Source organism: Callorhinchus milii, unplaced genomic scaffold, assembly GCF_018977255.1.
Source record: "Callorhinchus milii isolate IMCB2004 unplaced genomic scaffold, IMCB_Cmil_1.0 Scaffold10, whole genome shotgun sequence".
Lineage (NCBI taxonomy): Eukaryota > Metazoa > Chordata > Chondrichthyes > Chimaeriformes > Callorhinchidae > Callorhinchus > Callorhinchus milii.
The window spans coordinates 5,416,051-5,689,637 of NW_024704751.1; the positions used below are offsets into that span (position 1 = coordinate 5,416,051).

General features: G+C 43.6%; 6 protein-coding genes across 13 annotated transcripts in view; 3 read left to right on the plus strand and 3 right to left on the minus strand.

The window, feature by feature from the left end:
• Positions 1-42,826, plus strand: part of ankrd13b (ankyrin repeat domain 13B) — a 73,507-nt gene extending 30,681 nt beyond the window's left edge. Inside the window, exons 2-16 of the mRNA XM_007900766.2 lie at positions 18,410-18,545; positions 24,187-24,311; positions 24,969-25,014; positions 26,872-27,015; positions 30,336-30,525; positions 30,984-31,050; positions 31,290-31,371; positions 32,854-32,918; positions 33,291-33,421; positions 33,699-33,856; positions 34,604-34,756; positions 35,295-35,455; positions 36,144-36,220; positions 41,868-42,064; positions 42,728-42,826. Of these exons, the coding sequence (XP_007898957.1) occupies positions 18,410-18,545; positions 24,187-24,311; positions 24,969-25,014; positions 26,872-27,015; positions 30,336-30,525; positions 30,984-31,050; positions 31,290-31,371; positions 32,854-32,918; positions 33,291-33,421; positions 33,699-33,856; positions 34,604-34,756; positions 35,295-35,455; positions 36,144-36,220; positions 41,868-42,063 (1,731 nt within the window). The 3' untranslated portion in view covers position 42,064; positions 42,728-42,826. The remainder of the gene's footprint in view (positions 1-18,409; positions 18,546-24,186; positions 24,312-24,968; positions 25,015-26,871; positions 27,016-30,335; positions 30,526-30,983; positions 31,051-31,289; positions 31,372-32,853; positions 32,919-33,290; positions 33,422-33,698; positions 33,857-34,603; positions 34,757-35,294; positions 35,456-36,143; positions 36,221-41,867; positions 42,065-42,727) is intronic.
• A 16,129-nt stretch (positions 42,827-58,955) lies between these two features.
• Positions 58,956-111,207, minus strand: LOC103183340 (coronin-6). Of its 5 annotated transcripts, none has more exons than XM_007900768.2 (12): positions 111,190-111,207; positions 91,717-91,916; positions 77,192-77,314; positions 68,137-68,266; positions 66,954-67,135; positions 65,017-65,136; positions 63,828-63,947; positions 62,046-62,150; positions 61,428-61,573; positions 61,076-61,133; positions 60,306-60,536; positions 58,956-59,279 (listed from the first exon to the last, which is right to left on the minus strand). In XM_007900768.2, exons 2-12 carry the CDS (start codon positions 91,912-91,914, stop codon positions 59,157-59,159), a joined length of 1,536 nt encoding a protein of 511 aa, XP_007898959.1. In that variant the 5' UTR covers positions 91,915-91,916; positions 111,190-111,207; the 3' UTR covers positions 58,956-59,156. The 5 variants fall into 5 exon arrangements, with proteins under 5 accessions (XP_007898959.1, XP_007898958.1, XP_007898961.1 ...); XM_007900767.2 differs by lacking the exon at positions 111,190-111,207 and adding an exon at positions 108,056-108,298; XM_007900770.2 differs by lacking the exons at positions 65,017-65,136; positions 111,190-111,207 and adding an exon at positions 108,056-108,298.
• Positions 111,208-115,646: 4,439 nt separating this feature from the next.
• ssh2a (slingshot protein phosphatase 2a) lies at positions 115,647-182,692 on the minus strand. 3 transcript variants are annotated; one of them, XM_042338466.1, is made up of 15 exons: positions 182,615-182,692; positions 166,599-166,642; positions 147,541-147,644; positions 145,637-145,701; positions 138,822-138,943; positions 135,596-135,664; positions 134,189-134,254; positions 133,697-133,891; positions 131,444-131,537; positions 131,057-131,185; positions 129,512-129,558; positions 126,690-126,836; positions 124,863-125,063; positions 122,228-123,077; positions 115,647-121,452 (listed from the first exon to the last, which is right to left on the minus strand). In XM_042338466.1, the coding sequence occupies exons 1-15, from the start codon at positions 182,675-182,677 to the stop codon at positions 119,323-119,325; spliced, it is 4,326 nt and encodes a 1,441-aa protein (XP_042194400.1). In that variant the 5' UTR covers positions 182,678-182,692; the 3' UTR covers positions 115,647-119,322. The 3 variants fall into 3 exon arrangements, with proteins under 3 accessions (XP_042194400.1, XP_007898963.2, XP_007898965.2); XM_007900772.2 differs by lacking the exons at positions 166,599-166,642; positions 182,615-182,692 and adding an exon at positions 157,525-157,652; XM_007900774.2 differs by lacking the exons at positions 166,599-166,642; positions 182,615-182,692 and adding an exon at positions 147,760-147,797.
• Positions 182,693-189,073: 6,381 nt separating this feature from the next.
• Positions 189,074-217,176, plus strand: LOC103183369 (EF-hand calcium-binding domain-containing protein 5-like). The gene is made up of 21 exons (XM_042338560.1): positions 189,074-189,260; positions 191,017-191,135; positions 192,128-192,284; positions 192,913-193,084; positions 194,368-194,441; positions 200,839-200,994; positions 202,855-202,954; positions 203,761-204,078; positions 204,646-204,711; positions 205,128-205,193; positions 205,424-205,638; positions 207,454-207,610; positions 210,919-211,205; positions 211,744-211,916; positions 212,216-212,438; positions 213,101-213,253; positions 213,649-213,749; positions 214,573-214,826; positions 215,316-215,719; positions 216,205-216,301; positions 216,975-217,176. The coding sequence occupies exons 1-21, from the start codon at positions 189,105-189,107 to the stop codon at positions 217,139-217,141; spliced, it is 3,615 nt and encodes a 1,204-aa protein (XP_042194494.1). The 5' UTR covers positions 189,074-189,104; the 3' UTR covers positions 217,142-217,176.
• Positions 217,177-225,238: 8,062 nt separating this feature from the next.
• Positions 225,239-241,180, plus strand: nsrp1 (nuclear speckle splicing regulatory protein 1). Its single transcript, XM_007900780.2, has 7 exons — positions 225,239-225,293; positions 229,942-230,026; positions 233,935-233,991; positions 235,011-235,139; positions 235,661-235,868; positions 237,628-237,739; positions 239,401-241,180. The coding sequence occupies exons 1-7, from the start codon at positions 225,274-225,276 to the stop codon at positions 240,524-240,526; spliced, it is 1,737 nt and encodes a 578-aa protein (XP_007898971.1). The 5' UTR covers positions 225,239-225,273; the 3' UTR covers positions 240,527-241,180.
• Positions 241,181-242,457: 1,277 nt separating this feature from the next.
• Positions 242,458-264,846, minus strand: LOC103183344 (sodium-dependent serotonin transporter). 2 transcript variants are annotated; one of them, XM_007900781.2, is made up of 14 exons: positions 264,755-264,845; positions 262,551-263,095; positions 259,270-259,404; positions 257,714-257,933; positions 256,080-256,218; positions 254,196-254,330; positions 251,576-251,679; positions 250,718-250,845; positions 249,805-249,917; positions 249,302-249,433; positions 248,569-248,668; positions 247,089-247,189; positions 244,939-245,106; positions 242,458-243,954 (listed from the first exon to the last, which is right to left on the minus strand). In XM_007900781.2, the coding sequence occupies exons 2-14, from the start codon at positions 262,963-262,965 to the stop codon at positions 243,859-243,861; spliced, it is 1,986 nt and encodes a 661-aa protein (XP_007898972.1). In that variant the 5' UTR covers positions 262,966-263,095; positions 264,755-264,845; the 3' UTR covers positions 242,458-243,858. The 2 variants fall into 2 exon arrangements, with proteins under 2 accessions (XP_007898972.1, XP_042194404.1); XM_042338470.1 differs by lacking the exons at positions 242,458-243,954; positions 244,939-245,106; positions 247,089-247,189; positions 248,569-248,668 and adding an exon at positions 248,675-248,771 and having other exon boundaries at positions 264,755-264,846.
• Positions 264,847-273,587: the final 8,741 nt, after the last annotated feature.

Sequence of the window (273,587 nt, forward strand, 5' to 3'; positions counted from 1 at the left end):
ATTTTTGGGGTCAGCCGGGTATCTTGACACTCAACGACGACGACAACTTGCATTTATATAGCCCTTCATATAGTCCCGGAGCGCTTAAAACTCATGAACATCTAGCACCGTGTTTGAGAGTCTCCAAACCCAAACTACTGAGAGTTTCACATCAATATAGTCTCTGTTTGTCTGGTAAGGAGTGCACACTCGCTCTCTGGAGGGACACACTTACTTGCTCACCTAACCCCAGTGAGTCGAAGTGAGGGTTGGAAAGAGCCAAGGCTTGGAGACCCACTGAAGTGGTTCAAAAAAACTAACCAGCTTAAACCGTGCTGTTTGCCCAATGAGGGAATTGGAAATACAAGTTGACTTGCGCACACAAAGCCATGCATGTTTATACCAGTTGAACATTTAATCTGAAGAGCCTGATTGGCAATCAAAGTAACTGCTGAATTGGCTAAAGGCTTGTTGCCAGGCACGTATGAAGTTGGGTCATCGATCTTGTTGACTGGAGTTTACATTGTTTCCTCAATGGATCCGTGGAACAAACTCAGTCTTATTGCAATTTGCTTCCTGAGCACTGCAGATGGCGATTCTGTATTAATGCTAGCTTTAGTAATTACATGCCAGAAACTCTCTGGAAAGTCATAGTCATTTCACTTCAAGTGCCTCGCGTTGGGTGTCACACATCATTTAAGATAGAAAAGCATTGGAAAGGCTTTGGTAATTGCCACCTGATACCATATGCTTCTTTCTCAGTCTATTAAACCTGCTTTTTTTTTGTTGCACCATTACTTGTTTATTGTTCAGTCAGTATTAATTCACCTGGTGACAAACACAGGGGTTTTCAGATATATTTTCATTCCCAAACTATCAACAGGAAATACATGATTATTTCATGTACTGTACGATCCTTAAATTTTATACAATGCCTATAACGTCGCAAAGCCCTTTACAGGGAATAATTGTCAAGCGTCGTCACTGTACATGCGTAAGCCAACCCAGCAGCATGTTCCACAACCAACCATGAAATGAATGACCAATTTATCTGGAACCCTGTTGGCCAGAATTTCCTCCCTTTCCTCTCGTGGGATCTTAAACATCTACCTACACTGTCAAACAAATCTCAGTTTAACATCTCATCCTGTGGATAGCAACTCTGACAAGGCAGCTCACCCCCCAACTGTGGAGTCCTGTAGCTCAGTGGTTAGAGCGCCCGCCTTGCAAGCGAGACACCTGGGTTCAATTCCAGGCAGAGGGCGAAACCTTGGACGAGTTTCCTTACTCCACACGCATGATGATAATCCCTCCAAAACAATAATAAATTGTTCATTTTCAATCCACGACTGTTTGTGGGGACGCTGCTGTGCGCAATTGGCTGCCACGTTTCGCCCACAAATATACCGTCAATTCACTTTACAGTCTATTCTGTGAAGTGCTTTGAGACGTCGAGAAGACGTAAAAAGCGCTATATCAAATGCAAGGATTATTATTATTATTATTATTAACTCCCAGCACTGGATCAGAGCAACAGCCTAGACTGTGAGCTCAAAGTCCTGATGTGAGGCTTGAACTCACAATCTTCTGACCCACCAAAGGCCAGAGTGCTTTGTTGGCAAAGCTTGTTCTCCTACATTAATCATGTTTTGATTGAATTAGAACAATGAATCTCTGTAGTTTGGTGTGTGGAAAGGGCATGCTTGTGGCTGTAAACCTATTTGACTTGGGTGTTCCCACCCTGTTCCATGAAAGACTGCTAGCCCCATTTCAGTACTGAATTGTAATTATGTTCTTCTGTAAATTGACGTATATATTTGGCAGTTAGCAATCCCAACACATTCTCTGATGTTCTGTGAAGTGCTTTAAGACGTCGAGAAGATGTGAAAAGCTCTACATCAAATGCAAGGATTATTATTATTGTATCTTACAACAACAACTTGCATTTATACAGCGCCTCTTGAAGCGCTTAAAAGGTCCTTGGTCCATTGCCCAAGCTTTAACTAGCTAAAGAGAGCGCTGACTGGCAAGCTTCCCACTGCTTGCTCAGCTAGGACCACCCTACCCTTTAGGACTTTGGCTTGCGGGTTAACAGAAGCTGAGTGGGAGGATTCCCTGTTACCAGTGACCGGTCGGCCCTTCCGGGTCCTGCCGATGAGACAGGCTGGGCTGTGCCGTCATCAGCAGTGAGTGCCCTGGAAAACTGCGGACCCGCCTGGCCCAGGAACCAGACCAGCGAGACAGACAGCTACTCTTGATTGCGACACTCCATTGTTCACGATCAGGGAAGCCGGGAAATGATTGGCGTTTTGACAGGTCGGGTCAAACACAGAAAGCTACCTGAGAATTAAACCCTGACGAGCTGTAAATTAACTCCTGTCAGAATAAAAAAAGAGAGCCTGGAATAAACATCTGGCTGAAACCGGGAATAGAAGGTTACATGAATAAGCACGGAGAGAGATAATCATAACCTCTGGGGAACGCAGTGCTTCCTGCACTGCTGTGACCAAGTAGAATGTCATCAAGAGAGAGCAACCAGGCCGAACAAAGGAGATGAGGATGGATAGATATTCTGCAGCTTTGCTAGATTTCCTTTGAGGTCAGCGAGAAAGTATGAAGATTTTTTTTTTTTTTCCGTCCCAGGAGATCAAATAGAGTCCAACCATCAGGCAGTTTGCAATTGGCCTTGGATGAGATGGAATGCATTAATGGGATGAATCGAGCTTTCGTGATCCACGCTGTCCTGTTCTTTTCTACCTTGACCTTCCTCCTTTCGCTCCAGCGTCAGTGCACTGAACCTGTCTTCTGTTTTATTGAAGGTTTAACCATTCTATCCCCTCCTCTCTACCCTACGCTGCAGCGATGGGGAGCTTCATTGCTGGGAGGTGCCTATCGTCTTGCGCGTGAGAAGTCAAACCAAAGAGCTTTTTTTCCGAAGAGGTGGACATTAAAGATCCACTCTTCGGAAAGCAAAGTGTCCTGGCGAACAGTCCGCCGGATAAATTGATCAATGAGACGTCTCGAAGACACGATTATTATAATAATAGACAGTACATTGTTACTGCAGATGCTGTTGCGTTTGCCTGTAAATAACAATAATAATAATAATTCTTGCATTTGATATGGCGCCTTATCACGTCTTCAAGACGTCTCAAATAACAACAAACTTACATTTATACGGTTGTGTCAGGAGGACGTCCTGAAGGGCTGGAATAAAGTCACGGCACTTGACCACAATAACCCACAAAGCATTTTGAGTCGTGTTGATAATAATAATACAACAATAATAATCCTTGCATTTGATATAACGCTTTCATGTCTTCTTATAATATTATACTGATGATGATATAAGGTGCTTTAGTTTAGTAAGGTACATTCTGTTTAGTTTATTGCACCTGAGTCTATTAAAGTGCCTTGGCTCTCCGATTCTTCCTTCCTATTGTTTTTTTCTTTCCTCCTCTTCTTTCCACGCTCGCTCACTCACTCACTCGCTCGCTCACTCGCTCACTCTCAGTCTGCCTGCTGCTCTAACTCTAAGCCTTGATCCTCAGCCATTAATTCCTCCTCCCAGTGCTGCTTGCTGATTCATACCCCCCCCCACCCCTTCCTCCCCATCCCATTCTCTATCTTCCTTTATCTCTTCGGCGTGTCTGACAGCTGAGGTTTATGTCAAAGATCTAATCCTTCGAAGGGACCTGCACAGTTGCTTTGCCCACAAGTGAACAACATTTATATGCAAAACACTTTCCCGCTGCGCTATTCTCCAAAGGAAACGCTTTGAGTACACTACAATCCTAATGACATATCCGGCGTCCTTAGGAGGGAGCCTGGGGCCAGCTGAACCTGTGGTGGGAGCTATATAAAGGCTAATGCATTTTGATACATATCAGACTATCTTTTACTTGTATTTATCTCTGTTTACCTAGCAGTAAGTAAGAACCCGGGTGTTAGTCGATTGGCGGATCGCTTTTCCGGAGGTAATAATTCCTTGAAAAAAATAATAAAAATAAAAGCAATAAATTGTAATATATAATAATATAATCCTTGCATTTGATATAGCACTTTTCATGTCTTCTCGGCGTCTCAAAGCGCTTCACAGAATAAACTGTAAAATGAATTGACGGTATATTTGTGGGCGAAACGCGGCAGCCGATTGCGCACAGCAGCGTCCCTCAAACAGTCGTGGATTGAAAATTACCAATTTATTATTTTTTTTGGAGGGTTTATTATCAGGCTTGTGGAGTAAGGAAACTTGGCCAAGGTTTGCCTATGGAACTGTGCTCCATTAGAAGGAGGAAGGACTCATCCACAGATCAGGAAGGAAGAGATTTGGTGGAGAAAATTGCTGAGATTTTTTTTAGACATATCGCCCTCTGTTCTTTGCACCGCCTTTCGGAGGCATGTGTTCCAAGTTCACACCTTCGTTGCAGATTTCTGGTGTCAAATCCACTCGCCCTCCCCGTCAATCGGAAAACAAGGAAGGGAATCTGACACCGCTCGTCTTTCACAAGACGTGGAATGGCGTGTCTCTAACCATGCTCCACTTGGAACCCTGTTCGGGGTTGAGGTCAGCAAGGAGGGGAGATTGAGACAGTGAAAGGTCACTGTCCGATCGATTAGTAAATCTCCGTGTGTGATATTATCAATTACCATATCAACCAAAAATTCTGTCAAAAGCAATCAATAATTATCGCTCACCAGGGAAGCAGGGGAATGGGGTGGGGGGGGGGGGGGGGGGTGGGTGGGGCAGGGGTTGTATAAAAAGAGTAGGTTAACCCTAAGTCCAAAGGAAACTATTGATTAATTTTGACTCCATCTTGTGGTTGACCAAATAATTACCACGGGTGACAACACAATAGCTTCTGTCGCAATCTCGCACCCCCCACCCCCCACCACCCAACCCTATCCCAACCCGTAATGCTACTACAAATTGGATCGGTCAACAACAAAGCATCGAGCTCAGGTTTGTGCATCGGTGCAAATCATTTTAATGGGAGGGTAGTGGGTTGCATTTTCCTTTAAAAGAGGCCCAGATTACTAACTGGATCACCTCCATGCTGGAAGAATGAAGTCCTCTCACAGGACCATTTTTTTTAGAGGGTTTTCGCTTCATTCAGCAGTTAACGTGTAACTTCATTAATATTTTATTTCTAATGCGAATTCTAGAATTCGCTTTAAACTATAAATAGCAAAGTTCTACTCAGATCCTCTGTTTTCACCACCATAACATGAGGTGGGATATAGATCTGGGTTAGTTTGGCAAAGGCTATATCATCCATCCCAGAGCCCTGCGGTCCGAAACAATGACAGGAAGAAGTTGAAGAAAGTTATTTTGTCTATTCTCCAGGTTTTACAGGCCTGTCATTTGGCCAGAAATCAAACGCTGTTTAAAACGCTGGATGTAGCTCAGCTGTGATGTGAAAGAAAAAACGGGGAGGTAAAGAGGATGCAACGGCTCTGTTTACAGTGCGGACAGGAGCCTTGTGGCAAAAGTTACCCTCATTAGATTAAAGGAACAACACAACACAGAGGAATAGCGCTTGTTTTGGAATAGCGCTATCCGAAATAGAGCTTATTTTCAACTGTATCAAGGCAGCAGAATAAAGAGAGTCCACATTCGTTTAAAGAGGGTTCCCATCGCCTTTCTCCCCTCCTTCTGGAAGGGCAGGCGTTCTGAAAGGATGAGATCAGATGGGTCAAAGGACGTTCTTCATCCAAACCAATCTTGTGATTCTTTAAAACTCTGAAAAAGACCCTTTGGCCCATTCGATTCCATATTTCCATTCCATTCCCGATCGGTATTCTACTTAGCCCATTACGCTAAGTCAGGTTTAACGTGGCGTTCAAACCCTCCCTCCATCTTACACTTTCTCTTGCATAAATATCGCAACGATGTGAATAATGCAGTCTCATTATTCTTTGCTAATTAAATTCCTGCTGCACTTTAAGTACCTGAATCACCGTGTGATTTTTGCAGAATAGCTGTTTGATTACTGAATAGAACTCCACTGATTTAAAGGGGCTGTATCTGTAATTGAGGCGAGTGGAAGGGATTCGGACTGAAACCCTCCAGTTGGCTGTGAAGCCTTACAACTGATGGGGGAAACAGTGAGAGCCTCCAGCTTATAACTTATGGAGTCCTGTAGTTTATTGGTTAGAGCACTCGCCTCGCAAGTAAGAGGAACTTGGTTCCATTCCAGAGCGGGGTGAAACCTTAGGCAAGTTTCCAAACTCCACGTGACTCCGTTTACCTAGCAGTAAGTAGGAACCCGGTTGTTAGTCGATTGGTAGATCGCTTTCCGGGAGTAATAATCCCTTTAAAAAAATTAATAAAAAAACTACTTTGGGCACTCAATCCATGACTGTTTTTGGGACACTGCTGTGCCCAATTGGCAGCTGCTTTTCACCCACAAAATAGAGCTAATCTCGGGGCGTGGGAAAAGGAGAAAAGAAGGCAAGTGGTGTGTATGGGTGGGGGGGGGGGGAGACAGGAGACCGCTATGAGAATCTCCATCTAAACACCTCATTAGTAAAGCTCACCGACGGATTGTTCTCGATGCTTTGTTGGCAGCATTGCTCTCCAGGGACTAAACATGTATGTGACACAAAGCAGCTGCTCATCAATGACCCATTATTCTGGTTCCATCTTTGTAACGAAAGCCTCTGGGAGACAGGACTGCACCAATTTGATCATGACCTCCAGGGCAGCCTGTCCTGTCCTGTCCTTCCAGTGTTCAGTGGCACTGCTCGTTCCTGTTAATGATCTTTTTTTTTGCATTGGAGAAGGCACAACGATTTAATACTGATTTAATACGCGTGCATCCTGAATTCCACCTAGTCTTAGCCCTTGCCAGACTGCCTTTGTCTTAGAGTTTATCATTGTTTATCAGAATTGTTCAAAATTCTCTAATTTAGTCTTAACAATAATAATAATTCTTGATTTGATACAGAACCTTATCAAGCCGTTGAAACGTCTCAAAGGGCTTCACGGAATATGTTGTAGAGTGGATTGACTGCGCATTTTGTGGGCGAAACACGGCAGCCAATTGCGCACAGCGGCGTTGCACAAATCTGAATTTGAGATTTTTTTTCCCCCCCACCCTGCAGTTCTTGAAAAGAAACCGGTTTCCAAATCTGGCCTGAATGGAAGAATATTTCCCCAATTCCGATCTTACAAACAAAGGCTAGGTGCAATTTAGGAAGCTATGGTTGAAACAAAAAAATCAATGTATTCAAGAGGCAATATGACGCAAACATGAGGGAAGAGGGAATAGAGGGGCATAAGTGATGGGAATAGGACGGGTGGATTATAAAAACTGCCACGGGCTAATAACAATAATAATAATAATCCTTGAATTTGGTATATCTCCTTATCACGCCGTTGAGACTTCTCAAAGAGTTTCACAGAATATATTGTAAAGTGGAGTGACCATGTGTATTTTGTGGGCGAAACGCGGCAGCCAATTGCGCACAGCAGTGTCCCACAAACTCTAACTTGTGTTACTCAATCACATGCTCTGGATCTTTTGTTACCTGAGATTTGGGGTCATGGCTAAGAATGAACCAGAAAACGCTAGTTCAGCACATTAGATGGGCTCACACTCCCCTCCTTTCCTCTTCTCTCCTCTCCTCTCCCCTCTCCTCTCCTCTCCCCTCTCCTCTCCTCTCCTCTCCTCTCCTCTCCTTGGTTTGAGCTGTTCTATCTCACGCAAAAGACAGAAGCGTCTAAACAAGGCACAGTTTGATTATAGAATGGTGCCGAAATTATTCTTTTATTTCAAAAAGAGCAGAAACAGTTGACAGGTCAGTGTAACAGAACTTCAAACATACTGATAGGAAGTGAAATATAAATACGGTCGGCTGTTTATAGTCAGAGCTGACTGCAAACCTTGTACACTGGCCAACTTTTGTTCCAAACTCATTGTTCTGCGTTCTGTGGAGAGTCAGGCAGGAAACATCTAATGTGAAGTTATAATAATAGTAGTCCTTGTGTTTCAGAAAGCCTGTGCAAGACACAGTCACTACACTTGATAGTAAATCCCGTGAAGCACTTTGAGACGTCTTCCTGACGTGAAAGGCGCTGCACGGTTTATTATTGTTGCTCATAGCGCCTTGTTTCCGTCAATACATCTCAAAGCGCTTCACAGAGTTTATTGTGAAGTGTAGTGACTGTGTCGTTGAAGGCGAACACTTTATACTTCAGCAGGGAAGGAAATGTTGAGAGACTTCCACGTGAGAAAACTCCCTATGTCGGGAATACAATGCCCTTTCTCACCCCTTGCCATAAAGCATTAAGTGCAGGGTATCACTCTGAGTAACTCTGTATAAATTTCTACCTGTTCAGGGATCGACAGAGTGGTCTTTAACGAAGGAATCTCAGTCGGCTGAAAGGACGTTTTGTACATTTCGCCCGCAAAATATACGGTCAATTCACTTTACAGGATAATCTGTGAAGTGCTTTGAGACATCTCGAAGACATGATAAGGCGCCATATCAAGTGCAAGGATTATTATTACTATTATTATTGATGCTACCTCTGTGTTGTGCTATTCACAGCTCGTTAATCTCCTAATCAAAGGTACAGTTTAATATGAGTGAACTTCATCTGAGGTGAAGTTATCAGCAGCATCTGTAGAATTCTTTGCAAAGGATCCTTGGGGGCAACTTCAAAGTTCTTTTGTATGAACTTGTACAAGTCTTGATACTTTGCCAGCTAATGACTTGGGACTAAAGCTCCTAGGAAGAATAAAGGACGCAGTGGGACCTTCATTCGCTCAAGCCAGGCAGAGATCAAGTAGCATTTACAATCTCTAATGACAATGTTGTCTTTGTATGTCAGTCTGATTGAGCTCTGAGTCAGAAGGTTGTGAGTTCAAGCCCCGTGTCGGGACTTTGAACTCACAGCTCAGGCTGACACTCCAATGCAGTGCTGGGGGGAGTGCTGCATTGATGGGGGTGCTCTCCTTGGGATGAGACATTAAACTGAGGTCCCACCTGTGCCTGTTCAGGTGGACATTAAACATCCCGCTGCATTCTATTCAAAAAGAGAAGGGAGTTTCTCTCTCTCAGGGTGTCCTGGTCACCCAGATAGAATTGGTCACTCATGGCTGTTTGTGGGACATTGCTGTGCGCAAATTGGTTGCCACGTTCATCCACAACAACAACAGCAACTTGCATTTATATAGCGCCCTTCACGCAGGGTAGGTCCTGGAGCGCTTCAAAATGCACAGTCACTACACTTTACAGTATATCCTGTAAAGTGCTTTGAGAAGACATTCCTTCATGAAAGGCCAGGATTCAAATAGAAGGATTATCATTATTACTATTATTATTACTGCTTTAAAACAGAGCTTGCTTTGTGTGACATTGATTGACATGTGCAAAGGTCCTGCATACAGTAGCAGGAGGCACCACCCATAGTGCTGAACTACAGCCACTGACTACGAGGGTTACAGTACTGGATGGTATATTATCGAAGTAGACAGAGAATATAATGTGTTTACTGGAGTAATTACAAAGCCCTAATCTCATTGTGGATTTCAGACATGATTATAACCTTGCTTTACAACCCCATGAAACCTGAAATGAGATTCCAATTTTGCTGCAATGCACTGAATATTTTTCTCTACCAGTTTTCTCCACATTTCACCCTTCCCTTCCCTTCTGTGTGCAAATTGGCCGCAAAATTCACCTTCAAAATACCAAGTCACTACACTTGGCAGTAAATCTCATGAAGCGCTTTGAGACGTCTCCCTGATGTATAAATATAAATTGTATTGTACTGTAATGCAAACGGCCGTTTGCAATGTTATCCTAAGTGATCAAGCAATCCTTGAATTGCTCTCATTTACTGCGAAGCAATAATTTATCCATATAGCCAGGAATATTGTGCCCACAATTCCGCCTAGTCTCTGCTCTGAAAGACCAATTTTGCGTTAAGGTTTCAGGTCAGGCAGAAAATGGCGTAAAATTCTGAAACTCAGCCCACGTTCAGAGCTCCGAGACGCTATCCCGGGTGAAGGGTGAAATATAAACAGGTTGGGTGTCAAAGCGCTTTGCGGTGATTGCTGCTAAGTGCGGTGAACTGTGTATTTCTGAGGCAAATGCAACAGCCAATTTGTGCAAAGCACAACATGTCAGAGGGTGAATGACCCATTTTATCAGACTAGAGTATTGGCCAGGACACAAGGAGAAAATCCCTTGTCTTTTCAAACAGTGGTTCTTTAACATCCACCTGGACAGCCAGGTGGGACCTTGGTTTAACATCTCACCTAATGGACGGCAATTCTGGTTATACAGTGCCCCACTGGGATGAACGGACAATTAATCTGTATTTTGGTGAGTTGGGATAAGGAAGAAATGTTGCCCAGGATCTTGGGATACCTCCTCTGCTCCCTGAACCTGGAATCATCCAGGCGGAAAACACACACACACACACCAGAAAGAGGAAATTCTGCGCTGGTGTAATTCCAGAGAAGATGTCTTATCCTGCACCTGGATTGAAGCCAGAACCAAGTCACACTGCTAAAGAGGTTTAATTTATGGCTGAAATGACGAGCCACTTAATGCATATTAATGAAAAAGCTTCATGCAGTGGTTAGAGTCTTGACTAGGAGCTGGCGTGGGCCTGAACAACTCTTACTCAGAGCAAAACAGAGTGTCGACACAAGTGAAGTATTGGATCAAATTAATCACTCATAACGGTATATATTCAGTAGGTAAACAGTTATGATGGAACATAAAGAATGTTCTTTTCCCCGGGTCCATTGTTTCTTAAATTGTAAAATCTTTATCGGGCTATTTTCACAAGGTCGCAAGCGAGTTTCAGATAAAGAAGGCTGTTTCACCTCATCCTTCCAGAATATACCCAGCCTATTGCCGTCCCATTAAGCATTAAGCCCCACATATCAGGGACAGTCTAGGCTGACACCCCACTAGTGTTGGGGGAGTGCGACATTGACAGTGGTGCCATACTTCAGATGAGGCATTAAATCGAGGTCTGTCCGCCTGTTCAGGTGGACGGTAAAAGATCCCATGGCCACTATTTAATGGGAAAGGAGTTTCTCATAGTATTCTAGCCAACAATCCCCTAGAAAAAATTGGTCATGGCTGTTTGCGGGGACACTATTGTGTGCAAATTGGCTGCTGCGTTCGTCCACAAAATACACAGTCGCTACATTACATTATACAGAAATTTCCAAAAAGCGCCTTGAGACTGTATCCGCACTATATTAATGAAAAGGGCTGTTATTATATTTTATTAGTCGTATTATTATCCCGATAGGCATTAAATCCACAAGGGCAAGCGGATTTCAGTGCGTTGAGACATCCTCCTGACCTGAAAGGCGCTACACAAATGTCATTTTTGTTGTTGTTATTGGGTATTGTTCATAATGTAACAGAAATACCAGTACATTAGCGAGTATGAAAGGGAATATTATTTTTTTAGTTATGATCAGAAGTCATATGTTGCAGCATGTGATTTTTCAGTCCAGGAAAAAAAGGGTTGACTTTGTATGTTCTGTTATCTCCTCTTTATATCACTAATACCACACTTGCATTGCCATAGCAACAGTTACTGATATGCACATACCCCACAGCGGGACACCATCAATAATATCTGAAACTAACAATGCAGAAAAATTCTAATGAAAACTACATTCCTGGATCACGTGAAGTCACAGGAGGCACGGAATTCAAGCCAGTCTTAGCCCATGATACCCTTAGCCCTTTTTGTCTTCAATTTGACGTTCCCGCAGGATTGTGGAGAACGATGTGAAAAAGCATTCGATTCCAAACCTGATGCGGGAGCCAACTTTTTTTCCCCCGATTCTCGAAAAATTCTGCACAACCTTAAATCTTAACACAAAATGGTTCTCACGAGGAGGAATTTCGGGCCTGTTGTTCCGGGGACGGAATAGAATTGTATACGTAGAGTTGCATACAATACAGTACAAAAATTGTAGAGCTTGTCATTCAGCTCAACTGGTCTGTGTGGGTCTTTATAATCCAGTGTGTAGCCTCCACCCATCCCTTCCCTACTCCCATAAGCTCTTTTATGATTTAACCCTCTTTTAATATAGGTTTATAGGTAACACATGATTGAGCCTGGCAGATCCGCTCAATGAAGCTTTTAAACCTGGGACAAAGTTCAACAAACAAAATAATACCATAATGGTCCGTGTGTTCGACGTAGCATGCCTTAGCACATGGTCGGGATGTCTCAAAACGCTTCACCGGATTTACTGTAAAGTGGAGTAACTGTCCATTTTGTAGTTGAAGGAGGCAACCAACTTGTGCACAGCAATGTCTCGCAAACAGCCATGACTAGGGGATCGTTCATCAGGATACCCGGAAGCAACTCCCTTCTCATTTCGACTAGTGCCTTGGGATCATTAAAGCGTCACCAGAACAGGCAGATGGGACCTCGGTTTAATGTCTCATCCAAAGGATTGAGCGCTCCTCAGGCTAGCCTAGACTTGTGAGCTCAAAATATAACACAGAAATTTCTGGCTGAATATGGGTCATCAGACTGGGCGATGGATTCACCATCTGGCAAGTTGATGTAACGGTACACATGAGATTCACGGTACGTATTGAATTGCCAATCTCAATGGAGCAGTGGTTCAAATTAACATCATGTGCATTGTTTTCAAGCGAGCAAGTGATGAATCCGTACATTTGGTGACCCCACTGATATTTAGCCTCCAGAGCAGTATAATTAGGAGGTTCATTTTCCTTGAGAGGATTTATAAGCGGAGTTAACACTGAGCAGGCGAGAGCTGGAGCATTTCAGATAATACATTACCTTTGCGGTAATTGTTTCCATAGTTGTGGCTGAGATTTCGCTGTAACCTGTGACTTTCAGAAAGTACAAGAGGTGCGGTATTTCAAGCGCTCTGGGTTGCTACCCTGTGTGAGGGGCGCGATATAAACACAAGTTGTTGTGGTTGTTGTTGATGTTATAACAATAGTCACATATGATATCAGGCCTTAAACATCAGGAGGATGTTTCGCTAGTTTTATTAGTAATAATAATAATCCTTACATTTGATACAGCACCTTATCACGTCCTCGAGACGTCTCAAAGTGCTTCATGGAATACACTGTAAAGTGAATTGACTGTATATTTTGTGGGGGAAATTGTATGGTGACTGTGTCTTTTGTAGGCATAGGCGGCAGCTAATTTACGCACAATAATGAAGTGACTTTTCGAAGCGTGCCGTGGGTTCGTTTGACCTCTGCCTGTTCCGTGGATTAACAGCTCACCCTCATAGCAATGCCCTAAAACCACTCATTTTTATGCACGTCTAAAACGTTTTGGATTTATCGTGCTGCTCTAATCCTGTGTCTGTCCGTGCGGAAGGGTTAAGAGAAAACCGGGAGGTCGTGTGACTTTAAATCCAACAGCAAAGTAACAAGTGGAGGCTTTTGCAAGCGGGGTGATGATTCCGCACTGTTAACACTGGAATGTTTCCTGGGAAATGTGTAAGAAACAGACGCTCGCAGCTGTGGTGTTAGAACAAGCGAGCTTGCAATAAACCGGGAAAAGTGGACGGGGGGAGAAGGGAGTGGGGGGAGGTGGGGGGTGGGAGGGGTGACAAGTCATTGCCCAGTTAGAGGCAGCATTTTTCTCTCATCCCCCAAAAGTCTACGGACTCTACAAGAATCGCAAGAAGGAATATGATGAAAAATATATAATGCATCGTTAATAGCCAAACAAACTCTGCCTCTCCACACATCCCCTATTCCCCTGAAGCTCCCCGCGGGCTTGTGATTGACAGGAACAATAAAAGCTGTTGTCCATTGTAGGATAAGGTCAGGCAGGAGTCTTGTATAATAGATTAATGGTTGCCATATATTTGTAATGAGCGTGTTAGCTTCTTGAAAGGTGGACTGTGAATGAGAGGCTCCAAGATTGGACGGTGGGTTCAATGTCCTTTGCTTGGGAATCCAGCAGCTTGTGGTAGGGACAGGTAATGAGATGATGAGCTATCCCAGCTATGTACTGAAGGCCATCCGAGTCTGCAGGCGCTAATTGGGGAAGCCAATGCATCCCTGGGATTTGCGGTTGCCTCAGAGGTAAAGTGGTCGTGGGTGGTTATTTATAACACAGGGCACATCATCACTCCTGTCTGACCCAAACAATGGTTTGCTTTTCTCTCCCCTCTCCCCGTTTTTAATGCGGTCTAAAATTGTGGCATTCCTAAACTCACACTGTTCCTTAAATCTCTTTGGGAAGTAGGGACGGAATGCATTTAGGAATATCACTGTTTTAACCTCCTTTGCCTCAAGTGGTTATCATACACACAGTGATTGTCACACACACACACAGATCTATCTCTGGAACTCTGGAACTCCATCCCACGGTCCCTTCGCCTCGCTTCCTCCCTTGCCTGCTTCAAGGCCGGTCTCAAGACCCTTCTCTTCGATCGTGCCTTTGGTCGCCCTCCCACCTCACCCCTACCGCACCCCTCCCCCATGCTCAGGTCCCAACCCCTGACTGTTCAGCGCTTTGGGACGTCCTCCCGAAGTGAAAGGCGCTCTATAAATGTAATTATGTTGTTGTTGTTTTTGCTGCGCACAAATTAGCTGTCAAATTCGCCTACAAACACACAGTCATTACATTTGACAGCCATTACCTGTGAAGTGCTTTCAGGCATTTCCATGTTTTAGGCACCTGATCAGATACAAGGATTATTAATATTATTGTTGTATTATTTATAGTTTAAATCATTCCGTCGAGGTAGTTTCTAAGTGGTTTTCAGTGATGTGAGTCACCCAGACCAATAGCACGTTACATATGAATGGATGTTCCTTTTCTTAGTATATTTGCCTAACTGCCTAAAAAATGGCTATTTTTGCAGGAGGTTGCTATTTTGTTCGCCAGGTAATTTATCAGCAATAATAATAATCATTTTTATTAGGATTATGATTATTATTATTATTGCAGTGCACGGGTTGAGCTCCACGCGAGGTATGATGTGTGGTTTGCTTAAACCCGTGTTCTTTCAACAGCAGCGCTAATGAATACAACTACTGTGGACAGGACACGGTTCTGGTAATTAGGGACCTGATCACCACGGGATTCTGAAAATGACTCCAATTACGTCGAGAGCAGGCATTGCATCTCGCAACCCACAGGCTTTTTATGAATGGCGCCGAAGGCCACAGAACGGTTTGCTCAGCATTGCAGGTCCAACAGTTGGCCTGGCGCTGTGTCACAGACTGGGTTCATTCGCAACGATGCTTTCACTCTCTCTCCAGCCACCAACAAACAGGAGGGGGTCGGGGTGGGGGTTAGGTTAAGAGCTGCGTGCTTGCCAGCTCTTGATCAGGATGATGAATGAACGGAGCCTCCCTTTTGTGATGAATGGAAGGAGATTCCATTGTCCGTCGCGAGGTGAGCCGGGAGGGAAACGGGGATGTACGAGCAGCAGATGCAAGAATTATTATTGTGTTGTGACAAAACTGGAATTAGCTCCTAACCACCGTGAGTGATCTGTTGCCCACACTGCGGTGGAACCTCGCTGACTGTTGCCACGGAGACGTTAACAACTACCGTCCCCAAGGGAGGCGGTGTGCCGGGAGGACATTTCATTCCAGCTGAGGAAAATAAACCCAGAAGGAGTTGAGGGAAAAAAACAAAACACGATAGAGTCATGGGCGTCCGTTATGGAGGTGCTCACTGCTAATTCAGAACTCTGTATATACACACACACACACACACACAGGCTCTAAACTCCGTACCCTCACCACACCGTCCTCGCCAGGCTCCTCTGGCTCCCTATCGCCAAACGGATCAACTTCCAAGATCCTCACACCCGTCTTCAAATCCCTTCACGCCCTGGTACCTCCCTACCTCTCCGACCTGCTTACTCCCCACTCCGCCACCTGACACCTCTGCTCGGCTGGCTCCGGCCTCCTGCTTGACCTTCGTCCATCTCCTTGATACCCTTACATATACATAGGAACATTGGAACAGGAGTAGGCCATTCAGCCCCTCGAGCATGTGCCGCCATTCTGTAAGATCATGGCTAATCTGTACCTCAACTCCAATTACCTGCCCTTGCCCCACATCCCTTGATACGCTGACCTAACAAAAATCTATCAAACTCAGCCTTTTGTGAGAGAGTTCCAGATTTCCACCTCCCTTATCATTCTCTGTAATTTACCCTTTGCCTTTCCTGTTCTTTGTCCTTCACGTTTTCCTCCTTGGCCTGGCTTTCTCTCCTTTTCTGAGCCATCTGCACCAAGTTCCCTCGACTCTTTGTCCACTCAGCCCCATTGCTCTCAGAAATATATAGACGTCTGCCTTTGGAATCATCTTACTTTATGGCCTTTCAGCTGAATCCCAGTGACAAGGGTGATGCCCTTTTCACCCAGTGGAGCCAGTGCCATACCTCCTGTGAAAATTGTGCTGCCATCTGTCATCAGCAGTGGGGAATAAGAATAACTCCCATTTACAACAGGGATAGGATTCGATAAGCCGTTTTAGTATTGATTCCTGACTCTCCACCGTAATCCCTGGGCTGATGTTCAGTGCCTGTTCTCTATATTATCTGCAAAGGAATCAACAGAGAGAAACTTCAGCTTGGCGTAGATTTACTCCTATTTTCTTATTCAATGGTATCAAGGGATATGGGGTTAAGGCGGGTAAATGGAGTTGCTCCAGTGGTTTGCTTCTTTGCTCTGCGGGCACCACTAGGCTAAGATTGCAGATTACGCACCGTGCTTTCAGCCAGGCACAGTAGGTAGCGCTCTCGTCTCTGAAACGAAAGGTTGGGGGTTCAAACCCCACATCGGGACTTTGAACTCACAGAGTCTGGGTTGACTCTCCTTTGCAGGGCTGGAGGGATACACTCAATTGTCGGATCACTGAACCCACGACTGTTTTATATGACACTGGCTGTCGCGTTTCGCCCGTAAAGTACACGTGGTCACTCCACTTTACCCTATTCTGCAAAGCGCTTTGGGAGGTCTCGACGGCGCTATCAGGCGCTATATCAAATGCAAGGATTATCATTATTATTATTATCATCACGTCAGAGAGGATTGGGAGGAAGCCACAGCTTTACGATGACTGATTATTTGAAGGGGTTGACAAATAGCTGGTGTGAGGAGAGCACGCTCTGTATAGACTGGGTGACTGGCAAAACCATCATTGCCGTCAGGAGATGTATTGAACGTCGTTCACAGGAATACAATGAGACGGCCCTTCCTTTGTCTCTGTTGTGTTGTGTGTGTGTGTGTGCGTGTAGCGTCTGCAGTATCGCAGGGGAGTGGCACAGCTCTTTGTGCCTCTGATATTGACCGTTGTGATTTATTAGCACAGTTTGACTATGAAGCTTTCATCGGCGCAGCCAATAATGGCTGCATTTTTCGCTTTTTGCACTACAAACGCACGAACGAGTATTTGACAGACCAATTATTTTCTTTTTTCAAGGGAGCATTCATTTCTCAACCACAAAAGACCACTCTGATGCAGTCAAGTCTTGAAAATTAATAAACAAATAATACGCAGCAATTGGCTGACGGGTAACCAGAAAATAATGATGGGCATCGCAGTGCATGGGCTACAAAATTCCACCCAGCCTCAGCATGTAAGGCCCTATTTTCTTTGCCTTAAAGTTTAAGATCACGCACAGTTAAATTCGGCACTTGACCAGGAGTCCGTTTCTTCAGGAGAACTCCGGAAAAGCAGCTCCCAAACCGGGGAATTTTGTCCATCTTAATTTTTAATGGTGAAACGTGTCTTCCAGACTAAGACCAGGTGGAATTTCAGGCCTCACGCCAACACTCAGCACCGGTGTGCAGGGGATTTTTAAACTGCCTCTTTGCTAGAAATGACAGCGAAAGAGCAAAAAAAAAAGGGAAGTACGCAAGGAGAGGTAAATTGGGAGATTGGATATTAAAAATAAATCTTTATTGCAGAGGATGATCGGAATGAGGAACGCTCTACTACAAACTTCTGCCAAGTCCTTAAATTCTTCCCAAAAGGTTCGGGTGCGTTTAGGTTCTGATCTGAGCAGAGGTTTCAGAAGCATTAGTTGAAGCCGTCACTGATGGGACCTATGGGTTTGGACGTTGATTTATCAATCCGGGAAACGTAAAATAGCCAAGGGCTGGGGGATGAGAATTTAAAACATATAAATATATATGTATTTTTTTTTTACGTAGCAAGTTGTTACAATCTGGAATGCACTGCCTAAAAGAGTGGTGAAAGCAGATTCAAGAAGAACTTTCCAAAAAGGGAATTTGGTATTTATTTGAAAAGAAAGTATTTCCAAGGCTACGGGGAAAGAGCTGGGGAGTGGGACTCCTTGGAAAGCTCTTTCATAGAGCCGGCACAGGCACGATGAGCTGTAGGATTCTACGATACTGATTCCATTAGATGAAGCCGATGCTTAACCAGCCCTTTTGTTATCAGTTTGACACGGAGCAGGTGGACCCGCGAGGCAGGACACCACTACATCTCGCTGCTACGCTGGGATACGTGGACTGCGCGAGGGTTTTGCTGAAGCATGGCTCTGACGTGGGTAAAGAGAACCGAAATGGATGGACAGGTACAGTAATAGCTACTCAGATCTGGTGAGCAGTCAGGTCCTCAACTAAAGCATTGCACAATACACAGACCACTGCGCTTCACATTTGGTATCTCGCCTACAGACACACAATCACTACAACCACAGCAACAGCAACTTGCACTTATACAGCGCCCTCCACACGGGGTAGCGTCCTGGAGCGCTTGACTACACTTTGCACCTCGCCTACAAACACACAGCCACCCACACGTTTACAGTGAAATCCCGGGAAGCACTTTGAGACGTCCATCCGACGTGAAAGGCGCTGGATCGAACGCGAGAATCGTTCCCAGGACCCAATAGATGGAATAAACAGAATGAGGCAAGACCGACGACTCATACGAGAAGCTGAGCACAGTCACAGCAATTGCCGGGGCGGGGGGGGGGGGGGGGGGGAGAGCCATGATTTTCGGGAGCTTTATTCACAGCGTGAGTGTCCTGGGACTCCGCACATACTCTCCATTTTGAAAGGAGAGAGTAAAATACACGCAGCCTAGCCTACTTTTACTGTAAGATTCCCAGGAATGGTACCATCTGTGTTACGTGCCTGGGGCATTCTGCTTCCAATTTATTTTTGTGTGGCATTTTCTGCTAATAGAGCACTTACTATGAAAAACATTGTCATGTTAGAGCTGAGTCCTTTTAATACATTGTAATAGCCTGGAAGGAAATACTGTCACCTGGATTTCTGACTGAGTCTTCTGTTTTTTTTTTTTGAAAATATTTATTTATTTATAAATATAATATTTAGTACATTAGAAATCCCAAACAAACACAACATCCTTTGTTACATTTTTTCCCCCTTTTCTCCCGATACAAAAAACATTCAGTTGTTTACGATGCATTCCTTCACCGCGTATGGGTTGTGCGCACGTTTTTTTGTGGAGATGCTGCTTTTAACCTTGTCGGGAGTCGCCCCCGTGTACACCGGTGTCAGCCTGGCTCTGTCGATAGCAACACTCGTTCCTGAGTCAGAAAGTTGTGGGTTAAGCCCCACGTCAGGACTTCAGCTCATTGTCTAAGCTGACGCCCCAATACATCTTTCAGTTGAGACGTTAAGCAGAGTGCCGATTCAGGTGGACTTTAAAGATCCCTTGGCTCTACTTGAAAAGAGAAGGATAGTTTCTCTCTCCTGGTGTCCTGACCGACAATCTCCCAGAAATTGTTGGCCATCCATTTCCTGGCTTTATTTGCTGTGCGCAAATTGGCTGCCGTGTTTAGTCTTCAAAACACAGTCTCTTGCAATGGAGCATCAGTCCGGTCTGTTTTGAGCTTAAAGACCCCGACTTGGGACTTGAAGCCACAAACGTCCGGCTTAGAGGCAAGACTGCTACCAGAATATTTCAGGGCGATTTCAATCCTCCGCTGCCTGGAGTTTCTGCAGTGATTTCCACTCGTTCCCCTGGATTGCTCTGCATCAAAATGTAGACAGAAATGGCACAGGCCTCCCCTTATATAACAGTGGCTGCTGAGTGGCTAACAAACACACTACATACTCACGCTCATAATAACCCTTTCATTTGATGTAAAGTCTCTCTAACTTTGAAATGCCCCCAAAGCGCTTCACAAGACTGTGCGTTTGCAAAGATTCCCTTCAAAATCCAACCTCTTTTGCTGCATGGAGTCCTGTAGCTCAGTGGTTAGAGCACTCGCTTTGCAAGCGAGAGACCTGAGTTCAATCCCAGGCAGAGGGCGAAACCTTGGGCAAGTTTCCTTACTCCACACAGAGCCTAATAATAATCCCTCCAAAACCCAAAACAATAATAAAATTGGTCATTTTCAATCTACGACTGTTTGTGGGACATTGCTGTGTGCAATTGGCTGCCGCGTTCGCCCACAAATATACAGTCAATTCACTTTACAGTGTGTTCTGTGAAGCGCTTTGGGACGTCCTCCCGATGTGAAAAGCGCTATATCAAATGCAAGGATTAGGATTATTTTTAAGTGTAACACTGCTATGTTCTGTTCTCCACAACGTCTACGCGGCTACGGGCAATGCTGTTATCATTGAATTGATCCTAAAGTGTCCATGTCCTCACCGCTCCACCATCAGTGGCCAAGGCTTCAGATCCCATAACCCCATAATGTCAAGAACTCCCTCCCTCTACTCTGTATGGTTAAAGATCCTGCAACACCATTCGAAAAGAGAAGAGAGTTCCTTCTGGTGTCCTGACCAGCAATCACCCAAATAACATTAGTCACTTGACTTTATGGTTGTTGTGCTGCATACCTGTGCACAAGTTGGCTGCTTCATTCCCCTGCAAATACATAGTATTTATAACAACACGGTAAATTCCTGTGAAGCACTTTCTATTACGTGAAAAGGCGCTATATCAAAAGCCAGGACTATTATTTATCTGTCGTTAAGCCTCTGAAGCCTTCCAAAGTGCCCGCCGTCAAACCCTCTTTCCTTCAGGAATTGCATTGGAGCATCAGCATTGGAGCTCAAGGTCCTGACGTGGGGCTTAGCGCCCACAACCTTCTGACTTAAGAGTCGAGGAAGGCTACCAACTGCTGAGCCAGCTGTCACCCTATCTCCTAAGCCTGTGACGAAACAGCTGACACTTAAACCGTATGAACCAAACGCAAAATGCTGCAGATGCTGGAAATCTGAATAAAAAAAAGCCGCTGGGAGCACCCTTTGTCAGAACTGGGCCATGTTGGGGGGGAGAGGCTTTTCAGGGCTAACAGAGAGGGTGGGGTGGGGGGGGGGGAGAGGCAGGGCAAGGAAGACGAGGGAGAAAATGGGGTAGAGGATAGGGGACGATGGGTTAAAGAGGTGTTAATGATGCAAAACAAAGAAGGGGGGAAATTGCCACAAAGCAGGCAGACCAGAGAGAGAAAAGGTGTGTCTGGGACCCACGTAGACAGACACAAGTCTCATTGTAGCACAAGGTCTCGGGGTTCAGATGTCCGTTTTACGGGCGGTTGTAAAGCACGGGAATCGCACTGTTAGTTAGCGAGCTCCACGTCGTCTAGACCACAGGAAAACAGGCAATGAGTGACGTTTCACACCAGCAAACCTGTGGTTTCGTCTCTCAACACGTTTGCGGCATCTTGTCGTGCAACAACAGGGCGGTAATCGATTTTATTAATAAGATAATCCCGTTTGTCCTGAATTGGCTGCCAGCTGCGGACACACAAAAGACACTTACACGTCGGAAAGTCAATCCATTAGAGATAACATTGAGAGGGACGAGGCGAGAGAGAGGGAGGGAGGGAGGCGTGGGGGGGGCTGGCGGGTGGGGGTGGGTAAGACAGCAAATGGCCAGTTATAAAGAGAAAACGGATTGGCTGGCAGAACACGACAGCATGTAACAGTGGGATAGTTTCTGGCAGTGTCACACCAAAATAAATCTAACCCTCCTCACTGCACTGTGATTTAGCCCCTGGCTATCTCTTAATTCGTATAAATAGGCACGAGGTACGTGCCTATTGTTCGTGGGACATCGCTGCGCTCACACTAACTGCCGTGTTGACCCACAGCACGTGCGGCCGCCGCACTTAACAGTAATCCCCTGCGAAGCGCTTTGAGACGTTACCCCCCCCCCCACTGCTCTCTCTCCACCTTCAAATCCCGCCTAAAGACCTTCCTTTCTGATCGCGGTTACACTCCCCGCTCCTTCCCCCCACCCGGCTCGTGGTTGGACTCCGCCACTGTAAAGCCCTCCAGGACGCTACCCCGCGTAAAAAGGGCGCTGTAAAAACGTTTGTTGTTGTTGTTATTGTTGAAAGGCGCTGTGCTGAGCCAAACGTAAGGATTATTATTGCACTTCTTGCGCCTCATTGCAAACTGAGTTTCTTGTTTCCTCCACCCACGGAGGCCAGTCGACATATTTTTTGCCGTGTCTGTCCTTTTGCTCCTCCGAGATTCCCAATTCCCCATCCCCTCTAGCCCTCTTCCTTTTCTACGGGTTCGTCGAGTTCTTTGTTAAAAAGTCAGGCTCCGCCACCGTTAAGCGCTCTGAGACGCTATCCTGCGTGGAGGGCGCTATGTAAGTACAAGTTGTTATTGTCGTTGTTGTTAATGCCCCCTCCTCTCTCCTCTGCGCTAACAGCTGCCCCTGGCTTCAACGGTCCAATGGCCTGTTTTTCAGTTGAGTCGGAAAAGACTCCCCATTTACGTGAATCGGATTCCTTATTAAGGAAGTCCATTAAGTTCATGGAAATACTGTGAAATATTCACATTTTCAAGGCTGGGGTGAATAGGTATTTGTTAGATCAGGGTATCAAGGGATATGGGGCAAGGGCAAGTAATTGGAGTTGAGGTACAGATCAGCCATGATTTTATAGAACAACCGAATAGGCTTGAGGGGATGAATGGCCTCCTCCTGCTCCCAAGAAACCCACAATCGCTGCTTTAAGAAAAGTGGATTTCTCCCACGATTTCAAAGAACCTTGCAGCTGTAGTTTGTTTCGTAAAAAGAAATTAGTCTTTAGTGGACGTAACCATATGAAATTTGCTTAAGGCGGATTAATTTCCAATGAAATTCCTCCATAATGAAGATTATGAGCAGCAGAAACTGAATCAAATTAAATTAGACCACGGACGTGCTTTTAGATTCGCTCCGTGAGTCTATATGTGTCAACGGCAAAAAGGTGGCATGAAAATGTGAATTACTTGTTGATTTGTTAAAGGAATCGGGAGGGGAGGTGTGCAGGGAGTTGGATGTTGTTGGGGGTGGGAGGTTAAGAGGGAGAAGTTAGAAGCAGGGCTTGAGAGGGGGTGTGGACCAGGGGGTTTGGGAGGGAGTGGTTCGGAGGGAGGTAGGGGCGGAGGAGGTGTGGAGGGGGTGGTCAGAGATTAGAGGGAGTTGTGAGAGGAACTCATTAGGACCTACGGAAGCCAAATAGAAAAAAAATAGCCGCCGGTAACTGACCTGTAACTTGCGCGACGTTTCATTATGGTATGAAAATCGTTTTAAACGACCCTCTGATTTCACGTTCTCGGGGCTTCAGATATTCCACATTTATTTATTTCTGCCTTGCGACGGGGAAAAAGCATTCCATCGATTTCTCCTCTCTCGTCGCTCACAGAAGGCCAGTTGCCCCGATCGTGTTAAATCGCCTTATTCTCAGCAATTGTAGAATCCGACGTTCCCCTCCCACGACGTCTTATCAGTAATCCTTTCATACTTTCCGTTGCCGTTCGACAGATGGAAATGTGTTCACCGAAGTTCATCAGGATAGTGTCAGGTGTTTGGAGCAGCCCTGATGTTCTGCCCTTAAGTTCGATAGCGCCTTTGTTAAAGTAACGCATTGCATGGGAATGGCTTTGCACAATAGAAATTATATTTGCCCAACGCCTTTCACATCGGGAGGACATCTCAAAGCACTGACTGGACACCCGACCACGCATACAAACGGATACATTTACACAGCCTCTTTCATGTCGGGAGGATGTCAAACGTTGAGCTCTGGGATGCTACCCTGTGTGAGGGGCGTTATATAAATGCAAGTTGAAGAGAGGGTGTGTGTGGGTGGGGTGGCGGTGGGGGTTGTTGGAGGGCGGGTGTGGGAAGGTTGACCAGAAGCACGGTCGGAGAGCCATGGGGAAAGGAGAGACTCCTGGACTGTGGGGCCGTCGATCTCCTAACTTGTGAACGCCTTCTGTGCCCCGCAGTGCTGCAGGAGGCTGTGAGTACTGGAGACCTGGAGTTGGTTCAGCTACTTCTTCGTTACCGTGACTACCAAAGGTCTATCAAGCGCCTGTCGGGCATCCCGTGTCTGCTGGAGAAACTCCGTCAGGTAACCTTCCAAACATCCGTCCGCTCATTGAAGTCCTGTAGGGTAGTGGTTAGCGCGCTCGCCTCGCAAGCGAGAGGGCGCGGGTTCAATTTCCATTCCCGGGCGGGGCAAGACCTCAGGCAAGTTTCCTTACTCCACGCACACGCCTCTGTTTACCTAGCAGTAACTAGGAACCCAGTTGTTAGTCGATTGCCGGATCGCACTCCGGGAATAATTATCTTCCCTCCGCACCCCCCAAAAAAAAATATGGTCACTCAATCCACGACTGTTTGTGGGGCACACTGCTGTGAGCAATTAGCTGCTGCGTTTTGCCCACGAAATAGACAATCCATTTTACAATATGTTCCGTGAAGCGCTTTGAGACGTCTCACCGACGAGATAAGATGCCATATCAAATGCCGAGGGTTAGCATTATTATGATGGATAAACTTGGGGGGATTTTCCAGCAACGCAGGGCTGAGCAGTTAAATCGAGATCCGGGAATTATACGGAAGGGTCGGTGTCAAAGGGTAGGACACAGTGGGTTGGGGGCTGGTGTCACGTGGGTCAGTGCCAGTAATTTGATATGGCGGTGCTGTGGGACTGATGCCAGATGCCAAGCCCACATTAGGGGGTATTGTTACACAAATTCAACTAACTTTCATTTGCTTCCATCAGGCGCAGGACTTTTACGTTGAAATGAAGTGGGAGTTCACCAGCTGGGGTAAGTTTAACCCTCTAGGGAGGGTGGCAGAGTTCGTGAGCGCGCCCGAAATTAAAGACTGCCAAAATTCACCGCTGAATTTTCAGCTTTTAAGAGAGGTATCTGGGAAAGACGGGTTTGCAGGGTTATGGGGAGAAAGCTGGTGATTGGGGTTAGTGAAAGTGACTTGCTCTGTCCAAGAGCCGGCACAGACTCAATGGGCCAAATGGCCTCCTTCTGTGCCGTAACTATGAATCTATGAATCTATGAATCTATGAATCTATGAATCTATGAATCTATGAATCTATGAATCTATGAATTTCAAAGGCGCTGACATTAAATTTCTAAGCAGGTAAAAAAATCGCCTTCTCACCCATTATAACTATATATATATAACTATAAAAATCCTCTACAATCCTCTTGTTATTAGCGGATTTGTTCTGATCCCAGATGATGCTTAATTGTAGTTGGCATAGCAACAATCATGTTAGCTCCACAGAGGAAACATGACTTTGCCTTGTGGCTGCTGCTTTGTAGCAACGCAGTTGGAGAGTTCAGCGCAGTCCCGAAGACTCCCTTGAAAGACAAGGCGATCCGTGATAGCAGTCCAGCCTCCACTTTAAACCGAGAGGACGGGATTAAGATGCCGCTGATGGGCTGTGGGCTGCAGCAGGTGTTGCCTTTGTACCGGAGAGCCGGTACCTCCTTAGCTCTGTGATTTCACTTGGCTCCCAGCCTGTACCTGGCGAGGAGAGATATTCCATCTTGCCATATGCCCGCTGTGCAAAGGCACATTCCGCAGCGCGGGGGTTCAAACACGCACCTGTGACAAACTTCTCATTGGCATTCGCTCTGCTCTGCACTGCCAGAACCTTAGCCCACCCTCCCCCACCCTCCCCCACCCTCCCCCCCCCCCTCCCCCCCCCCCCCCACTTCATGGAATTCTACAGCACACAAGGAGGCCATTCAGCCCATCGTGTCAGTGAAAGAACTATCCAACTGTTCTCACTCCCCCGCTCTTTCCGCAGAGCTTTGCAATTTTTTTCTTTTCAAGTACATATCCAACAGATATGACCCGGAGGCAAGAGTGCTTCCGTCTGAGCATCCAACCCACGACTCAGCTTGCGTAGCCGCCGACAGGTCGCTTTGCGGGCTTTTCCCCCCCATTCCTGACCGGATGCAGTGAGAGAGCCCCCGTCCCCCCCCCCGACCCCCCAAGAGAGACCTGAGTTCCATTGGCACCAACGCAGGTCTTGTCGGTGTGGGTTGACGGGCCAACACTGACAAGACGTGCAAAGCCGACTTGAGGAGTTTCCTTGATCTCCGCTGCGCGTTTTTACCACAATCGCAGCATTTCCCATCGTAGGAATGAGAAACACAAGCTCAGGTGTGCTTCCAATCGACTGCAGCTGTGTTGGTGCTTTTGCTATTCCTGGATACAGTAAGGGGAACGTGTAGAAGGCAAGCTGTTCTGCAATCTACATCAGCCATGGACCCTCCCAGATCTCTTGCCTTAGCTCTGTAAACCAAAGCCCCATCGGCAACACTGTTGTCAGCTCAGTGTTTGCTGGAGCGATGGGGCAAGGCAGATCCTCTCAATCAGGACCTTGGGCTGGGTTAGGAGTGAGAGTTGCAGCACCACCTCGAGGCCACTGTCCACATATCAGCCTGTTCCAGAGACCATGAGAACATAGGAAATGTTAGTAGAAAAGAAGACCAAGGTCCATCCAATTCGCCTTCCGCCTTCCTGGCGGTTGCATGGCACCATTGCAGTGTAAACGCAGGTTTGCTCATTACAAATGCAATTTCAGGTTAACCGTGCGGCTGATTAACAGATTTCTTCCCCCCCCCATTGTTGTCGTTTGACTCCGCACACAGTGCCCTTGGTCTCCAAGATCTGCCCGAGCGACACGTACCGCGTGTGGAAGAGCGGCCAAAATCTGCGAGTGGACACGACGCTCCTCGGCTTCGATCATATGACCTGGCAACGAGGCAGCCGCAGCTTTGTCTTCAAAGGGCAAGGTCAGCTCGGCCGGTCGGGCTGTCAGTTACAGTGTTACTTGGTCTCTCAGTGCTACAGGGTCACGTCTCGGAGCGCTTCGGAGAGGCAGATAATAATGGCAATAATCCTTGCATTGGATTTAGTGCCTTATCACATCGTTAGTAAGATGCTGAGCAGGAGGGTAAGTGCTAAGGGGGTGGTGACATGACAGCATTATATGAGAAGGGACGAGACTGATATGGAAGGGTGGAATAGGTGAGAGGCATTAGGATGGGTGGAGGCTCACGTGGAGTAGAATCGCTGACTAGTTCTGATGAGTTGGGCCGAATGGCTTGTTTCATTGCTCTAGTGGAATCCTGTAGCTCAGTGGTTAGAGCACTCGCCTCGCAAGCGAGAGACCTGGGTTTGATTCCCGGCAGGGCGAAACCTCGGGCAAGTTTTCTTACTCCACACGCCTGATAATAATCCCTCAAGAAGAAAAACAATAATAATTTGGGCACTCAATCCACGACTGTTTGTGGGACACTGCTGTGCGCAATTGTCTGCCGCGTTTCGCCCACAAAATGTGCGGTCAAATCTAGAAGACTTGAAAAGCGCTATATCAAATACAAGGATTATTATAATTATATTATAGAATCTGCGCAATTCTAGGTCAGCGTTGTAAGGAGAGAAGGCTGAAAAAATACTTGACGTAGTGAGTTAGTAAATTTTAATGCAATGAGTAATGCAGCTGGCGATTACAGTGCTTTAAAGAATTGAATCAATTTATGATCAGATTCCCCACCCACCAAAAAAAAATCACACCTTCGCTTGTCTATAACTATGAATTTCTACTTTGACTGATTTCGATACATAGTTAATTTGTAGGTTTTAATGAATAATGAATTAAAGCACTGGCAACGTTTAATGGACAAAGTCTGTTGAACGCGAGATATAAACTGGGGAGTTAGTGGCTATAATTAAATAGGAAATTAATGGCCAACAAATCAATTATGTGAGTTGTGTTATTATGAACCTGAATATCCCCAGTTTCTATTAAGGATGTTAATCTTCTCAACCCTAGACTTGTTTCTTGGTTCCTTTCCATGACTATGTTTCACTATTATAGTCTGGCCCACAAAATATACAGTCAATTCACTTACAGTATATTCTGTGAAGCGCTTTGCGACGTCTTGAAGACGCGATAAGGGGCTATATCAAATGCAAGTATTATTATTATTATATGATCAGTATTATTATTATAACTTACCTCTTTTGTCCAGTGTTTCTCATAGTTGAGAAGCTATTTTTGTCCTAAATCTTAAACCGACGTCTGCAATTACACTGACGCGACAAAGGGATCAAACAAAACAATCGATTCCGCAGGGGGAGTAAACGTGGAATAATAGACCCAGTCGAGCTAATTAACATGGATATTTCACTGAAGCTGTTTTGATGGCATCTGAGAATCCATTCGGATTTCGCCATCTGTTCACGCTTTAAACACCGGGGTGCAATTATGTTAAGTCACTACATCAGATCTGACGAGGATAAGCAGCGTGGATTCAATTACTGGACCGATGGAGCTTGTGTTGTTGAAACAAAACGATGACGTGAGTCCCTGGGTTGACTCCCTGATGTCTCCAAAGGCTTGGCTTGTTTAGGAGTATAAATACCGGTGCAGCATGGACAGTCAGGCCAAGCGGTCTGTTTGGGTGCTGCATTGTAATTCTGTGTAATTCACGGCAAAGGTATCTCTGTGAGTAAATGCATTGCATTGCATTGATTGCCTTTTAGACCAAGAAGCCCAAGGTGCCAACCCAAGTCGTTTCTACGACGATGGCTACATTTTGGAGACAAAGTTATCATAATAATCCTTGCGTTTGACACAGCGCCTTATCGCGCCTTCGAGACGACTCAAAGCGCTTCACAGGATATACTGTGAAGTGAATTTACCTGTGTATTTTGTGGGCGAAACTTTGTGTTTCCCTGTCCGCAAGCGCTGAGATATTGCGTGACAGATACCAGCCCCCGACCCCCACCACCACCACCCCCCTCTCTTTTGATAACGGACTTGTGTTGTGACCATTTTTCATACAACTGTAAATGTCAGCAGCCCATGTTACTTGGTAGGGTGGGGTAGTGGGGGAGAGAGAGGGGGGAAGGTGAAAAGGATGAAAAGGTTATATGACCATTGGGGGGAATGTTGGGAGGATGTCTCAAAGTGCTTCACACGACTGCGACTTTGCTAGTAATCGCCCCAAGCCAAGGTTTGAGTGCTGTGTTGGTTCAGGCAAACAGAAAACACAGTGAAGCCCTCAAGTCAGCTGTTAGTTGGCCGACCGAAATAGGTAATGTTCAGTGGGGGCGAGAGGTTTGGGGCGATTGTTCTCATTACATTCTCTAAAGCTGCCGCAAATCGATGTGTTTAGATAAATGGTTTATTGGAGTCATTTGTTATCGAGAAATTGATTGAAATAACAATGCTTGAGCAGAGAAGAATGGGTTGCCTACTTTCGTCCCTTTAATTAATTGGATTTACTCCCGGTGTAATTGAATTTACACAGCCGTGATGCCACGTGCTTTATTTATTGTTTGCCGAGCACACCCAAGTCAAAGGCACAGGATTTGCTCCTTCAAGAAAGATTTTAGCCGGTGGAACAAAGCGACAAGCTGCCAGACATTCACCTGCAAACCCACAGCCCACTACACCTCAGAGTAAAATCCTATGAAGCGCTTTGAGACATCCCGATGCCACAACATGGCGCTGTACCAAATGCAAGGAAAAGCAACTCGCGGTAGCAATTTTCTGTTTAATTCCGGGGTTGCAAAGTGCTATTTCACGCCGCTAAATATTCATGAGCTTATTTTAATCAAGCTCACAGTGAGCTTTTATACTAGTGTGGTAGAATTATGGTGGGCTTTAGATATTAATATTGACTCAGAGTGAAAACCTATTTCTGGGTGAATGAAGAGGATCAAGTCTTATGTTTAGGACATGACTGAAGCGTTCTTGAAAAACCCTTCATATACAACACTTGCTCAGCCACCTTGAATGGCCAAGGTAGATAGAACCACTTCAATTCGAATCAAATCCTGGAGACATTGCAATGTCTCCCTCTACTCAGAAATCCATTTAAAAGGCAGATAAACGACTCTTAACGAAACAAATGTCCCAAAGCCCAGGCTTTGGGACATTCTCCCGACGTAAAGCGCTCCAGGACGCTACCCGCATGAAGGGATCTATATAAATGGAATTTGCTGTTGCTGCTGTTGTTCTTGACGTGAAAGGCGCTGTACAGAAGTAAATTTGCTGCTGTTGTTGAATGTAGTAAAATGCAATGAATTTGTGTTGCCGTAGACAACAGCGCCGTTGTGATGGAGATCGATCACGATCGGCAGACGGTTTACACGGAAACTCTGTCGCTGGCCAATTATGACCACGACTTGCTACTGACCACAGTCCAGCCCTCGGAGGAGCAGGTGGCAACCCGCCTCACCACCCCAGTAGTCACCACCCAACTAGATACCAAGAACATCTCCTTCGAAAGGTAACAAGCTACAGTGCGTGCAATCTGAGCGACTAGCAAACAGGCTCCTATTCACTGCTACGTATAGAGAGGCGTGTGGAGTGAGGAAACTTACCTAAGGTTTCGCCCTGCCCGGGAATCAAACCCAGTTCCTCTCGCTTGCGAGGTGAACACTCTAACCAATGGATTAGAGATTTTTTTTTACCTGTAACTGGTTAACGTTTCTAGGCTTTTAGCTTCAGTCCACTTTGGTCTTAAAACTTAAATTGGCATAGTGTTGTTAAAGGCAAATCTTTTAATCAATCTTAATTCAGAAAACCTTTTTTTCCTCCCTCTCGGCAGTTACTAAAAAGAACCAGAATTTTAATCCGCAGAAATAAATTCCATAGGGCTTTAATCTGAATTATTGGACGGGAGAGCTAAGTGTTTTTTTTTATTTTAAAAACCTGATGTTTCTCTGATTGTTTTCCCTCCAACAGAAATAAATCTGGAATCCTGGGCTGGAGGAGCGAGAAGACTGAGATGATTAATGGCTACGAGTCCAAGGTACCAGCATGATAATAATCCTTATAATAATCCTTGCATTTGACACATCAGTACCTTATCACATTAACAACCACCAGTGACATCCTGGTCCTCGATATGAGAGGTTCTGTAGCAACGCAAGGATTATTCTTAGAATTATTATTATTTTATTATTATTATTTTCTTCCGTTGCCTGCAAGTTCTGTGCGGATTCCAATGCGAAGGAGAAAAACAAAGTTGTCCGCTCTTACTTTTTCCAGGTGTACGGAGCCTCAAATGTGGAGCTGGTTACTAGGACAAGAACAGAGCACCTGTCAGACCAGAACAAGAGCAAAACCAAAGGTAACTAAACCAAGTGCGTTTCTTCTAAAGGAACTTGGGAACATAACAAACTCCCGAAAAGGAATTAAATCCAAATCGGTTGCCTTCGCCAGCGCGGATGGCTTTGCTGGGTCATATAATTTATCAGACACACAAAGCGAAAAACCGAACCGACTCACATACTCGTTGCTATTCTAATCCCTGATGTGAATTTAATGGACCAGATCAGGCATGATGTTGCTTCACGGTCCGCTTAGACCCTGACAAGCGTCGTTCTGAAGGCAACTGCGTGAGATGTGGGTTGTCCGTGTGAGTACACTGCAGCTCGGCTGATGTGAGCGTGGCTCCGAAGAGATTCTCTTTCCAATGGCGACTCTGACAAGACGTGACTGAGTGTCTGGCAGATGGTGCATTTTGTCAGTCAGATGCGCTCAGGCTAAACAAAGTTGATGGAAGTACTGCATAATATTTAGGAGTGCGGCTGTGGGGTGGTGGGGGGGGTGCGGTGGGAGGGGGTAGTGAGAAAGACCCACATGTTACTTCTGCAAGAACCGTTACCGATGTGAAAATGCAATAGGGTGACGGCTGATAATTGCAGAAAGCACAATGATAATCCTGGCTGTAAAGTGCAGGGACTTAGTATGTTGTAGGTGAACAATCGGGCGGAATCAACGACACAGTAAGACAAGGCTGCGAAGTGCTTTGAGATAGTTTGACAATATGATAAGGCGCTATGTGAAATGCAAGGATTATTTCATGTACTATCATCGTACTATTCTTCAGACCGAGCTGGCCTGGGGGGGTGAGGGGGAGGGGAGGGAATGGTAAATTTGTATTGATCAGGTCAGAAACTTAAAAGGGAGAAATTCCTGGAGTGCTAATGGAGGCTGAGTGATGGACTAAGGCGTGTGTGTGTGTGTGTGTATGATTGATTGTGTGTGTGTGTCTGTGTGTGTCTTCATGTGTGTATTTCTTTGTGTGTCTGTTTGTGTGTGCGACGGAGTAATTGAGACTCTGCAGGCATCTGAAGTCTAGCTCAGGTGCGGATTTCATAAATCCAAATCCCATTAACACTATTCCAATTAATCCTAATGCCTTTAATTCCAATCCCATTGATCCCAATCCCGTTTATCTCAGTGATAATGAGAACAATCGTACAATTTCGTGGATCACTGTTGCTTTACATATGTAGCACTATACATTTTTTTTTAACGCGTAGAGAAAAAGGCGTGCAGGAGTTCTCTCTGTGCGAAATCCACACCGTTTGTCCTTGCACTTCATAAAGTAAAAGGGTCTCAAAGCACTTCACAGGTAATTGTTGTCAAGGGGTTAGTGACTGTATTTTTAGGTAGCCAATTTGCACAGAGCAATGCCCTCCGCAGCTAGCCACGAAAGGAAGGAACAATTTCTCTTGTGAATCAGGAACGTTTATTGGAGTCACCGAAGTAGTCTTGATATCCGTGGGAACCCACAGCAACAAAAGTCACCTCTTGTCTTTTGCAGGCTGTAAGACTCCTCTCCAGTCTTTCCTGGGCATTGCAGAGCAACACGTAGGACCGCACAATGGGGTCAGTACGAGGAGACTTGCGCCACGATGTATGCTTCAGAAATCGCATGAGTTTGTAACGTGCATTTTCGCTCGGAGACACTACCCTGCGCGGAGAACGAATGCACAAATTGCCGTTGTCGCACGACCCAAAATTGCACAGAGTCGTAGCCTCAGAGTTCAAGAGTCGCGGGCAAAATTCTTATGTTCGTTTTCATTTGGAACCCGCGTCTTTACTTAAAACTGCTGAAAGCCAGCAACCAAACTGAACCCGGATTAAAGAATCGATTACGTCACACCCTTCAATTTCTCTCAGCGTCTCTAGACGCTGGCTGAGAACCACCGTCGTTTAAGACGTCACACTCACGCAAAGCGATCCCCTTTTCTTCTCCAGGCCTTCATCACACAAACGTTCAGCAATACCAACCCGACGTCCATCACCCCGGAGGAGTACTTCAACGCCAACTTTGAGCTGGGAAACCGAGACATCGGACGTCCCATGGAGCTCACCACAAAAACACAGAAGTAAGTCACTTATGCGCTCGATAGAGCACGTCGTTGAGACGTCTCAGAGCGCTTCACAGGCTATACCGTCAAGTGGATCGACTGGGGGTTTTGTGGGCAAAACGCGGCAGCCGATTGCGCACAGCAGTGTCTCCCACTCACTATGGTGATGTTCTGATCGAGAGAACACCCTGTTCATCACGAGCCTCGTTCCATTAAAAGGGACTTCGACAGCGCCAGTGGAAGAGAAGATTGAGATAGTAAAGTGTCTGTGCTTTTTCTCCTTGTTTCCCTCAAGATTCAAAGCAAAGCTTTGGCTGTGTGAAGATCACCCGTTGTCTCTCTCCGAGCAGGTAGCTCCTATCATTGACCTCATGGCAATAAGCAACGCACTGTTTGCTAAACTTAGGGACTTCATCACTCTTCGGCTGCCACCAGGGTTCCCGGTCAAAATAGGTAAGCACCAAAAGTTCTCTGACCGGACACCATGTTTTGACCCACGAAATGACACCTTGACTCAGCCCATAAAAAATACTTTGCCTTCAACCTTAATTGGCTGAACAGTTCGAAGAGGAACTGGATAAAAGGGGAGAAGAGCAAGCAATTGCGACTGAGTTGAAGGCTCCCGTGGAGGATCAAATGGGCCAAGTGACCTCCTTTATGAGCTCCAATTTCCATGATTTCTACACTCAGAAATAAAAGCATCTTGCTTTGCTCTGACTTCTCCATGAGCACACGGTGACTTATCAGCTGTGTGTGAATACTCCTATGTATCTCTGATTTTAAATGCAGGTACAAGGGGGTGGGGGATGGTAATCATAATAATCCTTGCATCAGATAATTTCTTGGGGAGGACAAGTTTGCAGGGCCTATGGGGAGAGTGCGGGAGAGTGGAATTGATTTGGACAGCTCTTTTCAAAGAGCCAGCACAGACACGATGGGCCGAATGGCCTCTTTCAGTGCTGTATAATTCCATGGATTCTGTGATATATAGCACCTTATCACGTCTTCGAGACGTCTCGAAGTGCTTCGCAGAATATACCGTAAAGTGGATTGACTGTACGTTTCGTGCTGATGTTCTGGAGGGACGATGAGATCAGATGGACGGAAGAGCCTTCTTCATCCAGGCCAATCTTGCGGCCTCTGTAGAGTTTTCTAATCCGCGGCGATCGGGAGTGACTCACGTTTCGCTGCTCTCTGCAGAAATTCCAATCTTCCACATCCTGAACGCTCGTATCACCTTCGGGAACCTAAACGGCTGCGACGAGTCCGTGAGCTCCATTCGGAGCAGCCCAAACAGTGAGACGCCTTCGCCCAGCAGCGACACGTCGAGTATCAGCAGCTCCAGCTCCATGAGTAGGTGTCGAAGCCGCCTCCGCCCGTCTCACACACACGAGAGAGAGAGAAAGAGAGAGAGAAGGGAATAAGAAGGGTGTGGGAGGAGAGTGAGGGGGGAGTGTTGCGGGGGCTGGTTTGCAGTACAAATACGGCTACTGAGGCCGAATGACCTGTTTCCGTGACGTACTGTGCTCCCTACACCCTGAGTGTGTAAATTTCACAGGATACCCTCACACTCTGCCATTGTTCAGCCCTCCCCGACGTTACCCCACGTGAAGGGCCTGATATAAACGCAAGTTGTTGTTGTTGTAAAGTGTAGTGATTGTGTCGTTCTGCGGGCGGAAGCGGCAGCTAATTTGCGTACAGCAGCGTCCCAAAGAGAGCCATGAATTGAATGCCCAGTCGGTCGGCGGTGGTGGTGTGGTGGGGGTTGGGGGAGTGGGGGGTAGGGGGAGAATTGTTGGCGGAGGGATTGAGGGAGAGAGTTCCAGAGTTTCGGAGCGTCGTGGTTGAAGGCACGGGAGGTGAACTGAACTCGGTTGGTTTTACTTACCAGCTTCGTGCCGTGGCTGTGACATGGACCCGATGCTGTTCGAGATGCCCAGAGGTTACACCGTTGTTGGCGGTAACAGAGATTCCCTGAGGGAGGAGGATGATGACTTGCTGCAGTTTGCCATCCAGCAGAGCCTGCTGGAAGCCGGAACAGAGTACGATCAGGTGGGAGAGCCCTGGGAATCTGCTTCCACCACCCTTTCAGGCAGCGCATTCCAGATCGTAACAACTCGTTGTGTTGAAAAAAATAACAATTGTTTCATCTCTTCATCTCCTCTCTGGTTCTTTTGCCAATTATCTTAAATCGGAGTCCTCTGGTTACCGACCCACCCACCAGTGGAAACAGTTACTCCGCATTTACTCCCATCAAAACCACTCATACCTTTGAACACCTCGCTTAAATCTCTCCTTAAGCTTCGGTGCTCTAAGGAGAACAATCCCTGTTTCTTTAGTCTGCACACGACTGAAGTCCCTCATCCCTGGTATCATTCTGATAAATCTCCTTCGCACCCTCTCCAAGGCCTTGATGTCCTTCCTGAAGTGTGGTGCCCAGAATTGGACACAATACTCCAGCCGAGGCCAAACCAGTGGGTTATAAAGGTTTAGCACAACTTGGTTGGTGTTATCCTCTATAATAATAGTATTAAAATAATAATAATAATGCTTGCATTTGATATAGCGCCTTATCAAGTTTTTTGAGACGTCTCAAAGCGCTTCACAGAATATACTGTAAAGTGAATTGACTGAACATTTTGTGGTCGAAAGGCGGCAGCCAATTGCTATGACTCTATTTATATCCTAACTTTCTTCATTTGCCTTCTCTTTGACTTCTCTCCCTCTCTGTCTCGCTCAGGTGACTATCTGGGAAGCACTGACAAACAGCAAGCCAGGAACACACCCTATGACTTGTGAAGCAAGGAAAGGAGAAAGGTACTGCACAGGACACAGGGAATGAATCACTCACTCACTCCCTCGCTTGGCGCATTGAACACCCAATTCCTGTGATAAAAATTTCGCAGCGCGTTGATTTACAGACACTTTGTCCTTCTGCTTTGGTGAACGCGTTGCAGCCCTCTGTTTTTTGTTTTCCTCGGGCAATTCGAAATGTACTATCTGAAATAATTTCAGGTGAATTGCAAAGCCTCGGGCGCTGCTGACAAAAAGCAGCACAATTCTGTTCCGAGCAGTTACAGATTTGTCTCAGATAAATCCAAACACTCTGCCGGTCCGCAGCTCCTATTAAATCTTCAATACCTGCTCTAAAATCTATTCTCAGCTGCACCAAGACTGTAGATAGAACAACAGGACACGGGTTTAGAGTTTGCAATGGGGCAATTTCAGGAAGTTTTTCTTTACCTAGGGGGTAATTAACAGCTGGTTCGAGATATGAGGACCCATTGAAAATAAACGACAGCTGGATGCTGCGAAGGGGGAGATGATAGGACTTATCAAAAGCACTAATTAAATTTAAAAATCATATCAAAACGCTATGTAAACGGAAGTTGTTGTAGGAAGGGTGATCTGGAAGGATGGGCGAAAGGGCTTTCTTGATCCGAGCTGATCTTCTGATCTGTCAGTGGGGGCTTTGAACAGCCTCAAATCATATTGCCCCGAGGTTCAGCATCCGGCCCCCACACAAACGGAAGATTCGAAACGTGTTTTTCTTTTTGCTCCGTTTCGTGTGTTGTCTTTGGACTTGCTCTCTTCCTTCACACAGTCGTCAGAGAGTGCAAGAGAGAGAAAAAGAGAGAGAGAGAGAGAGAGAGATAGAGAGGGGGTGGGGGGCATTGGCTCAAGAAGTAAATTTGAGGAAACCTCAGGGAATGATGTTTTACTGCAACCCGGGACGTTACACAGTGTGTCCCGATTTATGTCTGTTGTTGCCTCCCTAGGGCTTTGCTGTTGACCATTTACACCCATAACCTCTCGCAGATTAACCCTTTGAGGGCTGAAGGACTTGTGTGGGTGTGTGTGTGCGCGCGCGTGTGTATGTGGTTTTTTTCCCCCCACCGTGGCCAAATTTCAGAGAAGCACCAGTTTCGAAATCACGCACTTCCTCCACCACCCCCCCCACACGCGTGCCGTCTCGTCCCCCCACTTCTCCACCACTATCACCCCTCCTCCCCCTCTCCCCACCACCCCATCCCCACACGCACATGTACACTCTGTAACACGTTCAAGATCTGAATGTGCCACGGAGTTGCTTTGAGTAAGTGGAGAATTCTAATCCTGTGTCAGTTTTGGACTCGTTGAAGGAGCGAACCTGAGGGTCTCTAAGGGTTAAGAGCGTCTAAACAACGACAGCCTCCCCGAATTCCTTATTCGGGTTTGAATAAAGTATCTCTGGTTGTCACATGGTCAATGACTGTAAAGGGTTTTTAATTTGAGGCACTGATTGTATAAACCTGGGAGTTTTTAATGGTTTTCGCTCCCCAGCCAATTGAGGCTCTGCTGATCTGCTCCAATCCTAAAATCAATTAGGCTTTGGCGATGATGAATTATTTATTTCGGGCCATTTTCCCTTGTAAAAACGCACTCGAAATCATTGAACGCGTACGGCTGGGAAGCGGTCTCCGTTTAGCCATCGTGTCTCTTTCCCCTCTCCCCGCCCGTTCCCACACCATCACCATCCAATTGGAGCTGTCTACCCTAATCCCATTCCCCATTCACTCCGGAGTAAATCCCGCAAAGCGCTTTGAGATGTCCTACCAATGCGAAAGGCGATGTACCAACTGCAAGGGTTATTATATGTCAAGGTTTCTATTTGTTACAGGATTACGATATGTTAAGGCCCCCTTTTAACGAGAAGTCTGAATAAATACGAGCAGTGCAAGCTGAATTATTCATTGAGACGATTGACATTTTTCCCCTAGAAAGGGACAGATAAAAGTGGAGGGGAGCGTTCTCCGAGAGAGCCTGGCGGAGCTGAATGTAAATAAAAGATGTGTGGTAAAGCTTCAGCTCACTTTATTACAGCAAGCAAGAGCGCACGAGGTGACATCGCTTGGAGGGATAACAACGTGGTGACTATCAACGGGGTTGGCAAGATAGTGAAGAGCTTTATAAAGGCTGCTCACAGGATCTGTGCAAGAGAGGGCAGAGCCATTGTGTCGGAGCCAGAGAAAAACATCTACCTCTCTTGTCTCTTGGGTGTTTTTTTTAAATATAGGAAGATCCCAGATCCAGGGCATTGCCTGCCAGAATCATCGAGTCAGCCACTTTTTTTCTAGCCTGTCTTCGTTGATTAAATGCTGAGCCAGCGTTTCCAATGCGAGACTGGTTTCATTCTCGATCCAGCCGTGTTTTTTTTTTAGTTGCTCGACTAAAAAAACTCCACACGAGCCCTCCTCCCCTGCTAATCCCCCCCTCTCTCCCGTACCCTCCCTCTAATTACCTTTCCTCCCTCCTCAATGTTCAACATCAAATTTCCTCTTGAACGCGTTAATGCTTTCTGCTTCAACCCTGGCTGTAAGTTCCACGTTCTCGCCGCCTTCTGCATCGAGCAGTTTCTTTTAAACTCCCTCTTTTAAAAGTAATAGTGATAATCCTCGAATTTGCCATCGCACAATTCACGTCAGGAGGACATCTCAAAGTGCTTCACAGGATACACTGTAAAGTGCTCGCGTTTTATAGGCAAACGCAGCCGCCAATTTGCACAGAATACACAGTCACTCTGCTTTACAGTGTATCCTGTGAAGCGCTTTGAGACGTCTCAACGACGTGATAAGGCGCTGTATCGAATGCAAGGATTATTACTATTATTATATCAGTTGCAGGAAGGATCATGCAACACCAGAATCAGGTGCAAAACTAGTGCAAGAATTCTCCATCACTTTCAGTGTATCCTGAGGTCCATTTCACGTGTTCTATTCTCTGTAGTTTTTTTTTTCTGTGAATAATTCACCTGTCCCATTGTCAGTTTTAATTTTATTTTTCTCTCTCTATTTGCCCCCCCCCCTCCCAAAAAAAAAAAATACAAATTCTGGGATTCTTCTACTTTTTTTGGAAAAAAAACTCTATATAAATTAATATTTATATATGGTAAAAACATGTTTGTTTTTCAGAAGATAAAAAATAAAAGTCCTTCTGTACTCAAAGGGCTGAAGGTAAGAATTGGAGGACACCGACACTTCCCTGACTTTGAAATGATTTCTCTCCTCTCTCTCTCGCTCTCTCTCTGTCTCTCGCTCACTCTCTCTCGGCCAATGGTGCTGTTATTCCCGATACGGTAATATCATTGATGTTTCTTTACGGAGGGAGCAGTGCATTGTCAGAACAAGTGAGGAACAGTGTAAAATGGGTGGTCTCAAGGCAGAGATATGTTGGGTTGTGGAAAGCCCAGCCTAGTAACGTTGGCTGAGGCAGAATCCATTGTGTGGGTTTCAAGAGGGAAATAGACAGTAGATGAGAGATAATAATGGTTATAAGCCTTACTAATAATACTTATGTCTTCGAGATGTCTTGAAACACTTCGCAGCAAATGCTATAAATTAAATTGACTGTACATTTTGTGGGAGAGATAGAGACTGTGATGAGGAATTGGGAATGCGAGCTAGTGTGGACTCGATGGGCCGAATGGCCTCCCTCTGCACTGTTAATTTCTGCAGCTCTAAGGCCGGTGTTGGGTGCAGGAGCAAGACTGATGTTACTCCTATCGAGGTCAATCACAGCACTGGGTTTACGGTCTCTCTCTGCTCTGTCTTCGTTGGGTTTAAGGTGGATTCGAACCGGCGACTCTAACCGTTTTCTCTTGTTTCTTTTCGTTGGGTTCAAATTCTTAAACTCGGTCTCAAAGCCGGGTTTCCGCGCACGCTTCGAAAATTGAGACCGGGCTTAAGGATTTTCCACAATTCTGCATGGTCAGAAGTTTTAAGACAAAATGGCCTTCGGGGTGAAGACTAGGTAACATTTTTAGATCTTTGGCCTTTAGCTTTTAGTAATAGATTGAATTGTCTCTCTACGATAATGTTTAACAGGTGATAATCCGATTGACCCCATCACTCGCATCGGTCAATGGGCACCGGCCTGCTTCTTGCTCCCAACCCCTCCCACCCCCACCCCACCCTGCTCGCCCCACCACCTATCTGCCCCCACTCTTACGAACTGCATCCTAGAGTCCCTCCTAATCACTCCCTCCCTCTCTCGCTTTGTACAAGGTCTGTTCTCAAGACCTACCTCTTTGACTGTTCTTTCGGGCACATTTCCCCTCTCCCCACCACCCCCGACTCCCACCCCCAGCGCAGATGCCCAGTCAGTACTGTTAACCTTGGGACGTCCTCCCAACGTGAAAGTGGCTGCGTATATGTATCTTTGTGTTGTATTGCGATGAGGTGAATCCATTGGCTGTGGTTAACTCAATGAACACTGGGTAAGTGACAAGAACAAACCATCCTTTTGATACATAATCTATCAACTTTTCTCATCATTAATGACTGGTGGTTAAAACCGATTGAGTTGGAGAGGTCCCAGGTGCGAACATCATCACATGGCATTCAAATTTCTCACTCCGAGAGCGAGTTGGGGAGCTATGTTGAGAGTTGGGACTTTGGGAGACCGTCAAAGTAACACAGGAGCATCTGATCTTGACACCTGGATTGTTTGATAATAATAATAATCCTTGCATTTGATATAACGCCTTATACAACATTGTTGAGACGCCTCAAAGCACTTCACAGGATATACTGTAAAAAGTGAATTGGCTGTATATTTTGTGAGCGAAATGCGTCAGCCATTTCAAGCGTGAATTGAGTGACCTAATTTGTTTTAAAAGGGATTATTATCCCCAGGAAAGTGATTCGACAATCAACTAACAACTGGGGTTCCTATTTACTGCTAGGTAAACAGAGGCATGTGGAGTAAGGAAACTTGCCCAAGGTTTTGCCCCGCCCGGGGATCAAATCCAGGTCCTCTCACTTGCGAGGCGAGTGCTCTAACCGCTGAGCTACAGGATTTCTTGATCCGGTCAATGGGAGTCAAACTGGGAAAATATTCCACATTTCCGTACCGTCTATTCCCAAAACACAGACCTCGTCTCTTCCAGTAATTCCATTGCGTTGGACTTATTATTGTGGACATAGTTATATCATGAAAAGGGCATTTCCTGTGTTACTGTCAGGCTGTTTCCTCCCACATGAAAGAGTTGGGGACTGAAAGAAAAGTTACCGAGCCGACAGCTGATGCTTTCACTCAGCCGAGGAAATATCGTTGATCTCTGACGCTTGTAAAAAACATTTCTCTTAATTTTTTTGCACTTGTCACTGCCGTGTCAGAGTATTATGTTTCGAAGGAGGTGCTTCCAAACGAGGACAAGACCAACTTATTTTTATTATTATAGCAAGTTATTCCTATTTTCAGAGAACCAGCAGAACTGTAATAATAATAATAATAATAATCCTTGTGTTTGATATAGCGCATTTTCACATCGTTGAGATGTCTCAAAGCGCTTCACAGAATACAGTGGAAGGTGAATTGACTGTATTTGTGGGGACGGGATTATTATTATTATTATTATTATTAAGCACTGGCACCGTCAGCTCGTTGTGGCATTGGCTCTAACAATGTCCATTGGCTCTTTCAGGACCCCAAAGCACAACATCCTGAGCCGGCCCAGCCCCCGGCACATTCCCAACAGGCAGCTATACTCCAGCTATGACGAGCAGCTGAGACTGGCCATGGAGCTCTCTGCCAAGGAGCAGACGGAGATGGAGAAGCGGAAAAGACAAGAGGAGGAAGAACTGGAACGCATTATTCAACTTTCACTCACTGAGAAATAAGGTCACCCACCTGCTGCTTGACTGCTCTTTCTATCTTGCCCCCTCGCCCTTCATCATGTCTCTTCCCCCGCACCCCACCTCCCCACCTCAAACCCCTCCACGCCACCTCCCACCTCTCACCTCTCTCTTTCTCTCTCTCGCTCTCACATGCACACTCGAGCGTGTTTCTTTTTAAAAAAATAACGGGGAATCAAAAGGCAATATTGCAATGTTATCGGCTCGTGCATTAACCACAGTATGGTTAACAGCAGATTGACTGACTGTCTGACTGATAGCTGAGCATCAAAGATGTACGCAGGAAATTGGCTGTGAAAAGACCTCACACTTTATCCTACTGTCTTGGGCCTGGTTATTGAGAAAGCCAGTGCCAACTAAGAGATTGTATTGGTCCCAGTGCTGGATTGGCAGAGGCTGAACAGACTGCATTTAGTCTGATATCCAAATTCAACCTGCATTGGGTAACTAGACATTGGCATTGTTGGTTAGAAATCCCGCCTGGCGATTAGATTCACAACAACTTGCATTTATGTAGAGCCCTCCCTTCACTCGGAGTAACGTGAAAGAGATTTACTGATGTCTCAGAGCATTTCGGAACGAGCCTCCGGAAATTGGCCAAGTTCTTAACTTAAATGCAACTTTCATTTTGAATCCCTTTTTACGTCAGTTCCTTACAGATTCAAGATAATCGGCAAGAGAACGAGAGAGGATATGAGTAGAATTTTTTTTTTACACGGAGAGTTGTAACGGGCTGGAATGCACTGCTTGAAAGGGTGGTGGAAAGAGATTGGATAACAACTTTCAAAAGGGAATTAAACAGGTACTTGAAGGGGAAAATTTTGCAAGGATATGGGGAAAGAGCGGGAGAGTGGGGCTGATTTTCCAAACAGCCGGCACAGGCACAATGGGCCGAATGGCCTCCTTCTGTGCTGTAATATTCTATGATTCTATAAGTTTGTGCACAGAAAAACAGTTTCCAAGTTAAGACTGGCCAAACTATTGGTCAATTTCTGGATGTTCTCTGAGATGTTCCGAGTTTGATCTGAGTGGAATTTCTCCCCATGTTATATGAAGGCCTTAAATTGTCCTTTCATTTGCAAGACTCGGGCTCAAATCCAGTCGATTTAGAGAGCATTGAAAGTTACCAATTCCTTCGGAGAACTGGATAAATTCCACCCGGTCCTGGCTTTGAGACCTTTTGTCTTTAAAATTTACGATTGTGCCAAATTTTGGAAAAGTCTTGAATTTGAATCGCATCGTTTTTCAGAGAAGGATTTCGCGGTTCTCGAAAAAGAAAGGGGCAGCGAAAAGCTGATTTCCAAATTGAGCTTAAATTTAAGACACTGTCCACAATTCAGCACGACAGCCATCATAATCCCAAACATTCGACCCAGCGCCTTTCACGTCAGGGTAACGGAGGAGGACATCTCGAAGCACTTCACGTGATTTAACTGTGAACTGGGTGTTTTGTGAGCAAAAGGCAGGACTGCACAAGCCTTTGTTTCAACACCACCCCCACCCCCAATACGACAGTAGAATATTGTTAAATCCTTTTGTACATTGCCTCGTAAGCGTCTTGTTTGTTTTGAGCTGTGCCGGTTAGGCATTCTGTGTCATTTTAACAAAGTTCCTTTTATATCCTCAGCGATGTCCTTTCTGGCAGCTTTCTGCTCACTGCAGTAGCTCTATTGCACTGTTGAGGCATCCCATTCTCATTTAAGTCAGAGTCAGTCGCAGAAAGTGAGCGACTCAACGATAACAATGATACAAAACTCCCAAATTCCCCATTTCACGCTGATCGGGGATAGAAAAACTCAGATATTCCCCCCGTTGCTGGGAAATCTGAGATAGAGGATGGATTCGAAAGCTGCAACGGACAATCAGTCATCAAAGGGTTGTTTGTTTTCCTTGCACCGATTTTTTTTTCAACTGCGTTCAAATCTATCTCGCGTGTGGGGGAAGAGGGGTAGAGCGGGGTGGGGGTGGGGGAGGGGGCGAGGGTGAGGGTGAGTGGGGGGGAGAATGTCCCATTGGCTGATAGTAAATGTGAACAGCTGTGCGGGCAGAAAGTTTCTCCCGTTTTTTTAAAAAAAAATGTTTTTGGGCGCGAAAGCTAATTTCGCAACGGATCTTAAAGCACAGTGACTCCTCAAAGGCTCCTCCACTCCCCCCGGCCCCCCCACCTCCGGTGGAAAGGAAGGGGAGGGTTGGGGGTGGATGGAGGGTGGTCAAACAACCCCTCGACGATTTATACCTTACCTATCCTCCTGAAGGGTTTCTCTAAACACGCAACCCTTCTGCCCAGCTGCTATGTCCCATTCACGCCCACTCCCCTTCGCTGTGGTCAATAGTCGCAGAAGGGCGCGTAGCTCGGTTCAAAGACTCACCGCAATAGCGTAAGATTGCTACTTTGCCCTATTTAGCGCTGGAATGTGATGATGTTGGGTGTAGACAAGAGAGAAGTTGGCCCAGAGACAGGGTACAGTCTCACTGTAATCTGGCGTCGGAAGTGTTATATATGTGTATATATATATATATATAGTTTGTAGCACTCACAGATCTGCACCGCTGTTGAGCCGACTAAGGCAGCTGGTAAACCCATCAACCAGTGGCTCAGACACAAGCAAAGGCAACGTAGGCATTTGCTCCATGTTTAAAAGAACCTCCTGCTCGCAAGTGGCAATCGAGAAAGAAAGGGGCACGTGGCAGGACTGGATTAATGTGGCATTTATTTAGAGAGAGAGAGAGAGAAAGAGAGAGAGAGTCACACACACACACACATACACACACTCTCTGAAGACCAATGGAAGCGAATAGATGCCACAGAGAGGTTCCCTTTGATACAACGCACACAAGATCACTGGAAAGCACACTAGATACATGGATAGATGTAACAGTACAATACAAATTTGCATTTATATAGCGCCTTTCACGTCGGGAGGACTCGCAAGGCTTGTTCCCACTGAGCTCAGTTGATGCAGAACACGCATTCAACAACTGAGACCTTGTTTCCTCCTCCCTCCCTCCCTCCCTCCCTCCTGTGCTTTCTTTCCATCTTAGTCAGGCAAACACTGTAGTAAAGAAGGTGCTATTTATCTCAGTGAATAATCGGATTAATGTAAATGCATGGAGATCGGTGTGATTTTTGCTTAAATAAATAACTGCTACTTTTTTATTATTATTCATCAATTTCTCCCGCTCTCCCCCCCCCCCCGACTGGCCCGTCCCTCTCCTCCCCAGGCACGTCACCTCTGCCTCTACCTTCCTCTCCCATCGCCGCGCAACTCTTCCCACATCATGGAACTGTGCGCAATGGCCTGTTCCACGTCCAAATCAATTGCACTTGTAGCTCAGAGCTACCTGGAGTGACCACATCTACAGGATGTGCGAGGCTTCGCTTTCGCTGCCAAACCACCGCATATCCAGTCTTCCCAATAGCAGTTTTCACTTGAATCAGTTCGAGGAATTGTACGTCAGAGCTGAAGTCACCAAAATGCCAGTGATTTCATGTTTGGTAAGAGCTGTGTTTGAGTGTGTGTGGAGTGTTTGTGTGCGTGTAGGGAGTGTTTGTGTGTGTGTGTGGCATGTTTGTGTGTGTTTGTGTGTATGTGTGTGGCGTGTTTGTGTGTGTATGTGTGTGGCGTGTTTGTGTGTGTGTATGGCGTGTTTGTATGTGTGTGGCGTGTTTGTGTGTGGCATGTTTGTATGTGTGTGGAGTGTTTGTGTGTGTGTGTGTGTATGTGTGTGGCGTGTTTGTGTGTGTATGTGTGTGGAGTGTTTGTGTGTGTGTGTGTGGAGTGTTTGTGCGTGTGCATGGAGTGTTTGTGTGGCGTGTTTGTATGTGTGTGTGGAGTGTTTGTGTGTGTGTGTGGAGTGTTTGTGTGTGTGTGGCATGTTTGTGTGTGTGTGGCATGTTTGCGTGTGTGTGTGTGTGTGTAGAGTGTTTGTGTGTGTGTTTGTATTTTCTATTAAATAATTTATTCTTAAATTGAGTTTTTTTTGCAATTGACCTGACCTCCCCCCCACCCCTCCCCCCATCCAGTGATATTGCTACCTGATAACCTTTTGGGACCCTAAATTCTGCCTAGTCGTACCCAATAAAACCATTTGCCTTAAAAGGTTAAGATGGCAACAGAACTCAGAGACCAGTTCTTTTGAAGAACAGTTTTCAAACCACGGTCGAATTCAAGAATTTTCCGCAATTCTGCACGGTCTTAAATTTTTACAACAACATTTTAGGCATTACAAGCTAAGACTAGATGGAATTCCACAGCTCCGGGCAGTTAGCTATTCCATCACATCTGTGCGGAGGACCAGAGTAAGCCAGATTCATTTTATTTTTATTTATTATGTTGCTCTAGAGAAATGGATTGCATCGCTTCATTCGGTTGTGAAGTACTTTGGGCCCATTTATTGGCTACAGCTCCTTTCAGCCACGACGTCCCGAAACTGTGGAACACTCTTCCCTCTATCCCTCCGCCTTGCCCCTTCCTTCCCTATCTTCAGCTCTTGCCCGAAGACCTTCCTTGAAACATCTCCACCACCAACCTTCCGTCCGCATCTCCACCATCCTTTGTTTTACGTCGAAATCCATCAAAGTAGCCCTTCTCTGGGATTTCACACTAAAAGCAAGGAAGGCAGTAGGGAGAGGTTTAGCAAGGGGGGACGAGACGGAGCGGACGAGTTTGGGAGTGCTAGAGGTTAGGGGCTCGATGGCGGAGCAGGTTTAGGGTGGCGAAAGCCAACGGTAACTGCTCCCCAATAAAACAGAAATCTCAATCTTGCTAAAGCGATGTGTGTGCGATTAGAATCGGTTCCACAATGTGAGTGTATGTGCGTGTGTTTTTTTTGCTAAAGGCTGCAGGTACAGTGTTGATTTTGTTTTATTTTCTTTTTTGTTTAAAAAGAAAAGGGGTTCGTAATTCTGCATGAGAACGTCACTTAAATAGAACAATTACAGCTCTCAAACCGTGCGTGAAATGTCTCGTGGTTGGCACAGAATGATGTTTTTTTTTTAAAAACTATCGTAAGATTTTATACAACTGGAAAAGATTGCAAAGTCTGGTTGCTTCACATTAATATACAGCAAAACTCCTGATAACTCGACATCCTGGCTTAACTGGTCACTTGACCTCTTAAGTCATTGTGTTGTCAATACCCCGACTGTGTGTATTTATTTATGTATTTATAGATGTGTCTAACTCGCCACTCCTGATAACTCGTCACCGAGCCCTTTTCCCTCGGAGCGTCGAGTAAGCAGGAGTTTACTGTGTTGCAATACGTTGGTTGTTTTTTTGAGCGAGGGAGGGAGCGAAGGGCGGGGAGGAGATTCCTGTAAACCCTTGACTCGGTTGTGATTACAGGCCCTTGTGTCAATTTCCTCAACGGATATTAACACGTCGAAACTCAACCAGTACAAGTGGCAGCCCCTGTCCTTCCATCCCCGGGAAGGACCGACGTCAAATAAATTACAAAATAACTTTACTGTCATTGTTTTTTAACACTCCATTTTCTTTTCTCACTTACACGCATTCATACGTCCACACTCGCTCGCACCCACGCACAGAGACTCGCACACTCACTGACTCACTCACTCACTCACTCACTCACTCACTCACTCGTGCACACTCTCACTCACACACAGCAACACTTCCTCCGAGCTGTCCTCGTTTGCCATCCGATTCCCGAATGAAAGCCAGCTTTTTTTTTTAATGAGAAAACATATTATTTTAGTGCTTGTTTCAGTGCGGCGGTAAACGTACCCTTGAAAGGAGAAACGAACCCCTCTCCCAACCCTTCCCCTCCTCCCTCCCCCCACCCCCTCAAAAAAAAATGTTCACTTACCACATTTACGTGTGACATGTTCTGATAAATTCCTCGATGGGTTAAAAAGAAAATAATACCGATTCCACACGGATTCTCACAGTTTTAACAGATCGGAACATTGACATGAATTGTTGTGAATCGTCAATTCCTTAACCCGACATTCCAGCTAACTGGAGCCCGGATTAGCTGAAATTTTAGTGTAATCTTATGGTGCTGTTGAATAAAATTTGAATTACAATTTTATAATTTCGAGTAAAGTTTTTATTTCCGACAGGAGCGAGCTCAATGCATCGGAGAATGTAAATCAGGGTAAAGTCTGTATGTTCATTTCGCAACCTGGACAGGCGGGTGGGACAAGGAACTATTATAATAATAACAATAATAATAATAATAATAATCCCCTGCATTTGATAACGTCTTCAAGACGTGTCAAAGTGCTTCACAGAACATACTGTAAAGCGAATTGACTGTGTATTTTGTGGGCGAAACGCGACAGCCAACTGCGCACAGCAGCGTCCCCACAAACAGTCGTGGATTGAGTGGCCACATTTTTTTTTGAGGGATTACTACCTCCGGAAAAGCGATCCGCCAATCGACTGACAACCGGGTTCCTACTTACTGTTAGGTGAATAACAACAACAACTTGCACTTATATAGCACACCTCCGTGCAGGGTAGTGTCTCAGAGCTTCAGAGGGTTGTGGAGTAAGGAAACTTGCCTAAGGTTTCACCCCGCTCGGGAATCGAACCCGGGTCCTCTCGCTCGCGGGGTGAGCGCTCTTCAGGACTAGGCTCCAGGAGGACTCCACTATAATGGGTTTCAAATGGAACTCAACAACTTGAAAGGAAGTGTCTCGGAGGGCGAACCTTACAGAAGCAACGTAACCAAAGGGTTTGCCTGTGCCAAGGCAGGACAAGAAAGCACAGGTTTGGAGTTCCAAAGAGGAGGAACAGGTTTAGGAGGTTTTCTGAAAGCACTGTTTCCCTGAATGCCGCTTCATTTCTAGTGAAGTGTGGCCCCCGAAATCGATTTGGCAACCCTCAGCAACTCATGGGGGTGAGGGAGGAACGACTAAAAGCTTCAAAACGTCCTCGTGATGCAAAGGGGGTGGTAGACTTCTGCGCGTGAAACCCTCAGGATGTTGCAATTCGCAGGTACAGCAGGACGTCTCTGGTTAATGAAGCAGAATCCTGCTGATTTTCCAGCTATATCTGTACACAGCACAATGCGTATCACAAAGTCTCATGCAGAACACACACCCCTGCAGGCTTCAGTGCAGTACACAGAGGAGGACATTTAACTAACGCTCTGTAATGTCTTGTCGGGCGGCTCAGGAAAGCAACACATTCGAAACTCATGGGAGCAAATATAAAGAGCATCTGATCTGATCTGATCGCAAACTGTATTCTTTCTTAAACCGCGAGACGCAATTTGTAACGCGTCTGCTTTTGACAGGAGTGTTAACGTGCTTTGTGTTTTTTTTTAAAATGCGGGTAAAACGCTTCAACTAACCCTTGCCGGCAACATCTCACCAACAGCTCAATGACATAATAAAGTAATATAATAGCATTTGCATTTGATAAGAGAAAATTACCTTGTCAAAACGTCAGCAAGCGCTGCTGTAAAGTATAATTGTCGGTGAACTCTTTGAGATGCCTTAACAACGTGATAAGGCGCTATATCAAGCGCAAGGATTATTGTTAATGTAACAATCCTGACCCTGAGGTGCCTCAGAACTGATGGATGCATCCGTAGATTATTTGTCAGAGCTCAAGTCTTCTCCGCGGAAAATAACACTGAGCCTTGAGGCGATCAGATACAGGGAATAAACAAGCGAGTCCTGTCTGGATTAAACTGCCTGTCGTTCTGCAGACAGATCGAATTTGTACCTCCATTTCTCCTTATTTGACCATTCTGGTAGGACCATCTTAAGGCTGAGGTGAGGTTCTTGGATGAACAGCAGAGTTTGGAGTCGTCCCCCCCCCCCCCCCGTAGCGTAGTCGTTAGAGTACTCACCTCGCAAACGAGAGGATCTGGGTTCGATTCCCGAGCAGAGCAAAACCTTAGGCAAGTTTCCTTACTCCGCACGCCTGTTTACCTAGTTAGCAGTAAGTAGGAAACTGGCTGTTGGTCGAATTGCAGATCGCTCCCCAGGGATAATAATCCCTCCAAAAAATTTTTAAAAAATAATAATTTGGTCGCTCAAACCCTGAATGTTTGTGGGACACTGCTGCGTGTAATTGGCAGCCACGTTTTGCCCACAGAATACACAGTCACTCCACTTTACAGCACATCCTGAGAAGCACTTTGAGACATCTCACTGATGTGACAGGCGTGGTTCGAATGCACAGATTAGTATTAATATTATTATTAATATTATTATTAATATTATTATTAATATTATTATTAATATTATTATTAATATTATTATTAATATTATTATTAATATTATTATTAATGCCATTATTACCTTCCTGCCTGTTAAGCGGTGCTGGAAGGGAAGACTGGCAAAGCCGGGCAAATGATGGATGCCTCAATTTCCGTCCAGTGACAGCATTAAAAGTCCGATTAGATGAACTGGACGTAAAGCAAAGCTCCTCTTCATTTTCCCGGGCAGCAAAAGAGCAGAAGGCTACACTGTCTGCTCTGCACTAGAGCCACAAATTCCATTTGTCACAGCTGCTGCCCTCAGGAAGCGCTTGACAAATGCTTCACAGTCGCTCTCCGATGTGAAAGAGGTTTAGTGCCAGGACTTAACGTCCGTTATTAATCGCGCCTCTTCCAAGTCATTTCATTTAAGGCCTTTAGCAGCGATGGGAAGCTTTCAATTCAGGTCACAGAGCTCGAACCAAAGGCCGGTGGATACTCGCACTAGCTAAGGGTTTGGACTGAGTCTAAATCGGTTCCCATTTGGAGCTCTAATTTACATATATAATATCATTAATAAACCTTGGTTTTGATGCAGAGCCTTTCACCCCAATAGGAAGGTCTCAAAGTGCTTCACAGGATATACTGTAGGCGAATGCAGCAGCCAATTTACGCACAGCGACGTCCCACAAACAACCATAAGTAGGAATCGGCTGTTCGTCGATTGTTGGATCACTTTTTCGGGGGTAACAATTCCCTCAAAAAAAATAATAATAATTTGGTCACTTCAATCCATGTGGGACACTGCTGTGCGCAATTAGCTGCCGCGTTTCACCCACAAATATACTCCGTGAAGCACTTTGAGACATCTGGAAGACGTGATCAGGCGCTATATCAAATGCAAGGATTATTATAGACGGTGTCTCAGAGGTAGATTTTTAGGCGGGTCTTAACATCAGATAAAGATGGGGCAAGACAGAGCAGGAGAGGGGTGGAGTTCCAGAGGTCAGAGATCAAGGGAGTGATAGCTGAGAAACGAGTTTTATATTCACTAACTAGGACGACAAGAAGCCTAAATCTATCAGCGTCTACACCGCCAATAGCCACACTTCTAACATATCAACCTTGGACTGTCAATAGGGGGGCTGTGTACCTACAGTCTCAATGTGTACACACACTCAAGTCACAGTCACACTCTGGATACAAACTTGACGGGGAAATTAACGTCTCTGAAGTGAACGGAAACCAAACCACACACCCAACTAAGATTAGACATTTCAGAGAGTGTTTATTTTTCGTTTAGTGCTGATTAAACACAGGGACGCACGCACGCACACACACACACACACACACACACACGTGCACACGTGCACACACGCCACTGTGATCAATACAGTCTTAGTGTTGGGTTGTGTATCACAAATGACTCACTCTGGGGAAAAAGTTACAGTATTCCACAATTAATTTCCACAAATTTATTTACAGAAGACAGCAAGTTCCATCCCCGATGTGTTTGTTGGATCCGTCCACCAATCCATCCATCGCAAAGGAAACCGGAAAGTTATAACAACAATAACAACTTACACTCATACAGCGCCCTCAGAGTGCTTAACAGTGGCGGAGCCTGACTCCGAGCCGGGAGGAGTGGGGAGGTGGCTGTAAGTATGGTCGAAGAGGAAAGTTTTCAGGTGGGACTTGAAGGAGGGGAGGTGGAGGGGGGAATGGGGGGGTGGCGAGGCGGAGGGATTGAAGGGGATTGAGGGAGAGTGTTCCAGAATTTGGGGAACGTAAGAAAAAAAGGCAAATGGGGAGAAAAATATCCTCAAAATCCTCCGAGACATCACATTATCAGGCAGCGAAATAATAGCTTGAAACAGAGTGCACAGTGTAAACCCTCCGAGATTTAACTAAATCCATACAATGGCCCTATTCAACAACAATTTGCATTTATATATCGAACGCCCTCAACTCCCCATAATGCAAATACCAATTGCGCACAATTGGCTGCTGCGTTTCGCCCGCAACATATACAGTCAAATTGGCTTTACTGTGTATCCCGTGAAGCGCTTCGAGACGTCTCGAAGGCGTGATAAGGCGCTGTATCAAATGCGAGGATTATTATTTATGACCAGTGCGCAATATCGTTTGAAAACGTCGCAAACGCCATCAAATCCAGGGTCGTATCTTTCGTCCGTGGTCATTTCACGGCTGATTTCTGCCCCGTGCGATAACGTAATTAACTGCGGGTTGGAGTCAAAAGTGCATCAAATATGCAGCCTGGAGCACCGACCTCGCGAGTACCACGCTGGCCAGGTTGCGAGTGCCACCTGCTGCCAGTAAATAGACACTGCATCAACTTTTTCTTTTAATATATATAGCTATTTTGACAATGTGTTTAAACGCGATGCAGCGTTTCTCACTTTGGTAAACTCAAGTTTATTCAGATTAAGGCTGCTCGCGACCCCCAACCTTGACTGAAAACCAAACCCTTTTCGAGCACGGTCACTTCAAGCGACGTCGTAAGCAAGGTTTCCGCTTAAATACTGTATCCCTCTCTTTTTTTAAAAAAAAATCTTAAAACTGTGTCAAACTGCAGTCATTCTGTGTTCATTTGTGTAGTCCCCACTGAAAGGGGGCGGTGGAGGGGAAAGCAATAGGTAGGTACCCGTCTGCTTTCGCTTAGAAAATAAGATGACGTTTAAATATTGCTCAGTGACATTTACATCGCTTTTATGGTACAGTAAGACGTATGGAGACAAGGCACCGTCATAACTTTCACGACAGTTACAGATCATCTACAGTGAGAGCTGGTTACAATGCAAAGGTTCTCATGCAAAGACACCAGTGTGTTAAGGTCGAACAGTTCAACAACTGGAGTTTGTTACTACCCAGAGAATAGTGACGGAAGGAAAAGACAAGACAATTACTATCTGAGAGGGGCAGCAACGCTCTTAAAAATATAGTGCAAAGACACACACACACACACACACACGCACAGAAAGATTCTCCCCTCATTTCTTCCGAGGGAAATGAAACATATTTACTTGACAAAGACTATTTCAGCAGAGGGTGTGGTGGGTGGCGGTGGAGAGGGGGTGGCGGGGGGGAAGGAGAAAGTTGAAAAGATGTACAGGATTATGTCAAGACTATACAAGGAGCGCAGAGAGAGAGACTCACCCGTCTGTGATTATATCGACGCTGAATTCTGTATTGTTCGGATTGTACTGTGCAGTTTTCTTTATGGTTAGAAACAAGGTACGGTGAAAAGGGTTTCACGAAGGTCCATAAGGGCCCGTCCAGCGGTTGAAGGGTTAACAATCGCACCCCTTGTGCGAGAGGGGAGCAAGCATTTTACGAGATGGGCGTCTAATTTGCCAGCTACTTGCAAGCGCTGCGGTCTGGGCTAACCACGTGCAAACGCTCGTGTACGGAGACCGTTCAATAAGCGATTACAAAAATAATGATACAGCGCCTTATCACGTCTTCCTGGCGTCTCAAAGTCTCAAAGAATACACTGTCGGGTGATTTGACTGTATACTTTGCGGCCGAAACACTGCAGCTAATTGCGCACAGCAGCGTCCCACCAACAGTCGTGGATTGAAGTGACCAATTTTTTTTAAAAAAGGAATTATTACCCCCGGAAAAGCGAACGGCCAATTGCCTAACAACCGGGTTCCTACTTACTGCTCGGTAAACAGAGGCGCGTGGTGTAAGGAAACTTGCCCAATCGAACCCGGGTCTCTCGCTTGGGAGGTGAGCGCTCTGACCGCCGGGCTACCGGACACCACTTTCTACTTTCAATGAGTGATTAACAACCGACTAAAACGAAACCAGATAAATGTGTCGTTTTGTTTGACGCTGGTTGTTAACAAGGTGACTGAAGGGCACCCACAATCTCCGCCCCTTGGAGGCGTTTTGCACATGTTTAGCCCGACCCGCAAATTCGACCCTAATGATTTTCGAATCATCACTGAAGACACAATGTATTTTCAGACACCGTACAATTTATACAGGTGATTTTATTATAGATGCTCTTTGCCGATATTATCCTGGTTACCAGAACCAAGCGAGCACTGACCAGTGTGCTTATCGAACCTCATTCGCCACTGGCAAACTGGTTAGTTATTGCCCATCGTGAACAGGTCCCGAGAAGCTTCTTAAAGCAGGCCAATAGGGACTGGTTTCATTAGGATTATTCTTGTCATTTCCTAAATGCTGAGCTCTGTTGAAATAAACTTGTGCACTAGTTCTCTTTGTAATAGGAGTTTGCTGTTGCATGTCACGTATTCTCAATCTATAAGACCTAAAATGTCTTGCAAGTGAAGCATTGTGGAAAATTCTTTAATTTAGCCTTAATATGGAAACTGATTTGAGTTTACTAATAGTAGAACATCAGCTTCGCAACGTAAGTACTCTGAATAGGACCTTCAATTTTAAGACCAAACAGTCTTGTGGGCTAAAGTCAGGTGGAATTTTGGGCCAATATTTCCTCTGGCCTCCTTCCCCTTAATATCAAGTGTTCAGTGGTTGAGAGGTCATTAAACCCTTTAATGGTATTTCTTGTGTTTTAAAGAAATCTTCGGATTTGATACGCCTTTTCACGTCGGGAGGACATCTCAAAGCGCTCCACAAGATTGACTGTAAAGCGCAGTGACTGTGTGTGTTTTGTAGGCGAACACAGTAGCTGATTTGCACAGAGCAAAGCCCCGCAAATTGCTATTAAGCAAAATGACCAATGGACCAAAACCCCGTCTGCCTGTTCGGTTGGACGCTAAAAGATCCCGTGGCGCTATTCGCAAAGGGAGTTTCTCTCGGTGTCGTGGCCAACAAATGCCCCAGATAAAATCGGTCCTTCACTTCAGGGGCTGCTTTGGGGTCAATACTGAACGCAAATCGGTTGCCGGGTTCACCCGCAAAACACACAGTGACTACGCATCACAGTAATTTCCGTGAAGCACTTTGAGGCGATGTACTTCCGGCGTGACAAGGTGCTATATCGAAGACGAGGATTATTATTCTAACTCAGCTGACGCAGTGCAGCACCTGAAAGCACCGGAGAGATTGTGAGCTATTCTTAGCTAAAACGCATCAGCAGTTTCGAGTAAGGACAGGTAAAGCCCTGTAGAAAGAACAAAGCAATTAACAGTGCTCCACAGCCTCGTGTCGTTGCGAATCTCGGTCATCCGAAACTATTTGATTGAAGAAAGGCTGTCTTTGAGTAACCCTTGTGTCACGCTGGTCGCAAAGGGAGATTGAGCAGGATCATGACCTTGCCAGTCACCAGGAAATAATTCCTTCCCTGCATATACTGTGTACATATATATATATGTTGTAAAGTGAATTGATTGGGTATTTTGTTGGTGAAACTCAGCAGTCAATTGCGTACAGCAGTGTCCCACAAACAGTCGTGGTTTGAGTGAACAAAATTAACCATTCTGGAGTGACACAATTTTGCGTTGATTTTCCAAACGAGGGGACCGGACTTCAAATTTGTCGACGGTGAATTCTTCGAGGTTAAGGAATTACCGTGCGGCTGCAATATTATTGAATTGGGGGATTTTTAAGGGAAATAAAGCAATTCAACTGAACCTGGCTGAGTCCACAATAAGGCAGCTTGCAAATTGCGCACCGGACACAGTACTGTTACGTGACGATAATAATCCCTGCAGTCGATATGTCTGGTCGCATCATCGAGACGTCTCGAAGAACTTCGCAGGAGCTTATCGTCAAGTGTGGTGACTGTGTTATTTGTGGGTAAATGCGGAGGCCAATCTGCGCATGGCAATGTCCCACAAACAGCTCTGAAGCCAGTGACCACTTTTAACTGGGTGGAATTGTTGGTCAGGATGATCCCCGTGTACACTGATAGAGAGAGCGTCTCAGATTGTACATTGATGGAGCATTCCAATACGAATAGGGCATTTTTACATGGTTTTGCTTGAGGAACGGGTTTGACGGGCCAAGGCTCTTCTTCCATCCATTTTGTCCCCTTTCAGGTATGAATTTGCAGGCACGAACACGGGAAAGCAAAGTAATCTTACAAAGCAAGGGGTCGAAGGAAGTTTAAACAGAAACATTCTCGACGAGAGGAACAGTCATTCAGCCAGAAATCCCGGCAACAGCCACACAAACCAGGGTCTCAGCGCCAACTCCTCGACTGTGGTCAATAATTGAGTTTTTAAAAAGAAAAAAGATTTTAAACATTGCGCACAAACCGACTGTTCCGTTCTCCATCTTCCAATTTCCTGGTGGCTACTTTAGCTCGAGAGGTGCGTAGTGCACTAATACTGCGTGGAAGGGTGTTTGAATAATACTCTTTATTTACAGTTGATGATGTCCTGAATGCCTAGCAAAAATCCTGAGGCTAAGACATTGGCGTACCAGCAAAGCAACGGCAGGGGCGTTCGCCTACTGCGGAGAGTTGGGCACTCAACACGTTCTTACATTCGCATCTCTTTAAAAGACCAGAAAACACAAGGACAGCGGCTTAAGAACCGTGAACATGTCAATACAGCACTCTCCAACCCAGTGACCACTGGCCACATCATGTACATATACACCAGTGATTGAGATGCTTCGACACGATAACAACAACAACAATCCTTGCATCTGATACAGCGCCTTATCACGGCTTCCAGATGTCTCAAAGCGCTTCACAGGATGTCCTGCCAAGTGAATTGACCGTGTGTTTTGCGGGCAGAAGATCCATTTCAATCCCACGAGTTGAAACGCAGGCTGAGCCGTCAATGTGGGATTTGGCCGCCATCGTTAAAAGCAAAATGACCAAATGTGAACCCCAGTGGCCACTGGTTGGACAGCGCCGTGTTAAAGAGTGCAGACTAATACTGTGTGTCAAGCCTTCAGCTCTACAGAGCTAGCCCTTAGCTTATAGGTGGTGCGGATGGGATGGCAATCTAAAAAGCGTGCGTATTGTTGTAGCTCCCTGCTTAGGCTTGGGTGTAGTTTAACCCTCTTTACAGACCTGAAATTCTGCCCACTCGCTAACTCGTCGCCACACACAGTTCCTCCGCATTTAATTCTCCCCGGACAAGATATTTCAGGGCTGCCGCGCCTGAAAGGGCTGTGCAAAGAAGGACTCAACGTTTCGTCCCGACTGCATTTGTAACAGAGGCCAAGAAGCTGACTTCGCTTTCGCCCGTCGGTGCTGATGCTTAATTAACTGTTAGAAAATCTGACACTGACACTCCTCTGCCCCCACTTCCCCAAAAAAAATCTTAGCCCAAGAGCGTCAATTCTTACCCCATCTTCCTACAGATAGGCGAGCGTCAGTGGAACTCAAGAGAGGGACAACTCTTTGGACAACTGTCCAGGCTGTCTGTCTGTCTGTCTGTCTATCTGTCTGACTGTCTGTCTGTCGGTCGACTGTCTGTCGGCCCAAAATAAATACTAAGAACTAGCAATGGGAGAAAAAAACAAAAAAGCAACGCTTCTTTTAAATAAAACATAAAAGAAAGCCGAGGAGAGTCCACGTCAGCTCACAGAACACAATGAGCTGAAACTCACTCCCGCCGTGTGGGCTGATTCGCAAAAGAGGTCCCAGTGCCTTCCAGACCCTAAAGCTCAACCTCTTGACCTGTGCGTCATGCGCAGGGCGTCCACAATGTCCCGTTACCCATCCTCCCCACTGTGTGCAAAACAACGGTACGAGACATAAAGGAGCAGCTGGAACAAGCTGTCACGGAGATGCATTTAGCCTCGTTACTCCATCCATGTTACGGATCATTATCTGCCATGAAAATGATGGCGCTCGAGCACATGCACACACACAGACACACACACGCACACACACACACGCACGCACACCGAACCTCTGGACGTCTAAACATACAGCGAAACACTTTGTACCGAATACAATGAAGTACTTCTAGATACAATTAACATTGCCCTTCCACATGTTTCACATGTTTGTTGGTCAGCGCACTGTAGAGAGACAGAGAGAGAGAGAAACATCATGGGGGTAACAGGACTTTGTGGACACCCTTTGGTTTTGACTCGCAGGACAAAAAGTCCGAATTTTTTTTTGTTTGTTTGCGCGAAAAGAATGAGACGCACCAAAAATCTTTAGACGCGTTGGTTCTCAGACAGCGTTTGGCAGACAGCGGGGCTGTGAGGAAGTTTGCCAGGAGATTGCGTGGAAGCTACTTTCTTACTGGAAAAAACACTCGAAGAGTTGCGTCCCTGCTCAAGAGTCCAACCCGAGATGCCCTCAACCTGACCCACTGGAACACACTGAGGTCTTGTTGAGGACTTTGGCTTTCGTTCTCTTTCCCCCACCCCCACCCCACCACCCCCAACACCCCCATCCCCGACCCCCACACCATCCATTCCCCCAGACACACACACACACACACACACCAATGCTATCACCAAGGAAAGACTCCCTGAGGGACATACTGAAGCCATCTGCTCACGGATGCTTAGCTAAATGATGATAACACTCGTCCTGGACCGATCCCGGGGATACCGATCGCGTGTATGGCACATCGCTTTGCTTCACTGCCATTTCTCCCAAACATCTCTCTGCACTTTCTATGAATTTCTTTCTTCCCCACCCCCTCACACACACCCCCAACCCCGCGCCCCCCACCCCGCCGCCCACCCCAACCACCAACACCCGCTAGGCCCCGCAAACCAAAACTCCGGCACAAAATGCTAAAATACTTCCACGGGGTCTCAGCTCATTTGAGACGTTAAATCGAATGCGTGTACTTTTATGTAGATCGTTACAAGAGCTGCTATTGTTTGGCCACCAGTTATTATCGAGATGGGACAATGATGAGTTGAGTTGAGTTGAATTGGCAATGAAGCACTAATGCCTTTGAAGTGCATGCTAGAGGGAGGGAGGGAGGGAAGGTGGGAGGGTGGGAGGGAGAAGGGTGCCATTAAGCACTGCCGTTGGTGAACTTCGAGAGCTTGTTCTCTAGGTCTGTGATGCGTCGCTCTTGGGATTGAACGATCACCCTCAGTGTTTTGATCTCGTCCATTAGCTCCTCCAAGGATGTACGCTGGTCAGGTAGAAAGAGAGAACAATTAGCACAATTCCTCCCTCAGGAGAAAGGCATGTTTCTTTGGAGTCCTGCAACTCAGTGGTTAGGCAAGTTTGCAGTAAGTAGGTTGTTAGTCGATTGGCGGATCGCTCTTCCGGGGTTAATAACTCCCTCAAAAAATAATGATAATAATAAATTGGTCACTTCAATCCACGATTGTTTGTGGGGACGCTACAGTGCGAAAATGGCTGCTGCGTTTCGCCCACAAAATATACAAGTCAATTCACTTTACAGTATATTCCGTGGAGCGCTTTGAGACGTCTCGAAGACGTCATAAGCCGCTATATCAAAGAGTTTCTCCTGGGGTCTCCAGGCCAACAATTCCCCCAGATTACACTTGCTATATGCAAAGTGACTGCTGTGTTTGGCCAGACAATACACGCAGGGAAGTGTCTTGGAGAGCTTGGCACAGTAACTGGCAGTAATATTGACGTTATGGGGGTGGGGGGGGCTATAACAAGTGCACGATACTTAGCAGCATTCATGTGGCTGGTGAGAATGAATATCGAGATTGAACTTAATACTGAATATTGGAATTGATCTTAAAAACGGTCCAAAAACACTGTAATCTTAAATTTGAAGGTAATGTTCTTAAGACTAAAAAAAAAGCTATTATTTGGGGTCTTGGGTTGTCCAGCTACAGCGGGGCGGATGGGGAGGAGGGGGGGTGTGGGGGGAATGCCCCAATCGTAAACCCCCTTTGATACAATACAACGCAAGATTAAATTTGTACTGCGTCTTTCACGTAAGGAGGATGTCCCAAGGCTCTGGACGATCAGGGATTTGGACCTGAGCAAGGGTGGTGGGAGGGTAGAGGGGTGGGGGGGGGGGAGGCGGTAGGGGTAGGAAGGTGACTCAAGGCACAGTTGAAGAGGAGGGTCTTGAAGGAGGCAAGGGAAAGAGAGAACGAGCGAGCGAGCGAGCGAGCGAGGCGAAGGAGATGGAAATGACAGAGGACACTTGTTTCCGGGGACGAGAACTCACAGCAAAGTTGGAATCACAGGTGGAGTAACTTCTCCGCGGCCCGAGAGGCGGTTTATTGTCCAGGATGTTCTTTTTGGCAAATTTGAGTTCTCGGTTTTTGGGTGGAATGTAGCCCTCCCTCAGGGAGATGATCGTAGGGTCTGCGTTCTTCCCCGAAATCCACTCCTCTGCGTCCAGGGCAGCCTCGGGACCCGCTGTGTCTGGGTACAGGTCATCTTGGAACAGGTCCGACTGCAACCGCGTGGGTGGAGGGTGGGTGGGGTGGTTGGGGGGGGAGAGGAAGTGGGGGGGTTGTTGGGGGGGAAATAAAAGCCACAAGTAAGACTCTGTGCGTTCAACAGCAGGGGGGGGGGGGGGGTGGGTGGTGGGAACCGCTGAAGTGGCTTCCCCGTAGGCCCTGTTTCATGGTCGACCCCCACCCCTTCTCCGCCCCCCCCACACCCCAGCCACCCCGATGAAAAAAATGGTCGTACACTTCACAGCCCTCCGTGGGGACGTTGCGGGGCGCAAACTGGCGGCCACATCCTCCTACAAACCACACAGTCACTACATTTTTGCCGGAAAAAAGTCCCGTGAAGCACTTTCAGACGTCCCCCCACACCCACCGACATGCTAATTTGCTGTATATCGATTGCGAGAATCGTCATTTATTTAGGTCACAATTGGATCAAGTGTTTGCATTAGCCCAACAACCCCCCACCCCCCCAACCCCAACCCTCCTCCTCCTCTCGAACGATCGCTGCAGTAACGAGAGACGGTGCGGTCCTCACCTTTCGAGGCACGGTCATGGTGATGGGCTCGCATTTCCGCTCGTGTAGTTTATAGAACCTGAAAAGGGAAGGTCAACGCAGCGTGTCAGATTCCCAACCTTTCCACCTCTATAATTGGTATCCGCCAATGAATCCAGCGGATCACCGAGGAGGGGGGGAGGGAGGGAGGAGGGCAATGGCGAGGTTCAACAGAAGTGATCGGATGTTACGATCAACGACAACAACTTATGCAGCACCCTTTACCCAGGGTAGCGGCCCATACCAGGAGTCAACGTGCTATGTGACTTATTCCCCTCCAACGTGACTGTTTGAGGGGGACGATGGGTTGAAACACCGAGAACGGCAGACAGACCTTGCTATTTCGCAGCGGCTGACATCTAGGCCTCTCTTCACCATGAAGCCCATGCCTTTCTGTGGTTCCTTACTGCTGAATGTGCTGAGGTAATGGACATACGGGGGCTCATCCGTGATCTCGAAGTATCGGATGCTGCTGTCCCCCTGGACAGAAACAAAGATAAAATGATTTGTCAGGTGTGGGGGAGGGGGGAGGGGTGGGACAGGTCTCAATGTATCACATTGGAGGTCTGAATTCCATCTGGTCTTGGCTTATAACAACAACAACAACAAATTACATTTGTACAGCGCCTTTCACGTCAGGAGGACGTCCCAAAGCGCTGGACAGTCAGGGATCAGCACCCGAGCTGGTGGTTGGGATCAGGAGGGGTGGTGGGCGGGGAGGGCAGGGGGCAGGAGGGTTGAGCGAAGGCACGGTCGAAGAGGAGGGTCTTGAGATGGATCTTGAGGGAGGCGAGGGAGGGGGCGAGGGGGGAGGGCCTGTGGAATGGAGTTCCAGAAGGTGGGCCAGAGAGGCTGAAGGACCGCCCGCCAATGCTGGGGGGGGTGGGGGCAGGGGGGGTGAGGCGGGAGACGTATTTTCTCTGAGCATGTGAACCCCACAACTCGCACTTACCTTGCCACAGAGATAGACTACACTGGAGTCGGCGTCGTAGAAAGGCAGAAGCACCCCATTACTGGTATCCATTTCCTGAAGTGCGATGGGTTCATCGAAGTTTTTCTAAGGCCGAACAGAGGAGAGGTCATTGAGTCACGGAGACGTCCACTCTCTGAGCCGGTTGCTATCACACGGAATCCAATGTTAATCGTTATGAGCGATTCACACCAAGCAGCCATTGGGGGGGGGGAGTTTCGAGATTAATGTCAAACCTCAGTGTATCTCAGCGAGACCTTGTCCTCGCCTCTCGTAGCTCTCAGTTCCTGTCGTTCAGGCTAAAGTCACCAGGGCCGGCCTACGAAACTGTTCCCTTTTTTAATCATAATAATTCTTGCATTTGATATAACGCCTTATCACGTCTTCTAGACATCTCAAACGCTTCACGGGTCAACTTAAGGACTTAAAGGGAATTGCCGAGTAGCTAAGACTCTGGTAAGGGACTGTTACCTTAAAATCGGGGATAGAATGATGATAATAATCCTTGCATTTGATATGGCACCTTATCACATCGTCGAGAAGTCTCAAAGCGCTTCACATGCACTGTAAAGTGTAGTGACTGTGTGTTTTGTGGGCGAAACACGCCAGCCAATTCTGCACCGCAGTCGCCCACAAACATTCGTGGTCAAAATTTAATCGTTCCTTAACACTGAGGGTGTTGTGGGAATGTGGGATGTGCTGCCCCAAGAGGCCATGCATACAACAACAACAACAACAACCTGCATTTAATACAGTAACCTTCACTCTGGGCAGAGTCTCGGAGAGCTTGCAGAAGCAGCTGAGGTGGTTTAATAGGGAGAGGGCCGGGTGCTTAGGAAAGTAGGTAAGGTGTGAAGGGGCAGGGAGGTAGCGTGAGGATATGAGATTAGAAAGATAAAGAGCTATTAAGCGCTAGTATAACAGCTCAATCTACTGTGCAACCTATTTTCTTCCTACTTGTCTGTTTGCTTCTTCTTGGAAATGAAATGGAAGTCATCCAGACTCCGAATGTCGTTGTCGAGAGTTCCCTCTTTTTTTGTGAAATCTACAGCAGTTTTCCCTTTCTTCCTCACCCACACGTCCTTTCTTTTTTGGCCGGAGCTCATTGTAACAATTTTTTGTGTTGCCCAACTTTACGTCGATCCTAACGAAATGGCATCCCTTTACCGTGGGCTGGTCTTATTGGCAATCGGAAGTGCATTGACTGCTTTCTGCAATGTCTGAGTGATCAGGGTGCCCATGGCTTATTGTAATAATAATAACAATAATAATCCTTGCATTTGATATAGTGCCGTTTCACGTCTTCCAAACGACTCAAAGAGCTTCACTGTAAAGTGAATGGACTGTGTATTTTGTGGGCGAAACGCGGCAGCCAATTGCGCACAGCAGTGTCCCACAAACAGCCGTGGACCGAGTGACCAAATTATTACTTTTTTAAGAAATTATTGTCCCCGGAAAAGCAATCCGCCAACCGACTAACAACTGGGCTCCTGCTTACCGCGAGGTAAACAGAGGCGTGTGGAGTAAGGAAACCTGCCCAATGTTTCGCCCTGTCAGGAATCGAACCCAGGTCCACCTCAACCCCCACCCACCCCAACCATCCCCAGCTGTCATGCTGGTGCGTGTACTAGTCTAACCTGCCCTCTGTAATATAACCAGGCCCATGCAAGTCACACTTCACACCAGAGACTAAGCCCCTATGTATCATCCATTGCCAGGGGATAATGCATGAGGTGCTTTTGCCTTGTTGCTAAAGAGTACTACCGGGTCCCACAACCCCAGCTCTCTCTGACTCATTCGGGAAAATCCTGTGGTAAAGATGTAGCCCTCTCGTGTAAAAATAGCTCTCATCGGTCTCATACCGTCATGAGGAGCCATTTTTTCCTAGCGGAGAAAAACAAGGGGTTACATATCCGGAAGCCAAACAAAAAACACTTTTTTTTCCAGCTTTAACCTGGGAATTATTTATTTCAGACAGGATTCAAAAGGCCGGATCCTTGTTGTTTCGTCCCCACCCCCAAACCCAAACATATATTTGCAAAATCCACTGTCTGGAGAAAATAGTTCCCAACTTTTTTTTATTGTAGTAGAGAAAGTCTCAGAGTGTGCCCCCTGCTGGCTGACTCAAGAATACCGCCAGCCTCATACTTCGTGCAAGTCCCTAATAATAATAATAATAATAATAATAATAATAATAATAATAATCCTTGCATTTGATACAGTGCCTTATCACGTCTTCGAGACGTCTCAAAGCGCTTCACAGAATATACTGTAAAGTGAATTGACTGTAAATTTTGTGGGCGAAACTTTTAACATTTAATTTTAAATACGTTTCGGAAATTCTGGCGGATTTGAGGGCAGCATCACCTCACCCCACCCCCTCTATCTCTGATGCTTTCTCTTTGCACGAAGGCTCACGGCAAGGAACCTAGAGACAGGGAGCAGCCCAAAGTGTCTTGCGCCGGCAATAATAATAATACTAATATAATAATAATCCTTGAGTTTGATGAGGCGTCTCATCACAAGGTTGAGACACCTCAAAGCCCTTCACACAGAACAAATATAGTGTAAAGTGAATTGACTGCGTACTTTGCGGGCGAAACGCAGCCAATTGCGCACAGCAGTGTCCCGGATTGAAGTGACCAAATTATTGTTACAACGACCAGAACAGCCACGCTCGCAGATTGCCCACATGGGATCTGATTTCTCCCTCCCTCGCCCGCACCGCCCATCACCTCACTGACCGTCTACGTTGCCAGGTGGCAGACCCAGGCTTTTTGTTTGGACGACAAACATGCCCTCTCTCTCTCTGTGTTTCTCATCCCACTGACGTGGCATTTGGGCATTGATTGATTGCCGGTGAGCCTTTGCGTCTGGCCCACTCCCTGTCTCTCGGCGGTTTCCCCGCAGAGCCCCTCCCTCCCCGCCGTTGGCACGTGCCACCGTCTCCTACCGGGTCCCACAGTGCCAGCTGCCGCTCGCTCATCTTGCTGAAGCCGGTGGTGAAAATTTTACCGTCGGACGTGAAGACGGCCCTCATGGGGCGAGCTCCTTCGTGAGCCTTGTCCTTCTCCTGGTTGCATTGTTTCGCGTCGGGCAACGAGGGAACACATTCATTGGGAGAAGGGGCAGGGGAGGGGGAAGGGGCAGGGGAGGGGAAAGGGGCAGGAGAGCGGAAAGGGGCAGGGGAGGGGGAAGGGGCAGGGGAGGGGGAAGGGGCAGGGGAGGGGATGGAAAACCAAACAGACATGCAGTCAGTTCACAAAGCACAGCACACGGTAAGTGACCCAGAAAACGTCCATGCACAAATCCCACCCCACCCACCCCCCACCCCCCAAAACTTGCACTTAAACTTTTGCAGGGTGAGGGGGTAAGGCCCTGGGGGTGGGGGTTGGGAGTGGGGGGGAGGTGGGGAGGTACACGCAGTTGCAGAATCGTCAACTTGCTTTGCTTTATCGCCTTTGGTTACCAGGAGGAAAACCACAACCGTGGGCGTCAGCGGGGAAGCCGTGGAATCGTTTGGGAATAAAATGCTTCTGCTCCAAATTTCTCTTGGCTAATGACGAATTCTCTCCTCTGCCCGTCTACGGCTGGGCTATCGAGTTGCGAAAACAACCGGGTTCCTACTTACTGCTCGGTAAACAGAGGCGCGTAAAGTGAGGAAAAATTTGCCTACGTTTTTTGACCCCACCCGGGAATCGAACCCGGGTCCTCTCGCTTGCGAGGCGAGCAATCTATAGAACCAATACACTACAGGACTCCACAAGGGGGAGGAGAGGGACGAAATGAAAGATTTAACCAGCGCCTGTTCCTCGCTGCCATTTCACCCCACACCCTGCCTGCCTCTAAGCACAGTGTAGCAGGAAGAGAGAGAGGGTATTGCAGAGATGTCGCCCAAAGTAACGTAACGCGTCTTCGCATACATTTTCTTGCTCTCGGTTTGTTAAGTTGAAGTTGAGTTTGACCCAGTGGGGGCCTTAGTTTTACTGTGTCCCTGGTGGTAGGTTAGTTAGTGAGCTCCTACTGGGATCCACCAGTAAAGTACCAGTATTTCATTTCATCTCAAAGCCCTCCATGTATGTGGAAAGTGTTTCACACACCTGTTTTCCCGTAGAAGCCGAGTTGCATTGGATTCAACCGATTGCTGAGGATCTTTGCCCAGGCTGCCAGATTGATTTGTTTGTTAAAAGCCAAATCTAATGCTGTCTATCGAATGCAAATGCTGGGGCACCCCACTTCCTCCCCATGAGACAAACTCCCTCCCTCTCGCCCCATAATAAACATTAGGAGATCTGTGACAGGCTAATGAATTTTTGGGACCTTGGATTAATGTCTAATGTGAAGGACTGCACCTCTGACAATCTCCCTCCGGGAAGCCGAGCTCCTTATTCCATTTTATTTTCTAAAAGGAGACCCAGCATCCTGGCCCCTATCTGGTCCCTGGTGCCCCCCCTGGTCCAATCGGACAAAGAAATACTTCCTGATTTCTGTCCTGAAATTACCCCTCTCGGCACACTCTAAACTCATGCCTTCCTGTTCTCCCTGTCTCGATGTGTTATTCCGAGAGCAAAGTTCTCAGTCATGTCGTGAGGCGCTTTTCTTATATGAGAAACACATTAAGTTTGATCCCCGGCCCCTGATAACAAGCTTTGGAACTAATTAATAATAATACTTGCATTTGATATAGTGCAGTATCACGTCTCAAGGTCCTTCACCAGAATATACTGTAAAGTGAATCGATTGTATATTTTGTGGGCGAAACGGGTACTTTAAAGGTTCCAGTTTCCCATGCGATTGCAACTCCTGCCCGCCCGCCCCCCCCACACACCCCGACACACACAAACGCACACGCAAACACACTCCCCGCAAGGCTGGCAGAAAGCCACTTACAGTGGTAATACGTTGCTCTCTGGGATCGATGACCCGAACTTTCTTGTCCTTGCAGGTGGTGCAGAACAGGCTGCCATTGCGATTCCAACACACGTTGTAGATCAGGTCAGAGTGCAGGTCGGGCAGGGTTATCAGAGCCTCGCCTGTGCCCACGTTCCAAATGATTATCGCGTTATCACTGCCTGAAACACACAAGGCGGGGATCAAACTTAATGTGTTCCTCATGTAAGAAAAGCTCTCAGGACACGACTGAGATCTTTACTCTAAGAATAATGCATCGAGACAGGGAGAACAGTAGCCGCTCGCTGACCCTCCGGCTTGGCGATCATGGCTGATAATCTTGCTGAGACCCCCCTCCCTTGGCCTCCTTCAAAACCCATCTCAAGACCCCCCCACCCCCCCCCACCCCACTCTTCGACTGGGCCTTCGGTCACCCTCTTCGCCCTCTGCTCCTCGCCTTCCCCGCCCCCTCCTGAGCCCAACCACCAGCTCGGGTGCGGATCCCTGACTGTCCAGCGCCTTCGGGACGTCCTTCTGACGCGAAAGGCGCTGTGCAAATGTAAGTTGTTGTCGCTGTTAAGATGTTGCCACCCACCCTGACACTGTTAACCTCCGATGTTCGGCTCCAGCAGAAGCTCCCTTTACTTCTGTCGGTGATCAGTGGCTGTGCATAGAGCTCAGCAGCACAGAGCTACCGGCTCCGGAGGCTCTGGAGAGCGTTCCCAGTGGAAGCGGATGTAAAAGCACCACCATTGGCGGTCCGGTCATCAGCTTTCCCGCCCCCACCCTTTGGAACTGCGTCCTCCGAATCCCTTCGCCTCACCCCCACCCAACCACCCCAACCACTACACCTCCCACCTCCCTTCAAGGTCCGCCTCAAGACCTTTCACCGCCCCTTCGGCCACACTCCCACCCCATCCCCCCACCCCTGCATCCCCCCCACCACCCCCCCACCCTTCCTACCCCTCACCCCTCCCGATTCCGACCCCTCAACCGTGAAAAGCACTGCGTTAAAGGCCGGGATCATTATTAGTATCATCTCTCGTTTTGTCGTGATGTGCAACATAATAATAACCCTTGCATTTGATGTAGCGCCTTATTCACGTCTTCGAGACGTCTCACGACTGGAGAGATTCTTGGCTCGGAGGAGAGCGGGTGCGAGATGGCGAGCCGGTGGGCGTACCTGCGCTCAGCAACACGTTGCGGGCGGTGGGGTGCCACAACACGATGCCCACCCTCTTCGAGTGACCCTCTAAGATGACGATGGGCTCAGTTATGGAGCGGACCGGCACGTAATCGGGGATCTGCCAAACCTGCGAGGGAGAGGATGCGAACACGCACGGGTTAAGAGACGCCTCACTGACCGTTACGTGTGGCGCAGGACGCTTGCTTGCGCATTTCAGCAACCTGCGAGCGCGCCAAGCGAATTCAACAAACCCATCAGAAGCCCTCGCATTTGGTACAGCAGCACTTTCCACCCCGGGAGGACGTCTCAAAGAGCTCCGGAGGCTTTGCTGTGGAGAGCGGTGACCGTGTGTTTCGTAGGCCGGTTCTAGTTGCGTTCCTGAGCCAGGCTGACACTCTGAGCCGTCTCGCACAGCGCAATTGGGATGAATTTAAAGCACGTGAAGACTGGTGGCGCGCACGCACACACACACACACACACGCGCGCACACACACACGCGCACACACAGCAGAGGGCAGTCATGCTTCACAGTGTATTCAGCACAGGGCTCACAAACCCAGCTCTCTGCGTTAACAGGCCAGTCAGCCTTGCGCACACGGTCACCTTTTCTCACTGCGACCGTCCCACCCGGCTCTATCTGCGGCCCCCGCACCCCCACGCACACAGAACGCACCGACATTGGCTTCCCTACAACGCCCACAGTGGCTGTGCTCGCTCCCTGCAGTCAGGGGCTTCGAGACGTCCTCCCGTCTGCGGAAAGTGGGGGTGGGGGGGGGGGGCCGTCGCCGAACGCAATCGTCGTCCGCACCACTTAGGTTTCGATCGCGACGGTTTACAAACGACGCGGGCGAAGGGCGGGAGTTAAAGAGACGCACGCAGTCTCTTTGGTGCGCTTGCGTTCGGAGGGAATCGAGATGCAATTTCCAACATTTGTCCTGTTTTTTTATTGAGATCCCTGTGTTATTCTGACCCACCACAAGCATCGCGGTCAACGGACCTTTGCCATTCAAAACACTGATCAGCGTCGTAGAAAAATCCCCCCGTAACTAATAGTTATTATTCTTTCCTGACGCGAACAGCGTTCTCATCGCTGCACTTTACTCGTGCCTTCAGCCCCAGGAACCACACGTCCTGCTGTGCTATCCCAGGGTCTGTTCTACCAGAGAGGTTTAGACGGAGAAGACAATTGGGGCCATTTGACTACACGACACCCAGCTACTTGCTCTGGTCATCAGAGCAGATGAAATCTCATGCCACCAACCCCTACAGTCACTTGGGGGGGGGGGGGGGGAGGGACGGGCAAGGTTTCTTTCCACGCTTGCTCTTGCTCTTCCAGCGGGAAGCTTGCCAGGCGGTACTCTCGATGGCACACTACGTGATTGTTTTTTTTGGCTGAAATCCAACGCCCGACTACAACACAGGTCCCCCAAGCCTTGGCTTTTGCCAACCTGTACCTGATATTCTTTGGAATTAGGTAAGCAGTGTGCATTACTCATGAGATGCCTTCAGCTTCCCTCTCGACTCTCTACCCCCTCCTCGCTCCCTCCCTTTCCTCCCCTCACCCTGACCAATTCCCCCCAATGCTCGGGTCCCGACCCAACTGTCCAGCGCCTTGGGACGTTCTCCCGACGTGAAAGGCGCTCTATAAATGAAATCTTGTTGTTGTTGTTGAGAGATGCATAAAGAGTGCTCGTTCCGTTTCAAACACAAGGAGAATGCCCACGTGTAGGCGCCATACATAGGTGTGGATATGTGACAATTTCAAAGCAGGCTCCAATCCAGTAATGACGGTGATTAGTTTATCTCGAGATTACCGTGCCTTGGCGTTCGAAGCATCAAGCTATCTGTCGGATTCCAGGCGCGTGTTTAACCTAATCAGTCTCCTTCCGATAAAAGCCTTAGCTGCACAGTAGGCGACTCGATCCCTATCAAGCGTCTCCCAGGGCACTCAGACTCAGAAGCACAGGAGCGAGGACAGCTCTTAATGAGATTAGCACAAGTGTAGGGCGATCAGAGAGCAACGACTGAAAGAGAGAAGAGATCAAGCTTTGCAGTACGGCGAGGGATTTCACCTTAAGAGAAGGAACAAAACCAACTGAGTCACAGAGCTAAGCTCACAGTGAAGATCTCAGCACCATCTAATGTTCTCTTTTATTCGCCCATTTTCTTTCTTTCCACTGTCGAAAAAAGCCACTGACTCATACACTTGCAAAGGCACCGGTGCCTCACCCAGAAACATCATGACTCAATGTGCAAGACAAGATTACAATAATCCTTGCATTTGATATAGCGCCTTATCACGCCGTGGAGACGAGACAAAATGCTTCCCAGAATATATGCCAAGTGGATTGACTGTGTATTTTGTGGACGAAACGTGGCAGCCAATTGCATACAGCAGTGTCCCACAAACAGTCCTGGATTTAGTGACCACATTTTTTTGAGGTTTTTTTAACGAACTATTACCCCCGGAAAGTTTCTTACTTACCGCTCGGCAAACAGAAGCGTGTGGAGTAAGGAAACTTGTCTAAGGTTTCGTTCCACTCAGGAATCGAACCTGGGCCCTCTCGCTTGTGAGGCGATTGAGCTAACCACTAGGCTACAGCCCTGATAATAATAAGGGTACAATAATAATAATAATCCTTGCATTTGATACAGTGCCTTGTCGTGTCATCGATCAAAACGTCTCAAAACGCTTCACAGGGTTTTACTGTGATAATAATAATAATAATAATCTTGCATTTGATATAGCGCTTTTCACGTCGGGAGGACTTCCCAAAGCGCTTCACAGAAAACACTGTGAAAGTGAAAGTGAATTGACTGTATATTTGTGGGCGAACGCGGCAGCCAATTGCGCACAGCAACGTCCCACAAACAGCTATGAAGCGAACGACTACTTTTATAAAAATAATAATCTGAGCGTTTTGTACAGTACAGTTCCCTTTAAAGTCAAAGCTTTCTCATTGATTTTTACTGGGAAGTGACTGTGCATTTCGGAGTGAAGTAAAACTCCTTTTGAGGCGAGAACCTTCACAGGGAATGTGCGCAAAGTTTTAAATTCGTGAGAGGAAATAGATCCACTCGCCTGACTCGCAGCTGTTACATCGCGGCAGGAAAGTGATGCAAACTGTGCATTTTGTAATGATTTACGTCACCGTATCAGGTCGTTTATGGGGTGGGGGGTGGGGGAGTGGGGTGGGGGGGTGGGTGGGGGAGAGCAGGCAAAACAATCACAATAGGGAGAGAGTCCCTTTGAACTGTATTATTCTGATTTAAGAGAAACTGGATAGTGGGAAAAATCCTGCCAAAGGAGAGAGTGAAGCTTACAGCACAGCGTGTTCTGTTCTTACTCGCAAACACAGCTTAACACTGAAATTTATAGCTTCTAAAGAGGCAGTTTCCCTCTTTAGCTCTTGGGGAATATGCAGTTTCACTGGCTCGAGCAGGATTACAAGAGCACAAGCTTTCGAATCAAGAACCCTCCCTCTTCAGTCCATTTGATTTCACCCGTTCTACCATCATCCCATCACCACATCACGCTCTTTCGTAAAATTGCTCCAATGTCCTGTCCCCCCCCGCAACATGACCGGGTTTCCCAATTACCCTTTCCAATCATTCATTACTCTCTGTATAACGAAAGACTTCCTGGCGCCTTGCCCTTAGACTTGCCGATCACAGACCCGAAGCTCTGTTGACTTAGCCGGCTGCCTTGGCTGTTCTGAATCCGCTACTTCCGGTTTACGTACTCAATCCTATTAGCAGACGTCTCCTCTGAGACGAACCCTTTCAAGAAGAGCCCCCATCTCACGCAGTTGTTCCTCAGAGCTGATGAGAAGGGAGTAGAGGGGTGTAGGATGGGTTGGAGGCTCAGAGCTTCTCAGAATGCTGCTCTCTGAGCCAGGTTGACACCAAACTCCACATAAGATGTACTGTACGTATTACTTGCTCCCTCATTGCTCAAACACCAAACGTGCTTTTTAGTATTCAAGTTAAGATACAATTGAATACATTCGACTGAGCCATAAAAAGGGATGACCCTGGTCACAGAACAGCCAGGAATCTCATGTGTGTCTATCCCTCACTGACCTCTGGAAACCTCCCCTCTTCAAGTCGCACGAATGTTTCGCAAAGAAAAGTCACTGGCTTCAGCTTCAGACCAGAATCCCAACCTGAAGATCCACCACAATCCAACGCCTTATTTGGATCAGCGAGCCCCGTATGAATCACGTTTTGAACCAACGTCAAGAATTTCCAGCTGAGCTGTCTTGGTGTAATTGAAAACTCGCTGCTCTTATATTTTTCTCTCCTCGCATGACATTTTGGAAACATCAGTCACCGACACCCTGCCAGTCAGTCCTCATTGAGCTCAGCAGCCCGAGGCGTGTGACAGACGATGACCAAGGCAATGTAAAGAGGGAGGTGGGGGAGAGGGGTGGGGGAGAGGGTGGGGGGGCGGGTGGGCTGTACGTTTCTGGGGGGAGGGCTTTAGAAAATAAGTTGCCACACGCAAAGTTGGTCACCCACGGCTGACGACACAATGTGATTTCAAAGACTCGATGTGGGGCTCGAAACCACAGGCTCCTGTGAAACGCTCCCGCTCATACAGAGTCCCAAGGCGTACTGCTTAAGAGCACTCGCTTTTGCAGGCGAGACGACGGTTCGATTCCCGGGCAGGGGCAAAACCCTAGACAAGTTGCCTCACTCCACACGCCTCTGTTTACCCAGCAGTACGTAGGAACCGGGTTGTTGGTTGACTGGTGATTCGTTTTCCGGGGGTATTAAACCCTAAAAAAAACACATTCGTCACTCAATCCACGACTGTTTACGGGACGCTGCTGTGCGCAACTGTCTGCCGCGTTTCGCCCACAAAATATACAGTCGCTCCACTTTACAATATATCCTGTGAAGCGCTTTGAGACGTCTCAACGAGATGATGAGGGTTATTGTTCACTGGATCTGACCTATTCACACACTACGTGAGTGGGGGATTTCAGGTTAAAACAACGGCATGCAATAACTCGCTGTAAAAGCACAGGGACCCAGGACTGATCCACGCCAACGGCTTTGATGTGGTGACTGTCAATTGGCTCTCCATGTTAAAAGGAACGGCCAGGAAATGAGATTTCGGAACTATCTGATTTAACTTTTAAAAAAAATTCAAAAGGCATATTTCATCAATCACAAAAGAGCTCCGGTTGGAAGCGCCTTTCGTGTCACGAGGACATCTCACAGCGCTTCAGGGGGCTGTACTGGGAAGCGTAGTGACTGTGCGTTTTGTAAGCCAAGCGGCACCCGATGCTTGCAATTTAACAGCACGTTCAAAGGACGGCACCTTTGACAATGCAGCGCATTTCACCCCCACCCAACTCCCCGCCACTAAGCCACCCCCCCCCCTTCCCACACCCCACCAAACGTGTCACCTAGACTGCGAGTTCAATGTCTCGATGTGGGGCTCGAACCCACGATCTTCTGACTCCGGGGCAAAAATAGAACTGATTGTGCCAGACTGACGCCTCCAAAGATTTCTGAATCAAGTCCGACCTTCGAGGAGTCGGTTATTGAACGCAGACTTTGCTTTGGAGACAAGAGTGCTTTGCGGGGAGCCAAAAACATTAATTCATTTCAGATCCTGAAGAGACGTCAGGGAGACAGAGGCTCGGCAGACGGAGTGCGAGTGCGCTGCACCTCGCCAGCCACTGCCCTATTTGTTGCGATATTCTTGGGTAACAGCGCAGGCGTGAAGCAGGAAAGCCGCGGTGCGGGTGCAGGCGAGGGCAGGGGGGCCCGAGGTGTCGACGGCGGCGTGAGGACGCTCTGCAATCCCCTCGGGTTGAACAGGTTCGGGGGTTGACCCGATTGAGGTGCTTAGAAGGAAGAAAGGCCTTCGGGAGGGTAGCGATAGAGAAACGATTTCCTCTTCGCCTTGAAAGCTTCTCCCCACGTCGGAACGCTTCCAAATTCGAAACATTCCAATACTCCTTCAACAGTCAGACGCTACTCCCTTTCCGAGCGAGTCACAGTTTGAAGTTTACTATTGGGAGTTTTGCTATTAATTTCTCTTGTCAGCAGACACAAAATGTTCTACTAATTATGGTTGTGTTTTATTAGAAAACAGCCTGTTGCCATAGCGAGCTCTAAACTGGATACTCTGGGGCTCTGGAAGAGGTTACGAAAATCTCAGTCGATTCGAGAGCGGGTGATGAAAGGGAAACGCGTTCTCCCTTTCCACTCTGCGGGGAGGGGAGAGTAAAGTTATCTTCTCTGAGCAATCTGAGCTGTTGCTCTCATGCAAAACCATCGGGTGAGGTTCGTGGCCGAACTAATGGCTTCTCTAAGTACGACCAGTGCTTAAGAACAAGACCACCTGACTGAGTACTTGGTTGAGACATCCTCCCGATGTGAAAGGCGCTGTATAAAGTGTTAACTGTTTTTCGGTGCTGATCACCGGGAATACCCTTTTTTCTTGTTACGTCATTAATAATGATCATAAAAATCGTTTAATACGATAATAAAGCCTCTCACGTCTCAAAACTCACAAGCTACGTCGCAGAGTGCAGAGGCTGTGTGTTCGGTAGGCAAACGCGGCAGCCAATACGCGCTCAGCGACCTCCCGCAAACAGCCGCGAAGTGGAACCCCAATTATAATGGGAAATGAGAAGACGGACTAAGCGTCTGATAAGCCCTTTCTCTCCGCACTTGCACTCAATATAACACCGTTACTGAGCCATGGCCACAGGTCGTAAGGATGAGGTTTCAATGTCAGCCTGAGTGACTTGCATTCATTCCCCCCCCATACATCAAGCTGCTGATCTCTGTGGCATCTTCAGCTGCGGTCACTGAGGCAAGTAGGCGTGTTTGGCTGACAGGAGCAATCTAATCTTCACGGGGACCATGTTCTTGTGAAGCAGCATTCCTGACGAGAGATCAAAGCACTCGTTCTCGGAAAAATGCGGTAGCGTGGTTCACATTAGCTGTCCCCGTGCAAATGCCAATGTCCATTTCAAATACAAGTATAATCCTCGCGTTTGATGCAGCGCCTTGTTGAACAACAAGAACAAGATTACATTTGTATAACCTCTCAAAGCACAGGATTTCACTGTAAAGCGGAGTAGCTGATGTGTATTTTTGTAAGCGGATGTGGCAGTCAATGTGCACGCAGCAAGGACCCACAAACAGACGTGAAACGAATGAGAAGTGGAGAAAGGAAGGTCTGTTTGACTGTGGGACACAGCGTTATTGATGGAGTGAGTCCTTGTACAAGAAACCCAGCCAAATGTCCAAATAATAATAATAATAATAATCCTTATTTTTGGTTACAGCGACTTTCCCGTCGGGAGGATGCCTCAAAGCGCTTCACGGCAATTAGTGTAGAGTGTAGTGACTGCGTGTTTTGCCGGCAAAGGCTGCAGGCCGTTTACACACAGCCACGAACAGCCATGAAGTGAATGACTTCCCAGATGTAACGGGAAGACGAACTTCAGGGATTCTCTCTTTAACGATAAGTAATAATAATAATCCTCTCGTTCGATCATCACGCTATTGAGAGGTCTCAAAGCGCTTACGTATGGTAAGCCCCCCACCCCCAATCACACCCACATTTCCGACATCGTATATACACTACCATGTTACTGAGCCATGCCGCAAACTGAAATTCCACCTAGTCTTAGCCTGGCAGACCGTTCTGCCTCGATTTTGATGATCACGCAGAATTGTGGATATTTCTTAAAATCGGTCTTCATTTTGAAAGCCCGTTTCCTCGCAGGCCTTAAAAAAGCGATGGCCGAGATGAGCAGAGGAGACCCTGACACCCTTCAGAAGGGATTCAATACTTTTATTGACGGAAAAGCGAGGGAGAGTGTGAGTTAAGGAGCACCTCAGGAACTCACTGTCACATATGACACTGTGATACTGAGCCATACAAGGTTCTGATTGATTGAAGACGAAGCTGCCCTTTGGGTATTTTTACCTGAGCACAGACAGAGAGTCTGGCTGTAGTGTTTTACTGACAGCCTTTATAGTTCTGGTTAGGTCTTTATCCTGTGTCCTGAAGGGCACTGTATAAATGCAAGTTGTTGTTGGACGGGATTTACTATGGCTATTGCTGGGTCGTTCCGTACACCACTCAGATTACAGGCAGCGATCATTCTTTGCAATGGCGATTCTCTACGCAGCCACTGACATCCTGTGAAGTAATTATTTCGCTGCTGCAGCATTAAATCACAGCTGTGAAGCCCTGAGCTCCGCAAGGACAGAGAGCTTTCCAGAGCCAGTCTGGAGGAGAGATCGCACGCCTTTTGCTTGCAGAGATGAGCGGCATGTACTTCCGAAGCGCAGCTAAACGTTACCAGAGAACCAGCGACACACACAGCCACAGAAGAAAGAGCAAAGCCTTTCAATCCCATTTGCTGCCCTGTATTTGTCTAGTTCCCTCTTGAAAGCGAATACAGATTCCGCCTCTCAACCGTTCTACGTGTGAAAAAAAAATGAACCTAATCTCCCACATTCGCTCGTTTGCTCACCATCTTGAATTGGTTAGTCACTGACTCGCTTTATCAGTGGAAATAATTTCTCCCTATTGATTTCTATCAAAACCTCAAATCAAGACCTCAAACAGATCACCCTTTAGCCTTCCTGGTACCATCTCACCCACTCCCATCAACTAACTCAACAGACACCGACAGCCCCGAATTCCACCTAGCCTGAGCCGGTGATACCATTTTACCTTTAAATGTAACATCGCTCAGACTTGCGGCACATCCCGAAATCCGCTCTCCCAGCGGAAGCCAGTTTCTTTTCTGGTTCTTAAAAAGTAGTTTGAAGCCAGTTTCTTAAGCAGGCTCACAGAGAACCAGCTTCGAAATCAAGGACCCTGGTTAAGAATTTGCCAGGTTCCGGGTACGCTCCGAAAATGGACGGTGCGAAAATAAGCTTGGAGTCTGGACTCGGGTGTAATTTCTACCCCATTGGAGCCGTAATAACGTCAAGCCTGTCGCCACCCCATCCCACCCCGCACCGCTCCACTCCACGTGGTGTTAACGCAGTAACCTGTACATACCATGACTGTGCAGTCTTCTGAGCCGCTGGCTATGACGTTGTCGTTGTGCGGGCACCAGTCGATGTCTAGCACAGGTGCCGTGTGTCCACACACCAGAGGGTGGTTTTTGTCCACGCGTCCGGTCTAAAAAATGAACAGAACGAAACCAGATGAGTCCACACAGGGGAAGAGAGACAAACAGCAGCTCTTTACTTACTTATAGAGACAGACAGCGCCCTTCGCGTACAGGGTGTCCACCAAGTCCTGCCACCCCAACCCAACCCCCGGTTACAAACCCGTGATACAAGACTACGGAGGAGTTGAAACAAGCTGCCGGAGACGCATTTCACCTCGTCACTCCATCCATGTCACGGAACATGGCGACAGATCATTATCTGCCCATGAAAACGAAGGCGCTCACACACACGCCAATCCTCTGGACATCTGGATACAGTTGTGGATTCCTGTAGCTCAGTGGTTAGAGCACTCGCCTTGCAAGCGAGAGCCTTGGTTCAATTCCAGGCAGAGCGAAACCTTGGGCAAGTTTCCTTACTCCACACGCCTAATAATAATCCCTCCAAAACAAACCAATAATAAATTGGTCATTTTCAATCCACGACTGTTTGTGGGGACGCTGCTGCGCGCAATTGGCTGCCGCGTTTCGCCCACAAATATACGGTCAATTCACGTTACAGTCTATTCTGTGAAGCGCTTTGAGAAGTCGAGAAGATGTGAAAAGCGCTACATCAAATGTAAGGATTATTATTGTTATTAAACACTTGCCCTGAATACAATTAAGTACTTCTAATTACAATTAGCATGATTTTAGTGTTCTAGTTGTTGGGTCAGTGCACGGTAGGGAATAAAACACGGGGCTAACATGGCTTTGTAAATACCCCGGAGGATAACATCTCAGGGTGCTATACAAAGGCTATCACTGAAGAGAAAAGGCACAATCAGGTCTTTGCAGGGGGTTGAAAGCAGAGAGAGAGGCAGAGCACAGCAATACGAGTTAGGAGGTGATTAATACGAGTAATTCAAGGAAATCCAAACGGTTTTGACAGCAAACTGAATGGGACTTGGGTGAGTGAACAGACTGCTATTTATAAAGATAAGACTTATACGAGCTTTACTGTAATATCACAACTTTTGAGGTTTCCTTTTCCAAACAAACCTTCGAAGTTCTGCAGTTAAAGGCAGAGGCTTTTTCTATACATATGGTTAATGCCAAGAAACTTGTGGAATATCTCCGTGACTGTAAGAAGGTTTCCACGGTGAGTGCTGCATTAGCTTGGTTCAGAAACACGCTTTGAAACTGATACTCGATCAAATTGCTGCTCTTTTTTTACACAGATGGGGTTTGACAGAAACCAGGGCAATAAGGTTTTTGTCAGTCTCCGAGATGGCTCAACTGGAATACATAGGGAAACCTTCAAAGCTCACTGCCAACCACCTGAGTTGCAGGACTGCGGAGATCAATGATATCTCATCCAATACGTCCACATGTAATGGTCACAAATTGATTTATATGCGCTATCTCAACAAAGAGATGCATGTCGGCACTCACACCACATGGTCTATGGCCTCTGAAGGCGTTAGTATCTTTGCCGGGTGAACCTTTAGCTCAATGTCTTACTATGAGTTCGTTGGTCGCTGTTTTCAAGCCCTAATTCAGGGCTTTAGCTCACAGCCAGGTTTTAAAGCCAGGTTCTATTTGCCTGTTTTCAGGTGGAACCACAAAAATCCAATGACTCATTCCTACAGATTAATTGGCCATTCGCCATTTCGCCCACGAAATATACAATCAATTCGCTTTACAGTATATTCTGTGAAGCCCTTTGAGACGCCCTGAAGACATGATAAGACGCTATATATAAGAACATAATTATTATTCTTAATATTATAAGGCTGATTGTAGGACCTTGCTGGCTAATGCCTTCAAAAACAATCACTACACTACGCTTGACAGTAAATGCTTGTGGATATCTCCAGGACGGACACTGTTCAAAATGATGCTTGATCTGTTGTTGCTTTCAGTCAAAATTGTTGTGTGGAAATTGTTGTATCCTTTTAAACTCCACGTTATGTACTGGCCGGTACTTAGATTTATCAAGATCCGTTAACTAGTCCTAGAGACAATCCCATTTTCTCACTCCTGAAGGAGTGGGGGGCGGGTGAGGTAGAGAGAGAGAGGGAGAGAGAGAGAGAGAGAGAGAGGAGGGGATGTGCGTGTTCAAAGCAAGCCCAGCCACATGTTTTAATGACATAATGCATTCTCTGAAGAATATGTAAGGCTGGTGAATGTTGATCAAGTAGAAAGATTCTTGGAAGCCAAATAATGAACAGCTCATGTTTCTTTCGCCAGATGCGGAGCCAGAACAGAGCCACAGTGGCCCTGTAGCATTGAAGCTACAACGAGAGGAAAATCTCCAAGGTGGGTGAGGGGGGGGGGGATAGGGTGGGGGGAGAATCTCGTGCCCAAGACCGTTCACCCATGAAGTGAACGGACAATTTTATCTGGGGGGATTGTCGGCCAGGACACCAGGAGAAATCTACCTCCTCTTCTCAACTAGCGCCACAGGATCTTTAACATCTACCTGCACAGGGGAAGACTGGACCTCGGTTCAAAGGCTCATTCGAGGGACGGCACCTCCGACGATGCAACCCTTCCCCAGCCCTGCATCGAAAGGTCAGACTACGCGTTTAAAATCCTCACGTGGAGGCTTGGACCCACGACCTTCTGGCTCAGAGGCGAGAGTCCTATAAACCGAGCCTGGCTGACACCTGACCTTCGGCATTTGTTATCCACTTAAGACTGTATCCCCTTTATTCTCGGGAGTTTGGGGAGGGTTGAGAGCCTGACACACCTCCGATTTTCTCGCTCGCAGGAGGAAAAGCAAAGAAATAGTCCTTTGGTTGAAGGATCAGAGTTTTGGCCAGATGCGAGTCCAAGCAATTTGTCTCAGCGTTGCAATCTTAAAAATGCTGTTATGTAATAATTCTGCAATTCAAATAATTACAGAGGGGTGGGGCGGGGAACAGGAGAATGTCAGGTCAGGACTGGTGGAACAGCTAAACATTCTGTACGCACAAGAGCTGCTTTATTTGCCCAAGTCTGCTGAACGTAAGCGTTTCCGATACGTTCTGTGTTCTACGTCAGTAAATTGCAGTCTTTAATAGCATTTGGAGACTCTCAGAGTCAGATTAAACACTGAGATTAAAGATGAGGCGATTTGGTAAGGAAGACAGCAGAGGCATGGACACAAAGGGTCGAATGGACCCATTCTGTGAAAACAATTTCTATATTTACTTCCTCCTCTAATCTGCCCCAGGGTCTAAATAGCCATAGTGCATTTTAGCAGATAGTTCAGAATGGAGGTGCTTTGAAAGGCAGTGATTTAGTGGTCCATGAGCTACAATGGCAAAATACTGACCACAATTGCAACAAAAGTCATGCAGTAATAATCCTTGGATCGAGCGCATGTCTGAGACGTCGCTGTGCGCTTCACTGGATCTGCTGCAAAGTGTCGTGACCGCGTATTTTGTACGTAAGCCCAGCAGCCAGTTTGCACACAACGATGTCCCACAAACAGCCATGAAGTGAACAACCGATTTTATCTGGGAGATTGTTGGCCAGGACCCCTGGGCAGAAATTCCCTTCTCTTCTTAAATAGAGCCACCTGCACAAACGCAAACAGGAACTCGGTTTAACATCTCATCCTGAATGACGGCATCTCTGACAATACTGTAAAGCCACCGGAATGAATTAGTGTCCTGACCGACAATTTGCTGGGCTGGTCACTCACTTCGCAGTTAGTTTTGGGACATCTTGAAGACGTGATGAGCGCTATATCAAATCCAAGGATTCTTATTGTTGTTGCTAAGTGCAAATCGGTTGCCTCGTTCACCCACCCACAAAATACACAGTCGTTACACTTTGCAGTAAATCTGTGAAGCCCTGTGAGACGCCCTTCTGATATGAAAGGCGCTGTGTCAGATAAAGAGGATTATTATTATAGTAATGATAATAATAATCAGCCTTAGGCTCCCGATGACTGAAACGCCACAGGAAATTTCAAAGGAAATGAAAGCAGCTCGCTGGAGCCATTAATGCCTATTAACCAGCAAATGATGTAATTTTCCGAGACACGGAGAGTTGTCAGCCGTGACTGATCATAAATGCGTTAATATTTGTGTTCCACTGAAATAATTGGGCCCGAGGGGAAAGGGAGGTTCAATAGCTTCTTAGAAGTGCTCTGGAGGCAGAGTTTAGGGGAATCATGTTATTTTGTTTCACGCATTGTCAAGTGGTCACAGCGTGTTTGTGTAAACGCTCGCAATTAAGTGGCTGTAAAACAAGATGTGAAATAATTTTACCATTCGAGAGAGCAGTGCAGTTTGCCGGTTAAATATGATTAAATTAAATATATGTCCCTTTCCTTTGACAAAGACCCTCTATTTATTCCGACTCGATGACCCAGAGGAGCGTGCTACAACGAGGGTTGCGATTTGGCACTTCCCGTGCAAAGTGATGTGGGGAGAGCGGGTTGGGGGGGCGCGGGGGAAAGAGTCCTTAACGGGGCGCAATGGAGGAAATGACTTCAGCTAAACCGAGGTCCCTCTCGTTCTTCTATCTTGGCACATTTCAAAGGTGGTTAGCAAGCTGTGCTAAGTTCCATCTTACTCTGAATAAAATATCTGGAAAAATGGAAATAACATCTCAGGGGGGAGGGGGAATGGAAATAATATCTCGGGAGACAATATATAGTTTGGGACATGACGTGTGCATGTCAGGACGATGGAAGGTAAACCTTGGTCTTCTTTCGCCTGGCAAACTTTGATGTTCTTACGTTCTTATCTGCAATACTGTGCGCTGGCTCGATCCAAAACAGAACGGCTTAATTCCCTTTTGAGAAGCAAACACGACACCCCGGGGGAGAGGATTAGGGAGCGGATCTGATCCGTCCATCAATCGAGAAGCCGATGTATCATGACGGCATTTGAAAGCAGTCGCGCCCGCGCGCGAACACACTAGGTGCTGAGAAACAAACAGGAACACAGACTGGAAGTGAGAGAAAACCTGTGTAGTTTGTTGCCACCAGAAAGCTTCCTTCTGGCAGGTCCCCAAATTCCACCAGCCGTTGAGCAATTCAGAGTGTTAGATTCCTCCCCCGACTTTCTTCCAAAATCAGCTGTGCTTTGTGGACGCTTTAGGCTCCGAAACTATTTCGAAGGGGTTTGCAATCTGCCTGCTATCCTCGGTGCAGTCGCCCCCGCTGGCAACTCTGGCCTCGACGTTTCCAAACGTGTAGTTTTCAAGCACAAATGAGCTCAATGACCCCTCCACTGCAACCTGACCCCAAGACAGGAGTTCTCCCTTCCCGCACCCCCACCCTCCATGTCCTGGCCAACAAACCCCCAAATAAAATTGGTTTCGCTCACAACATATACAGTCAATTCGCTTTGCAGCACATCCCGTGAAGCGCTTTGAGACGTCTCGAAGACGTGATAAGGCGCTATATCAAATGCAAGGATTATTATGATTATTATTGGTCACTCACTACACATGGCTGTTTATGGGGTCGCTGCTGTGCGCAAATTGACTGCTGGGGTTTACCCATGAATACACAGTCACTGCGCTTCACAGTAGATTCTCGTGAAGCACTTTGAGACGACCTGGCTCGGGAGACAAGGGCAAGCTCGTGAGAGCCAGTGGAAGCGTGAACAAGAGTCACTGAAACCCTCTCTGAAATTTATAACCGGAAGAATGCGGGGCAATTCACCGTGAGAAAAATCTCGCTTCCAGTGCATCTTATCTGGCAGCTTGGCAATAAAGTATTATCACGGTGCAATCCAAAACCACGATAGAGCAAAGAGGTTGTGTTTCCCTATCCCTCACACCCACTCCCCGGACACACACACACACACCACACACACACGCAAGCACGCACACGCGCACACACATACCCTCGCCACACACTTAATCCAGCCTGCCTGACAAATACATTTATTTCTTTATTATCTTTCCTGCAAGTGATTGTTATTTTATTTGGTTTCATTCTCAGAGTTAATCTGAGAGACGTGGACTGGATCTTCTGCATCAGACACAGCGCCTGTCATCCGGGGGATATTAGGCTGGAAAGCGGCCAAAATGACACACAGCGTGGTGTTTCTGAGCTGAAACATGCAGTGTCAAACTAACGCAGTTAAAGTGACCTCTGAGGCGAATGAATGATGCCTGCCTGAAAGCCAGCGTTGACTTGGTGTGAATGAAACCACATCGCAGCGAGCGCAGAAATAAAAGCAACAACAACTTGGGTTTATAGAGGGCCCCTTTCGCGCAGGATAGCATCTCGGAGCGCTGCACAGCACAACCTTAGGCAAGTTTCCTTACTCCACGTGCCCTCTGTTTACCTAGCAGTAAATATTGTCGTTCGTCAATTGGCGGATCGCTTTCCGGGGGTAATGGTCCCTCCACAAAAATAATTTTGCTCACTCAATGCACGGCTGTTTGTGGGGCGCTGCTGCGCATAATTGGCTGCCGTATATATTCTGTGAAGCGCTTTGAGACGTCTCGACAACGTGATAAGATGCTATAACTAATGCAAGGATTATTATTATTATTATTATTATTATTATAGACCCCATCCCACAAACCCTCACTTTCTGTCCTCCTCTGTGATCGGTCGCAATTCAGTGACGTGAGTCAGTGAATTGAACACACAAACTCCGCACTCCGAGAATGAAAATCTGTTCTAAGAGCACGAGCATTGGTGATAACAGATGGCGCTGAGATGAAAGTATTTTGTAACAGGAAACCTTCTCTAGATGCCCATCTGTGCAGCACAGTTTTCACTGCAAAGAAAATATAAGGCATCGCCTCAGCCTTCGTCATCCACCTGGTTTAGAACGGATTTGACTCCTGATCGACTTTTGGGGGAAGGAAGGAGGAACGCAAATTGCAATTGCCAATAGCACAGGATTAATCTCCACCGCTGGCAAGTTCCCTATCTCTAGACGGTTCCTGTGCGGAGACGCAGAGTGGAGGATGGGGGAATATTGCCATCTCGTAGGACTGGTGCAACCCCCTCTCAAGAGGTATCCTTCCTTAGGATGAGACGTTAAACCGAGGTGCCGTCTGCCTGACCAGGTGGACGTTAACGATCCCGTGGCACTATTCAAAAAGAGAAGGGGGTTTCTCTCTCTCTCAGTGTCCTGGGCGACAATCCCTCCAAAATAAAAAATGTGGCCACTCTCTCCGTGGCTCTTTGTGGGACACTGCCGGGACACAACTGGCTGCTGAATTTCACCCACAAAATACACAGTCACACCACTTTACAGTACGTTCTTTGAAGCACTTTGAGACGTCTCAACTATCTGTCCTCCTCTGTGATCGGTGGCAACTCAGTGACGTGAGTCAGTGAGTTGAACACACAAACTCCGCACTCCTAGAATGAAAATCTGTTCTAAGAGCACGAGCATTGGTGATAACAGATGGCGCTGAGATGAAAGTATTCAACGTGACAAGGCGCTATAATAAATGCAAGGATTATTAGTATCATTACTACGATTAGGTTTCTGCTCTGGAACCCAGTTTATGCCACCAACTTTCATGTAGAAATGACATCTCTAAGGTTTTCACAGAGGCAATGTGGATCGCCAATGAAGAAGTTGATGGGGAATGTGTGTGTGTGTGTGTGGGGGGGGGGGGGGGGGGTGTAATGGGGTGGTTAAGGATCTGGAGAGAGGATTAAAGATAGGAAGGTTTTGAAGTCAGAGAAAGAGAGAGAAGAGAGATGTTTTCCGAATTATAATCTTTCCTCAAATCTACGCAACGTTACATTTTAAGACAGAATGGGTTCACGGGCCGAGACCTGTGCGATCACAAGCCCTGTGAATGCTATTTCTCATCATTTGCCCTCTATTTCATCTCTAAAATGGCAAAAGGCCAGTTGGTAAAGAGTTGGTGAGCCCAACAAGCAAACTGACTCTCCAAACAGCCCCAGCTGGTATAAACTTTGACTACTGATAGTCTTCAGTGACTGCATCCGTGATATGGCTGATAAGCAGCCGGCATTAACTCTGCCATTACTGTAAATTGCCTCCAATCTCTGCCTATGCTATTCAGCTCCTCGGCAGCAAACTGCAAAGGGTTTGTACTCTCCAGTGAAGGCAGGTGGGAGCTTCGGAAGGGAAAAGTTTCTCTCTCCTGGTGTCCCGGCCAATAACCTCCCAAAATAAAAAAAAATGGTCGCTCACTCCACGGGCTGTTTGTGGGACACCGCTGACCGCAACTGGCTGCCAGACCTCAAAAGGAGAGCCGGAGTCACTCCCAGTGTCCTCCAGGTAACCTGGCAATCGGCTTCATAGGGAACACCGATTCTCTGCCCAGTCACTACGCTCGTCAGCAATTAACTGCGAGCCGTTCCGATGTGGTAAGCGCTGAATTAAGATCCGGGGATTCTTATTAGGCAGGGGTTAAAATCTCGGCATGTGACAGGGCATGTGATGTGATCACATGCCGTGATTTTTCACAAGGCGACGCTTTTTATGCCTCCAAATTTCAGAAGACTTCTGTTGCACAACCCGGATGAATATTCATCATTGCTTCCCATTATTCTCTCACAAATCCAACGGCCCCGTTGCCATGACCGACTACATCTGCCATATGAATTAGCATTTCATTATTCTTCTGACTGCGTCTCCACTTCGGAAGAGTTGCCTTCAGATCTTGGCGTTTCAGTGGTGGAACACGCACAGAACAAGTGCGGAAAGGTCACAGTTAAATGACTTTGATCAGCATTAGCCTCCTTGAAAGAGCATGTGCGTGGTCTTTTATACTCGGACAGGAATCTTCATTACGTCTATTTCTCCTTATAATGAGGTTAGCCTCTCTTGTTCCCCTTTTCACTGAGGTACAGCGTCTGGCTTCTTACACTACCCCCAAGCAGCCATTAACTCATGCGTGAGCCCAGGCACTCAGTGTCAGCACGGGAGACTTCTCTCATTCAAGACTGCTGCACTGCTCGCACAGCACCCACCAGGAGGTTATACCACATTCAACCCTAGTCCATGCCGACGTTTATACTCTACGCAAGCCTCCATGGCTTCTAATCCCCTCTCCGATATCCCTCGATTCCCCCCCCCCTCTTTCACTCTCATGTTTGCATCGAGTCTCCTCTTGAATACGTCGCTCTCTACTTCGACCGTAGCTCCCGGCAGAGGGTTCCACATTCTCTCCTAAACTCCCTTATACACTTGCCGCTCGCTATCTTATATTTATGCGCCATCACCACCACCCCACCAGGTTATTGGCCAGGACACCAGGAGAGAGAAGGGCTGGTGGAGGAGTGTGGGAGGGGGTAAAGGCACTGACTTCAATTCTCCCGCCCCTTTGTGCCATCCCAGCTGAGATCAACAAAGGCTGATCGAAAACTGCAACCCAACTAGGAGGTGTCTTTATCGTGTTTCTTATGGCGGGAGATTTGACAGCCCGATAAGACCTCCCGAGGGGAATAGCAGGTCCCGGCTTCCAGGAACACTGCAGTCTGTGAAGGAGAAAGGGAGCTGTGGGCAACTGGTGTGGGGGTGGGGGAGGTTAGAGCTTGAAACTGTTTGACACTGGAGACCGTTTAAGGAGACGTTCAATATTCAGCACGTTAAATGCGCTCGAAGGCAGGTCCCCAGCACATTCCTCTCTCATTCTGAACAATCTATGTGAACGACAGCAGCGGTGGCGGTGGTGGGGATGGGGTGGGGGGGGGAAGGGGATTGAGGGAGAGCGGGAGGGGGAGATGGAGGGGGGAGAGGGAGTGGGGGGGAGCGAGGAGGGTCTTCAAACCCTGTATGGGTTGACAAAGGTTACACAGCTGGTAAACTGCATCTTGTAGTCAAAAGCCTGTCAAGCTCTCTTGACACGTCTCCTCTGATCATCGACTTGCATAGACCAGGCAGGAAAATAAATCCAATGGACACTTTGGAACGTCGCCTTGTCATTTCTGTACAATATCAAGCCAGTAATTATACAGCATGACCGTCAAAACCTGACGGAGGCTTGGACTGCAGGGAGAAGCCCCTCAAGATAGAAAGGAGGAGATCAGATAAAACTCAGGGTCCTCACAAGCCCTGTTTCGCCACAAAATACACAAGTCAATTCACTTTACAGTATATGCCCTGAAGCGCTTTGGGACGTGATAAGGCGCTGTATCAAATGCAAGGATTATTACTGTTATTATTATAGAAGGCAACAAGGTCACTTTTTCCTAATGGACTTAAGAGACACACAAATCTATCCGCTCACTGCCCATTTAGTTCGGGTTTCACTGCTTGATACTAACTGCACGTCTCGGCAGCTCAAATGTACCCCCGGAATCCGATCCCACAATCGCCTAACAACCGGGTTCCTGCTTACTACCAGGGAAACAGAAGCGTATGGAGCGAGGAGACTGGCTTAAGGTTTCGCGGCACCACCCCACCGCACCACACCCCCCCCACCCCACACACCCCAGGAATCGAACCCGGACGCGGGCGAAAAAAAAAAACTTGATCGGATGCAGATGGTCAATCAATCATTAGCAATATCGTCACGGGCACCGATTAAGTTACATGTGATGGATTACAATACTCACAAACAACCTTCAGAGAGGGTGCTAGGTGATGTCACGTAGATAGGATTTCCAAGGCAACTGATCTCATTCGCTTAGCACTTCACACGGCGTGAGGGGGCGGGAGTGGGGGGGAGTGGGGGGCGTCGGGGTGGGGGGGGGGAGGGAAGGAGGAGTTGATCTCTGTGGCTGGAAGCCACACTGAGCAAACAGGGCAGTCGTCAGCTCTTCAATCTCATCCTTGAAAAAAGTGGTCTCGAGAACACTCTTCGAAAATGTCCCGTTAAAACCTCTTTGAGCTACAGCGGTGCATTCAACAGCTCGAACCCGGGAGGCAGCGGAGTCGTAGTCTACGATTGCAAACGTTTGCAGCACCCCTACTCCTCTCGTGTCAACCGTTACGTCCGTCCATGTCCTGCGGTTGCAGCTGGGAATCGGGATTTGACCCAATAATAGTAACGCGATTTCTTCGAGAACTTTGGGAGGAGTGAAAACGATTGAGGAACTAAAAAAAAAAACCACGCACCCATCAGCCAGGCTGGGTTGGTAACTCTCTCACCTCCGAGTCAGGAGATTGTGGGTTCAAGCCCTACGTTGGGATTTTAAACTCACATACTCAAAGCAGTGCTTGGAGACGTTTACGTGCGAGGGCCTGTCTGCGCCTGCTCAGGTGGATGTTGAAGATCCCGTGGCGCTGCTCGAAAAGAGAAGGGAGTTTCTCCAGGTGTCCTGGCTGACAATTGTTTTATTCGCTTCACGACCGTTAATGGGACGCATCCGCGCACAAAAGTACCTGCCGCGTCTGCCGACCAAACACGCAGTCACGAGGCTTCGCAGTCAAACGCTGCGTGGCGCTTCGAGACGTCTCGATGGCGGGATGAGGCTCTGCAACAACTTGCACAGCCCCTCGTCGCTTGTTCAAGACGTCTCAAAGCGCTTCACAGAATGTACTGCCACGTGTAATTGAGTGTGTGTCCGGTGGGCCAAACGTATCTAGGCATGCACAGGCGGGCGCACGCAGACACACCCGCATGGACACACGTACACGTGCAAAACGTGCATATGCGGCGCGCGCGCACACCCACGCACGCACGCACGCAAACACACCGACACTGACGTGCTACACCGATTCCTTTAGAGGAAATCGTTTCTCCATCGCTACCCTCTTGCAGGGGGTTCCTCTCCAGCACAGCGTCAGTCACGTTTGGGTTCCAGTTGAAACTAACTGCGACGTTAGCTGCATCCGTTGGCATCCATTAAAACTGCGCTCTTATTTGCGGGCTGCCCCAAGTGAAACGGCCGAATCCGCTCGCCAGGCCCGATAGGAACCCCAACACGGCCGGCAGAACCGTCGTAATAATTAAGAATTCCGACATCGACGCGAAAAATCGCGTGGCGCGGAAACGACGGCAAGAAAGGGGGTGGGGGGGGAATAAAAAAATAACAACGGGGTTTTTCATCCGTTCTGGGCGACAAATTGGAACAAAGGCAAGTTCAAACAACGAGTGCTTCCAGAGATTTCGCGGTCGTGTCTCTCGTGGCAAAACTAGACAGCGTTCACTTAAGGCAAACTCTGAGCTGTCAGCTCGGTTTAAAGTCTCGCCCGCCCAGGCCCAATTCTGAGAATGCCGTTCTCTGCCCCGAACTTAGAAACAACCCATTTGCAGGTATCCATAGCGACAAAACATTAATACCCGTTCCTGAGGCGCCGGTGTCTATACAGTAATAGGCTGCCAGATATTGGCGGAGGCTATTTGTAGAGGTAAAAATGACAAGTTCACTGCCAATAACCAGGAACTCTTCTGCTGTTTTGCTGCTGGCACATGTCCACACCTCATCTCTACGCTAACAAGGGGATTTTTTTTTTTTCCAGGCCAAATATGTGAGCTGAGGTTTCAAACCACTGCAGACTCGATCGGAGGCTCTACATTTTCGTCGTTGTGCGCTTGCGATAACAACAACAATCCTTACATTTGATATCTCGCTGCTTGCCTTCCCCCCCCCCACCTCCCCCCCACCCGCTCCTGATCCCAGCCCCCAAATTCCCCGACTGACCAGCGCCTTGGGACGCCCTCTCGATGCGAAAGGCGCTGTGTACAAATGTCATTTGTTTTTTTTGTCGTCGTGCCTTTCGCGTCAGGAAGATATCTCAAGAACACTTCACAGTATCTGCCGTAAAGCGAGGAGGCTGTTTTTTTTTGTAGGCGAATGTGGCAGACATTTTGCACTGTGGCTTCCCGCCATCAGACATGAAGCGCCTGATCAGTTTTGACCGGGACCCAGGGAGAAACAAACATCGCTTTTCGAGCAGCGTAATGGGATTTTTTAATGTCCAGCCGAGCAGGAAATATACTGTTTCTTGCTTCGGCCCACAAAATACAGTCGCTACACTTCGCAGTATATCCCGTGAAGCGCTTTGAGACGTCTCGAAGACGTGATAAGGCGCTGTATCAAATGCAAGGATCGTTATCGATTATTGTCAGCGGACGGGACCTCGGTTTTAACGTCACATCCAAAAGGACGACGCCTCCAACAACCACAACCAAGTGACGTTTCTATGGTGCCTTTCACGTCGGGAGGACGTCCCAAGGCGTTTTCGTATCAGGCCAACGTCTCAAAGATGCTTCACTGCGTCTACCATGAAGCCTCCGAGGTCACTAAACAAAATTGCCCTCTACAGTACACGAAAGTTACAATTAAAACAATACCATGACCATTGCATTCAAGTTATTTCCATGCAGAGAAATTGGCTGAACTTTGCAAATGGAGACATATACTGGAGCACTTAGCCCATGTCAATGGATTTGTTACGTGGAACAGAATAATCTCCCACTGACTCCTGTAAAATGTAGACGCTATATTTAGGGATTATTTCCTTTCCCTCTCGTGCATTGCTCCAAACGGCGATGCACTGGAGAGCTCTGCAAGGTAGCGATGTTTTGTGTGTGTTGCGGGAATTCTGGAAGTCCATCACCCCCAGACTCCGCTGTCTCCCAGAAGATTGATTTCAAGGTCCTCACCCTTCACGGTCCTACCATTTCCCTATCTGCTGTGAGCCATCGGCTGCTGCGTTTCGCCCACAAAATACGCAGTCAATCCACTTGACTATATCCTGTGAAGCGCTTTGAGACGTCTCAACGACGTGATAAGGCGCTCTATCAAATGCAAGAATTATTATTATTATTATTAACCATCCATCCTCCTTCTAAACCGCTCAGTTGATGCTGAGTGCCCAATTATCCAATCCTGCAATTTTCTATTGCTGTTTCTATTCTATTTTCTAAAATCTTTCTGCCTTTCGCGATCGATTTGAATTAAGTACATGTGCGTGTGCAAAAATATTAATAAATTAGCACACCAAGCACGGCGTAAAGGTTTCAAGGTTGCCAAGGCAACCCGCCGCTCCCGCTCTTTGAGAAGCTGAAAGGAAGCTGCTTTGTGTCCTACGAGGCCCAATATCTCACGGCTTTTCCGCTGCCTCCTGACTAAAGGCTGAAATAATTACATTCATTGTACGTTCATGTATCTCCTTCCTACAGGCAGTGGTTCAGTCACCATCTGGTGTCTCTGATAGAGGGAAGGCGTGCTTCAGCCTGGCTCGGTTCCTAGCTCCCTCGGTTCCAAGTCAGAAGGTTGCAGGTTCAAGCCCCACATTGGGATCTGGAACTCATACAGTCTAGACTGAGATACCAGCACTTGCTCTGTTGCAAGCGCCGGCCTTTGGATGAGACGTTAAACCAAATTCCTCTTCGCCTGTTTGTTTAAGACCCCGCTGCACTATTTGATGAGAGAAGGGAGTTTCTCCTGGTGTCCTGGCCAACAATTCCGCCAGTTTAAAAGTGATCACTCACTCCTTGGCTGTTTTGCGGGACACTGCTGCAGCGTGCAAACTGGCTGCCGCGCTTGCCTACGTCGCACACGGTCACTACGCACGAGACTTACTTTGCCCAACGGCAAGACTAGGAAAGCCCCTCCTCCACCGGACTCCACGATGATGGCCACGAACTTTGGGTTGACGGCACAAAAGGTGCTGTCCCACGTGACCTTCGACACCCGGATGTCTTCATAACACTGGTCGGCTTTCAGCGCCTGCCCGAAGACGTGGCGGAACTTGCTCTGGCGTACGACCCTGCGGCTCATGGCTGCAAGCGAAGCAAAACGATACCACATTACGTTTGTATAGTGGCTTTCACGTCAGGAGGATGTCCCAAGACTAAAACACTATTAAAGCGTGCACACATACACACGCACGCACACACACACACACACACAGACACACACACACGCACACATGTGCACAGACATCCGGCCGACCAAAAAAAAACCTTTATAAAATCAAAAAGGATGCACTAAACAACCTTCTGTCGGGGCTGAGAGATTGGTCTTAAAAGTCACTGAGCGTAATAACGATAATAATAATTAATAATCCTTGAAATCGATAGAGCACCTTATCGTATCGCACGTCGTCGAGACGTCTCAAAGCGCTTCACAGAATACGTTGCAAAGTGAAGTGAACACAGTTGGTGGCAGTGTCCCACAAGCAGTCACGGACTGAGTAACCAAACGTATTTTATTTATGCATTCATTTATTTATTTTGGAGGGATTTTTATCCCAGAAAAGCATTCAATCCATAAACAGAGGCACGTGGAGTAAAGAAATTTGCCTGAGGTTTAGGCCCTCCCGGGAACCGGGAATCGAAACCCGGGGTCCTCTCGCTCGCGAGGCGAGAGCACTAACCACTCCCCTACGGGACCCCGAGAGAGAGTTGGGCTCATCCAGGCAAGCAAAACCCTCCCAGTCTGTTGCTCGGCTCTGCGTGTCTGAAATCCAGTGCAGGATGTGCAGCTGGGAATATTTTTTTTGCAGGCAATGTAGGAAGCGAGCATCTGACCCAGATCAACACAAGCCGGATCCAAGCATAACATTCCAATGCAACATTCCCTTTTGCCGCCCATTGTACCGAACGGCTGATCAACGTGTGAAATATTTGGCAACCGGCTCTTGCGCTTATCAGTTCTAAATGATGGGATCGTTACCGGTTGGAAAGTCGGACAGAGAGCTTATTCTTGGGCCCATTAATGATCGCGGTAATCATATCAATCCGCACGTTTGATGCAGCGCCTCTCACATCAAGAGGACGGACGTCTCAGAGCGCTTCACGTGATACACCGTCAAGCGGAGTTATTATTGTGCGTTTTGGGGAGCGATGGCAAATGGGGCGGGGGGGGGGGGATTTTCCAGCAAAGTAAATCTCGCACAAGTCTGCTCTGTAATAAATCGTGTAATGGCCTAATTCCTACATCTGCCCCAGTCTCGGTCAAGAGTTTATATTCTATGGAAGTTGGACATAACTCAGACTTTCCATAAGTCACGTTAAATGCGTGGTCCCAACTGACACGACTTACGCGAGGTTGACTGTACTTGTATCCGGGTCGAACATGCGGGATTTCTTCACGGGATTTCGTTATAAAGAATCCGAGCCATGCAAACAGTAATTGGAAGTATGTCACGGTGACCTGTGAGATCCATTTAGTTAGAAATAATTTTTTTGTTTGCTGACAAAATCCGCAGTCGCCACACTTTACAGTGAGACCTGGTGAAGCACTTTGGGAGGTCCTCCCGATGCGAAAGGTGCTGATCTCAAATGCGGGGTTCACTCATTGCTATTATTACTGCACTGCGCGGGCTATTATTTGGCGGCGTCCAACATATTTGCTTTGGAAAGAAGTAGTGTTTCTTTTTCCTGGCACAAGACGTTAGTGTGTTGTCGGCTACATTTTTTTCTCACAAGTCATAATTATTCCTGGGAGGGAAGGGAAGGGGAGAGGAGAGGAGAGGAGGGGAGGTTTGTTTCAGCCACTTTTCACCTCTTGTCCTTGTTCTCCTTAAAGTCACTGGTTCCCAAAGTCCTGTTCCAGTTCCTCCAACCCACCTTCCTGGGCTTGGCTCTCGCTAACCTGCGCCTAAAAGGTTTATTACGTTGTCAGTGATGGACTGGTTCCCCGAAAGAGCTTGGCGTCTTCAGGTAAATTGGGGGCGTGATACGGCATAAAACCTCCACATGTTTAAAAACTTTCCCCCAAAAAATAACACCAATTATTTGGTCACTTAACTCACGGCTGTCTGTGGGACACGGCTGTGCGCAATTGGCTGCCGCAATTACAGCCACAAAAATATACAGTATATCCTGCGAAGCGCTTTGAGACGTCTCGAAGACGTGATATCCGTTGTATCAAATGCAAGGATTATTATTATTATCACACCGCCTCTGAACATTGCCATGTGTTACAGGGACTGCTGATATCGTGTATATATTAAGCTCAGCTCACCCCCAATATCAACACTGCATCAAACCTGGGGAGGTGTGAGTTCTCAGACACCCTGAAGTCCTATTCGACCACAAAACACACAGTCACTACACTTTAACAGTATATCCTGTGAAGCGCTTCAGGATGTCCTCCTGACGTGAAAGGCGCTGGACCAAATGTAAGGATTATTATGAGTCTGTTTTTTTCCTCTTCTGGAGTCAACACTTTTTGGATTCAGCCCCACCACACACACACATACACACACGCACACGCATGCACAAAAATACTCTTATTTACCAACAATCGCAATGATTCACTTTCACTATAATACAATAGGAAACACCTCCGTTGGCTTTAATGAATTCTGGCTGCACATCATTGAGAAAGCTGCTATTAAGAGGCATAATGAAATCAGTCAGGCAGAAGAAATGAGCTGATAACATTATCTACGCCACAATTCTTGTTACACAGAGGCTCAAGGCAAGGTGAGAATAATTATGTATAAATGTGGATTGTATTCCATTTTGATCGGAGACCAGAGGTTTGTGTCAATTTCAATGGAGTGCAAGCAGACCAGCAGCTGACTGAGTGAATGCAAAGTACGGAGGCATTAAAACAATTTGATTTTTTTTAATTTGATATCGCAATATGTAATATCAGAACAGCTCAAACCACTTCACAGGAAATTTCTGTAAGGTCCAGTGACTGCGTTAGTACTAAGAGAACGCAGTAGCTAATTTGTGCACATATTAATGGCCCACACAAAGCCATAAAATGAATGATCAATTTTATAATAATAATCCTTGCATTTGATATCGCACCTTATCACGTCTTCGAAACGTCTCAAAGCACTTCACAGGATACACTGTAAAGTGAACTGACTGTATATTTTGTGCGCGCAATCTGGCGGGGGGGATTGTTGGCCAGGATACTGGGGGGGGAAAGAATCTCCTTTCCCTTTTCCAATAGCGTCCTGGGATCTTTAATGACCGAACGGACGGCATCTCCGACAAACCAGTGCTTCCCCCTACGCTAGGGGGGACTGTGAGCTTGATGTCCTGACATGGGGTTTGAAGCCACAACCTTCTGACCCAGAGGTAAGCGCTACCAACTGAGCCAGGCTGACACCTTGTATTGCAGTAAATGGAGAAGGGGCAATAAATCAGCAGAGATAACCACGTTCTATTTATTCAACAGCGGCCTTTATTTTAGCGCATGACTGCTGCTAAAATTAATGCAAACAATTTTGCAACCATCCCCTGACTTTTCTGTTGTGACCGTGCAAATGCGAGGCTAGTGCTCCCGAAATACACCGAGCCCAAAATAAACCGGATTTCTACGACTTCATTCCAGCTCTGATTTACAACCTTGAAACCTGTGTGTGAGCGAGAGAGAGAGAGATAGACGCACACACACAGTGAAAGAGGGTGACGCAATGGGAGAGAGACACACACACACACAGGGAAAGAGACACAGAGAGTAACAGAGAGTGACACAGAGTGAGAGAGCAACACAAAGAGAGAGAGAGAGCGATAGAGAGACGAACAAAGGGAAAGAGATAACGAGCGAGATAGAGACAGACCGAGAGAGAGAGAGAGAGAGAGAGAGACAGAGAGGGAGAGAGAGAGGAGAGAGAGAGAGAGAAAAAGACGGAGAGAAGTGGCAGTCACATTCAGAAAGCCAGACACTCCCATCTGTTGCAACCTTTCATTTTGTGACCAGCGCCTCATCCCTTCCCAACGCGGGGGGCACTGCGGCCTGGCGCACAAGAATAGACACAAGAGACGAGACACAATGCAACAACAGCAGCTGTTGTTGTAAATAAAACGAGCGTCACACAGTCCTCCCCTGGTTACCAGCGACATTTACCCTAAGAAGGTAACACAGGAAACGGACACCTACTCTATCTGGGCCATTCGTGCTCCGAACCCACAATTGACAGGTCCTTAAGAGACACACTCACTGCTGTCCTCGGTGACCCCATAATTACTGTCACAGCACGAATATCGCAGCGAGGCTGTAATGAAACAGGATTGATCGAAGGCCTTGTCTGTAATGAGGATGTAAGTGGTGCATACATAAGTGGAAAGTCTCGTAAAATAATAATAATAATAATAATTCTTGTGTTTGATATAGCACCTTATCGTGCCTTCGAGACATCTCAAAGCGCTTCACCGAATATACTGTATTGACTCTATATCTCGTGCAGCTCCTCCTCCCCCCACCCCACCACAACCTCCCCCCCGGCACCACACTGAAGCATCAGCCAAGACTATGCAAGTTAAAGCCTCGACGTGGGATCTTGAACCCACAACCTTCTGGCTAAGAGAGATTTACTGACCGTTCCAGGCTGACAAGCTCCACAGCATGGCAGTGTAACACGCTCACACAAATCCTGGCTCCCTTTGATATTTATTCATTAGGATTCTCCGATGGGCTCGTTCAGTGTAGGTGCAACTCTCGAAGCTCAAATAAGCAGAGAGCCTCGAAATCGAGGCTGACATAAAGAAACACGAAAGAAAAAGAATAAAGGGCCTTTCAGCCCATTAATAATAAAAAAAAGCCTTGCGTTTGATCAAGACTGATCCTTCCACAGATTTAACTTGACTCACCTTGTACTCAATATATGTTCATTCTCTCCTATGAAAAGCTATGCTTCAATACAGTCCGAACCCCAAAGGAAATCACTGTTAATGGTTCGTATGAAGGCACAACATGCAATGGCTCATTATATAGGCAACCAGCATAGGCTGTCCTCGACCAAGTGTTAATGCTGCAATGTTCAGTCTTTTCCAAACAGTGCTGAATGTGCACACAAAGGATGGGGAGGCGAGGGGAGGGGGTTGACAGGAGAGAGAATGCAATTCTCTGTGTGTTTCATCCTCATAAGATAAATGGGGAGTTACCCAAGGAGTGGGGGGGTAGGGGGGGGCGGCGGCGGGGGGGGGGGGGGGGTATGTTTTATCCGCGGCAGAAGAACGAGCTAATGCGAGTTTCTGTTTTGTGTATTTTTTTTAAAAAAAATGTGTAATTGTTGGCAAAAAAAATCGATCCGCTTCAGGATTAATAACAGATTTAGGGGGAAAAACAGACGAGTTGTGAATGATAATGGCTTTACGCTGCAGGATGGCGCAGCCTGGGTATGCAATCAGCTCCTCGCTGAATTTCACAGCCAAAATTCACAACATCTGCCTGCCCTTTTGGCATGATAATAGCTGTTCTTCGAAATTCCAAACAACACTACTTCTGTTAAATCCTGTCGAGTGCGGGATCTCACTTGCGGCAAACTTGCCGTAGGAATTGGCTGCTCGTGAACCAACTCACTTCATTAATCCGTCCTCTGTCAATTCGACAGCCTCAAGAGCCAACCGCATCAGATCTACGCTCTCGATATAAACCTTTGGCAACCAGGCTATCCGACAAGAAAAGTCCAAGCACAATTGGGTGGGAAGTGTGTGCGTGTGCGTGTGTGGGAGGTTGAGGTGGTAACTTATGCGCTAATTCTTTATCGGGTTCTTTACAAAGGATCACCAAATGAGTTTGGACGAATTTCAGACCATTTCATCTCATCCTTCCCGAATACTCCCCCTCCCCCACCCCCCTCATCATCAACTGATGCCGAGTCAAAACTCGGTGGGTTCCAAGCCTCACATCGGGAGCTTTGAGCTCACGTGGTCTAAGCTGACGCTCCAGTGAGGCGCTGGGGGGAGAGTGCGGCCTTGATGGGGGTGCCGTACTTTGGATGAGACGTTAAACCGAGGTCCCGTCCGACCTCTCAGAGGAATCTAAACTTCCCCCCCACACCCCCCACCCCCCCCGGGGGCACAACTCGAAAAGAGCGGGCAGGCTTCTCTTCTCTCAGGGCGTGTTGCTGGAAAGGATCGTAGATTTCCCTCGTTAAATCAGTCGGGTTGGAATGCCTTCCCTCGTGGCTCTGGCGATCCTTTTCAACAATAAATAAACTGAGGCACAAGCAGAAAAGCACATCGCTCTGGTTTGCTGACTCAGGGCTGCAGGCTTTGGCAGCACAAACGTGACAGAGCAGGCGGTGGAGGTTTTGGGAACTCAAGCTGATTTTGTGGGGGAGGGGAATGTGGGTTGGGGGGGGGGGTGGGGGGGAAGAGAGGAATTGAATTTAAATTGAGTGCACTAGTCTGGCTCAGTTGGTAGCGCTCTTGCTTTTGGGCCAGACAGCTCTGGAAGGCTACCCTACACGGGGGCTGCTATATCAATGCAAGTTGCTGTTGTTGTAGTCGTCGTAGGTTCAAGACGTTGAACCGAGTTCCCATCACCCAGATAAACCTGGCCATTTGCCCGACGCCCCTTTGCGCGCAAAATTGGCCGCCGTGTTCGCCCACACTGGATTAACGTTCCGTAACCCCAGCCCCTCGGAGGTCATTTCCGCCTCCTCTTACGGTGTCGTGGCTCAAGAAAGAGCGTTCATTCACAGTATTGCTCCGACGCCGTCCATAGGTGAGACAATCTAACACCTTTCATTGTAATAATCAATAAATAATACTGATAATAATGTCCTTACATTTGATGTAACGCTTTTTCACGTCTTCGAGACGTCTCAAAGCGCTTCACAGAATAAACAGACTGTAACGTGAATTGACTGCATATTTTGTGGGCGAAACGCGGCAGCCAATTGCGCACAGCAACGTCTCACAAAACAGTCGTGGATTGAGCGAGCGCGAAAATTTATTTTCTTTGAGGGATTATTATCCCCGAAAAATAAAGGAACAAAACTGGGTCTATTAAGCGACTTTTGTGAAACATGTGCGAACACGGCTGTTTTATACGAGTCGTGGAAAGCGCGCGCGCAAAGAGGCAGAGAAACACGTGTTATTCAGGAGACCAACGAAAAAGGATTTGCAGTTGTGTAATTCCTTAGTCGTTAAAAAGGCGCCAGTTAATTCTCCCTGTGCACATGTTTTACACAACTCGCGTAATAGACCAGAGAGCAGAGCAACCGGAAGGCAATATAATCCTTGATACAATGCCTGCGAGCGATGGACTGAACGGGTCATTTTTCACCAGAATAAAACCTGCAGTGACGAAGCCACCGATTGTTCAGCGTCTGCCTCAGGCTGTGAAAAACGACCCCGTAAACGGGAAGAGTCGTACCAACCGTCATTAGCGGCAAGTTTGAGACACGAGAAGAGCTTTAATCTCACCAAACTCAGTCAAGCTTCATCCTGGGTTTCACCCACAAAACACACAGTCGTTACGCTTTACATTATATCCTGATGTAAAGGCGCTACATCAAATGTAAGGATTATTATTATTATTATTGGACTCCAACAATTTCAAGTGGGCTCCCAACCCCTTCAATGTTACGGTTCCCTTTTACAGTCTCACTCAGGGGCCCACTCTTCTTCATTAGCATTTGTTTTTGTCGTACACCATTCCAAACAGCATCCTCTGTTGCAAGACAACTCTCTCTGGAGAAAATTTCCAGGTCCGGTCAAAGAGGAACAAATGGAGTGGAAAGAAAAATTTATTTTATTTCCAGTAGATTCGCGATATTTTGCGAGTCAACAAAAATCATAGCGTTTGCCAAGAAAGGTTACGCTTCGATAGGTTTTATGCCTGCATCTGGATTAGGCCTGAATCAGTGTTTCTATCAAGCCTAGATTAAAAATAGCCAGTTTGCAAATCTTTGTACCTCTGGGCATTTAATCATCGTTGCAGAGGCTCAATCCCTTTTGGGACACGGATTCTCTCAAGGCGTCTCTATTCCAGGGATGACAACAATTAGAGAAGATAAGGGACTGTTCAGTCTTGAAAGGAGATGTTTCAGAACATACCTTATTGAGGTGTTTAACCTTTCATTTGGGATTGAGAAGGGAAATCTGGAACAATACTTTCCCCAAGTTAGCGGAACGAGAAGGCACAGATTTAGGGTTGGAAAGGGAGCAATTTCGTGACAGATGCCAGGATTAATTTCTTTACCCAGAGGGTAATTATCAACCGGTGAGCAGGAAGGGTCGTTGAGGCAAGGACCCTGGAATCATTTAAGGAACAGTCTTCATGCTGTGATAGTGTATTTTGTAAGGATAATAATAATAACCCTTGCATTTGATATAGCCTCTTATCACGTCTTTGAGCCGTCTCAAAGCGCTTCACAGAATATACTGCAAAGTGAATTGACTGTATATTTTGTGGGCGAAACGCGGCAGCCACAAACGGTCATGGATTTTGTGATCTTGCGACAAGTTCTGTTACGTCAATGGTTTCAACATAATCTTTGAAAGCATAGATTAGTCTAAAGTCCATAGCACCAGGACCAGGCAATCCTAGAAAATTCAGCAAGTCCACTTGATCGATCAAGATCAGGAGAGAGCTGCGCACAGCGACTCAAGACCCGACTGTATTAGCACAGAAGAGAATAAACGCAGGCTTTTAACCAGCGGACTGACATCACACAGCAACTTTAAACAGGAATCCAACCTCAGGAGAATAGAAAGCTTTCGTTCGTAATAAGACTGATGAGTGGATTGTTTTTTTTTCCTTTCATTAAAAAATAACGGGCTTTTAAAGAGCAAAAAAATCAATCCCATTTTTGATATTGCGGAAACCAAAAAGGCAAAGCCTTCTCCCAGTGATGGGGCTGCCCACAGTGATGGATAACTGTGTCCAACCCATCGCTGAAGATCTTAGCAATCAATCGACCATTTTTAAAAAGAGGAATAAAATTATAATCGTTTAACGATTTAACAGAGAGGTGTACGGCTCTGTAATGGCTTCAAGTGTTTGAACCATTAAAATCAGTGAAGCTAATTCTACCTGGATAACAAATACCCTTTGAAATACAATAGTAATGATAATAATCCTTGCATTTCATACAGCGCCTTATCACCTCGTCGAGACGTCTCAAAGCGCTTCACGGGATATATTGTAAAGAGGTTTGACTGTGTGTATTTCGTGGGCGAATGAATTCGCATGGCAATGGACCATAAACAGCCATTCAGTGAGTGGCCAATTTTATCTAAAACAACAACAATAACTTGCATCTATATGCGCCCTTCCCGAAACAATCCAGGGGATTGTTAGGGTCCAAATCCTTGACCGTCCAGTGCCTTGAGATGTCCTCCCGACATGAAAAGCGCTTATCGTGTTCAAATGCCTTCACTCCCTGGCACCTCCCGACCTCTCCGACCTCCTCACTCCCCTCACAGTTAAGCGCTCTGAGACGCCACCCTCGCGTGGAGGGCGCTATATAAGCGCGAGTTGTTGTCGTCGTCGTATGTAATTCATTGTTGTTGGCCACAACACTCGGGAGAAACCGCCTTCACTCTTCAAATAAATCCAGGGCAGGTTCCTAATGAATCAGGTTAAAGTGCAACGTCCTTGATTGTGGGCTGCGAGACTGGATGCACTGTTTCACACAGCTGTGCTTTACATCTGTTTGTTGGGATGCTACTGTGCACAAATTGCCTGCCACATTTGCTACAAATACACAGTTATAACGCACTCACCGGTAAAAATCCTGCGAAGGGCTTCGAGACCTCGCGGCAACACGGGCAGGTGCTACAGCGAATGCAAGGATCGTTATTGTTATAAGGCGCTGTATTGAGGAATATAAGAATTATTGCTCTTATATAATTTGGGGCAAGTTTCATTGGAGTGGATCAGTGCATCCTGCTAATGCGTCAGAGCTGGCTGACAGGACGAGGGAAGGGGAGAGGGGGGGCTAAGTGAGGTTTCATTGTGCATTTCCACCTGCAGTCTGACTCGATTCCCTACGGAGTGTGTGTTATAAGCTCCCCAATATGCTCTGCTCAACAGCTGTCACTTGTACTGACCGAGAGCCACAGAGGCAGGTGGGCTTCGAACCAGCCTAGATGCGTCCAACACGCTTGCCACTAAAACGTTTTTTGTCAGAAAAAAAAACTTTTTTTGGGGGTCAAAAAAACCAAAAAGATTCTTTTTTAAAAAAAATACTCATTTAGCGAAAAAACAAATAGCCCCCACCCCACCAAAAAAAAACATCCTAAGACCCGAAGGAACGAATATCCATTTGCGTTCTGGTTTGTTTTGAGAAGTTTTCAAATCGAGCAAAGGAATTGAACGCACAGAGCTTTATACCTTAGCTAATTGAGTGAAGGAGCAGTTTGCAGTCTCTCGCGCACACACACACACACGCGCACACACATAGACATACACGACACATGGCACAACAATGGTCTGTCTGTCTGTCGTGCCAACCCAAGTAAGAGCCAAACCCGACTGCACCTGTTACCTCACAGCACCAAGGGGTCTCTTTAAGCGTTAAAACTGTCTTGTGAGGATTGGCAACGTGGAAGTGACTTGTGAGGTTTAACCTCTCCAATATTACCGTACAAGGTCGGACGGTCCGTCTCTCCCGCTTCAATATTGAAGAACTTTTAACACAGAGAAGACGAAGGGCGAGAGGTTAGCGGCATTTGTCGCCTGCGTGCCCAGCAAGCAGACTCAAACGCCCATGCGCGCAAACGCACACGCATTCACGCACGCAGACACCCGCGCGCACACACGCACACGCTCGCGCGCGCGCACGCAAGCCATCACAAAAAAAGGGAACTGGGCAAATATTTGACGAGAGAAATGTTAAGGGGTTCCGGGGATAAATGTTTATGAAAGTGGGACTGAACGGGTTATGTTTTCGGGGAGGTGTGAAGCCACGTGGCCTCCTTCTGGGCAGTAAGTACGAGTGGTTTTATATTTCCCCACACAACGATAGCTGCGAACGTTATTGAGAGCAGAGCGCGTGTGCGTGTAGTTGTGCATGTTTGCGTATGTGCTGTGTATGCCTGCGTGTGCATGTTTGTGCGTTTGCTTAAGTATTCTTGCTTTTGTGTGTATTTTGCGCGTGCGCGCGTGTGTCTTTGAGTGTGTTCGTGTGCACGCGTGTACGCTTTTGTGCGTACATGCGTGTGCGTGCTTGCGTTTTCGCAAACAGTAATGATGTGGCACAGCAGCCCAGACTTGGAAAATAATTCTAGGAGCTCAGCATTTTCCTCCTGACCAGTTTGCGATGTTTGTCCATAGATTATTATTATTATTATTATTATTATTATTCGGTTTTTTGGGCCATATTCTAGCCGGTCAACAACAACAACAACAACAACCAGAACAACAAATTACATTTGTATAGCGCCTTTCTCATTTTCTCAGCTGGCATTCAGAGGCAAAACAAGCTCAGTGATACCCATGCCGTCCAAACCCATTTAATAAAAGGGAAAGAAAGCAGGAAGCCAGCTCGGATGAGCCAGTAAAATTTATCAGAGCACATCGCTCTGATTCTCGAAGCGATTCAGAGAATCAAAGCAGAGTTGGCAAAAAAAAAAAAACACTCGTAAAAGAATTCGAACTCCACATCCGTCCTGGTTCAGATCAAACTCCGAAATCATTGCTTTCGGGAGATTTACAGCGAGTTCATACCCCAAGTGTCAGCACCTCTCGGCAGTGCAGTGTAAAGCATATCATGACTCGCAAGTGATCGCATGATCTGCCAGCACTCCCACTCGGCCAAGGAACGATGAAGACGAGTTGGTGGGGGTGGGGGAGGAAGGGGGAGGGGGAGGTGGGGGAATAAGGGTGGGGCGGGGGGGAGAGGGGGAAACAATTCAGCTTTTAAGAAAAAGTCATCAAATCCCAATCTTTTTTCACTCCCCCCACCCCACGTTTTTTTTCCTCCAGGGCGTACGCTCAACCTAATGAACGCCACATTCATTTGGGATAGAGCTCGGACTGTTCACTTTCCTCCCGTTTTACAATAATAATAATAACAATAATCAGAATCCTTGCGTTTGATACAGCGCCTTATCACGCCGTTGAGACGTCTCAAAGCGCTTCGCAGGATACGCTGCCAAGTGTATTTTGCGGGGCCGAACGCGGCAGCCAATTGCTCACGGCATTTTGTGTTCGACTCAACCCTGAAGCGTTGGGCGCCTGTTGAGAGCTTCTCCCTGGCTTTACACTGAAATGCCTCTCGACCCAGTGGCTGCTTCTTGCGCTCACTGCTAATGCGTTGAATCGTGCAAAAGGTCCCACAACACGGCAAAGGCTGAGCGTCAGGAATATCTCATTTTACTTTTCCCCAGCTCCTTAGCGTCCCCTCCTCTTGGTGCGAAATATTCCCAGCAAAGAGGCTGAGTGGGTAAGGGTAGGAGGTTGACCGAAGGCGCGGTCGAAGAGGAGGGTCTTGAGATGGGCACTGAAGGAGGCAAGGGGTGTGGGGGGGGGTCAAGGTGGGATAGAGTTCCAGAGGATAGGGGCAGAGAGGCTGAAGGCCTCTGGCCAATGGTGGGGTGGGCAGGGTGGGGGACATGGAGCAGGCCAGTCTGCTGAGTTTGAGGGAGCGGTCAGGTTAATATGGAGTTAGGCGAGGAATTCCGCAAGATTTGTTGGTGTTTAGAAGCTAATGCCACACTGGCATTGTGCCATCGCTGTGACTACACTGTGAGATTGACGTCCAAATCACTGAGGTAGCAATTCCTGTGTCAGGGAACCCATTGAACAAAAGACTGCTCTCGTCAGAGATATTTGCGTGCTCGCAAACCGATGGTCCTCTTGCCCATCAGTCCGGCTCGGAAATAAACCAATTACACAAAAAGACTGATCTGAAGGAGGCTGGAGGAACTGCGGAGTTAGATTTGGGGCGTTAGGGGGAGAAGAGTAATATTCAGTAAACGAGCAAAACCAACCCTGAGTCTATCCCACAGTCCCTTCTCCTCACCCTTCCCTTGCCTTCTTGAAGACCCATCTCGAGAGCCTCCTCTACGATTGCAACTTCGGTCAACCCTCCTACCCCTACCCTCCCCCCTACCCTCTACCCCTCCTGAACCCAACCCCCAGTTTAGCTGCAAATCCCTGACTGACCAGCCCCTTGGAACGTTCTCCCGACGTGAAAGGCACTATAGAAAGTTAATATGTTGTTATCGAGCATCTATAAGGTGTGAGCTCCAAGATCTAGAGTTCTTTTTTCACAGTGTAAACAGGGAGAAGTTATTTCCAGTGCGGGAGGGGGTGGAGGCCACAGCATTTAAGTTGAAGATGAGAAATCACTGGCTGCTGTAACGTATCTGGAGTCAGAGACCAGTTGTTTTCTGGCACTAACTTATGAAAGGGTTCGACGAGACCTGCATTGACAAGGACTCCTTCCACTGTCTGCGAGTTCAAAACAAGGGACATCAATACAAGGTGTTGTAGGGACCCCATCGGAACATAGAGTGCTGCTGTACTTTTAAGTGGAACCTTGTTAAAAATGCAATGGTAAACAATATTACTTCTTAAAAGCAGGCAGGTGTTAGTTGACAATAACCCGCGCGTTTGGTACAGAGCCTGTCACATCGGGAAGACGTCTCAAAGAGCTTCGCAGGATATACCGTAATGCGTAGCGACGTAAAGTGTGCCTTTGCAGGCCAGCGCATCAGCTGATTTGCACACAGCAACGTCCCACAAACAACCAATGAAGTGAATGACCAGTTATCTCCACGTCCACGAGGACACCCAAGAGAAACTCCTTTCTCTCTTCAATCAGCACCGTGGTTATAACGAAGCAAAGAGCAGCATTTGCAAGCGCTTTATATTACGATACGACTGTAATCTCTTACACTAGAAAAGGTTATGAATGGGAACTTGCATTTTTAAAGCACTTTATTGCTTCAAGACGTCTCAAAGGGCTTCACAAGGAATTATGGTTCGGGTTAGTGACTGCTTTGTTGGCAAGGACATTTCCGCAAGCAGCCACGAGCGAACGACCATGTTTATCTGAAGAAAACTCCCTTCTCCTTTCAACGCTGTCCAGGCAGAGAGGACACCTGGGCCAACTCTCCAACAATGCAGCGCTCTTGAATCTGCAGCCTTCTGACCCCAGATTGCTACCAAATAATCTAATTCTACAGTGAAACACAACGCAAGGTGAAGGATGCCCAGTATTTAGTGCCGATTATCAGTATCTGAATGATGCAAAAGGCTGCCATCGCCGTAAATGGACCTACTCTCTCTCTCTCTCTCCTGGAGGCCCGTAGCACAGTGGTTAGAGCGCTCGCCTCGCAAGCGAGAGGACCCGGGTTCGATTCCCGGGAAGGGCGAAATGTTTCCTTACTCCACACACACACACACACACACACATCTGTTTACCCAGCAGTAAGAATGAACCCAGTTGTTAGTCGATTGGCAGATCGCTTTCCGGGGGTAATAATCCCTTCCGAATAAAATAAATAAGCCATAAATTTGGTCGCTCAATCCACGACTGTTTGTGGGCCGCCGCGGTGCGCAAGCGTCTGCCGCGTTTCGCCCACAAAGTATACAGCGAACCCCGTTTCGCAACATGAGACGTCTGAACAGTATGATAGAGCGCCACATCAAACGCAAGGATGATGATGATTATTATTATTAGTAGTAGTATTAGTATTGCAAACGTTTCCAATGATGATAAGAGGGTCATTCATGTGCATTTCACATGTATCAATTGCCTCTATAAAAGCTAATGGCTTAGCAATGGTTCTCAGTCAGGAAATTCCACAGAATGGATTCTACACACAGTCCATTCTGTTAAGCTTTTGGCCTCAAAGACACCTGTCAAGGTCGTTCACAACTATTCGCTTTACAGATTATATAACAACACATTACATGTGTACAGCGCCTTTCACGTTGGTAAGACACTCCCAGGGGCTGGGCATTATATTATAAGGATTATATTATTTTGAGGGGTGGGGGACAGAGAGAGAGAGAGAGAGGGGGTGGGATTGCATTATTTTTTGTGTGTGTGTGGAAGAAAGGGAAGAGTAGAGAGGAAAGATGCAAAATCGTGTTTAAATAAAAACACACACACACACACAACACACACACACTCACCCACACACACAAGTCAAGCAGTTAAGCTGCGCAAATTGCTCTCTCTCTAACTTACTGGTGACATTGGGGGGAGGGTGTGGGTGGGGGGTGTGTGTGGAGGGGGAGAGGTACAAACGTGTCGTTGCAGAAATGACACAGTCAATTAAAAGGCTGCAACAGCTGAGGTATAAACATACTGTCTGGTCCTGTTGCTATAAATTGAACCAAGACTGCACCACATCAAGTGACAATTATATATATATATATATACTCACACACACACATATGCACACACACACATTATATATATATACACACACACATTATATGTATATATATATATATATTATATAACCCCCCACCCCCCCCACCCCCTATAAACCTGTCAGCCTGCAGATAGCTACTGAATATCACAGGGAGGACACAGGCATTTCACCCTCAAACCAGAAAAATCAAATGAAGTTATTTCCATTTATTCCCCACACACACACCCCCACACCCCCACTTCTTACTCGAAAAGACCACTGAAGAGTTCTGAATTTCCTTGTGGGTTTTGACAGCATGTCCAGCCTTCCCCCACCCCTCCACCCACCCTCTTTCTCTCTCTCTCTCTCTCTCTCTCCCTCTCTGTCTGTCTCAGATATGGCTCAGAGGCTAATTTCCTAATATAGAGAGGAAAAAAAAGAAGAATATATACAGCTCAGGGCTCCTTTTATTGCACAAATCCTTCAGCTTGAAGGTTGCCTCGACTTATTTGAGGGTTTATCTTGTATTGGGAGAGGGTTTTTTTTTGGGGGGGAGAGGGGATGGGGGTAGGGATGGGGGTGGGGGTGGGGGGTGTTGTTGCAAATGCAATGATTGCAAAAGCTACAGATGCTTTCATTTGCAAACCGTTAGATTGGAGTGAAATATTTATTATGAGTGTAAGGTCTCTCTCTCTCTCTCTCTCTCTTTTTTTTTGGTCTCTTTCTCCTTCTCTCCTTCCCTGAGAAATGCACCACATACACACAGAGAGAGAGAGGGAGAGAGGGAGAGGGAGAGAGAGAAAGGGTGGGGGGTGGGGGTGGGGGGGGAGAAGATTATTGAATGAAGATCGACTACGATTTAGGAGAGGAAAACAAATCAAATCAAATAAAATTGTACTTACCAAAAAGAAGAAGGTGAGTGAGATCTTTGCTGAAAGGGAGGGAGGGAGAGAGAGGGAGAGAGAGAAAAAAAAAGGAGAGCAGAGAGGAGGGTGTGGGGGTGGGGGGGAAGGTTGGATCCAAAAGGGGCTGCAACGAGTTACAGACACTGAGTGGGGAACAGAGAGAGAGAGAGAGAGAGAGCGAAAGATTGAGCGGAAACTGACGAATGGATTCGGCTTCAGATCTCAGCTGTGCTGGAGGTGGGGGAGAGGGCGTGAGAGCTCACAGCCCCGGGGGGGGGGTCTGTGTGTGTGTGTGTGTGTATGTGTGTCTCTGGCTGTCCTGTGTGTGTGTATGTGTCTGTCTGTCTATTCTGTGTGTCTGTCTATCCTGTGTGTGTGTGTGTGTGTGTGTGTCTGTGCTGTGCTGTGTTTGTAGATCTGTGCTGTGTATCTGTCCTGTGTGTCTGTGCTGTGTGTGTGTGTGTGTGTGTGTGTATCTGTGCTGTGTGTGTGTAGCTGTCCTGTGTGTGTGTGTATCTGTGCTGTGTGTGTGTGTATCTGTCCTGTGTATCTGTCCTGTGTGTGTGTGTGTGTATCTGTCCTGTGTGTGTGTGTGTGTATCTGTCCTGTGTGTCTGTGCTGTGCTGTGTGTGTGTGTGTATCTGTCCTGTGTATCCGTCCTGTGTGTGTGTGTGTATCTGTCCTGTGTGTGTGTGTGTGTGTGTGTATCTGTCCTGTGTATCTGTCCTGTGTGTGTGTGTGTATCTGTCCTGTGTGTCTGTGTGTGTGTGTGTATCTGTCCTGTGTATCTGTCCTGTGTGTGTGTGTATCTGTCCTGTGTGTGTGTGTGTGTATCTGTCCTGTGTATCTGTCCTGTGTGTGTGTGTGTGTATCTGTCCTGTGTGTGTGTGTGTGTGTATCTGTCCTGTGTGTGTGTGTATCTGTCCTGTGTGTCCTGTGTGTGTGTGTATCTGTCCTGTGTATCTGTCCTGTGTGTGTGTATCTGTCCTGTGTGTGTGTGTATCTGTCCTGTGTATCTGTCCTGTGTGTGTGTGTATCTGTCCTGTGTGTGTGTGTATCTGTCCTGTGTATCTGTCCTGTGTGTGTGTATCTGTCCTGTGTGTGTGTGTATCTGTCCTGTGTATCTGGCCTGTGTGTGTGTATCTGTCCTGTGTATCTGGCCTGTGTGTGTGTATCTGTCCTGTGTATCTGTCCTGTGTGTGTGTATCTGTCCTGTGTGTGTGTGTGTGTATCTGTCCTGTGTGTGTGTGTATCTGTCCTGTGTATCTGTCCTGTGTGTGTGTGTGTATCTGTCCTGTGTGTGTGTATCTGTCCTGTGTGTGTGTGTGTATCTGTCCTGTGTATCTGTCCTGTGTGTGTGTGTATCTGTCCTGTGTGTGTGTGTGTATCTGTCCTGTGTGTGTGTGTGTGTATCTGTCCTGTGTGTGTGTATCTGTCCTGTGTGTAGCTAACCTGCCATTATAGTCAGCCCAGGCACTCAGGCAGACAGACAACAGCTGATCCAACCTCAACCACCAATATCAGCCACAGCCCCAGAAGGTTGAATGGCTTTAATGTGTAACAATAAAGACCATAGTTTACGTGAAATGTTCCAATAATAACAACAAAAGGATTCCCTCTTCACACCCAAATCTAATGGACGACAAATATACTGAGTCCAAGCAACGTTTTGAGAGGAGAAGTTGCTATTAATAATAATAATAATTAATAATAATAATTGAAACACTCTTGAGCTGTTGTACTTTGCAGACTAATGCAATAATCCTCGCGTTTGATATTGCGCCGTTCTCAATAATGATAAGCATTCTTCGCAGGATTTACTGTAAAGCGTAGTGACTGTGTAAGATCTCCGAGAGACGCGCCCACACTTGGAGGGCGCTATGTAAATGCAGGTGGTTGTTGCATTTTGTAGGCAAACCAACACCGCCGCCGCCGCCAACGACAACAACAACTCGAATTTACCTAGCGGGGTCGCGTTCTGGAGCGCTGATTTTCACACAGGAGGGCGGGGTGAAATTTTCTTGCCTTTCGGCCAGGACACGGGTGTAGTGACCGTATTCTTTGTGGGCTCCTTGGCCTCGATTGTGCCTTGAAGCAAGGTTGCGCAGAAAACATAGCAATAATAATCCTTGCGTTTGTAGGATCTGAAGCCTACAAATGTCAAATATGTCAAATACGGAATATATGTTATTAGGAATGTCCTCGGCTTCCACTTGCTGCCCGAGAAGTGCACTTTGTTTGCAGTAACCCAAGGTTAAATCCTCCATGACTTTTGTCCACATAGCAGTCAGTTCCAGCCGCTCCTCTTGTTGCTATTTGCCACGTAAATGACAAATAATTAGACCGAATGCTTTGGTGCAATTCATCAAGCGCCTGCCCTCTTCCCAGCCACCAAACGACAAGCGTGCCGGAAATAAACAGCTCTCGCTTTGCAGGAAAATAAATAAACAAACAAACAAACAAATAAATGTATGACAGACCATTGAGAACAGTGGGCCGTTCCCTAACGCTACCCCGCATTAAAGGTGCTACATAAGGCGATGACTTTATAATGTTCGATAACAACTTTTAAGAGAGAAGTAGATAACTATTTGGGGAGGACAGGTTCGCAGGGCTATGGGGAGAGAGCGGGGGAGCGGGATTGATTTGGACAGCTGTTTTCAACGCGCTGGCACAGACACGATGGGCCGAATGGCCCTCCTTCCGTGCCGTACAATTCTGTGATTCTATGATAAACGCAAGTTGTTGTTGTTGCCGCTGCTGAAATGGAGATAACTTTACTAAGGTCTTTGCGGCCTTTACATTTCTTTATTACCGATTAACTATTTGATACATTCAGCTACAAAACACAGAGCCACCGCACTTTACAGTAAATCTTGCGTAGCAATTTGAGACGTCCTCCCGACATGACAGACACTGCGGCAAATGTCAGGATTATTTACTCATTGGTAACAGCACGGCTCGCTGCTCTGTGACTGTATCCTCTAAGCGTGGAGTGCTGGATTTCAACCTGAGGTAGACTTAACCTAATTCACTGACACTGATGAGACCCTACAGATAACATTTCACTACAGTTCATTTCTTTTACATGGAAAGCCCTTCTCTTGCCATCAGCGGAGCTTGTTATTTACCTCAGTTTCCGTTGAGAGCATCCACATTTGTTCACATCACAAGGGCTCCACAGTGAAGTTTGATGCCTATAAAGGCAGCAGATCATTGGTCACCTCCGCAGGGAAACAGATAAGCAGCACTACAGTGACGTAGTGTAAAAGCGCAACAATATTTGGGAATGTATTCATAGCTGTAATTTAAACTGCAAAATGAATCACGCGGCACTTGAGAATGAGTAACACAGCACCAATTTGTTCAGCACATGGTATTATCGGAATAAAATATTTATTGGTGTGATGAAGGCTGCGGTCCATCGTTTGGGTGGAGGGATCGAATGATATTTGTTTCCATCTTAAGGTTTGTCTTCATTTTAAGTCATCCTCCGAATCCCTTTGAAGTGTTCAAATGAGGCAGCAACCCAGGATATCTGTTAATGTATCGCAATGCGAGACTCTCAGTCTCACCAGAGAGCAATGTTTGAGTGGTTTATCAGTGCCCTCTAAACTCTCGAGCTATGTCACATCCTTGAAACACATTGAGGCTGTAATATTCCCCCCACAGTGCTCAGTATCTAAAGGGCTTCTTTCTTACCGCACCTCACAGTAAAATCCAGCAAAGCGCTTTAAGACATACAAACGTAGGAGGAGGCCATTCAGCCCCTCGAGCCTGTTCCGTCATTCTATAAGATCATGTCTGATCTGCACCTCAAGTTCAATTACCCTCCCTTGGCTCCGTATCCCTCCAAACCCTGACCTTACAAATATAATGTCCTTCTGACGTGAAAGGCACGGAATCAAATGTAAGTTTCTTTTCCATTCCCCTCCTATTTTGCGAATGGCTTGCCTTCTCGCTTGGGGTCCCCCTTTCCTCCCCCCTCGCCATGTTATTGGTCGAACAAAACAACTAAATGTTCCCCGTAACTCTTTCCCCCCCACCATTGTTATCCAGTAAATGGTCAAGTTGGGAGATAAACCCGTGTCCTAAGCACAGGCATGAAACCCTGGAGCAACACTGTTTGTTGTAGATGTGAGCGGAAAAAAATAATTACTTGCACATGTCAAACCATTGTAGTTTGGACAAGGATGCAGAATGCGGCCAAGTCGGCGAGGGAAAGAATGCACTCTTGTACAAACACATAGGTTCGCTGGCCGAGATTGATGCCATCAGTGGGATGCGTTTTTACTGGCCAGTCAACTATCGACTGCACCAGAGGACAAATGGAGCGCGCTACGTGCAAGCCAAGACCTCTTTCACGGAGAAAAGATGTAATCGCTGGCGCTAAATAATTTGGACGGCAATGATCAGATCGGATAGAGAAAACCCAAAAAACACTTGTTGTAGGCACGAGAAGTGGCTTCAATGAGTTAACAGATGGGTTGGGTCGCAAGTTAGATTGCAGCAGAACAGCGTAGTTTAAGACAGCGCCACCAACCGATGGCAAAGCGCATTGCGAGTGCACGTTTCGCAGGATAACAAGATTTGGTTCGGAGGAAGAAGGCCCCTTTGGCCCCCCATACCCAAAGTATTTTGCTTTGGATCTGTCACTCCAGCAATGAGGTGAATAATAAATGAATCTGGAGAATTAATTCTTTTCTCTCGAACAGTGCTTCGGGATCTTTAACATCCATTCGAACCGGCAGCTGGGACCTTGGTTTACGTCTGGCCCCGTAGGGTGCCACCTCCAATGACGCAACGTTCCCCCAGCATTGCGCTGGGGAGTGTTAGTCACTGTGCGCCGGTTCGCAGGGGAACGGTTCTCTCGACAATGACTTTCCCTTGGTAAGAAATAGCAACAGGAATAAACCATTGTTAATCCGAATAATAGAGAAGTAATGCATCAGGCCATAATGGCGATGGCTTTAAAGCCCTCCAAGTATTAATGTTCCTTGGAATGTTTCCCAGCCAAGGCTCTGAGGCTTGTGGCAGTCACAGAAGAAATGGACGAGTATAAGACCAGGTAGCGAGGAACTGACTGTCCTGAAACGTCACTGCTCAAAATGCACGATTCACGCTGTTATCGTACCCCTGGGATCACCCAGTCGCACACAACAGACGCTGATGGGAGGAGGTCGCCTATCTTTGCACTGCAAATGGAAATGTTACCAGCGGAGTTTCACCCTAGAGCATTTTCCAAAAAAAAGGTCTCATGCTGGAGCACTTTCCATTGCAGTCTCAAAAGTCTGTTACAATCAAAATATTCCTATGAGAGGGACTCTTGTTACACTGCCAACCATGTCTGCTACTGTCTTCATGTTGACTTGCTCCAGACAAAGGAAAGCCAGAGGTCTGTTAGTGGAGGGCATTTTTATTTGACCAATTCTCGAACAGTGAGTGGGGGAAAGAGCTACGTGATCCGTGTTGGGTGTTCCCATTGCTTGTTAGCATTAGATAAGCACCCAGATCGTTCCATTTGTGCTAAGCAGCATAATCACCTCTTAAAACTCACTCACTAACTACCCTTGGGACCTAGAGAGTGAGAATACAGCCTTTTACATTTACACAGGACCCTTCACATAGAATAACAAGATGGAGGGGTAGAGGGATTGAGTTCCAGAGGTTAGGGGTGTCAAATCTGAAAGCTCGGCCAACTATGGCGACGCAGGTAGGGTGGGGGCCATGCAGCAAGGGGCCTGTTAGATTAAGCAGGAAATAGATCGTGAGAACTGGACATAGGAGGTGGCAGATACTGGGAAAACAATCCAGGAACAAGGACAGTATTCGAAAAGAGAAAGGAGTTTCTCCCGGTGTCCTGGCCAACAACCTCCCAAATAAAATTGGTGACTCACTCCATGACGGTTTGTGGGACATTGCTGTGTGCAACTGGCTGTCGCGTTTTGCCCACAAAATACAATTAATCCACTTTACAGTATATCCTGTGAAGCGTTTTGAGATGTCTCAATGATGTGATAAGGCTACATCAAATGAAAGATTATTATAAGCCACGTTTTACTTTTTCCACTGTAGCAAATGAACCAGCTTTAATTGTTGGGGTGGGACAGGGGCGAGGCCAAACTTATTACTGTAACCATGGTGAAATGGCAATGGATTTTGGACAAAAAAGCCCTGCTTGATTAAGTAACTAGATGCAAGTAACATAATATCTTGCATTTGAGCCTTGCACCTTTCATGTCAGGAGGATGTGTCATAGATTTATGTTTATGTATCACAGGATTTACAGTATAGTGCAGTGACTGTATTTTGTCTATGAATGCATAAGTCAACTTTTACACAGTCATGAAGTGATTAACCAATTTTATCTGGGGTATTTCAGCCAGGACACTGGGCGAAACTCCCTTCTGTTTGCCAGTAGAGCCATGGGATATTTAACATCAACCTGAACAGGTAAATGGAACCTGGTTTAACATCTCCTCTGGCAAATCAGTGTTCTCTCCCCCCCACTCCTCCTCCCAAAGCACTGCGTTTGTAGCGCCAGTTGAGTCAAGAGTTCAAAATATGGATGTGGAGCTATAACCTTCTGACTCAGAGGCGAGAGCGCTACTAACTGAACCAGTCTGACACCTCAGGTGAACTTGCTCGTTTCCCTGTCTCAAGTTCTTTAGTGAGTCACGGAGAATAATCCCCAATTGTTTTGGTTCAGGGTTTGTATGAATTGCAGCTGATCCTGGCCGCTTGACACGGATTCTTGTGCCAGTTCCTCGAGTCTTTCAGCAACTCGATGTAAACAAATACAAAAACAAGATGCCCTCCATTCCCACTCTGCCCAAAAATAAGTACATATAAATAGTTTGTATAAACTACAAACTGTAAACTGTTTTCAGATGGGATTTAACGGTAGACAGACCATAGCGTACTTAAGAGCCCATAATTGAAAGGCATATTGTACTTGGATCTAGGTTTGGTACTTTGTAAGGTTATACTTAGATGATGCTGGTTATATAATGGGATATGAGCAACATTGTTTTGCTACTTTTGACCGTCTGTGACTGGATCTGGCATGCATTTTGCTGAAGTCAACTAAAACCAGGACAAATAATGGTTTAATGCTGTAAAGGAGTAACTTGGGAAGACTGTGTGCGATCATGGGAAACGCAAAGTAGGACAAGACCTCAGGCGGTTACCAAATGCGAGGGATGTTGTGAAAACTCAATAGGATGATTCTGGCCATTTGAAAACGGAAACCATTCTTATCAAAGACAGCAAAACAAGAATAAGAGGAGGCCATTCAGCCCATTGAGCCTGTTCCACCAGCTTTAGATTTGGAAGACCTTTTTAATCCAATTGCTCTACCCTTTTGCTTTAACCCTTAAAACCATTTCAATTCTCGGTCTTTTTTTAAAAAAACATTATTCCTGTTGATTCCATCTTGCAATTTTCCAGCACAGAGTATTTCACAACTTCAGAACGCTGTCGGTATGAAAAAATGCATTCTGACCTCAGCCTTATTTCTTCTCACTTAGCAACCCAACTGAAGTTGATTAAAAGATGATAAAACACTCAATAAAACACGCAAAAAGGATTCATCGTCCAAAATAAAAATTTATTCATTTTTGTAACAAGAACATTGGATTTCATACAACAGTGCATGACTTCACATTAAGCAACGTAGCGCACTTGCATAAAAATCTACAGTGGAACACCCCATAATAATAAAAAAAATACAGTAAATGTCAATCTTAACAAGTGGAGAGCGAATCCAGTGGCAGAAAAGGGTCAAATCAACGGAGTGAGTTGAAGTATGATAAGCGATGAGTCCTGACTTGGAAACCGGTGTCCACAAAATGAGTGCGTGGAACAAAAAAAATATTTCAACCCGGATGGGTTCTAGATTGTGCTCTGACTACTTACCCACCACCCGCAGCCCCCCACACATCTCAACAAGCACACACACACACACACACAGATTTATTTGAAAAGGCATTTGCTACTCCTGTCAAAATAAAGGAAATATTCCTTCTCTGTGATCAGTGAAGAGGTTTGAAAACACGCTGCACCAATCAAATAGCATCAAGCTAGAATAAAAAACAAAAGCTCTTGTTTTTCAAACTAAACAGAACCACCAGAATGAATTAAAAGCGGATTTTTAAAAAAAAACACAATGCAGTACATGTGGCGAGTCACAATTTACAGGATTTTTTTTATTTAAAAAAAAGCAACTTGCAGAATATACTGTGTAAAAATAAATCAGTTTCGTACGCACAAAGCGAGTGCAACTACCGACCAGCAAGGCAAACAGGACGACACGTGCAACTCCCTGCCCGTACGGTACAAGTTATAATTTAAGAAAAATGTATTGTACAGCTTGAATATTCACAATGTAAACAATAATAACCATAACCACTGTCGGAAAAGGACTGCCTACATTTGATTTGTACAAAAAACCGAAATGCGCTTTAAAAACTGAATTGCGTTGGTTTAATAAAAAGCCTCTGAGTGACTCCTGCATTTAAACTTCGAGCAGAAGCCTTGTGGCTGGCTCTCCTGAGCAAATAATACATCTTACATTACTCTTTAGGTAACAAAAAAAAACCTCCACATTTTGGTTACAAGTCTGATGTCCTCCCTCAATTTAAAACTGTAAAGAACTGCAAATCTGTCATCGGTTATTGCAGTTTGGAACATCCTGGTCATTTTGCTGCTTTTTTTTTTAAAAGCTGCGATTGATAAACCAAATGCACGACAGGGCAAGCGTGAGCCCTGATAATGTGGGGCAATGGGGTGGGGGGGGGGCGAAGGAGTATGGTGGGGGCGGCTTAAAAATAAAACACAATCAGCACGGCAGCCCTCCAGTCTGAGCAAATATGCACCCACGTCATTACCAAGAACTACAAATGCCAAACGTTCCCTGTTACTCGGTGCACATGGGGCAGAAGATTAGTTCGTGATCTAACAGAGCCATGATATGCAACCGCAGGTCTTATCTGGTGGAACCTGACTCTTTGCCTTAACTACGCAAACTGCAGTCCGAGTTCAATGGGACGGTAGTGGAAGGGACCTCACCCCACGCCTTTTCCACACACATCCCTCCCCACATTCTAAATGGGGGTTGATTGGGAAGAAACAGCCCTCTCCCTCCCACACACACGCCCTCCTGTAAAAAGAATGGAGAAAACAGAAATGTGCAAAAGATTAAGATATAAGATTTCCAGGAACATACACGCCGGTATTCTGTAACGCAGGGTTTTTGTCTTCGCGCAGGACTTTTAAAAGTTCACAGATCCTGTTTTATGAGAAGGTTCGTCGATTGAAACTGTTGCGTTGTTTAAAGTAAAACTCTGCCGTTCGTAGCTGAATTGGTTTAAAAATCCTGCAGGGATGGACTGCGGGAGGGGGAAAACAACTCCCGCAGTATGCACAGGCACATACATGAAACATCTAATCATCGAGCACTTTAGCTGACTTTATTTAAAAAAGGATCTTCGCACAATATCCCAGATAAAGTGGAAAAGCATCTTTGTAAGAATGGGTTCCTGCCCACAGTGACGAGTTTTATCTAGGCTTTTTTAAAAAAAACGTAGCATTTGTGCCCTGGTAAAATATGTGCGAGATTGAAAATCAAAGATATGTTTGGCAAACAGCAGTATAATGACTGACATAATAAACTGTGCGGGAGGGATGTACATTGACCAGGCGGGAAAATAAGGTACAGAGAAGATAAGCAGGTGGAAGAGAGGGAGAAGAAAAATGATTCTTTCAAGAATACCACCGTTTTCTCGTCTTATCTTCTTTTTTCGGTACATCTAATCTAGAATTTGGAGTGATACCAGACACAGCAGGTTTTATAATATTCCAAACAGTGCAAATCTCTAACTATTTATCCAAGGAAGACTTTTCTTGATATTCTTTCACACTACTGCTGCTATTACTGAATGAGTCGCTTTGTTTTTAAACATAAAACGCAAAAATAGCAAATTGCAATCCAAAACATTTCCAGTCCGTATCAAGAAATCTTGCCCTTATTGAATGCACACTTAGAGGCAAGAAAACCAACAAACAATGAAGTAGACACACAAGTAACAGAAATAAAGGCGTGAAGTCGATTTTGTTTCCAAATAAAACATGAAAACAGAATGAAGAGTTTACTGTTTTTGGGGGGGAAAATGCTCATGAAAACAAGACACTGGATTAAGATTAAACATGTGCGATGAATTTTAGTCCTTTTCAACAGGAATATCAGAGGCAGCACTGTAGGGGCAGAATGTACAAAAGTGACGCGGGGAGACAGAGTTCAGTTGACTTATTACAAAGATTTCCCTTCAACTGATATTGGAGGGAGCCGCTGGGAGTCCCACAGTAGTGTTCAAGTAATACTTCAGATTAACCCTGAATACAGACCACCTTCAAAGAACACACAAGCCAACACAATAACTAGCCGCATCCATCCGCTTGCTTCATCATTCTCACGGTAACAGACAAGAAGGAAGGTTCAGCAGAGAGGAGATTGGAAAAAAAACGTGGCGGCTTCTAACAGTCTCTGAGTGGCTCTTTATGAGCAGGGATCCACGGATCATTAAGGTCTGGATGTGGCGAGGGCACTTTCAGGATGGATATGGCCTGCTGAGCACCAGGTTTTGCGATAATGGTTGAGATAATGAGGTATAATCCAAAGGAGTCAAACAACCATTTTCACAACAAGTGTATATTATACACTTACTTTTTTGAGGGGGGGGGGGGCAAAGAAAGGAGGAGGCAATCTAAAACTATATACAAGTTAAACGTGGCTAGTGGATTCAAATTCTGGGGATAGAGTACATTGCTTTAAAAACTGCTTTGGGAAGAGGGGCAAGATTAGTACTCTTATGATGAGAATATTTCTACAAATGGTTTAGTAGGGTGAGTGTTGTGAATGATTAAAAAAAAAGCAACAGGTTGTGTTAAGTTTACTGAACAAAAAATCAGAATTTATCAAAATAGTTGCTTTTCCCTGATTTTCCTGATGGAGAGGTATATTTACGTCAATGAATCTGCAATCAAACACCTTCATTCATTGTGTTGTGGATGGTGTGTTCCTATAAATAAGGTCATATGGTTAAAAGGGTTCAGTTTTAATCGCACTCTTTTCAGTCGACCCACGGTTTCACGAGCTTCCAAAAAAAAAATCACCCTCCCTCATGTTTAATATATAGAAAACAAACTATAAAGTGCATGTTCCTTAGACGCTTGCCCGATTTATATACAAAAGGCAAGGTTTAGGATCACATAGTATTATATAAAGGATTGGATGTCCGCTTTCTCTCATTAGTCATTTTTAGTCTCCTCAGTGGATGAGTTCGACCGTGTTGCACTCGAGGAGCTATAGCCATCAGTGAGGTGTGGCTACAACTGTCCAGCTCTGAAGGAGACGGTGAATTTATTGGTGGAAGGTTTTCCTCTGCACTTTCTAGCGGACTCGGTTGGGTTGACTCGAATGTTTTGGCGTATTGAATTGTGGGCTTCTCTACAGGTTTGCTTTGGACAATGTTCTCTGATGTTTTAAGTTGCTCCATAAAGCACCTTGTAGCCTGGAGTTCTTGTTGGGGGACACAGATGGAAACGACGCACAGTTTTTTGCTGGGCTCATCCTCCTCGGAGCACTTGTCTCTTAACTCGCGTGGGCTTTGAACGCTCCACGATGTGTTGTCGTACGAATCAAAAAATGTTCGCCAAGTCTCAGAACTATCAGAGTCTCTTTTAGATACATCGTCCATTGAGAGCTCCAAGCAACCAAGCTTGGCTATAGATGCTGAGCGCTTCATCTGTGATGGAGTTGTGAGACCTGCCTGCCTTATCCGAGCTTCAATTTCTTTTGCTCGCTGCTTAACCATCCCTGGAGTGCTGCTTAGTTTACTGATGCCGTTATTGTTAGAGATATGACTAAGGTTGGGTGCGAGACTGGAGGAATCGGACGCCTCCTGCATCTCTTGGAAACTTTCCTCAAACCTGTTGAAACTCTCTCGGATACTTTCATCAAACCTGTCGAAACTCAACTGCAAGTCTTCATGACTCAAGTAAGCGATACAGCGAGTGCCTGTCCTTTGCAAAGACATCTCGCTGGTTTCAGTTTCCTGAAGTTCGTTCTCTGAATGGATCAATTTGTCACCAGGGATCTCTGCATCAGTGTCTGTGCTTAGTTCTGTGACACCTTCCAGATGTACTATATGCGACTGATAAACATGTTCCGAGCCTATTGATGGTGAATGCGAAATATGAGTGATAAAGGCTGTCATTTCGTCATTAGCTGAGCTATCATCTTCCTCTTCAGAAGGACTGCCAAGTGTGAAGGTCACCTCATTCATTTCTCCCTTGCATTTTTGGGTCAAGGTTGGAACATCCAATGGCAAAAGCTCTAGCAGCCTCGAAGTCTGAGCAGGCCGTACCTCTGTCTTGATTTCTTGATCATCTGCAGAATGGGCAACTGTATCCTTTCTGTTTGCTGAAGACTTTTCCTTAACAGACTCCCCAGACAAGCCAAAGGTATCATTATCTTCTTGAGATGCAAGTTGTTTAACTGCATGGATATACTCAATAATCTCAATTCTCTTTGGAAGTTGCATTTGTGAACTCAGTTGCTCAGAGGTTTCATAAGAATGTATTGTTCTACGTTCCACTAACTCAGATTCTGCTTGGGCCATTTTCTGCCTCGGTTGTAACTCGTGCTCCAAAGTATCCGTGGTTAATTCATCACTGAGAGGCATATTGTGCTCTGTTGACAAAAATATACCTTCGACTGTGCTTTCATTTTCTTCATCCTTGAATGTAGATGTTGATTCGAGAGAGTCATCCTCACTCTTATCCTTCACCACAGATTCGGTGCTTGTAACGCCGTCAATTCTGGAGCTTTTGCGTATTGGTAACGTGACCACACATGAATTTTGTTCCTGCTCTTGCTTTAACCTTTGCTCAAACTCCTTAGTGGCTCGTTTCACTGATCCAGGACACCATTTTGCCACTTGGTTGTGGTTTATGGTCGCATCCTGTGCCAACTCTTCGTGAGGCTCCTCGCTGTTCGTGACTGCTATACTTACTGGACTGTGTTCGTCGGGTTCAGGTTCAATCAGATCTCTGACTTTCTCACAATTATTTTCGGCTGTGGAGTACCTTTCTGCACCAGATTTGTTTGCAGCATTGGCATTTTCTGAAAACCAATGCAACTCTGTTGTCAGTTCATGAATTGTATTTCTCTTTGGTGGATTGGGTGGGATACTTTCAGTCTTACTTTGGCACAAGCCTGAAGCCTGGTTGATGGACTCTATTTCTGTCACTATTTCTTTCACAGATATAACATTTAACGACTGAGATCTTGTTAGTGAATATTTCTTGGTTAACGTTTTTGCTAGCAGATTCTCCTAGAGAAAGAAGTAAGAAAATTTACAAACGTGCAGCAAATTACATTCCCTCCCACCAACATAAGCAACTTTTATGTGAAGCTTACACATATAGCAACTAAGATCACTATTACCCTGAGTACCTCAGCTGAACTTGGAACCTGAGTTTACATAACAGTGAGTTTCCTTTGGAGACCGAAATAATTTATACAGGTTTACAGATATCCTCCACAGGGAAAGAGGGGGAAGGGTTAAGCAGGAATTCCCCGGGGTTGAATTGGTGACAAGGAGATGTGTTTGACAAAGCCAGACAGTAATCAAAAGCAACCTTGGGAGTTTTAGACATGTCAACACTGGGTTCAAAGTCCTAATTTCAGCAGATCAGCGGTGACTTGAAAAAGTGGGCATCACCAAGCCTTTGTCTATAAAAGGTATCTCTCTCTGTCTCTCTCTCACACACGCACACACACACACACACACACACACACACACACACAGACAGACAGACACACACTTTCCAGCTATGGTCACTGGATAATCAGCAGCAGTGGAAAACTTGGATAACTTATCCTCTCGCTCGCCCTGGGACACAAAGACCAACTGTTCTGCTCCACTCCCATCCTGATTTGAGACCAGCTGAGCACAGAGCAATGATTATAACCTCTTTCCTGCCTGGTGTACGTGGCTCATCATCAGAGTTACCCAATGAACCACTTGATCAAATTAGCTTTCATCTAAATTATGGCTCTCGGTGGAAAAACAAAAGGCAAAAAATCACAATATGAACAATTTCTACCTTATTGGTCTCCTCACTATTGCCACGGTCTGTCAATTCTGCCGCTTGGGCAACACTCTCCTCTGATACGACTGCCTGGTCATCTCCAGGCTGTTGCTGTTCTTCATCAGCTCCTTTTGTGGTACAGCACCTCCCTTCACCAAGCTCCTCCGTCTTTGAGTTCAAATGGGCTCGACTCCTACCCTCCTGGGAAAGCTCTATGAATTTTTCTCTGGCGCTAAAAAAGTCTATTCGGTCAGGACTCGAGCAGGAAGCTTCGAGATGCTCATTGGAGGGCGAGAGCGGTGAAGCCATCTCCTGCGACGCTATGTGATCATCTGGCTGAGACTCGGTTTCAAGTAATGGCAACAAAATGCAGTCTGTAACAGAACTAACGGGATCGTTTTCCAGAGAATTGGTTTCTAAATCGGGCAGAGCTGTGATGTGTGTCCTCGGTGAAGCCAGTTCATGATGGGGCAAAGCCTCTGTGCGTTTTTCAGCCTGGCAGTTATGAATAGGAAAACTATAAGCTTCTGAGCTGCAACCAGCACAAATCTTGGAGATACTATCAGTATCGGTGGCCGTGCCCATTCGCTTGGTTGCCCAACTCCTGTCAGAACAATCGTCAGCAGAATTACATTTTGCTACGGGATTGAATTTGACCTGCTCCTCATGCAGTCCTGGTAAAACAGTGTTCAAGTCTGAGGTTTGGGGATGGTAGAACTGTGCATCTAGTAGGTCAGTGGATGGCTCTGCGCTGGAGATGCTGTCCCTTCTGTTGAAGTCAACCATAGACTTATTAATACGCTCGTGAGGGCCAGAAAGATCACCGTCGGAGTGCGAGCGCCATAATTTGTTGTGTCGCTGTTTGCTGCAATAAAAGAAAAAAGCACTTTAAACAAAATTCCAATGTGAAGTATTTCTGCCAGAACAAATGAGATGCAAGTGCTCTTAAAACAAGGAAGAAATATTTCCAAATGCTCTGAACCATCTTCTTATCTACATCAAACATTTCTTTCGGAGTGGATAAAATGCAAATGATAATATCTTTGGCAGCCAGACTTGATTTATTGGGGCAAAAATATACATGAAATGCACAATTTCCAACTGTTGTTCATCTCTATGTGCAAAGAGTACTGCACCTCACAGCTACTTTCACAAAAGGAATGACTTATCAGAAGATTTAAAATCCCACTGAAATCTTTACTGTGTGTGTGCATGTGTGTGTATGTGTGCGGATGCAGGGATTAAAACTGGGATAAAGAAATCTCTTTTTAAAAATGATAAATTGTCATACAGTTTCACAGAATTTTGTGGAAGTATTGCACAATTTCAATTCTGAACTCAAATGAATCATGAGCAAGGAGTATCCTACCCACTGTAACCCATCATTAAGATGACCTCTTTACAGAAAGAGTATAGATGTGAAGAGAACAAAGCACATGTCATGAAACCGGATTGATGAATGTGTAGTGTAAAATCTGCAGATAAAAAACCACGTAAATATTACTTCCGAGAAGCTCTATTCCTGTGTATGTTTCGAGGGAACATTTTGCAATGACTGTCATGCAGAAAGTTGCATAACTTTAGAAAACAACCAGGCTTCCTTGATAGTGAAAAAGTCGGCGTGTACTGTCAGCTGCCTCTGCTAACGTGATTGCTTTCTCCCCCCTCTAAATATCACCTGCTTCAAAGCCAAAAATAAGTCTCAGATGTCCCTCTGGATATTTTCAAAGTTGCCATAAATAGATTACATCACTAACCAAGAAGTACTGAAATCCTTTTCCCTGAGAAACACGTGTTTACATGGACAAATTCATCCAAATACAATGAGGCCCAGGCATGCAATAAACAGGAATCCTGACTTCACATCTCTTGGCCTCGTGGGTCCTTGGAAACGATTGCAGGGATTTTGGACGAGCACAACATTTTTTTGGTACTCACAATGTTCCGCAAATGTGCAAAGGGCAATGGGGTCCATTATGCGACTTGAGTAAACGCTTATGTAATGGACTTAAAAACGATTGCAGATTGAGAAAAACTTAAATAATCACAAGCGCAATTTCCTAAATCCAACTGGTAGATTCAGAATAGATTCTTAAAGTATTACTACACCGAGCTTCGCATCAAACTGAGTTTGCCATTGCAATGTACTTTTTTTTATTAAATGGCTTGACTTTTATTTCAAAGAACCACACAGGTTGTTTGTATTGGTATCATCTTTCCTGTCATACAACAGGGTCTATTTTGGAGTATGAAGCCATGGGTTTCAGCGAATGGAACATACGTTGAATACTTTGTAGAAAAAAAAATGTTCGGTAGTTTGCAACCTGATATCTCAAACACAAGCTTTCCCTGTAACTGTTCAGAGATGCGGTTCAAAACTATTCCGCACTGAGGTACAGCTCGTGAAAGTCAAAGGGATCGCCCCATACACACAAAAATCTCTCATGAGTAAACAAAACATGTTTTTATTAAATAAACTTACGCAGCCAGACAGAGAAAAGAAGTCGATGAACCAGAAGTTTAAGCTGGTAGGTGGCACAGACACAATCAGTTAAATGGCTTTCTGTGCAGAATATTTCTACGCTTATAACTCATGCCCAAAATTGAAGACAATCTCGATGACCATCCGCATCCACACTGATGTACCTACCTAGCTAACAAGATGCCCTGGTACTCCTCCAATTGCTTCATGAAACTTGGATTGGGTTTGGTTACTCCCCGCTTCTCCTTCACATAACTGTAAGCTCTGTCCAGGTTCCAGCCATATTCTTTCATTGCATATGCAATGACTGTTGACGCAGACCTGCTGATGCCCATTTTACAATGAACAAGACACTTGCAACCATCTTTCCTGATGCAAGGGAAAAGAACAAATTGTTAGGATTGCACTCTTTTAGAGCTCCAGCGATATTTCCAGATTTCGAAGCTAAGCATTGGGATCACTCACAGGAAACTGTTGAAGCCAAAACCTATCCCACAAGGCAAATCGATGGCAACTAAAATATTTTTTGAGAACATATTTTTCACTGATTCAAATCAGGCTTTAAAAAATGACTTCCTGTTAGCATTGGAAAGGAAGCTGGTTATTTTAAGATTTCTGAAAAGAATCAAGTTCTGGAAATACTGTACATCTGTCGATGAGTTACAATCCATTTGAATTCCAAATTTCCACCAAGAAACATCTTGAATTAATATTTAAGGCATGAAAGCCCGTCAAACTGTTGTGCCAATTGCATCGGTTCCAACGCATCACTATGGGAATAGTCCTGAGAATAGCACGACCGTGTCTGCGAGTATAGATCATTAAGTTGTCAGAGAGGGGATGGTTGCTTATTTTTAAAGTTGTTAAGTTTTCTTTAATTTAGTGCTAGCAACAAGCTTCCCCATTGTGTTGGCACAAATTAGACATATATGCATGCTCTTTGTCTGTATGGGTTCCAATGGTAGGGAAGGTCCTTTGATCCTCGAACCAGACATTCTTCCCAGATTAGGTATTATTGTATTTCTAAAGCTTTTAGTTCATGGCAGAGAACCAAATGATCAAAAGCAATTTTCTTGCATAACAATGGTCCCTTGCTATAACCAAATATTTGGGTCCCAGCCAAATTGTACATTTAAAATTACACCAGATCATGTTGTCTATGCAAGTGGCGTTGGTATCCTCAGGGACTAATCAGCATCTCCAGTGCCTCAGTTTGCAAATTTATGACATTTACAGAAGCAATATTATCAGCAATTCCCTGCTTTCAGAAACACCTTTGTGAATACAAAGGCAGGACGGAGAAAAAGCTATGCAAATGTCACAGGACTGCTTCAAATACTAGCGAAGGGGAGTTGCTTGGATAATTTTCTAAATAATAAGAATGTTTTATTCACGAGTTACGCATTCAGTGAGCTACTGGCTATGATGTGGTATGTGCAAGTAATTTCTGCCATTTTGCGATCAGTTATTCAGCATGAAAGATCAGTGCCATCCAAGAGTTCTGGTGTAAAATGCTGTACATTACAAAATGGATTTACTGTGAAGAGAGGGGGCAATCGAAAAGATTCATTTGTAAAGGATTACTTGCAGCAACAAAAACTCAAATGGATGATGAGGTATAGGAACATAATGCTGGATTTATTACTGAAAACAGCTAGATGTTTAACCAGCAGCAAAATGCTATGAGGCCGGGAGCACCTTATGGTTAGGAAAAGATTTATAATGTAGTCCTGCAATAAAAATTTTTTTTAAAAAAAAACAGAATTTTAATTACCAGAGGTATTCAGTTAAAAGAATTGCTGTTTAAAGAGGGATTTTTCTCAAGTTCCTGTCCATTTTGTGAGGTTGTGCACTAAAGGTGGATTGGCAATGATTAAGAATTATCTTATCCCACAGAAATGACAAGGCACTCATTTTCTGCAAACGCTGTCAAAATCGAAGTTCTTTTTCGATATGAAAATATACAAACAAAAGGAAGCTCATTCAGTTGCGTACTTTGCTTTCGAGATGAATTTGTAGGTGTCATTCCAATACGCAAGCAGGTCTGTAGCCTCTTCATCGTATACTCTGATATTGTGGTACTCAAACATTCCTGGGAAGAAGTTATCTATCTCCCGAGTTACGTTTAAGATGTACCGAACCCTGAATTAAAACATGAAGGTCACGTTATTGCCATGTTAAGGATCACACTTAATACTTACTCACATTTCAGGTACTTCTTACATTATTGTTGCTGCTTTTGTTGCTGCTTCACAGGTTTTTAACTGTGAAGTGTAGCAACTGTGTATTTTGTAGGCGGATCCGAAGCCAATTTGTACAGTACAGTAATATCCCACAAACAGAATATTTTGCTTGGGACCTTTCCCATTTTATTTTGTGAATTTCCTTCAAATAGCTAGCATGGCACAGGACAACAACAGACCTGATGTGCCTGCAGGGGGAGATGTAGTTCACTGAGATCAGTTTAGATGCTGAATTATGCACAGCTTTGATCTAAAAATCACTGTATACAAAACGTCTGCTGAGAACCATTATAAAACACGTCAGAAATCTTGCACTGGATGTTATATCTAACAAGTTATGCAAGCTACTACGCAATTCTAACCCATCAATGATATGATTTATTGGCAACTTGTTAACAGTGACATAACAAAATTTAACTGTTTAAACACTGATGTTTACGAGGTTTAAGGAGATTTATGCACAAACTATGAAGGCACAAGGCACTGAATTGACACACACAGAGTTCAAATGTGCGTCACTGATTTCCTACATGGTTGACCTTGACCCATGTCATCAGGGCAGCTGCCGTGGAGTCCTGTAGCTCAGTGGTTAGAGCACTCGCCTTGCAAGCAAGACACCTGGGCTCAATTCCAGGCAGGGTGAAACCTTAGGCAAGTTTCCTTACTCCACACGCCTAATAATAATCCCTCTAAAACAAAACAATAATAAATTGGTCATTTTCAATCCACGACTGTTTGTGGGACGCTGCTGTGCGCAATTGGCTGCCACACTTCCCCCACAAATATACGGTCAATTCAATTTAGTCTATCCTGTGAAGCGCTTTGAGATGTCGAGAAGACGTGAAAAGCGCTATATCAAATGCAAGGATTATTATTATTTTTATAAGAAAAAGGAAGTTGGTTTCTCACAGGGAGGATAAATCCACAGCAAGAACAATCGACCAGGTTACCCTTGAAATACTTGCACTCAAAGAGACCAGGGAGTGAGTACGTCTTCTGTCCCCTCCCTTTGGCTAGGGAACAGCACCTGGTCAATGGGACTTTTGATGAAAAAAGGTTTTAGATTGAAAATATGTCCCACAAACAGCCATGAATTGAATGACATCTTCTATCTAGAGGATCGTCACTGGGAGAAACTCCTCTTTTTTCAAAAAGTGCTGCAGGATCTTTAATGTCTGCCTGAACAGGCAAACGGGACATCGTTTAACACGTGATCCAAAGTACGGCACCTCTGACAATGCAGCTTCCCCCAGCACTGCACTGGAGTATCAGCCACGACTATTTAGGGGAAGATTTTCCATTTCCAATGGGCTTTGTGTGCAGAACAACAACAACAACAAGATTCCATTTATTGAGCGCCTTTCACGTCGGGAGGACGTCCCAAGGCGCTGTACAGTTGGGTCAGGACCCGAGCAGAAGTGTACGATTGAGCCAGGGAAGTACTGTTTTCGATACAAAGCACTTCCCCATTGAAAGTATCGTAGGAAAAGAGGTTTAAAGATGCCCGGCTGGTATGGGATGTGCATTGTATCCTGTGTTAAGCAGGTTCAAATAAAGCCAAAGGCTGTGGGTGCCTGGATTTCGCCCCATTCACTCTGCAGCACCCGCAGCAACATGGCAATAACGGAGGAAGTTCAAACTTGCACCTGCCCAGTTGGCAATGTTTTTTCTCTGGCCATGGAGCGTACCAGAACTCAAGGGAAGAGCAAACTGCAATGCTGGCTTGCTGGGGCAGGATGGTATCCAACAATGCATGGGGTGGCACCTGCTGGCCACAGATAAAGACCCATCTCCAGAGGCAACAGCGATGCCTTGTTTGGCTCATGACCATCAGCTAAATGGGTCCCTGATCTCTCCTTTCTCTGTGGAGACACCACAACTTCTCATCCTGCTGGGAGCCACACTACATGATCACCAGTGGGCTTTTCACAAGCAGATAAGAAATCTCAGACATTACCCTTCAAATCAGGACTGAGTTCTGACTGAAAGACATTCAAGCCAAGAATTTTCATTGCAGACTCACTGGAGAGCAGCAGGGGAAAAAAAGCTAAAAATACAAGCATCTCCAACTGAATTGTGTTCTAAATTGGGACTGGCAGAAGAGAATAATCCTTATAATAATCCTTGCATTTATATAGTGCCTTATCATGTTGTCAAGACATCTCAAAGCGTTTCAAGGGATTTTACGTAGTGTCTGTGCATTTGTACTTTATATTTTGGTAAGTAAATTCTGGCACCTTAGGTCACTGGGAGCTGAACAAGAATACATTAATCCACAGTGGTATTGGGAAAAGAAAAAGTTCAAAACTAATATGACACAAACAACAGCTATTAAGTGGTTTCTTTGTGCAAAATCAGCAGTTGGGACTCTGTTGCTGGCCTTTTTTTTGGAAAAATAGGAACAGGTTATACCGGTTTTAAAATCATTGTTGTTTGAATACATTCCCACTGAGGTACACTTTGACACACTGAACTCTTTCCCCCGCCCCCTCCCTTCATTCAGTCCTGTCTGATGGTGAAAGGGAGTTGTTTTGGGTTAAATTTACGCGCACAACAAGTCACAAGAACACTTACCCCTGGTTTTGTAATTCTTCCAAATTGCACGCATTCCACTCAGATCCCTGGAAACAGAGACATTACTGACTGAGACTTCAGTTGAACAGGTAAATCCAAAAGGTTCAAACTGACATTAAATGCAGAGTTGAAGCGTTGAAGTAAGCAACTTTGACCCGAGACGATATTTCAATTTCATTTGAGAAACAGAAAAATTAAACTTTCAGCCAAGCACACGGGTCAAAGGCTTGAGAGAGATCATTAACTCATTATGTTGTAAACAACTATTCTTCTCCAACATGACCAAGTTACAAACCAGTGCTGTGTGGAATAATGTGTTCTCATGCTGCAAGTCATATTTCTGGCTTGAGTCATATTTCTTCACGCGTGAGGCTAACAGAACTGATGTCAAAGGCCAGCCCTCTCTGCTGATCTCAGATGGGCCAGGTTTATGGGTGTTAATATTGACCTTACTGCACTGGGATTAGGAACGTGGTAAAAATGACTAGCCATTCTCAAGCAGCATCTAGAGGATTGGATGGAGAGCGATATTTGTGAAAGGCTGAGAGGAGGTCTCAATGCCATCCTATTTTGGGTAAGGAAGATAGGATTGGCAGAGTAGAAGGAAAAATAACATGTCTGTTGGGGGTGGGAGGTGCGAAAACAAATTTAGTAAGTTAAAAAAAATCAGGAATTATTTTCCCCACAACATAATATTGCCCTTCACATTCTAAAAATTACTTTGAATGGTCAACAATATTGCAACATTATCTCAGTCACTATTGTGCAATGACAGCATTCAATTACAGTCAATACCAGGGTCCTGGTATTTTATTATTTGCTAATGTCGCCATTTTATTATTTGCTAAGAAGTACAAGTCACCTCGACATCTAATCACAGCAAGTTTCATCCTACTGATGTGTTATTGCAGGACTAATCTTATTGCCCAATATTCAACATTGACATATGAAGGTTGGCTTTGTTCTCAAAACACATCCAATACACATAAAGGTTGCCACTTAAATCAGTCTTGTCTGAGGTACAGGTGCTTCCACTGGAAGGTACACAGTATATGCTGGCACTGACAAATGCAGAGGTGTCTGTCAATAGTTTACTCACCATCTGGGCAGAAATAATATAAGGGAGAGGGGCAGTGGAAAGGGTGACGAGAGAATGCAAAATAAATGGTACTTTATGTAAAGTACCTATGTTTCAGAAATATTTTGAGGTTGAGAATCCACCTGTTTTTAGAAGTACAGTACTTTGAGCCACTTACTGAAATTTGTCATAAAAAAATATTTGGGTACAGATTTGTACCTACTATACCCATCATTCTATTAGGGCGATTCCAAAAGGAGGTAAGGCAGAGAACTGGTAGCAAGACGCTCTAGGATTCCTCACACACCTCCCAAAAGATAATTAAGACAGTGAAAGCTACCTAGTTAGGCAGTGTGGCTGTAGTATGGCTCAGCTTTCTCCACTTCAAATGAGTCATCAACATATATACATAAACTTATGCTCCAAAGTGATGAGGATAAATATCAAATATGGTCCAGCAAGCTTACCAGGTAGACATGCTCAAATATCTCAGTTGGGCTGTCCATCTGTCCCAGAATGACTATCATTTCATTGTCCATAAATTCCTTAAATTCTCTCAAGGTACAGCCCATCTGCATTTCCAGCTCTGTGCGGATCTATAAATGAATACAAGAGTTACCTCAGGTGACCAGTGCACTCTATATGACGAAAAATAGCCAAGAAACACAAGGTAATAAGCTACTGTTGGCAATATGAAACTCAGCACTAAGGCTGCAAACTATTTTTGCAGCCTTAGTTTTCCCCATTTTATATGCTTGGTATTAAGCTTCGTCAATCAGTGGGATATTTTATTTCAGAATCTATTTTGCATCATTTTGATTTAAAAAGTGGCGGGAGAGGGCATTTTGACCTACCTCTTTTGACGTGATATTTTCCAGATCTTTCTGCATCATGATCTCGCGTAGTTTTGTCTTAATTAATCTTTCAGTCCGATCACACTCAGTCGGTCTGGGATGGACATAAATATCTACAATAATTATTTTTGCACTCCATATCACATCTAGAGTGGAAGAGTGATTCAAAGAGTTTCACAGGGAAATTTCTATCAAATGTAGTGACCGTGTATTTATAGGAGGCCTAGGTTTACAAGCTCAAATCCCAATCTGGGACCCCCACCAACAAACAATTTAAGACTCAGATACCACTAACCACTGGCTGACACAATAAAGCATTTTTCAGACCCCATCTCGAGTACTGCTTTCAGTTTTGGGCATCACAACTCAAGAAAGATATACTGGCCCTGAAGGGGGTGAAGCCCAGGCTCACCAGAATATTACCAGGCCTAAAAGGGTTAAGTTACGAGGAAAGGCTGCGTAAACTTGGATTGTATTCCCTTGAGTTTAGAAGGTTGAGGGGTGATTTGATTGAGGTATTTAAGATGACAAAGGGATTCGATAGGGAAGATACAGAGAAGCTATTTCCTCTGATGGGGGAATCCAAAACAAGGGGCATAGAACCAGGCCACTAAAGAGTGAAATCAGGCAGCGTTTTTTTTCACTCAACGGGTGGTAGAAATCTGGAATTCTCTCCTCAAAAAGGGGGTGGATGCTGGATCCATCCACACCTTTAAGAGACTGGTAGATTTTTGGAAGGTCAAAATATTAAGGGATATGGGGAGAAAGTGGGAAATTGGAATTGAAAGGTTTAGTTGAGGTACAGATCAGCCATGATCTAATTAGATGGCGGAATAGGCTCGAAGGGCCTACTCCTGTTCCTATGTCTCTATATATACTGTAAAGTGTAGTGACTGTTCATTTTGTAGGCAAACTCAGCAGCCAATTCCTAGCAGAATTCTGAATATGATTTCTAATAATTGGAAGTGAACCTCCAGCCGTAAGTCAATGTCAATATCCAGCTTCAGTATCAATGTGGAGCGGAAATCTCCTCCATCACAGCAAAGACTGGTCAACTGGTGTCTCCTGAGGCCAGGGTGCAAACGTCAGCAAAGGCTGAGATTCCAACTGCATTCTTCCAGCCCATAGACACAGTGGAATAGCATTTGGATAAATGTCACGCCAGCGTGCCAGTTATTTCACCTGCTTTTTTCCATGCCAATCATCCAAGTACTGTAGATGTGTCTGGGGGTAAAGCGTGGGCGGTAAGTGGGGGTGGGGAGGGGCGGGGAAAGAAAGCAAGAAGGAAGAGAATATCAGCACATGATTGTACCAAGCCTTTGGACCAGCTCTCATATGGCAATAATATTTAAGTTTCGAAGGAAGGTTGGATGGCATACGTGGCTTAACTGTAAAACAGTTTCCAATTCTACTTGCACTATCTTCTCACTGTTTCTAACATTCAGTCAGTCATGGTTACTGCACGCCGCAAGTTATCATCTGCACATTTCAAACCTATCAATATCTTCCCTGGTTCACCTTCCTAATAAGGAAGCAGCTGGATGCTGTCTGCCTGTCAGTGGCTATCTGCAGTGCCTAACCTTTTTATCACAGTTATTAAAAATAGTTTTCCTAATCAGCAAAGATGGTCACACATGAGAGCCAATCCTCTGGAGCATTTAATAACAGCATGCTTGGGCCTGGGATGTGAAAGTCCTCCTCTACAATCAATTTACTTTTAAGTGCCGATTCGGTGTAAACTGAATTGATACAGGGAGAAAAGAGAACTTCCACTGATTTAACACCTTGCGATCGACTCTGCTGTTGTTGACTTGCTGTTAATCGAGCCGTATATGTGTTCATTTGAACCTCTTTAGATGCAAACCTCCACAGTAGATTCACTACTGAGGCAATAAAAAAGATGTGCTAGGCAAGGCGAGGGGCACTGCTTCTTAGAGAATTATGGATTTGTAGCACTTGTATTCTGTACAAGCTTGTGCAAGCTGCCAGCAGAAATGCAGTAAGTGTTATTGAATTGAATTTCATTATTTCATTATTGAGTTTCATTTAATGCAGGTAAAAACTCTGAAAGAAAACACTGGCAGGACATCAAAGGGTATACTTCCCGCATTTAGATGACGCAAATTCCTCAATGCATGCTGGAAATTTATTTTCAAAAATGACGTGGATAACCATCCTTAGTCGCCTACCGATTAGATAACTATTCACCAACATAATGCCAGAGGATCTCAGAGATGAGAAGAATATACGTACACGTCACTGAATAGGACAGGTGAATCAGAACGGTGCGACTGCAGATCCTGCATGGCATTCCATTCATTGATAAAGATCTGGTGTGAATTGATGCGACTTTCATAGTAACTGATCCACGTTAGGTAAAGACTCCCTGGGTAGTAGTTGTACGTCCTGGCGATATCACAGGCTTTGTGCAAACTCTGCAAGGCAGACCTTTGAACAAAAAATAATAATAAAAAAATTAATCATCAAAGGCTGTCACGTACAAGAGGTTTTCAAAGACTATCTGGTACTAAAATTGTAGACGAAACCAATTTGTCTTTTAGGCGAGGGAGGAAAAAAGAATGAATAATTTGTTTGACTAAACTGAGCAATGTCTACCAAGAGTGCTTAGAATCATCCTTAGACCATTGTACTTTCTGATTACTTTTCCAATGAAAATTCTTACTCTATAAGGCTGTACGGTTTAACGATAAAAGAAATTCATACAGACAATTCAGAAGTTCTCACCACATTGCTTGGACAGAGACAGGCTTGAAGATATGAATTCTGTTCACTGTTGACACACTAAACCCCCTGGAGAAGAAATTAATAGTTTAGAAATGGCAGATTTTACACCAGAGGCATTACAGAAAATATCCAGGTATGGAAGTGCAGTGATGATACTGTGCACAGAGCAGTAAAGCATGGGCCTTCTGCAAACTATCTCTATATCAATAATTTCTGATAGCAACACAAAGAGGTAGTAGATGGAGGCGGGGCATTACTCCACAGGAAGGTGAGTTTGGTGGGATCACCCTAGGGAACTAAGGTCCATTGACACAGGTCTGGAGGAGGCATCCTGCCATATTGGGAGCAGTACAGGTACACAGCTAGAGATACGAAGACATCAGCGGAAATGAATAATGTAACTTTCTTTCAGCAAAAAAAATTCAAATTTTATATCTTTCAGCTTAGTTTACTTAGTTCTAACAAATGATCAGGTTACATTTACCATGCTTCCTGGGGTAATACTGTCCATTTCTCTGCAGTGTACAAGGCAATAGCCTCTGCGCTGATCAAGTGCCAAGATATTTAAACAAAACATGTTTATTGTTGAACGCCAGTTAAGATTCTGTAAGGTCATAATGCCATACACTATTATGACAGAAAGGTACTGCATTGTGATTGAGGGAATGCCAACTGGCATGTGCAGGACATACATTACACTATACAGCCTCATTATAAGACGATTGTTGGGAGTCCATGAAATCACAACCAGCAATATAATGGGGCTCAATCAATCACCGCGCAGTTTTACCGTATGCACTGTGCGTGCAAGCAGAAAGCCAACTTGATTCCCAAAAAACAGAGCCAAATTAATTTCTGCATGTATTTTGGATATTTTGGTAAGTAAATGTTGGGGTTTGCACCCCAGTTGAGCTACAAGTGAACCCATGTTACAATTCATGCTACTGTACGTGGAACGTTTAACACTGATAACTGATGGTTATACCACTGTGTTTCTATAATACAACTCGCTCATCATTTGGAAGCACTAAATGTGAGCCCGGTGGACATTTACTGAAATTAAAGACACATTAAAAATGTGATTGTATAATTAAATGTGCAATCAGTTTAAATTGTGCAGTTTGTTTCAAAATTGTTTTGGATAAAACTGTGACGTAGGAAATCACACACACAGCACAGAAAGATCTCAGTATAGAAACAAAAAACACATGAGAAATGGAACGGAAGGACTGACTTCAAGAATTAATATACAGCGTTTCGGTTTCACTTTTGCACTAAAGATCGACTCTCATTTCTGTTGTGTTTGGCGGCATTCTTGGCTCAACAGAGATTTCACTTTACAACCTCAATGTTATCGACATCCAAAGTTTTACTGAGAGATTAGATGTGGGAACCTAGTGTACTTACCCGTCACCATCCAAATGGATCAGTGTGTCACTCCATAGTGGAAGAACCAGGCCCATTGTACATGTACTGCTGCAAAGATAACATAATCTGAAGTAAGCATTGTTGCTGTACACTTTGTTGCACTTGTTTCATACAGAAGCCTTCAATAGAAACTAATTAATCGAGGGAGTACATTATTCACCCACTTACATTTGGTACATTTAGTATGGTTTGGAAATGTGAAATGGGCAATTGTTCCTACAAGTATCAAAGTAACTATAAGTGTAGCGTGCAGGGTAACCTTAAACAGTTTAATCCTACATAATGCTATTCAAACAAAAAGAAAATTGTAAGTAGTACAGAATATAGTCATGTAGGTGCAAATTAGTATATGTTACTAGAAAAGGACTCTTAGTAATAAAAATAATGCTTGCATTTGATATAGTGCCTTATCACGTTTTCGAGACGTCTCAAAGCGGTTCACAGAATATACTGTAAAGTGAATTGACTGTATTTTGTGGGCGAAATTTAAATAAATATAAATTTAGTGGAATTTAACACCTGTCAGCACTATGCAACGGGTCTTTAAAATGACCATTCCAATGTGGAAACCATGCTTACTGTAACCATTATATAGCACTGCTAGTTAGAGAGAGCAGTGCAGTTCAAGAAGACACTTATAACACAAATAATTTCTGTTGACTACACAAGATGACCTCATGGAAAAAGTTTTATAAAAAGCTCCCCATGGTTGGAGGATATTTTTAGGTTCCCTCGCCAGCAAATGCTAATCACTCTCTTGCCCCTCCCTACCCCCCGTCCCCACTCCCACACAGCCACGTGTTTAAGCCATTTCTGGAATCACCATCCTGACATGCAACTATAAAGAGAATGTTGTCCTGGCTACGTGGCAACAAACTATGCTGTTACAGGATTCCATGAAGAACTTGATAGACATGTGGCGAATAATCTGCCGGATCATGAGTTCTCAAATGTATTTCAGAGATGCCGCGTTGGCAAGCAACTGCAGCAGGAAGGTCTTTAAGCGGTAATTTGAGCTTTATCAATATTCTGAGAAACAGAGAGACATAATTGATAATAACCTTTACTTGTCCCTCAACTGTATATAAACGCACACAGTCATTGGACCCGAGAAACCAAGATGAACTGTTCATCCAAACCAATGTAAAGCATAGGCTTGAAACAAGATTAATTACAGTATTTCATACAGATGAGAACTTCCTCTTCTTCTAATGTCCAAACACATTTGCAAGGCATCCTCTTCTGATGGATTTTACCCTTTGTCCTATTTAATCCTGATTTCACAAAGTCAACAATAGGGTAAAATCTGAATGTCCCAACACATTCAGTGGCAATATGTTCATTGGCATTTTAAAGGCTTTCATCCAAATCAATGTCTGGAAATCAATGCTGCCCTATTTGACTTTTTTTTCGCGAAAGTTAATTTGGCTCAAGGTTATTTTAACATTATTCTTTTTCAGCCCAAGTAAAGTGATATTCTGTTTGTAAGGCACTGCTGTGCGCAAATTGGCTGCATGTTCGCCCACAAAATACCAAATTGCTCCAGTTTACAGTATATTCGAAGAAGTGCTTTCAGTGTCCTCCTGACATGAAAGGCTCTATACCAACTATAAGGATTATTATTTAATCATATTTAAGGGGCTAAATGTCATACGTGCAAGGTCCTTCAATTGGAAAACTCATGCCACAAAATGAAACACAAGCACAACTTTGTCACTGATCTGAAATACATCCTAAAATCTGAGTGCTTAAATGCAAAGATTGCAAATCTCTACATCTAACAATTCAATCTACCTTTTGTACCCTTTTCTCCCAGTGTGAAGGGCCCAGCTATGTACAATGTTCTTCACTACGCAGTTAGACAGGTTTTGAAATAGGGAAGGAAATTCATAAATTCTACTAATACCTGTAAATATAATGCATTAAAACACACTGCTAACCACAATAGTTCCAACAATAACAAAGTTGTTGAAATCTTTTGGAAGTACTATAATTGGAGATGTAAGTGAAGTTATTTAGCATTTCCCAGTTCATTCACTGAAATAAGTTTTATTTAATAATAATCCTCGCGTTTGATATAGCGCTTTTCACGTCTTCTAGACGTCTCAAAGTGCTTCACAGAATATACTGTAAAGTGAATTGACTGTATATTTGTGGGCAAAACGCGGCAGCCAATTGTACACAGTAGTGTCCCACAAGCAGTCGTGGACTGAAGTGATCAATTTTATTATTGTGTTTTTTTTCTTGAGGGATTATTATCAGTCGTGTGGAGTAAGGAAACTTGCCCAAGATTTCCCTCTGCCGGGAATCAAACTCAGGTCTCTCGCTTGCAAGGCGAGTGCTCTAACCACTGAGCTACAGGATTTAAAGCATCAAAGGATTTAAAGATTTTTCCAACAAATCAATTTCATGACAAACCCGAACTCCCTTTGAACTCATAAGACTTATTTCAGCACATCAATTCCCACCAATCTGCTGTAGAACTGCCAGCAATAAAGGCACCCCATAGGAAACAGATTAATAGGTCTGCACTGTATACAGCAAATACACAGCAGCAATCTAGCAAGGACGGTTCAGATGATGGAACAATGAACCATGGGTGGTTCAGAATAGCTTATGAAGTGATCGCAAACACGTTAACGGAATTAGTCTAGGTGTTGAGTTTACAGCAGTGCTTTAGCATACAATCTTTGGTCAAAGCTCAACTTCTAATGATAAGCCTTGTATTTCATATAGCGCTTTTGCATAATAATAATAATCCTTACATTCGATATATCGCATTATGTCTTTGAGACTTCTCAAAGCGCTTCACAGAATATACTGCAAAGTGAATTGACTGTATATTTGAAAAGTCTCAGAGCGCTTCACAGGGGTCTTTGTGCGATTGTGCAATTGCAGGTGAACTTAATGACAAAGAAAAACACCTTACATTTTCCAGCGCATAAGTTAAGTTGCCAATGAAAGGGTTAACACGCTAAGATAATAATAATAATTCTTGCATTTGATATAGAGCCTTATCACGTCTTCGAGATGTCTCAAAGCACTTCACAGAATATACTGTAATGTAAATTGTACGTTTTGTGGGCGAAATGCAGCAGCCAATTGCACACAGCAGTGTCCCACAAACAGTTATTGAGATCGAGCGAACACATTTTGAATTTTTTTTCTTTTAAACAAGATATTAAACAAGCTGAGAATTTCTTACCTGTCTTTGGAGAGAAAATCCATTCCTAACACAATGCTTTCTTCCGTGTCCTGTCTACCATTGGTGGAGACGACCACCATGTATCGGGTGCATTGTGTGCAGCTGCTTTCCAATCGGACGGCCTAAGGTCAACAAAAACATTAGCGTAAACCAAACAGTTCTAAGCCGCTTTTATTTGAAGTGCTTGATTAAAAACATATTGTTTCATTCAAGTCAGTTTACTTCATCCTCTTCCAGCTGAAGATGAAGTTCCAGTTTACTATATTGCCAACGCCAGTTGTACAGAGCCAGTTTAAATAAAAGTGTAGCCTTTATTGTATCGTGCATTTTTTACCAGTCACATCTGTAATTTGAATGTTTATTTAGTTATTCTGTCAATCAGTGTGATATAGATGGAGGGGTATTTGACATTGAAGTTCACTGCAGCCCAGAGTTCAAATTCTTTTTTAAAATTAAATCTATAAATACTGCTGCATAAACACAACAGGTATGATTAGATAATGCTCATGAATAACTGCTGGTTACAGACCTATATTTGGCTTTTATTGGGTAGGAAACATAAGGAAACATAATATTGCTGAAAGGTTGCTGAAATAAAGAACTCAAATCCCTAATCTGAATTAAGTTCAGAAACATGAATGCCTAAATAATGGTGCCAAACATTTATGGGAGCAGCACAAAATGACTTGGTTACCAAAACGCCTGTGAACAAACACCTGCCACGTCACAAGATTTACTGTAAATAACATTTGCTTTTACAGGAGATGCAAAGGAAACTTCCTCTAAATCCCTACAGCAACAATGGTTATTTTTAGTTGTCTTTGGCAATGCTCTGCTGCATTGAGCAAAGGCAAACTAATATAATCAACACTTAACCAACTCTTTATTGAGTTTACGTGTACTGTGTTGCTAAATTTGCTTGGAAACGGCTGACTAATACTGTTGGAAGGCACTACAAAGGTGTACACACTTAAACTAAGTGGCCACTCTTCAAGCATGTCTTTATGGCGAGTGCTGGCAAGTTATTCGACTGTGAGAAACTTATATAGCTAAGGCAAATTGTGTCCTCGCCCGACATGTACACACCCATACTTTTCAGTAGGATAAGGATCTAGAGTGGTTACCAGGCTATCGTTTCCCCTGACTAGCCCAGGAGCAACTTGCCTCTCCCTCTGTGTGGAGACCTTGTTGAAGCCTCTCCTTCAGTCATCTGGAAAGTTACGTTTGAATTTCCACACAAGGAAGAGGGAAAAAAAATTCCTACACTGGTCACAGGAAATTACACCAATGTAGAATAAACAATGGCAATAGATAGTACAAATGTTTGCGCAGAGACTCAAATGAAACTCAAATAAGGACCTAAAATAAGGTGCTGAGTGATGCTACTTTCTATGTTGTAACTTTGGGATCTAATTTGCCAGTCGTGTTAACCATGTGTACAGGGGGAATTTCCAGGGCCCTCAATAAAAACAATCTTGCTATGTAAAAGTCTCAGTGCGCTTTGCTAAACCTGGAGGCTCAAAAATTACAAAACAGAATAAATACAAAAAGATGCTTTCTGTGAAGAGTCAGACACCAGACATGTATGTTAGTAGGTTCGCACTCTAAACCTCGTAAGGCAGGAGCAGAACTAGATCCAGCCACAAGGCAAAGTGTCCATTTGAAAGGATTAAAGGGTGTCCAAATTATACAGCCTGTCTATGTAATCCATAACGACAGTCATTCTAAATCCTAGATCTATGGGTCATACCCCTATTGTCACCTATTCAAACGTCATTCGGATAGTTGTACATCTATCAGTAGAGGGGCTACAAATATACAATACAATTTACATTTATATAGAGCCTTTCATGTTGGGAGCTCAATATCATGCAAAATTGTAATGTCCATCCAATATTCTTCTACAAATTTCCTCCTAACAGTTTTGATGGGACTTTTCCAAAACTCATAACAATACAACTTCAGAGCATTTCAAATGCTGAGATGGTTTAAATTCATCAAATTAGATGCCCTCTAATGAAAATAGATCAATCGACCAATAGCTGGGAGCAGATGTTGGAGCTTGGAACTGAGACATTTTAGGCTGGATTCACTACTCCTGTTACTAGTTACATGGAATGCAACCTTGACTCCTAGAAAAACATGTCACCAGGAACTTCTGTGCAACATTTAGAACACTGTCTATCTCATTTCTTTGGAATTGTAAAGCAAGGTCATGCTGTATAAACCCTTTCCACAAATGCCTTTTGATTTACAGTGTATCCCAATTATTGGCATGTTGTTAGGAATTAAATATAAGGGAGTTATATTTGTAATTGTATGACCTAAAGAGTGATTACTCAATGACAACCACAAAATAGGGGTGCAGCTAGACATTAGAGTATTATACAACTGAATTGAAAGTTTTCTGCCATTAAAGAAGTTATGTAAGTAGCCAAGCAATTTATAATAATCCTTTCATTTGATATAGTACCTAATTGCCACTGAGACGTCTCAAAGCGCTTCATAGGATTTTACTGTTTCATGACGGTATTTGTAGGCAAAGTCAGCAGCCGATTTGCACACAGCAACGTACCACAAACAGCCATGAAGTGAATGAGCAATTTAATTTGGGAGATTGTTGGCCAGGACACTTTCACTGAATGAAATCAATGCAATTCCTCAAATACATTACTATTGCACCAACTTACATTTGTGAATCTAGAGTGCAATTTGAAAAGAAAGTTTAAAACTTATTAATTTGGGTTAAAACTGGCCTCATGTTGCCCTTTCTTCAATGAGGGCAAGGTCATGTTGGTTCAATGTATCCACAACAACGGAGTGCTGGACTGCAGAGAACCTGATCAGTGGAAATTAGATCCAGGGACCAAGTTGTATCATGTATATAAATTACAGGAATCAACCAAGGTCAAAATCTCTTGCAGCAAAAAAACCTAATAACCATATTTGGTAAAGCAGTTTGGATTTATGCAACAATGTGACTTTAAAGGGAATAATGGCTGGAGTGTCAGCTAATGAAATTAAGTGCATTGAATTTATAAAGGCATTTAAACTTTCAGAGCATTGCTAATTATTTGACTCACTATTTGCTCCAATTATTGTTGCCCTGGGAGCAGACACATCAGGTTTCACTGATTTCATCTTCACCATCTCCACATTCTTCCAATGCCATTCAGTCTCTCTTCGCTTACCATGACGCCCTGGTTACTGCACCATGTTCTGCGGTGTATCGAACATTCCTGGTGCACATCAACAGCTGTGGTCACACTGCCTGCATTCAGCATTCTTGTATTTAGGGAAAGTGCAGCGCCACGTGGTTACAAGTCAATACATACGCACTCCCAGTAATCAAAAGGAGCTAACGGGATAGTCAGAACTTTTCTATCATTAAAAATCTCAGCACGTGGGCTCCACAATTAATCCGATGGTAAAGCCACTGCCTAGAGTGAAACCCAAAAGGTCACAAGTTGAATTTGCAAGTTCAAACATTCAAGGACACCAATTATCTGTGAATGCTACAACAGGAAAAAATGTTGAAGCAAACTGCACTGATCGTAGCCTTGACTTCAGTGCTGATACAGTAAGGAGGAAGAAAGAGTCTGATGGTAATACAGTGTTGGCATTGGAAGAATGGACGCATAACTTTTCTGACCACCAAGTTCGTCCATGTAGTGCAGGGAATTCATTTTTTCTTTGGCTGACAGCCAGATAAATTATCAACCAGTGGGGCAGTAAAGGCAAACCATCATGAACTGCAACTTAAATGTTGTGTGTGTGGCAACAATTTTTGTTCTCATTCGCCGATATATATATATATATATATATATCTGATATAGAATCTGGCTCACCCAGAACCTCAGGCAATGTTGCTGAACTAAGTCAGCAGCACAGATACATTCTAGAGTGCTGTATACACAGCAAGGTAGTGGCTAACTCAGAAGGGACTTGACGTAGATTTGTTTCCATTTGTCTACAACAATTACAGTAATTTTAGTCCTTGCATTTAATGCTTTGAGAAACTGAAAGAATTGCATTGAAAGTACGACCCGAACCTAGGTTACATGGTTTTCCAGAATACAATTCAGCTTTAATGACCGATATACTGTACTAAACTCCTACATCCCATAGAGTTATGTCTAGGGGGATAGAAATGCAGAAAATGCAGTAGAATTTGTAATGGTATCAGTATTTTTCTTGGCTTAAGATTGCACAAATGCAGATACGAGGGTGACCTTGATTATAATTCATATCAGTCAGTTTTTTAGAATTATCATGAAGGCAATCTGTAAGCAATTAACATTCGAGATTCTATCTTGCGCCACCCCACCCCCAAAAATACCACAAGGCAAACTACCATCATGAAGAACTAGTTGAAACTGTCGCCTTGGCACTTTCTTCAAAATCTTTCGCATCTTTAATTGTTAAAATGGGAATTACGGAATACAGAGACAAATTTGTAAGAAAGAGAATACATAACTGAAGCCTAAAGATTTTATTTGTTAAAATCAACCCTTTATTCTTAATTATAATCTTAAGGTAATAAATACTTGCATTTGATATAGCACATTTCACGTCTCTGGATTTACTGTAAAATGTAGTTACTGTGTATTTTGTAGGTGAACCAGGTAACCAATTTGCACAGAGCATGTTCCACAAATAGCCATGATGTGAATGACTAATTTATTCAATTTTATTTATTTATTGGGGTGTCAGCCTAGACTATATTAATTCAAGGTCCCGAAGTGGGGTTGAACCCAAAACATATTGACTGAGAACTGAGAGTGCTACAAACAAAACCATTTGTTCTCGTGTCAAAAAATATAAATTTTGGTCAGCGCTTTTGCTTTGTTTATGCTCTTAGTTAATTGTTAGGTGTGACTGGCACCTGAGACTATCTGACTAGAGCAGGTTGTTCTACATACCCATAGTGTTGACTGACAAATCTGTATGTAAACAGATCTATTAAAAGGGTTAAATTGGTTTTTTTTTTAATCAAATTGAAAATTATTATGAAAGTTTAAAAACAAAAGGAATTGTGAAATCATGGAAGCTTCAAGATTTGGGAAATGGGAGTTTAACTTCTTATGCTTCAGTGCTTTGGGACGTCCTCCCAATGTGAAAGGCGCTACACAAACGTAATTTGTTGCTGTTGTTTTTCTTATCACAGTGCTCAACTTCAAAATAACTTCGCAACAATGCTGGGAACAGCAATAAGGCCACCTGATAAAATCCCTATTTGGAAAAGCAGTTTTAACACTGAGGGTCTCGAAGGTTTCCCCAGAGTGAAATAAGAGAATAAGATCACTGATTCCATAAGTTTGCTTCATTCATTTTTCCTATTGCTCCATGTAAGACTTTAAAACCGGTTAAGCTCCTGTGAGCATGCCAGCTCACTTATAAAAGGCAAGATTACAATCTGTTAAGTAATTGTTGAGCATTGTAAGCCTTCTCTGGCTTGTTTGATTTGGTTGCGTGTATTGCTTCAGCATTTTTAATGGGAAGTGAATGCAGGATAAAACTACAAATATGTGCATGAACCAATTATTCAATAAATAGATCTGCACTAAAATGAAGCATCGCTCGGTGTTTTCTTCTGACAGTGATACATTGAATTTTGCAGTGAGAATTGACAAAAGAAGGTCTTATCAATCAATACGCATCTCCATCCACACCCAAGGAGTATGAAGTGCGTAATTAATTTAACTAATTAATTTAATTAATTAATTTAAATGTAATTTACAGTAATTATGCGCCTTGAGACGTCCTCTCGACATGACAGGCGCTTTACTATAAATATGTGCATGAACAAATTATTTAATAAATAGATCTGCACTAAAATGTAATTTTGCTGTTGTAGTAATTTGGATCAGACCATTGGCACACAAGTGCAAATCCTGAACGTAGAATCTGCCAAGTCAGCAAACAGGAAATGCAACTTCCCTTATCATTGTGGTGTCTCTCTCCCTAAGGGCAAACAGGGCGGATCAAATGTTTTGCATGCGGTAGTGTTTACCAAAAGAAGCATCTATATCTCAAGGTGTAGGTTTTGATGCATTTCCATACCTAAATTTCATCTACACCAGATTAACTTCAAAGACACAAAATACCATTGACTATTAAGCAAATGAAAAATGTGGGTGGGGATTGATGAAGATGTACTGTGAACACACTGGCATTGAATATCTACTATGAATATCTACACAACAAGCCAGGCATCCGATACAGAAATCTGATAAGAGCTGAATATGAATCCTGGGTGTTTGATGTGATGTACACTGTGATACCGTTATAAATTAGTTATTCATCCAAGAAGAACAGGCTATCATAAAATATTTCCTTTTATTAATAACATTTGTGATTGTTCTTCCTTTTCAGTCTCGGCTTCACCCAAGCATTGCTCCGCAACTAACTTTGGGCTGAAAATCCCATTTCAGGTCGCTGTCGATGTCAATGTAGAAACACTTGATAACTTAACAGTCTTGGTGTGACCACCCTTTCAATCTTCTATTTCCCCCTTCCACGATGGATGGAGTTTGAACCACTCAACACAAAGTGAGCTTCTAATCTCAGTGGAAGAAACTAAATAGATTCCCAGTCAGCAAGTTAAAATGCACTGCTCTTTCGCACTTTGTGGCAGTCGGTTTAAAAGCTAGGAAGTAAGCTGTGGTGGTGTAAGAGAAAAAAAACAAACAAGGAGATCAAAGTAAATTATTTTGAAAAAAGCTCATAGAGAATAAGTCACTGATTTTGCCAAAGGCACTGTTTTCAGCATCTAATGATATAGAAAAGGTGAGAAATTCACATGTATAACTCACCAGTCGAATATTGTCTTCTGGTCTAAGAAGGGTAAACATCGCCTGTAGGTGCTGCTGAAGGTCACCTGAAAGGAAGAAAAACACAACAAAGAGGTGGATTAGTTTTCACTAATTGTTCTAAACTCTTTTGGTCAGTTCAGTAATTCATGTCATTTCTGATTTAGACCCATGTTAAAACTACAAAGACTGAGCTGTTCCACCTTTGATTGTATTGAAATTGACCAGACTACTTTAAATCGTGAAGATTCGCATCAGACAACACAGGACAGGTGATTAATATTCCTAACAAGCGGAATAAATAGGAGATTCCAACACTCGCAATCGCTCTTCAGAAGCAGATCTTTTCAGTTCAGGTTTAATGCACGTAATGTTTTCTTTAAATCAATTAAACTGTTGAAGACTATAGATTAGTTCTTGGGAAGTGAGGGTATTGAAGGATACGTTGAAAGCTGTGAAAATCGTATTAGAAAGACAAAGAATTACTATTAAACAAAATAGCAGAGGAGGTTCAATAGTCTGAATGACTGACTCCTGTCCCTATGACCCTAACAATTTCTTCAAACTGCGATCTCTTTAGTTTCTGAACAAGGGGCACTGCCAAAAAATAGGCTGTTTAATATTCTCATGCTTGGTTTTTCTTCTGGAAAAACACTTCAATCTTTAATACATTTATGTAAATACAGCAATTGGATTGGAGTACCAAAACTGTATTCTTTCACTGCTCCGAAATTTGGCCTGTGCCAACACTCAAAAGAGAGTAGGTGATAGGGGATGGATTCATTTAATCCTGGTAGAACAGTTTAGGAAGTAGATAAAAGAACTGCTCGCTCAGTGGGATTGAAATAAAACTGACAACTTCATGTTTTGATTGAAATACTTGAGCTTTCAACTCCACTAAGAGAGTAAACCGGTATCTGCAATTTCTTTGAAACACTTATGCCATCGCGCTGTTTTTATTTAACAAAAGCTTGTGTCAGAACACAGACTACAGACAGGCCAGGCACAAGATTATATCAGCATCTTATTCTACACAGTAATCGACTTGTGATGTGGGTAATGTGATCCAGATCTTGTCGTCATTACTGAAAACATCACAGCCAGTTCTAATATGAACACCAGGACACATTGGACCAGGAGGCAACCAAACATATTGACAAAGAGGCAAGGCTTGAGGCAGGATTTGAAAATAGGGAGGGAGGAGCAAGTTGGAGGAACTCTGAGATGGGAGTTCCAAAAGAGGGCAGACTGGCTCGCCCATCGAAAGTGGGGCAGATAGGATGGCGACAATAGCAGGCTAGTATTAGCTGAGCTGCTGGAGGTCTCAGAGGTGGAGGTGGAGGGATTTGAAAGTGAGGACGAGCACCTTGGATTTCATTTGCTTTAAAAAAAATTGGATACATTTCAACAATAAATTGACTCGAACGCGACATTAGCTCGAAAGCTTGACAATTCTCGCTGTTTCACACTTTTTCCTCCACAGTAAAGTCTACTTGGAACGTAAAATAAGATTGAATAGAAATGTATTTTTAAACAACAACTTGGATTTATATCGTGTCCTCCATGCCCGACGGCGTCTCAGAGCGCTTGTACCAGCTGTCTGGACATGAAACAAGGTCTCCAGAGATACCAGGAGTGTTCAAACTAACTGTGCCATCTGCCGCCTCCACGTAATTGTCAGAAAATGGCTCTCAGTAACTGGAAAACATCCATCTGAATGATGTGACAGTATTCGGAATGATCTAAATTTGTTTTAAAACAATCATTTATTGTTAAGATATATTAACAGCCAACAGATGGTTCAGAGATCCTGGCAAAGAACTGAATTCCTCAGGTGATATATTATTACTTTCATGCCAGCTTTCTGTAATACAAATAAGCACCTTTTCAGTTTGCGGGAAAATTACCTGCATGTTTATTGCGTCGATGGTTGATTCTGGGTGTGGGTGAGCCATTTCCTCGAGGCAGGAATAGAGCAGCTCCCTTCACAGTTAAGAAACTCTCACTTATACTGTGGGAGGAAAAACACACACCATTTTTAGCATAGCTGGTCAATTAAAGTGAAAAGATCTAAAACATGAATACCAGAACAATGATACAGAAGAATCCTGTTACAATCACTTAACTGCTCTGCTAACATTAAAGACATAGAAATCCTCTAAGCAGGTCTGACACAGCACTTTACTGCCTATTTTGCAACATCCTGTGGACAAAGCTAATTTACGTCTCTAATTTCTCACCTGCCACATTTCCACTGCCAGCTGCAATGTCAGAGCAGTTTAACAGAGGCCAGACTCTACCCCCGGCGGCAGTGGTGATGGAATAAGACAAGAGCATACTTGTACGCCAGACAGTTGCCTTAAACACAAGTTTGGCAGAGGCTTGGGAATAAACTATCTGTCTGACAAGCTGCCCGTCTGCCCCCTGGCCTGAGCAATGTGGGGGTAGCACTTTGGAGGGGAGATAGAAACTAAAATTAAATTAAAATTTGGAGGCGGTCTAGAATCTTAAAAAAACACTGCTTTCACTGCTATTCATGCCAACACATTCAGTGTATTCTCCTGTAACTGTAACCACTGCAGAATCAAAATATGCAATAGCTTCACAGGACATATGTCATGATGTGGAAGTTTGAAAAATCATTTAAAATATAAATCCAAAGTTTTCTTTACAGTCTGAATGACCACATAACACAGTACCACAGTCCAAGAGCAAAATCCCTAAATACACAACTCAGCCGTGCTATTATTACCAGCAGCGCTCCATAAACAGAATATCCTGACATTTGTACAGTAAGACATTTACTGTACAAATACAATCACCCACATTGTCTGCTCACATGGCAAATAAAGTGCAGCCCTTTCAACACAGAGGTTTCTTTAAGTTTACACCTGGATGTTTTGCAAAACTATCAATTGCACTCAGAATTAACAATATAAAGTGTACGTGATTATGAAGTACAGTACAGTCTAGTCCTCAGGTTGCTGTATTAGGTACTGCAATGGACATGTAAGCAACTGACATGTAAACTTAGAACAAAATAACTCAGCACCACCTGCTAGTTGAACTCAACAAGTTTCCATACTGTGATAGCCCACCCGGTTATACCTCACAAGGAGAAATTTCAACTATGCTAAAGTTGGAAGGTGCTGAAATTGTATTGGCGAGATTTGGTAAGGTTGGTAAGCGTTGGTGAGATGTGAAATTTCAAATTAACCCAATTTCTATTCCCTACACGGGCATCAGTCACTCACTCATTCTGATCCTGTTGTGATTCTCAACGTCACACTTTCCAGCAACTGATTTTATTTTAAATAATTGATTCTCCCTCCCTCCATACCCTCTGCTCCTCTTTTGAATAAACTGACTGATCATGGGGCGTGGTTCTAAACATGCCTGCCGCCTTATGATACAACCTAAGACATGGGTTTTGCATATTTGTATGTGTGCCTGTGTGGGTGGAATTGAATAGCCAAGCTTTGATCTGTCCTCACCTGACATCCGGGGACACTTATATTTTTGAACAAGGTACCAAGATAATAAACAGAAACCCAAGATGGTTTATCTCAACCCCTATTCAGGGACACAGAAACCAAGTATAGTACCTCTACTGCTAACTCAGCTGGGACCAGCCTGTTTGCATTTGAAGCTGCTGTGCAGATCTCCAGTTGCATCTTTGACCGCAAACTTGACGGCCTAACGTCATAGCAAGTTCCCACCCTTTTCAGTTCTGCTTTCTGATGGGAGATACAAACTGTACCCTTTCCAATAAAGGATTGCACAAATTTCACAAATGAAGTCAACAGAGACACTGCTCTTATGGAATTGTTTTTTTTAAAAACAGCCGAAACTCAGAACAAAAGAATAACCAAAAATGTGAGGTTATTTACATGCTCTTAAATTGATAAACTCAATCAGGTTTTTAAAAATAAGGGATTCTGGATATTGCATGGAACAATAGAACATTTACAGTACAGAAAGGGTGTGATAAATGGATACTTTAAGACTAGTTCTAGTAGGCTAAGTCCCAAAAGTCACTCATTTGAAAAACTGCCCCAAAAAAGTCAAATACAGTAGGTCCAACTTTTGTGCAGTGAAGTTTGCTTGCCCAACTCTTTTGAGGACCAACATATAAACAAACATACAACTGTGATAATCATACCTACAATTTCTCATAGAAAAAGGATTGTTTAAAATTTTGATTCCCATCGCACAGCTGCTGCTTAATACAATGGGTAACACTGTACAGCATGACTGGATTCTGATTTGGACAAATGGGCAGCCCTGGACAGATAATTACTCAGGCCAAATGTGCAATAATAATAATAATAATAATCCTTACATTTGATATAGCGCTTTTCACGTCGGGAGGACGTCCCAAAGCGCTTCACAGAACACAATGATTCTATGCAGGACATTCCACTGCATCCATAAAAAACATCCACGTTTGTTTGTTTGGAACTCTAAAAGGAAAGCGTTCAAATTTACAGAGCTTATAGATTGCAGCAGGAAGCGATGACTGAAAGAGATAAGGAATTTCAAAATCTTTAGTTTCTGGAAAACGCCACAAGAAGCAGGAGGGGAGGGTGCAAGGAGTTCTGATTTCAACACAGTGATGATACAGAGAAGTAATGTTGGACATGATGTCCCGGACTTGTTAGTTTGTAAATTTGACAGAAAAATAAATCTTTGAATCATTTTTCTGTACACCGCTGTTTCAAAGTTGCATTTTTTTTCCAAAAAAGTCACATCACACACTAGAATATTTCTTATTCCTGTGCTTGACAACACTTCACAGCTACAAAGCAAAGGTATGATGACATTGCACTGGAATGAAGCTTCAACCCATTTCATTTAGATCGAATCCTTGCAATTTCACCCCCTCTCTGCAAATCTCTGAATCATACATTTCATAGAGTACTGATCATTCACTCACACTTGTCCTGTAGCCATTTTTCACATCTGAATGTACAGAAGGTACAGAAGGCTAGTTATTGTGATTAATTACTGGGCCTCACTGGTCCTGACACTACTCTCGTCAGACATCCACAATACTGCACTTCCCCGCAGAACCACAGGATAGGAATCAGGAATTTGCCCCCTCTGCAGCCCTCTGTTTGATGGGTACAGGCCTGTTCCATGCTCCCCCTCCACAACCTCCCGCTTGTCCCACCATTGGATGTCAGCCTTTCTGGCCCAACCCACTGGAACTCCATCCCGGAGTCCCTTCACCTTGCCCCTTCCCTTGCCTCCTTCAAGGCCCGTATCAAGACCTTCCTCTTTGACCATGCCTTCGATCACCCTCCCACCCCATCCCCACTGAATATTTCTCTCCCCAAAACAAATCTCACAAGCATAAATCCTTAAAACACTTGTGATATCTAAGATATTTGTGCTGGTAAAGAATTCCCACTTGTCACAAATTAAACTCACTCTCAACTCAAATGAACTTCTACGAAGTGTACTAACATATTCTTCAGAATTAAAACTTCTGAGAAGCAGTGCAATTCTAAGTGAGGAGTCCTGATGACCCAATTTGCACAGAAATAAACTCCAAGTAGGTCATAAAAACATTTTTTCTGCACCCTTCTATTCTACCTTATAATTTCACAGTAGAGAGTTCTGAAGAATGCTTTAGGCATGTACCTTAAAAGTTCATCAGGTTTAGCTAATAGCAAATGGAAACTTCTTGCTATTACTTATTCAGGAGTTCAATGCATGGTGATACAGTAATATTAGCAGACAAATTGCAAACAATATGAAATTGCTTTGATAGGAAAAGTACATTTGGTAAGAGAATCTGCTATATAAAAAATAACCCTTCATAGACATAAAAAATCTTCATGAAGGTGAAAGTTTATTCAATGCAAAGATTGAGACACTGTAATTTTTCATATGCAAAAATGTTCTCATCTAAAAAAATACATCTCAATTGAAATAGGTATAACAAAGTAATCTTTCTCAGTACTATATATACTGTATCATAGTACAAAATGCTCTGAGTTAAACCCCAGTTCTGCTGAGATCAGCAAACCCAATGCTTGCCACTCTCAACTGGATAAAGCATCTTGCAAGCCATTTCACTAGCTTGTAACAACAACAAAATTACATTTCATGTCAGGAGGATGTCTTTTTTAAAAAAAGTGCTTTTGAACGTTTTGCAAGAAACTCGACTTTAATAATCCTAATAACAATCCTTGCAATTTGTATGGTATATTTCATATCTGGAGGACAAATCAAAGCGTTCCACAAGATATACTGTCAGGTGCAGTTGCAATTTTGTAGGTGAATGCAGTATCCAATTTGATTGAAGGGTTTGGAACCAACAAAGTGGTTAAGTGATCAACCAATTTTATTTGAAGGATTGTTGTCTTTGGGCGTATGCTGCAGGTTGAATAAGTCCCCAGGGACAGACGTATTGGAGGAAGTTTATGCCTATTCCAGGAACTAAACCTCTTTGGAGGTGGGAAAAAAAATCTCCAAGATGATAACAGCTCTCCTTCAACTGGAATAACAGGACAATCAGACATAAAATAAACTTTGACATTTGTGAGTTGAAAAACAGCTCTTTCAGTACAAGCGACCAGTGTAATTATATGGCACTGTCTTACACTGTCCTAATGATTTATTCCATATGTTGAATTCAATAGAATGTTGTTTTTAATAGAATAGATGACCACACACCAAAAATACTTTTAAATATTAAATATTGCGGGTAAAGATTTGACTACTCTGCAATAAAAAAAAGGTTGAGACTAGTAAAATGCCACTGGAAGTGAAATTTGTGCCAATGTATTCTCATGTTATTGAAAGTCCTTGCCCAATATGTCAATGTATCCCCTTCCCCCCACCCCCACACGCTCCTGAAAGATCTTTTAAGCACACAAACAGAACTACGTGTGGAAACAATCAGAGCAGCAAAAAGAGAAGTTCATACTTCAGAAAATAATTTGACATCTTAACGAAAAAGCATCTAATACATATTGTCAACTACCCTCTTCCTTCTTTCTGAAAGAGCCCTTATTCAAGACATTTCATAAAGCCACTAACCAGATGGCTATGCGTTTTGTTTTGACATAAAAGAAAAGCAACAGTCCTTTATATTGGTGTAAGGAAGTGGTTGGTTACGGGGCAAAAAAAGCTGCATTAGCCCACACCTGCTGCTTGTAAACATCACATTCAGTCATTGTAACTTCAGGCTAAGATATCGATTTATTAACCACCAACGATCTGACTCACTGTACATAAACATTCCCCTCACCTAATCTGTATTCTCACTGAGCTCCAAGTACCCCTTCTAAAAGCAATTCAAATTGAAGATAAAAGGAAACATAATCTAGGAAATGGTGGCAGGAATCTTCTATTGTGGAGTTTACTGTCTGCCAGCCTTAATGAAAACCGTGAGTTATTATTCTGATCAATTTACTGCTCTATTAAAGTTTAGCTAATTAATTGTTAGCTTTCTTTTTACAATGTTAAAGGTCATTGAATCACAGTTAGTTAAACATGGTTGCACTCTACAAGCAACTATTATTAACGGCGCCGTAATCAAGCTTCTAGGCTATAATAACACTCCAGTAAATGAGAATTGTCTGCTTACATAATTGTAGTGTATCCCCCATTCACCTAGCTTAGGAACAGACAATACAAAAACCAGTAGCAGGATGAAAATTTAGGGTTACGAATTTATAGATTGTTACTTTGCTGCAACAGATAGGTTGAGACAATACATATTCACAGAAAGAACTCTATTTTCAAAACAAAATTAGATGTTTGAATTCAACCCAAAGTATAACAAGATAAAGGAACAGAAATGGCTCATTTGAAATACACCTAAAGCAACAACAACAGTAAAATACATTTGTGCAGCACCCCTCACATCAGAAGGACATGTCTCAAGTCAGTCAATTGTAACAAAATGATACTAACGCTCTTTATCCTTCAAATCACATTCCAGTAAAGATTCTTTTGCAAAACACACACTCAAACAAGATGTATGAAAAATAACGTAGCAAAGGAAGATGTGATACATAGTAACTCCCCAAATTTCTTAGTTTCATGCCCAAATCACTTATTTATAAAAACAACATTCCACTTGTAACCAGCAAGGCATTTCAGTCGGATGCATCTTGTTGGTTGGAATCAATCAAAGGAAAATAAGAGTCTCTCCACGACATTGCAGAACCTTTCTGCAAAGTGCAATTTGCCACTTGAATCCCGGGTTTCATCCCTGGTTTGTGCTGAGTTATCGGATCAAAGCAGTGGTGTTGTGGCAGATGTGTACTGTACAACGATTAACCTCAGTGTTGAGCTAAGGTCAAGCAGATTCAAGAAGAAAATCAGTCAGTGTTCCTACTCCCGATCACCAGGTTTATGAATTTGGGTAAAGATGGGATCAAGATCCACTGTGACACCCTCTCCACAGTGAAATACCCTGCTAACATTCACTGCCTAAGCTTGCACAAGGTGAATCTCCACATAGACGAGGTAGGCTGCTGGCATTCTTGTAACTCTACCTCAGCAATGTCAGCACATTCACTGGCTGTTGTACTAGACCATACATAATGGGAAAGCATAGAAATATAGGCTCATGGAAATCACTAAATAATAACCCTAATCTTGAAAGCTCATGAATGAAGCTCGAGTGGTTTATGACAATCATCTGAACCCCAAAAATTAGATTACAGCCTTGAAATTGCTCCTGTGTATTATTACTGCTATTATTTACAACATTTATGATTTCACTTCAGTGGGACATTTATTGAGTTTCTTTTTATCAATGCATTCTTGGAGCATTACCAACTGCAACATTGTTAATGCTGGTTTACCAAGAAATAATCTGCTGTGGGCTCTCAGGAAATTCTAAACTAATATACCCAGGCAGAGCCCGTTAACTAGGAATCAGATTTAGCAGTCAGATGCTCAACGACAAACAAAATCAGTAATTAGACGGGTACCTGAAAAAAACCCACTATAAAAAGCAGTGCCCCCTTTAATCTTTAGTCTAGCCAGTGCCAATTGTACGCACTTACATGGGCACAACCTTGTACGCAAGCAGGGCTCATAAATTTCAAACCTCACGCCAGTCAATACAGGAAGGCATCTAAGTCAGTCTGTTGCCCTTTAGCATATTCATCAAGGCCAGACTGACTATATATAGCAAAGCTATGTCCAGTATGTTATAACTGCACGGCTGAACTCCACACTTACCCCTCTGTCATCAGACAAGAACCTTCTCAGAAGCCAGTGACTTTTGGTGAAAGTCTCCACCATTTCTGTTGGCAAGATCAAGGCTCTCTCTAGTTGAACTTGAATCAAGGAAGCCTCTTTCTACAGTAACCCAGAAACAACTGAGATTTTCCAGTAAAGTGAGGCACACAAGGAGAAGCCGCTCCCAGGTCATTAACTGGCAAACCTTCAAACACTGAATGATGCAAGCAGTGTTCTTACTCTGGAAAACCTGCAGCAGCAGATCTGCATCAGCATCAATAACTTCAGTTTGAATATTTAATGGGCAACTCTCTAGTCTCACTCTACACTAATATAAAGAATGTTTTGTCAAATATACAAGGGATATACTTTTTTTTAAAAAAGAACAACTTTCTCCCCTCTTTTCATAAATGCCCAGACACAAATGTGGTCTAATTGCCTGGGTACATTTGCTAATGGCACTATTTTTCTTTATGAGCTCAATTCCATGGCAAGCAATCTAAGCCAGCAGTCAACTTCCATATATATGTATATAATCCTGAATACACATGTAAAATTACCAACTAAATTACCAAAGTGCTGAATATTTAGTTGTCTTGAACTTTCATCTCTACCCTCAAATAGTTATAATTTCATTTTTCCTTTCCATATTACTGCTGCAAAAAAACAATTTTAACAGCAGATTATTACATCAGCGCTTTAAAATTTGCACATGTCGAAGAGGCTTCAAGCCAGCTATGAAGTGCCCAATGTTTTGAATTTTCCCCTTTGGCATCCTTATACTTTTATATATAACGCAAGAAAAGATTTGATTGTACCCAGGCAAACTAAACTTAAGAGGATCCAAACCCAAATAATAATACTTGCATTTGATATAGCCTTATCACATCGTTGAGACATCTCAAAGCATTTCACAGAATACACTGTAAAGTGAATTGACTGTATATTTTGTGGTTGAAACACGTGTACTTAAGTTTCACCTATTGTTCATCACATAATAATGGTTACTGGCACTCTGAACAATAACACACCTAAAAGGCAGGAGTGCACTTAAGCCTCTCCTGCCTGAGCAAAACAATGAGTCAGTTTAATTCCGACATAAATAAATCTATGGTTTCCTGTCAGGAGTTCTGGAAGACACAAAATAGGAGCAATAATGAACTATGCCAAGTATTTTTCCCCCAAAATTGAAAGACGAGTGAGAATTATCTAAATAAGAAACCGCAAGTTAAACTGCTGCCTTCATGCTCTATCTGGAGATTTATACAATAGGAATTTTATTTACACTTGTGAACAACCACATAACTCTTCGGCAAGTCTCTAGTGCATTGTGGCCAACCTCACGAGAAGAAACAAAACATTAAAGCTCATACCACAAAAGTATGGAGGATTTCACCAAAAACAAATGTTAATAGTTTTAGCTAAAATTTAGTATCAAATCCATATACATGTATGTATATGTAGCCTATGCATGAAGTTACCTTAGACACTTATATTGTTTCCCTCGTAACCTTGCGCATATGGAAATGAGTACATGCACAGTCCCGGAAACTGAGGTACTGAACACCATCTCGAAAGCCAAACTTATATTGGTTAATTTGATTTCTATAAATTAACTCAGGGAGAAAATAGTTTACTACCGAATGACTTTCACCAAAAGGTTTTCTTTTGTGAAAATTGATAAAAATGGGCTGTAATGGTCCTTACATAGATTAGACGAGCAAGGTTAAATTGACTTTCTCATTGGTTATTTGGTGGAAAGAAGGAGGGCAGTTTCAAACCACCAAGTCTGTTTAATCATGCAGTTGCTACACCGTACATTGGCCTTTGTCATTCTTATCAGAACCCAGGATTTCACAGTTTAGCGGCACAAAAGGAACCGTGGTCATCTTTACATTCACTTTACAGTGTGTTCTGTGAAGCGCTTTGGGACGTCCTCCCGACGTGAAAAGCGCTATATCAAATGCAAGGATTATTATTATTATTATTATCTGCAATGTATCCATCGCCTAAAATTTAAAATTAACTTCAAAAACAATAGCCAACTCTAAGCCCTCGGGTAGTTTGAGCACCAACTACCATCTGGTTTATAGTAACCGGCTCCTGCCTTAAGTTTTCAGTTCTCTTGTACCAGGTCCGGCTGAGGATCACAGAATGTTTACTGCAGAGAGCATCATTTGTCCTATTGTATGAGTGCTCCCTACTGGAGCTAATCCCAGTCCTAAGAAGGACAACACGATTTGAAGAACACTATCAATAATGAAATGACTGCAAAATAAAACAGCTGCCTATACCCCCCCCACCCCCCCCCCCCCCCCACCCCCACCACCCAAAAAAAAAACACTGAACAGTTAGTTCCGTAGCGACCATTTGACACAATGCGTTTTTCTCCTCTTGGACGCATGAATGGTATTTGCATCCATAACTTTACAGTGTAAAATTCAATCACTACACACTTGGGAGCAGAGCTGCCACACAACTGTGTTCACTCCACACACCCGATGAAATTGGAAATGCATTCACCAACTGGGTTGTCCATGTAGTCCGCACGGTAAGTGCTCTAAACTAACCAAATAAAGCATTGCACTTTGCCAAAAAACAACTACTGCACAACGCTCAACTGGGAGGTTCAGATGCAACTGACGGGTCAATCGAAAATGCAACGGAAGGTTTGTACTTACAGGAAGTTAATCTCGTTCTGTGAGACAACAGCGTTATCTGAGAAATACGGTGTCATCTTTGTGCCATAACACGAGCACCAGCTCCCTTCTGCCTTTTCCTCACTCAAAATAGCGTCCAGAGTCATTGGGGTGGGAGGGGGTGGGGGTGGGGGTGGAGTGGGGGGGGGGGGGGGGGGGTGGGGGGGGGGGGTGGAGTGGGCGCTCTGATTAATCGCAGTTAAACAGAAATCATAAAAAAGAAACTCCAGAGCTAAATGCAGCGATGAACACGTCCTCTGCTCTCAGCAACACATAGGGTCCTCGTTAACCTAATGTACTGCAGGAGATCACGTTCAGCAGCTCTTCAACAAAGAGACACAATTTGCACCCGGTGTGGGGGGGTGTGGGGGGGGGGAGAGGTGAGGGGGGAAACCAGAAAAGTTTTCTCTGCAACTTAATCTCAGGAGCAGGTACCAGTCTGAGCGATCTCCCCCCCCCCTCCTCCCCCCTTCTCTGAGAAAACTGGAGTCTGTCCTTTACTTGTTAACGTCTTGAACCAGAAGGGGAGACGGTATGAACCGAAGCCGTTTGCAGAAGAGGGCAGAATCGAGAGTGAGCTCTGCTGTTGGGATGCAGTCACAGCCGGAGCTCTCGGTGTGGTGTCGCTGGTTCCGGCTCAGTCGCTGGTGTAGCTTTGCTGTGCGTGTGTCTCACGAGGAGAAGAAGCATTCGGGGGGGGGGAGAGGGGGGGGGAAAAAATCCCTGCCTCACAGTGAAGCGTTGGCCGGAGGAAACACAGATCCTTTTCCCATTTCGTCTACATATGCCTTCCCCACCACCACCACTCTCTCTCTCTCTCTCTGTGTGGTGTGTGGATTCAGTCCCACGTTTGACCAGAACCACTCCTCCGATCGGTTTTCCTCGTCAGCTGTTTCGCAACCTGCAGCAGGAGAGCTTCCTCACAGAGCCAGAGCCAGAGCCGCCCTGTGGGGGGGTGTGGGTGTGGGTGGGGGTGTGTGGGTGTGTGTGTGGGGGGGATTCACACACACACCGCACTTGTTCAACGACAGCCCTTTCTTTTAGCAAAGTTTCAGTTTGCAGCCGGATTCGTACTCTCAACACCAACATTTCATGGCAACATTAGATTGTCAAGATTTGTTTTCCTTGTGCTGGTATCCCCCCCCCCCCCACCCCACGTAACCAGTGGCTAAAAAAAACTGGTCCTGTAGCTCAGTGATTAGAGCACTCGCTTTACAAGTGAGAGACCCGAGTTCAATTCGAGGCAGGTCTGGGGAAACCTCGGGCAAGTTTCCTTACTCCACCCCTCCAAAACCCAAAACAATAATAAATTGGTCATTTTCAATCCACGACTGTTTGTGGGACATTGCTGTGCGCAATTGGCTGCCGGGTTCGCCCACAAATATACAGTCAATTCACTTTACAGTGTGTTCTGTGAAGCGCTTTGGGACGTCCTCCCGACGTGAAAAGCACTATATCAAATGCAAGGATTATTATTATTATTCAAATCTGGATAGTGGTGGAATTTATTATAAATCTCTCAAATTGGCAGTTCTGTCCACCTGCAAAGCACACAGTCACAGTAAATCTTTATAGGATCTTTACACTATGTACAGTGCAACTTTAAAACAAATGCCTCAGGATAACACAGTGGAGGTTTTTGGAACTAAATTTGATGATGGGTGGCACTTAACCTCTGAATGACATTGATCTGAACTAGCTGCAGTTTAATACAGACAAAAATAAGCCTGTAGGAAAAATAAACAAGAGTAAACTTTGAACCTTCAGTCAACAGTCAGAAAAAAAATACTATGGCAACTTTTGAATGTGAGTGTAGGAAGAGATTGTTAAGAGCTGAAGCAGCTGTTGATGTACTGGTTATAGTCACCCCTCATTAACAGGAGTGTATGACTGCTTTACAAATACACATTTCCCATAAAATTGGGAGGCCAGAACTGAACAATGGAATTGCATAGAGCAGTATAGAAACAGGCCATTCAGCCTAACAAGTCGGTGCTGGTGTTTATACACCACACCTTGAACCACCACCTTGTCCTAAAGCTCTCTATTCCCATCTTCATTAATTTTTTGAAAATCTTCGAAACTTATCTTTGTGCAACAACTTCCTCAATAACTAATTTCAAAAACATTGACACACACAGATCAGGAAGGTCCCAGGCTCTCATCCTTGCTGTGTAAGCTGATCTCAACAAGGTTGGTAACAGTAATAACTACCCTCAGTGTTCTCAGGCGGTGGGTGGGTGGGGGAGCAGAGCAAACATTCCTATGTGGACATTATGTGAGAACAGTATCTGCTGCGGTGACCTTGCAGTCTTGCCAACACTCAGTCTCGACTCGCACAAGAAGAATGCCCATTTTCGTGAGCTGTTGCTCAAGGAATCATAGCAATTGTGGTAAAGCATCTAGGAGAATGACCCGTTTCATCTGGATGAAACAAATAATATTTTAATATACAAAAGTTGTTCAATATCTTCATTTCCAATAAGCAGGATCTACCAAAGAGTTCCACATTGTTAAACAAACATTTTTGTAGTAATATAATCTATAGAGAGCACTGTTCTTTCTGTTCATTTTGTGAAACGGAATGCCTTTCCACTTTTGGTAGGATTAAATTGATATTTAGATAACTATTTCCAGTGGGACCCTCATAAAGTTATTAATCACAGTTATGCAATGCAACTTTTGACAAGTGTATGTACAGTACACAGCCAGAGGAGGAGGACTGCACATTGACTTGAGGACAATTCTTGATGGGGCGGGGGGGAGGAGAAAAGGCATAAAACTGACATGGAAACTCTCCCACTAAGAAGTCGAAAGGACTCTGTACAATGTCAGTATACCTCAATACATATTCAGATTAAGAGAACAAAAGTCAGGAAGTTCTGTAAGAGTGTAATGTAAATGGAGTACTTAATTATGGTTCTGTGGTAGGTCACATACCAAACTGAAATGATCTGTGGTTGTGGATTATCAACCTCCATATACAATTGATGGACCTTTCATTGTTGGAACTGATCTCATTCGAGGGGATTGGATGTGCAATGAGTTAGCAGTTCCTAAACTGGGGACTGTGGACCCCGGGGGTCAAATTTGTTTCTGGGGGGCCGTGAAGCCAGGAGGCACACCGTAAGTGCAAAGATTAAGGAAGTCTAGCTGGACTATGGAAACCTATGCAGCCTGAGGAGCATATGAGAAAGATGTGTTCCCATGGTTCCGGTGCAAGGCATTTCAGGGCAGCTTTTTATGGAGGCTGTGAGGGAGGCCTCGCTGCCCACAGCCTGAGTGGGGGGTCCTCAGTCAGGACACATAATGTCCTGGTGGGGTTTGGGAACCCATGAGTTAGCATACTGGTGTTTTATATTTGGGACCTGGGAATATACTGGGTTAGAATACAACCTGAATAAATCGGACAGAGACCTCAGTCTGAGGCAGAAATATTAACTTAAAATAGGTCAGCCGCATCCGCTCCTCATTGTAGAATCAAATGGGCACAAATCCCAAGCATAAAGATACCTAGTTTATGGTCTCACTCAAGAGATACCAGAGGATTCTTAGATGAGTAGCATCCATGTGTGTCTCTTCTAAGATTTAGTTGAAGGCATATATTGTAAAAGGAATGTCTTCACGCTACATCTCACTTATTGCTTATGAGACTTGGAAGTACAGTAAAACTATACCTTTTATCTTTAACGTCACTTTAGCACTGAGTCATTTATATGGCAATAACAGAGAACAAAACAAAATCTATGTCAATCAATTATTAGGTGAGCTCAACTCGTTTATAAGATTTAGATCTGATTCAGACGCAGTAACCAAATCGTACCTTTGATTAAAATCTATGCAACTGGTTATGAGCACAAACAGGTCACCTCCACTAAATATTTCCAAACAATAGCTGTTTGGTTGCAACGCATGTGCCAGATGTTACATCAATATGTACGCATTCCCATTTGGAAAGGAAGGGATAATAAAGGGGCATCGTGTCAGAAAGAGGAAATATGTTGGATGGCCTTAGGCTATTTGAGAAGGAGCCCACTGCCAATTTCTTCTAGCAAGCAGTGTCCATGTGTGTTCAAACTGACTTTGCCATAAGGCACAACATGCACGTGCCAATTGAGAACCAACAGCACAGAATAGATTTAAGAATGAAACCAATAACCGTCTAAGCAAGGTACAAGCGGCTATAAAAGCTGCAGGCTCAGTCTGAAGTCTTTCAATGAAGCAGCACAAGCATTTGGGTATGGTTATGAAAATGCATTGAGAGAAAAATCTGTGCTTTAATGATTCGTTTTTTTAAAAACTATGTTATTCGAATTTGTTATTATTATTTTCCCTTTTATGGTTTTAACAGCAAATGTAATTGAACAGAACTATGTACAGTAAACAATATAAAACCTCATTTTGGAGGTTAGCCAAACTGGTTTTAGTTCAGATGAACAGGAGGTTCCAGATAGGGTACAATTAAAAAACTTTCATCAGCTCTCTCAACTTATAAGATTCTTAGCAGTGATTTTATTTTTACCCACATGGGTCACTTCAGATGCATTGTTACCATATTTGGAATCAAAGAGCTCCCAAGTTACTTACAGGTTTAAAAATCACATGAAAGGTCATGTGTCATTTGATTATGTGCAAATGAGCAAGTTGATCACAAATATAATAATAATATCTCATACTCATTTAGCACATCTCTGTGTGATGTCGGCTAGCTTTCATGAACCTTTGGACTATTCAACAAAGGCTGCTGAAGTCTTATTCTAAGTGGAACCAGAAAGAGCTAGAACAGGTAGGGAGGGATCTACGTGGGCTGGAAATATTGGAGAGGTTTGTTTCCTGTTGCTGAGTGCAGTGATTCACAACCATAGGGCACGTCACAGATAACAAATCAAAATATCACTCGATAATTGCATGTTTTTGCTGCAAGGAACTGAGTCATAGCTCTCGCTCCGAACAGGTGATTCTTCTCTTCTCAGTCATTAAACTAAACACTTTTCAGAGCTTAACAAATGCTGCCCCCAACTGTTGACATCTGTATTGGAGCAGAGGAAACCAAACCTCAGAAATAATATGGGATATTCCATCCGTCGATTGACTGATCATACAGTACAAATCTAACATGAAATTATTCCCTTGTCATTTTTTTCTCAGACAACAGATTTCCTATTTCATTTGCAGACTGCCAACCACGTAAGGAGTAGTTAATGATATAGTGTCTGCATAACATTTGGGCTGAGGCCTTTCATTAAAGACAGTTGCAGTTTGAAAAGCCGATTTTTGATGGTAAGAATGAATGAAATGTCAAGGAGATTAATCATTTTGGAATTGGGATGCATTGCTCTTATCTCCAAAATCGATTGCTGATAAACATTTAATGTTGGCACCAAGGACTGATTGCAAGCATGTCACAACTGCTTTCCCAATGCATCTGAAACATTCTCTCCTTGAAAAATTGGAACATGTTAAAATCCTAAGTTTGTGGTTTTGGGAAGGGGAGGATCTGGCTGGGAAATTAAGTGATTTTGAGTCTCAAGAGGCAGCTGCTACTGCTTTATTTTTCTACGTTGTCCTCTAACTTTGTCCCTGTTGTCTGTTTTATGCCGCATTAACCTTGCAGCATTGCTGTCAGCAGCAATCTTCCCTTCAGCAGCAGTCCTTGAAAGTAAAAGAGGCCGTTCGACTGACTCCATGGCTGTGAAGGCAGGATTGCTTACAGAGCATGAGGTAAAATAGTGCTTCACCATTTCAGCCAGCAAATGGTTTGTGTTGCAGCAATGATTTACCTAATAGAGGGCTTCCCAGTTTTAACGTGCTGGTTTGGATCCATAAACTCAGACCCTCCGTTATAAGTAGGCGGCTAATCAATGGCTGGCTTCCAGGTTGTCAGATTGCCGCTATGTTGTGGCAGAACGTGACATCAGCGGCAATCTGACAACTTAACGCAAGAAACTTTGCAAATGTGACTGAACTAACTAAACAACATGTACTTATAAAGTGCCCAGTCATGCAGGGTTAGCGTCTCAGAGAGTTCCTGTAACTAAGCTCCTGTATACACAGTTGTGTGGTTCTGCAAAATTTGCCCACAGTGCAAACTGAGAATTTCACAGACTGGCTCATTTCAGGGAATTACTAAACGAATTCTAATTGAAGCAGCAATATTGTTAATACAGGCAATATCAAAATTGTGTTGCAAATGTTCTACATTACTTTTGCATCCATGGGACTGCAACAATGGGACAATTAGCAATATAATAATAATTCTTGCATTTGATATAGCACCTTATCACATTTTCGAGACGTCCCAAAGCGCTTCACAGAATATACTGTAAACTGAATTGACTGCATATATTGTGGGTGAAATACAGTAGCCAATTGTGCACAGCAGGTCCTACAAACAGTCGTGGATTGAGTGACCAAATTAGTATTATTTTTATTTTTTTGACGGATTATTGCCCCTGGAAAAGCAATTCGCCAATCAACTAACAACCAGGTTCCTATTTACTCCTCGGTGAACAGAGAGAGGCGTTTGGACGAAGGAAACTTGCCCAACATTTCTTCCTGCCTGAGAATCAAACTCCAGGTCCTCTCGCTTGCGAGGCGAGTGCTTTAACCACTAACCTACAGGATTCCACATGATAAGATGATACAGTAACATCACTGGAGAACCCATTATTTCTGCTGGTATAAACTGGCTCGAATTAAATATTGAGAACATTTAAATTCCAAATACGACCTCAAACGCAAGATCAAAGTCAACCTTAAATTTTCATATTTTGTGAATATGCTATTCCAGGAAATGACTACTTCAGAGCATTTCCTAATACAGAGGTAACACCCCTTTAAATACTACAATAAACGTTACTGAGTTGGCTATTAACCTGGTAGTTGAGATGCTTGCCAGATTTATATTTGGAGCCGAAGGGCTATTTAACAAATCAGCAGAGCTAATGATATAAGAAGTTTAGTCATTTCCACCAAGGTGGGGCACTCAAAGAAAGAATCTCTCATCTCTGGGAAATGTAATGCAAGCACTTTTAATCAGACAGATGCCATCAGACCCGCCTGCTGAACTCCGAGGCTCAGTCTGTATCCAGGTAAGAGGCAAAAACATTTTTAATAAGTGCTGCTTTTTAAAAAAAATTGTTTCATTGTCACAGACCAGGAGCAAAGTCTTCTGCCTGCATTCACAAGAACAACCTGTAGCATAGGGGTCTTATAGACTTCCATAGAGATGGACTAAGATATAATCGTAGAATTCCAGCTAATCTGCAGTATTACTTTAGCAAGGATCATACTGTGGCTTGGATTGAAGTCAAGGGATCACTACATGGAACCTGTGTTCAGTAGGCTGTAGCCACATTTAACCTACAGAAAAATGAATGACTATTCCGATACAAATACACAGCTTTTATCGTCTGCCAGGTCATTCATAATAGACATTCTTTGTTCAGAAAGTCCTCTGAACACTGGAATACTGCTTAAATATACTTGAGATTTTTAAAAAAGAAAAGCTTATCAAATAGCAAACTGTTACTAATAGTCCTTCAGATATGAGTTTCTACTGTAACAAGTTTAACACTATTATTCTTAGACTGAAGCCAGTTAATTAACTGATAGAACTGGAATGAACCAAGGTAGCTGGTGTTTGGAGAGAATTCATTTGTAATGCAATCTTACTTCATTCCCTGCTTTTGTTTTCTTAGAGAGAGCCTGAATTAAACATGTTTAAATATACAAAATAAGTAGTTTGTCAAATACTGTACCGTAAAACAGATAGATTTCCATCAGATGCAATCCATTTACAGTCATACTACGATACTACAGTACTTACACTTTGTGCAACTCTGCACAAATCTCTGAATTGCAACACAAACCAAACCACAACACAATTCTACTGTTGCGTGTATTGCAGTCAATGAGAAAAGATGCAGTGCTCAAATAATCTGATGACTGGATTCCAACAAAATATTCCAAATTATTTCTCCCCAAAAAAATCAAGTCTGGAAACCAAGCAACACTCAGAACTCTTGTGGAACAATGTTGACAGTGCATTTTCAAGACAGAAACCACAATCACCCAGCTGTCAATTTACTATTCCCCGTTCCAATGTGCATAATCCATATTAAAGTCCTTCCTCCAATGACTTACGTTTTCCAGACCTTTTTGTATCCTATCAATCTCTCTCAATTGGCCATATAGCCTAAAGCTGCCATCAGATTTTATTATTCCTAGAATCACATCTTTTATGAATAACCAACTGAATGCCAAGCCCAGTAATCATTGTACTCAGAAATCTTTCCTCACTCATTGCTCTATTGCCAAGCCGGTTTTCAATCCAGTTAAATTTGAATACAATGAGCCTCAGACTCCTTTTTGTTGCCTTTTCTGAAATGAGTTCAGAAAACATTTGAAAGCTTCTTGGGATTGGCATGAAATTTACAGATAACTCATCTTTGTATCTCATCAAGTGCTGACAAACAATGTGATCGGGTGAGCAGACCATCCGAAACACAAAACTGTGCGGGATCAAAGCCATTTATAAACTATCTGAATTAAAATCCTGTTTGTCCTACACAATATGCAGCACATTATCTGTAAAGCAATTGAGATACATAAAATTTGTTATACATTCCTGAAGGACCTTCACTGAAAACCACAAATCTTGATCCCCCACCATCCACACACATATTCCACTCATTGGCCTTTCTGTCAAGTGCCTTCTGTGGCTAAGAGAGCGGACACCAGTCTGGGAACAAGCTTACTGCAATAGGCGACTCTCATACTGAACCAGTTTGGAAAGGACAGACTCTCTAGCTTGCCTCCCCTCAGTGCCTTCCTGAACAATCCGACTCAGATCAGAAATCAGAGGGGATCAAACGTGTATCCTCGCTCTATGACATTCACTGCTTCATGCCAATTGACTGATTAAGTAAAGCAGTTTAATCATTTCCTTGTAACTTCTAAAAATACTTCTGTCAAACAGAAAATGCCCTGCTAATAAAGTAGTGCATCAGTCATGAGTCATTATAATTGCTTAAAAATGCAGTGGAAACACTTACCTACGAGGCTGGGATCTGCGTTCTTCATCAGTACTATCTGCCTCCTGCAGGATTTAAAAACAATAGGCAGAAATTGAGTTTGTGTTGTAATAGCTTTTCCTACTATTTTGAAGTAGTTTGGAACAGAGCAGAGTCTGATCCATCTCTGAAAGTGCTATACTGCATAACATCAACCATATCTTACCAGCTTCACTTTGACTTCATGAAACATTAGGCAAGTTTCCTTACTCCACACACATGCCTCTGTTTACCTAGCAGTAAGTAGGAACCTGGTTATTAGCTGTTGGTGGATCGCTTTTCATGGGTAATAATTCCTTAAAAAAAATTAATTTGATCATTCAATCCACGACTGTTTGTGGGACACTGCTGTGTGCAATTGGCTGCCCACAAAATATACAGTCAATTCACTTTACAGTATATTCTGTGAAGTACTTTGAGATGTCTTGAAGATGTGCTAAGGTGCTATAACAAGTGCAAGGATTATTATTATTATGAACAACTGTTTTTAGTTTTAAGTAATTTGCAGAAGTTAAAAGCTTCCAATTCAACCCAGCCATGGACTGTGTGTATACTTGAGTACCACTAGAGAGCAGCATTAGAAGGGGAAATTTACCTTCCTTCAATTCAATGGAAAAATACAGTGTATGGATATTGTGAATTGAAAAATTTTCCAATCATGTCACTTCGATGTGGCACTTAGAAATAAAGGAATTACTTCCCAAACCAATATTTAGATTGCTTCAATTAGCGACTGAACAATGGCAAGTTAAGGGCTACTCCGTGCAAAGAGTTTTTGCTTAAACAGCATATTTGGCTCTCTTTACCAACATGCAATCATCACCATGTGTGGTCACCATGTGTAGGCACGAGATAGACTCTTAGAACAAATAGAATCTTTAAGTAGTTGGATATTTTTTGTCGCAAGAAAGAAATGCATAGCTCTGTCAGTAACTGCTTTTAACCTAGAAAGTCATGGATGAACAGGTGTTTGTAAATGAAAGGATAAGATTTAACTTATTTCAGAATCTTTAGGAGCCAGAATGTTACACATTAAAATCAGCTTACGTAGCCAACACTATTATTCAATACTGGAATGTAATTTAAACTATTGTGTACCAGATGTCTTAATAAGAAATTTGCAGTTATTGAACTGCTAAAACATCAAATGTGGTGATGTTTTTGAAATTTGATAAGTACCCATTTCTTATGAAGAAATCTTGGAAACGAGACCCAAATATATTGCTCATTCCATAGATGACCAAAATGCAACAAATGTTTGAAAAGTTTACTTATAATCTTTTAGTATTAGCATGTTTATCATTACAGCCATGCAAGTGCACTCTACAAAATACAATCCTCTGGGCGCATTTTATTCTGTAGAAAGATGTATAATTTCCTCAATGTAATGTGTGTAATCCAAAGATAAAGGAATTAAAAGCTCCATAGTCACTTCCAAGTCATTTGAGCTTCTTACTCTAGGTGATAGGAGGTAGAAAATAATAATCATCCTTTCATTTGATAAAGCGCTGTGTAAATTGTATATTAGCCCATTTAGAGCAAAGCAAGATTTATTTTACTGCAAGTGGGATCCTCGCTTATTGGAGCTGAGGTAACAAGTTGGTGACATTCATTCCATTTGTGTTAGACAAGTCAGGAGTGTTGTTCACAGCTGGAGTTCCAACTCACAACTGCAGCAGCTCTGTAAAGTGCAGGACTTCTTCTGCACTGCTATAACTCGATGATTTTTAATTTAAAAAAAGCCTTTAAACAGCTGCCAAGAATTCTAGCACTGAAACTCTTCAAAGTACCAAGTATAATCCTCCTGTTTGGGAAATCTCCAGCAAGCAATATTAGATTTGAGGGGAAATAAAAGTTCCATTCCAAACTGTCTTGCTTGTGCAAATAAATTCCATTCCATTACACAAAGTCAAGCCAGTATTAATATGTCCCTTGGTTTGCAGCCAGATTCATGGTAACAATTGTTGTAAAACTCTCAAAGGTCTCACCAGTTTCAGTAAACTGTGCAGTCCTGTAACTTGTCTGTGGTTCTGATTTATTATATTTTCACATCAGAAAACAACTGGATACACATCAATAGTTATCGATTTTCTTCTGCCCCACAAGCACACTTTGCATTTGTTTAAATAAATGTAACTGTAAAGTACACACTGAATGAAAATTATTCATTGTACAGGGGAGCGGGATGGGGGGAGGGAATAGAGAAAACAATAAGAGATTTTGGCACTCTGAGGATGGCCTCTCGATGTGAAAGGTGCTATACAAATGTAGGTTTGTTGTTGTAATATTTGTTCAAATATTTGTCCAATTTGGTTTTAAAAGCTATGATGGATTCCGCTCTTTTGTTCCTCTGAACATAAATCAGTGGCATGGTTTTAATTATGCTTTCTATTTAGCAATTATATGATTTATATGCAGTCAATTGTAAGACCCAGCAGCTCTCAAGAGAATGATTAGATCATGCTGCCAGTTGATAGCTAAACAAATATCCCAACCTACAACCCCAAGCAATAAAGAGGTCTCTAAACCCTCAATAGAGGGATTGGATTGGGATTCTGTGGGAACTATTATCTAAAACATGTTTTTAATACATTCAGATAAGATATTCTGTCCCCAAGGATCAGGGGAAAGGTCAATTAGCTGTCCCTCAACAAGGTTTCTCTTGAAATGTTACCCGTTGGGCCTAGCTTTTTCGGAGGGGTGAAGGGATAAATATATTTTTGCAATGAATTGCTGCTTGCTTTAGATTTTGAGGTCATCACAAAATACAAACGTGGATTTCTCTTCCTCTCCTCCGGTTGCTTTAAGGCCTAGAACACATGATGCATAATGCAAATGAAGGCAAACACACATTACCAAGTTGATAGAAGAACTATTAATACCCAAATTTGACATATGAATAAGCCTTTGCAGGCAGGCTGGAAGAAGGTTATTTATTTTTCAATTCCATTCCCTCTTCCTTCCTCCTCCAATTTTTATTGATCAATCTATTTCGACACTTCCTTTGCAGCTTTATTCTGCTGCCTCTCATGGTCAAACCACACTGCTTCTTTTTGTTATTTATTCATTTCCTATGATGTCATTTTTGGAGTTGCTAACAAGGTTATAAAAAAATGCATTCATCTGGCAGATATGGTAGTTTTGTGCATAGATTCTGTTTGCGAAGCATTAATTGTTCAGACTGAAGTCAAATAGACACAGGGGGAAAAAAAAGACTACTTGTGTTAGGGTTGAAATTAAATCCAAATAGCACCATAAGTTTTATTTATGTGATACTGTACTATTATAACAATGAGGTCTACGCCACCTGCAGCTCAATGTGTAATGTTACCATCAAGCAGGAAACTAATTGGTAAAGACCCAGAGGTGCAATTTGCTGAGTTAGTAGTTAATAATATTCCTTGCATTTGATATAGCACCTTATCACGTCGTTGAGACATCTCAAAGTGCTTCACAGGATATTACCGTAGAGTGAAATGACTGAAAATTTTGTGGGTGAAATGCAGCAGCCAATTGTGCACAGCAGCATCCCACAGATTGAGTGACCAAAATTATTTAGGTTGAAGGCATTATTACGCCCGGAAAGTGATCCGCCAATCGACTAACGACCGGGTTCCTACTTACTGCTAAGTTTGGCACTATTCACATGGCATTACATTGCACCTAGAATCTCCTCATTTATTTATGGGGGGGTGGGGGGCATCCATGATCCCCATCTTCATAGTTGAGAGGCTTTGATGGCCTTCAAACTTCCTGTTCCTTGGGAGGAAAATATGAGCTAGGTTTCCTATTCTATCGGTTCAAAGCAAACGCGTGACTGCTGACTCATGATAGAACCATGTCTGGCTGTGATGCCCATGATGATCAATTAGTTTGGCTCACTTGGATGATGTTCTGAAGGGAGGTCACTGAACTACAATGGTACAAGTCAGTACCTTCAGAAAAACAGGGGAAAAAAATGGAACTCTTAGAAGAATTTTTTGAACCATTTGATTTTGAACATATTGCATAACATGTACATACATGAAAGGCATTTACAAACCAGTAATCCAATGGAAAAAAAGTTGGGAGGAGGAAGGGTGAAGCACAAAGAAAGACTAGATAAATTACAAATACCATTATTTAACTTCCTTACTATAATTATTATTATAATCTCACAGAGGACACTTTTATTCCAATTGTCTGGACTCGATAGCAGAAGTGAAATGACAGAATAGTAAGTTATTTGATATCTTGTGCTGTGTTTAAATGTAAAGAACAAACCATCTCCTCACAACTGCTCAGATACCACAGGTGAAAACAAAGCAATGTTGAAGATAATTCATACTCACGACCATAAGAAATTCAGTTACAATGATTTACGTTTGAAACACATTCCACTATCGCCTACCAGACCTTAACTCTCTCTGTCTTCATGTCTCTCCTTAAAATCTATCTCTTCAACTAAACCCACGATCACCTCTCCCTTCCCATGTTCAAAGTCCGACCCAGTAATTTTAAAGTGCTCCGATTCAGTATCATTTGTGAAAGGCGCTATATAAATACAGGTTGTTATATTATTTTAAAACCTCAAATCCTTTCACTTTCTTTCCAGGATTAATCGGATAAAAAAATCCTCCCTACAGATTATACAGAGGATGTCTCTTGAATCGTAATGTTGCATATATTGCAGAATTTCTAAAAGAATATTACGATATGTACTATCTTAGCAAGAATTAGCAAGAATGAAAGTGGTGATAGATTATATGCCATAAAAACATTCAAAAACAATTAACTGAGATTTATAGGAAGGTCAGTATTCTGTCTATGCCACAGCCAGCAAATTGTGTCTTATTGAAATCACATCAATTCAACTGGATAAAGACAAGAAGGATTCTCTCAGGCATCTGTTGAGATAAAGATTAATTTTTTTTAAACAGATTATTAAAATAATCCGATGAAATTAGTCTGAGCACAATTCTAGTCAACACTAATGACATCTTTGATCATCTTACAAGAGAAGCAAGTCACATTACTGAAAAATTTCAAAAATAAATTCAATAACAGAATAATATTCTGGTTTACAAAATAATACGTTATCTTAAGGATGAAGGTTTTTGTTAACATTGTTTTACAGACTGTGTGTTACTAGCGAGGCTCTTGTGGCAAATTGTTCTGATTCTTTGAACTTTAAAATTTAGGGAAATCAACTAGTACCTTTCCAGCATCCTCTCTGAACCCTACCCATTACCGACTCATTAGATCATTTTAGCCAAAGATGGAGCAATGACCTCACATTAACCCAAATATAGCTTCGATATGAATGCTACAATCGGCCTCAACATCTTGATTTTGGGTGATGGGAATTGGCCAGGCTCTCTTCTTCTTATAACTGTCAGATGACTTGCTGAAAGGTAAGCACATGTGGAAGCCACATGATGGCGGAGTCGGTAAAAATAAAAAAAAGTGGATAGTTTTCAGTTAACAACTGATGGGGAATTTATATTTACTTCCCCTTAAGCATTTGATGGGCTAAATAAGAAGCCATAGCCTAAGAAAAGCACTTTCAACCTTTTAGTTCAAAGTACAATAATCCATTCAGTACAGATGGAATGGTAGCCTGGACAAATGACTGTATCCATCTGATTGAATGTAACAAGGCTCTTCGTGTGTATAGGGCTTCTTATCCGTAGTGATCTGATCAGTTTTCTCTGCCGGCACAATGTTGGCCCATGAGTGAGGGAGAGATGGGATGGAAAGAAAGAACTTTCTCTTTTAAAATTCTGCAGATGTATTGATTTTTCTGAACTTGTGCTTCCTACTCATACTAAAACTGTAAATGCAGTATTGTCAGCCTTGTGCTTCATGGCCATAGGCCAGAATGGTTCCGTTGATAATGATAGCCAGTGTTTAGAAGTGAGGTGAAGGTCAGAGTACTCAAACTTGGCAGCAAGGAACTCAAATATTGAAAGCAGAATAAATTAATTTTCAAATCTGCATCTCCGAGCAATGAACAGAGCTTCAATACACACCAAGCTCAAATGAGATCTGGAGTGACTCTGTATAAGTCACCATAAATAACAAAGTTGGGATTGTGGGTGCTTTGTCTCGGTAATGGAGAAGGAATTTGCCATTGAATTCAGCCATTTTATGCTTGAAAATGTTCAACTGTAAGATTGCAGAGAGGAAAAAAGGTTCAATTTACCATTCCCTTTAGCATTAAACACAATAATGGAAAATTTATATTGAAGTACTGTAGCTGATGGGTTCCCAGATTATGTTCAACATATTCTGGGTGCCGATTCACAAGAGACGCTGCTCACCATCAATAAATCCACTTGGAATCTTAACAATAATTATTGCAGTCAAAACTAGAATTCTGAAACCCACCATAATACACTGCACAACACACTTTGAATGCCTAATTGAAGAGGAACTGGAGTAGTCTCCTTTCCCATCCATTTGGGCTTAAATTAATCCAGAGGACTCAACCATCAAAGTGTTTACAGTACACTTTGATTTACATTACGCATTAATTCCATCAACAATGCTGGCAGCAACAACTAAAGCAGCAATTTGTACTGTTTTTTTGCCACGTCTAAAAGGACTAATGAGTCCTGAGAAGAAGGAACAACAAAAGTCAGGCCAAATTAATTTTGGTTTCCAGTACGGAAATGGGTTGAGAGACATTTAACCCTCTGAGCATTGCAAAAAAAACTAGATCATTTGCTTAGCCCCCCCCACCCCGTTGACGAGGAGTGAGGTGATGTGCGGAGCAGACCCTTAACACTCAAGCTTCCTTCTGGGTGATTTTCTTTTATTAGGTGCCCCATCCCCCAAAAATGAAATGGTAAAACACTATCTATCCAAGCCTATTAGGTACCCCTGACTTTGTGGTTCTGACTGCAGGCACACGCTACAAATTCTATTTAGTGTGCCTCTACTGGCTTATGAAACTATTTGCAGGAGTTGGAAAAGTTTGAATGCTGCTGGTGTTACTGACTAGATGAGGATTTGTGTGTGTCCACTGAAAGAAATGTAAGTAATGCATAGTATACTTTCTCAGCAGAACAAATCATGCTTTTTGACTGAATCCCACCAATTTCTGTTAATAACAGTAATGTTACAAGTAGCCATGAAAAGACTGACCCAATGAGTCAGCTGCTCAGCTGGAAAGAGGAATTGAGAGAAGTGGCTTCTAAAACCACACTGGACACATGCCGAGTTCCAATAAGGAGCGTTTTTTTTTAAAAAAACATGTGTAAGAAATTATGCAGCAAAACCACAATGCGGGCACACAATAATGCTTTTTAAAAATATATAAATTATATATATACACACACTATATATTATATATATTAAAAACAGATCAAGCAACTCAGCCACATTACTTGCTGAAGGCACATGAATTAATTATGGAGTGAATGTGGTCTTGCTATTTTAAATAGACAGCTACATTCTTTGTCCAAAAAATGAAATAAAGTTCAATGTATCTTAAATGACCAAGGAAGGTACATTTTATTTGGTCAGCTGGATGCCTGACACATGCAGAAACCCATCGCCATGCACAAGACGATCCAAACCAGACAGAGTTCTACACACATATATTTTAAATATTGTGGTATTCCCCTCAATGACAACTTAATAGCATTCTCCAAATAAGTACATGCTGCAGGAGATTGTATTGTGGTACACACCATAACACACACAAATTGAGATGAAACAAGTATAAAAGCAGAACTAAAGATGACCCTTAAAAATTAAGTTATATTTTAGTAAATCTACTGGATAGTGTTCTTTCGTTTCTGCAGCGGGGATTTCGAAACATTGCAGATGAGATTGTACTGCGTGCTAGTCCCTTCTCTTTGACAGCTGTTTTAAGGCTTAAAATATAGTTAAAAAATGGAAACATACTTTGACAACTGGTAGGACTTTTTTTACAAACCAATTGCTTCGTGACCTATGAATTCAGGCCATGGCACAGTATTCTTTAAATTGTGTAAGTAGGATCCCCCAGGGCTGAACTGGTTCTGAGAAGACATTCCGAGCAAAGTCGGGCAAGTCTATTATAACCCACAGCAAACCTGGAGATGTAGACATGTCCACAATCGGACGAGCCAAAACCCTAATGGATAGGGCTGTTCTATCTAGACAAACACTGTGCATTTATTCTTCATTGTAACTTGAAACTACATCATGGTAACTATATTTACAGTAATGGTTCAAAATTTGCTGATGTTCAGCCAAACTGCATCAGTTCCAATCTGGAGAAATATTTGGTCACATGATTTAACTTTTCAAAAACTTTTGTGGAGTCTATTACCCTCAGGGACAAAATTGCAGATTCTGTCACGTGCTCGTATTTATCATATTTTTAAGGGTGTGTCACAGACCTTTTGAGTTAGTTTTTTTTGGAACAGTCTACCAAGTTCCCATTCAACAGCTGTTAAAACATCTGACAGGTATGCCTGTGCAGTTATTTGCTCTCATTACAAGGAGGCGGGACGAGGCATATAAAAAGAAAATATGGTCAAAGATAAAATGGGAATAAGCACTGCGCATTCTCTGGAAATAAGCATATTTGAAAAAAACATAGAGCTATTGTGCCTTGTCAGCTGTGAGCAAGTGTAGATGGTGCAACAGATTATTAGTAGAGTGGGGAGCTGTGCAGAGTTCAGTGATTGTGAGTACCAACAAAATGTCAACTAAGGTTCAGTTTCTTCCTGAGAAAGACAAAAAAAATCATTATTCAAAACGTTATTCAGGATGCCTTTACAAAGCTGGATCAGGTGGAAGGATTATAATTCAGCATCTCTATGACATCTTATTTAACTGAAATGTCTAACAATTATAAGTTTATTCTGAGGACATGTATGAGGCAGAACAATACTATTATCCCAACAGTAGCTCTTCTTTTTAAAAGAAAAAGTCATTACATTCTAACAAATGAAGCTTCCAACAATGCACTGTAAAATAATCCATCCCCACCCCCATGTCATGCATTCTGGGTTGAATGACCTCACCTTAGCCAGCTTGTACAGAATAATTGTGCGATAAAACATCCCAGACTTTTGGCACATGAACAAAAAATGTTTTCTTACTTTAGAGCCACATTCTCTGGAAAGCTTTCTTTAAGCACAGCTACATGGCCAAATTTGATGACAATATCACCCTTCCTAGAATATAGTGCCAAGGAAGCCAATAGCACAGCCCACAATGCCAGGAAAATTAAAGCCGGACTACTCAAATACAGAATTTATTGGTTTGTATATTTCTAGGTTGAAATTTCCTATTTAGGGTTAATTTAATTTGATCAAAATTTAGACATAGGGAGACGTAGTGGCTCTTCCTCAATAAAATAAAACCTTGCATTTGTTAGTAGTATCCTCCTGGGTGTCTCAAAGCGCTTCACAGGAATTACTGTAAAGTGTAGGAATTGTGTGTTTGGAGATGAACGCGACAGCCAGTTGCACACAGCAAAGTAAAACAAAATTCAATCACAGTATCTTTTCTCAAACTGGTGCAATCTGATGAGTTTGAATGTAAAGGACAAAAATAACACTCCCTTCATTTCGTGGTGATTAAACTGACAAAAATTTTACTTGGAGCTATATATACATTGACCCAGTAAATATTAACTTATGTAGTTTTGGAATCAACTTACATCTAGGATAATATTCAACTAACCAGAACTGTAAGGGTTTACAATACAATAAACATTTATATTGCGCCCTTCGCATCAGGGAGATATCTGAAAGTGCTTTACACTACTGGTAGGACATCTGATCCAGGGTAGGAGTTGAAGAGGTTGGAGAGGGTGGACGATGATCGAAAGCGCAGTCAAAGCAATAAGTCAGAGGCACGTTGAGATGGAGTTCCAGAGGCTGGGGGCAGAATGGCTGAAAGCTCACCCGCAGATAGTGGGACAGATAAGGCAGGAGGACGCGAAGCAGTCAGTCATGTCATAGTTTTTTAGGACAAGTGCATAGCAAGCAAAACGGGAAGGGAATATCTCTCTCATGAGCAGCAAAAGCTTTAGGTTCTTTCTTTTTCTGTTATTCTCTTGTATTCTTTTGTATTTTAAGGTTTTTAATATTTTCATCCGTTTTATTTATTAAATTACTGTAGTATCAATGCACTATTACAACATCAAATTGTGTAATAAACTGTTGGTGGGTATATACTGTGTTTTTGAGTCGATTAGGCAAAACAAAGTATAAAATGATGTTTGAGGTGCAGCACTTTGCATTGAAAACCACTTGCTGAGATTACTTTGAGAAGGTGTTTTCTGTTTCACCAAGACATTAATTTGAACCGCTACAATTTAAATACAGACAAAGTTCAATTTGGCCCCCGCTCAAAAATGGTTCCTTTCCATTTCACTGCCCAAGAATTTTTAATGGACCATTTTTAATGTTTGTACTGTATGAGTGAATGTACTTTTACCACATGTAGGAGCAATTTGAAGTGTTGAATTAATGGATAATCATTAACACATTCCACAGTAAAATTAGAAATAGAAAGCCTGATTTATAATTCTCATCCCTGAATTGTTTTGGCTGTGGCTGAGAGAGCTCTATGTATGCTCAATATACAAACCCTCATTTCTTTTTCCTGTTGTTAGTCAAAGCCAAACACGTCAGTATAAACCACTGCTAGAAATTAGAACAAATCTCCCTTTAAATCGCTGTACTGCTGGAAGCAATAACAAAGTGCTTCAAGCAATGTAAACTGAGCATTATTCCTTCAACCAGAAGCATCACCACTATTTCACCTTGCAGACTTATCTTAAAACATTCTATGCAAATTCTATATCCTAAGCTTGAAACAATAAGGTTTTGAACTGTGCTACAGAGGATTTATTTTCCACAGTACTGTACAACTTCACAAAGGGCAACATTTTCACACACTATGTTTTACTGAAATTCTTGTGACAACAGTGGGTTTGATTTGCTGGCTTGAGGTGAGCTGTGTGGGCTGTTGGAAGATGCTTGCTGTAACAGAATAGGAGCATGAAGTCAAAGGCAAACAATGTTAAACCTCATGTGAACACCAGCAAAAACGAAGCTATCAATACATGGCAATTTCTAGTTAAGAATGTTTAATTCAAAATTATCACTGCACCTTCTGTTTCATTTACATACCTTTGTATATAATCTTAGTTGCTACACTATAAACAAAAGCTCAATATAATTTTAACTTATTAGCCCGATAGACATTACAAAGATGTTAGTCCCCTAAATAATTTTCATCAAAATAAGTTCACTTTTCTACCCCATTGCAAAATAATATTCAGTTCAGATACACTAAATCATACAAAAAGGTGAACTACAAATTCCCAGATTTTAGCATTTTTCAAAGCACGCAAATGGCACTTATAACAATGCTTTTATACTCGTCTCACCCATGAAACCTGACAACAGTCCTAACCTCCACTCCATCCATAATTACATTTTTTTAAGCTACAAAAAGACACATCATTTTCTTGAGACAATCATGGAAGGTTATCACAAGGTGCATTTAGTAATAAATAAAATGCATATAATGTTATAAATACTGCTTTAAATATTATTCAAAAATCTAAGATGAAATATAATATTCAATATAGGTTCAAGTAGAGATCAGGAGGATACTCTTGCCCACAAATATCCCATCATGACCCAAAATCTCATTACCAACTGCTATTCAAATTGCTAATGTTCTGTAACAAATCAACATAGGAACAGCTAAATCACCTTTTTATGCAGATGCAATTTTCTTTGCTTCTTTCGCTTCTGAACGCACCAGCTTATTTTGTTGTAGAGTTGCACAAGCACTTGAAACTTCAGTGTCTCATCACCCAAAGGCCATTCACATGTGCAATTTGAGTAGTCTATTCTTGCCTTCATCTGACACACGGACATGCAGATCTTTCAATTTTCCTGCTCTAGGCAGAGACTATTGGAGACCATAATACTATATATATGTATAAAACCATTCTGGTTATTATAATAAAAAATCTGAAATGTCACATAAATACAGGAAATCTAGACCCAAGAGGAATTCCCCTCCCCCATCCAATAATATGGTAAGAATTTCAGATTGTTTACATTAAAATCTACCAGTTGAAAAATTAGGCTCTCATAAAAAGTTTCAAAAGCGGAAGCTTTCCTGTCATAGTTTCATCCCATCTTCCACAATTTTCTATACAGTACTTTCAACGGTGACTTATTATGAGTTGCAATGTGAAAGCCACAGACTCTACTTGCAGCTAGTGTTATTTTGGACAAGTGTTAAGTTTACATCATAGGATTTTTTTTGAAAAAAATGCCTGATAGGTACAATTATGCAGCATTGTACTCAACCAATGATACTTGATGTTGGAACCTTGCCTTATCAAATATTCATCCCGTTTGTCCCTAAAGGATAGGTTTTCAGGCCCCAGCTGTCTTAGGGGTGTTAAGTGGGTGGAGAACTAGCTGAGGAGAGATTACTTTCTGCATCACTCATGTGGTGTGGCAATCATGGATATCTCTGAGACAGTTCAGTTCACCTACTCAAGAACAAAAGATCTTTATCAAATTGTGAGACGTTCCAACTATTCCAAGTGGATTTGTTCCCACTTGGGACTAGTTGTAATTTCTCTGTTGTCACAAGGGTGTAAGAAACAAAACTATCCCTTGGTTTCAAATTTCTCCACAGTCAGCATTTCAATATATTATTTCACAAGGCAGAAAAGTATGAATGTATCCATGTTCTCAAACAGCCTTATGTGAAGATGGCATATATTTTTAAGAAGGTGGTATTAAGAGTTCAAACCCTGCTAGCAGCCCTTGGTTACTTCTTTCATCTATTTTCACTTCCCTGCCTCAAATACACATTTAGAACAAATTAAAGTCCTCTGCTACTCATTCACTGCTGTACGCAATTGGCTGCCACATTTCACCCACAAAATAGTCACCACATTCTACAGTATATTCTGTGAAGCACTTGAGACGTCTTGAAGACGCAATAAGGCACTATATCAAATGCAACGACTATTATTATATTTTGTTCCTCCATAAACAGTGCAGTGTCGTATGATACAATTCGGTGGCACAGGCTGAAACAGCAGGATTTTTCATCCTAATTGATGCTACAACAACTTGCATTGATATCGCACTCTTGACACAGATGGTATCTTGGAACTCTTATGCTAACACACAATATATTGCATTTAATAACCAGGTTGATTCTTTCATTTAATGTTGATTGGGCTCTGACTGTTGCAAGATGAATGTGCAGAATTGGTCAATGTGCCTGTAATGAGACTTCACAGTACCAGCTTCTTGTTAAGTGCTTACCCATTCATCCAGAAGCTCGCCAACTTCCAGAAAAACACGTACTAATCTGCATTTGTACTGAATAATGATCCTTAAACTAAAGGCCGCACAATAAATATCTGCAACTCTTACCAAGCAAGCAAAAGAAACGCCTTGTACAACTGAACTGGGAAGCAATCAGAATTGCTACAACAATAAATTATATTTATATAGCACTTTTCACATCAGAAGGATGTCGCAAGGTGCTGGTCGAGTACAATGCCTTGCTCACTCCCTTGCCGCTGTCAAGGCACATCTCAAGACCCTCCTCGTCAACCGCACCTTCGGGCACCCTCCTACCCCCTAATCCCAACCGTCTGCTTGGGTCCAAATCCCTGACTGTCCAGTGCTTTGGGACATCCTCCCAATGAGCAAGGTGCTATATAAATGTAATTTGTTGTTGTTCACAGGCAAACTAACACACTTTCTGCTTTATTGGGTGAATGAATATGAATGGAATGAAACTTTCCACTGGATATTACATGATGCCTAATGTAATTATATTATCCAGAGAAATTTGACAAACTCATTCTTTATGCAAACAGAATTCTATTGTGGGTTATTACAATGATGAAACACTTACATATGACCCAATAACTCACTGAAGCCTGCAACACTTAGGAGCGGAGCCATAGACAGACCATTTTTGCTTCGTCAGTTTGTACAGCTCCACAACTCATTGGATAAGCTCACTTAGCCATGGGGGAAACATTCACCTATAAACAATTAACAAAATTCTATACACTGTATTCACCTTTGTGCACATGAATCGGTAAACAACCATTTGTAATTAGATACAACCTCTTTATGACCAGTATAAATGAAGAGGTTTTCACAATGCAAACATGTTTCTATGTTCTGTGTTTCTATGTACAATAAGGCTCCTGTTTTGATGTATCTATGTATATCTTTTAATCAAATAAAGTACTTAAGCAGTGGCTCATTATGTTGATATTTAATCTGCCGATAAACTCATTCATTAAAAACAAATCAGTAGGTCATAGGCATTTTTAACAAAGTGAACAGATTATACTGTATTTATCAATCCATATTTTGCAAACAGTACTTTGCAAGGAGGTAAACCAATACATTTCAAATTTAATGCATTAGATTAATACCATAACTAAAAACTGATACAACTGCATTATTGGTTAAAGAATGATGACCTAAAAGTAACTTGACCAGTGAGGAAATTGAGATGGAACAATTGCATTTTATATATTTGGATATTAAATGAATGATGCCATTTGATCAGGTTTTAACCAGTCTACAGGCTTAAGAAACAAATTGAAAGTGGTTATCATGACTTAGATCTGGAAGATAGTTGTAGCTAAAACAAACAACACAAAACCAGAAAATGTTCGAGACTCGGCATCAACACATCACCCATTGGCAAACGGGAGCTTTTTTTTAAAAAAAACTTCTGAGTAATTGTTGTTACTATATACAGTAATCACGACACTCGGTGCAGCCTGCAACAAGTTAACTAAAGCAAAGTCATGGGAGGAAATTGTTTTTTTTACAGATAAAACACAGGATTTCAGCATCACACTTCCTCCAACAAGACAAACAGTGCGCTTTGATTAGTGTCTCTATTTTTTTTTTAAAAAAAACTTTATAGGCGATGATATAATCCGCATTGGACCAAAACGAAATGAATAATGATCATCCAAGTCTTATCGTTTTGTTGTTCTCGACCTGCACAAATTACAATTCTTCTGCACGCAAAAAAGCAAGGCAACCCAGGAAAGGGCGGTGGGAAGGAAAGACGGGCTCCAAGTGCGCAAGTCGAGGCTGGTCCTTGACCCTGAAGCCAAGCGGACGGACAAACGCCCCCCCACCCCCAATACCTTCCCACTCCTCCCTGGGTAGCGACCCTTTACAACAACAACAACAACAACAAATCACACTTGTACTGCGCATCTTTACGTCGGAAAGATAGCCCAGGGCGCTGCTGGGCAGTCGGTGGGGGGGGGGTTTGGACCCGAGCTGGAAGTCGAGGGTCAGGAGGGTGGGGGTGGCGGACAGTTGGGTGGGGAGGTGCGAAGGCACAGTCGAAGAGGAAGGTCTTTAGCCGGGACTTGAAGGAGGCAAAAGAGGGAAGGGGGCGAGGAGGCAAAAGAGGGAAGGGGCGAGGAGGGATTGCGGGATAGAGTTCCTGAGGAGGGTGGGGAGGGGGGGTGGGGGGTGTGGGGTGGGGGGGGGCAGAGATGCTTCTGAACCCTCGCAACATCAACAACATAAACAAATAAATAAATTTTAAAAAAGCAGCTCCGCCTCAGGTGTACTTGAATAACTCTTAACCGCCAGGTGGGTGGGCGGGCGGGTGGGTGAGAGGACTGACGGTTTAACCGTTTTTTTTTCAAACCGAGCGGGGGTTCGAACTCCCCCCCCCGCGTCGGCTCTCCACACCCCTCCCCCCTCCCAACCCGACTCCGCCGCCCGCGCAGCTGACGTGATCACGTGGGCATGCCCTTATATGGTCGCTGTCTTAGCGAGGGAGGGAGGGGGGGGGGGAGTCGAGGAGGAGGAAGAAGTGGCGCATGCGCTTTTCTTGCGCCTTTGCCGGCCGTCCGTCCGTCCGTCCGCGCGCGCGCGAGCGACACAAACAGGAGCCGAGTGACGAGAGGGAGAGAGAGAGAGAGAGAGAGAGAGAAAGAAAGAAAGAAAACGCCTCACCGAGACACAGGGGCTGGAGCTCGTACTCGGCGTCGGCGACCGCTGGACCGTTACCAGAGCCATCTATGGAGCTCCGAGGGGTACAGATTTCATTCTCCTCAGGGGGGGGGAGAGAGAGAGAGAGAGCGATTAAATGACTGGTTTCTTCAGCTCGAGCTCCTCTACCTTCCCTCGCCTTTGCCCACTCCCCTCCCCTCTCCGCTCCGCGCCTCTCCTCTCCGCTCGGCTCGCACGGAGTGAGTGGATAGGTTCGCCGACGGCTGCCGCCCTCCCGCGCGGCCCCGCCCCGCCCCGCGCCCGCCCGCCCGCTCTTCAAACTGACTCACGGGCTCGAGCGGGGAGGCGCCGCCAGTGCGCATGTGCGCGCCGCCACGGAGGAGGAGGTTGGATGATGATGATGGTGATGATGATGATGGTGGTGGTTGGGGGGGTTGTGTGTGTGTGTGTGTGTGTGGGAGCCCACAGCTTGTCAACCACTCTTACTTTAAACCCTTCACAGGGCTTTAGTGAATCCTCCGGGGTCCCAACAACCACAAGAACCCACTGCATTGACACAAGTTGGTGATATTAATATTATTATTTTGATGATGATGATGATCCTGGTGTTTGATATCAAACGTCCCTTTCGCGCCGTCTCGAAGCGCTGGACCCAACTGTCCAGCGCCTCGGTTACGTCCTCCCGACGTGAAAGGCGCTCTATGAATGGAATCGTGTTGTTGTTGTTGTTGGTGGTGGTGGCAGACCATACCGATCGGGCGCGACAGACGACCCAGTTGTCAGAAGGAAGGAAGAGGTATACTGCTGCGCGGGAGGGGGATGCTTGGCGTGTTGAGCCCGGCCGGTGGCTAACGGGGCAAAGTGGATCACTTAATAATAATAACAACAATAATACTTGGATTTGATGTAGCGCCTGATCACGTTATTCAGACACCTCAAAGCGCTTCACAAAATCACAAAATCTATTAACGACAACAACAACATTACATTTGTGCGGCGCCTTTCACGTGGGGAAAGGTAAAGTGGCTTGTTGCTTGTTGCATCTGATATTGCACTTCTATCGTGGAAACGCCTTGAAGCATTTCACGAGAGCACAAGATTTGTTCCAGATGAAGAACACTCATTTGATCGCGTCCTTCCGGAATGTCCACTCTGATTTCTTCCTATCACAGCATAACACTTTTTTGAATTGAGTCCAGTGTCCTGACCTCAACCACCCTTCCTAGTAACCTTGCAGTTGTTATATTACCTGTTGTAAATACTTCCTGAGGTTTTTCCTGAAACTGCTATTTGCAATTTTAAATTTGTACTTTTTTTACAGTATCGGTGCATCTGAAAGTAAAACGCAGAGAAATGCTGTAAAAATAAACTGTGAAGCTCCCACATGCGCTTGGAATCTTTTTTCACTCTCTTGATGATCTTTGAGAATACTGTATATTGTGTATTGTAACTTTTACAGATAAACAGCTTTCAAACATTTATTAGAAAGGTTGTAACCTGAATTGTACATGGAAATCCCTCCACCAGAACCAAATGTGATCCTTGCAGTCGGAAGAAGTAACTAATCACCTCTGGATAAGGTTACCTCTGGGTGCTAAGCACAAAGAAACTAAATACCACAAGGTATTTAAAAGAATGTGTGTCCAAGGAGGGAACAGCCAGTAACTATATTTATAGGAAATTATATTTAAGTGGATACTTATGTAACCCAGTCTGGATATTTTCCTGCATGTTGTTATGTAACTTATGTACCTCTTATACACAAAATTATGGAAAACCTTGTGAAACAATGTACATTAATGGTAATACTATAGAAATTTACAGCACAGAAGAATATTGAAACTCTTTTAAAGAGTTTGCCATTTACCTGCCTTTTCTCATATCATCTTTTGCTGTTATTTAGTAGCTGAAGGTTTTTCTGAAGTTTATTTATAAACGCAATATTGTGAAACAATCATGAATTCACAGACATAAATAGTTTTGTTATGAATGTCAACTATGTCTTTAGTGTAATGTTTTCAAAACATTTCAACAATGTAACAATCATTTCTAGACAATGTCAGAGATACGTGTCAATTTCTACTCCGATCCTACAGATATACAGACCGGGGATTATTTTGTAATGTTCTGTATTTAAAATTAAGCAATAACAAATAAAAGGCTTTGTTTTCAACTATTTTAGGAGTCTCAATGGAGATATTATGGATAGAATGTGAAAAAAAAATGTATTTTTTGTAGAAACATTCTCTTTACCACTGCAATTCTAAATGTGTAAAGTTGCATTCACGTACAAACAACTGTACCAAAACAGCAGGAAATAACATTTTGTTAAAATATTCAGAAACCATATCCAAAGACAGTTTGTGTGTTCCAGATGGTCAGTTATGACCCACTGCCAAAGCATCCCTTCCGGTGTTGGGAATCTTGGCTGAGCTCCATATTATAAACTTGCAGTCTGAGGAGTTACCATTTAGCACCAAATGTTTACTGATGTAAAGCAAGTGCTCCAAGAGCGGTTGTTTGAAAAGCTGGAATTTGGCATGATTTTATATTCTATTATATTGGCTACTGCTGGTAAAACAAAGCACAAGGATAGTGTAGATCTCAATTAGAACTTGCCTATTTGGGAATGTAGGCTGGCTGCGCTGTTTCACTTTACTTTCATTTTGTCCTGCGCACCTGTATGAGAAGAATTTTTTTGATTACAAGGAATAATATAATTTATAGCTATACATTTACACAAAGCTAATAAACTGAGGTTAAACAGCTGTTAGCTAGTTTTAACCAATGATTAGGCAGCGTTGCTTAGTTGGTAGAACTAGCCTTTGAAGCAAAAGGGTTCAAGCCTCAATGTCTGTTCCTTTGAACTCACATAGCATAGGCTGACACTCGAACAGTACTTCACTCTAGTACAGTGCTTCCTTGTGGGAGGTGCCAACTTTCAGGATGAGATATTCAACCAAGGTCCCATCTCATCTGCCTGTTGAAGTGAACATTACAAATCCCACGGCACCACTAAAAGTCAAGAGTTTCTCCTGGTGTCCTAACTAATTTCCCAGGAAAAATTGGTCTTTCGCTTCATAGCTGTTTGTCTTGGATTAATGTATGAACATTGGCTACTGGATTTACCTATAGACTACAGTAAAATCCTATGAAATTCTTTTGAGATGTTTTCCCAATGTAAAAGGCACTATATTAAATGCAAGGATTGTTTATGGCAGTGGTCCCTGGCTTCATGCATTTGCCTACAAATAAAGCACTACACCTGACCACAATTACATGTGAACATGTTTTTTCACACGTATAGGCCCAATGCCAAATACACAGGTAACCATTTTTATTTGCTAGTTCCTGTTTGGCCTGCTCCACGTCCCCCGAACCCCCTGCCCCACCATTGGTGGGAGAGCCATCAGCCACTCTGCCTGCCCCCAACCTCTGGAATTCCATGCCACAGTCACTCCGCCTGGCCCCCTCCTTAGCCTTCTTCAAGTCCTGCCTCAAGACCCTCCTCTTTGACCATGCCATCGGCCACCCCCCTTCTCCCCCCCGACCCCAGCTTGGGTCTGAAATGCTGTACTCTGTCAGTGCCTTGGGACGTCCTCCCGACGTGAAAGATGCTATACAAATGTAATCTTGTCATCGTTGTTGCCCTAGGAAGAGTTTTGTTGGCTTATCTGTGCAGTAAGATGTCTCACAATCTTAAAACCAGGTGCTGGACAAATGGTTGTGATCAAAGTGTGGATTATAGATAAATAAGTTAAAGGTAGAGTAACTCTAAGAAGTGAGACTAAAAAGAAATTGTCTCAATATGGACATGTTAATGCAGCATTTTTTGAGCACAACCCTATTTTGCCAATCAGTAAATTAATTCAATTAATTAATCCACTTCACAACATATTCTGTGAAGTGCTTTGAGACATCTCAATGATGTGATAAGGCATTATATCAAATGCAAGGATTATTATTCAACAAATGGCAGCTTCCTGATCATATCCATGTCACCACATACACTAGATGGAGGTGAAGGAGCAAAAATTGGGCTAACCCTGGCCTCTGTTATGCTGTTTGCAACCAATTTCCTCTCCCCTTGCCTTCTAAAGGGTCAGATTCTAACTTGGGTATAGTTTCACAAGCAGTACCTGCTCTCAACTAAGACTGGCCCTAGATGGTCATTGTTTGTAGGATAGCCATGCAAGGAGCGCATCACCACCAAATCCACTCTCCACAGGGTTACTTGTTAGTGATTCAGCAACTACGATTTTTTCCTCAGTCCAAGAGCACTAAAGCAAACAAATGTTCCCCACTGAGATCAGATACAGTACCTTGGCATAACCTAGGTGTTAATCCTGGCACCCATTGACCTCTGGTAAATTGCTCTACTCTATGGAGGTGGTGCTTTTAATCACTAGACCATTCATAGCATGTGAAGTGCAGTTTGCAAATGAGCTTTCCCAGTGTTTAGTGGCAAGCTACTGCTTTCCCTAATACCTCACAGCTGCTATATGTAGCATTCAAGTAAAAAGCATCTTACCCCTACTGTTCAATGAATATAACAATTATTTTAAATGCATGTATTCTCTATTGTCAGGTAATCTTTGTACCACTACTTTTAACTGAACTCTGCACCATCATCCTTAACCATTGAGAATTGGTATTATCCAAAAATCGTAACCGATCAATAGTTGCAATAGTTTCCCTCTTCTGCTAACTTGAATGAGGAAGCTGCTTTAATCATTCAGTTCCCACTTCAATAGTTACAACAGTGCAATGGGATCCCATTGAGAAGAAAAGACAAATTATGTTGTAGTTGCCTTGTATATTAAATGCCTCTTTTCAAATAAGCCCTAAACACTTGTAACAAAATCATGAAGATAATTAACCGTTTTTGTTTTACAGACCGACCATTCTGTGGAAGGAAAAAAATTCCTCGTTGAATCATTGAAGTAGCTATTTTGAATCCAGTCGCCTTCACAGCTACAATATTCCTACGAGATTGGCCCAGTGATCATATTATACTGACTTGGGATCCAATTCCACATTCCAATCTTTGAATCCTTGAGCCAACAATAATTTCAGCTAGAGCCCAGATGGTTTTCGTGGCTCTGTTTTACTCAACCATCTGTGAATCTGCTCAACTGGAAGAACTGCAAACAGGATATGTGCAGTTGGATAAAAGGCAAGAGGAGAAAATAGGAATGTGTCAAAAGCTTGAATTGGAATACTCTAGCTTTTCAGGATCTTGTGTGATATCGCACAGGGAATTATTACTGGAAATTAAAAATTCACAGTACCGAGGACAAAAGTTTTGCATTATGTACCAGTAGTTTCACTTTCTTTAATAGAAGCAATATCAAAATTATAAAGCACAGAAAGAGGCCATTTGGCCCATCATGTCTGCGCCGGCTCTTTGAAAAGAGCTATCCAAATCAATCCCACTCCCCCGTTCTCTCCCCACAGCCCTCAAACTCGTCCTCCCCAAATAATTATCTTAGAATATGCTCCAAAATGCACATTTTACAGTGTGCAGATGATAGGGCAGCAAAAATCTCATTATTCTAAAGTTGGCTTCAGGAGCAGTGTTTGTGCTCCCATTGGTATCCAAATCCCCTGCTGGAAAATATGTGGAAATTGGTTCAAGGCAGTTTTGAAGGGGGTCTCAGCTGGGGATGGATGCTCCTCTTCCTGGGGGGGGGGAGGTGGGGGGGGGGGGTGGAGGGGAGGGAGGTGGGTGGGTGGGGTGGAGGGGAGGGAGGTGGGTGGGTGGGGGTGGAGGGGAGGGAGGGGGGTGGGGGTGGGGGGGGGGGGGGGGGGGGGGGTGGAGGGGAGGGAGGGGGGTGGGTGGGGGTGGAGGGGAGGGAGGGGGTGGGTGGGGGTGGAGGGGAGGGAGGGGGTGGGTGGGGTGGAGGGGAGGGAGGGGGGTGGGTGGGGGTGGAGGGGAGGGAGGGGGGTGGGTGGGGGTGGAGGGGAGGGAGGGGGTGGGTGGGGTGGAGGGGAGGGAGGGGGGTGGGTGGGGGTGGAGGGGAGGGAGGGGGTGGGTGGGGGTGGAGGGGAGGGAGGGGGTGGGTGGGGGTGGAGGGGAGGGAGGGGGGTGGGTGGGGGTGGAGGGGAGGGAGGGGGTGGGTGGGGGTGGAGGGGAGGGAGGGGGGTGGGTGGGGGTGGAGGGGAGGGAGGGGGGTGGGGTGGGGGGGGAGGGGGGGGGGGGGGGAGGGGGGGGGGGGTGGGGGTGGGGGGAGGGGGTGGGTGGGGGTGGAGGAGAGGGAGGTGGGTGGGTGGGGGTGGAGGGGAGGGAGGTGGGTGGGTGGGGGTGGAGGGGAGGGAGGTGGGGGCTGAGAAGGAGGGACACAGTGATTTCAGACGAAAAGGCTTCTCTCGGTAGAACAGGGCATTGCAATGAACCGAGTCGGGTTTTATTCAGCAACTGGGTGGACCTCACATCCACCCTGTGTCCTGGCACCAGGGGGGCAACTGGGGCTCAGGTCACTGTCAGGTAGTGATGGTGTCACAGTGCAGGGCATCGCCTGTGACGTGCCCACAAGGCGGGCACCAGCCCACACAGCGGGGCTACACCAAAGGCAATCCGTGCCGGAGGAGGCGATGGGGAAGGGGGAGAAATAACAATGAAAACACTTTGGATCGCTGCTCAACTAAAGTAAGTCCTCCAACTGCAACCCAGTCTGATGTATGCAAGTCGAGAAATTGTCCCGGGGGCTATTTGCTGGTTGCTTTTTTTTTTTGCAATATGATATGATATAATGTAATGTAATGTAATATAATAAAAAAAAGTGTTTCAATGAATTGGCTGGCACCAACTGCCAGGTCGTATTTGCTGTGTATAAAAAAAGGAAGCAATGCAAATGTCTTTTTTGTTGCATTTGGAATGCGATGTAAATGGGTCTTTTCACTCCTGATGTGCAGATAAAGAATACGTTTAATCTCATTTCTGTCCAGAAATTTTTTTTTCGAGGGGGTGGGGTGGGGGGATGGTGGGGGTGGGATTTATTTGAAGGTTTCCTTTGTTCGTCCTACCATTGCAGTTTAGTCTTTGAAGAAATACGATGTGTTGGTACTACTATAGAATACTATTCTGTTTGCAAATCTAATCATCGTGCAGTGCCATGGTGAATGTAATGTCAGTGCTGAGGCTTGCTGGCTCTCACACTGGACTGTAAATGGTGGAGGATGTCAATGATCAGAGTGGTCACACTGTGGTTAAATTTAAAGTCAAGTTCAAACTTGAAATTAGGAGAACAGCGAAATAAATCCATAGTCTGGCTCGATTTGGAAGCAATCTCAGTGCTGGGTTAGCAGGCGGCTGGTTCAACCCTCTGTCTTTGGAAATTGGATTTACACCCTAGGCTGAGAATCCAGTGGGGAAAGCGTTGATTGTTGGAGGTATGGTCCTTTGGACTAGATGTTAAACCAAGATTTTGTCTGCGTAAGTCCATGGTAAAAGAGAAGGAACTTTCTTCTGGCACTCTGGCGGATCCTTCAGATTTAATCATGTTTGTGGGCCTCTGCTTGTGTGCAAAGTGGCTCCTGCGTTTGCTTTCCCAGAAACAATCGCTACAGCAATTACTGTAAAGCATTTCAGATGTCTTGCTATAAAAACATGTCATATCTTTTTTTATATACAATATTGTGAAGAGATTTAAAATAATGGGTCAGAGTCTCAAATTCTTTTGAAGAGTTTTGAAGATGAGTAGACAGGTTTGACTACCTCACATAAATAAAGAGATTAAAATGTGGAGTAGGTCCAGGGAGGTGAATATTGTGAGCCATTTAATGAGAGATTTGAATGCATGTTTGATGCCAAAAGGTGTTTGGTGGGTTGTTGATATACTGAGGTGCCATTTGGAAATAAGACCTATATTCATAATTTTGTATGATTCCATGCCCTACTGTTCCAAATAAAATATTTACATACTTTATGTTTTATTTCAGCAATTAAAAAGTAGACCATGTCCCTTAAACGGTCAAAACTGGATTCTACATCTGATTCCTCTGGAAGTAGAAGACCTTCTTTTCAGATTTCAGAACTTGAGGGAATAGATATTAGTGCAGAGAGTGAAAAACTTTTGCAATCAGATCATGTGCTTTGGAAGAAAAAGTTTAATCGTAAGGTACAAAGGCGAGTCCATTATTTGCAGACAAAGAAAAAATACATTGCACGCCTCTACAAAGAAGAAAAGAATAATATAGAGAAGAGAATTCCAATAGATCTGTTGACAAGGGATTGGTTCAATGAAAATAAATTGACAGTGCATTCTCGTCTGTACGCACTGGAAAACCTGTTGCCTGCTCTGATTGTAGCCTTGGAGAGGCTGTTAATAGAAGTTAGACAAAATAATTTGACAGTGGTGGAGAAACCACATCCATACTTTAACCCCATTAATTTCTTAGCCCAGCATCTAATGAGGAACAACCCGCGTCACTGTGACTTTCCAGAATCATCTCCCTATATGCGTGGCTTGAAACAGGTGCTGGAGGACTTGAGAGATCAAGTTGTTGATATCAAGGATAACAGGCAAGTGCTGTCAGAATATTTATATGATCTTGTTTTTATTCCATTTTCTCCCCTCCTACAGGTTCCGATTGTGTTGGGGTACAGCTTTGTTTGAATTGGCTGCATCCAGAACCTCACACAGCAACAACAACAACTTGCATTTATATAGCGCTCTTCACACTTGGGTTACGTCCCGGAACGCTTCACAGTGGCAGAGTCTGACAACGAGCCGGGGGAGAGGGAGGGAGAATTGGGCCATTATTCATATCCAAGCTAAGGCAATGAATGTTGGTAGGCAATTTCAACACAGTTTGCAACACGGTGGAACCCAGTTCTCTTCTTAACCCAACATCCATCTAAGGACGCCTTCCCGATGTGAAAGGTCGCTATACAAATGCAATTTGTGGTTGTTGTATTGGAGTATACAGTCTATATTTACTCAGCCTCTCATAGTCAAATAATGTTCTTGCAAATTCCTTGGCTGTTGGAAGTGTAGTATTTGGAGATGCTGGAATCAATTAAATTACTGTATGATGTTACAGGATTGGAATGAAACATTTGTTGGGAAATGTCATTGTTAGAAGACAAATACCATACTATCATGAAAGGAAAGTGAGTCAACGTTGACTCACTTTCCTTTCTCCATAGATGCTGCCTGAACTGCTGAGTGTTCCCAGTGACTTCTGTTTTTGTTTCAGATTTCCAGCATCTGCAGTATTTTGCACTTTGTTTCTACCGTACTATCATCAACCTGTTGACATGTGGTTTTGGCCTTAAGTTAAAATATAACTTGCTTTGGGGAATGGATCTTATCTGGGACTTGACTAAGTGTTTACACATCCACATTTCTATAGAAGAAAGAGTTATAATGTGGGCTGCAATAAAGTCAAAAGGACATGGCTTGTCGAGGAGAATGTTATCCCATTGAAATTGTAATCATGGATTTATTGTTTTAGTATGAATGAAATTACTCAGAAACTGGTAGTGTTGATGATGATTCGTTTACATCGCAGACTTGCCAAGCTGAAAATAGAAACAAAGGAGAGAAACAAGATGAGGATTCAGGTGAAAAAACAACTCTTGGTGCATGAAAAGAGGGACAAACAAATTTTGCTGGCGAAGTATGAAGAATGGATCCGGAGGATTGATGGAACCTTAGAGCTTGCTTTGGTAAAATTCCGTACATTAGTAGAAACCTGTTAGATCCCAGAGGTCCAGTATTTCTTATGGTCTTTGCCTTTATGATTATGGACTTCAAATGTAACATTGTGTATAATTCTTAAATTTGGACTTTATTTGAAAGCAACACTTTTGGTTTGTGAATACTGTATCTGCAATCCCATTGTTTTCCAAAACTGAATCAAGGCAATGCTAGGTTTACAATGCAGGTGGGCTCAGATATAACATAGGCTTGTTTTAGCATGACATACCCTGGAGCCATGGTATACCACAATATGGTACATTTATGGTTTATGTCATTGATTGACTAGTCATCTTCTTGTGTTAGCGCAATCTTCCACTTTGACCGTGCCTTTGGTTATCTGCCCCCTCCTTCCCCCCGCCACTCGTAGCCTCCAATCCTCAGCTCGGGTGCAAACCGAAAATATCCTCCCAGTGTGAAATTACATAAATGTAATTTGTTATTGTAGTTGTTGACTGGCCATCATCTTATAGAAAATTGACAAGAAAATAAAAGAATAAAAAAGTAATCTAATTTATTCCAGAGCTGTGGGGTGTCGGGAAAGGTGAGAAATGTGAATCTCACAAATAATTTCTGACATCTTTATTTGTTCTTTAGGTTCAAAATATTTTAGTGTCCTTTTTGGATCATCCTATGATGTCCTCCCAAGGTAAGCTCAGGAAGGCTAAGTGGATGAAAATGTCAAACCATCTTAATTTATTTCAACACTCTTCCCAGTTTGGCACGGAAACTAAATGTCTAGACCTCAAGGGATTAGACATAAGAATTTGTGTGAAGTAGAATGGCAACCACTCCAAACATTTGCGTGAGAGAAAGTTTTAGATTGAACAATTTTCTATTTATTGTACAAATTGTATCACCAATGTATTGAATTCTTCCCTCACACCCTGCCCCATATTTTACAAGTTATTTTTTAAATTTACTTTATAGCGGATTACAACTGCTCGGTTTAAAGATGCTTCTCTTCCAGCTGTGGAGATGTGGAAATGGAAGCTTGATTTATACATCCCCCTTGTTATTGCATAATTATAAATTGAGCCTCAGAGATGGTACCAGAAGAGATGGAGGGTGTTCCTCTGGCACCGGTCTGCTCCACATTCTCCGCCCTAACCGCCCTATCATCGGTGGCCGGGCCTTCAGCCTCTCAGCCCCGAGGCTCTGGAACTCCATCCCCCAGTGCCTTCGCCGCTTCCTCCCTTTCCTCCTTCAAGGCCGGTCTCAAGACCTTTCTCTTTGACCGTACCTTCAGCTCCCCTCTCGACTCTCTACCCCCTCCTCGCTCCCTCCCTTCCCTACCCTCACCCTGACCATTTCTCCACTGCTCGGGTCCTGACCCAACTGTCCAGCGCCTTGGGACGTCCTCCCGACGTGAAAGGCGCTCTATAAATGAAATCTTGTTGTTGTAGTCTTCTGTCATTTTCTTTGGCGTAAATGTTACAGAAAAAAGTATTGACATACTATATATATTTGGTAACTGGCTCTTTTTAAAAAAAATTATTGTCCATTTTCGCATCAGTGCAGAGGCGGTTGATATAAATTTGATACAAATGCTACATTACAAAAATGTCTCCTCGCAGCATGAAACGGATTGTTGCTGACGTCCTATTTAAAGTGGCTCTCTGCCTTCCACTTGCTCATTAAAAGATTGTTCTTCACCTGTTTGCTTTGGATGGTGCAGTATTTATGGTTTGGGCTTTGGATTTGTTTCTTCACTACCGCTAGTCAGAAATACATTCCAGCACATCCGTTTGAAAAGAAGGAACTTGTATGCTTACGGTGCCTAATCACGTTGAAAGTCTCAAGTCACTTTAGGGAAATTACTGTCAAAATAATCTGTGGTGGTTACAAAGCCATGGCCAGAACAAACAATTGTATCCCCTGGCTCCACAGAAATTATAGGCACCTTAACTTATTTTATCAAGGGTACAACATGTAGATGTGTAACTTTTTTTTAGTGTTTTATTAAAACCGAAACAAGTTGCATCACATTTCTATTCTGAGAGCAATGTGTCAGCCTGTCCTGTCTCTGTGTGTTTTGGATGTTTTGTGTAGGTACGCAATTTGCGAAGAAAATGGAGGAAACGGATACAACAGGAAAAATCTTAGATGGACAAGGGTTTGCAGAGGTGAGAAATGATTTTGTCAGTCTATGGAAATTGAACAATTTACTTTCCTGATAGGGAAGGGGGAAGTGTGCAACAGCTAGTGCTAAGTTTTTGAATACATACCTATTTTTGTTTTCTGTCTGAATATGTGGGAGACGAAATTTCCTTTTTATTCATCAGTCGATTACCGCTCTTTGGTTTAAAAAATTATGATCAAAATGGCAGATAAGGTGGTACATAGCACGGCAATAAATAATTTATAATTTATTCGTAGCCTTACCATCACACTCAAAGATCAAGTGACATATTGCCACCAGGATAATAGCCCTCGCAATATTGAACTACAGCCAGCTAGTGATTGCTTTTGGCTCATAATCTTTCCCAGACAAGTGGTTTTTTATTTCCCCTGTAGACAGTGACCTTGACTTTACAGAGAAGGCTCCTCCTTTAGCTCGGTTGGAGGATGTGAGGAATGCTCGATTTGATCTTAGTCTTTGTTTGTACGAAGTGCAAGATAAAAGAGGTTATTTGCAGCAAGCACAAAGACGATCTGCATCAGAGGCTCAGGAACCTTTTGCAGGCGATGCTTATTAAATAATAACCCCGATTGACGTCAGTGTACCAGAGCTTCTTTGCTGTATTTGAAGGTAATGTAGTGCTGTATGTATGTGTGTGCGTATGCGTACTTGATTAAATTCTCCTTTAATTATCAAGTCTTTACCCTTTTTGTGGTAATAAATCAGTTAGGCCTGAACCTATCTACTATTGACACACATGGATCAAAATGAGTCCTCTCAGCCAGGCACTTCAAGATTACATACCTGTTAACCCATCTGATGAGTTTGTATGCTGGTCGTCTATCTGACTTATGATCTGTAGAGATCACAAGGCAGTAATCTCATCTAGAAGTTCAAATAATGCCAAACTGCCATGGTGATACTAAGCATTTCCTTTTTTCAAGCCATTTTTTCTCCTTCAGTTGCACCTGCCTCTCTCCCTCCTGAAGCGGTTTGTGGAATACAGTTGACCTCAGTGTTGCTGGGCTAGTGAGAAGAAATCAATTGAGGTTTCCTCTCTTGGTCGCTATCAAGGGTGTAATGTGTGGACCTTGTGCAAGCACAGGAATGCACTCAGCTACAATGCCTCATCACGTTCGCAACTTGGTTCACACATACGTTCAGAATGCACGGAGCAGTTCGTCAAAAAAAGTGATCTAAACTTTAGCACTCTCCCAAGGACACACACACACTCTGGGATCTCTATGCCTTGGCTCTTCCCAAACTGCATCTAAAATACTCTCCGAGTGTAGGTAAAGAGGTTGGGTCTCTCTCAGGAGGAGAGTTCACATTCTATTTCAGACAAAGGGAATGGGTGGCAATGAGTACATGGAACTTTCAGTCTGGTTTGGATGAATCTCCACATGTGCCAATCATCTGGCTGGCCAAAAAAAAAAGAGGAAGGAAGAAGACTTTTATTTAAAAAAAAAGGCAGCACTTTTATGAAATACAGCACCTACGTACACGGGGAGAAGGAGTATTCCGCATTGTGCTGGGTGCTTTTGCACGAACCACCTTAAATTACGTCTGCAACATTTACTTAATCTGTGCCCTCTCTCTTCCCCTTAGCAGTGCGCCGCTAAAGACATGTGGCATAGCAGCTGGCGTGGCACAGGAACAAAATCGTTCGCGCATACACACAGTATAGCAACGGGCGTTTGCAAAAAAAAAACAACTCCCACCCCCCGCAAAGCGCTGTTTGCCACAAGGCAAACATCATCGTTTGTTTTCACTTTACAAAATGAGTATTCCATAACAGCAGGAAATGCAGCGTTAAAAAAAAATTGAAAGTCAAGGTTCAGTAAGTCCGAAGAAAGATAACTTTCTGACTGAGAGCCTTGTAATGAGAACAGGGAGTAAGCACATTAGCTCCTCTGTGGAATCCTACTTTTTGATTTTTTCTTAATTGAACTGCTGTAGGCCAGAAGCCAGCCTTTGACTCGAGATATGTTAACTGTTGGTTTTACTGCAGTCTGTCTCGTTTCCTCTATAGCTTTGGGCTTTATTTGAGCGCCCTTATCTCTCTCTTCACCGCAGCAATCCGTGTTTCCTGCATTTTTATCTGTCACTTCTTTTTTCCCCCCAATGGTTCTCTGGAGTTCCACCAGTCTGCTGGGTTTGTTTGGGGGTGGGGTGGGGGGGGAAGGCACAGTTTCCCTTTCTTGCTGTGTGCAAAGCTTTTGCTGTCTACAAATACTTCCTCTTCCCCTTTTGGTAGTTGTCGGTAATTTTCCATTGTCTCTGCATTGATAACCCATTGGTGACTTGAACTGCAAGAGCATGGTCAGCAGTTACGTTTTTGCTTGCACCACAAGGGGATTTTTTTTGCTTCCCGACAAAATTTGTCACTCTATATTCCTGTTTAGGAGCCCTTAAAGTGATTTATCCATCAAACCTGCTTTCTTTGATATTGTACCTTTTTTTTCCTCTCCTACCCCCATTTGTTAAATACAGTTTTGCCACCACTTAAAGACTCTTTGAATCACTGTTTGTGGGGACGCTGCTGTGCGCAATTGGCTGCCGCGTTTCGCCCACAAATATACAGTCAATTCACTTTACAGTCTATTCCGTGAAGCGCTTTGAGACGTCTCGAAGAAGTGATAAAGCAATGTATCAAATGCAGGGATTATTATTATTATCATATCCCTGTTTACCCTGTATCAGTGCGTCATTATCATCTGCCCTCTTCCCAGCCCAGTGCCAGTCACTCTGATAATATCTGATAACACCGATACCAGTAACCATCCACATCTTGTCATCCAGAGAGTCACTTTAGCGTAAACTAAATATTTTGCTGTGTGTTATTATGCTGGTCTGCCTCGCACCAGTGAAATGTAGAACCACGCCAGCTGGCTTCAAATATCTCACTTGTCTTAGCCTGCAGACCATCATTTTAAAAATGAATTTTAAATTCCAATTTTTGAAAATTTTCAAATTCAGCCTTAATTTGATAAAACAACTGTTCCTGACACCCAACTTCCAAATTAAAAGTGAGTGTAAGAATTTACCAAGATTCTGCACCATCCTGAAATTGCATGACAATACTCTTAAGGCTGAAACCAAGTGGAATTTCACACCCTAGAAGCATTATTATAATATTCAGTGCTTTGAGAAGGTACTTTAACTGCAGTGTATTCTCAAGAATATCCTCAAGTAGGGATATGAAAGATACTTGATGTTTTATGATGTTTGGTACATTGAGGGTATATTGAAGTGCTGGTTTTGTTGGTGATACTGATGAAAGTCTCTGTATTTGGCTGAGGCTTTTGGGGACATTTTACACTTAAATCCAAATGATGCGTGGGCTGTAAGTAGGATAGGATTTAGCTAGAGCTGTGACAGGATAGAAATTGGCTGCATTCAAGACCGGAATAGGACGAGCTGTTTACATTAAACTAGAAACACATTTCATTTTAATTTGGAGCATTGCATCTACATCAAAGCCATCTTGGTCAGTGCATCTGAACTGGAAAAGCAGAACATTGTTCAGATTTTTGTGGTGGTGTAAAGTCCTGGGAAAATAGCAACTGTAGCTTAAAAGACTACAGTTTAATTTGTCTCTGTATTCCAGTATGTTCATTCCTGTGTGCATTTTTCTTTCCCAATTTTTTTTTGTCATTAATCTGCAATAACGTCAAGAGATTATCGTGAAGTTTTTACATTTTTTTTAAAAAAAAGAAATGGATTTAAAAACCTATGAACCTACCATGCATTAGGAACTCATTGGTGATTCACCCCAACCCATTTGTCTGACTCTTCCCAACCCAACCCATTGAGTGGTGGTTCTACCAGTTGGAAGTGTGGGTCTTCAGCAATAGTTGCTTGTGTCTCATGCACAAGAATCAAGGTAGACATAAATCCTGGATTGTGTCCCTGAGCCCAGACTTCAGGTACCTCCTTTCAGCAGCAGTTGTCCTTACAGCTGTTGTCTCTTCATCAGCAGTTTGACAGACATTTAAGCCAGCACCACGTGGTGCTGTAACCGATCTGTTTGGGGATTAGCAAGTGAAATTACTTTGAGCAGAAGCAATAGTAAGAGTTTAATTTGCATGTAGTTAACCAGTTGCTGTGACCCTTTGTGATTAGTGAGGATTAGGGTCTGTATAAAGCATCTGAAATCCTGGAGTAGGTTTTTTTTACATAACCACTTGGCATTGACATTCAATAGACCCTGTTCACTGGAGCTTGATGGTTCCAATTTGACACCCTCTTATCACTGAATACAAAAGCTGCTGTTATGAGAATGGAAATGGGGGAAGGAGGAAGGGCGGAAAAATGACATCAACTCTTGGGAACGATCCACACAATTGCCAAATGGATTCCGTGCGCCTTCTGTGATATGTGCGTGGTGATTTCATAATCGGAATGACTTAATAATAATGTGCTTGCGAGAGATGAGCAGACAGATCACATAACAGTGCTTAAGTGTCCAATACAAAGCATTATGGGCCCTAGCAATTGGCTCTTCTAACATATGCTGGGTTAAGGCATGTGGGACACTGCCATGCGTGAGCGACGCTATATAAATGCAAGTTGTTGCTGTGTGATGCTTGCTGCACACTAGTGACAAGAGAATGTGCCGACTCTTGGGTGTTTTTTTGAACTGCCTCAACTTTGACTTACAATAGTCTGTTTGTTTCTGCACAGGAAATGGTGATGTTATTACATTTAAGTGGTTAGAAGCATGGACATCAGAGAGTGAATGCCTCCAATAGGGGAAGTGAGAAAATGCATCAAACAATTTTGTGTCAGGACAGGTTTTGTTTTTCAAAAAAAAACAGTGTAAAAAGCTCCCTATAATCTCTTCAGTAAGGCTTGATGTCACTGCAGGTTAGCGACAAAGAGCAATTTAAATTGATTATGATTCTCAGATTATGATGGATTCTCCTCGCTAGCTACACGCAAGGCTAGCATTAATTCTTTGTGATTTAGCACAGATTTATCACAAAAGAGATATTAGAGGTCATTGAACTGGGCTGGATTATCTGAGTCACTCGTGGAGTCCTGTAGCGTATTGGTTACAGCACTTGCCTCGCAAGCGAGAGGACCTGGGTTCGATTCCTGGGCGAAACGTTAGGCATGTTTCCTTACTCCACACAACTCTGTTTACCAAGCAGTAAGAAGGAACCCGGTTGTTAGTCACTTGGCAGATTGCTGTTCCGGGATAATAATCCCTTAAAAACATAATAATAGTTTGGTCACTCAACCCACGACTGTTTGTGGGGTCGCTGCTGTGCGCAATTGACTGCTGCATTTCGCCCACAAAATATACAGTCAATTCACTTTACAGTATATTCTGTGAAGAGCTTTGAGACGTCTCAAAGACATGATAAGGCGCTACATCAAATGCAAAGATTATTATTTTTATTATTAAATACATGCTGTGTGTGGCTCTTTTTATACCATTGAACCACTGAAAGCTGAACGACAGCATTGCTTTCGTACATGTCAGCACCTGTTCTGTTGGCATTCTAGGATTAAGAGCTGTCAAAATCAAAATGAACAACATAGTTCTTTTCTCTTAACCATGTCAAAATGTCAGCGCGCTTCAAAGAAAGCGAGTGGGTTGAATTAAAGCAAACCGCAACAGAAAGCTTTTTATTCGCAAGGCATTTCGTCCGCATTCCTAACACAAGCAGAAACCGTCTCGAACCCATTCATAGTCTCCTGAGCTTTCAGAAGATTAGACTATTAGGAGATTGTTTGAAATGGTTCTGTCTAAATAAATTTTAGCTTTCTCCAAGAAACATTGCACTGAAGTGTTGCTGGGATTCACACTTGAGCTGTTACACTGAGCCACATATTGACTGAATTTCCTCCCTCCCACCCAGCTTTCCCAAACCATTAGGATGTTGATGTTACCCTTTAAGTAGTATTAAAATTACACCGGTGCACTAGTAACATGTTAGCAACAGACCAGTGTACATCAATCTCGTAGTCACTTCACCATGGGACGATTTATTTCACTGGAAGTCACATTTGATACGTTGTAAGGCTGTTGATAATTACAAGTTTGCAGGGCTATGGGGAGAGAGTAAGGGAGTGGGGTTGATTTGGATAGCTCTTTTCAAAGAACCGCCACAGACACGACAGGTACGAATGGCCTCCTTCTGTGCTGTATAAATCTATGATCCTGTATCACTTTGTGAAATGTGCTTAAATAGTCTTTATTGCGTATAAAGTACTGTCCGGCTGAGAATGGCTCCACTATCCAGCGAAGTTAATGGCAAATTAAGTCTCATCAATTTCGGCAGCCGTCAGTATTCTATTGTACTAAAGTCTACATCTCAAGAGCGATAAATATCAAGACTTATTGGAAAACTATTGATTTTTAAAACAAAAATTATTCCTTTTCCCCTCAGTATTTATATGATTACGTGAAAAACCAGCCGCCTGATGTTTTTAAGAGTTTCCTCTCGCATATTTCTGAATGTGCAATGATTTTGCAAGAAGGAGCGAAAGAAAATGAGCTGAGGCTGAAATTCGCCCTTCTGTTTTCAGCATGTGACAATGGAAAGGTCAGTGATTAGAGAGAGTGCTGTTTAAGAGAGATGTGCTGATGGGTGAAACGATAAGTAGAATTAATTCCTAAGTAATTTAAGTAACTGAATGTGCGATGGAGCAGGGCTAGAAAAAGCTGCAGATGTGTCAAACAGGAATATGGACCTCTGACAAATCCCATCTCCAGAATCTGAGTTGTTCCTGACAGTACAAACCATTCTTGCATATTCAAGTCTATGTACCTGTTAGAAAGAAGGAACAAAAGAAGGAAAGAAGTATTTATTTTTTATGAGGTATTTAAGAAAGCGATAGATAGAAACGTGGCTAAATGGGATTAGCAATTGTAATTTGTGGAGTCCTGTAGCTCAGTGGTTGGACCACTCGCTTTGCAAGCGAGACACCTGGGTTCAATTCCCGACAGGGCGAAACCTTGGGCAAGTTTCCTTACTTCACACGCCTGATAATAATCCCTCAAAAAAACCAATAATTAATTGGTCATTTCAATCCACGACTGTTTGTGGGACACTGCTGTGCGCAATTGTCTGCCGCGTTTCGCCCACAAATGTACAGTCAATTCACTTTACAATCTATTCTGTGAAGCACTTTGAGACGTCTAGAAGACGTGAAAAGTGCTATATCAAATGCAAGGATTATTATTATTGTGATGTAGGCCCGTGAATTCTGAATTCCCCATGTTCCTAAGTTACTGGAAGACTATCCGTGAATCACTATCCTAGATTGATTCAGCACCTTCAAGAGAGAAATAAAAGGTTAGGGGAGTGGGACTGGGAATGTTGCCAAAGGCACAGTGAAAGAGAAAGGTCTTTAGATGGGCCTTGAAGAAGGCTAGGGAGGGGGGCGAGGCGGAGGGATTTGGGGATGGAGTTCCAGAGGGTGGCGGCAGAAAAGCTGAAGGCTAAGCATGATTGGGTGGAATTATTTTTAATGACAAGGTCTTTATAGATCACAGATCACCGATAGTTAACAAGGTAATGGTGGGGTCAGGGGTGGGATTTCATTGATTTGGTTTCACTGGCATTCTCTACTAGCCTTGGAGATAGCTTTCCTTTTGATTTTTCTCTTGCCTTGTGATGAAAAAGTTGGCTGCCCTCCAGCAAGTTGCCACAAGCCATGCAGACAAGATTCGAATGGGATGGGGATTGAATGTTCCCTAACGCTATTCCACTCTTCCATTCTTGTCACCCTGTCTTAATCAAGTTCCCAGTGGATTTGAAATAGAGCACAAATAATCTGTCACTAATTGAACCTTTTGGCTCAGAGAGAAACAGGAAAGAGCACAAGAAAACAACGTGTATATTAGACAAAATGTAAACCATTCCCTAGTGCAGATGTGATATGTGCTGGTTGCTAACCTACAACAGTATATACAGGAGTAGGCTTTGCTGTCGTGTGACAGTTTGCCTCCAATATACAGTCAGGTTTGACAGTGAAGCACTTTTGAGACATTTCAATCTGCTGAGGCACCATAAATAAAGCACCAAAAAATAATAATAATTTGGCTACTCAATCCACGACGGTTTGTGGGACACTGTGGTGCATTTCGCCCACAAAATATACGGTCAATTTAATTTACAGTATATTCTATGAAGCACTTTGAGACTTCTCAATAATGTGATAAGGTGCTGTATCAAATGCAAGGATTATTATAATAAAACTATTATTATAAAACTTTCACAGTTTACCTAAGACTGATGATTATCTCTGAAAGGAATTGAATTCAGAGCAAGAAAGCTGGAATCTTACATATCATACTACTCTTATCAATAGTTTCACTAACAAAATGAAAAATAAGGGGCTATATTATGCATGAGTATATGAATAGGTTAAATAAAATTAAATGTTTTTTTTCTCTGTAGGGTGGATACTTGGATCGGAAGATGATTTTACAATTATTTGAGAAGTTCTATGACCACAGCCCAACCAAAACTAAACATCAATTACGTAATCCAAGAGAATGTGAGTTTCATGAGAATAAGAGATGAATGGTACACAATAGAGGAGAGACAAAGTGATGACTTTATTTAAATATTGATCTATTTCCCTATAAACGTTGTGTAATAGGTTGTATACTAAGTGTCACTTTGGTTCAGTTGGCAGCACTTTTATCTCAGAAGGTACCTCTGATTGTTAGTCAATTGGCAAATCACTTTTCGGGGGGCAATAACCCTTTAAAAATAATAATAATAATAATAATAATTTGGTCACTCAATCCACGACTGTTTGTGGGACACTGCTGTGTGCAATTGGCTGCCGCGTTTCGCCCACAAAATATAGTCTATTTACTTTACAGTATATTTTGTGAAGTGCTTTGAGACGTCTCAACGATTATTATTATTATTATTATTTTATTATTATAGAAGGTTACAGGTTTGAGTCTATGACGGGGCTTTGAGTAAGCTGGGAGTTTGCTAGTAGGAGTATGCTGTATTGTCAAAGGTGGCCTCGTTCGATGAGATGGTAAACCGAGGTCTGCTTATCTAAACACACAGTCACTACACAATCAATGGTGAAGCCCTTTGAAGATTTTAGAAATTATAAGTGCTACATCAACTGCAAAGATTTTTGCACTCACTGAAATTTTTTTTTAAAAATCGCAGTACGGATATAATTTGTAAAAATAGCGATTATGTGAAACTGCTTACTTTGGTCATATTTCTCCGCAAAACACACAGTCACTGCTCTCAGAAGCAGCTCGAGACGACCTCCCAACATGAAAGTCACTATAACAAATGTAAGGATATTACTGTGTGCGTTTTCACTAGGGCCTGTACTTGAACTTGATGAATTGGGCACCATAGTCTTTGTTCCTGACCTTCAACGTAAAAAAATCATCTTTCATGCCAAAAGAACTGCGGAGGTGGACGAAACAGCAGTGATTCAGTTTGTGGTACCAGTTGTTGATCAGGAAAAAGCTAAGCAGACGGTGGATCAGCCTGCCAGTGAACCCAAACAGGATGTAGACCACAAAGAAGATGATATGAAGAAAGGTGGAGCAGAAGACTCTTACAAACCCAGTAGAGAAGCAGAAACAACACAGGAAACAACATTGTCCGCAGAGACCAGTGCAACTCAAGACAAAGGTGAGCAATTGCCCTCAGCTGGAAAGCGTAGGAATAGAATCATTCAAAATAAATTGTAATAGAGTGGAATTTAAAAGGTAGCAAAGGTCAGAAACAAGCCAGTGTAATATTAAGATTGCCTTTATGTCGGACTACACAATTCATAGAAACTGAAAGCATTATGTTGCTGAAATATCATTAATGACAAAGAATAGAAAAGGATATGGAGAAAAGGGTAGGGAAGTGGATTAAATGTATATAGCTCTTTTAAGAGAAGGCAAAATGCTGCAGATGCTGGAAATCTGAAATAAAAACAGAAGTCGCTGGGAACACGGAGTTTCAGGTCGATGACTTTTCATCAGAACCCAGTTTCATCGACCTGAAACTTTATAAAATTCTTCTGTGCTATAAAATTCTATGATTTGAACTGAGAGCTGAATTCAGTACCAAAATGCCTCGATGAAATGGCTTGCTGCTTGCACGCAGGATGATGATCTTTTCAGGATCGCTTGGCTCTGCGCAGTTCGCTTCCAAGAGGATTCCATCTATTTTCGAATATTCTGATTTTCGTTTTTTTTCTTATTTCAGAGACTGACTCCAAGACTGAACAGGCATCAACGGAAGCAGAAATGATTTTTACACCAGATAGTATAGGTAAATTAAAACAGAATTTACGCATGTTATTATCCAACGATAAACGCTGTTTAAAAAAAATGTTTCATAAGTGCAAGTCTAGACTTGCATTTTTCGACTCCATAATAATACGGCATAATATCCCAATATCAGGAATTATTAAGCAGTTTTGTGGAATGTTGGGCTACACCAGGAAGACTTGCAACTTTTGAATGTGATGTATGATTATTGTCGAAGTAATCTTGATGTGCAATTCAGATTTCTGAGAGTTGATCTATAAGTGTATTTAGCGTGATTCAATTCCACAACAACAAAATTACATTTGTATAGCGCCTTTCATGTCGGGAGGATGTCCCAAGGTGCTGGACAGACAGAGTTTCACACCTGATACATTTTACCAGCATTATTTTCATTTAATACCTTCTGGTTTCTTTCAGAATTTCAGATTGATTCTTTTACTAGCCCTGTGAAGAGCTGGACTGTGGCAGGATCTAAATTCACAGGTGATTCACTAAAGTCTTGTTCAGGGTAGCTTCCTGGTGTTGCTCTCAAATGACGGGGAACATCTTACTTAGATTATTACTACCTCACGATCAACACACACATGTAATACGATCCGAAAAAAACTCGCTCCGAACAAACTTAATTAATCAGAAGGAGGTTCTGGTTGAGCATACAGGGATTCAAGTCATTTGCAAATGAATAATGCCTTCATTTATGTGTGTTTGTACAGAGCTGAAGCCCTTAATGCTTGTCCTTCAGGACCAAGATTCTTCTGATGCCACATTTGCTTTTGATAAGGCTTTCGTAAATGTCGAACAATTTGTCCAGATGATGGCGACATTTACTGGAACCGCTTCCTCGAATCAAACTTTAAATAACCTTCTGACCTATATTAAGAAACATTATAAAGAGACTACGGAGGAAAGGCTAGCGAGATTAACTCAGGTAAATTGCTCAGGACTTTCACCTGTCTATGGTATCAGTGTAGCAGATACAGCGATCGCCATAATCATATAATTGATCTGGATCACAAGATCTCACAAGATTAATTCACATAAAGAAGGACCTTTGGCTCATCTGGTCTCATTCCTCCAGAAAGGACCTTATAAAGGTTTACGAAATTTTAAATGGGATTGAAAAATACCCACCCAACTGTTCTCCTATCAAAGCATCAATCTGTGTTTTTATATCTGAGTTCAGTGTCCTCTAACACAGTGGATCATCCTATATACATATACGTTGGTTTATAACCATTCGAATATTTCAATTTTCTTTGTTTCCATCCCCTCTCGCTTTCATTATTGTATCAAAAGTGTTTTTACTCATAAATTATTGTAAATTAGTCACTTCAATCCACGACTGTGGGACGCTGCTGTGTGCAATTGGCTGCTACATTTTGCCTACAAAATATACAGTCAATTCACTTTACAGTATATTTGGTGAAGCGCTTTGAGACATCTCAGTGACGTGATAAGGCGCTGTATCAAATGCAAGGACTATTATTATAACAATTATTAACAACTGTACCTAAAAATAGCCCTTGCATAATAATCTTTGCATTTGATACAGTGCCTTATGTCGTCCAGACGTCTCAAAGCGCTTCACAGAATATACTGTAAAGTTAATTGACTGTATATTTTGTGGGCAAAATACGGCAGCCAATTGCGCACAGCAGTGTCTCCACCAACAGTTGTGGATTGCATTATGATATAGTGCTTATAACCTTGAGATGTCACACTGATTACAGCTACTTTGATCCTTTTTGGCCTCCTGGAAGCCAAGTTTCCTGTAGCATAAACAGTTCAGTTTCAGCAACTGTGGGAAGAGATACAGAAAAGTATACATTCGAGCAAAAATAGGGATCGTGACGTAGCACTTAACACTGTGAAGTCTCTCAACTCAAAGCCAAAGGGGGCCTTGAGAGCTGGAAACTGACTGAGCTTCTAACTGAGATAACATCAATGATTAGTCTCATTGAAACACTGTAGGATGGATTGCAGGTGCAGCCCTTGCGATGAACAGTGGTTCCCCTTGGATGAGTGATTGGGTATTGATATAATCCCCATTACTCAAGGACAGTCTTGCAAAGGGGACCCTTAGAAGGAAATAAATCATTTAGAACAGACACAACTCACTTCAGAGTTCATTAACGTTCACTTCCGGTCTTTGAGAAATCCAGTTACCCAATAAATGTGTCAGGGGCTCCTTGAAAATTCAATCAAACGGCTATCAAGCTCCAGTCCGTCCATTGTATATAGAGCAAACAGCAGGCTCACCAGACTCCTGGTGTCCGGAATTCAGACCAAGCCAGACCGGGCCTGAAACAGAAAAATTAAAAGAAAATCCGCACAAAATGTGCACACGTGTTGATTCCCAGCACGAACCCCCGCCTCACCGTCCTTATCGTCCCTTTGGCTTCAATTTGAATCCCACGAACAGAATATATCTTATCCGCTATCTTCTACTTGCGGATGATTCAAATGATGTACCGCCCACAAAATAGTCATTTCACTTCACAGTATTTCGATACAGCGCCTTATCATGTCTTCTGAACGGCTCAAAGCGCTTCACAGAATATACTGTAAAGTGAATTGACTGTATGCTTTGTGGGTGAAAATTCATTCTCCTCGTTCTATCTCACTCTCGTCTTTCTGTGTGGCAATTTCTATGAAATCCTGTTTTATCCGTTCTATCCTGTTTTGTAGTTTTTCCTTCTGTAGGTTGCACAGTAACCTTCATGATCTCTGCTTGTATTCTCAGGCCAAGAATGACATAAAATCGCACAAGCACCAGGTTGTCCTAAACGCATTGTTTCAGAAATTGGATATCGATGAGTCGGGCTTCATTGATATGCCAGATCTGGTCAACGCCTTGACCAAATATAAGGACGGAATGGAGAAGAATGCCTTAAGGAAAGGTAGGGGGAACTGAACCAACATGCTTTTTTTGTGAGAAACTGAGCTGTTATTGGAATTATTTTACTGCAGCACTAATTTTACTACATACACCCTCTAGAGGAGGCCTAAAGTAGCATTGAAATATTGCAAAGTCCACCAAGGTTCAAATGTCAAATTTTCCCTTATAAGGATTTAGTGAAAAGAATATTTTAGCAATTTTAAGTCCGACTCATTGATTTACTGGTTGAGGAAATAACCTTGGCGCTGTATTTCTCGATTGATCGGGGGAAATACTAATCCAAGGGCAATTTTTTNCCCCCATTGTTGAAGCTTTTATTCAAGATCAATGAATGTACCAACTCCAGCAAAAACTCCCTCGCCGAGGAGAAGAATAAAACAATCCAACATCACTTATTGTTCCCCTCAAGGCAACCCAACCACTGGCATTGGTAAATTTATTCTCTGCCTTCCCTCTCCAACAGTAGATTTATCCAACAAAAGCAACTTGCATTTATATAGCGCTCTTCAAGTGGGGTAGCGTTTCGGGGTGCTTCAATTCTCCCCCCCCTCCCCCCCCGCCAACCCTGGCTCCCCTCCCGCTCCATTGCTCACCATCCCAAAATTGCTGCAGTGGTATTTCATAATGATGGTAGTTTTGCATGAGTTTTGCACACTCTGCGTGCTATATTAAGGCATATTCAACGCTCTCCGTTTCCAATGAACCATAACCGTTAAGAAGGCAGCGGATTCGAAAATGACTTCACTGGACAAAAATTGAGAGCATCCGTTTCTCAATAGGCCGAACGTATTTCCAGCGAAATCATGCATTTTGCAATTAAAAAGAAGCCAGCTGCTGTTTATAGATCAGACCTGGGTTTCCCATGACCCTAGTCCTTCCCTCATGCTTGTATCTTAACAGCTAGCTATTCTTAGAATATAGAGTGCTTGAGTTAATAAGGTCATATTTCAGGGTAAAGGTCTTCTGGTTTCTGTCTACTGAGTAAAATGAATGTGAAAGGATTTAGCATCGAGGAGGTTTTTTATTAGATACAGCTGTTGTATTCCAGTGTGACATGGCTTTGGTCTAATTTTTAACAAGCTGTGTGCTCGAAAGTCATTGTGCTTGTGTCTTGCTCGTTTTTCTTCTCGTCCGCTTCCCCGTTGCTTCCAAAAGTGGCTTAATTTTCTCATCTCAGCACGGAAAGCAGTCGAGGTGTGGGAAGGAGGTGATTAGCAAAGTGCAATACGCTTTGATAAACTTCATCGAGCACATCAAAGCGTTGGCCTGTGGCACTTTCACACCGTAGGGGCGCATTCCAGCACGAAAGCTAAAAAAAAAACGAGATAGGAGACTTTCTGTAAGTTGCTCGCATGGCCTTTGTGGTTTTGACTCTATTCAGTGCTGTTAGCAGGGGTCTGTCTGGCACAATTCCATATGCTGCATATGGGAATGGGGGTGGGAGGGAGGGAAGGAGGGGGTGTGAGGGGAGGCCAAGGAATGAACGATAACAATTCCTCAAAGACGGTCAGCCCAGATTATCTAAAAGGAATTTCAAACAGTTGCAAAATAAATTAGTGATCGAAGATGAGTTTCCCCTTTCCCTTCTTCCACCTCTCATCTTAAGAAATATGACTGGAGGATTTGTTTGAGGGAGGCATTCAGGGCTGTGCGTTCAGGCTTGCAGCACTTGGTCTCTGCTCAGGGTTGACCTGTGGGCGCCAAAGACTGGGAATATCCAGCTCTCTGTGCTGAGGATTATGTGTTCCAGGGAATACTGGGAATGGACTGTGCTGTGTGCTGGATACCTCCATGGTTTTTGTCGCACAACTTGTTTAAAAGTAGGCACAAGAGATTACAGAGACCGAGGCTCAAATAGGAAACAGTTCCTCTTTTCCACAAGTTCCAAAGGTCAATCAACACTCAATTGCCTAATTTCACGAATCCTAACGGCGACCGCATAAAAAAACAAATGTGGGCAACTTGAGTCAATTCTGCTGCCGCCGTAATGATCTTTTCAATAGAGATGGTAAGGTCCCGATGCTGAGCTGATTTAAGGTTTCAGAGGCTGCCCGCTTTTTATGAACTTAGAAACTCGAGCAGAACCTCCAGCTCCTCAAGCTCAATCCATCACGTTTTTGTACAGTTTTCATCCAATTCAACTTGCAAAGTGCACAAAAGGCACAGGGATGAACTCTGATTTTATCAGCGTCATTCAGCTCGAGGGAAGGAAAGACCAAGGTACACCTGGAGCAGAGCCCATGAATTGTTCCACAAGGCAGTAAAATAGATGATTGAAAAGGGAACAGTGCTAAAAGGCATGAGGGAGCGTGCGCGGGAGAATGGGATTAGTTCGGAGAAATTTACCAACACAAATTCGACGGACAAAAGGCCTGGATACCGTGCTGTACGCAGCAGGTATTAGTACAACTTTAGGGTCACACGAGATGCAGTTCAATAGTGACTATGTTAAAAGCAAACCTTTTAACATATTTGGTATGACAGTGTCCTCTGGTGGCCAATACTGTACCACCACCGCACAATGAAACCATTTCAGCTATTGTCCAATTTAAATGCAGTCAAATATTATGTAACCTGGATATAAATAGATTACAATCTGTGATCAGAAGCCCTAAATTCTTTGGTCTTACCCTTAAGACCATTGCCATGAAATTTCAGTGCGTCAGCCTGGCTCGGTTGGTAGAGTTTTCCCCGCTCCGAGTCAGAAAGTTGTGGGTGCAAACCCCATGTTAGGGACTTTGAGCTCACAGGCGAGGCTGCACTCAAGTGCAATGTTGGGAGAACTCTGCATTTTACTAGGTGCTGTCCTTCGGATGAATATAAACTGAGATCTCCTCTACCTGTTCAGGTAGATTTTAAAGATCCTTTAGTAGGATTGAAAAGCAAAGGGAGTTTCTTCCAGTGCCCTGGAAAATAACCACCCAGATAAAATTAGTCATCCACTTCCTGACTGTCCGTGCACAAATTGACTTGATGCCCAGTCACTATGCTTTACAATAAAAGTTGTAAAATGCTTTGACACACTTGTGATTCTCCCAACCTGAAAGACACTGTATCAAACGGAAGGGTTATTATCATCATTATTATTATTATGACTCTCTGGTCAAATTCTTGGCTTTAAACAATTCGATTTAAGTAATTCAATTCTGATGACAGCAATTTTCAGAAAAAGAACCGAGGTGAAATGAAATGTAAAATTAAATAAAATTACATTTCCTTTCATTTTCAAAAAATTGTTTGGAACATGAAGTGGAGAGAAATAGAGCTACGTGTAATACTTTATTTTGTTGTGCGACCCTATTTTAACAGCTCACATCAGACTGAAAATGAACCAGAAATGCCGGAGTGGGGAAACTGTTTTGACCAAAATAGAGTTCAAGTCGTACATCGAAGCCATCGTTGCTGAAATCGCTGATGATGAAGAGGTTTTTGACAGTATTGTGCAATTTCTATCAACCAGCCTTTCACAAACGTGCGAGGAGGAGGTACGAGCTGCAGCCAGGAGAAAATGGTTATACACTATCGAAGAAGCAGCACGTGTTGGAGGTATCAGCATGGGTCCTGTTTATAAAGCTGTTTTCGAGAGCCTTTATAAGGTAGGATGCTTTACAGTGTTAGCCTGTGTCTAAGACTATCTGGAATTTAGGTAAACAGGGTGCACCAAGGGCCCAGACTCCTCTCTGCTGTTACTGGCGATCACAAATTATACAGTCATTTCACTTTACCATATATCCTGTGAAGCGCTTTGAGGTGCGATAAGGCGCTATATCAAATGCAAGGATTATTATTATTATTATTATTAGAAATTCCATTCCGTAAGGAAACAATGGCGTTATAATTTACTTTGAAATATTTCCCTTCCTCGAATTCTGGTCCAAATCTAGCTGAAAAGCCTTCGTGCCCTATCTTGAACGCTATTTTAACACAGCATCATTTTCAGATAGTGAAACACCTTTCCCAGATTATTCAGTCTAGCCTTGGGCATTATTATTCCCAGAAATAAGCACAGAGTTGTTCCCTACCCTGCTCGCAAACTGCAGTCCGGGCCCGACTGGAATCTTCAGGCCCAGCTGTACTAAAGAGTTCCCTGTCAACGTCAGTTCGAGCTTAATGCAGACTTTATCTCTGTAACAGGATGCAGAAGGCCATGGTGAAAATAAGAAAATCAGTGCTTCAATAGCCTTGCTAAAGAATAACCATCACAAACCCTCAAAGGGTGACACTTTCTTGCATTACGTCGCCTGTACCTTGGATGATGCAAACTATGTCCTGAACCAGGGACTCTATAGAACCGACCGAGCTGTGAGGTGAGAGAGAGACTCTATTTACTGCAAACGCAATTGCTTTCAGTGCTTTGGGGCTAAATCTTCCTCTTGCATAAGGGAGACCCTCATTACAAAGCAGCAGCTCCAAACTCCTCTGAGCTGACACCAAGCTTCTTCTTATTTCCATTTGCTCCTTCATCTTCCGGAGAAATTCCGTTTGGGTCAAGACAGTAACTTTTGTTTTCTTAGCAATTCAGAGCGTGAAAATCCGGTCTTAATTTTCTCTCTTAAAACGATTCAAGTAAACTCTTGGCTTTTTTTTCTTGCTTTTTGAAACCCAGCTTTCACGCAATTGACGAAGGGAGGACAATCTATGTTCCCCGGATTCAGGATCATGGCCACGTCCACATATGGAACTGTAAACGGGAAAATGTACAAGGTGCATTGCTTGTGGTCCCAATAAAAGATTGGAACAGGAGGGTGTTTGGAGTCATGGGTGTTGACACAATTAGAGACCCGTGTAAGGATAAGGGCTTCACGAAACATGAGATCAACTTTTACCAGGTGAGGTTGAGGTCTGGTTCCTGTTTGGAACGTTCAGCATTTAATAGTTATTACACAAGATGTGTTATGAAATGAAATGCTGGTAATTTCATACAGTTTGAGAATTAAGGCCACCCTCCACCCCACCAATCCCCCCCCCCCCACCCCACTCCCCTCCCACATACCCCCTCCCCACCCCTCGCCTTCTTTCAGATTGTTGCTTCCGTGGCATTGTCCCATCTGTCATTAGTCAAGCGCTATCCTGCGTGAGAGGCGCTATATAAATGCAAGTTGTTGTTATTGTTGTAGTAAATTGGTCCCTTAATCCACGACAGTTTATGGGGACGCTGCTATGCGCTGCCACGTTTCGCCCACAAAATATACAGTCAATTCACTTTACAGTATATTCTGTGAAGCACTTTGATGTCTCAATGGCATGATAAGTCTTTAGACCAAATGCAAGTGATTATTATTATTATCTGCCACCTGGAGGCAAGATTTAAGTCCAGCAATTTAGTCAAATTGCTCTTGTACTGCCTTTCCGATCCTGGTATTTGGTATAACGGCAGCGACAGCATTTTAACATGGGGCTGTAACATTGTACTGAGCGTAGCGTACGGAGCACACAGGGGTATAATGTTCGATGATAAAAATTCAGATGCACTTTTCAATTTATTCTTTAGGGCATCACCAGAACCCTTAGTATTGCCTACCATTACGTGCAAACCCAGAGGAGCATTCTGCAAGTTTTGGAAACTGCTTTCATCTGGATCCATAAAAGGTCAACCACCATCGAATCTCTCACTCTGTACTTCGTTGACTCTATTGGTCCTAAGGTACTCCCTTCAACAAACCTTTTCTCAGTGTATTAGTAAACTCCATGTCTGCTAAATTGAGGAAGATTGATCAAGGATGAAATAAGTGGCAATCCAATGCCCCTCCACCCCCCCCACACACACACACACATCTGTTTAAGACCCATACAAGGGACCTAAATTTGAGTGTTATTCAAGGGAGCAATTAGAAGCTACAGAACCTCACTGAAGGCAGGTCTGGTACAGTACTCCACTGCTGGAGCTCCTAAGCTGCTGATTGAGTTCCATTCTTATGCTTTAGGGGGAAAAATCGTGATCCTTAAAACTCTGGTTCCAATGACCGAGGGAGCTAGCTAGCGTAGTGCAATCGTCAGCCAGGTTCCTCTCAGCTAACCTCTCTCCTTCCATGCCCAAAGGATTTTATATTGCAGAAGAAGATGACAGCAGATAATATCAAAGGAGACATAGAGGTGCACAGCCCTCCAATTACGCTACATAGGAAGAACAATCCATTCAGGTTTGTAACTTAGTAATGTTCTGCTCGGTTTTACATGACCAAAGTATGGATGGTTTAAACAAGATGAAAGGGAGTTCTTTTGGACAGGTCCAAATTCCAAAGGGTTAATCTTTAGCCATTCCCTAGGCTCTGAGTGAGGAAAAAATCGACAAAGGGAAAGAGTTCTCCTATCTGTGGTTGGAAATTCACTCTGTTGGCTGCTTCAGTGTGTGGGTTGGGAGTCGGGCTTGAAAGTCCCAGTGGCATGGTTGGTATCTAATAGAAACATAGAAACAGGAGGAGGCCATTCAGTCCCTCGAGCCTGTTCTGCCATTCTATAAGATCATGGCTGATCTGTACTCAAGTCTAATTACCTATCCTTGCCATGTATCCCTTAATACCCTGACCTGACAAATAGCTATCCACTTCAATCTTGAAGATGTGAATGGATCCAGCATCCACAGGCTTTTTGGGGAGAGAGTTCCAGATTTCCTGTGAAATAAGTAGAGAGCTCTATAAGTAACAATTATTTGTGGCTGAATATCGAATGCTTTACCAATAGCTGGTTAAGTTGAGTTCATAACATCGTTTAGAAGGGAATCGCCACTGGTAATAATTCTCACAAGGCCGAATCCTTGCATTGGCACTTGAACTGGGTTTCTCAAACGTCAATCTAAGCTGGACAACATGGTGAAATAACAATACGAAAGCTTTTAGTCATACAGATATGATGATAAAGTGAAGTCAATGAAACAGATGATAAAAGATATCTTGCATAAAGACAACAATTTAACCTGGATGTTTGGTGTATGTCCTAAGTGCTGTCCCTTTTCCTATCTTTCAGAGAATACCTCTTTAAATGTGCGGAGGTTTCTGAGACGATTATAACCGTGGTGAAAGAAGACATGCTCATCATTGTGCCTATACGGACCTTAAAAGGGAAAGCTTTTGCTATCATTGTTATTAACCTTGGAAGCCATCGAGAGATGACGGATCTTGAATACAGGAACATGTTAAAAATGTTGGAAATACTTCAGGCAGCTACGATGGAGATATTGAAGGAGCTTGTTGATCCAAAAGCAACAGTCTTAGTTTTAGGTGTAGTACATTGATTCCTACTCAGCAACAACAACTTGCACCCTTCACGCAGGGAAGAGTCCCAGAGTATTCCTAACTGAGGCTATCTCCGGCTCATATTTGAAACATCTCACAAAATGATAGAAATATGAATTAGTTGCCATAAACATGGCTGCAAAAAGTACAGAGTCATTACACTTTCCAGTGTATCCTGGGAAGCACTTTGAGACATCCTCCTGACATAAAGGGCAATATATAAAAATATAGGATTTTTAAAAAAATATATTTTAATTCCTATTTACATACTGCATTATTTTGTGGTTTATACTTGTTACATTGAATAAATTGGTTGTTAGGACATGGAATATCCTACCTGGAACCATGGTTGAAGCATAATTTGTTTTAGCTTTTAGGAGGGAATTAGATAAATGTTGGGAACACGTCAACAACGTTCCTTCTAATTCATAATTGTTTTTTTTAAAAAATATATTTGTTGTTTTTCGTTTTCAGAGGCTGAACAAAAACACAAACCAAACCGAATACGGATTCTGTTTGAACGTTGCATGCTACAGGACCTGAGAGAAAGCATCCAACAGCTCGATCCACAATTACTTGAAAAGTTCAAGAATTACGCCAGACCTCCGCCAGCGAACCAGAAGATCATCACCGCAATCTTGCTTCTCATTGAACCCAAATGGAAAGTTAAATTCAGCTGGGAAAAATGCAAAGCGGTAAAGAAAAAAAAACATCCGAAATTCTTCATATATGCCAGCCACACAAGGGAATTTGGAGTTTGGAGACTCTTAAGCATGGTCAAACACTCAACTGGCCAAAAGAAAAATCATGCAAGGGACACCAGGGCCTGGGGGACTAAACTTATATATTATATATATATAAAAATCATCACTCACTCAATCTATGACCATTTGTGGGACACTGCTGTGCGCAATTGTCTGCCACATTTCGCCAACAAAATGTGAATCCATTTTACAATGTATAATAATAATAATCTTTGCATTTGATATAGCGCTTTATCATGTCTTCGAGCCATCTCAAAGCGCTTCACAGAAAGTGGATTGCCTGTATATTATTATCATGTATTATTAAATAAATATTAAATATTGAATGAACTAAACAGCGCCAACACTGCACCCAGTTACAGTGCTCAACATACAATGTTGAGATGAGATTATATCGTACATTCAAATTCATCCCAAACGTTCAACACCAGATGCTTTATTCAACTTTTCTAACATGTTAAGAAAAGGTAGATTCAGTTTGGATTTGTAGTACTGATTAGCTGATTAATATATGACAATATCTCAAGTACTGTCTTTTCTCTTTGGGGACATGCAGCACTTCTGATTAAATGCTAATGAAAGCTTTCCTCTCCTTGCAGAAAATGGGCAGTGGATTTATTGAGAAGATTATCAAATTTGACCCCACTGCATCTGATGTTTCAATTGACCATTTTGTTGTGGGAGAACAGATACAAAGTAAGGCTTTATGAGATCTACTAATTCTCCTGATCCCTGAGTAGGTTAAGACACTGCTATAGCACATGTTCATTCGGCTACAAGTCAGTGCTGAGTTAGTCGGTCTCAGCCACGATGAGATAGCAGCTTGTAATTTGCTCTATTGAGCAAACAGATTATCAATGTTTGCCCTATAAATAATTATTTGGGGAGTACAAGTTTGCAGGGCTATGGGGAGAGAGTGAGGGAGTGGGATCGATTTGGATAGTTCTTCTCAAAGAACCAGCACAGACATGATGGGCCGAATGGCCTCCCTCCGTCTGTGCTGTATGATTCTATGAAATGGACCCTCACTAAACTGGGACACCTTATAATACTCGATTTGTACTCGATTTGGGATATTTGAAGATGTTACTGCAATGACAAAATTAGACACTTCGACACAGAAAGTAAGAGAGGGCGCAATCTGTCAGGGTTCCCACTCCTGCTTGTGTGCAGCGATACATGCGGGAAGGTTTGCTCTGAATTGAAAAGGATAGAAATGAATAATAATAATCCTTGCATTTGATATAGCTTCACAAAGTTTCTACAGAGTGTAGTTACTGGTTATTTGTAGGTGACCACATGTAGGTAAGGTTACAAATGCTTTCCTGCTGCTCATCTCACGCTGCTGTTAATTTTCCCTGTTTTCTAGATGTCTCGTATTTAGATGCGTGGAAGGAGGGTTCAGTTGTAGCCCATTATCTGTACAACTGGATTTCCGTCTGTCTGTCACTGATGGAAAAGAAACTGAAACTGAGAGATTGGTACAAACCCCCCTCAGTTTGCCAGCTGCCTCCAATAAAGGGAGGGCATTATTAACCCTTTGCGGCCCAGATGAAGCTTTGCAATACCTTTGAAAGTTGCCAAACATTGTGAAGCAGCTACCTTCTGTGTTTCTGTTTAATGAAACTTGTAAGTACTCATTAGCACAGTGGCATGTCCATTTCTGGGGTATATGTGTATATGTCTCATTAGCACTGATAAAGGTCAAAAAAGGCTCAAATAGCAAGTGTTGGGAGATATTTGCTGAAGCGTCGGATTTCGATGAAATTTGTATTTGCTTTTAGGGGCATTTAGAGCAACTGGGATCATCATTAGATCTAAAAAAATCATGGAGTGAGGGAGGGGGACGCTCATCATCCCCAGGAATAAGAAAAGGCCATTTGACCCACTCTACAACCATGGACCATTCAAAAGCTATTGTGGTCTATATCTCTGGGGTGGGGGGGGGGGGGGGGGGGGGGGAGGTGGTGTGTAGAGGAAGTTCTGAATAGTTTTTCTGAAGGTGTGTGGAGGATGATCTGATTCACTGAAGAAAGACCCTACAGATAAGTAATCCAGTTGCTCTTCAGTTCTTTTCACGCAGTGCACATTGCCTCGGTGTTATACTCCTGCTCCGATCATACTCTTTCAAAGCGGCTGAATTAAAAGGTGAAAATATGTCACAAAGTTTGGCAGGTTCAATGCCACAACCCGAAATGAACAACGCAAAGTTACATCTCAAAAACATTCGACTTATGAAACAGAGTGAAATAACCTGAGATAACACAATATTTGGAGTATTTTCAGTAGTTTGGGGAATTCTACGATGTGATAAGTCTCTATATCAAATGCAAGGATTATTATTTTTATTATTATTAATGAGCTGGAGAGAAAAGAGCAACAAGGATGATTCCGAGACTTTCGTTTTTTTAAGTCCTGAAGAGACACTCCCATCACTGAGCTAGTTTTCATAATGGAGAAGAAAATTAAGGGAGAGGCACAGACGATATTGAGAGGCATAGGTGATGTTGATACTAGCAGAGCTTTTGTCTTGGAATATGAGAGCAGACGAGAGAACACAGGTAGAGAATTAACAAGGATTAAGTGACACAAATTTTTTTTTAACCTCATAAAACAGTGAATAAGTGGAAAGAGTTGTTTCATCTCCAATCTTTGATGAAGAAGCTGAACTATGAGAACATTTCTTTGTACTTTCCCAGGACTGTTTTGAATGCCCAACACTGTAATAACATGGCTTCTGAAATTCTACAGGACCTAGGGTTATTAATGCTTATATGGATTTGTTTGTCCTGGATTGATTGACAGCCTATTTTCATTGAATGATTTCCACATTGAAAAGCAGCCTTGAAAGAACATCTAATCGCTCGTCATTTGTCATGAACTTTCTTCAATAAGCTGGATGATAAGTGTTATATGAGCTGAAATGTTTATGCCCCTTCAACAGCTTGATATGTTTTGGCACAAATGTCAGCTGAGTTATTAAAATTTGAAATCAGAAGTGCAGATAATATCGGATGGCAGATTTTAATAATCCAACAGCGAAGGTGTTTTTTATGATGTTAAATGTGTGACTGTAATGGCAAAGAGCTGTTCAAAACGAGCGTATCAAGGGCTTACAAAAGTTTCTTACAGCAAGTTTTCAAATGGCAGCAGAATATTGCCTTTGGAAACCATACTCTGGGAGTGTTTTTTGTATTAAATAATTACGTCAATATATTTGAAACCAGGTTAGATAGTGGGCGATTCCTGGCAATGATGAGACATGCCAAGGACAACAAGTTGCATTTATACAGCACCCTTCACATAGGATGTAAATCTTTTCAGGAATGTACAAAACCTGTTTATAAATGTCAGCAGTTGCTGAAAGGGAAAAATGGCAATAGGAAGCACAGAAATCTGTGGCAATTATACTTTAAAATAATAATAATTCTTACATTTAATACGGCTGCTTTCGTTGAGAAGACGTCTCCAAACATTTTACTGGAAGGTGCAGTGACTGTTTTTAAAAGCCCTTCTCTATATTCTTTGAATTCCATGTTCTTCCTTATCCCTCCATTGCCTCCTTCAAGGTCCATCCACCCTCCTCTTCGACCACGCCTTTGGTCACCCTGCCCTCCACCCCTCCTGATCCCAACCCCCAGCTCCTTGGAACGTCCTCCCAATGTGAAAGGCGCTATACAAATGTAATTTGTTGTTGTTCCGTGCATCTGCTTTTTGCTGAGGTTCAACGAATCTCTGAACAGAATTGTTTTAAACTCCAGTCATTGCAAAGCTAGTCCTATGTCTTCCAACATTTCTACTTGGCAACCCTGAGCAAACCCTGAATGTCTTAAAAATCACGTTTCAAACTGTGAAAGGTTTGTGGCGAGTGAGTTGCAATCACCGTGGAGACTAACGATCCAAATCTTTCTTCGAAGAAGAAAACAAACTTAAAAAGTGTAGCGTACAAATTCCCTTCTGGTACCAGTAAACTGTGGGAGGTTTTCTGCTTCATAAAAGGTTGATAGATTATGCTTTGCTTGATGTGAATGTTGTGATTGACAATAATAATGGGTCTGGCTTGTCAGTTTGTTTTATCTTTGTAATACTTTTTTTTAATAAACTGTGCCAACATCTTATTTTTGCTTTTCCTCACATCTGTAGTGTTTTGTCTTATCTATTAAAATGTTTGCTTTTAGTACATCCTTCACAATTTTAGAGATAAAATATATTGCCCTCAAAACTGAAATTGCAGCCGTTTTCATTATAAACACTGTCTCTCCCTCCTCTCCCCCTCCTCCTTTGCCTTATCTTGTGACATCCAGATGATATATAGTTATTGCTTACAATGCTCGTATCGTAGCCTTAGCTACCATTATTAGTGTTGGATCACTACCACAAAAGAGAAGTACAGTACTGTCATACACAGTAATAAATTAACCAGGTCAGTACCGTATATTGGTTAAACAATATGTAAACTTAAAGCCTTTATATTGCACTTCAATTCACTGGTATTTGAGCATCATTGTGAATTTGTCTAAGCACTCTGAGATGCTGTCCGGCATAATAATAATAAAAATAATAATCGTTGCATTTGATATAGCGCTTTTCACGTCTTCTGGACATCTCAAAGCGCTTAACAGAATAGACTGTAAAGTGAATTGACCGTATATTTGTGGGCGAAACGCGGCAGACAATTGCGCACAGCAGTGCCCCACAAACAGTCGTGGATTGAAAATGACCAATTTATTATTGTTTTGGGTTTTGGAGGGATCATTATTCGGCTCTGTGTGGAGTAAGGAAACTTGCCCAAGGTTTCGCCCTCTGCCTGGAATTGAGCCCAGGTGTCTCGCTTGCAAGGCGAGTGCTCTAACCACTGAGCTACAGGACTCCACAAGGGCATGAAGGGCATTCTATAAATGCAAGTTGATTTTGTTGTTGTTGTTGTCTGTTGGGTCTGAAAAGTGTTCAGTGGGCAATTAGTAAACCAACTTGGCACCATAGACGTGATCAAACCAGCAGAATAAAAGTAGAAGAAAAGCTGATGGTATCATGAGATGTCACTGGGATAATAAATACCATATCCTATAAGAGCATTTATTAGTTGTGGGATTCCGAATGGAGTCCTGGGTTCAGAATCCTACCTCTAACTATGATTTAGTAAAATCCAACAGAATCATCATTTCATGGCCACTACAATGTTCTCCCCAGCGTTCAATTAATATCATGTGATAATTAAGTGTTTGGGAAGTTTTAACAGATGATAATCATTTGCTGGAGCAAAATTGTGTACCTAGTGCATTGTTTCAATACTTTCCTTCTTGTATCTTCACTTATGAGTAAACTGGACAAAACTCACAGGAAAACAGCCAAACCTCTATGGAAAATTACACAGGAAAAGCTGTATAATACACTTCAGGCAATTCTGATTAATGTCCATCAATTACCGAATTTCACTTAGTTAACGGAATTCTAATGACAGTACTGGAGAAAATCTTTAAGAGCCTAAGGATTTGATGGGCAAAGAAGACCAAGGTCCATCCATTTTGCCTTCCACTATCCTGGCAGTCGCATGCACATGCTGTGTCCCAAATTATTCACTGTATTCCGAGATGCTATTTTCTAAAAGAAATCTAAATCATTTGTTCTTGAAAGAATCGACACTTTCTGCCTCCACCGTCTCCCAAGGGAGCCCGTTCCACACATTTCCCACTCGCTCACTGAAGTAGTGTTTCCGCAGATTTGTTCTGAATTTACCCCGAGTTCAACTTATCCTGTTCTGATGATGATGATGATGCTTTGCTTCATTAATGTATCGCGTTCATTCCACAGCTGTGTTCTATTTTAGGGGCTCCCGAAATGTTGCCAGAAAAGTGCCTATTTATTTATCTCCAGTAATAACCCTTGTGGTTTGAAAAGCAATAGTTTGCTGATTGGAAGGGTGGTCCTGATGGCAATTCGTCAAGAGCTGATTTCATTGCTCTGTGTCAAGTGGTAATTCTGGCAGAATGCCATAATCTTTGATGGTCGGCAATTAAACTGGATTGCCTTGGTCATCAGCATCTCCAGTCTTCGGATCTTATTGTTGCAGCACAAGATCCGAAGTTCACAAAAAGCGGTTTATAACCTTATGTTGTGAACAGGACATCCAAACCCCATCAATCTAGCCTTACGCAGTCACTACACTTTACAGTAAAGTATATCCTGTGAAGCACTTTGAGATGCCTCAACGAATTGATAAGGCGTTATATCAAATGCAGGGATTATTATTATTATTATCTAGATGCAGTGATAAGTCAAATAATAATGTGAAAAACAGTGCAATAAAGCATTGTGCTCCACTATGGCACAGCGGCTTAATCTTTACTAAAAGAAAATTTATTCAGCGCAATTAGTCTCTGTTGAATCACATATATATTGCAATGAGCCCATATTACAATACTCTTAATGAGATTTGTTGACCATTGTTCATAATCCTAGATATTCAGGAGGATTGCAATGAGGGTTAAATTGACATACAGTTGAAGATGAAATGAACAGTCAATTAAATAAGGCCTGAATAAAATATTTTGTCATGAATTTCTACTGGTTTATTGTCATATTGGCAATTATCTCAGAGCTGTGCTTCAGATCTCCCTTACTATCTCTGGCAGTGTCTAATATATCTATAAACATAGGCAGCCCAAACTATTTTAACCGGTAAGATCAGAAAGGTGCCAACAGCCAGCTCTGAAACAGGAAGGAAAACAATCCATTTGTATTGACCCTGGTGCAAAGCCGGAGTTAACAAACCTTCCTCTTCCTTGCTGTGCACAATTGGCTGCTGTGTTTCGCTCGGAAAAATATACAGTCTACAATATATTCTGTGAAGCCCTTTCAGATATCTTAACAAGGTGATTAGGCACTATATCAAATGCAGGGATTATTATATTTGATAAAATGCCTTATCGTACCATTGAAATATCTCAAAGGGCTTAACAGGATTTACTGTGAAGTGTAGTGACTGTGTTTGTATCAGTGTGATTGCAGCAGGATGAATGCAATACTGTATCTGCTTGAGAACCAGGCATCGAAATGTTTCCTGATCCAATAACCCAGCAAATCGTGGGATTCCCTGCAGTGGCAATATTTCATCCTAACATTATTGTTGGATGCTTTTTGTAGTGAGAATTGATAATATTTTCATAGAAAGATAACTTCATAAAGCAAGTAATGGTTCATCGCAGAAAATAAATAAAAGCTGGCCATTCCAATTAGAAGTCAAAACAACAATAATAATAATCCTTGCATTTGATATGGCACCTTATCATGTCGTTGAGATGTCTCAAAGCACTTCTCAGAAGGTACTGTACAGTGTAGTGACTATATTTTGTGGGTGAAATGCGGCAGCCAATTGCACACAGCAGTGTCCCACAAACGTGGATTGAGTGACCAAATTATTATTATTATGAAGTATTTATTCAATCACTTAAACAATGGATTTCATAGGAGACAATTCAGACCACTTTCGACGACCAACACTCACTGGAGACTGTGTTTCACAAATGGTTTCCGAGCAAGTTTGACATCTGTTGTGTAAACAACTGACTTTAAATGTGGGTCATCAATTTGTATTTCTTCCTGTCCCTCACAAAAAAACATCTGGCTCTCTAAAGTTTAAAAATTGTCAGCACCCATCTGAAACATTTCAGCTGCGGGACAACCGCAAACAGCCCAGATTTGGCAAAAAGGAACATGAGTAATAGCTTGAATGATTTAAAATAAGGGAATTCATTAGTATCATGTTTCTATTACATGACCACAGACCTTGATCTGAGCGGTTTATGCTCCTTTGCTTATCTCCTCTAAATGTCTTGTACCGCAGAGATTAAGCATAAATAGAGCGATCTTTGAAATGCAACTGGAGCTCCGCAGGAATGAACTTTGTGTTTCATTTATCATTCCCTTGGTTTAAAGTTTTCTCGGGGCCTTCTGTCTGTCTGTCTGTCTGTCTGTCTGTCTGAGACGGACGCTGAGTATTAAAAGTAGGGAAAATATCAGAAGAGTGAAAACTAAGCATTATATAATTTATCACATCTGTCATAAGAAACTGACTTTAAATGTGTTGGGTCATCAATTTCTATTTCCTCGATAATACAATAGTAATAATAATAAAATAATAATAATTAGATGTGATAAAGCGCAAAATCAAATGCAAAGATTATTATTATTATTTAATGTCAACTTTCATTCATTTTCCCCTCCCTGCGATCCCCTCCCTCTTAACTCCCAAATCTAGCTCGGGTGCCCCTCCAGCACAGTAAAGCTTTGAGACGTCCTCGTGACATGAAAGGCGCTGTTTAAATATAAATTGGATTTTAAACAAAAACTCAGCTCAGGCCAGTGACAATTTAACAAATGGTCAAACCAATCCAATATCCAGTTCTACTACCATCAGTAAACCACACCAGCACCATATAAATTCACAAGGAAGAATTCGACATATAATCTAGAAAGATTAACAGCAAGGTTTTACAGCAGCAACAATTAATTTACATTGATATAGTGCCTTTCACATCAGGAGACAAATAGAGACAAGTGTTTCGCCGACAAAATACACAGTCAATCCACTTTACAATATATTCTGTGAAGTTCTTCGAGACATCTCAACGATGTGATAAGGCACTGTATCAAATTCAAGGATTATTATTAAGCGAGAAAAACAAGAAAAAAGGGCATAAGACCTAACTCAAACAGGTTTATTGGCACCCACCGATCGGCACAACTCTAGGGAATAAAATTGGTCACTCCCTTCATGTCTGTTTGTGGGATGTTGCTGAGCCCAAATTGGCTGCTGCGTCCAACTACAAAACACACCGTGAAGCGAAGAGGAGGGAGAAGGCGTTACACCAAATAATCCGCGCATTCAAAGCAGCTCCTTATCCCGTCGAAGAGACGTCTCGAAGGGTTTCGCGCATAAATACCGGCCAGTGAAACGGACCGTATATTATTCTGCGGGCGAAACGCGAGGAATATTTACACCATCTGCGAAAGTAAACGAAGGTTTTTTTTTTTGCGCGTCCGTCCATCCGTCCGTCCGCCCGAATAACTCAAACACTTTTCACGAACGTCATAAAACTATGACACGCGACAGGAAATCTGCGCGTGAGTGTGTGTGTTTTTTTGTTGTGGGCTCTAGGTCACCCGAGGGGAATCCCAGCTTGTGATTAATGATCGGTTTCGCTGCTCGAGAATTATGAGGCAACGAACTTATTATTATTATTATTATTATTATTATTATTATCCGGCATCCTGCGAAGCGCTTCGAGGCGTTTGGCGAAGACGCGAAGAGCCGCTGTGTCGAATGAAGGATTATTATTAATTATTTATGATTATGATTGTGATGATTATGATTATGATTATGATGATGACTTCACACCAAGGATGAGGCGCGAAACTTAACCCCTCCAATGGAGCGCCAGGTTTACCTTAACTAAAAAAAATTCTAATAGATTATTTCCGTGGCTTTCAGGGGGAGACGGGGTCAGAATCGCGCCCCCGGAGCAGGACGAGAGGGCCTGGATTTTTTTGGGGGGGGTTGGGGCGGGGGCCGCGGGGGCCGCCGAGCGGCCGGTGCCGCTGTTCGCTGTTTCGGTGCAGTCGGGAACAGAGGCGAATGTGCGGCGGCGGGAAGTGAAATAGACGTGAAGATGGCGGCGCCTGTGAGACAGTAAGTGGCGGATACACAGAGACAGAGACACAGAGAGAGAGAGGGACAGAGACACAGAGAGAGGGACAGAGACACAGAGAGAGAGAGGGACAGAGACACAGAGAGAGAGAGGGACAGAGACACAGAGAGAGGGACAGAGACACAGAGAGAGGGACAGAGACACAGAGAGAGGGACAGAGACACAGAGAGAGGGACAGAGACACAGAGAGAGGGACAGAGACACAGGGACAGAGAGAGAGAGAGGGACAGAGGGACAGAGAGAGAGGGACAAAGACGCAGAGGGACAGAGAGAGAGAGAGAGAGAGAAGGACAGAGACACAGAGGGACAGAGAGGGGGAGAGGGACAGAGAGAGGGAGAGGGACAGAGACACAGAGGGACAGAGAGAGAGAGAGAGGGACAGAGAGAGAGAGAGGGACAGAGACACAGAGGGACAGAGAGGGGGAGAGGGACAGAGAGAGAGAGAGGGACAGAGACACAGAGGGATAGAGAGAGAGAGAGAGACAGAGTGAGTGAGAGAGGGACAGAGAGAGAGAGAGGGACAGAGAGAGAGGGAGAGGGACAGAGAGAGGGAGAGGGACAGAGAGAGAGAGAGGGATAGAGAGAGGGACAGGGAGAGGGACAGAGAGGGACAGAGTGAGAGAGAGAGAGAGGGATAGAGACAGAGAGACAGAGAGAGAGGGACAGAGAGAGGGACAGAGACACAGAGGGACAGAGAGAGAGGGACAGAGAGAGAGAGACGGGGACAGAGACACAGAGAGAGAGAGAGAGACACACACACACAGAGACAGAGAGAGAGACACAGAGAGACAGAGAGAGAGAGACAGGGACCGACAGAGAGAGAGAGAGACAGGGACAGACAGAGAGACACAGAGAGACAGACGGAGAGAGACACACAGAGAGACAGGAGACACACAGAGACAGAGAGAGAGACAGGGACAGAGACACACAGAGAGACAGAGTGAGAGAGAGACACAGAGACAGACACATAGAGAGACGGAGAGAGAGAGAGAGACACACACACACACAGACACACAGAGAGAGACAGGGAAGCAGAGACACAGACAGAGAGACGGACACAGAGAGAGAGACACGCGGACAGAGAGAGAGACACAGACAGAGAGAGAGAGACACACAGACAGAGAGAGACACACATAGACAGAGAGAGACACACACAGACAGAGAGAGAGACACAGACAGAGTTAGAGACACAGATACAGCGAGAGAGAGACACAGATACAGCGAGAGACAGACAGACAGAGACAGGCAGGCAGAGACTGACAGACAGACAGAGACTGACAGACAGACAGAGACTGACAGACAGACAGAAGCAGATAGAGATACAGAGAGAGAGATACAGACAGAGACAGATAGAGACACAGAGAGAGAGACATAGAGAAGCACGCGCAGAGACAGCTAGAAAGAGACACACAGAGAGAGAACACACAAATAAACTCGGAGAGAGACAGGCAGGGATGCATATGGGGGAGGGGAAACAGATAGAGACACCTCCACAGATACATACAGAGAGAGAGAGACACACACACAAACATACAGAAAGATAAACACACACACAGACAGGAAGAGACACAGAGAGGGAGACACACATACACACACAACACACAGACATACAGAAAGATAAACACACACACAGACAGGAAGAGACACAGAGAGAGACACACATACAGAGACACACATACAGAGAGACATAGACACATACAAACTCAGAGAGACATACACACACCGACATACATATTGAGAGAGACACATATACACGCACACAGACTCTGAGAGAGAGAGTGCGTGAGAGAGACACACACACAGATACACACAGAGAGGAAGAGATACAGGTAAACACACAGACTCTGAGAGAGAGTGACATATAGATACACGTGGAGAGGAAGAGATACACACATTCAGTGAGAGAGATTTATACAGAGAGAGACACACGCACACACTCAAAGAGAGAGACAGGCAGAGATACATTTGAGGGCGGGAGGGGGAAACAGATAGAGACACCGAGAGACTTACATACACAGAGAGGCACAGAGAAGAGAGAGGTACACACAATAACTTGTATTTATGTAGCATCCCCCTCCCCTGCCTTATTGGGTAAATAATATTCCCTTACTCTGGCCTCCCGCTCCCCATAATGAAGATCAAACTGAATATAATGTTCCTTCGTCTATAATATAAGATTCCCTGGACACCTATTTTATTCATATCCTTGTAGTATATTCCACTGGACACGAATTGTATAACTGCACTGCGGGTCATGTGGTATTGAAAGTCCTCCAAATGAGTGTTGTCAACCTGAGTATGCTTTAATCTCGGTTGCGTAAAATCTCCTCCATGTGAGAAGCCAAATGGTTGACGTTGGACTGCTTTTTAATGGTGTACCATTAAATCCCAATTTGGATTTAATGGTACACCATTAAAATACATTTGCTAAAATTTGAATTTGGAAATTGCTATATAAAAATGTGCACTTGTACCTGTGTTCCTGCAGAGGGCACTGATTTCATAAATGGCAATATCTTGAGAATTTGTCGCGAGTCTGCATTTCATCCAATCGCTCCCTCCAGGTTAGCTGGAATTAATGGACTCGCCATGTTATTTGTTCTCTCATGTGCAGCCAGCAAACAGGGACCAAGCTATAAGTGGGTCAAGGGTCCAGCACTACAGATTGTGCCGCCCACCCACTATGGGAAGTTGGGGGCAATTCTGCTCTAGGGAGAATTTTTTTTTAAAAAAAAAAACAAAAGGCTTTGGCAAATTGCTGCCAACAATACAAAATAAGATTAATTCAATCTGTTATGTAGTAATCACATGCACCTCCATGCTTTTGGCTTCCAAATATTCCTTGGATTTAAGACATTCATTTTCCAGGAATCAGAAGTGTTGACAAAACTGCATTTAGGTGACAGGATTTGATTTGGAGGTTTACCAATTATCCTGGGACCCCGAAATCCTGGGACGTCCACAAATTACACAGTCGCTCCATTCTACAGGAAATCCTGTGAAGCGCTGTGAGACATTGTCCTGACATGAAAGGTGCTATATCATTTGCAAGGACTATTTATTATTGTATTATTTATTTTACATTTGCTAAAATTGACGCACCATCTCACAGATACACGTAGACAGACACGAAAAAGAATCAAAATATCTGCGTCATTTTGTGGGTGCGTTTTACAGCCCGTTTCATTATAAATGTTAGTGTTACACAGTACTTAAAAGTTGCGTGTTCATAATACAGGTTAGAAATCTACAGAAAAGACAGAATTGCTTTTGTAGGCACTCTGCCAGTTTGTAAATTATAAAACGAGGGCCAAGGCTGAAGTCATTTTTTCATCAAGAAAAATGATTCTCAATGCCAAAAGCTTGTGAGTTGTAAAATGCTGATGTTATCACGAACAGTTGATTAATGATTCCTCTATATTAAAAAAGGATGCTCGGAATTAATAATTATAACAATCCTTGCATTTGATATAGTCTTATTAAGTCTTCGAGACGTTTCAATGCGCTTCACAGGATATACTGTAAAGTGAAATGACTGTATATTTTGTGGGTGAAATAAGATTATTAGACTGTTTGAAATCATTGAGTAATTTAGTGAGATTAAGCATATTTCATCACAGGATGGACAGGAGCATGCCGCTGATCGATATTGGGTATCAATCAGTTTGTGCCTCATTACTCAGTTTGAGCTCTGACTTGTCTCAGAATTATTACATTTTATGCTGTTCACTTTTGCAAATCCAGTTCTCTTTTGCCCTTGCCAATTTTCTCTCCTCCTCTAATGCAGACGTAATTATTTTCCCATCCATTGGGTGTGGTTCCACAGTTGTCTGCCACCCTTCATTATCTCGCCCGAGTGGCCATTGTGCATCAGCCTGGCTCAGTCGGTAGCACTTTCGTTTTTGAGTCAGAAGGTAGTAAGTTTGAGACCCACATCGGGACATTGAATTGATATAGTCGATCTTGACACTCAATTGAAGTCCTACATTTTTGGAGGTGCAGTCTTCAGATGAGATGTTAAACCGAGGTCCGATCTGCCTGTTCAGGTTGATGTTAAAGAGAAGCGTCTCTGGATAGCAATCTGGAGCAAGAGTCTTGGTTGAATTTTCTCACCAAGAAGTGCTGAGACCATTAAACTCAACATAGAGCGGGCAAAACATTCTGGTTTAATGTTGCAACACCTCAGCTGTAGGCTGTGTGAACAGCCTGTGGGCAAACAATGTTCAAACCTGAATCTTTTCATTACTGGACATTTGCAAATTAATTTGTTTACAGATACATAGTAACTGCACTTCACCCTAAAATTCCTGGTAGACATTTGGATGACATGATCAGATCCTAAGAATGATTTGAATTTGAATTTGTCATGGCTGTTTCATGTATGTGTCAATCATGAAATATACCATTATAAAATGTTATTGGTTGAAAGATAAAGTTTGCCTTGGAAGCTTATGTACTTGGCAGAGAGTGATTGAATGACTATTTTGGTCCTGAGAAAAGAAACTAATAGATGTAGATCGTTGTTGAGCAATGATGGGATTGCTAGCACTTCATTCTCTGCTCTGTACCAACTGTAGAACTGATTTTGGTTTACTCCGTAGCTAGTAACCGTTTAATTTCTCTTCACAGATATGGGCTTATTTTGCCCAAGAAGGCAAAGCAGGACATCGCAACACTGTCCAAACCATCTATTTTTGGGGATTCCGATGATGAGGTATGTTGCATACAACAACAACATTTGTATAGCGCCTTTCATGTCAGGAGGACGGCCCAACGCTATACATTGAAACGTGTACGTCAATTTGAAAAAATGGACTTGTAGAAGTTTCTTCTAAAAATATTTAAAATGGCAGAACACTGAGATAGTAAGTTTGTTTACGGGAGTGTGTGTGTATGTGAGCGAAAGAGTGTGTGTGTGTGTGTAGGGGTGTGTGTGAGAGGGAAAATCTTGCTCTTCATTTCTCAGTTTGAAAATAACGCTATCTTAAAAGTAATCTGTACCGAGCAAACTCAAACTCAAGTCTAATAATATTGACTGTGTATCGCAATGCTGGCTGCTGTGAAGATATCACAAAAAAACAAAGATTGTTTTGAACAATTTATTATGTGTGAGGTACCTTGTGACAATTTTCTTTGTTACCATTCATACACCCGCATATAAACACACACAATAAGAGTATAGAAACCAAATCATTCGGCTTGTTCTATTCGTATTCCTCAGCATCCGATAGTGTCAGAGCAGAGAAAAGTAAGACAAAAGGGAGTGAGGGGGGAAGACAAGTCGCGTTATTTCTAAATAATCGAAAGAAAACACCATATTTGTTAGCATAATTTTGTGAGCGAAAACTTTTCTCTGTATTTCTCGTCGCCGAAAACAATGTTATCTTGAAGTAGTCCACACTGAACAAACAGAACCTCATTTGTGTAAGTCTAATAATGGCAGCTGTTCATTGTGGTGTGATGGGAGCTGCGGCTGAAAGCATAAAAAAAGCAATAAAGCCTTGACATCCCTTTGATCGTATCTCGAGGAGATAAGATGTGTTGCTTGGTACAGAAATTATTTCGTTGGTTTAATAATAATTTGAGAATGATGCAGATAACTGGAATTTTGGTGGGTAGGAATTTCATTTCCTGTCAGCCGTGTTATCAATAGTTACGTCTTGTTGATAATATTCAGAGAACGCTGCAAAAAATTACCCCTGCCCATAAATGTTGTTTTAGTTGTTTTCGTGATTGTGATATAGGGCAGGGTAGCGGCAGTGATGAGGGGAGGTGAAGAAAGAAGACAGGATAGATTTGAAATGAAGCATGAAGGGCTAACTATATTGTGGGCTTTTCTGAACCCATTTTGTATTATACCACGACTGTATCAATCAACGACTGTTTGTGAGACACTGCTACGAGCAATCAACTGCCGCGTTTCACCCGCAAACTATACAGTCAATTCACTTTACAGTATGTTCTGCGAAGCGCTTTGAGCCGTCAAATCCTTGCTCTTGATATTGTACCTTTTCACGTCGGGGGGAACGACCCAAAGCGCTTCGCAGATATCACTGTGAAACAAGCTGTATTTGTAGGTAAACCGGGCAGACAATTTGCGAACAGCCATGCCCTCCAAGCCGCCACAAAGTGAACGGCCAATTATATTTTTACTCTGGTCAAGGAATTGTTGGCCGGGACACCGGGAGAAACTCCCTTCGCTTTTCAAATAGTGCTGCGGGATCTTTGCTTGAACGGGCACAGATGGGACTTCGGTTTCACGCCTTATCCGAGGGATGGCATCTCAGCACCTCCCCAGCATCATCGTCTCGTCGTGTTTCCAAGTCTGACGTCAAGCTTGAACCCGCAACCATCTGACTCGAGATTATCAACCGAGCCAGATTGACACCATTGGCCCTTTTCACTAATGTAATTCAGACAGATGGGTGAATAGATTAAGGGCCTGGGCCGCTGTGGAATAAGATTCCATTGCTTTAAACTGACAGCTGTTTTGAAGTTGTTTATTTCTCAAGTTTTCTTTTTGACCCCTAATTGCAGTGCCAAACCTGCAGCCTTCCTTATCAGTAAACATTAACGAGCACTCGACTGCCTCTGAAATCAGACCGATATAAACCGAGTTGAGGGAATAAGCGAGGAAACTTCTCAGCTAATCGCAAAAGTTCACAGTTGCTGTGTGGATGCGGTTAGTGCAAATGCGAGGAGACACTGAGATCTTAGACATGATCGTTCACAACCCGGATTTGCACAGGATCAGTAAACACTGAATCCTAAACTGTAATAGGATGTGTCTGCAGGAACTTTTTACTCCAAAGTAGTTCTCCGTCCAGAGTTATCACAGGGAGAGAGGTAGGCAAGTGACGCAATTCTTGTGCGAATCCGGGTTGCGAAGATCGCATTTGATTGTTCACCTACCAAAAAACAAAGTCACTATACATGAAGTGATTGACCCATTTTATCTGTGTGGATGGGGAGGAGGGAGGGTTGTTGGCCAAGGAGAAGCCAGGAGAAATGCCCTTTCCTTCAAATAGTGCCGCCCCCCACATTCTCACCCGCACTAAACTCCGCACTCCGATTACCCCAATTCTTGCCAAACTCCATTCGCTCCCTGTCACAGGGTGAATCGACTTCAAGATCCTCACCCTAGTGTTTAAATCCCTCCACGCCTTGGCAAACCCCTATCTCTCCAACCTCCTCTCTCCCCACAGCCTCCTCTCTGCCTCTCTGCCGACTCCAGCCTCCTCCTTGTTCTCTCGAATCCTCCGCTCCACCATCGGCGGCCACTATGTCCCGAGGCTATGGAACTCCCTCCCTCAATCCCTTCGCCTTGCCCCCCTCTTGTTGTTGTAGTGCCATGGGATCTTTAACATCCACTCGAACAGGAAGACAGTTTAACGTCTCACGTGAAGGACTGACATGAGAGTAGAAATAGTGTCATGGTTCTTGGGTTTTTTAAACAAAAACAGGGCTCGTTCTATTCTCGCTGCCCAAAGAAAATCTGCTTTGGATTGTAGGAGTGTAACCATTCATTTTCAGGAAGGATAATAAAGCAAGCCGACTTCATCCAGTTTATTAAAGTCTGCCAACAGTTGACTTAAAACAGATGACGTCCAAAACTTTTTGCAAATGCTGCAAAGCACTCAGTAAATCTTGAGTGAAGTATAACAAACAACTTAGCACTACTTCAGAGAGAGAGAGAGAGAGAGAGCGAGCACAGGAGACTGGGTGTCCTCATATGAAGTGATGTAGAATTCAGTGTATATAAGTTCTTTATCTTTGAATCTACTTCCACCCTACGGATCCCCCACTAAGTGACTGCTCGGCCCTTGGAGAGCATTCCCACAACACAAAATGTACCATTTGTTGAGACTGTTAACACGATTTTTGTGAGCAGGATGCAATGCTGCTGTTGCAACACATTTATATTTTAGAAAAATAATCCTTATCACGACTTCGAGACGTCTCAAAGAGCTCTTAGCAAGGAACTGCTCTGAAGAGTAGCAGCTCCTAATTTTTTGATACGCTGTGTTATTATTTTACCTGAAATCATAATGTTCGGTGCATATGATAACTGGGGTTTTATTTGAATGGTATTATGTTTTAAACCGAGTGTGTCAGCTGAACTCCGCAGTAAGTTTCCAAAAATGAAGGTTGCACTTTTCCCTTTGTATTCTGAATAACATTTTCAGAAGAGTGGGAGTGCTTTACCACAATCTTTCATAATCGCTGATTTCTGCCCCCCTCTGCCCGAACCTTTGATGCATATCTGGAGGTAGTTTCGAAACCCTGTCCTTTTTGCACAAGTTAAAGCACTAAAATTGTTGCACCAGAGTTTGGATACTGTTTCTGATAAAAGTAAGAGTGGAAAATGCTTTGTGAGAATAGAAAATTACTTTTATTCTTTACAGCCAAATCCTGTACTTATTAGAATCTGACCATTATTAATATTCCCCCTTTCCCCAACCAGCAGCTTTGGCTAATGAGTTAACAACAACCGCAATTTATATTTGTGTAGTCCAATGACTCACTGACCCTGGGCGTGTGATATTCTGACTATCATTCAAGTCTAGGCGATGTTTCATTTTTGAAAAAAATCATTACAGCGTATTTATTTTCTGCTTCCAGACATCAGTGGGTGAGAGCCTTCAGAAAGAGGCGCTGAAGAAGAGAGTAATGAAACAGGTAAACTTCTGCTTAAGGCGTGCTTTGCAATCGCCAATTTATAATCTAGAGCGGGCTGTCCAGCTGATCAGTTTTTAGCCCAGTGACACTGTCTATCAAAAATATTAGCTTCAAGCAACTCCTACGGTTAAATATTGTAGGCACATACAGCACTAAGTGACTTTCACTTGAATGACCAGTCTAGAATTTAGGACGATGACTTGAAATGTACCACTGAAGTATTAAGATGAATTATAATGACGTTTCAATAGATTTAGCATAGCATGCTTGCTGCATTACATCACACAATTCTACCCACCGAATCCAAATAGTCTGAATTTAGAATTCTAACTGCGATCGGAAACTATTTTAAGTGACTGAATGTGAACGTAACTATATATAATTCCGCGGAAATCTCCCGCAACAGATCCTGGTTTGCAAACATTGAATTTGAATCAGATTTACAAACTGAAGGGAAACTACATCTATGTCTGATATCTTGTTACTGCGACCTGCCATCACATTGTGTTCAAGGAATACTGCACTCGGGATTGATTTATGATTAGTGGTGCCGATGGCGAGACAATAAAGAATGGACCAAAAGGAGAAAGAAATTCTAATCGCAGAGAATTACATAGACGCGTACAGAAACGGGCCATTCAGCATGTCTGTGTTACGCTGCATCCACATGAGCCTCCACTCCTCCTCATGGCCTTTATTCGCTTTTCCTCACTCATCGTAGAAAGTGGCACATCTGTTGAACTGCTATTTGTGGTTACTGATTTTATTCAATCATATTGCATAAGTTGAGTCCAGTCCCCTGGCCTTATCCACCCTGATAAAGCCAGGACATCGGACTCGACGTATTGTTAATTACCCTTTGGGTAAAGAAATACTTCCTGGTATCTGTGCTGAAGTTGCTGGTGTAAGGTGAGCCACAAACAAACAAACAAAAAAAAATTACATTTATATAGCGCCTTTCACGTCGGGAGACGCTGAAGCCTCATGACTGAGTATGGAGCGTTTCTTTTTCCAAATAGACAAAATTGGAAATGCAAAAGGCTCTGGAAGAAGATTCCACGGTGTACGAATATGACAACATCTATGATGACCTTCAGCAGAAGAAGATCGAAGGCAACGCCAAGTTACTGTCTGGTGCAAATAAAAAGGTAGAAGTTCCCTTTATATTGTTTCGAGATCTCTTGTATTGTTGGAGGGGAAGCAAGTTGAGGCTAAATAGAGAGCTGAGACACTTGATGCACTTTACCACCAATATTGGAAAGAAATTACACGTCAGCTGGTTAGCAGTTGTTAAGCTTGGGTTTCTATAAGGCTGTAGCTTGTGTTAGAAGTAAAATTGCAAGGAACCCCCCCCACATAGCCTGTTACCAGCCAATTAAGGAGCTGTTTTGCAGTGCTAGGCAATATCCCCTCCCAATTGCTTGCAGTGGATAGAGAATAAATATATTCTGTGAAGCGCTTGGACACAGGCGCTATATCAAATGCAAGAATTATTATTATTATTGAATTACAGAAGAGTCTTAAACTTGTATGTGGTTGTAAAGGATGAAGTTTGGTAGAAATAAAAAAAAGTAGAAGCATCGCAGTATGTAAAATATTATTTCTCTCAGATTAACCAAAAATGTTAAAACAAAAAAAACTTAGTTTTTTTTTAAAAAAACCCAAAAAGCCCAAGTACATCGAAAGCTTGATGAAAGCCGTCGGAGAACGAAAAAAGGAGCAAGAGAGAAGGATGGAGCGGAAGATCCAAAAGGAACGAGAAGCTGAAGGGGAAATGTACGTGGACAAAGACGCTTTTGTCACGTCCGCCTACAAAAAGAAGCTTCAGGAGCAAGCGGAGGAGAAAGAACTGGAGCGCAGAGAAGCAGCCATAGAAGGTGAACTTTCATAGACTTGCCCACAATATACAGGGGATCCTCGGCGTAGCTCCCTTCAAAACAGCAGTGCCTCCACTTCTAGCGCAGTATGCAAAACAACAACAACTTGCATTTACATAGCGGCCCAGAGCGCTTGACTTCGGCAGAGCACAACACCGAGCCGGGTGGGGGGGAGAGAGGGGGGTGATCAGAGACACAATCTAATTGGAAGGTCTTCGGACGCGACCTGAAGATAATAATAATAATCCTTGCATTTGATATAGTGCCTCATCACGTCTTCGAGACGTCTCAAAGCGCTTCACAGAATATACTGTAAAGTGAACTGACTGTAGTTACTGCTAGGTAAACAGAGGCATGTGGAGTAAGGAAAGTTGCCCAGCATTTCGCTTTGCCGGGAATAGAACCCAGTACTATCTAAGATTTTTACTTAAAACCGGTCTCTCACTTGCGAGGCGAGCGCTCTAACCGCTGAGCTACAGGACTCCACGGGGATGGGGAAGGAAGGGGCAAGGCGGAGGGATAGAGGATAATAGCCAACTCCTGGGTCACCAGGTCGCGACTGGCGTCCATTTGCTGAACGTTACTTGACCGTAACGTCTCTCACTCGCGCTGTCTATGCTCAAAACGAGACCCCAACAGCTTCGCAGAGTGACGTCAGCGGTTCCCTTTCTGCGGGTGGACTAACCGTGCAGGAATTTTCCATGGTAACCTTTTCTTTGCACTTTGCTTCTAAACTTAGGCTCTGGTAAGGTTTCCCCGTGTAGTAATCCTTGCGCCAGTAACAATAATCCAAGCAATTCTAAACCAAATGGACATCGTGTGCCCTTTTGAGCAAAGCTTTTCAAGCGAGGAATCGGAAAAACAAAACGTTTTCAAAACAGATCATAATATATCGCTAATTTCTCTGTGCGCTGCATTTGCTGCCTCAGTACTATATGTGCAAACGTGCTTAGAAACTCCTTACCGATGTTGAATTGTGGATGCCGTCGGGAAAGAAATTCATCTCCCAAAGGCTGAATGAACCCCATTCCCCATCCCCCGCCTTCCCCATTGAAATACGCTGCCTCCAGAGGGCATTGTGTAGCTGAAGAACAAAGCTACTGGACTAGGCATTTGGTTGCTTATGAAAAAGCATTTGGATGTAAGTGGTCTGCAGATTTGCAGATGTACATGCAGCTGGTACTCTGTTATGTTCAACTTCCTTTGTATACACTGTAACCCCAACGTTGACGCACGCGTCACTGTTAAGTGCGCCGAGGCGCTACTGTGAGTAGAAAGCGCGATTTAAATGCAAGTTGTTGTTGTGTGTATCGTTAATTAAAACGGAAACCGTTTTTGATTGCACCCCAATTGTTTACAAGGCATCCAGTATCCCTGAAGCGAGATTACAGAGGGGATTTGTAACTATGAATTCTTCCTTCTGTGAATTCAAATACAGTTCATAACTCGCAAGAACCAGACCATAACTCGCAAGCACAGGCCTTGGCAGACATACTATCTAAAATTAATAATAATAATCCTTGCATTTGATATAGCGCCTCATTACGTTGTTGAGACGTCTCAAAGCGCTTCACAGAATATACTGTAAAGTGGATTGACTCTGTGTATTTTGCGTGCGAAATGCGGGAGCCAGTTTGGCACAGCAACAGGTATTCTGTGAAGCGCTTTGAGACATCTCAACGACGTGATAAGGCACTATGTCGAATGCAGGAATTATCAGAAAACACGGCCTTTATCTGAATTTTACTTATGCTCTTAGCTTCGTTGGACGTGACTAAGCAGAAGGACCTCAGCGGTTTCTACCGACACCTCTTGAATCAAACGGTGGGCGAGGAAGCGATGCCAGAGTGCAGCATTCGTGGGATTAAAAGGTAAAATGGAAACGGTTGCTGCTTTCGAATACGTTCTCCCAGGGGATAGTGGGAGAATTCATTGAGCAACATATATGAGCTAGGTCAATGAACCTTCTAGCTAGTGGTAAAACCTTCTGGCTCAGGGTGCCAATTGAGAGGTGTGGGAGGTTTCAGATTACTGTTCCTTCCACAGGGATTTGGCAGCAACACTTGAGCTTTCATATGGGTTACTAGGGTGGTGCTGCCAGTGGAAAAAGTACCATTAAAAACAGCACAGACACAGTGCAGTTTTGAGGAGAAAGGTCAATGCGAGGGAAGACATTGTGCAAAGTACTTATCTCAGATAATGGTTTGGGACAGGGAGGGAGGGAGATCTGTGAGAGTGGCATTGCCATAATCCTGCCGTAAGGTATCCCCCTCTCGCTTGGGTTGTAGAAGTTAGAAAAATCATTACGTAAAGGAGTTTGTCAGATCCTTGTCAAAGCAGCATAAATAATAACAGATTCTCCAGCTGGGTTTTAAATTTCTTCAAACGAACTGGAAATCGCTGAGTGTTATGGATTTATGGTTTTGAACGATGTTATTGCTGGCACTTTCTGTATGAAATATGAATTGCTGTTCTTGTGGTATTACCAAACTAACTCGCATCCTGGACAGATGTGAGGGGAAACATTATGCTCTGCAACAATTGTGGTCTGGTTATAGCAGCTCCTCATGTGACTCAGTCTTGATTGTATCCAGACTGCCTTCCGCAACTGTGTATAATCCAAAGCGGAAAATGATAGAATCTGGAAAAGGAATAGAAGCGACGGAAAGCAAAGAATATTCAAATACTGCGGCCTTCTCACACTGTCAGCCATTGTAAGCTTTAGCCTACAAAATGCAGTCGTTGCGCTCGACAATAAATCTTGTGAAGCACTTTCAGAAATCTTGATTACGTGAGAATTACTGCTAAGACCGTTGCAGTATAGCTTTCACGTCGGGAGAACGTCCCAAGGTGCTGGGAAGTTTTGATATACTGGAGTGAATTTGAGCACGGTTTATTGTTCTGCGTTTACACAACCCGCTTATTATGCTGCTGTTTCTCTAACCCGCCTTACCCGTACTTAAAGTCTGACATTAAATATACCGCTCTAATTCTGTAGCAAATCCACCACAAGTACTAGTGATGAAACACACGTCTTAGTGCTTTCTCTTCAAATAAAACTAAACACAAGCGATGAATGGAGAAAATTACACAGCTTTTTCAAAAGCTAGAAGAAAAGAGCCATTTCCTAGTAGCCATCTTCTAAACAATCTTCAAGCTCAGTCGTAGAATATATAAGAATAGAATGCTTTTTATTTCCGGTTGTTGCATTCATGAGAAAAACTTTCACTGTCCGTTTGTTATGTCTGTTTCATAGACTTTTTGATTCTCAGTGTTTTGCCTAGTTAATTTCTTAACACCAGAATCAAATGACTCAATGAAAACCATATCATAACCTTGTGGGCAACTTGTATAGTATACAGTATAATAGTGAAGCTTAAACCAGAAAACTTATGACTGATGAGTTCAAAATAAAGATCCAATATTACTATAGTTAGGAAGTTTTCTAATCTTCAACCCCAAGCTTCTCTGTACGTAAACGGCATAACATAACACTGTAGTTATTTGACTGTTTCCACGCTTGTTTCCTCAGTATGAAGGAAGAAAAGCCAAGAGGCTATTCCGATGAGCCAGACTCTAAGAATTTTGTCAACAGGTCAAGGGAGTCCAACTCCGAAGGCAAGGACAATAGGAACCTGGATGCAGACAGCGACCTTGAGGTTGACAGTGATGATGAAGGCGAAACTAAGGATAACAGAAAACTGGCGTTCAAGCAGAAAAGGGACAGCAAGAGCTCGGAGGTCAACGAAGAGAAGTCAAGGAGCCGCCAGTACAGAAGGCATGTAGAGTCGTCTAGTGAGGAGGAGGAGGAGGAGGAAGAAGAGGGTCGTCAGCGCCAGAGTCAGTCAAACAAAGATAAGAGCGAGAAAAGTAAAAGCCATTCGAAAAGCTCCCGGGATGATGATAGGGAAAGAAACCGCAGAAGCGGAGAAAGTCTGAGCTACAAGGAGTCCAGCCACGACCAGGAAAAGTACAGAGAGAGAGATCACGATCGAAAAGAGAGAGAACGGAACAAATATGAGGACAGTAGAGATCGCAAGAGAGACCGAGAGGAAAGGCATAAGGATAAAGATTACAACAGTAGAAGAGACGAGAGGCACAGAGACCATGGGGGAGAGAAACCAAAAGAGAGGGAAGAACGAGGAAGAGACGAAAAACAGAGGGAGCGAGACAGAGCCAAGAGGGACGAGAGCAGGAGGGGAGAAAAACACAGGGACCAAGATAGAGAAGACAAAACCAAAGAAAAGGAAGAGCGTGTAAAGGAGAAGGGAAGAGAGGCCTACGAGCGACGGGAGAGATACAAAAGCAGCGAGGGGAGAGACGATAGCTCCTCGCGGTCAACGGAGAAGGAGCGGTCGAGGAAAAGTGACCACAAGAGATACAGATCCGAAGAAAAGGAGAGCAATGAAGACAAGACCGCCGGGTCCAGAAATACAGACAAAGAGAAAGAGGGCGAGATTCCTGACTTGCCGTGCGAGCAAAAGCCCAGCGACGGACCCCAGAAGAAGCCAATCGAAACCGAGGCCGCCCAGCAGTTGAGCAAATTTGCCAAGCGCAGCAACGAGGAGACAATCACGTCTGCAAAAGAGCGATACCTGGCCCGGCAAATCAACCGAGCTTCGAAAAAGTCATATATCGAGCTGGAGGAAAACGAGTAATAATATTATTGCGGCTGCTGCCGACAGAAATCGAAATATATAAATAATTGATTCAATAAAAGATCTTTTTTCCTCCTTCTCTCCCCCCGCCCCTACCATCCCTACCCTTCCATGCCCCCGATAATCCTTCCGACACTAAGACCAATGTTATAAAGGAGAATTTCATCCTAATGAAAATGCAAAGGTATTTTCCAGACTTCAGCTGTGTCGATGGATTACCTGGAGTTTTAAAAACCTGGTTGTGTTTATATTTGTTAAAGATTGTAGTGTGCTTTTTTTTTAAACTAAAAAAGAAAGGAAAAAAATATATGCCCTGGTCTGATTGAATGGACGGTGACGGTTTTGGAGATTCTATTGTAAAATTGTCTAGAAGCGGTGTGAAATATGGGTGTTTAAAAGAGTTTTATATCCAGTGTAAAAAGTAACGTCAGCAAGCCGGAAAGTCCCGTTGCTTTAAAGCTTTCCGTTAAGTAAAATACTATAATTTCACTTTACAAAAGCTTTCATCTCCTGCATACTTCATAGTAACGGGCCACTGCAGTCAATACTTGTGCGTATTGGTGACATATGGTTATTATTGTGCGAATGATGTAATGCTTCTGATTTAATCTATTCGTGCTGAGTTGCATTAAATACTGCTGACTTTTACAAGTATATCACTGCAAGGCACCTCCACTCTTTCTATTTTATTTTCCCTCGGGTTTCTAAATGTGAGCAGTGTTTTAGAGCTCAGTCGGGTATCGTACACAGCACTCTCATGAAATTTGACATGTTTGCTGCCACACGTTGTCGCACGCTTCCTTTTTAGATAATACCGTAAACATTCATCGATCGAAGCCGGCTCTTTCATCGCTGGCTACTAATATATCGCCGTAACCGTTACGGGATTAATTGTAAACGTTTTGCGGTCTTTGAAACTGAGAAAAAAAATGCCTCGCTCTTTTTTTGGTTTTCTTTTTTTTTCAAAAAATGATGTTTGTCACTGCTTGAAATTGTTATAGGCTTTGCCTATAAATTTGCTGCGTGTACCAGGGCATTTTGAAGTTTTACTGGAGTATTTGACAACTAGAATTGCAATAGTTTATCTTGGCTATGAAGGAAAATGCATTTGCAGGAAATCATGGAAGCTAATTTACGCACGACAATGTGGCACGAGCATGAAGAGAGTGGGCAATTTTATTTTGGGAAATTGTCCCAACAGGATTATTTAGGTCCACCTCCTGTCAACTCTAGCTCATGCCTTCCCCCATAATAATTAGTAGTTTTAACAGACTGCTTCAATGAACTGCAACATGGCAGTGATTCTATTACAATGAAGCTTGCGGTTGTGTCTTTTACAAACCTCATGGCAAAGGGCACTATTCACCTTTATCTGTGGCCAATGTTTATCTTATCTAAGCTAACTTGCCTTGCTTTGTAGAGTGTCCAGAATCTGCACAGCAGAAAGAACAACAAATTACATTTACGCAGCGCCTTTCATGTCGGAAGGACGTCCCAAGGTGCTGGACAGTTAGGGGTTTGCACCCGAGCCGGGGGTTTGGAATCCAGAACGGAGGGTGGTGGAAGGTTAGTTTTGTATGAGTGATTTTTACACTGAAATCATTAGGGATCAGAGGTGAAACTGCAAACACACATTAGTGGCTAAATGAACTATTGTGTGGGGAGTTAATGTGCAGAGGGTTTCTCTATATAATGCCTTCAGGTTGTGGAACAAACACAACTTGTGACTCCAATCAAGATCATATTTTCCTCTTAAATTGCATTTAAACTATTACCCTACATGTTACTGTTTTTATAATAATAATCCCTGCGTTTGATCCAGTGCCTTTGATTTTGGGACGACAATTGAATACAATATGAAAGTACAGGTACATGTGAAATATTTGCTATATTAACATTAAAGAAAAAAACTCCAGAACATTCCCTTTAACTAATGGAAATGATAAACTTTATTCAGTCACCATGTAAAATAAGAGCAAGAACTGTAGGCACACATTTGCATGATAATTGTTACAACAGTTTAGAAATATAATTTGCATACACATATATATACTGGACAAAGACAGTTGACAGTAACACATAGACTTCACTTACAGTAATTTGAATAAACACACAAGACAAGCGACATAAGGTAGATATGCAAGGATGATTTGATACAACAGCAGTTGCATAAGCAAACTCATCAACCCCACAAATACTGTATTTAAAAAAAATTTAAACCGCAAATGCAAGAGAGCAATTAAATGATTTTTTTAAAAAAAAATAGCGAATTCCGATCCCGATACATTTTTAAATGACCTAAACATCAGGTTTTAAGTGCGTGAGCATACAATTCAATTGAAATGTTATCAAGCTTTTCACAAGTCACAGTTTTACACAAGCTGTGAGGGGTGTGTGTGTGTGTGCATGCATTCATGCACTGTGGGAAGTATAACTGATCAGTCACAAACGTGAAACTGTTTTGCAAGAATGTGAAACGAAATTCGATACTTCAACCCATCTTTTAAAAACATTTTCTAAAATAAAAGTAGGTGTCATAACTTTCTGTAAAAAATAATATTGACTTCACTTGCAAATTCAAACTGAAGACTGGTTATGTAAATTTAAAAAAAAGTTAGACAGCTATTCACCATTCCAGTTATTTCTTCCTTTTGGATTACTTTTGCATGCATCCCATTTACCTGCCTTTGTTAACAAGCAATGACCCAATGTGGAAATAAAAAGACTTCTCAAGGGAATAAGGCACCCTGAACGCAGAGGAGTAGTCAATAAACGGAATCAGAAGTAATGATCAATTTCGAATTGATCGCTTACAAACGACAAACGGTCTGTTCCATTCTGTGTTGGTCAAAAACGCAAACTAAGTCGTTCCAAATTATTTTTGTTTGTGCTCTTCCCCTTCAATAAACAAGCTATTTGTAAGCATTTAAAGCTAAACATCCTTACACGTTATAAATTCACAAATAACTTGCTTACTTATAAATAGAAATACCAATCACTCAGTCGTACGCACACAAAGTATATCATAAAAAGACGTAACAGTCCATTGCAGTCATGGAAACTCTTTCGTTATAAAACAATGTGTGTCACGCCTCACAGGCAATGATGAGCAATGGATAGATTTTTCTGACCTTTTATCACTTAGGCCTTTTTTTTTAAGCAGACCTTTCGTACAGAAAGATTAACGGAAAAACCTAAAGACTTTGAAAGGATTGCTGACATCAACACGCTCAGTTTTGAGGATCATTGCGTGTCCTGGTGTCTGTTACTCTGGCATGTGTTCTGACTCCTCATTTCCACTGGCTATGCTCATCAGCAGTCGGGCCAAGAGGTTAAGGGTTATCCAATGCATTAACATCATTCAGGTGGATGCCAGAATTGGCCCCTTCATTCTCGTTGAGTTCTGGGGTTATGCTTTTCAAAATCCGCTGTTAACGAAAGAAAAGTCACAAATTATTAATAATAATAATAAGAATCATCCACGCATTTAAATGACATTGTTGTCCAATGGGGCAGACTTGGCACATATTTAGCGAGTGCCTTTGTGATGCACAGTGTAAATGAATAGTACAAAACATATGTGGATAAATATTTGATCTTCAAACGTAAGAGAGAGGAGTTTCCCTTCTCTGCTGCTAGACCTCTGCTGCATACCCTTTGGATCTATATTATTTGTGAAATATTTTCAACAACCACATTCGAGTTGATGTAAGATAAGCAGGCAACTCATTTCTTCCTGATCCCAGACCTACAAACTGGTCCCATTTAATTAATTGATGTCTTACAAAGCATTTTAAATGCTTATATTTTGTTTGTGTGTGTGTGTTTGGAGAGAGAGAGAGATGTGTATGTACATATATAAAATGGATTGAAACGCCTTTTTCATCTAAGCCAATGTTGTGAAGTGCACAATTGTCAGGGCAAACGAAAAGTGATTGCGTTTATACTGGAGTATCAGCCTTCTTGTTGGGGGAGAGGGAGGGAGGGGGCGGAGTGGGGGAATACACCCAGGGTTAGAATTCATAACATGAGATTGGTCACTCAATCCACAACTGTTTGTCGGGACTCTGCTGTGCACAATTGACTGCCGGGTTTCGCCCACAAAATATACAGTCAGTTCACTTTACAATGTATTCTGTGAAGCATTTTGAGACGTCTCAAAGACGTAATGAGGCTCTATATCAAATGCAAGGATTATTATTATTATGAGCTATCCTCGTTGCTCCTAAACACGTTATCAGGCAGACCTTTGACGAGCAGCAGAATATTCCAATTTGCGAGGACAAGTACCATTGAGATCAAATAGGTCATTTCTCGTACAGTAATGTTTGCGTGTGCTGAACATTTTGTTCCCTGTTCCTCGTTCATTTCCCCAGTGGTAAATAAAGCTCGCTTCAACAACTGCTACGTACCTGTTTAAATGTTCCCGGAGTAATCACAATTTTGTAAACCATGTAGGTTGGGACGCAGATGAATGATGAAGTACCGATGCAGTAGCCAACCACTGCAGTCCAATAGGGGTAGGTATAGTTGTAGAGCTTAAGTACTGGGGGAGTTGACAGAAAGCTGGCAATGATGAACTGTTGAAAAATAGGACAACGGTTGTTAATGGAAAGATGGAGAAAATAATCCAATTCCCCCTCGACAGATTTACAGCCTCTCATACTCTTTTTGCCTAATAAACAATGACGCCAAACAGCATTTTGATTTATTCGACGGCTTGATAGGGCTGTTAAGATGCAGTACTCACACAATTAAGGACCTGATGTTGAGAAAAAAAAAGGCTATTTCAATGAGAAAGAAGTTTGAGTGTCTTTAAAAACTGAAGTTTTATTTATATCAAGTGCTCGCCGAGGCCAGCTATTCCATGGGTTAGATGTAGTTCAGACCTTATCCCTGGTCCTCCCCAGCATTTGCCTTGAACGCACATGTTTTTTCTTGAGGGATTATTATCAGGCTTGTGGAGTAAATAACTTGTCCAACGTTTCGCTCTGCTGGGAATCAAACTCGGGTCTCGTGCTCTAACCACTGAGTCAGAGGACTCAACTTTGCATTTATATATCGCTAATTGCATCAGGATCTCACCTCAAGTGCTGCTCTTGGAGCCGACTGGGAGTCAGAGCTGGTGTTGGGGGGGGGGGGGGGGGGGAGAAAGAGAGCCGACGGAGGGAAGTGGGGGAATGTGACCAAAGGTGTGGAGGAAGGGGTGGGGGAGGGGATGAGACGGAGGCACTTCCGAGATGCAGTTCCGAGAGTGGGGCAAAATGGCTGAAAATTTGACCCCAATTGCAGATTGATGAAGAGCATTACAACAATTAGTGTTTCGCCCACAATATATACAGTCAATCCACTTTAAGTATATCCTGTGAAGCGCTGTGAGACGCCTCCGCGCCATATCAAATGCAAGGATTATTATTATAGTAACTGAGACTGAATTACAGGCCTGGGCAATGGAATTGACGGGGAATGGACATGGATGTAAACCAGCCAGCATCACCTGGTTGTGGATCGGGTATTTTAATCACCGCAGAGCCAGTTTGTATTTATTTATTTTCAGGCTAGGGGCAGACATTAATCTCCGTTCTTTAAACCCTCACTGACAAGAAGTGAAACCATATATTATTACTTTTTATGCTCCTAGGTTCCTGAATAGTGGCTGAAACAAGAAGTCTTGAGAAACTACATCTGGTTATCTGCAAGTTGACATCCTTTACTGAGTGTGGGAAGGAGGTTGAAATATCTTTGAAGGTCAAATATTAGTATCCGCTTTATAATACGGGACATCCAAAACGATGGGATGTAATCTTAACATTGGAGCGAGGACAGTTGGCGAGATCCTCATACAGATGGTGGTGAAAATTTAGAGGTGGAATCTCCTGGGAATGTTTAAAAGGGAGATAGGTGCTTGGGGGAGGCAAGGGGTATAGAGGAGGGACAGGGGAAACTTGCAGTCTGGCTTGATTGCACTGTACTACACAGGGCTGTTGTTAGTAACACTGACATGCAGTGTGATGTTGAACCTCATTAATACAGAGTTGCTGTAAAAAGTCTCATCTCCACTGTTCGACTGTAAAAACTAGAGCCCACTGCAGTGCAATCAAAGATCTCTAACCTGAGGGTTTGGATCGAGCCCGAAAGACATGAACTAATGGCCCTTCTTCCTAATAGCAACATGAAATAAGCGTCAGTCATTTCAGTTGAGTTCAAATTAGACGGGGGTGGGTGGGGGGGGTTTAAGGGCAAACATCTGCGTGTCCAAATGAGCTTGTTTCATGGTAATTGGGGAAAAGAATGTTGGACGGATGGTCACACTGACCCGTGACAGACAAGAACAACAACAAATTACATTTGTATAGCGCCTTTCACATCAGGAGATCCCAAAGCGTTGGACAGTCTGCAATGAGTCGTTTAGATTTGACCCTTGTCACACTTGATCTGGCAGTGCTGTCAATTCCCTAACGCAAAGGTGCCTCATCTTGATAAGCACATACGTACCAGACGAACGCTCACACACCCACACACAGTGCCAAAGACTGAATCTTAACCCTGAGGTTAATCTTACCATGAGGAAAATTGGGCTGATAGCGACCCAGCATATCTGCCAGAACCAACCAGGGCTAAAGCCAAGCATTTCTTTGATGTCCCTGCAGAAGCGCTTCATTCCTAAAGAGAAAAGAAGGTGAAATTATCAACACAGATCAAAGTTCTATTTGCAGAAGCTGCTCGCTTTACAAAGTCTCCAAAAGAGTAACAACTCTTTATTGAAAACATCCGAGAAAGTGATTACCTAATAAATGTTTCACATGATTCATTTTAGCCTCTGCTAAACAGGTAACGCACACATTTTTTTNACTGGGAACACCTTGTGATGTGAGGAACGCTGTTATTAATATAATCAATCTAGTAATTCCATAACACCTGACAAACGAACACTCTCGTATATTTTGCTAATGAATAACGTATTTGGAAATATAGCTGCTATACTGGGTTTATAGTGAGCAGTGTAAACAGATTGCGTGAATTATGCTAAAGTCCAAATAGCTCAGCAACTCTGAACAGTATGGTTTTGTTTACAGTATAAAAGAGCTGTTCTGCCAATAACATTTAAAAACAAATCGATATCCGTGTGAATGCGGTCTTTCTCTTCCTTAGAAGCTCTCCCCTGCAGATTAACATTTACAGAGTGACCTATTTTTTTAAAAAAAAAGGAAAATCAGCACAATCCTGACTCTCATTTGTTAGCGTCTGACGCTGCCTGGAGATGGTGCTTAAACCCGAACTGGGAGGGGGTATGGAGACGAACAGAGGTCACAAGATCGGTTCAGATGAAGAAGATTCATTAACTCATCCGATCTCATTCCCTCTAAGGCACCCACCCAGCTATCTTCCTCTCACAGCATTAAGCTGCTTTTTAAATGAGTCTCAGTGTCCCTGGCCCAAACCACCCTTCCCGGCGACCTGTTCCGATCTTAAATTCCCCCCAATGGGTCAAGAAAAAATATTCCTGGTGTCTGTCCTGATATCGTCTCTTCGAAGAAGTGGGTTTTTAGGTGGCTTTTGAAGACAGAGAGGAGCGGGGAGCGAAAGTGGAGTCCTGTAGCTCAGTGGTTGGAGCACTCGCCTCGCAAGCGAGAGACCTAGGTTCGATTCCCAGACGGGGCAAAACATTGGTTTCCTTACTCCACACGCGCGCCTCTGTTTACACAGCAGTAAGTAGGAACCCGGTTGTTAGTCGATTAGCGGATTGCTTTTTCCGGGTTAATAATTCCTTCAAAATAAATAAAAATTATTTGGTCACTCAATCAACGACTGTTTGTGGGGACTCCACTGTGCGCAATTGGCTGCCGCGTTTCACCTGCAAATATAGTCAATTCAATGTTTACAGCATATTCTGCGAAGGGCTTTGAGACGTCTCGCAGATGTGATAAGGCGCTGTATGAAATCTAAGGATTAAGTGGTCAGGGAGGCAAGGGGTCGGTGGGGGAGAGTTAAGCAATGGCACAACACTCTGCCTTGTTATCTCCTGCTGAAACCGATCTTACCATAAAACCACGAGACAGCTATCGCTTCCAGAAACACCACAGTAATAACAGCTGCTCCCGTAGCGTATTCTTCAAACAGCTTCACAACGTATGCTCCGCCCTGAGAATTACATGGAGATCTTACTTTCGACCTCCAGTGTGCTGCTCACTGGTGTGTGTGTGTGTGTGTGTGGCGCTGTACAAAAGCTCACGGTAAACTTCACCTGTAAGAACGACTGGTATTTCTATTCAAATCTTTGTGGAATTTCTAATTCATAATTATTATTATTACAAAATATAAATTATCAATAATAATTCATTAATAATATTATCGTGCAAATGATCTTCGCCCCATAATAATAATTGTGCAAAGATGTCAAATATTTACGATCGAGGGTGAGATAACTAGAGGTGGGAAAAGATAACTGGAGCTGGGGTGAGAGCTCAACACTGTGCATGATCTCAGGATCCTTGCCTTTGGCGTCACCCTGCTCTCTGTCCGGCACACTCAATATACCAAACGGGACTTGATGTCAAACAAGCGAGATGTTTGACTTAAACTCGACAAACATCGAATTATTAGACGCGTCCACAAAATGATAAGAAATGACAGGAATTGACATCCTTATTTGCATGTGGGGCTGTTGATTGCCGCTAGAATCAGCTTCCGTCCAATCTATTTAAGCGCTTGATTCGCCAGTGCTTTTTAAGGTGATCCAAAGTGAGAGGCGCAGGAACTTTAGTCGGGACTCACGTAAGTCAGGGTGCTCAGAGCACCCAGGTAGCAGACAATGACCAGACCCAAGACGAGCCATTCACGGCGGTTTCTAAGTAACTCTGCATACTCATCCAACACTGCTGTCACCACTCCTTCCAAGCCTGCAAACTAACGGTGAAAAAACAAAGGTATTTACCATGTTGTTATTCTTTATGTTGTACAAGGACCTTTACCTGCGCGTATTACAACAACCCAAAGGCGGCTTTCAAATTTACTGTCCTGTGAACGTTTTAAGGTTACTGCATTGTGTGTCCTCTGCCTTCAAGCCCAGACCGACCTAGTGGGAACAAATAGACGCGTCAAATTTTTCGGATTGTTTGGTGAGGGAAGTATGCAGTCTCAGCATACATCTGTAACTGATCTCTTGTGTGCCCCAGCCTTGAAATAAGGGGTGACGTGTAAAGCCAGACTACTGCAGAGTGGGTGATGATGGGGGGGGGGGGGGGGGCGGGGTTGGGGTGACTTGTCTGTTTGCTTACCGTGCTGTCTAAGCCCAGAGTAATCAGCATCACAAAAAATATTATGGCAAAAAACGTAGACCCCGGCATTGTGGCTATCGCCTCCGCGTAAGTGATGAAGAGAAGACTGGCTCCTGGTGAGATCAGGAAAGAAGCTGGTTATTGGCGATCAGAAAGACTTCTCTTATACATACTCATCTCCCATTTCTGTATTCAAAGCTAAACATTCAGGACTTTACAACAACAATAACAACTTGCTTGTTATACAGCGGGCTAGCGCTCAACAGTGGTGGTGTCTGACCCTGAGCCAGGAGGAAGGGCAAGGAGGGAGGTGACCATAAGCACAATCAAAAAGGAAGGTCTTCAGATGGGATTTGACAGTGGGGAGGAAGGGGGCAAGGTGGGGGTATTGGGGGAGAAGGTTCCAGAGCCCTAAAATGCAAGTCTCCCTCTGTCCCTCTCTCTTCCCTCTAGTTGCACAACTGTGAGCCAACTGGCTGCCTCGTCGCCCTACAAATGCCACTATGCCACTGAGCAATTATCTGTGAAGCGCTTTGAGACATTTTGATGTTTGTTACACGCGCTCTATCAAATGCAAGGGTTATTCTACTTGTTTGCTGGAACCGTCTTAGACCCAGGCACAGTCGAAGGAGTAGGTCTTTAGGCAGAATTTAAGAACTGAGGGAGGGAGTTCCGGAGATTAGGGCCATAGCAGCTGAAAGCTCGGTCACTGCTGGTGGAGCAGAACAGGTTGAGTGAGCCTATTTGCTGAGCGGAGGCAAAGGAGGTGAGGAGGGGGAATAGGAAAAGGTCACAGATACAGGAAGATGTTTGAACGTGAAGGTGTTATCAATGAGGGCAGAGTGTTGGAAGGCTACCTGCCCCCATTAAGTTATGAAAGGTTTGGAGATATAATGTGGAAATGCCATCATACCAGTGTCTTTGGCCACATCTTCCACCTTTTCATTCCTCATCTCTGCCATGTAGCCAAGGACAGTAAATATGACGCAGCCAGAGAACAAGCTGGTCATACAGTTGATAGCGCTGGTGACCAAGGCATCCCTAAAGCAAAGAGACAAGTCACACTGCGTTGACTGAAGACAATTTGGGCAATGAAGCGTTTAACAAAGACTCACTTTGAATTTTGCAACGTTTGTCTGTGACACATTATCGAATACTTCCGGTCATCGGGTGAGCTTCATACAGCCAGAGCTGGGTTATATCATCAGGGTTTGGGAGCCCTGTGATTTTGCACTTAAAATCAAGAACTACTTTCTCCTTGAATTCCCTCCGACACAAAACAAAACATAAATCTAGAAGTCTTTAGAGACTTGGCAAGATGGGGCTGGGGGTGTGGTGCGGTGGGTGGGTGGGTGGGAGCTTGGGCAGCTATAGGCCAACCTGGCTGCGTTGGTGGCACTCTTAAATTAAGAGTGTGCACTCCATTCTACACGCAGAGGAATTTCCTTGTGTAGGTGGCAGATTCGTGGGCAGAGTAGAGGGAGGTTTACCCTGAATGTGCCCTACCCTGCAATTTTCCTCGAGTGAGGTTGGTGACATTGATACCGAGTCCTGCAGTTTACAGAGTAAGCAAATCTGCATTGATTTCCCCCTCTTAACCAACACAAACGGCAAGTCAGCAAAAACAAACAAAACACCCATGTGTGTGTGTGTGTGCGCGTGTGTGTGTCGTCTCAAATGGCGTTAACTCTAAAAAAAAGCGGGAGTTTTTTTTCCCCCCCAAAAAACATGGATAAATAATTCACATTAATTTTTCTTTTTACACACTGACTTGTAGAAGTTATTGTTAAACTTGTTGTAGCTGGCGAACGCCAGGAGCACACCAAACCCCGGTCCGAGCGAAAAAAAGACCTGAGCTGCTGCGTCGACCCACACCTGCAAACCGAGAGATGAGACGTTATTTCCCGAAACCCTCCCAACGATGCTGATGCAACAACAACAACAGCAACTTGCATTTAGACAGTTGGTGATAGCGATCCACTTTAGGGTATATTCTATGAAGCACTTTGAGACGTCTCAACGACATGCGAGATAAGGTTCTATCTCAAATCCAAGGATTATTGTTATTACTTATGATGGGGGTGGGGGGGGGTGGGGTGGGATGTGATTCCACATTGCGTACAAAATTTGGCAAATTCTTCAACACGTTTCCACCCCTTTGCAAAAACGTTTCTTTTTTCAGAGATGCAGGAAACCGACCTCAAAGTCAAGACCGATTTCGACAATTTGCCAAACCCTGGGAAAGTCTTAAAAATGCTGCACAAATAAAGTAACTCTAGACCCAGCTGGACTTTCTCCGCATCTGCGGAGACAGACAGGAAAACAAACAATTTCTTCAAAAAAAAAAAACCCATGGTATCACAAGTTCTGTTCAAAAAAAAAAGCGACGGCAAACCTTGCACTATCATCTCTTGCTTCTGCAAAGAATTTCTAGCTGATTAGTGATACTCGTGGACTCTAGTGACAGTGGCTTCCTTATTCCAGCATTGATGCAAAGACCGCAAAGCTGACGGGAAAGGTACTATTATACACGTAAATTGTTGGTGCTGTTCAGTGCTTTGAAGTGCCGAAGCAATGCGGGACTAGATCACGAGACTGCTTCAGACGAAGAAGGCCTTTTGGCCTATTTGATCTCATCCCTCCAGAATACCCACTCAACAACAACAACATGCATTTATATAGTGCCCTTCAGCACTTTACAGTCTACACAATACAGCATGAAACAGGATGATGTTACGCCCCAGTAGAAGAGACGCATTACTTAAGATTAAACTTGACTTGATCTTTGCAATGTCTATCAATCTACCTTCATCCGGAGTTGGTGTTTGATTTCTACGATTGTATATTTTTACTGTATTATGTGTCGCTAGAACACGTGGCAGGTATAAGCGCTGAACTTTTTTTTAACTTGTCCAGGTAGACATTAAAAGATCCAGTTGCACTACTCTTTTTTAAAAAAAAAGAGTTTGTCTTGGTGTCCTGGCCAGCAATCCACCAGATCACTCGCTTCACAGCTGTTTGTGAGATGTTGCTGTGCACAAATTGACTGCCGCGCTCGCCTATGAAATGCACAGTCACTTTAAAGTGTTTTGAGACGTCTCGACCACGTGATGAAGCATTTTACCGAATGCAAGGCTTATTCTCGGTACTATTTCCTTCCTCATGGGATAACAACTCCGTCTTCTTGTGGCAGCTCATAATAATAATAATAATAATAATAATCCTTGCATTTGATATAGCGCTTTTCACGTTGGGAGGACGTCCCAAAGCGCTTCACAGAACACACTGTAAAGTGAATTGACTGTATATTTGTGGGCGAACGCGGCAGCCAATTGCGCACAGCAATGTCCCACAAACAGTCGTAGATTGAAAATGACCAATTTATTATTGTTTTGTTTTTTGAAGGGATTATTATTAGGCGTGTGGAGTAAGGAAACTTGCCCAAGGTTTCGCCCTGACCTGCCTGGAAATGAACTCAGGTCTCTCGCTTGCAAAGCGAGTGCTCTAACCACTGAGCTACAGGACTCCACATGTTGTTCCCCAGAATATGGTCAATTGAAAAGCAATACCCTGCAAACGTTGGCTTCAGGAGAGGTAACATTCAGTCTGCGAGCCTATGAAAAAGTGTGCCTGGCCAAGTCAATACTGTATTTGCTTTCTTTTATCCTCCAAACACAAGCTGGCTAAAGTAATAACAATGTGTCCTGTTTAATTAAAGGGTAGAGTAAACCTTCGATGAAAGCACCACGGCAGGATTTTAATGCGTTTCCAGTAACACAGGGCGCAAACAATTTTGTGGTCACATTTTCAGTTCCTGTTTGGATTTCTGTCTCAGTATGAGTGCTTTCATCATAAAGAGGACCTCCTGGCAATTAAGGTAATAAATAATAATTAACAATAATCCTCAGATTTGATATCACGTCTTACCCCTCTCGAAGTGCTTCACAGATAATTGCTGTGAAGTGTAGCGAGTGTGTATTTGTAATTGAACGAGGCAGCCAATTTGCTTCCCACTAAGGTTCCTCAAACAACTATGAAATTAATGAACTCTTTTATCCTGATGGGACTGTCGGCCAGGACACCGGGAGAAACTCTCTCCTCTTTTCGAATAGCGCTGCAGGATCCTTAACGTCTGCTTGAACAGTTAGACTGGAACTCAGTTTAACGTCTCATCCTAAGGACGGCCAATGCAGATGTGCAATACCGGCAATCTATTGCAGTGCTCTGCAAAATTAGCGTCAAACATCTTTTAGGCCGGCTTCAACACCCTTCCATTGAACCACACGGGCTTCAACCACTGCTGCGGCTGTGTAAAAGGAGGTACGTTGGTCTAACCTAGTGAGCCAGTGGTGCGGGAGCTAGAGGCAATATGTTTCTGGTGTTTTACCCACCTGCCTGGTTAGAAGTTTACTCCACTCGGGCTTAATGTAGAAGAGAATCCCTCGCCAGGCTCCAGGCAGCGTAGCTCCGCGGATCAAGAGAATAACCAGCACCACGTAAGGGAAAGTAGCTGTCACCCTCACCACCTGCAGACCCGAAAAATACAGAGCAAATTTGTCTTTGCTGTAAAACAATACAAAACTCTTTTATATATTTTGTGTGCTCCACAAGTACTTAGACCCAACATTTGCTGCTAGTCTTTAAGTCTTCGTGGAGAATCATTTATATCTAATATATATATATTTATTACAATATATATATATTTATTATATTATATATAATGATCCTTGCATTTAATATAGTGCCTTAATATATCATGTCATTGAGATGTCTCAAAGCACTTCTCAGAATGTATTGTAAAGTAGATTGACTGTGTATTTTGTGGGCGAAACACGGCAGCCAATTGCGCACAACGACGTCCCACAATTTACATTTGTAAAGGATACCGGGGGGAACTCTCTTCTATTCAACATAGATTCAACAGCCTCCCGTTGCTCCCAGTGTAGATCCACAATGTGAGTCGGAGGATTCCTGGCACTTTACTCCAGCTAGTGTCCCTATCTACAGGATAGGAGGATAAAGTTCAGGGGAAAGAACTCTCTCTTTGTTGACAATCAGATATTTCGTCCGCTGAAGGTCAAAGAACAAGTAAGCATGAAGGGAATTTGGGGCAGTTTAATAGTTAGTTGATGCAAACTTTTTTTTACTGTCTCGACGTCCCAACAAATTTATCAGCTGAATTAATATGCTTAACGCTCAGCTTGGCTTTCTACCGAAGATTGCTAAATAAGTTAAGTTTCCGCCCGGGAATCGAATCCCGGGAATCGAATCTGGGTCCTCTTGCTTGCGAGGCAAGCTTGCTAACGACCACGCTACAGGTGGGCTGTCACAGTTTGGGCTGTCCCATTTCACAGCCGGCTTTGCCTTCATCCACAAAAGTCACCGCACTTTACAGTATATCCTGTGAAGCGCTTTGGGATGTCCTCCTAACATGAAAGGCCAGGGTTGGTAATGGCAAACGTAAGGATTATTATTTGGGAACTGAGCTGTCTGGTGGGGTGGGGTGTGTGTGTGTGTAGGTAGGTAGGGTGTAGGCGATGTGAGGAGCGGAGTGGGTTTGTTCTGAGCAGTGATCGCAGGCAGTATCTGCAGAAGTGCTTTTCTTCCTCTCACTCGGCTGAACAAAACTAATGACTTGCTGGAATGGATGTTCTACTTTGTGGGCTCGTTGGTGCTTAGGGTTGCCATGTGTGCAAATCCTGCAGGAGACTCAGTTGTAAGGATTCAAAATTAAAGGCCACATGCTAAGCGTGCGAAACGCTGCAAAAGTAAATTAGCACAGCCAGATGCTCATAGCTTTAATGTTCAAACAGCAACAAGAACAATTTGTGTTTGCGCAACCCCTGTGCCCAATTGTTTGACTAGATTTAATGTAAGTGTCAGCCCGGCTCAATTGGTAGCACTATCCCCTCTGATTCAGCTCATCCTTGACTGTCCAGCGCTTTGGGATGTCCGCCTGACATGAAAGGCACTACACAAATATAATTTGTCGTTGTGGTTGTATCCTGTGAAGCAATTAAGAGACGTCCTCCCAGGCACTGTACCAAATGCAAAGGTTATAACTGCTACCCAGACTTTACTGGCAATCTTCCGGCTGATCGATAGGAACCTGCTGTTAGAATCATGGAATTATACAGCGCAGAAGGCCATTCGGCCCATCGTGTCTGCGCCGGCTGTTTGAAAAGAGCTTTTCCAAACCAATCCCACTCCCCCACGCTCTCCCCTATGGAGCTGTGTCAGGCACACACCGTGCCCTGCTGTACAGGTCCACCTACCTTTCCAGAGGTCTTCACGCCTTTCCAAATGCTGAAGTAGACCACCGTGAAGATAAACAAGAGGCAGAGCGCGAGCTGCCAGCTGACTCCGCCAAGGTCTCCGAGACCACTCGATCGATGGACCTGAAGAACTTTGCGACTGCGGCAGAGAGAGAGAGAGACAAAACAACGCCACACATTACAACGCCGTTTGCGAGTAGGAAACCGAAGCGCCTTGAGATGCCTCGACGGCGAGATGAGGCGCTACATCAAATTACAATCCGAGCTTGAAAGAAATGCAATTTTTAAAAAATAAAAACTTTTTTCTTAAATCTTCGCCCCTCCCTTCCGTCTTTTTTCGTTCTTTGCGAATGGCGTCGAGCAGCTGGATAGGGAGGTCAGGTTGACATCTCTCCGACTCTTTCCCAGTTGTCATTCTCTGAGCAGCAGCCAGATACAAACACGCTAATAGACCTTAAACACGCTTGTGTGTGTTTGTTTATTCGGTTACGAAATCGAGAACTTGAATCTACGTTTCAGCGAAACAAGGACAATAATAACAATAACATTTATTATTATTATTATTGAGTGGAAAGAGAAAGGGGGCGAATGGGTAGAACGCGGAACCGATCGGAGACGGGTTGATACCTGCATTGGGTATCAGGTTCCATGTCAAGCCTTTTGAGAGAAAAGGTATTGAGTAATAACACGATAAAGGTTACAGTGATTACGCACCACAGGATATTATTGCAGTGGCTACTGCCAAGGTTCTTTTTCTACACAGCTAATCGTTTGAAGGCAAAAAAAAAATCTTAGAAATTGGTCCCTTTGGGATTTACAATTTTCCTGTTAAAAACTCTGTAGGAATTTTGGACAGAGCATCTGAACGAAACGTTGACCCTAAAGCTCTAGGCAGTTGCGAGTGTTGTGTCTTGGGTTTCATAAGAGGTTGGTGTTTAATAAGGATGAGCTGGGCTTGGATCATGAGAGCAACATTAAATTTAGATTTAATATCCCCCCACAAAAAATCCTTGAGAGGGACTGGAGATTAGAAGACATTTTCCTGCACAGTAATGAATCTTGATGTTGTTTCAACTGTGGAGTCCTGTAGCTCAGTGGTTGGAGCACTCGCTTTGCAAGCGAGAGACCTGGGTTTGATTCCCGGTAGGGTGAAACCTTGGGCAAGTTTCCTCACTCCACACGGCTGATAATAATCCCTCAAAAAAAACAATAATAATAATTTCAATCCACGACTGTTTGTGGGGCGCTGGTGTGCGCAATTCGCTGCCGCATTTCGCCCACAAATATACGGTCAATTCACTTTACAGTCTATTCTGTGAAGCGCTTTGAGACATCGAGAAGACGTGAAAAGCGCTTTATTAAATGCAAGGATATTATTATTATTATCAACTCTTCCAAAAAAGGGTAAGGATCTCGGTAAGGATTTGAGAACAGCGTTGGAGGGTTTTGGTACAGGCGTGAAAGGCGCTTACAATAAATGCAAATTGTTGTTGCGTGAATAGAAGGAAGGAGGTTGGGTTTGAAGAGTGAGACATTGTCGGGGTTGGAAGGAATATTACGAGGTTCCTATTCAGGCAGAGGCTTGACCTGGGATATAGATCGGCCAAAGGCTGTATCCACTTACATGCACTTACGTAAAAAATTCTTCTGCCGGAGATGTGGAGCTCTTTGTCCAGGTCGTATTTTTCTTGTGGAAATAGTTGGTGCAGTTCAGAGTGTTCCACCCGTTGTTACACCTGGCCCAGGGGAGCTCAGTGGTAAATGAGAAGTAGAGGTAGTAGACAGCCCAGGACATGATCGTGTTGTAGTAAAAGGCGACGAATAGAGAGATTATACAGATTGCGTACCCAATCCCTGCGGGAAAACAAAAGAGGCGTGTTTCTGTCATGTTCTCACGTTGATCCGGGCGTTCCGAGACGCTAAGGGCGCTATATATACGCTAGTTGTTGTTGTTATTATTGATTCTTAGCATCGTCCCTACTCTGGTACTGTCAGTCGATTTCGTTTTCATCCTCAGCGCAAGCTTACGGCTGAGGAAACCCCCACAGGGTAAATAAGAAATAGAATTAAGCCTCGCTTTTTTTTCTCAGAGAACAAGAAGAGTTAGTTGTAAAATGGGGGCAATTTCAGGACAGGCACCCAACACCAAGCAACAGCAAATTACATTTGTGAAGTGTTTTTCACGACGAGAGGATGTCCCGAGGTGCTGGACAGTCAGGGATTCGGACCCGAGCTGGGGTTTGGGATAAGGAGGAGGGGTGGGGGGGTGGTGGCAGGGAGGGTGGAGGGGTAGGAGCATGACCTAAGGTGCGGTCGAAGAGTAAGGCAAGGAGGAAGTATCTTTTTTTTAAAAAAATAAGCTTGATGCAGTGATGGTGAGGGTGGTAGAGTGCGCATTCTGCAAGGATGAGATCAAACGGGCTAAAAGGGCCCTCTTGATCCGATCTGATCTGTGGTCTTTGCTGTAAGCATTTAAAATTGTTCCATTTGTGGAAGTGAATGAACAGGAACGAGGTTACAAAGCACAGCCTACATTTCACTAAATCCATTAGTGCTAAAGACTCTTCTGGGACCATGTAGAGGACTTGTTCACTGCATTATAATTCATGGTCAAAGCAAAGCCAGAGATGTTTCTGACGGTTCATGGTGTGAAATGCAATTATCACTGCACATCAGGAAGACCTCAGCACTGATTCCCTTATCTGCGTTAGCTGAGTTAAGTGATCTGAGCTGGGTAACAATGACGCTGCTACAACTGGTGACTGGTGTTAGTGGGAACATAGGAACAGGCCATTCAGCCCCTCAAGCTTGTTCCGCCATTCCATTAGATCATGGCTGATCTGTGCCTCAACGCCATTCACCCTCTTTTGCTCCATATCCCTCTATCTATCTGGGGATAGGGAAAATTAATCCATCTCCTCCAAGTTATTCAATTTTGTTTCTTCCCTATTTTCTACCGCACGTCACCTGTTTGATGCTTGTTCCAATGCACAACACTAAGAATTGGGTGTTTGATTTTCAGATGTTTTTACACTACAACCTTCTGCAGCTAGATCATAGCAATTCTCTTTTTTTCCCCCCCCCCCTCTTAATTGGCTTTTATGGCTGAAAATCGTCAGAGAATTACCGCTTATTTGATGACTACAATACAAACTGAGCGTGGTGAAGGCGATATGAGAAATAACCTTACCTTTGAAAATTGGGCATATTTTCCTCCAGATTGAAATTGCTCCATTTCTGTGGTACTGCCCGATAGCCAACTCCATATAAAACAGAGGTATCCCACCAAACACTGCCATCAGGAGATAGGGGATAAGGAAAGCACCTGCGATTTAACAAATTGATCAATAAGTAAAAATGCAGAAAGGAATAACACAAACCAACAGGAAAAGACTATAATCACCACAAGATGACAAGGAATGAAGAGTTAGATCCATTTGATCATAATTATTATTTTAATTGTCATAATGATCAATCATTTCATCCTGTGTTTCCACAATACAATATCCTACCCATATGGAGGTGGCGGGAAAGCTGGGTGGGGTGGGGTGGTGGGTGGGGAGTCGGGGAAGGAATAGGATAAGTGGAGGCTCCTGGGCTGTACAGTAAAACCCACATAAATCATATCAATCAGGACCATCATATTTAATATGACTTACCATCATATTTAATATGACTTAATATGACTTATATATGACTTATATTAAAGTCATATTTAATATGACTTACGTGAAATCTGAGTTACAGGCAAAGTGCATAAATTGTATAAAATCGGATTTATTTAATAATCTACATTGTGTGCACGTAATTCAATGCATCCAGTAAGTGGATGTGCTCTGACAGGTTTCCTGGGATTCATTGACTCTTGAAAAGTCGCCGAATGCGCACTTACTGGGAAGCGTTGGAATCACATTGAATCGCGGAAAATCAAGTTCTTCTGCGCCTGCAGGCGCTGAATGGGGAATAGGGTAGAGGCATGACGAGTTAGGAGATGATTTGCTTATAAAATATGACCCAGTGCAAAAAAATCTAAGTGGTTTTGATAGAAAACTGAATGGGACTCGGGTGTACGTACGAGTCTTAGGCGATTATATCATTTATAAAGACTTTTGTGCGTTTTACTGTATAAACATTGGCATAGGCTAGGTTGAGCAACCGGTTTCAGATATATATAATATATATATATAGGTGCAATGCAATCTACATGATTCTATGTGCTGTCCATCGATAACAGGATTGGATTTGTGTTGGCTCAGTCTCTCTCTGTGGTGTGTTCAACTCCAATATTAAATTCTTACGTTGTAACCTCAATCCCGACTGATACTGTAGCTTGTCTCATCTCACCTAAATGGAACCGACTGCTGGATGGAGCGCTTTGCAAAAGCATGAACCTGCTTCTATCCTACAGGGGTGAAAGACCAACAAGGCAACAAGCATCGCTTGCCAAAGTTCACCTTTGATTTTCCAATTACCAGGCAGTGTTCAAGTCAACCCTAAGTCCAGGCTTCAAAGCATTCTCTATTTCAGCTTCTGTTTAAACTGAGTTATCTAATGGAAAGGTCGAGACCCACAGCTCCGGACGTCACTGAGACTCCGAGAGAAAACTGAAAGACAATTTCACGCTGTCAGTTTGTCAGTGGAGTTAGAAATGTGATGAGAAATGTAGTCAAGCTACGAACATGGCTTTATTGAGCTGTTTATCAGGTTTAGGTGCAGGTGCTTTCAAAGGTTTCTCACTGTAATACTCATTCAAAATACAAGTTCTTTTTGGAAGCAGTGTCTAACATGAGTGCATTGAAAACACTGGAGGGGAAAAAAATTGCAAAGTTACTTTGACTTTTTTAATATATATATATATAGAGAGAGAGAGAGAGAGAGTTTGCATTTGACCCATTGATACTAACTGATCTGATCAAAATGGCAGCATTCCTATTTAATAGAAGAAATACAGATTACAGCAGCCTTGAGGAATGGATTAATGCAGATGGATCTACAACAACAACAAATTACATTTAGATAGCACCTTTCACATCGGGAGGATGTCCCAAGGTGCTGGATATTCGCTTTATTTTAACTTGAGCCATAGATATTCAAACATGCGATTTACAAGCTACATTCACCATGGTCACATTTCCCTCAATACAATAGCGTGAACTCGGGGTAGAGATTTCAATGTATTGTTAAGTTCACTGGGTTTACATTGGCCATTGTATACCTGCATTGCTTCAGGGAGGGATTTGGGCATAAAGCCACAACCACCCAATCCATAGGAGAGTTCCAAGGCACCACATCCCCCTGCCAGCCCCATTAAACACCATAAAATAACCTGGAACATTAATGTTAACCCTGAACATTCAGAGCATAACTTTCCCTTCATAGATTAAACCTATTCTTCGCTTAACCTTCGCAACAATAGGATAGGGAAACATTCAAATATGTCACATTTCCAGTCAATATTTAGAACTTCTTTATTGGACTAATGGGTCTGAATGTAATATCCTCAGACTCAAGAAAGTCCATTTCGGCCCCAGGAATGTTTTTCTATTCATGAAAGCGGATGCTTTCAATGGCCATGTTCACAAATGAATCCAATTAACAGTGGGGCCCTCAACACGGAAATATATTATGTTTCACTTTTGACAGCAAGAAAGTTAAATAATCCTTGCCAGTTTATAGGGAAGGGTGCATAGGCAGCAATCAAATCCTGAGGATATCCTTTCTCAATTCTCCTGCAATTGCTTAGGTCTCGAGCATTTACGCCAACACCTTGGCTCTCGCCAACCTGGATCTAATTCCCTCGTGAATTAGATAAGCAGGTGAAATACTTTAGAGATAGTTTGATGATACAAGTCACAAGTTCCACAGAAATGTCCCTGTATCTGGAATGGAATGTGCGCTCTCTCCCTTGAGGGATGTAATAATAATAATAATAACCTAGCATTTTGATATAGTGCCTTATCACGTCTTCGAGACGTCTCAAAGCACTTCACAGGACATACTGTAAAATGTACCTTGCTTATCTAATTCAAGAGGGTATCAGATGCAGGTTGGCGGGAGCCAAAGCTTGGAGACCCCAGATTGTGTGTTGGGGGTAACTGCTGAGGACCAAAGCAATTGCATGGGTGAAAGGATATCCTTCAGGTTTTGACTGCTGCCTCGGCACCCTTCTCTACAGACTGTGCTGTGTGTGCTTGTTGCAATATATACTGCTGTGTGTGTATACATGCTACAGTAAAGTGGTGATATCAGCGAATTTGCAACACTTCAGTAAAAGTTATGAAACCATTTACAGTGGTTAGCATAACTCCGTGGAGCTGTCATTGCTGTCACTGTTTGTGGTGAACGAGCCTTTGTGAAGTGTCACTGCAGTCAGACCAAGTGTTGTAAACGCTGTAAAGCACAAGTAATCTCTAACTCCAGGTGTCCACGGAAGCCTCGCTTGTATCAACATTTGACCTATCAGTGACTCACCTCCTCCGTTTTGATAACAGATGTACGGAAAGCGCCACACGTTGCCCAGGTCGACGGCGTAGCCTATGACGGAGAACAGAAAGTCTGCTTTCTTGCCCCAGTTCTCTCGGGGCAGCTGGAGTCCACAGGTGCCTGAAGGGAGGGGGCGCTGCAATTCGTTGGCATCTCCATTGCTGTTGCAGGCGACGGGACTCTGGACGGCCGAGCAACTATTAGAGAAGTGGACGGATTCCTCTTTCTCCCAGAGGCTGGAGGTCACTTTGCCCCCGCTCGCTTCCGAGGCTTTGTGGGACGAATCGGGGCTTCTGCACAGAACCCCGTTCTCTTTGTAATCCTCGTCATCCTTGAAGGGCTCTATCTCCTCCTCCGAGTATAGTGGAGAGATCTCGCTTTTTAAGGGAGGGATCACCTCCATTGCCACTGCTTTACGGGGCCGATGTCCATTTGTAGCCAGAACTATCGTGGGGGGGTGGGGTGGGACACTGGGAACCAGTTAACAAGCTGAAGGCTGTCCTCACTTTTGCTCCTGCTCTGAACGTACGCACCTGCAGATCACACAGCGAAAAACAGAAAGTACACCAATTTTAACATGAGCAAATGCAAGCAATACATTTCTTATTGAGCTTCCGAAGCACCATTCATCCGTACGTCTGTCCAGAGATAAGGCAGGTGAAGATAAAGAGGAATTGGCACAGTTTCCTCAATTCCCTTCTTAAAAAAACACTTTGTAAATATTATTGCCGCTCAGCAAAGCCTTACGTGTCCTGTCTTGCTTAGTGTCACTTTCACTGGGGAACAAAAGGAACCAAGATTGTTTTCAAAGTTTTTTGGGACTTGGAAATATTTTTATGGCAGCTGGGAGGGTGGGGGGTTGGATGGTGGGGGATGGGGTAAATAGGAGGAGGTATGTGACCTGCTTTGACTTGTCAGTCTTTTTCCTTTTGTTAAAATATTTTTAGAATGCTTTATCTATTCATTTTCCTCGCTATCTTATGACATATCATCATCTCAAAGCGCTTCACAGAATATACTGTAAAGTGAATTGACTTGTCTATTTTGTGGGCAAAACGTGGCAGCCAATTGCACGCAGCAGCGTTCACAAATAGTCGTGGATTTATTTATTTGTTTCGTTTTTGAAGGGATTATTACCCCCGGAAAAGCAATCCTCCAATCGACTAACAACCAGTTTCCGTATTACCGCTAGGTAAATAGAAGAGTGTGGAGTGAGGAAACTTGCCTAATGTTTCGCCCTGCCCAGGAATCATACCCAGGTCCTCTTGCTTGTGAAGCGATGGCTTTAACCACTAAAGTACAGGACTCCATAGTATAAGTAACATTATATCGTTCAGACTCATGATGATTTGGGAGTGAGAACGATTTACTAAAAAACTCAACATTTACAATATATATTTTGTTAAGCGCTTTGAGACGTCTCAACGACGTGGTAAGACGCTATATCAAATGGAAGGGTTATTATCATTGATTACAATATGAAATACTTCAATGAGACATTTCCATGTTGTAGATTGCTCCCTTTAATTTCCTATTTTCCTTTTTGTTAACTTTAACCTGCGCACAACCCTTTCTTTTGAACTATTTGGGTTCAGCCTTTAAGCTAGTTTGGATTTCCTTATTTAGTCAATTTAGTCCCAAGTTTGCGATGTTTATTTTTTTTCTCCCTCTCTCAGATATATTTTCTTATCTGTAAAAATGCTCGTTTTTTTTGTACGAAACAAAAATTTCTTTGTGTATTTTCCAGTTCTTCATCCCATTTAATCCTCTCTTAGAAACTTGTGCTGCCAGAGACATTCACTGTAATGTTATGTTTGGCTTCAACCTTGAGTACAATGTTCAACGATTCAATGATCAATGTTCAATGATCACCAGGGTTCAAATGCTCGCCAAATTTCAGGCTGACTCCTTGATTTGACAGTCATTTTTTTAATTTAATGGTGGCAATCAAAACTGTGGGAGGCAGAAATTGGGTGGCAATATTTTGGGATTTCTAACCATGCTATTCAGACCCCGACCAAATTGTATATGGGAAAATTTGCAGGACTTTCCACAAAATAGACAGTCAATTGACTTTACAGCAAATTCTGTGAAGGGCTTTGAGACATCTCAATGACTTGATAAGGTGCTATATCAAATGTTAATAAATATTATTAATAAATCTGTTCACAGAATAAAATATGCAGCCTTACCTCTTAGCAAAATGAGGTGAACTTCACAAACAGTCGGGAGCACCTTTGAATTGCAGCATGCAGCAGAAGCCAATCAACTGCAAATCGCTTTACCACTTTAGAGAGAGAATGAGAGAGAGAGAGAAAAAAAATTGAATTATATGTGTCCGCCTACTTCTTTCACCGCTACCCATTTGACTGAGCTATTTGAATTCCAGCCCAAATTTTGCATGCATGCTGAATTGCATGATATTTTGACACACCCTCTCTCTCCCTCCTCCCTTACAAAGGACGTCACCTTCAACATCCCATCCAAAACTTGAACAACGTTCGTAAGCTTGTTCCTGAATCTTGCCAGTGCATCTCAGTCCAATTCCCCCATTCCCTCCCTCTATCCGCCATGCAATAACTTTCGGAATGGGACAGGACAACTGTTTGGTGTGGGGACACCAGCTGCTTTAAGCCCTTGCTCTCCCCCTCCGTAAACTTTTTCCAATCCTCTTCCAACGTTCGTACTTTACTGAGAGCCCCTGTCAGCAAATCAGGGGCTGAAGAAGCTTTTATCTCGCAAGAAGCAATCAGCAGGACCACATAGGAGGAGTACTGTAGCTCAGTGGTTAGAGCACTCACCTTGCAAGCGAGGGACCTGGGTTCGATTCCCGGCAGGGCGAAACCTTGGGCCAATTGCCTTACTCCACAACGCCTGATAATAATTTTCAAGAAAAAAAACAATAATAAAATTGGTCACTTCTATCCACGACTGTTTGTGGGACACTGCTGTGTTTCGCCCACAAATATACAGTCAATTTACTTTACAGTATTTGTTGTGAAGCACTTTGAGACGTCTAGAAGACATGAAAAGCACAATATCAAATGTAAGGATTATTCTTATAGTAACAGCTGGATTGAGTAATAATTTTGACTCTCTCCTTGATTTTGCAATAATATCTTTTTTTTCAAAAAAAAACCCTGTGGCACCCATTTGTTGAAAGGTAGTTCAAAACGAACAGTTAGATACGGACAACAGAAACTTCTCCCTGTTATCTGTTCCCCTCCCAAATAAAATTGGTCATGACTGTTAGTGTGTGCAAATCGACTGTCGCACTCGCCTACAAAATAGACAGTCACTACGCTTCACAGTAAATCCAGTGAAGCGCCTTCTCCTGACGCGAAAGGTGCGATATCAAACCCAAGGATGATTATTCTTCTTATTATAATCAGACAAAGCATGCCTTAAGCACATAGGGTCCCCAAACAAAGCCAATACAGCATTGGGAATATGCTGCATTGCCTTAATAATATTCCTCGTGTTTGAGGCACAGCTCCTTGTATCACGTTGTCGAGACGTCTCAAAGCGCTTCGCAGAATACACTGTAAAGCGAATCGACTGCGTATTCTGAGTGCGAAACGCGGCAGCCAATTGCGCACAGCGGCGTCCCCACAAAACAGTGGTGGATTGAAGTGACGGAATTATTATTAGTATTACTATTAAAGGAATTAATACTCCCCAACCCCCATCCCAGAAAAGCAATCCCTGGCCAATCCACTAACAGCTGGGTTCCAACTTACTGCTCGGTAAACAGAGACTTGTGGACTGAGTTAACACCAGTCGTTAGGAAATACTAAGTAAAACAAATGAAAAACTCACGGGGATTAGTCGATACGAGTTATTTACATCTGAGGCGTTATCGGTGTTGAAGGCGCAAAGTATCAGGGCGTCAACACACACTTAAGCTCCGGATTTTCCTGAACTCTTGTCGAGTCCAAATCCAGTCTGGTTAGCAGAGGTGGGAATCAGAGGAATAGTCTCCTTAGTGTGTGTGTGTGTGTGTGTGAGGGTGGGAGATAAATAGAGATAGAGAGAGAAAGCAAGCAAACAGGCTGATCAGATCAGAAATAAAAATGTACCCTTTTTTCTTGCAAACAAAACAAAACATTGCAAATCTTTTCTTTCAAAGTGACCTTCCCCCCCCCTCTCTCTCTCTCTCTCTCTTTCTCACACACACACACTCTCTCTCTCTATCTATCTCTCTCCTTAAGAAAGTTAAGATTTCTTCCCACCCAAAGAGTTCTCAACGTTGACTTTTACCTTCCAATTGCCAATCAAATGCACTTACCTGCAATCCAATTCTCCAACGTATATACACACCTACACACCCACACAATATGTATATATATATATCATGTAAATATAGATGCATTTATCGATTTGCCTGAGATTTTACACTCACCTTACACGCAGTTTAAAGGTACTGGAACAAAACACACCATCATCACAGCGTTGCAACGTACAAAAGACACTGCTCTCTGGTCGATTGCAGCAGAAATGTAACTCCCCTCATTTGGAATTAAAGGCAATTCAGCTTCTTTGAGGGGGGGACAGGTTTTTTAACGAAAGCACAGTCTCTCTCTCTCTCTCACACACCACACTCACGTCTTGGTTCTGCACACAGTGCAAACGCTCCCTTTCCTGTTGCTCTTTAAAGAGACCTTCCTAAGTGTCATCTGCATCACCATATAAAAAAAATAGGTTTGACCATGTCAGTGTTATTTCCAAACACACACACACACACACACACAAGACTCTCTCTCCTCTCCTCCACCTTCTCTTTCTCTCTCTTTTGTCTGGTTGCAAAACAAGCCACTTGTTCAGAACTCTTTAAACTCTCTCCTTTCTTTCTCTCTTTCTTTCTTTTCTCTCTGTCTCTCTGTGCACACACACAAAAAAAAGGCTCAGCAAAGCCTCAATGAATCCACTCACCTCCTCTCTGCTGAAAGGCAATGCAAAAAAAAAACACACACAGTACCTGTTAAGTAAAGGGGGTTCAATCCTGCAAGAGAGGGGTTTAAACTGTGGTGCAGATCCCACTGCTCTACACATCTCTCTGTAGGGGTAGGGGGGTTGGATTGGGGTTGGGTTTGAGGGGGTAGAAAGAGGGAGGGGAGAATAACATGAGCAATTGAACCTATTTTAGAGCTTTTTGTAGAAACGAGCTGTCTCACATGATTTGATTTTCAGATAATCTGGGGCTGACACAATCTCCTCCCCCACCCACCCTTTGCTTATTATATTAATGCCATCTTATTCATGTCACATTAAACTGGAGAGAAAAGAGATTACACTTAAGACACCCACTACCACCCCCCTCCCCTCTCCTCCCCTCCCCTGGCTGTGGGAGAAAAGAGATTATTCATTTTTATTTAGTTTTAAGTTTTTTAAAAAAAATTTAGGGGGGAAAGAGGGATTTGAAGAGGGGTACAAAGGGTCCCACTTTTTTTTTGGGTGGGGGTTGTTCAATGACAGTCACAAAAGGGGTTTAGATTGCATTCCAGTTAGGGTATACCAGCCCAAAAGAGTTCAGATTGTAGTTGTTTTTGTTCCTGTTCTGGCCATTCACACACTGACTGAGTTGAGTGAGTGATTGAGTGCTGTAATCTAAGGACGGTTGAAGGTTACAATAAACTGTACAAAGTCCAGTGGATTGCATTGGGGGACTGACCCAACTGATTAATGCTAACCTTGCAGACATAAAAAGGTGGAGAAAGCTTAATTGCCGTGCGCAATTGGCTGCTGCGTTTCGCCTGCAAAGTACAGTCAATTCACTTACAACGTATATCTCGTGAAGCGCTTCGAAACCTCTTAACGATGTGATAAGGCGTCATATCAAGTGCAAGGATTATTACTATTATATTCATTCTTACACACAAAAATGCATGTGTGCATTATGCGCCCCCCAAAACAGTCCAAATTCCTCTTGAAGGGGTGTCCTTTTTAATGCACAAATAATAGATTGTATTTATTATCTACTGTAATAAATGGATTTTTATATTTGCGATGAATTGGGAACAAAGGCAGACTTGCATTACTTTCTTTTTAAATGTTCAGTTGTACTGAACGCGCCAACCAGTCGGCAGATGGGAATTCACTTCACGTATAAATTCTAGCTTGGTTTATAGCTTAAGTATGCGTTTGCAGATTGCAATGGCGAAGAGAGTTTTACTTTTAAAAAATCTTTGGAGGATAAAATAAAGCGTGTGTGTGTGTGTGTGTGTGTGTGTGTTTGTTTGTGCAGCGCCTTGGGACGTCCTCCTGACGCAAATGTAATGTGTTGTTGTTGTTGTTGGAGGCATTTCACTGCACATAATCAAACGATAGCTTGGTTCACAGCTAAGTTACGCAAAATAAACGTTACTTTAAAAGCATGCAGAAGGGAGGAGGGGTGGTGGGGTGGGGGGGGGTTAGAAGATAAAATAAAGTAAGTGTGTGTGTGTGAGTGAGTGAGTGTGTGTGTTCGTGACCAGTCTATGGGAACATCGCCAATGACAGCTTCAGGTGCTATCAAACACCGGTTTCCAACAGGTCGTTTTCTGTGCTACTGGCGCCACCCTTCAGGCAATAGGGTGCCATTGCAAGCAATCGGGTGCGCGCCTCTTTTTTTTTAGGAAACTGCTTTATAGCAATGTTTTCTTCGCTGTTGAATGAACGAAGATTACGGGGAAAGAGTGGGGGAGTGGGGACTAGACTAGTCGGATAGCTGTAGCTCAGTGGTTAGAGCACTCGCTTTGCGAGCGAGAGACCCGAGTTCAATTCCAGGCAGAGGGCGAAACCTTGGGCAAGTTTCCTTACTGCACACAGAGCCTAATAATAATCCCTCCAAAAACCCCAAAACAATAATAAATTGGTCATTTTCAATCTACGACTGTTTGTGGGACATTGCTGTGCGCAATTGGCTGCCGCGTTTGCCCACAAATATACAGTCAATTCACTTTACAGTGTGTTCTGTGAAGCGCTTTGGGACGTCCTCCCGACGTGAAAAGCGCTATATCAAATAAAATGCAAGGATTATTATTATTATTATTATAGCTTTTTCACAGTCACGATGGGCCGAATAGTCTCCTTCTGCGCTGTAAGATGCTACGATTCTAATTTTCCTATGCATCGCAGACGAAAAATGTATCCAAAGCGGGTGAAAATATCGCGAAATGCACACACACACACACACACAGGGGCATGGGGAAATGACAGAGGATAGTATAATGGTTTATATTACAATAGCATTGGGGTCAGGTTACATCCCATGATTGCCAGTTTCGTTATACAATGTTGTGCCAAGTGCTGTATGCAGCGAGTGAACGTTTCAAACTCTGGCTCCCTTTGGCCACTTCCCAACAGGCTGATCGGAGAAAGACAGATCTCTGCTTCTTTCGCGTATATGAGTTAACTGACCTCTGCAGTGTGTTCTGACTGGCCAGTGTATGTGTGAGACACCTTTTTGTTGGAATAGGAGCCTCCGAGGTGGAGGGCTTTGAAGTGCGAAGGTTAAATGACCGCATGAAATGCTAAACTTTAACGCTTAATGTCGGTAGCCCTCTCACCTCGGAATCAGAAGGTTGTGGGTTCAAACTGCACAAGTGGGACTTGGAATCACATAGTCTAAGCTGAGGCTCCAATGCAGCGCTGGGTGGGTGTGTTGCATTGTTGGAGGTGCCATCCTTGATAACTCAGGAGCATATTAATAATAACAATAATCCTTGCATTCAATATCGTGCCTTATCACTTCTTCGAGACGTCCCAAAGCACCTCACAGTGTATACTGTAAAGTGAGTTGACTGTATATTTTGTGGGTGAAACAAGCATAGTGCCCGAGCAAAGCTGGCTTGGTTTACGACGTCAAATAAAGTTCCTAAACAGATATTAGCTTGTACAGTAATTAATGATCAATTTTGCATCTAGAGGTATTAAATCCGAGTAAAACCATTTAATTGCTGAGCACACCCGGGCACCCTTTCAACTTAGACGACTTGCCAGCCAATAATTAACAAAAAGACTAGATAGAGCCTTTGACGTCTGATATCGCTGTCTTCGGATATCAGAGAAGTAAAACATTTTTTTTGTCTAATGAGACTGGGATCTATTCTGACCAGAGGCTGTAAAGTGATTGCCTGCTTATCTATTGCTAGTAAATAAATCTGGCAAACCCTATTATCTCATTTAAAGATCCTCGGGAAAAGGCCAAATCAAATTCCTTCCGTGGATTGATCCAGCTGTTTACTTAAAATTATTTCCAGGAAAAGCCAGAATAGCTCACGAAAGTAAAGGGCGTGCAGCTGGCAGATTAACTGTTACTGAGAGGCTTGCTAACTTAAATGAGTGATGAAGCGAATTGGCAGGATCTCCTTTCTGGATTCTATTTTCCACCAGCCCAACTTTCTATTACAGTATGCTTCCCTCCTCCCGTTTCTGCTGGTAGGAGTTAAAAAAAAACAGGAGCAGAATCACGCGCTTGCATTCGGAGTGTTGTCAGCCTGGCTCCATTTCCATAGGCACTCTCTCTCTATCGCCTCGCATCGCCTCCCGAGTCAGAAGGTTGTAGGTTCAAGTGCCCAAGTCGGGGGACTTTGAGCTCATATGGTTTAGGCTGACGATCCAGCACAGGGTGTGTGTGTGTGTGTCGGTGTGTGTGTGTGTGTCGGTGTGTGGGGGATGGGGGATGAAATCATCCCGCGGGCTGGATGCACTGTAAACCTCGGTTCCATCTACACATTAAAGATCCACCTGAATTAGAAAAATTATTAGAAAAAAGTAGGCAGTTTCTCCCACCTCTTGGTGGTGGCAAAAGATTGGGGGGGTGGGGGGGAGCTGAGGAAAGGGTTTACCCTGAACCGTGTTCAGAGCACTGTCCCTGCTCTGAACGCCCTTCTTGACTTGAAGAATTATCCCCATCAGCTCTCTCTCTCTCTCTCTCTCTGTGCAGTGTTTTAACCTGAATGCAAACCTGGGCTGCGTTACAAACAGATGGACGTCTTTCAACCCAAAATAGACCTCGGTTGGCAGAACCCACCAAAAGCCAGCGCAAAGTGGAACACATTTGTCAGTGTGGTTCTGCGATTGATGAGTTGTGAAGTTAAAATCTCTAACTCTAAATTTTTCTAGGAAATCGCTCACAGTTATTAGATCCTGTCGAGGAAGAAATGCTCTCAATCGATGCTGCACTTGCAGATCGATCGTGTAAACAAATGACTTGATTGCACATGGGATCGGCACGTGGGTTCAAAAGGCCCCACGTCAAGACTTTGGACTCGCTTTGAAAGGCTGGCAAATCCAATGCAGCGCTGTATTGTTTGGAGGCAATTAAACTGAGGTTGCGTCCACCTGTAGATAGAAGCTAAAGATCCCATTATTCTATCTGAAAAGAGAAGGGAGTTTCTCCCAGTGTCCCTGCTTGGCCTACCATTCTCCAGTCAACATTGGCTATTGACTTCATGGCTGTCTATGGGACATTGCTGTGCACAAATTGGTTGCCACGTTTACCTACTAATGAACCGATGCTACACTTCGCAGAAAACACTGCAAAGCGCTTTGAGAGGGTTCCACATTCATCTCTCACTCTCTTCAGGCCCTTGAAAAAAAACACCTAGTTATTCCATTGTGGCCCTACAAAACACACAGTCACCATCTTATAATAATAAGATAATAATAACTTCACATCATATCCAGCGAAGCACTTTGAGATGCTCTCCGAACCTGAAAAGTTATATATATAACTATATATATCAAATATATATGTAAAACTATATATATATATATATATCACTATATCAAATGCAATATAAAAACATATGGAAGTCAGTTGTACGATTCGCACAGATGTGTTGCCAAGAAGCCACATGTGTATGTGATTTCCTATGGTCATTAATAATACGAAGTGATTCTGAGTCAGGGAAAATGGCATTGATTTTCATCAGACCATTGGGTTATGACACTTCTGCATATTCTATATATTACAGAGATTCACATTCTTCACTACTTGAGATAAAAAGTTATTTTTAAACAACCAGCTCATGGCAAAATTCTTACCAGCGCAGTCATGGTTTTGAGCACCGCCGGTTATAAAAACAATACGGATAATCCTTTTTTTATATAAAAAAAATTCATGTCAGGAGGACGCCTCAAAGAGCTTCCCAGGATTTTACCGTAAAGTGTAGTGACTGTATATTTCGTGGGAGAAGATGGTGATTTGCACACACTGACATCCCGCACACGGCCGTGATATAAATGACGAATTTTATCCGGGGAAATATTGCCCAGCACGCCCATCTTTGTTCAAATAGCTTTGTCTCGGGATCTTTAACATCCATCCGAACAGGCAGACGGGACCTCGGATTAACATCTTATCCGAAGGTTGATGCCTCCGATAACACTCTCTCTCAGAGAACCACCACCTGATGTCTTAGCCGAACGTTGTTAAAAATCTGAAGGCGTTATTATTATTATTTATTTTTTTATTGCAAATAAAGTAAAAATAACTAGAGCAGGGCTGAGCACAAACTGTGTAGGATTCCTGGTTGTATTTCGCATTTAATTCTTTTAAGCTGAAAACGCAGCTATAAAAATCGATGGCTTTGTTGTGCAATGGCAAATTCTCGAAATTTGACCTTTCTTTTTAATATCTCGACGCCGTTTCTTATTTATCTTTGGACCCATTTTATCCCTAACCGTTATATATCTATTGGGCACAAACAAAAAAAAAATCGCATGCCACTAAGCGACATTAATCTCCAAATATGTTCCTGAGAGCAACTTGCCCGTTTATTACTCATAACAATAGAGACATCATTATTTGAACCGCGGCTATAAATTCACCGGGAGCAATCCGCCTTTGTCCAATAATGTTACGGCCCACTGTATAAATAATTGTGATTAAACTGTCAATTGTGTGATGATTTACTGCGTCTTTTACATCAGGTTTCCTCTATTAAATTACGGCATTAAATTTACGCATCAGTGGGGGGGGGGCGGGAATGAGGTGGTCACTTTGGTGCAGCCAAACCGTCGGGTTTTTCAATGGACCGT

What these genes read in the sequence shown, in the direction of transcription:
- LOC103183340 (XM_007900768.2), bottom strand. Translation starts at nt 91,914, where the DNA reads ATGAGCCGCAGGGTCGTACGCCAGAGCAAGTTCCGCCACGTCTTCGGG. An exon ending in AGCTGGCACTGTGGGACCCG is followed by an intron (nt 63,948 to 65,016) that starts GTAGGAGACGGT and finishes TTTCTCCGCTAG; the next exon opens with GAAAAAATGGCTCCTCATGA. An exon ending in CCATGACCGTGCCTCGAAAG is followed by an intron (nt 60,537 to 61,075) that starts GTGAGGACCGCA and finishes ACGCGGTTGCAG; the next exon opens with TCGGACCTGTTCCAAGATGA.
- ssh2a (XM_007900772.2), bottom strand. Translation starts at nt 157,649, where the DNA reads ATGACTCTGGACGCTATTTTGAGTGAGGAAAAGGCAGAAGGGAGCTGG. An exon ending in GTCTCTGTCCAAGCAATGTG is followed by an intron (nt 133,892 to 134,188) that starts GTGAGAACTTCT and finishes TTTTGTTCAAAG; the next exon opens with GTCTGCCTTGCAGAGTTTGC. An exon ending in AAATTCATCTCGAAAGCAAA is followed by an intron (nt 125,064 to 126,689) that starts GTACGCAACTGA and finishes CCCTTGCATCAG; the next exon opens with GAAAGATGGTTGCAAGTGTC.
- LOC103183369 (XM_042338560.1), top strand. Translation starts at nt 189,105, where the DNA reads ATGGTGTCACAGTGCAGGGCATCGCCTGTGACGTGCCCACAAGGCGGG. An exon ending in CAGCATGTGACAATGGAAAG is followed by an intron (nt 200,995 to 202,854) that starts GTCAGTGATTAG and finishes TTTTCTCTGTAG; the next exon opens with GGTGGATACTTGGATCGGAA. An exon ending in ATTACGTAATCCAAGAGAAT is followed by an intron (nt 202,955 to 203,760) that starts GTGAGTTTCATG and finishes CGTTTTCACTAG; the next exon opens with GGCCTGTACTTGAACTTGAT.
- nsrp1 (XM_007900780.2), top strand. Translation starts at nt 225,274, where the DNA reads ATGGCGGCGCCTGTGAGACA. An exon ending in AGAAGAGAGTAATGAAACAG is followed by an intron (nt 233,992 to 235,010) that starts GTAAACTTCTGC and finishes TTTTCCAAATAG; the next exon opens with ACAAAATTGGAAATGCAAAA. An exon ending in CAGAGAAGCAGCCATAGAAG is followed by an intron (nt 235,869 to 237,627) that starts GTGAACTTTCAT and finishes TTATGCTCTTAG; the next exon opens with CTTCGTTGGACGTGACTAAG.
- LOC103183344 (XM_007900781.2), bottom strand. Translation starts at nt 262,965, where the DNA reads ATGGAGGTGATCCCTCCCTTAAAAAGCGAGATCTCTCCACTATACTCG. An exon ending in GTAAACTTCTAACCAGGCAG is followed by an intron (nt 251,680 to 254,195) that starts GTGGGTAAAACA and finishes CTCGGTTTGCAG; the next exon opens with GTGTGGGTCGACGCAGCAGC. An exon ending in TTTAACAATAACTTCTACAA is followed by an intron (nt 250,846 to 251,575) that starts GTCAGTGTGTAA and finishes TCTTTGCTTTAG; the next exon opens with GGATGCCTTGGTCACCAGCG.